Genomic DNA, 288,358 nt, shown 5'->3' with positions numbered 1-288,358 from the left:
TAGTGTTGATAAAAACTGCAGTGTGTTTTTCTCAAAGTAAATATTTGTTGCAGAGATGAGTTTATTGAATCTGACGATGCTGTATTTAGCTCAGACAGTCAAGTGTTGAACAAGTAATAAACAAATTACTCTGACAATTATCATTATGACTGTACCAGTATCACCAGTTATCCTGTAATCTGTCAGCCACTATGTCTAATTAGTGGGAAATACAGTAGGTAATTAGTTAGTTTGTTATCAAGATGGAGGCCTGGGCAGGCTACACTCATTGGTAATGAGGAGCTGGAGGGAGAGACCAAGGACAACAATACTCAAACATATTTATTTATATCTGTCACGCCCTGGCCATAGAGAGGTTTTTATTCTCTATTATGGTTAGGCCAGGGAGGGACTAGGGTGGGCATTCTAGTTTCTTTATTTCTATGTTGGTGTGGTTCCCAATCAGAGGCAGCTGTCTATCGTTGTCTTTAATTGGGGATCATATATAAGTTGTCCTTTTTCGTTAGGGTTTTGTGGGTAGTTGTTTTCTGTTTAGTGTCTGCACCTGACAGGACTGTTTCGGTTTCCCCTCTTTGTTATTTTGTTCGAGTGTTTTGAGTATTACATTTATCATGAACACTTACCATGCTGCGTTTTGGTCCACTCCTTCATACGACGATCGTTACAATATCATAGTTTTTAAATGAATACCTCCTACATATCCTGTTTTCCAGGTGGAACTAGAATGTCAATAGCCATGGGGGAAATTGTATTGTAAAAATATAGAGAAATACTGATACAGAAGTAATAGAAAAAGTACCACTGACCTTTCACAAATCAATATTTTTTAAAGTATAACGACGCAACATGAATGTAGATGACATACTATCAATGCAGTGATACGGTGATATCTCTGCAACCTTGATTACGATGAGAGGCTTCATAGACACGGTACCAGTCCAACGGTACCACGGTACTACTCATTCAAGTTTTTTTCTTTATTTTCACAATTTTCTACAATGTAGAATAATAGTGAAGACATCAAAACTATAAAATAACACATGGAATCACGTAGATTCTTCAAAGTAGCCACCCTTTTGTCTTGATCACAGTTTTGCACACTCTTGGCATTCTCTCAACCAGCTTCATGAGGTAGTCACCTGGAATACATTGCAATTAACAGGTGTGCCTTGTTAAAAGTTCATTTGTGGAATTTCTTTCCTTCTTAATGCGTTTGAGCCAATCAGTTGTGTTGTGATAAGGTAGGGGTGGTATACAGAGGACAGCCCTATTTGGTGAAAGACCAAGTTCATATTATGCCAATAATAGCTCAAATAAGAAAAGAGATATGACAGTCCATCATTTCTTTAAGACATGAAGGTCAGTCAATATGGAACATTTCAAGAACTTTGGACGTTTCCTCAAGTGCTTTTGCAAAACCCATCAAGCTCTATGATGAAACTGGCTCTCATAAGGACCGTCACAGGAAAGGAAGACACAGAGTTACCTCTGCTGCAGAGGATTTGATCATTAGAGTTACCAGCTACCAATAAATGCTTCATAGAGTTCAAGTAATAGACACTTATCAACAACTGTTCAGAGGAGACAGCGTGAATCAGGCCTTCATGGTCGAATTGCTGCAAAGAAACCACTAAAGGACACCAATAAGAAGAAGAGACTTGCTTGAGTAGGTGTGTCCAAACTTTTGACTGGTACAGTACTTTTAGCAACATGAAAGCTTAATAAAATCTGGTCCGAAACACCCCCAGGACGAATATGAAGACTTATTTATTTTTATTTTGGGGGGGGACACGTGTGTACTTAGATATGGTCATTTTCAAGTTTTCATATATTCATAGAATGTTTGGGAGTGATGTAGAGTAAGGCATTTGTGAAAGTTCTACAACAATATAGAGTGGGAAAGCGGCCTTGTGTTTGGATAATTAATAGATACTGCTATAAATAAAACCTAATAAAAACATGTCTTGTCCAGGACCGGACCATAGCCAATCAGCGCTTCAGTAGGCCTATATGCAAATAAGGCATTTGCCACATGGGCCTGCCAACATTCACTTTGAACTAGGTTGTGCTCTGGTATAGGTAGCCTGGTACCAGAGCATTTCGCATTATTATGTACGTAAACCCGAGACACTTCATTTAGTATGCTATGTATTAATTTGTGAATGACAATCATGAATTACAATTCTTACTATATGTTAAACATTTGCAAAACCTACAATATGTTAGAAATTTGTGAAACTTACAATATATTAAGAATTTGCTAAACCTATGATGTTATGAATTCTAGCTAGGTGGCTAACATTGGCTAGCTGGCGTCTGGGTTAAGGTTAGGGTTAAGTTTAGGAGTAAGGTTAAAAGGGTTAATGTTAAGGGAAGGGTTAGCTAAAAGGGTTAATGTTGGGGTTAGGGGAAGGGTTAGCTGACATGCTAAGTAGAAAAGTGCTAATTAGCTAAAATGCTAAAGTTGTCCATGATGAGATTTGAACTCACAACCTTTGAGTTGCTAGACGTTCGCGTTATACGCCCAGCCATCCACCCTGACCAACCACCCTACAATTGTTTTTACCTTAAGCATCTGTCTAACCCCAAAATTGGGATGGCTGGTAGCCTAGTGGTTAGTGTGTTGGGCCAGTAACTGAAAGGTTGCTAGATCGAATCCCCAAGCTGACAAGGTAAAAAATATGTCGTTCTGCCCCTGAAAAAGGCAGTTAACCCACTGTTCCAACACCATCATTGTAAATAAGAATTTGTTCTTAACCAATTTGTCTAGTTAAATAAAGGTCAAATAAAATCTAATCATACCAAATGTAAAATATAATTTTAATTTGAGTGTCCTGGATATAAAAGCAGCAGGACTTTAGATCATTAGAATGTATTTGCCAAAAGCCACAAAATACACCTTAATGGATTTCTGTAAATATGTAAATACCACGGTATGCCTCTTACTTTTGGGAACGTTACAGTCCTATTGATCAAACAACCATGAAAAGCTGGATGTCAATTAAGGCAGCCCCCCACAACTCTCTGATTCAGAGGGGCTGGATTAAATGCGGAAGAGACATTTCAGTTGGACAACTGACTAGGTATCCCCATTTCCCTTTCAGTAGGCTCTCTTCCTCAGTTGCCTATGCACATCAACAAGATCAACAACTAATGATAGCCAGAGCTGGCCGTCAAAATTACATAGATAAACAACGGGGAATAGTAGCCTGCTCGCCGTTCTGCAGCTTGCCTGCCAATGCATTCTTGTTCCAACCCACGTTTTGACAACTAAATAGGAACTTGCCTGCCTGCCCACCCATTTGATTGATGCCAAATACATTTGATTGACAACTAGGAGATATGCCAACTGTGGTTAACAGTCATTCAAGTCCAGCATAGCTAGCAAGCAAAGTGATTTACTGCATCCATCTATTCTGCCAACAATGCCTTACTCTACGTCATATAAATATTTCAACCTCTTATAAAGTTGGTGTGGTAGCATAAACTGGAAATTGTACATTTTTCACTGATATGTTTGTTTCATATCTTCAAAGTAGTTCAAATGCTGTCAGTTCCACTTTAAGCAGACTAACATTCTCTGCTTCTCTTCCATCATGATGTTTAATCATATGCAGCCAAATGATGGCAGCAGCAGACAATATGATTTTCCATGATGTACAGTGGCAAGAAAAAGTATGTGAACCCTTTGGAAATATGGATTTCTGCATAAATTGGTCATCAAATTTGATCTGATCTTCATCTAGGTCACAACAATAGACAAACACAGTCTGCTTAAACTAATAACACAAACAATATGTTTTCTTGTCTTTATTGAACACACCGTGTAAACATTCACAGTACAGGGTGGGAAAAGTATGTGAACCCTTGTGTTTAATAACTGGTTGACCCTCCTTTGGCAGCTATAATCTCAACCAAACATTTTCTGTAGTTGCGGATCAGACCTGCACAATGGTCATGAGGAATTTTGGACCAGTCCTCTTTACAAAACTGTTTCAGTTCAGCAATATTCTTGGGATGCCTGGTGTGAACTGCTCTCTTGAGGTTATGCCACAGCATCTCAGATCGGGTTGAGGTCAGGACTCTGACTGGGCCACTCCAGAAGGCGTATTTTCTTCTGTTGTTGATTTACTTCTGTGTTTTGGGTCGTTGTCCTGTTGCATCACCCAACTTCTGTTGAGCTTCAATTGGCGGACAAATAGCCTTACATTCTCCAGCAAAATATCTTGATAAACTTGGGAATTCATTTTTCTGTCAACGATAGCAAGCTGTCCAGGCCCTGAGGCAGCAAAGCAGCTCCAAACCATGATGCTCCCTCTACCGTACTTTACAGTTGGGATGAGGTTATGATGTTGGTGTGCTGGGCCGTTTTTGTCCACACAGTGTTGTGGATTCCTTCCTTCCAAACAACTCAACTGTACTTTCATCTGTCCACAGACTATTTAGCCAGTACCGCTGTGGAACATCCAGGTGCACTTTAGCAAACTTCAGACGTGCAGCAACATTTTTCTTTGGACAGCAGTGGCTTCTTACGTGGTGTTCTCCCATGAACACCATTCTTGTTTAGTGTTTTACGTATCGTACACTTGTCAATAGAGATGTTAGCATGTTCCAAGGATTTCTGTAAGTCTTTAGCTGACACTCTAGGATTCTTCTTAACCTCATTGAGCATGCTGCGCTGTGCTCTTGCAGTCTTTGCAGGACGGCCACTCCTAGGGAGAGTAGCAACAGTACAGAACTTTATTTATAGACAATTTGTCTTACTGTGGACTTATGAACATCAACGCTTTTAGAGACACTTTTGTAACCCTTTCCAGCTTTATGCAAGTCAACAATTCTTAATCGTAAGTCTTCTGAGATCTCTTTTGTTTGAGTCATGGTTCACATCAGGCAATGCTTCTTCTGAATAGCAAACTCAAATTTTGTGAGTGTTGTTATAAGGCAAGGCGGCTCTAACCAACATCTCCAAATCTTGTCTCATTGATTGGACTCCAGGTTAGCTGACACATGACTCCAATTAGCTTTTGGAGAAGTCATTAGCTTAGGGGTTCACATACTTTTTCCAACCAACACTGTGAATGTTTAAATTATGCATTCAATATAGACAAGAAAATAAAATCATTTGTGTGTTATTAGTTTAAGCACACAATGTTTGTCGATTGTTGTGACTTTGATGAAGATCAGATCAAATTTGATGACCAATTTATGCAGAAATCCAGGTAATTCCAAAGGGTTCACAAACGTTTTCTTGCCACTGTAGTTTGAGAAAATGTGTTCGTATCAATAATTGATCTGCCAATGTATCTGCACCTCTGCACATAGTTGTGTCAGCTGCACAGCCAAAGACTGTATAACTAGCCCACTTCCTCAGGATGGTAAAATAGCATGGCCGTATTGGATTTATCTTCAAGTGAGAGACAGGAGAAACGGCAGTAAAATACAGGGTTTATAAAGGTTGACAAGGGCTTTTCTTTTGGAAATCAATACATCAGCAACCCAGAAATACATTGCCAGAGAATACAGAGATAATACCTAATACCCTTATAATGTGGCAAAGAAAGCCTTTTTCTTCTTGAATCTATTGATTTTAGTATTTTTTGTTCGTGTTATCTGCTAGATGTGCCTGTTACCAAAAGCTCAAACCCATGGAGGCTGTTGTTGTATGCCAAAAGGAAGGCCACAGCAAACTGACCCTCATTTCAGCTGAAGTTCAGAAAATGCAGAGAATAACGAAGAGAAACTGGGAAAAATGCTCAAGCTTCACATCTCAAGAGTGCAGTGGCTAGAGGCAGCATGTTCACCACCAGGTGTCTTTGTATAATACCATGACACGTTTCACCAAAATAATGTTGACTATAAAACCTCTCGGGCTATAGCACCTACACAGAACCCCTCGGACAACAGAACCCACACACATCTATCTGATGACGATAGCTGTGATCCTCCATCTGCAGCATACAGAGACACCTCTTCAAGCAGAACAGAGAGGAGGAGGAGGATGTTACTGTTATCTCACATTCAGCTTGCTCCACAGAGACTGGGATGAAGTTCTGTGACCAGTGTTCTCCTAACTATGGTAAATACATCATAGGGCTCGACATTACGCATGTAGTCATACATGACATTAGTGTTTTAAACATTATTAAAAATGATCTGGTTTTGGCTTCTCAGACACATGCAATAGTGCTGAGTTATTAGTGCGGTCAGTTTGAGGTCAGTTATAAAGAAATGTATCAAGATTTATTATTATGGTTGCGATTATTATTATTTTTAAATCAATTTGAATACTGTAAAAACACAGAATAAAACAAAGAATAAAAGTCTGCTAAAAGTCTGCCGTGACTGCTTATCACATATTAACCTTCAGTTAATTCACATTACCTTAACAAAACATTTGTTGTGTATAATACAATTGTTTTATTTGACGAATTTGTTATTTAATTCCAAATCATCATCTCATCTCTCTAGAGCTGCTGCCTATGCTGTCAGACAAAATCACTATTTTAGTAGTAAATAAGGAATACTTTTATGACTGCTGAATACCAGATATCAATCACTTAGATCATGTATTTTCAGGTAGAGATACCTCACGAAGAAACTGCTCTCTATGTATCCCTTCTTGATCACACATTCATCTGTCTCTTACGTAGCAGGCATAAAAGAAACACAGACCGGACAAGTAACCGCGCAATGGATTATGGTAGAACATTGGCCTGTTGGAAACTACAACTCCCTACTACATTGCACAGTTCGGCTGTGATCTGATTTACCTCTTGAGAATATACAGTGCAATGTGCACATTGAGCTCACAGAAAAAAACTGAACGAAATAATTGAACTGATGTAGGCCATGCAAACAATCTTTAATATTCAATTATTACATTTGAAACTTAAAAGTGAATGGGTAGAACTATCTAAATGTTTCATAACTAGAGCATACAAAATGTTTACACAATCTCAAGAATGGCGAACACTAGAATGGCACCGGAGTGGATGGCTGCCGTTTTACCGGCTCCTCTCCAAATGTGCTATTTTGTTAATTTGGTTTGTAACTGATTTTGTAACTTATTTTGTACATAATGTTGCTGCTACTGTCTCTTATGACCGAAAATAACTTCTGGACATCAGAACAGCGATTACCCACCTCGAACTGTACAAAGAGTTTTCTATAACGAGTCCGACGTGAAGGATATACTGCTTTTTCAGGAACAGGCCCAAATCCCCGTCATTTGGGTGAAGAAAAGACGGAGAAAAAGGGGGCGGAGGTTGGGCTGGCTTCTGAGAATTTATAGGCTAGTGAGTAAACCCCCACTACCATCCGTTCTATTGGCCATCGTGCAATCATTGGAAAACAAAATGGATGACCTACGATCAAGAGTATCCTACCAACGGGACATTAAAAACTGTAACATTTTATGTTTCTATGAGTCGTGGCTGAACGACAACACAGATAATATAGAGCTGGCGGGATTTTCCATGCATCAGCAGGACAGAGAAGCTACGTCTGGTAAGATGAAGGGCGAGCATGTATGTCTATTTGTCAATAACAGCTTGTATGCTGTCACGTCTACTCCCGCTCCCCCTCTCCGGCAATCGACGTCGCTAGTTTACTTATCATTACACACACCTGCCACCATCGTTACGCGCACCTGTGCCTCATGAGACTTCCATGGACTCCATCACTTCTATGATTACCTCCACTCTATCTGTCACTCCCTTTGATTCATTCCCCAGGCAGTATTAGTTATGTTTTTCATGTCCAGAAGCTACTCTTGTTGTGTATTATTCCTTGTTTAATTCATTATTAAATTCACCCCCTGTACTTGCTTCTCGACTCATTGCTTGCCTGAGGTAGAGTACCATATGATAAGCTGAAGACCACACCATCTACCAATAGAGTTATCATCTATTATTCGTAGCTGTCTACTTACAGTACCACCACAAACCGATGCGAAGACTGCACTCAACCAGCTGTATAAGGCCATAAGCAAACAAGACTTTAATGCAGGGAAACTTAAATCCGTTTTACCTCTTTTGTACCAGCATGTCATATGTGCAACCAGGGGGAGAAAAAAATCTAGACCACCTACCTACACACAGAGACGCATACAAAGCTCTCACTCACCCTCCATTTGGCAAATCTAATCATAATTATTTTCTCCTGATTCCTGCTTACAAGCAAAAACTATAGCAGGAAGTACCAGTGACTCGCTCAATACGGAAGTGATCAGATGACGAGGATGCTATGCTACAGGACTGTTTTGTTAGCACAGACAGGAATATGTTCCAGGACTCATCCAATGACATTGAGGTGTACACCACCTCAGTCATCGGCTTCATCAATAAGTGCATCGACGATGTCGTCCCCACAGCGACTGTACGTACATATCCCAACCAGAAGCCATGGATTACAGGTAAAATCCACATCGAGTTAAAGGCTAGAGCTTCCGCTTTCAAGGAGCAGGACTCTAATCCGGACGCTTAAAATAAATCCCATTACTCCCTCAGACAAACAATCAAACAGGCAAAGCGTCAATACAGGATTACGATTGAAGCCTACTCCACTGGCTCTGACGTTCGTCGGATGTGGCAGGGCTTGAAACGTATTATGAACTACAAAGGAAAACCATCAGTGATCTGCCCAGTGACGCGAGCCTACTAGATGAGCTAAAAGCCTATTTTGCTCGCATCTCTACCCGCTCCACTACAGCCCCATCAATGTTAACGGGGGCCTTTTCAGCCAAGCTTTTCCTATAGTCCACGACCAGCTCCTTTGTCTTGCTCACATTGAGGGGCCGAGTCTCCCTGACCGAGTCTGTAATACCTACACTACCGCGCAAAAGTTTGAGGTCACTAAGAAATATAATTGTTTTTGAAAGAAAATAAAATAAATTGTCCATTAAAATAACATCAAATTGTTCAGAAATACAGTGTAGACATTGTTAATGTTGTAAATTAATATTGTAGCTGGAAACGGCAGGATTTTTTGGAATATCCGGGATGCTGGCCTTCTAGGCAGAGTTGCAAAGAAAAATCCATATCTCAGACTGGCCAATAAAAATAAAAGATTAAGATGGGCAAAAGAACACAGACACTGGACATAGGAATTCTGCCTAAAAGGCCAGCATGCCGGAGTTGCCTCATCACTGTTGACATTGAGACTGGTGTTTTGCGGGTACTATTTAATGAAGCTGCCAGTTGAGGACATGTTTCTCAAACTAGACGCTGTAATGCACTTGTCCTCTTGCTCATTTGTGCACTGGGGCCGGGGCCTCCCACTCCTCTTTATATTCAGGTTAGAGCCAGTTTGTGCTGTTCTGTGAAGAGAGTACTACACAGCGTTGTACGAGATCTTCAGTTTCTTAGAAATTTCTCACATGGAATAGCTTTCATTTCTCAAAACAAGAATAGAATGACGGGTTTCCGAAGAAAGACTTTGTTTCTGGCCATTTTGAGCCTGTAATCGAACCCACAAATGCTGATGCTCCAGATACTCAACTTGACTAAAGAAGCCTAGTATATTACTTATTTAATCAGGACAACAGTTTTCAGCTGTGCTGTATTTGCCGACGAATATGACGCGAGGGCCAGCCAACGAGCGTACAGGTCGCAGTGGTGGGTAGTATATGGGGCTTTGGTGACAAAACGGATGGCACTGTGATAGACTACATCCAGTTTGCTGAGTAGCGATTTGCGGCAGCAATCGGTTGAAGAGCATGCGTTTAGTTTTACTAGCATTTGAAAGCAGTTAGAGGCCACGGAAGGAGTGTTGTATGGCATTGAAGCTCGTTTGGAAGTTTGTTAACACAGTGTCCAAAGAAGGGCCAGATGTATACAGAATGGTGTCATCTGAGTAGAGGTGGATCAGAAAATCATCATCAGCAAGAGTGACATCATTGAAATAACCAGGCAGGGCAGTCATTTGAGAAACCAAGGCTATTGAGTCTGCCGATAAGAATGCGGTGATTGACAGAGTCGAAAGCGTTGGCCAGGTCGAGGAAGATGGATGCACAGTACTGTCTTTTATCGATGGCGGTTATGATATCGTTTAGGACGTTGAGCATGGATGAGGTGCACCCATGACCAGTTCGAAACCAGATTGCACAGTGGAGAAGGTATGGTGGGATTCAAAATGGTCTGTGATCTGTTTGTTAACCTGGCTTTCGAAGATTTTAAAAAGAGAGGGCAGGATGGATCTACAACAGTTTTGGTCTAGAGTGTCTACCCCTTTGAAGAGGGGGATGACTGCAGCAGCTGACCAATATTTGGGGATCTCAGACGATACGAAAGAGAGACTGAACAGGCTAGTAATAGGGTTGCAACAATTTCGGCTGATAATTTTAGAAAGAGAGGGTCCAGATTGTCTAGCCCAGCTGATTTGTAGGGATCCAGACTTTGTAGCTCTTTCAGAACATCATCTGTCTGGATTTGGTTGAAGGAGGAGAGGGGGGGGGGGGGCTTGGACAAGTTGCTGCAGGGAGTGCAGAGCTGTTGGCCCGGGGTAGGCCTAGCCAGCTGGAAGGCATGGCCAGCCGTAGAAAAATGGTTATTGAAATGATCGATTATCGTAGATTTATCGGTGGTGACAGTGTTTCCTAGCCTCAGTGCAGTGGGTAGCTGGGAGGTGGTGCTCTTATTCTCCATAGACTTCACAGTGTCCCAAAACTTTTTGGAATTTGTGCTACTGGATGCAAATTTCTGTTTGAAAAAGCTAGCCTAAGCTTTCCTAACTGACTGTGTATATTGGTTGCTGTCTACCCTGAAAACGCCACAGTATGTTTTTCTGCTGGTCAAGGGCAGTCTAGTCTGAGGTGAACCAAGGGCTATATCTGTTCTTAGTTCTACATTTTTAGAATGGGGCATGCTTACTTGAGGAAAGCACTTTTAAAGAGCAAACAGGCATCCTACTGACAGGATGAGGTCAACATCATTCCAGGATACCCGGGCTAGGTCGATTAGAAAGGCCTATTCACTGAAGTGTTTAAGGGAGCATTTGACATTGATGAGGGGTGGGTGTTTGACCGCGGACCCATTACTGACGCAGGCAATGAGGCAGTGATCGCTGAGATCCTGGTTGAAGACAGCAGAAGTGTATTTAGAAGGCAAGTTGGTCAGGATGATACCTAGAGGGTGCCCATGGTTATGGATTTAGGGTTGTACCTGGTAGGTTCCTTAATCATTTATGTGAGATTGAGGGCATCTAGCTTAGATTGTAGAATGGCCGGGGTGTTAAGCATATCCCAGTTTAGGTCACCTAACAGTTCAAACTCTGAAGATAGAAGGGGGGCAATCAATTCACATATGGTGTCCAGGGCACAGGTGGGGCTGCGGGGGGTCTATAGCAAGTGGCAACGGTGAGAGACTTGTTTCTGGAAAGATTCATTTTTAAAGTAGAAGCTCGAATTGTTTGGGCACCGACCTGGATTATATGACAGAACTTTGCAGGCTATCTCTGCAGTAGATTGCAACTCCACCCCCTTTGGCAGTTATATCTTGTTGGTAAATGTTGTAGTAGGGGATGGAAATTTCAGGATTTTTGGTGGCCTTCCTAAGCCAGGATTCAGACACGGCTAGCACATCAGGGTTGGCGTAGTGTACTAAAGCAGTGAATAAAACAAACTTAGGGAGGAGGCTTCTGATGTTAACATGCATGAAACCAAGGCTTTTGCGGTTACACAAGCCAACAAATGAGAGCGCCTGGAGAATGAGAGTGGAGCTGGGGGCTGCAGGGCCTGGGTTAACCTCTACATCACCAGAGGAACAGAGGAGTAGGATAAGGGTACGGCTAAAGGCTATAAGAACTGGTCGTCTAGTGTGTTCGGGACAGAGTAAAAGGAGCAGATTTCTGGGCGTGGAAGAATAGATTCAAGGCATAATGTACAGACAAGGGTATGGTAGGATGTGAGTACAGTGGAGGTAAGCCTAGGCATTGAGTGACGATGAGAGAGGTTTTGTCCCGAGGCACCAGTTAAGCAAGGTGAGGTCACCGCATGTGTGGGGGGTGGGACAAAAGGGCTATCTAAGGCATATTGGGCAGGGCTGGGGGCTCTACAGTGAAATAAGACAATAAATCACTAACCAAAATAGCAATAGACCAGGCATATTGACAGTAGGGAGAGGCATGTGTAGCCGAGTGATCATAGGGTCCAATGAGTAGCAATAGCTGAGTCAGGGAGCCGATTCAGTAGTTGCTACTATGCTAGGGGAGCTGGAGACATGCGATTCAGACAGCTAGCGGGCCGGTGCTAGCAGATGGGCCTTCAGCGTTGTCGCAACGGAAGGGCCTGTTGAAACCACTTCGGATGATTACGTCGGCAGACCAATCGTGATGGGTTGGCAGGGCTCCATGTCGGCAGTAAAGGGTCCATGCCAATTGGCAAAAGAGGTATTGTAGCCCAATAATTAGCTGGTGGCTAGCTCAAGGGCTAGCTCAAGGCTAACTGGTGCTTGCTTCGGGACAGAGACGTTAGCCAGGAGTAGCCACTCAGATTGCAGCTAGCTAGCTGCGATGATTCGGTGTAAAGGTTCAGAGCTTGCGGTAGGAATCTGGAGATGTGGTAGAGAAAAAGCTGTCGTGGGTATGCCGTGGGTTGATATCGTGCTGTGCAGACTGGCAGGTATTGACCGAGCTGAGGCTGGCTGGTGTCCGAGTTAACGGTGAAGACTGCAAGCAGTGGCTAACTGACTACTAGCTAGTATCTAGTTAGCTGGCTAGCTTCTGATGGGGGTTCCGGTTCTGAAGTATAAAAATAGCAGATCCGTACCACATTGGGCGAGGCGGGTTGCAGGGGAGTATATTCAGTCCGTAGATGGAAAGTTAGAATATATACCGAATATATGAAGAAAAAAACGTGGAAAACGATATTTACACGGGACAATATGCCTTAGATAGCCCTTTTGTCCCACCCCCCAAGACAAAACACATGTCCGACTGCTATGCCAACTTGGAAGCATCTTATTTACATTGACACCCCCCCATTAGTTTTTACACTGCTGCTACTTGATGTTTATTATCTATGCATAGTCACTTTATACCGACCTACATGTACAAATTACCTCGACTCACCTGTACTCCCGCACATTGACTCTGTACCGGTACCCCCTGTATATAGCCTCATTATTGTTATTTTATTGTGTTACTTTTTATTATTTTTTACTTTGTTTATTTGGTAAAAAATGTCTTAACTCTTTCTTGAACTGGATTGTTGGTCAAGGGCTTGTAAGTAAGCATTTCCCGGTAAGGTCTACACTTGTTGTATTCGGAGCATGTGACAAATAAAGTTTGATTTGATTTGAAATGAATGAGTTTTGCCACAGTTGAATAATTCAACCTGTTCAGTTGAGACATGAATCTAATAATGCTTTGTAAGGAATTTCTGTCTTCTCAGGATTTCAGCTTTCTCTGTGTTGCTCTACACATCCCCCCCATTCTGTCACACCAGAGGTCAAGTTGTATTTACATCCTGTAGGTCTGACGATGCGATTGGAAGTTAACTTTTACAGTAATACTATTGGTAAACAACTCAGATTTTGTAACCAAACCAGTCATATGCTTATAAAAGGCTCTTACATTCATTGCTCTTTCTCTTTTGTCCGTAACCTACATGCCGCAGTGTACATGTTGGGCCCCAAGTATGCTGGCAAGAGCATCCTGTCTGGTGCAAAGACCAACAAGGCCTATGGTGTCATCACTACCGTGTCTCGCCACCTTGGCCTGGATGAGGGAAAGGTTCTTGGCAGTCTGGCGAAGTACTCTTCCAAGCAAGGGCTTTAGGATGGAAATGCAATATGGCAGTTGTGCCAACAAATCTCATCAGCCACCTGGTGGAATGGACTTTGTGGATCTGAGGCTCTTTCTCCTGTCGCCTTCAATCATCCTCCAAATCCCACCAACATCAGCCACCTCAGAGCACAACTGGTCTTTGTTTGGGAACACACACACCATAGCACGCAACAGGTTGACCAATACAAGAGTTGAGAAATTGGTGGCCATCCGGGAAAATTTGAGGCTTTTTGAGCCTGACAGCAAGTCATCATCAACAAGGTTGGAAAGTGACAGTGAAGGTGAGGACTCAGAGTCTTATGTTCAAGAGGTAGACATTGAGGAGGTCCAGGGAGAAGACATGGAAGCCTGAGAGGAAGACATCCAAAGCTTTAGTTTCTAGACTATCATTTTACAGATGTATGTTGAAAAGGTTTTTGGGAGATGTGATGGATCATTGGGGATCATTTAATATTCCCTTTATTTTGTTGTTCAGTGAAATCATCCCATGTGAAGAGTCAACTCATTTAATTAAAGTTCAATTCGTAACTAAATTGTTTTGTTTTTATTTCTTTTGGAAGGTTTTCATAATTTGCCATTATGTCTACCTATGATAAGGTAAAAGGTTTATGTTAATGTCTCCATATCATATGGTAAATATATCCAATTCAAAAAACATCTACATTTAAATGGTATTAATATTAATTTGCATATATTTCCCATATATTCCAGTTAATTCCCATATATTCCCACGGAAAGTTTCCACCTCTGAATATTCCCCAAAATGTGCAACCCTAATAATTCCCCTTTGTTATCTCTAGTCCTGACAGCCTCCTTAGTTTGTAGTTATATGTTAAGCCCATTCCCTGTAATAGTCACCTTTGTCATGTCTACACCTTTTATGTTGATGTGTTCCTAATATTTCCCTTTTGTATCTCCCTTCCAGACCACCACATCCAGTCCATATCCAATCCTTTCTCCAAGGCCTTACAAGCCAAATCCTAAAGAACATTCTTCCTATCTTTACAAGCTCAACTCCTAACCTCCATATTCAACTCCATCTGTGTGTAATAAATACCCTTAAACCTGGATTCCTGCTCCATCACCTCATTTGCATTCTGACCGATGCACCATGGTGGCAGCAACAGTTCTGAACCTATCTTAGAGTCCATCCTAGCCCTAGTCCTTTTCTTGACCAACACATAACACATATGCATCAAAATGAAACTACAGCCTGGACTGGAGTCAGAACAATTTATATACAGTACATCAATACAAGAAACTCTGGAGCCTGCCTGCTGTCTTCACCATGTAAAATGGATTGAGTCAGAACCAGGGCTGGCACAATTAACGTGCAACTGACGGTTACGGATGAAGACCGCCATGAAAATAAAATAACCGTCATAACCATTCATGTAATTATTTGGTGTGTGAAACGAACAGCTTACTGGGGACGGTGGGGCATTTCTGCAGTAACATGGACTTTTAACAACGTGATAAGAACTTTGTTGCTCCTTGCTGAAATGTAAAATGTTCATTCAAATTATGTTAACTGATGTGGCTCATGCAATGGAATGTATTTTTTGTAATGTCAGTTGAGTTAAATCAACAAATCACAACACATATAAATGGGTACACTCCGTGCTTTTACTTCCTGCTTTGCTCCTATGGGTACACTGGCAATGGCCGCCAGTCCACCCATTATGCCATTACTGACTTGAATGGGGCCGCACGTTCTATTCATTCTATTTCTAGCACATGCAGTCAGGAGCAGAGGAGAAAATGTGAGTCCATAAAAAAACTGTTGCTATCAAAATATTATTAGTGTGACTGCGGTCATTTGGCTGGCTGATTACCGTCATTGAAAATTCCATGACCGTCACAGCCCTAGACTCAGCACAGAGAGAAAACGATACTTTCTCCAGTCATAGAGTGCAGGAAGAAACCAGCCACTGTAGTCAAACTGATGGGTATGTCTGTGTGTAAGTACGTACGTGGCTGAGACGTGAGCCTGAACACTGTGAGTAGTGTTGTAGTAAGGCAGACAGCACTACCTTGCTCCCTGCTCCATGGGGAGCTGCAAAACAATTTAGATTATCTCCTTGGCATTTCACTTCAGCATGTGCACTGCGTGTGCTGTGTGCATCAGTGGAGACTGCTGAGGGGAGGACTGCTCATAATAATGTCTGGAATGGTGTGTAATGGCGGGAATGAAATGGTATAAAACGCATGAAAACCATGTGTTTGACACCATTCCATTCACTCGATTCCAGCCATTATTATGAGCCGTCCTCCACTCAGCAGCCTCCACTGGTGTGCATGCCTCTCAGTGTGGGAGGATGTTCTCTCTCTCTCTTTGTGCGTGTGTGTGTTTTTACCTACGTTCATCTGTACAAACAATAGTACGCAAGTAGAAACACCATGGGACCACGCAGCCTTCATACCGCTCAGGAAGGAGACGCATTCTGTCTTCTAGAGATGAACGTACTTTGGTGCGAAAAGTGCAAATCAATCCCAGAACAACAGCAAAGGACCTTGTGAAGATGCTGGAGGAAACGGGTACAAACGTACCTATACCCACAGTAAAACCAGTCCTATATCAACATAACCTGAAAGGCAGGGAGGAAGCCACTGCTCAAAAACGGTCATAAAAAAGCCAGACTACGGTTTGCAACTGCATATCGAGACAAAGATCATACTTTTTGGAGAAATATCCTCTGGTCTGACGAAACAAAAATAGAACTGTTTGGCCATTATGACCATCGTTATGTTTGGAGGAAAAAGGGGGAGGCTTGCAAGCCGAAGAACACCATCCCAACCATGAAGCACGGAGATGGCAGCATCATGTTGTGGGGGTGCTTTGCGGCAGGAGGGACTGGTGCACTTCACAAAATAGATGGCATCATGAGGCAGGAAAATTATGTGGATATATTGAAGCAGCATCTCAAGACATCAGTCAGGAAGTTTTGCTTGGTCACAAATGGGTCTTCCAAATGGACAATGACCCAAAACATACTTCCAAAGTTGTGGCAAAATGGCTTAAGGACAACACAGTCAAGGTATTGGAGTGGCCATCACAAGGCCCTGACCTCAATCCTATAGAAAATTTGTGGGCAGAACTGAAAAAGCGTGCGCGAGCAAGGAGGCCTACAAACCTGACTCAGCTGCACCAGCTCCTTTGTTTAGTTTATTAATTCAACCATTTAAAAATCAAAACAAGCACAAATAAAACTTAAAAGCCATGTATGCACATGAATAAAATCATTGAGGATAACACACAATAAAGTCTGGGACTTATTTCCATTGTGATGGCTAGACAAGATCAAACACAGTATGGAAGTCTGTCAGGAGGAATGGGCCAAAATTCACCCAACTTATTGTGGGAAGCTTGTGGAAGGCTACCCGAAACGTTTGAACCAAATACTAATTGAGTATATGTAGACTTCTGACCCACTTGGAATGCGATGAAAGAAATAAAAGCTGAAGTAAATCATTCTCCATAGTATTATTCTGACAATTCACATTCTTTAAAATAAAAGGGGTGATCCTAACTGACTTAAGACAGGGAATTTTTACTGGAATTAAATGTCAGGAATTGTGAAAAACTGAGTTTAAATGTATTTAGCTAAGTTGTGTGTAAACTTCTGACTTCAACTGTATATGCATGCATATCCATCTCTGTTTCAGCACCAATTCATACATTAAAAAATACTCTTTGTGTAGATTATTAGGGTTAGAAAAATATTTATGAATCCTAAAAAAAATAGTTTGGAGAGCCTTTATGCACGAAAGAAATTCATGGACCGTATTCATGGTTTCCTCGCACGTAGAGGTAGTGGAATTATTAAGTATTTAAGTCAAGGTCAGAATACGTAGACACCTTCATTTATTCAATCACCATCCCAAACGAATAGTAGGTGGATAGCATGCTATTCTCATGCTTAAGTTCAAGGTCAGAATACACATAGATAAAAAAAAGTGCATAAAAAAGGAATTATGTTCCATTTACGCATGCTTAACTAAGGTCAGAATTTCCCCCTATGTGCATTACTTATGTGTCAATCAAATATCAGCTCAAGCTGGGAATTTTAAACCTCTGAGTTACACATCGTTAAGTGACGACGAATGTCACTCCAGGAAGCAGAATGCTAGGGGAAACAGGAACAAGCTGAGATGTGATTGACATTTGACAGAGCGGAAAGCAGACAGACAGGTCATCATCTGTTCGTCACAAGAGTGACTCATGACCCTTGCAGGCCTATAAGCGTTGCAGAGAGCCCCAGCTAACCTTCCCTCTTCCTCCTGATGTCATGATGCTGAAGGCGAGCTTCACAGGAGCGTCTGGACCTTGGCTGCACACTGCAGTATCCACTTCCTAATTCCACTCCAGTCAATAAGCCACGCTTCCACAACTGTGACGTTCAGAAAAAAATACATTTGCGTTACTGAGATCAACTTATTTTCAAAACTTTAAATTTTCTCACCGACTTGACCTTCCAATAATCACTCTTCTGTCCATTAATTAGACCAAAGAAAAGCACAGAGTCAGGGCCCTTAATTTTATGTAAGTCCTTAATGTTGACTTGGAAAAGATGCTTGTAGCAGGGAAGCAACCCAATAAACCAACCATCAGCTCTCTACGTCTCCCTGGCCATTAAGTGGCTGGTGATAGGGTGGTGGTGAGTCCATCTGTGGTCTAGATAATGACAGAGGCGTTCCAGCCAAGGTCCCCATGCACACTGCCTGAGTAATGGTGGAGGTGGCACTGCCAAGATGCCCATGGGGCTCTGAAGCGGATAATGACTCTTATACTGGGCTCATCCTTCCTTCCTGACCTTTTAGCAGGGTTGGGGAATAAATGATTCCATGTCATTAGTTACATGTAATATATTGTCCACCCACTCTGCCCAGAGTGAGTGAAAATGTTCTTTGGTGATGAAATTTCACTTCCTTATGTGATAAAATACATTTTACCAAGACAAATATGATTATTCACATTGGGGTCTTTCTCGAACATATCATTAACATTATATCCAAAAAGTCTGATTTCGTAACCTAATACATCTGTTGACATTAGGATTGCACATTTTGGGGAATATTCAGAGGTGGAAACTTTCCGTGGGAATTAACAGGAATATATGGGGAATTAACTGGAATATATGGGAATTAACAGAAATATATACAAATTAATATTAATACCGTTTAAATGTAGATGTATGTTGCATTGGATATATTTAACATATCATATGGAGACAGAAACATAAACATTTTACCTTTATCATAAGTAGACATAATTGCAAATTATTAAATCCTTCCAATAGAGATAAAACATTTAAAATATTTGTGAATTGAACTTTAATGAAATGAGTTGACTCTTCACATGGGATGATTTCACTGAACAACAAAAGAAAGGAAATATTGAATGATCCCCAATGATCCATCGCATCTCCCAAAAATGTTTTCAACATACATATGTAAAATTATAGTCTAGACAGTAAAGCTTTGGATGTCTTCCTCTCAGTCTTCCATGTCTTCTCCCTGGACCTCCTCAATGTCCATCTCTTGAACATCAGACTGAGGGTGGCTTGTTGATGGCTCCAAAAGCCAAACAATTTCCTGGGTGGCCACCAATTTCTCAACTCTTGTATTGGTCAACATGTTGCGTGCTTTGGTGTGTGTGTTCCCAAACAAGGACCAGTTGCGCTCTGAGGTGGCTGATGTTGGTGGGATTTGGAGGATGATGGAGGCAACAGGAGAAAGAGCCTCAGATCCACAAAGTCCATTTCACCAGGTGGCTGATGAGATATGTTGGCACAACTGCCATATTGCATTTCCATCCTAAAGCCCTTGCTTGGAAGAGTACTTCGCCAGACTGCCAAGAACCTTTCCCTCATCCAGGCCAAGGTGGCGATACACGGTAGGGATGACACCATAGGCCTTGTTGGTCTCTGCACCAGACAGGATGTTCTTGCCAGCATACTTGGGGCCCAACATGTACACTGCGGCATGTATGGGCCTCGGGCAAAAGTCTTCACGCTTTTTGATGTATTTTAGAACAGTTTCCTCTGCTTGGAGCAACAGTGAAGTGGGCAGGGAAGTACAGATGTCTTCTCTTACATCTGCAAGCAGAGACTGAACATCAGACAGGATGGCATTGTCTCCCTCAATCCGTGCAATGACTACTGTTATAGGTTTCAGGAGTTTCAGGCTGCTTACCACTCTCTCCCAAAATACATCATCCAGGAGGATCCTCTTGATGGGGCTGTCCATATCAGCAGACTGTGATATGGCCATTTCTTGGAGAGACTCCTTCCCGACCCTCAAACAGGATGACAACACCACCCCAATGGACGTTGCTGGGCAGCTTCAATGTGGTGCTCTTATTCTTCTCACTTTGCTTGGTGAGGTAGAATGCTGCTATAACTTGATGACCCATCACATACCTAACCATTTCCTTGGCTCTCGTGTAGAGTGTATCCATTGTTTTCAGTGCCATGATGTCCTTGAGGAGCAGATTCAATGCATTAGCAGCACAGCCAATGGGTGTGATGTGAGGGTAGGACTCCTCCACTTCAGACCAAGCAGCCTTCATGTTCACAGCATTGTCTGTCACCAGTGCAAATACCTTCTGTAGTCCAAGGTCATCGGTGACTGCCATCAGCTCATCTGCAATGTAGAGACCGGTGTCCCTTCTGTCTGTGCTCTTGAAGAATACTAGTTGAGGGGTGGAGATGGTGTAGTTAATTATTCCTTGCCCACTAACAATCAACCACCCACCAGAGATGATTGCAATACAGTCTGCTTTCTCTATGATTTGCTTGACCTTCACTTGAATTATTGAACTCTGCATCCAGCAAATGAGTAGATAAAGCATGTCTGGTTGGAGGGGTGTATGCTGGGCGAAGAACATTCAGAAATCTCTTCCAATACACATTGCCTGTGAGCATCAGAGGTGAACCAGTTGCATACACAGCTCAAGCAAGACATTCATCAGCAATTCTCTGACTACGTTCCTCCATTGAGTCAAAAAACCTTCTGATTCCAGGAGGACCATGAGCTGTTGCTATCGATAAGGTGTCTGATTCATCATTTTCACCTTGAATAGAGATAGAGGGGTTTTTGCTTGTTGTGAGCGCTGAGGGAACTTTATGCACTTTGCCAGATGATTCTGCAGCTTTGTTGCATTCTTCACATTTGATTTGGCACAGTATTTTCAAATGTAGACATCTTTTCCTTCTACATTAGCTGAAGTGAAATGTCTCCACACATCAGATAGTGCTCATGGCATTTTCCTGTAAAGTGTAACGTCTGCTTCCAACTCACACCCTCAAACACGTAGATCCCCTGAACGCAGCTCACTTTCCAGCCCACTTTCCAGCTCACATTCTCAAACACCTAGATCCCCTGAACGCAACTCACACTCCAGATCCCAATCATCTGAATTCTAATTACCTGTTCACACACCTGTATGTTATTATCACACACTATTTAGTTTAGTTCTTTGCACCCCATCACTCTGTGGTGTTGTTTGTTTTGTGACACATGTCGTTCAGAGTGCTGGGTTTTCCCGTGATTTATTCCTCCCGTGTATGATAGTTTCTGCCTGCCTCACTAACGATGCCTTTTTGCCTGTTGTCTGCCTGTACTGTAGCCGTTTAGGTAACAGGATTTCCTGTTATCTACCTATTTCCTGATCTCCCGTATTATGTTACTAGCCTTTTCCCTGCATGTACTATTGCCCTTTTGGACCTCCTGTGTATGACCTTCTGCCTGCCCCTGGACCCAGCTACCTGCCTCCTCCTGTGGTCCTTTGCAATAAACACCTGCTGCGCCCTGCACTTTAAACCAGCTCTCTGTCTCTACTCGTGTTCATTACATAAAGACGAGAAAAATAAAATACAATTAGTTAAACTCCTTTGTATGATTAATGTTTTAAAATGAAACATGTATGGCAACAGGTGAATTAACACTCCTCAGTTAGCAGGCTCAAGCAAGCTAAAACCCACATGGTAGCAAAAACTAACTAGCCGAAATTGTTAACAAGTTAGAAATGTTTTAAACACACTGCTGTAGGCTACTATTTACTAGTCATATAACATATATTCATCCCACCCATTAATGTAATCAAAACTTACCAGAAAATATGTAGTCCTTGGCTCAGACAATGTAGTAGTGTGAGCTCAATAGCATCTCATTAGTGTGCTAGATCTTGAATCAGCTGTACATGTGATGGAAGAGTGCACTGCACATGTGATAGAAAAATGAAGTGGCGGGTCGGGCACCTGCAAGCTGACTTCGGTCACCAGCTGGACGGTGTTTCCTCTGACACATTGGTACAGCTGCCTTCCAGGTTAAGTGGGCAGTATTTCAAGAAGCAGTGTGGCTTGGCAGGGTTGTGTTTCAGAGGACGCATGGCCCTTGATCTTCACCTCTCCTGAGTCCGTATGGGAGTTAGAGCGATGGGACAGGACTGTAACTACCAATTGGGGGGGAAAAGGGGGAAAAGTACAAAAGAATGTACAGTAAAAAGATAATGACATCAAAAAGATGTACACCAGGACAACCTGCCACTGAGTGGTACTAGTAATAAAGACAGAGGGATGGGTCAATACAGCAAAGTGGCCCAATTTCCACTTCAGATTGGTGAAGATATTGATCCAGTCATTTCCCAATAAAACAAGACTCCAAAACATAGACTAGTGTATTGAGCCCTTCCTTGCTTTGGTAGAGCGAACTTGTTGAAGCATGAACAGCGGTATAGGGTGTTGGCTTCCTTCTCCCCTAGCGAAAAGCCCCATGCTCCTACTGTTTGTCATGTTGTAATTCACCTTCAGTGACCCTGCACGCATACCCCCATTTCAGATTTTCCTAATTTCTATGCATATTTTAACGGGGAGAAAATATGATCACTCAGGGACATGTATGAAAAATAAGTGGAAGGTCATTATCATAATATCAAACACATTTGTCATCCCCCATGCAAGCAGTATGCATTAAATATGGATAGTTGTATGCGACCGTTCTTGCCATCTCTTGAGCACACAACCATACTTCTGTAGTGTTGCACCTTTATGAACCATTCTACACACCTATTCAGAACCAAATCTGATTCCAGAGAGAATAGAAAAAGTAAATGGAGAAAATCTCCAAGACACCCTATCAGGAAATATCTACTTTCTAGAGGCTCCGTGTATTCATCTCTGGACATTTGGAGGCTGCAAAGAAAGACTGAAAGAAAAAGGTTTGAAATATTTCTCCATTAAAACTCATCTGCCTCATAGAACACAACTAGAACAAGGAGAGAGAGGGGACAGAAAGAAAGCAGTGGCCTCGGGAGTGTCATCGTCGCACCCAGACTGAGCCCTGTGTGGAATCCACTCACAGCAGGTTAGATGTGCTCCCCAGTGGCTCCAGGCTTTAGCTATTAAACTGATGAATCATTGCTCTTCATGTTACGCCGATAACCCCACAATTCCTTAAACAATGTATTTGTATTTGTCAAAAGAGCAAGATACAACGGTGTAGACTTTACGGTGAAATGCTTACTTACGAGCCCTTTCCAATGACGCAGAGTACAAAAATTATAATGCAAAGAAAAACAGTAACACAAGATTAATAAAATACACAAGAATTAAGCGATAACCAGTACCAAATCAATGTGCAGGGGTATTAGGTATTTGAGGTAGATACTCTGTATATACAAGTATGTGGACACCCCTTCAAATTAGTGGATTTGGCTATTTCAGCCACACCCGTTGCTGACAGGTGTATACAATTGAGCACACAGCCATGCAATTGAGAGCATCTTGACAGGCTGCCTCACCCCTTGGTATGGCAAATGCACTGCTCTCAACCGCAAAGTGCTACAGACGGTGGTGCGGACAGCCCAGTATATCACGGTGGCCGCATTCTCTGCCATCCAGGACCTCCATATCAAGCGGTGCCACGTTGAAAGTCACTGAGCTCTTCAGTATGGGCCATTCTACTGCCATTATTTGTCTATAGAGATTGCAAGACTGTGTGCTGGATTTTATACAACTGTCAGCAACGGGTGTGGCTAAAATAGCCAAATCCACTCATTTGAAGGGGTGTCCACATATGTTTTTATATATAGTGTATTTGGTGGTCAGCTTGAAACATGTTGGGATTACAGACTGGGACAAGGATAGATTGAAAATATCTGTGAAGGCACTTGCCAGCTGGTCTGCGCAAGAACGTGCCCTGGTTTTCCATCTGGCCCGGCGGCCTTGTGAGCGTTAACCTGTTTAAATGTTTTACTCACAGCCACAGAGAGCGAGATCACACAGTCATCTGGAACAACAGGGGCTTTCACGCAAGACTCTTTGTTGTATTTCTCGAAGCGAGCATAAAAGGCATTTAGTGTAGTTTTGGGAGTTCTGCATCACTGGGCCACTCATGGCTTGGTTTCCCTTTGTAAACCGTTATCATCTGCAAGCCCTTCCACATACGACGAGCGTCGGAGCTGGTGTAATAGGATTCCACTTCCTCCTATATTGTAATTTTGCATGGTTGATTCCTCTTCGGAGGTCGTAGCGGGCTTTCTTGTATGCATCCATGCCAGGTCCCGTTCCTTTTAAGCAGTAGCTCTAGCCTTTAGGCTAACACAAATATTTCCTGTTTTTTGCTTTGGATACGTTTGTATAGTCACTGTGGGGACGACGTGATCTATGCACTTATTGATGAAGCCAATGACTGATGTGGTAAACGACTCAATGCTATCAGACGAATCCTGGAACATATCGCAGTCTATACTAACAAAACAGTCTTGTAGCCTCCTGTCTGCTTCGTCGGACCACTGCTGTTGTCAGCGCCTCACTGAGACCGTTCTGGGGTTACTGTCTGTTGGCAAACAAGTTGGTCTGATGTTCCAACAACATCTACAGTAGGCAATTTCATATTCTAGACAAACAGTAAACAGTACACACAGAGAATTGATCTATCTCACACCAACATCAGGGGGACACTTTGACAAAGTGTTTTATAACGGTGGAGAGGACAAGACAAAAATCTAATAACATTTCAGGATTCTTTTGATAACCTACTCTGTCTCTGCGACGGTGCGTGTGGTTACTGGAAGGATAATGTATTCCATGTTTCTATGAAATGTAATAGTGAGGCAATCAAAAACAAATCTGTGTGCAAAACAAACAGTGTGCTTCCGCACAGCATATCTCAGGCTTGTCTCAGAGAATCTATAAAACAGCTGGCAGGCATGCATTACACATGTAAACAAATCAGACACACTGTTAAACTATTCTGAAAAAGGAGGAATTAAGAATTTGGTCTGGAGCTTCTGTCTAGCAATAACCAGAGCCATTGTGTGATAAGGCATATCTTAACAAGCGGCTTCCTGGAATACTGAACATAGTTTCCACTCTTCTCGAAGGCAGAGAGCCACAGTAACTATGTCTTACTTTGCCTCTCGCCGTCATAACAGATGCAGCAAATGACTTTCTGGCCATAAGAAAATGTTTCCATTTGAATGCAAAACATGGGCAGTGACCTTGCACTTAGAGCACAGTGAATTAGTTTCTATAATGAATACAAACTGGAGAGGGTGAGGGAAATCAGAGGAAGGGAGGGATAGAAAAAAGGATGGCAATTAGGGAACCGTTGTCAAATAAGAGTGCAAGGAAGTCAATGGTCAGGTCCATAATAGTAAAAGACTGACAGTTATTCATTGATCAAGCAGCTGAAATGGCTATTAAGATAAAGAAAAATAAAGGAAACCATTATAACATAAGACCCTCTACAACTTCAACCATCTTTAAGTTGATGCCGGAGTAATATACTGTACTGTATACACTGGACCAAATCAGTATTCTAAAAAGCAGTATATGATCTCACAATATGAAACCACTACAGAGCGAGAATAATCTGAGAACCAATTATAGAATCCTTAAATTTGAATCAATTAAACTTGCCTTTCCACATACCATTACAGCGACTATAGGGATTTGTTTTACATAGAGAATGAGGATAAATCAACTTGCTACTTCTGCATTCATGGATGTTTGAATTTTGGGTTATCTATATTTTTTATCACATCTCTATTTCAGATAAATGGTGTGGTTTACAGATCTTCTGAATATTGCACAGTACTACATTTTATTACTGACTGGAGGCTGCTGAGGGGAGGACGGTTTATAATAATGGCCAGAACGAAGCAAATGGAATGGCATCAAACAGATGGAAACAATGTGTTTAATGTATTTGATACTACTCCACCTCTTCCGCTCCAGCCATTACCACAAGCCATCCTCCCCAATTAAGGTACCACCAACCTCCTGTGGATTCCATTTTTAAATTGACTTTTTATTAATGTAAAATAAGAGAGAGATTTAATATACGGGCAATAAATACAGCATCACTGTTAACTGTGTGGGTAACACTAAAATTATAGACAACTGTTTACATGGAGTACATTCAGCATCTGAATCAATTGTATGCTAATGTGATGTTGTTGTATGCTGTGTTGAAAGCATGCAAATAGTAACACCTGAGATGTTCCATCATCAGTAATTATTTCAGGTCGGCACCAATGCAAATGCTGAGTGAATTGGGCTCTCCTGTTTTATCGATTTTCATAACAGGAGCTTAACACCTGAGGATAACCCCAAACCTAACCTGCATTACATCAAAGTCATTGGTTACACCACACCTGAAGCCACAATCAAGAGTGTGAGCTGTCAGCCATTTACCTGTGGCCATTGACACTGGTCCCTGCAGCTATAGAGATACACCAGCGCTGTTACTAAGGACAGATGGATGTGTCCATCACGGTGGACAAGCCAAATTGCCATGGAATTAAACCTGTGTTACAGAAGTGGTGTAAATTGGCCATAACAGATACATGTCTGTGTCAGTTGACTGAAGGGAAACAATGGATTTCTCACTGAGTAAAAAAAGCCATCAATCCCCCCTCAGCACCAGACACTCTAAAAGGATCAATTGAAAGGTCATAAACTGCAGGTAGAATCCTTAGATGCTATGTCCATTTTTTGACTTATAATTAATGATACATATCCATTGATTCTTAGAGAATCAGAACTTAGAAATGCCGTTCAACGGTCATACCCTATCAAAATCCAAAATATACAGTTAAACTTAACATAAATGAAAACATGGTTAAACTATAATTATACTTTTGATATCGATGGCCAGTCCTTGCATCCGTAGGTCTGTATGAATTTGAGTGGTTTATTTCTCCAGGCCAATCCCTCATCTTTTTACTAAAACAGAGGGGTGTCGCTTTGTTATTGTTTCAACTAAGGATTTTAGTTAAAGGAAAGTCACTGGTTTTGTTCATTTTCAGCTTGTATTCCCATCCTCCTGTTTGCCTACTCTACCTTACAGAACACAGGCGTAGGAAATACTCATGGAGAAAAAGGTGTAGATTCACACACAGAGCACGGCAGGTGTTTATTTAGCCTTCGTAGAAGGTAGGAATCGTACTCACAGGCAGGCAATGGTCATACAAAAGTACAGTAGGCAAAGCAAAACTAGGACTGAAGGCTACAACCGGTTCTCACAAAAGAGCTAGGAAAAGGCTAATTAGAGTCAAAACTAACAATACCTCACAAAGGCACAAACAGAATGAACTGAACTAAATGATGAGACCAGGTGAGTAACTAACACAGGTGAAATCAATGAACAAAAAATTAAAGACAGGGCTACATTCAAGAACACAAAGAAACAGGGCTATGTTCAAGAACACAACAAAACAGAACACAAGGTTGACTAAGAAAATAAATAAAGAACCTTACAACAGGGAAGCTCAGTTACATGTCTAGGGGAATGCTTGCCTGTCAATGTGTTTGTAAATTGTGCTACTGTTGGATACACATGTTAGTACAAATATAGTCCATAGCTCCACTGGAAAACTGAAGAGATGAGTGTTGGCGTGTTCAACAGCTGACATTATTTTGTTTTTATTCATCTGAATCTATATAACATACAAATAGACTGTCAATCAGGTCCTGCATATTTGATAGATTTTTTTATTTAAAAAAATGATCACTCTTGTTTTTGTAATATCATGATTGCTTTCAAACATGCTCAATTTGAATGTCTGCATAGAAAACAAAAGGCTAAACTTTTACAATTAATGTAACCTAAGAAAAACAGTCTCTAACAGGGAGTCTTACTTATGCATGCATTGTAAAATAAACCCATCAGGAAACAACTCAGACAGACAAACAGAGACTCGTTGGAGCATACATCCTGTAATCGAGGGGGCAAACACTGAGTCATGGGGAAAGGATGCTCATGGTGTGCCTACTGGCACTTCAACCATCAAAGACATGTCTTTATATAGCTCTCTGCCCCTCTATCTTACAAGCAACCCTTTTTGGAAATGTCAAAAGACAAGGCAATCAACATATGTTATATGGTGACAGCTCCTCAGGTACAGTAGCTCCAGAAATGAGTCATTCCGTTCTAAGTCAAAATCATTATTTTTAGCCCTTCACTGATTACAGTTTTCATTTGATCAAAACCCATGAATAAGAACAAATATTTCAGCAACATCCCACTCATTCACTTGGGTGTAACTTTATTAAAAGTTTATTACAGTAGGTCAATATGTTATTCAATTTGCAGGCTCGCCCATTTAAAGTCATTAAAGAAACTTGAAAACGACTAATTTAGCAATTTTTGCAGATTTTTCATGTAAAACCTAACTGGAATGATAACCATGTCATTCCCAGAAACTTCAAACACCTCAGATATTATTTTCAGGCCAACAATACAATTATTCTGTGTTCACTCAATAGTTGGGCGGAAAAGCTCTGAGAGAAAATACAGCACATTCGTAAATTATTCAGTCTTCTTGACTTTTTCCACATTTTGTTATGTTTTTACATTTTTTTCCTCATCAATTTACATACATTTTTTCCCTCGTCAATTTACACACAATACCCCATAATGACAAAGAAAAAAACAGTTTTTTAGAAATGTTTGCAAATATATTAAAACTAAAAAACAGAAATACCTTATTTGCATAAGTATTCAGACCCTTTGCTATGAGACTCGAAATTGAGCTCAGGTGCATCCTGATTCCATTGATCATCCTTGTGATGTTTCTACAACTTGATTGGAGTCCACCTGTGGTAAATTCAATTGGACATTTATTTGGAAAGGCACACGTGTCTGTATAAGGTCCCACAATTACATGTAAAGGTTTGTACAATAATTGGAATGTAATTGACTATTTCTGTGGTACCCACAGAAGGAACTCCATGCTCATGGCCAACATGCTGGCCTTTGTCTCTGCTGCTTTCATGGGCTTCTCTAAGATGAGTGGCTCATGGGAGATGCTGATCATCAGGCGCTTCGTGGTGGGACTTTACTCCAGACTCTCAACTGACTTTGTACCCATGTACGTGGGTGAGGTGGCCCCCACTGCCCTTCGAGGAGCCCTGGGTACCCTCCACCAGCTGGGCATTGTCACGGGCATCCTGATGGCACAGGTCAGTGCCAGTGGCTACAGGGATATTATATGGAGAGTAATGGATAATACAGTGCCTTCGGAAAGTATTCAGACCACTTAACTTTTTCCACATTTTGTTACGTTACAGCCTTATTCTAAAATTGATTAAATAAATACAAATCCTCAGCAATTTGCACACACTACCTATAATGACAAAGCAAAAACCTTATTTACAGTATTCAGACCCTTTGCTATGAGAGTCTATGTATCCTGTTTCCATTGATCATCCTTGAGATGTTTCTACAACATGATTGAAGTCCACCTGTGGCAAATTCAATTGATTGGACATGATTTGGAAAGGTACAAACGTGTCTATCTATATAAGGTCGCACAGATTACAGTGCATGTCAGAGCAAAAACTAAGCGATGAGGTCGAAGGAATTGTCCGTAGAGTTACGAGACAGGATTGTGTCAAGACACAGATCTGGGGAAGGGTATCAAAAACGTTCTGCAGCATTGAAGGTCCCCAAGAACACAGTGGCCTACATCATTCTTAAATGGAGGAAGTTTGTAACCATCAAGTAGCTTCCCAGAGCTTGCTGCCCAGCCAAACTGAGCAATCCGGGGAGAAGGGCCTTGGTCAGGGAGATGACCAAGAATCCAGTGGTCACTCTGACAGAGCTCCAGAGTTCCTCTGTGGAGATGGGAGAACCTTCCAGAAGGACAACCATCTCTGCAGCACTCCACCAATCAGGCCTTTACGGTAGAGTGGCCAGATGGAAGCCACTACTTTGGAATGTCAATGTCAATGCCATGTCAATGGCTGTGCGAAGTTGCTGGATATTGGTGGGAACTGGAACACTGTCATATGTGTCGATCCAGATCATCCCAAACATGGTCAATGGTGAGTATAAAATGTTCTGCTTCCAGGAATTTCATATAGATCCTTGCGACATGGGGCTGTGTATTATCATGCTGAAACATGAGGTAATGGCAGCGGATGAATGGCATGACAATGGGCCTCAGTATCTCGTCACGGTATTCAAATTGCCATTGATAAAATGCAATCATGTTCGTTGTCCGTAGCTTATGTCTGCCCATATCATAACCCCACTGCCGCCATGGGACACTCTGTTCACAACATTGACATCAGTAAACCATTGCACACACGTCGCCATACACATGGTCTGTGGTTGTAAGGCCGATTGGAGGAAGTGCCAAATTCTCTAAAGCGATGTTGGATGCAGCCTATGATAAATAAATGAACATTCAATTCTCTGGCATAAACTCTGGTGGACATTCCTGGAGTCAACATGCCAATTGCACACTCCCTCAAAACTTGAGACATACGTGACATTGTTTTGTGTGACAAAACTGCACATTTTAGAGTGGTCTTTTATTGTCCCCAGCACAAGGTGCAACTGTGTAATGATCATACTTTTTAATCAGCTTCTTGATATGTCACACCTGCTAGGTGGGTGGATTAGCTTGGCAAAGGAGAAATGCTCACTAACAGGGATGTAAACAAATTTGTGCACAACATTTGAGAGAAATACACTTTTTGTGTGTATGTAAAATTTCTGGGATCTTTTATTTCAACTCATGAAACATGGGACCAACACGTTACATGTTGCATTTATATTTCTGTTCAGTGTAGTTTGTAACTAACAGCTTGTACTCAGAGGGCCAACTCTGCCTAAAATATCATCACACCAAGTCCCAGTCAAATGAATTTGTCCTTCTCCCAAACTATTAGACTTTCATGGTGGTAGCACATTTAAAACGTTCTCCATTCATTGACTCGGGGAGAAGGCCCTTTATCACCAAGTCCATTATTTTCAGCCAAATAATTCGGACGGATAAATAAATCTTGTTTATGACTTCATTCACACCAATTGCAAAATATCATCACGCCGCAATTATTTATTCAGAACAGGTTTGATTTTTGCGTCTTTTCTCGCATGTGAAAATAAGCTGTTGACCAATAGAAATGTTTATCTGGGACACTGACAGGCCACACACGGCCACTGAGAGGCCTGTGGGTTTGTTGTGTGAATGAATTAATTAATTTCTCTCTACATTTTATTTTATGTTTGCAATGAATCAGCGCAGCATTGCATCAATTTAGCCAACACATCACACCAGAGCTTCAGATCGCTGTCACCATTATAACTTCCCCGCAAGAACATTGCCAACACTGTAGCCCATTTTATAGCCATTCAGCAAGCAAGAGGATTGATCTATGCTTCTCTCCTCGAATAGGCCTAGGCCTATTAGTTAAATATGTTTCAAACTATATTGCTATTCATTGCCTATCTAGGCTACTCGTTCAAGAGCTAGACAGAAGGACAAGAGATAGGCCAGTGCAGTTGCAAGCGGAAATGCGTGAATTGTGCAAGAAGGGAACAATGAAGAATAGAGAGATGTGTAATATATTAATGCATCATTCTTATTATTTAGATCTAAGATGGTGTAGCAGGCAGGCGTCTTTTGTCTTCGTCTTACCGTGTCCCGTGTATATATATATTTTCTTAACCCCAACTTCAACATACTCTCCTACAACCCGCCTCGTCCAATGTGGTATGGATCTGCTATTTTCTTTACTTTAGAACCGGAACCCCCAACAGAAGCTAGTCATCTAACTAGCTACTAGCTAGTAGTCAGCTAGCCACTGCAAGACACCTCTGCTGTCTTCAACCAGGATCTCAGCGATCACTGTCTCATTGCCTGTGTCCGTAATGGGTCTGTGGTCAAACGACCACACCTCATCACTGTCAAACGCTCCCTAAAACACTTCATCGAGTAGGCTTTTCTAATCGACCTGGCCCGGGAATCCTTGGAAGGATATTGACCTCAGTCCGTCAGTAGAAAATGCCTGGTTATTCTTTAAAAGTGCTTTCCTCACAATCCTAAATAAGCATGCCCCATTCAAAAAATGTAGAACTAAGAACAGATATAGCCCTTGGTTCACCCCAGAATTGACTGCCCTTGACCAGCACAAAAACATCCTGTGGCATTCTGCATTAGCATCGAATAGACCCCACGATTGGCAACTTTTCAGGGAAGTTAGGAACCAATACACACGGGCAGTTAGGAAAGCAAAGGCTAGCTTTTTCAAACAGAAATTTTCATCCTGCAGCACAAACTCTAAAAAGTTCTGGGACACTATAAAGTCCATGGAGAATAAGACCACCTCCTCCTAGCTGCCCACTGTACTGAGGCTAGGAAACACTGTCACCACCAATAAATCCATGATAATTGAGAATTTCAATAAGCATTTTTCTACGGCTGGTCATGCTTTCCACTTTGCCACCCCTACCCTGGTCAACAGTCCTTCACCCCCCATAGCAACTTGCCCAAGCCTCCCACATTTCTCCTTCACCCAAATCCAGATAGCTGATGTTCTGAAATAGCTGCAAAATCTGGACCCCCACAAATCAGCAAGACTAGACAATCTGGACCCTCTCTTTCTAAAATTATCAGCCGAAATTGTTGCAACCCCTATTACTAGCCCGTTCAACCTCTCTTTCGTATCGTCTGAGATCCCCAAAGATTGGAGAGCTGCCGCGGTCATCCCCCTCTTCAAAGGGGGAGACAATCTAGACCCAAACTGCTACAGACCTATATCTATCCTACCCTGCCATTCTAAGGTCTTTGAAATCCGAGGTAACAAACAGATCACCGACCATTTCGACTCCCACCGTACCTTCTCCACTATGCAATCTGGTTTCCGAGCTGGTCATGGGTGCACCTCAGCCATGCTCAAGGTCCTAAATGATATCATAACCTCCATCGATAAGAGACAATACTGTGCAGCTGTATTCATAGACCTGGCCAAGGCTCTCGACTCTGTCAATCACCACATTCTTATCGGCAGACTCAACAGCCTTGGTTTCTCAAATGACTGCCTCGCCTGGTTCACCAACTACTTCTTAGACAGTTCAGTGTGTCAAATCGGAGAACCTGTTGTCCGGACCTCTGGCAATCTCTATGGGGGTGCCACAGGGTTCAATTCCCGCCCGTCCAATGCCCGCCCGTCCAGCATTCTGACTTTAGAATATGTGGACATCTACAAATACATATGTGTCTGGTTAGACTATAAACTCTCCTTCCAGACTCACAGACTCGCATCTCCAATCCAAAATTAAATCTAGAATCGGCTTCCTATTTCACAACAAATCATCATTCTCTCATGCTGCCAAACATACCCTCATAAAACTGACTAGACTACCGATTCTTGACTTCGGCGATGTCATTTACAAAATAGCCTCCAACACTCTACTCAGCAAATTGGATGCAATCTATCACAGTGCCATCCGTTTTGTCACCAAAGCCCCATATACTACCCACCACTGCAACCTGTATGCTCTCGCTGGCTGACCCTCAATTCATATTTGTCGCCAAACCCACCTCCAGGTCATCTAGTCTTTGCTAGGTAAAGCCCTGCCTTATCTCAGCTCACTGGTCACCATAGCAGCACCCACACGTAGCACGCACTCCAGCAGGTATATTTACTGCCTTTCCTTCCAGTTCTCTGCTGCCAATGACTGGAACGATTTGCAAAAATCACTGAAGCTGGAGACTCATATCTCCCTACTTGCACATTCATCTTCTGCACATCTATCACTCCAGTCTCTATCACTCCAGTTTTTAATTGCTAAATTGTAATTATTTTGCCACTATGGCCTATTTATTGCCTTACCTCACTTATCTTACCTCATTTGCACACACTGTATATATTTGTTTTTTCTATTGTGTTATTGACTGTGTTTTGTTTATTCCATGTGTAACTCTGTGTTGTTGTTTGTGTCGCACTGCTTTGCTTTATCTTGGCCAGGTCGCAGTTGTAAATGAGAACTTGTTCTCAACTAGCCTACCTGGTTAAATAAAGGTGAAATATATATGTTTTTTTTAATTGGTTAAATATGATAGGCCTGCTAATGTGAATCTAGGCTACCACCTGTGCTATAGGCAACCCTAAAAGACAGAGACAAAAAAATAGCCCTGAGTTAGCCTGCCCCAGAACAGTTTAGTTCTGAAGGATTTGTTGCCATAGAAATGTACCTGGCTAAAAGGTGAGCCACTTTCGTACGACCTCAGATAGAACTCAGAGTTGGCCAAAGTTACCTAGCTAACTCCTCAAATAAGCCTACCTGAGGTTATTTCTTAGGGGTATTTTGTTCTTGAGTGTTTATGTACTGTTTGTGCACTCCTCAAAAAGGAGCGTGTTGTAACTAGAATGAAAAAAAATGGCATATTAACCTGTGGACCCAGAAATGTGCCTATTCAATAGCGCACCAGAGATTTCAGGATTGTGGCTAGTGGTAGAAAGCGCTGCTTGACAGCGAATTTTAGCACCATGGCAGGGGAGAGAGCTACTACAGGTGGGCCCGCCCCTCACACAAGCAGCATTCATAAAGAGCAAATTCGAGACGGGGAATAGGGGTATACTACGTATTAGGTTTGAGGATTTAGCGAGGTAACTTTGATCCACTCTGAGGTCAACTTGGGATAACTGCTCATACGAAAGTTGCTCATCTTTTAGCCAGGTACATTTCTATGGCAACGAATCCTTCAGAACTAACCTGCTCCAGGGTAGGCTAACTCCATTTATCCTGAATTGTCTGAGTCACGAGTTGAGGACCAATAAAATCAGATATCCTCCCTCTCGCAAAAATTGTGTCATCATCCCCTTCATTTAAGGAAGACGACTGATTAAATATTTTATTAATGAAATGTTTTTGGGAGGGGTAAAATATTTTGTCATGTTAAAACACAGGAGTCATTTAGTAATGACAGCAGTTGCTTTCCAAACTATACGTTTTTTTTGCGTGATTTTATTTAGAAATTTGAAAAAAGATGACAGCTGCAACCAATCATAGACATATAATCCATAATTGGCAGTTCCCATTCAAGTCAACACTGGCAGCCATTGCTAGTGTACTAGAGATCGACCGATTATGATTTTTCAACGCCGATACCGATTTATTGGAGGACCAAAAAGCCGATACCGATATTATTTGTTGGAAAAATGACAATTACAACAATACTGAATGAACACTTATTTTAACTTAATATAATACATCAATAAAATCAATTTAGCCTCAAGTAAATAATGAAACATGTTCAATTTAGTTTAAATAATGCAAAAACAAAGTGTTAGAGAAGAAAGTAAAAGTGCAATATGTGCTATGTAAGAAAGCTAACGTTTCAGTTCCTTGCTCAGAACATGAGAACATATGAAAGCTGGTGGTTCCTTTTAATATGAGTCTTCAATAATCCCAGGTAAGAAGTTTTAGGTTGTATTTATTATAGGCATTATATGACTATTTCCCTCTATACCATTTGTATTTCATTAAACTTTGACTATTGGATGTTCTTATAGGCACTTTAGTATTGCCAGTGAAACAATATAGCTTCCGTCCCTCTAGTTAGCGCGCGCTAACTAGCTAGCCATTCACTTCGGTTACACCAGCCTCATCTCGGGAGTTGATAGGCTTGAAGTCATAAACAGCACAATGCTTGATGCACAACGAAGAGCTGCTGGCAAAACGCACGAAAGTGCTGTTTGAATGAATGTTTACGCGCCTGCTTCTGCCTACCACCGCTCAGTCAGATACTTAGATACTTGTATGCTCAGTCAGATTATATGCAACGCAGGACACGCTAGATAATATCTAGTAATATCATCAACCATGTGTAGTTAACTAGTGATTATGATTGATTGTTTTTATAAGATAAGTTTAATGCTAGCTAGCAACTTACCTTGGCTTACTGCATTCACGTAACAGGCAGTCTCCTTGTGGAGTGCAACGAGAGAGAGGCAGGTCGTTATTGCGTTGGACTAGTTAACTGTAAGGTGACAAGGTGAAAATCTGTCGTTCTGCTCCTGAACAAGGCAGTTAACCCACTGTTCCTTGGCCGTCATTGAAAGTAAAAATATGTTCTTAACTGACTTGCCTAGTTAAATAAAGGTATAATAAAAAATATACTTTTTTTTTTTAATCGGCAAATCGGCGCCCAAAAATACCGATTTCCGATTGTTATGAAAACTTGAAATCGGCCCTAATTAATCGGCCATTCCAATTAATCGGTCGACCTCTATAGTGTACCCATGAGTTTAACAGTCAGATTTCCAGGTTTAGAGGTTACAAAACCCTTCTATAGATTATATGCATATTCAGTCATTGATTATGTCTATGGCCAAATTGGAACAAGCTGTTCCACAGATAGAAGAAGGATCGATAGGAGTGAGGAAAAGGTGCTTTGTAGTATACCACTCTGGGAGAAGAGAAAGAACTGAGATGTTTGGCATGGGCTGCAGCATCAGGGGGAACAAACGCTACTTCTGATTGTGATTATTGTTCCAATTTCCCTTTCCCTAAATTTAGAATTGCAAAACAATAGGGAATAAAATGATCAATTAGATTAAACTGCAAGTGCACCACAGAGTGTAGATTCTGAGTGTTGAGTAGGTCGCAATGTTTTATGGTAAATCTTGAGTTCACTCTAATTTTACATAGAAGAATGAACAAAGGCATGTTCCAGAATATAGAAAGAGAGGTACATGGGTGCCAGCTCAAGTGTTTTTAAAGACAAACCTGGGAAATTTCAAGGCAATGGAATCTTAGTTTATATCTTTGCTTATTTAGCAGACTTATTTCAGGAAAATGTTGGGCTGGTACCAATGAGGAATGCTCAGATGGCTACAAAAGTATTGGTATATCTGCCAACAGATCATCTGGATGACCTTAACTTACTTAATTGCATAGAAAATTGCTGGAGGGAGGGAGCATTGTAGTTTTCCAAGGAACCTCATGACAACGTCTTAATACGGTAACAAGAGCAACGACGACAACATCACCAATGACAACAGCCTGTCCGTGAAATACACGGCCTCATAGGTACATCATCAAGTGGAATTTACATAAACAAACCAAAAACTGAACTAGGCCAACAGACGATCAGCATTGGCCTGCGGCAAAATTGAGCCGTCAGTAAGCTCCCACACTTTCAGCAGAAAATAATGGAATTTTTCTGTTTTATTCCTGTGAAGTGTAGAGACCCATTAATTACATCCAGAAGGTCAGTCTAGAAGGAAACAAAAAGCAAATAGCTTTAGGACCCTGGACTACATTGCACCCAAGCAGCTGTCAGGTTTTCTTCACAGAGAGGAGGGGACAATGCAAGCCTATCCAGCCATAAGCAACAGGGGAATACTATGTTAATGTTAAGGCTTGGAGACATTGACAGTGTTACATTTTTCTCTCAATATAAAATATCTCAATCCATGAATTTCTGGAGAGTGCTGTCTTTTTTAACCTTCGTTAATAGACCTTCCTTGTTGCAAATGGTTTGCACAAGCAATCAAAAGCCCATACTGAATCAACTGCTAATTTGTTTTTCCAATTTCTGCTGAGACATAAGGCTGACGAAGCAAACTAACTGTGGATAGAGAGAGAGATAAAATAGTCTGCCTGCCCCAGCTCCACCGCAGCAGGCAGCACTGAGTCTAACTCTCATTGCTGAGATGGGACAAATATCTCTGACAATGATACATACAACAGACAGGGTTCAGAGTCTCATTCACCAGGCGTATAGCTTGCACTCTTAAGATAATTAGTCATAATATACTGTAGATAAAACATCTAGATACGACTATCACTGAGCAACCACTAGAAACAATTACTTTGACACTGCTGACCTAAAGCCAACTGGTTTTTAAATCAGCTTTTGTAACTGGAAATGAAGCCTTTATCCCTTTTCTGGATTGGGCCTTCAAGGATATATTTGGAAATCAAATCATGTATTTATCAACTGTAGTTGCCATCATAGTAAGGTAATAGGTATTCATGATCAACTAGAGGCCATGGACAGTACTATTTCATGTGTATAATAAGGAGCTGTGTGACACCTGCTATATGGGCTTTATTTTACAGCGGGTCATACTTCTAAATGTTATTATTACAGACGTATAACGTTAACTACATGGTAACATGCCTACATAACAATATATCAACTGTTCTGTTTCATTGGGACTCATAGAGCAGAGTCGCGATATACAACTTGATATACCAGGTAGTAAGAAACTGTGTAGGCTGCTACATCATAAATAAAGGAGTTGCCACTCCTTACTACTCTCTCGACAGACTACTAGAGCGCAACAAGGTATTGTGCTATGTACATCAGCCGAGCGTGTTATGGTCAGTGAAATAAACACGTGACTTATAAGGATTGTTTCGGCAGATCGTACGCTAATTTAAGTATAGCCTAACATAGAAGACAAATTAGATGGTTGAACGTTTTATGCGCTTTATGCGCTTTATGAGACTTGATAATCAGATAAATAAAAACTACAACCATATGGACACTATAAAATGCAACATGCCGACTCTTAATAAACAAAAACAATATCTTACCTTTTGGTGGAGCCAGTACGGCTGCATCCACTGGATGAATCGGTTCTTGTATGCTTGGCGCGCGACTAACCGCAATACAGGTGAACTCGTTGAAGGAAGGCTGCTTGCATTACTCTAAAAAAACGAACAGTTCATCGATGTTTCTTCATGTCTCAAGCGTTTGGGTAGCTCTCACTGTTTAATTTGGCCAATTTTCTCTATTCAGAAAGCCTGAGCAGAGCAGTTGTGATGTTCGACAAATCCACTCTCGACGTATCAGCGCAGATCTAGTACAGTGTAACCTAACGTAGCAAGTAAAAATAAACAGTTTTTCCTTGAGATCCTATAAAATATGCTGTCACTGTCACGTGCTCAATCCCCACAGACCTCACAATACCCAATGTTCGATACACGCCAAATGGTAAAGCAGCAACAAAAAAAGACATCCCTACAATGGAAGAATAAAGACTATCATATTTTATTATAGCCAATTAAAAAACAATTGTCCAATCTCATTGACCAGCACTTATGTGGAAGGTAAGATGTGTTTGTAGGCTTTAGCCTTTTAATATTTTCTAACTGTTGAAAAAAAAAACATCTTGATTGATCGATTGATTGATTAGTCATGTTTATGTTAACATACAGGCTACCTGCTGATAATCATTATTCTCCTTGATAGAATAGAAGCAGTAGGGAGGGACAGAAACAATTGTTATCTTCCCTTTAGAAGAAGGCTGCTCAAATTCTATACCCCCCACCCCCCCAAAAAAAATACCTATAGACCGAGATAAACAGCATTGGCCAGCAGTTTGACACAGCCATACTGGCTCTCTTCTGATCTGACTTTCATTCCAAATTCAGTTGGTGAGGAATATGTCTCATCATGTAGACTACTTGACAGGACATGTGCAGGGTGATCTACAGATGAGAACTTTTATTCAGTCCTCCCATCCTCCTCCCATCCTCTGCTCTGTTAAATATATCTCTGTTCTTTTACATCCCTCTCCTTTAACACTTGAAAGGCAGAGTGAGTCATTTTGACTCAAAATGTATTTTAAATTGAAATATCTCTGCCATTTTCAAAGTCATGACCCCTCCGTCCGTGACTTTTCTTAAATAAATCTCATCCATCTTCATTTCTCCCTGTCAATCAAAGATAAGAACAGTACATGTACTTCCCTGGCTGTGTTACAACTTTAGACATGGACCATGTCAGTACAAGAATCATGCAACAAGTGAATAACAGTCCAGTATCCATTCTTAAAATACACTGCAAATATTACTCCCTGTAGAACTGCATGTTTGATCAGTTTTTACTGATGATAATCTTGATTTGAATCTTGGACTGGTTTCATATGATAGTGTCACACTTAAAAGCACAAATGTTCATAAAGTGTAAACAGATGTAAGATCTTAAATTGAGCCAGTTTGCTACAGCAGGAAAATAATCCAGGAAATGTCAATTGTAAATTATTACGTGAATGTCAATTAATGTACATTATTGTAGGGGCTTATACATTTTTTCGCAAGGGGAAATCAAGTCAGGAAATATCTAACTTCACCTTTTACAACCTCAATATACCCTACAACCTTAAAATGTCCTGCATTGCAGGAAAGTCTTCCTGCAACATGGTGATCAAATTGAGATCCTACATCTGTATAATTTTATCCCAACCTCAGTTTAATCAGAGTATTTGATCTCTGCTTTTCATAGAGAGATGTGAAACTCGTCTGCTACCGGTGAACATACAAAACATGCTGATATCAAAGTCCCATTTCCACAGCCACATTAGCTCTCTTGAAACTACTCAAGACCTTTAATATATTTTCAAGTGTCTTGTATATTTATCATCATATGAATGGAAGGCTTTGAGACAGATATTCTGCTATTAGTAGAAGAGATTTATGTATCTAAGACGAGGGCCTTTGAGTGACTCACTATTGAGTTCCTTTGTAATCTTTCTTTCAAGAAACAGTGCTTTCGGAAAGTATTCAGACCCCTTGACTTTTTACACATTTTGATAAGTTACAGCTTTATTCTAAAATGTATTAAATAAAAACCATCAGCAATCTACACACAATACCCCATACTGACAAAACGAAGACAGGTTTTAAGAAATAAAAAAGCAGAAGTAACATATTTACATAACTATTCAGACCCTTTGCTATGAGACTTGAAATTGAGCTCAGGTGCATCCTGTTTCAATTGATAATCCTTGAGATGTTTCTACAACTTGATTGGAGTCCAACTGTGGTAAATTCAATTGATTGGACATGATTTGGAAAGGCCCACACCTGTCTACATAAGGTCCCACAGTTGACAGTGCATGTTAGAGCAAAAACCAAGCCAACTGCCCCTGAACAGGCAGTTAACCCACTGTTCCTAGGCCGTCATTGAAAATAAGAATTTGTTCTTAACTGACTTGCCTAGTTAAATAAAGGTAAAATAAAAAATATATATATTTTTTTTTAATTCCTCCAAGCCAAAGGAATTGAATGTCCCCAAGAACACAATGGCCTCCATCATTCTTAAATAGAAGAAGTTTGGAACCACCAAGACTCTTCCTAGAGCTGGCTGCCCGGCCAAACTGAGCAAGGAAAACCATATCTGCAGCACTCCACCAACCAGGCCTTTATGGTAGAGGGGCCAAACGGAAGCCACTCCTCAGTAAAAGGCACATGATAGCCCGCTTGGAGTTTGCCAAAAGGCAGCTAAAGACTCTCAGACCATGAGAAACCATATTCTCCGGTCTTGTGAAACAAAGATTGAACTCTTTGGCCTGAATGCCAAGCGTCACGTCTGAAGGAAACCTGGCACCATCCCTACGGTGAAGCATGGTGGTGGCAGCATCATACTGTGGGGACGTTTTTCAGCGGCAGGGACTGGGAGACAAGTCAGGATCGAGGGAAAGATGAATGGAGCAAAGTACAGAGAGATCCTTGATGAAAACCTGTTCCAGAGCTCTCAGGACCTCAGACTGGGGTGAAGGTTCACCTTCCAACAGGACAACAACCCTAAGCACACAGCCAAGACAACACAGGAGTTGCTTCGGTACAAGCCTCTGAATGTCCTTGAGTGGCCCAGCCAGAGCCCGGACTTGAACCCGATGGAACATCTCTGTAGAGACCCGAAAATAGCTGTTTTTCATTTTTAATAAATGAGCAAAAAAAATGTTTTTGCTTTGTCATTATGGGGTTTTGTGTGTAGATTGATGTAATAATTTTTAGAATAAGGCTGTAACGTAACAAAATGTGAAAAAAGTCAAGGGGCCTGAATGCTTTCACGATCGAAGGCACTGTATAAGTGAGGTTAAAGGCCGTTGAAGCTTTTCATTTTTGGTTAAATATAACATTTATAACATTATTAAATACTTTTTTGTTGTCCCTCGACTGTATGATAAAGTCCGCCCCATTCCAGGACTGAATTTATTAGCTCCCAAACATTTGAAAGGTAATTAAAAAGCGGAAAGGCAAATGCCTTGCTGACTGTCTTAACTGTAATGCATGCAAAAACATGCACTGGAGCCTTTCTACATGTCATGACATCAATTAGTGCAAGGTTTACGGGCAACTTAATGGAAAGCTAATTATTTACAGCAACCTGCTGCTTGCCCTCTGTGTGGTTCCTCTTTTGTCACTGAAGAGGCCTGGAGGGGTGCTTACACCTGCACAAGTTGCTCGGAAATGACTGCACAGTTCAATGTACAAAATGCACACTGGCCTTTTTGAAAGATTTTTCATTCCAGTGCTATGTGTGGAAGGTCATAAAAAGCTTCTTACTTCATTCAGAACCAACTTTGTGACTTGGGAAACATCCAGTCCCTTTTTATCTAAATGTGAAGTGAAAGACTAGCCTCTTGCCTGATCACCCTGACTTTGAAAACTCTGTAAAAGTGGTCAGGCAGGATGTGGCCTTGTAATCCTTCCAGAGCAGAGCCCGCTCCCTTTCTCTCTTTCTCTCTCTCTCTTGCTCCCCGCACCAACCCACGCCCTCTCTCTCACTAACTCTGGCTATCGGCCCACTCAGTCCTCCCACACAGCAATAGATTTTGGCTTGAGGTATGGTACTGATCATCAACAATCATGTCAAATCAATATATACCCAGATGAATCATTTGCAGCTTTTCTCAGAATCCAAGCTTTTTAAAAAATTACAATAACAAATCCTTGCCAGGTATAGCTGGTAACCAGCTTTCTACAATAAATAACAATTTATTTGTTTGACTGGGACGCTCATGAAAGGATCGGTCAAAAAAGGTTTACCTCCACCCACAAATATAATATTTGACCCTTATAAATAACTACCATCTGCTGCACAACAAAGCAACTGAGCTGTGATGACAGCTGTGCCATAATAAGTGGCTGCTGTGCAACAATGGCAACACTGCTCCCTCTGCATCAGCATCTGACAGACCTGCCTGCAGATACACTACCTTTGAATGCAGACCTTTCAATCCTATATATTTTGTCTGAGTAAAGATGACGGGTATCTCGTAGAACTAATACCTGGGTTAAGCTCCTATAGGATGACTTCAACTAAATTATCCCCAACACCTGTTCAATGGCTGGACATTGAAACTCTTAGGACTGAGGCCAATGCTATTATCCAAACCTTAATGGAGAGGCAGCAATCAATTGCTTGTTCAAAGCAAATGAATCTTCTTTCCTCACCTGATTGCTATTCCCTTTGTTATTGCCCTTCTTGTTATTGGATTTTTTTTTTTTATTATGTCAAATTCTATTTCAGAAATCAAAGCTCGAAATTCAGAACACAAATGGAGATTATGGATGAATGTCATCTTGAAAGTTGTTGCCAAGTGAAAGAAATTACATTTCAATTAACTTTGATGAATAAACTTTGATTGCTTGCAACATGAAATAAGTCATTACGTTTTAAACTCTTAAGTGTTCACTGAAGGTACATTTCACACCTAGTGTACATTCCATACTTTGGGAAGCAGACCTGCCAAACATGTAGGCCTACCATACACTGAGTATTGGTACCAAGGTTACTGAATGTCTCTGTAAGACGAACAGCACTCAATGGTCTTCCATAAGTTGTTTTAAAGGCTCATAGCAATTTGATGTGGCTGGAGCCACTACAGGAATGTAAGTGGCTGTAAGCCTGATACGGATATCAGAGGATTTGGTTTGGTAACATCTTCATTGTGAAATTAAACACATTTGCTGCACTCTTTTTCTGCTACTGCGGTCAGCCACCATTGGAGAGTCTGACTGGAATTGTGATGTACAGTACCACAATGTACTGTATTAATGTAACATGCTATTAAAGTGCATTTTACAAGCTGAGACAGAACACAGTCTGTCAGAAGTGGATCAAGGCTGTGGATTCATTATTCAGGCCCTGCCTGGCTACAGTGGAGAGATATGCAGTGATATGTCATCATCATCTGCCCCGAAATGAGATGCATTCTCATCCCATTTAGAACCATGCACAGGAGGTTGGTGGCACCTTCATTGGAGGATGGGCTCGTGGTAATGACTGGAGCGGAATTAGTGGAATGGTATCAAATATATCAAACACATGGTTTGATGCCATTCCATTTGCTTTGTCCTCCCCTCAGCAGCCTCCACTGGAACCATGGCTTATGAAACAAGATGTAGTAGAGCCTTGATTAGGAGAGGGCTTCTCACATACTTTATTACACACTCCTGGTTTTTAATCTATTTCTGAATACATTTTACATGTACTATGTAAGTACAGCGTGCTGTGAATATAAACCCTAATGAAACAACCATAAGCTCAGAAAGGTCTCAATGATCTCAAAAATATGTTATACAGTGACAATGCATAGCGTTTTAAAGATCCTACAGGATGTTCCCCTATATATTTGTCACGCACTGACCGTAGAGCCCTTGGTTCTCTATGGTGTAGTAGGTCAGGGCGTGACTAGGGGGTGTTCTAGGTTATATATTTCTATGGTGGGGATCATACTTAAGGGTTCCCTGTTCCCACCTGCTTTGTGGGATATTGTTTTGTGTTTGTGCACGTGAACCACGTAGTCACGTTTCGTTGTTCGTTTATTGATATATTTTGTTTTGCTAAGTTTCACTTTGGAATAAATATGTGGAACTCTACACACGCTGCACCTTGGTCCCGTTCTTACAACAACCGTGACAATAGTTGCCACACCCTGGCAATAGAGAGGCTTTTATTCTCTATTTTGGTTAGGCCAGGGTGTGACTAGGGTGGGCATTCTAGTTTCTTTATTTCTATGTTTTCTGTTTCTATGTTTTGGCCGGGTGTGGTTCTCAATCAGGGACAGCTGTCTATCGTTGTCTCTGATTGGGAATCATACTTAGGCAGCCTGTTTTGCCACCTTAGCTGTGGGTAGTTGTCTTTGTTCGTGGCCTGTATAGCCGAAGTAAGCTTCATGGTCGTTTCCTTATTCTTTGTTTTGTTGGCGACATTTATAAATAAAAACAAATGTACGCTCACCATGCTGCACCTTGGTCCGGTCATTCCCACCCTGACGACGATCGTGACCGAACTACCCACCACAAACGGACCAAGCAGCGTGGTAAGGAGGACTGGACATGGGAGAACATCCTGAATGGGAGAGGATCCTGCACGTGGGAGGAGATCCTGGCAGGAAAGGATCGCCTGCAGTGGGAGCAGGTGGAAGAAGCGAGGAAGGTCGTGGCAGCGAGAAAAATGGCCCAGGATTGTCAGCCGGGCTAGAGAAAGACCGGGAGGCCACTCCAAAACATTTTGGGGGGTGGCACACAGGGAGTGTGGCAGAGTCAGGATTCAGACCTGAGCCGATTCCTCATGCTTACCGGAAGGAGCGTGGTACTGGTCAGGCACCGTGTTATGCGGTGGAGCGCACGGTGTCTCCAGTGCGCATTCACAGCCCCGTGGGCTACATTCCAGCTCCCCACATCAGCCGGGCTAGAGTAAGCATCCAGCCAGGACGGATGGTGCCGGCTCAGTGAGCCAGACCTCCAGTGCGTCTCTTCGGCCCAGGATATCCTGCGCCGGCTCTGTGCACTGTGTCTCCGGTGAGTCTGCACAGCCCAGTGCGTCCAGCGCCCCACATTTGCCGGGCGAGGTAACCGTCCAGCCAGGACGGGTTGTGCAGGATCTACGCTCGAGACTTCCAGTGCGCCTCCACGGCCCAGTGTATCCGGTGCCTACACCAAGAACCAAGCTTCCAGTGATGATCTATGGCACAAAGCCTCCAGTGATGATCCATGGCACGAAGCCTCCAGTGATGATTCATGGCACGAAGCCTCCAGTGATGATCCATGGCACGACGCTTCCGGTGATGATCCAGGTTACGAAGCCTCCAGTGATGATCCATGGCCCGGAGCCTGCAGTGATGATCCAAGGCCCGGAGCCTGCAGTGATGATCCAAGGCACGAAGCCTCCGGTATTGATCCGCGGTCCGGAGCCTGCAGCGATGATCTCCAGTCCAGAGCCTCCAGCGACGGCCTCTAGTCCGGAGCCTCCAGCAACGGCCTCCAGTCCAGAGCCTCCAGCGACAGCCTCCAGTCCGGAGCCTCCAGTCCGGAGCCTCCAGCGACAGCCTCCAGTCCGGAGCCTCCAGCGACGCCCTCCAGTCCAGGGCCTCCAGCGACGGTCCCCAGTCCGGGGCCTCCAGCGACAGTCCCCAGTCCGGGGCCTCCAACGACGGTCCCCAGTCCGGGGCCACCAGCGAGGGTTCCCAGTAAGGGGCCTGCAACGAGGGTTCCCAGTCCTGGGCCTGCAGCGAGGGTCCCCAGTCCAGAGGAGCCACCAAAGTGGGGAGAGCCAGAGGTGGAGCGGGGTCTGCTTCCCGCACCGGAGCCGCCACCGAAGTAGATGCCCACCCGGACCCCCCCTATAGAGTCAAGTTTTGAGGCCGGAGTCCGCACCTTTGGGACTAGGGTGGGCATTCTAGTATCTTTATTTCTATGTTTTCTGTTTCTATGTTTTGGCCGGGTATGGTTCTCAATCAGGGACAAATGTCTATCGTTGTCTCTGATTGGGAATCATACTTAGGCAGCCTGTTTTGCCACCTTAGTTGTGGGTAGTTGACTTTGTTAGTGGCCTGTATAGCCCTAGTAAGCTTCATGTTCATTTTGTTGTTTCTTGTTTTTGTTGGCGACATTCATAAATAAAAGAAATGTACGCTCACCACGCTGTACCTTGGTCCGGTCATTTCCCTGATGACGTTCGTGACAATAGTACTATATGCATTCTTCCTGATGTGAAGCATTCAGTATTCCATCACCTTAATGGACTAATTGGGCCAAATCAAAGGGGCTGATTATAATAATGTCTTTCTACTCCATACCTTCAACTCAATACTGGGGTAATGAAGTTAACACTCACACTGACCTAATTCACCACTGTGATGTTCATGAGCCCTATCTGATTATGAGGAAAAATAGCCTTTGCCTCTAACAAAGATCTGAGCATGAGTCACGCTCTTCTTCCACAGCAGTCTCCCGCTGTACTATTACAGAACATTACGTCCCATCAGGAACATGGTACAGTATTAATAGATTCTCTTCCAATCAAGGTTGTTTATTAGCCAGGATGTGCTTAGATGTAGGATCTTAATTTGATCACTCTTTTTTTGTTGCTGAAAATTGTCCAACACAGCAAGAAATGCAAACCTGTAGTGTATTTGTAAGTGTAATTTGTCATTTCTACTTTGAAATTTCAGACTTGACTTGCTGTAACAAAAAATGGATCAACCCCTACAAAAATTTCCATTAATTATAATCACCATAAAACTTTAATTTCCTGTTGCTGATGGATTATTGCGTTTTTCCATATTTTATGTTAGTTTTATTTTCAAATGTATAAAAAAAATATTTACACAGTACCCCCATAATGGCAAAGCAAAAACAGTTTAAAAAAACTCCTGCCCTTGACCTGTCGTTTTGCCTGCCCCATGTTCTACTAATAAACTTTTGTTACTTCAACACTGTCTGCATCTGGGTCTTCCCTAAAACGTGATTATGCACAATGCCTGAGTGGAATGGTTTAAACATTCCTCTGTAATCAACATGTAATTCATGTTTATGGTATACTTGTGTTATTATTGACAATGTTAACTTCTATGAACAGGCTGAGAAATCCCATGGCAGTGAGGAAGCTCCAGCCAGTCTGTCGACCAAAACAGCAGTGATTTTTTTTCTTTCAGGGAAGACCTAAGGAAAGAAAGAGGAATCATACTGTAGAAATTAGCCAATTCTAACAAAAACATTTATAATTTACTTTTGAAAATACACATCATACCTCATACCTCACACCTCATACCGCCCCCAGGTGGTGAGGGTAGGCAATAACATCTCCACCCCGCTGATCCTCAACACTGGGGCCCCACAAGGGTGCGTTCTGAGCCCTCTCCTGTACTCCCTGTTCACCCACGACTGCGTGGCCATGCACGCCTCCAACTCAATCATCAAGTTTGCGGACGACACAACAGTGGTAGGCTTGATTACCAACAACGACGAGACGGCCTACAGGGAGGAGGTGAGGGGCCCTCGGAGTGTGGTGTCAGGAAAATAACCTCACACTCAACGTCAACAAAACTAAGGAGATGATTGTGGACTTCAGGAAACAGCAGAGGGAACACCCCCCTATCCACATCGATGGAACAGTAGTGGAGAGGGTAGTAAGTTTTAAGTTCCTCGGCATACACATCACAGACAAACTGAATTGGTCCACTCACACAGACAGCATCGTGAAGAAGGCGCAGCAGCGCCTCTTCAACCTCAGGAGGCTGAAGAAATTCGGCTTGTCACCAAAAGCACTCACAAACTTCTACAGATGCACAATCGAGAGCATCCTGGCGGGCTGTATCACCGCCTGGTACGGCAACTGCTCCGCCCACAACCGTAAGGCTCTCCAGAGGGTAGTGAGGTCTGCACAACGCATCACCGGGGGCAAACTACCTGCCCTCCAGGACACCTACACCACCCAATGCTACAGGAAGGCCATAAAGATCATCAAGGACAACAACCACCCGAGCCACTGCCTGTTCACCCCGCTATCATCCAGAAGGCGAGGTCAGTACAGGTGCATCAAAGCTGGGACCGAGAGACTGAAAAACAGCTTCTATCTCAAGGCCATCAGACTGTTAAACAGCCACCACTAACATTGAGTGGCTGCTGCCAACACACTGACACTGACTCAACTCCAGCCACTTTAATAATGGGAATTGATGGGAAATGATGTAAAATATATCACTAGCCACTTTAAACAATGCTACCTAATATAATGTTTACATACCCTACAATATTCATCTCATATGCATACGTATATACTGTACTCTATATCTTCTACTGCATCCTTATGTAATACATGTATCACTAGCCACTTTAACTATGCCACTTTGTTTACATACTCATCTCATATGTATATACTGTACTCCCTTAAATTTTACCAGCATATCGATTGCGCAACCAGGGGTGGTAAAACCTTGGATCATTGTTACTCTAACTTCCGCGACGCATATAAGGCCCTGCCCCGCCCCCCTTTCGGAAAAGCTGACCACGACTCCATTTTGCTGATCCCTGCCTACAGGCAGAAACTAAAACAAGAGGCTCCCACGCTGAGGTCTGTCCAACGCTGGTCAGACCAAGCTGACTCCACACTCCAAGACTGCTTCCATCACGTGGACTGGGACATGTTTCGTATTGCGTCAGATGGAAATATTGACGAATACGCTGATTCGGTGTGCGAGTTCATTAGAACGTGCGTCGAAGATGTCGTTCCCATAGCAACGATAAAAACATTCCCAAACCAGAAACCGTGGATTGATGGCAGCATTCGCGTGAAACTGAAAGCGCGAACCACTGCTTTTAATCAGGGCAAGGTGTCTGGTAATATGTCCGAATATAAACAATGCAGCTATTCCCTCCGCAAGGCTATTAAACAAGCTAAGCGTCAGTACAGAGACAAAGTGGAATCTCAATTCAATGGCTCAGACACAAGAGGCATGTGGCAGGGTCTACAGTCAATCACGGACTACAAGAAGAAACCCAGCCCAGTCACGGACCAGGATGTCTTGCTCCCAGGCAGACTAAATCACTTTTTGCCCGCTTTGAGGACAATACAGTGCCACTGACACGGCCTGCAACGAAAACATGCGGTCTCTCCTTCACTGCAGCCGAGGTGAGTAAGACATTTAAACGTGTTAACCCTCGCAAGGCTGCAGGCCCAGACGGCATCCCCAGCCGCGCCCTCAGAGCATGCGCAGACCAGCTGGCCGGTGTGTTTACGGACATATTCAATCAATCCCTATACCAGTCTGCTGTTCCCACATGCTTCAAGAGGGCCACCATTGTTCCTGTTCCCAAGAAAGCTAAGGTAACTGAGCTAAACGACTACCGCCCCGTAGCACTCACTTCCGTCATCATGAAGTGCTTTGAGAGACTAGTCAAGGACCATATCACCTCCACCCTACCTGACACCCTAGACCCACTCCAATTTGCTTACCGCCCAAATAGGTCCACAGACGATGCAATCTCAACCACACTGCACACTGCCCTAACCCACCTGGACAAGAGGAATACCTATGTGAGAATGCTGTTCATCGACTACAGCTCGGCATTCAATACCATAGTACCCTCCAAGCTCGTCATCAAGCTCGAGACCCTGGGTCTCGACCCCGCCCTGTGCAACTGGGTACTGGACTTCCTGACGGGCCGCCCACAGGTGGTGAGGGTAGGCAACAACATCTCCTCCCCGCTGATCCTCAACACGGGGGCCCCACAAGGGTGCGTTCTGAGCCCTCTCCTGTACTCCCTGTTCACCCACGACTGCGTGGCCACGCACGCCTCCAACTCAATCATCAAGTTTGCGGACGACACAACAGTGGTAGGCTTGATTACCAACAACGACGAGACGGCCTACAGGGAGGAGGTGAGGGCCCTCGGAGTGTGGTGTCAGGAAAATAACCTCACACTCAACGTCAACAAAACTAAGGAGATGATTGTGGACTTCAGGAAACAGCAGAGGGAACACCCCCTATCCACATCGATGGATCAGTAGTGGAGAGGGTAGCAAGTTTTAAGTTCCTCGGCATACACATCACAGACAAACTGAATTGGTCCACTTACACTGACAGCGTCGTGAAGAAGGCGCAGCAGCGCCTCTTCAACCTCAGGAGGCTGAAGAAATTCGGCTTGTCACCAAAAGCACTCACAAACTTCTACAGATGCACAATCGAGAGCATCCTGGCGGGCTGTATCACCGCCTGGTACGGCAACTGCTCCGCCCTCAACCGTAAGGCTCTCCAGAGGGTAGTGAGGTCTGCACAACGCATCACCGGGGGCAAACTACCTGCCCTCCAGGACACCTACACCACCCGATGTTACAGGAAGGCCATAAAGATCATCAAGGACATCAACCACCCGAACCACTGCCTGTTCACCCCGCTATCATCCAGAAGGCGAGGTCAGTACAGGTGCATCAAAGCTGGGACCGAGAGACTGAAAAACAGCTTCTATCTCAAGGCCATCAGACTGTTAAACAGCAATCACTAACATTGAGTGGCTGCTGCCAACACACTGTCATTGACACTGACCCAACTCCAGCCACTTTAATAATGGGAATTGATGGGAAATGATGTAAATATATCACTAGCCACTTTAAACAATGCTACCTTATATAATGTTACTTACCCTGCACTATTCATCTCATATGCATATGTATATACTGTACTCTAGATCATCGACTGCATTCTTATGTCACTAGCCACTTTAACTATGCCACTTTGTTTACTTTGTCTACATACTCATCTCATATGTATATACTGTACTCGATACCATCTACTGTATGCTGCTCTGTACCATCACTCATTCATATATCCTTATGTACATATTCCTTATCCCCTTACACTGTGTATAAGACAGTAGTTTTGGAATTGTTAGTTAGATTACTTGTTGGTTATCACTGCATTGTCGGAACTAGAAGCACAAGCATTTCGCTACACTCGCATTAACATCTGCTAACCATGTGTATGTGACAAATACAATTTGATTGGATTTGATTTGATTTTACTCGATACCATTTACATTTACATTTAAGTCATTTTGCAGACGCTCTTATCCAGAGCGACTTACAAATTGGTGCGTTCACCTTATGACATCCAGTGGAACTGCCACTTTACAATAGTGCATCTAAATCTTTTAAGGGGGGGGGGGTGAGAAGGATTACTTTATCCTATCCTAGGACTTTGTAGGCTAGCTGGCAGTGGCTGCGTTGTTGGCACTACACTAATCAAGTCGTTCCGTTGAGTGTGATAGTTTCAACAGTGCTGCTATTCGGGGGCTAGCTGGCTAGCTAGCAGTGTTGATTACGTTACGTTGCGTTAAAAGAACGACAATAGCTGGCTAGCTAACCTAGAAAATCGCTCTAGACTACACAATTATCTTTGATACAAAGACGGCTATGTAGCTAGCTATGTAGCTAGCTACGATCAAACAAATCAAACCGTTGTACTGTAATGAAATGAAATGAAAATGTGATACTACCTGTGGAGCGAATGCGACCGGGTTGTTGAGTGAGGAAGTTCTATTCGGTAGACGTTGGCTAGCTGTTGGCTAGCTAGCAGTGTCTCCTACGTTAAGGACGACAAATAGCTGGCTAGCTAACCTCGGTAAATTAAGATAATCACTCTAAGACTACACACTCTAAACTACACAATTATCTTGGATACGAAGACAGCAAAGACAACTATGTAGCTAGCTAACACTACACTAATCAAGTCGTTCAGTTGAGTGTAATAGTTTTTTACAGTGCTGGTATTCGGAAGACGGTGGACGTTTGCTAGCTGGCTAGCTGGCTAGCTGCTGGGCAGATAGCAGTGTAGACTACGTTAGGACGACGAAATATGATAATTACGCAATTATCTTTGATACAAAGACGGCTATGTAGCTAGCTAAGAAGAAATTGCTAAGATTAGACAAATCAAACCGTTGTACTATAATGAAATGTAATGAAAAGTTATACTACCTGCAGACCGAAGCGCTCGGATGCGACCGCTCGCTCCAACCCGGAAGTAGAAAAAAACCCATCTACTGTATCTTGCCTATGTTGCTCTGTACCATCACTCATTCATATATCTTTATGTACATATTCTTTGTCCCCTTACACTGTGTATAAGACAGTAGTTTTGGAATTGTTAGTTAGATTACTTGTTGGTTATTACTGCATTGTCGGAACTAGAAGCACAAGCATTTCGCTACACTCGCATTAACATCTGCTAACCATGTGTATGTGACAAATAAAATTTGATTTGATTTGATAACTCTCCCCACTTCACGTTTATCCAACAGTATTTAACCCTGATGTCACACAGTGCTGCAGTCAAGGAGCGTTTATTGTGTGTTACAGTCAATGGCCGTAGATCAGTTGTTTTTTCGAAGATGTCCTCTCTCCTCTCCAGGGCTGGATGAGTGCATTTTAAATCCTTAGAGTAGGAGGGACTTGGAGAGGAGAGACAGACTGCTTGGTCCGTTGAGCAGGGGATCAATATGTCCCAATTTAATATGTATGTTTGTGTAATCAGCTAGTGCATTAGTGGTGGGCACCCCTGGGTAAAGAGCCTCATTGTCTGGTGCACCCCATGATTGAAAAGCAGGCAGGCTCATGAAGAGTGGTGGTGGGGGTGTTTAATTGAGCGCTTAGTCACTCCAATGTGTGCACAGCTCATTTACAGGAAATGTGCTATTACTGGGAGACTTCTGATTATTTCTATTAAACTATGCAAGCATTGTTTGCTAATTAATGGGTTAGTTAGATAGTGTGCACCATGCAACACACATTCAGCTGGGCATCTGCTATTTTTCTGCAGCTAGCTTGTATATTTTGATTCGTTCGTACTGTGTGTTGAGCCCTCTTAAAATGTGAGCAGTGATAATTGTTCCACCACGTACGCACGTTCCACAGGAAAACTCATCCTATGAAACTACAATCCTTATACACCAGAGATGAGATTAAGATGTTTTTAATCACCCATGTCTATAGAGTCAAATTGCCACTGATCCCATTTTGGTTGTGAAATGCATGAGTGCTTTTACCCCACCTTTGTGCTTTCCTTTCTAATTTGTGTGTGTTGCACTGCAGCATGCTGAATGTCCTTCTACATTATGGCTGAGCTGGGGCTCAGAGTCAGAAAGTCCTGTCCTGGCTGTCATAGTGACTGAGTTAGGTCCTGTCCCAGCGGTTGTGGGGTGCTGGGTTCAGGAACAATATACACCAGGCATGTCACCTTAGATCTGCCACAGGCCGGGCCAGAGAGGGACAGGGTGTTTCTCCTCCGCACTGAGAGAGAGCAGGCACCAGCATATAAACTCAATATGGCTCGTGTGGGAGGGAAAAGCCATCTCTCTGTGGCAGACCCTGGTGAATTATGGATGCCTTCCTCCCTGCAGTAGAACCACACAGCCATGTTGTTATGACTGTGACCAACTTGTTCTCTCTCTACACCTCACTGAAACTTCAGCAAAGCATTTCTTTATTCTGTGCAGTCATTTGTAAAAGGATTGCAAATACACTTCCAATTGGTTCATTCGTCCCCTCTCCTCCCCCTGTAACTATTCCCCAGGTCGTTGCTGTAATTGAGAATGTGTTCTCAGTCAACTTACCTGTTAAAATAAGGGTAAAATAAAAACATAGATACACGATAGAGACATCCGGACCCATTCATTGAAATGAGGCGTAGGTTCTTAGCACCAAGAAAATGGACCAGCAGCTGTTAGACATTTGCCTTCCTAGTACGGGTATTACTTTATCGTACCTTTGACAGGATGACCTCATCAGCAAAGACACTTTAAGAGTACTTTTGGGTTCATTACAATATGATGGTAATGCAGTACTATAAAATCATGAGCACAAGTATGTGGTACAGTTTTGTTCCTGTATTAGTCCTCCTGTGTATTGTAGTTTTTTTGGCCATCCTCACTAACAATGCTTTTTTGCCTATTCCCTGCCTGTAGGATTTCCTGTCATCAACCTTTTGCCTGATCTCCCAGACTATGTTACTAGCATTTCCCCTGCCTGTACTGTTGCCTTTTTGGACCCCCTGTGTATGACCATCTGCCTGCCCCTGGACCCAGCTATCTGCCTCCTCCTGTGGTCCTTTACAAATGAACACCTGCTGCGCCCTGCGCTTGAAACCAGCTCTCTGTCTTCCATCGTATTCATTCAACTTAGTACAAAACACCAAACTGGTCACACTTGCAATGCAGCCAGTCTTTCATTCAAAACCTGTCATTGTTTATTCATTTGGATTGTAAACATCTCTCACCACAACCATTGATTCAAAATATATTTATTGTGAAATGTAATGAGAACATTGGTTTAATCACAAACACAACATAATTAAATATTATGAATTGAGTCGTTTTAGCTACCAGTTAATCCAATAACAAACAATGCAAGATACTGTATGTGTTTCAAATCACCCTTAGAAATGCTGAAAGTAATAACCAGTAGATTACAAAGTTTTCACATTACCCAACAGAATTTAGAGAAAATCTATCATTTCCATAATATCTATCCAATATGCAATCAAAGGTGCAAAAACAATAATTTTATTTTTCAGATATAATTGCAATATAGGTGTACTGTCTAATCAAATGTAAGAAATTCAAGTTGAATGAAAATAAAACAACGTTTAGCACGCATTCATTTGCATCAAGCCCATCTTGAGCATTTGGCAATTCTCATCCACATCACAGTGAATGTCCTCATTTTTCATGCACCGTGGGAAGAACCTTTTGGCATGGCGAATCCGAGCTTGACATTACACTGCATTGATGTCGTCGCATGCCTCATCTGTGGCCAGAAGGAGAGTGGCATGCTCATGGGGATGGGGTTGTGGAAAGGAGAGTATGGGGGCAGGTATAAGGTATAAGGTCACTATTCGGGGATGGGCCTGAAACCATGTCTGAACCACCTGTGCATGGTGGAACCTGACATTGTTCCACTCAATGACATAGGTGACCCCATCACCTTGACAGGCCTGCTCAATTTCAGCAAAACACAATGAAGTGTGCAGCGTTGTAGGATCCAAATAATGGTCTACGTCCTACCACACCATCTTCAGAGATAACTGTGTACAGTACATAGAGATGTGTCGTATCTTTGGCTATGCCGGATTAAGTGATGTGACATGCTATTCTATAAAATAATTTATCCGTAATTAATATTACCTGATTGAGCTAATCATGTAAATGTAATTAACTAGAGAGTCGGGGCACCACGAAATAATATTTATAGAGCCGTTATCTTCCGAATAAACTCTTAACAACCTAGTAATATTTTATATCAATAACAGTCAATATTAATCGTCATCTTAATTCAGTCTCATCTGAAAGTTGTAAATTCTTGGTTATCTGCACGAACCCTGGCTAACAAGTTGAATCAGCAATACAAAATTGGGTTTAATTGTTTATTTACTAAATACCTAACTAATCACACAGAATTACACATACATATAATGAAATCATAACTTGATTACAAATTGCGTCATAAAGGAAAACGTCCCTTGCGGGTGGAACAGATATGACAGCTTGTTACACAAAAGAAAAGGGGCTGGGTTTGAGTGAAAGAGCGGGAAGAGTGAGGAACAAAGGGCGAAGCTGTGCTATCGTAAATACAATATCTTATGCATTCTAAATTACCGCCCATTTGGAAAAGGAAAATGCAATAAATATTTACTCTGAGCTGCGCTTCGGTAGGTTGGTCGTAGATGGAAGGCCCTGTTGCCAAACCGAGTCCTTTGTCCTTTGAAGAATGTCTCTGGTGGTCAATTGGATACGTTGTAGTAACTTCGTTGTGTGATAGACGGGATACTCTGTATGTTCCTTCCTAACCCTCGTTTGCAGCTGCGGTTGCTAACTCAACGGCTAGGAGGTATCACTTCTGTAGTGAATAAGAGTTCAAAGTTCATACCATACGCAACCAAAGCTCACGCTGATGTTGGCTTCTTTCTGTAGTTATTATCTGAACCATTCTGACATCGGACCGTTGTCCTCACATACTTGGAACAGAAGGTTATATTGTCGTCAAGGCTTTATATATGAAGGGAGGAGGGCGTGTTTGAAAAGTTTTATAGCCCATGTCCCTTCACAGGGGCGGGCCACTGATTGAGCAGAGCCCTAACCTTATAAAAACCCAATTCTCACATTTTAGAAGCTAAAATCACATTTCATCCCATCACAAATAATTTCATATTCAAACATTTACAATTCCATGTGAATCCGATAACTCTGATGTGCAGACTTTCCACTGTAGAGTTTGTCATCTTATCATTGATGAGAATGTCTCAGATGACAACCGAACTGACATCATATTCATTAAGTACCACCGCATTTGTTCAATTGGTCGGATTACCAGAATATAGTTCATTAACCCCCACCTTCTGATGTTCCCAGAATCTTTATGTTAAGCCAAGGGTTTTGCAAATGTAACATCAGTAGGGTAGAGAGAGGAAAAAGGGAGAAAGAGGTGTTTATGACTGTCATAAACCTACCCCCAGGCCAACGTCATGACAGATGTTTCCCCCATGTAGTCCAGAAACTTGGACGGTCACCCGTTGGCTGATGAGGTTCTTCCCACGGCGTCAAGTTTTGGCCAGGTTGAAGCCTGCTTCATCAACAAAGATATAATTGTGATGGTTCACAGCAGAATCAAGCACCATCACCCTCTAAAAATATATTTTGATTCGTTATTTTACAGTATAGTTCCAATATGATATTTTGAAGTAGCATGTGCATCAAATAGTAACAGTAATACAGTATATAATGCTATACCTGAACAAACTCGGCCCGGAGTTGTTTCACCCGGTCGTTGTTTCTCTCAAGTGGCACCAGGTAAATGTGTTTCATAAATACATGCTGCCTCTTCAAAAGGCGGGTGATTGTTGGTAGGCTGATGGAAGCCACATTGGCAAAGGTGTCATCGTTCTCCAAGGCCTGCTTTATTTCAGACAGCCGACAGCCATTCCTGGCCCTCACCATTTCCACCACTGTCCACTCCTGCTGGTCGGTCAACACACGGCCATGGCCACCACCATGGGGTTTTCTGTCAATTCTGAGGGTAGAACAGAGTATGCTGTCAATAGATCATACTTTAAGACTACTGTAACGTTTTGTGAATTTACATGCATTATAATATGTCATTTACTGTAAATGTAATGGTTAAGCATAGTGCATATCCTGCAGACTTACTGGTTTTCTTGGCAAAATGTTCTCATGATCAAATTGACAGTTGATCTTTTCAGATTGGGGTGAACTAATTTGACAGTCTCTGCCATGGTAAGGACTCTGTTTAACATACGTTCAATGACGATGACCTGGGCTTCATTAGACAAAACAGTTCCCTGCCATCTGCCTCCCTCTCTCTGATTTCCACCTCTTTGACGGGGTCCATGCCCACCTCTTCGACCTCTTTGACGAGACCCATGCCCACCTTTTCAACCTCTTTGACGAGGCCCATGCCCACTTCTTCAACCTCTTTGACCTCTTTGACGAGGCCCATGCCCACCTCTTTGACCTCTTTGACGGGGTCCATGCCCACCTCTTCAATCTTTTTGATGAGGCCCTTGCCCACCTTTTCAACCTCTTTGACGAGGCCCTTGCCCACCTTTTCAACCTCTTTGACGAGGCCCATGCCCACTTCTTCGACCTCTTTGACGAGGCCCTTGCCCACTTCTTCAACCTCTTTGACGAGGCCCATGCCCACCTCTTTGACCTCTTTGACGGGGCCCATGCCCACCTCTTAGACCTCTTTGATGGGGCCCATGCCCACTTCTTTGATCTCTTTGACTGGGCCCATTCCCACCTCTTAGACCTCTTTGACTGGGTCCATGCCCACCTCTTTAGACCTCTTTGATGGGGCCCATGGCCACCTCTTCGATCTCTTTAATGAGGCCCATGCCCACCTCTGACCTCTTTGATGGGGCAATTTGCCCACCTCTTTGACCTCTCTGATGGGCCCCTTGTCCATAACCTCTTTGATTTCTTCCTCTCCCTTGCTGTCTATGCTGCTCCATGATGAAATAAATTGCAGGTGTTCACACACCCCCTTTTATATTGTGACCAATTGTGGTTACCACTATGTGAAATCAATTAGCAATAACGAGTGGTCATTATGTATGGTTATCATGTATCATACATGACATTTAGATGTTTTCAATTTACAAACACATTTTATTTCTGAAGTTCTCAAAATCCAAATATAGCAGTCAAACCAGTTTAAAATCTAAAGGTTTACTAAACGGTTAAGTGATTAACCATTAAGGGCAGTTGGATTAATAACCTCTCTAGGATAGGGGGACAGTCGTGTCTCACTTGGCCAAAAGCCAGGGAAAATGCAGAGCGGCAAATACAAATAAAATTATATAAAAATGTAACTTTCATTAAATCACACATGTAAGATACTAAATTAAAGCTATACTCGTTGTGAATCCAGCCAACATGTCAGATTTTAAAAAGGCTTTTTGGCGAAAGCATAAGATGCTACTATCTGATGATAGCACAACAGTAAACAAAGAGAGTAGCATATTTCGGCCCTGCAGGCGCTACACAAAACGCAGAAATAAAATATAAATCATGCTTTACCATTGACAAGCTTCTTTTGTTGGCACTCCAATATGTTCTGTAAACATCACAAATGGTCCTTTTGTTCGATTAATTCCGTCCATATACAGTGGGGCAAAAAAGTATTTAGTCAGCCACCAATTGTGCAAGTTCTCCCACTTAAAAAGATGAGAGAGGCCTGTAATTTTCATCATAGGTACACTTCAACTATGACAGACAAAATGAGAAAAAAAATCCAGAAAATCACATTGTAGGATTTTTTATGAATTTATTAGCAAATTATGGTGGAAAATAAGTATTGGGTCACCTACAAACAAGCAAGATTTCTGGCTCTCACAGACCTGTAACTGTTCTTTAAGAGGCTCCTCTGTCCTCCACTCGTTACCTGTATTAATGGCACCTGTTTGAACTTGTTATCAGTGTAAAAGACACCTGTCCACAACCTCAAACAGTCACACTCCAAACTCCACTATGGCCAAGACCAAAGAGCTGTCAAAGGACACCAGAAACAAAATTGTAGACCTGCACCAGGCTGGGAAGACTGAATCTGCAATAGGTAAGCAGCTTTGTTTGAAGAAATCAACTGTGGGAGCAATTATTAGGAAATGGAAGACATACAAGACCACTGATAATCTCCCTCGATCTGGGGCTCCACGCAAGATCTCACCCCGTGGGGTCAAAATGATCACAAGAACAGTGAGCAAAAATCCCAGAACCACACGGGGGGACCTAGTAAATGACCTGCAGAGATCTGGGACCAAAGTAACAAAGCCTACCATCAGTAACACACTACGCCGCCAGGTACTCAAATCCTGCAGTGCCAGACGTGTCCCCCTGCAACTTGTTGGTGATAGGGGGCAGTATTTTCACTTTGGATGAATTGCGTGCCCATAGTGAACTGCATCCTACTCTGTCCTAGATTGCTAATATATGCATATGATTATTACTATTGGACAGAAAACACTCTGAAGTTTCTAAAACTGTTTGAATTATGTCTGTGAGTATAACAGAACTCATAGGGCAGGCAATCTTCCAAACAAGAAGTGAAATTCTGAATGTGGGTCAAATTTGACGTCATCGCCCCTTCCCTTCCAAACAAGTAGCACTTCCTACGCCTTCCACTAGATGTCCTCATTCAGTAGAACGTGGAATGGAGCCTCTGGTGTGAACCTCGACCGAATGGGAGAGGAAATAGTCACTGTCTTAGCAGAATGCCATTTCCCTGTGGCTCATTTGTCTGTGGGTGTCACCGTCGTTCCATTTGGCTGCAGATGAAAATGTATGATCCGGTTGGAACGTTATTGGATATATATGAAAATAACATCCTGAAGATTGATTCTCTACTTAGTTTGACCAGTTTATTCGACCTGGAATATATATTTTTGAAGTTTTCGTCCGAGTTTTCCTGGACCAGCGTCAGCTTTTGGGGACGTAAGCTCAAAGTGCTAGCAAATGCAGCTAATTGGAAACTAGTATTGGACATTATGGAACAAAACAACGATTTATTGTGGAACTAGGACTCATTGCACTGCATTCTGATGAAAGATCATCAAAGGTAAGGGAATATTTATGATGTAATTTCGTATTTCTGTTGACTCCAATATGGCGGAGAAATATATTTACGTCTGAGCGCTGTCTCAGATTATTGCATGATAGGCTTTTTTCGTAACGTTTAAAAAAAATCTGACACAGCGGTTGCATTAAGAACCAGTGTACCTTTAATTATATGTAGAACATGTATCTTTAGTCAAAGTTTATGATGAGTATTTCTGTTATCTGGCGTAGCTTTCTATAATTCCTCCGGATATTTTGGAGGCATTTCTGAACATGGTGTCAATGTAAACCGAGATTTGTGGATATAAATATGCATATTATCAAACAAAACATAAATGTATTGTGTAACATGTCAAATGAGTGTCATCAGATGAAGATTTTCAAAAGGTTAGTGATTAATTTTATCTCTAATCCTGCTTTTGTGACTCTTATCTTTGGCTGGGAAAAATGGCAGTTTTTTTAATTTGGTGGTGGTCTAACATAAATATATGTTGTGTTTTCGCTGTAAAACATTTTAAAAATCGGACATGATGGGTAGATGAACAAGATGTTTATCTTTCATTTGCTGTATTGGACTTGTTAATGTGTGAAAGTTAAATATTTTTAAAGAATATTTTTGAATTCCCTGCCCCACCTTTTCAGCTGAATGGCGGGGGAGTTCCCCTAGGGGATCGCCTTGCCATAACAGGTTTTAAGCCAGTACATGTCCAGGCCCGTCTGAAGTTTGCTAGAGATCATTTTGATGATCCAGAAGAAGATTGGGAGAATGTCATATGGTCAGATGAAACCAAAATATAACTTTTTGGTAAAAACTCAACTCGTCGTGTTTGGAGGACAAAGAATGCTGAGTTGCATCCAAAGAACACCATACCTACTGTGAAGCATGGGGGTGGAAACATCATGCTTTGGGGCTGTTTTTCTGCAAAGGGACCAGAACGACTGATCCGTGTAAAGGAAAGAATGAATGGGGTCATGTATCGTGAGATTTTGAGTGAAATCTCCTTCCATCAGCAAGGGCATTGAAGATGAAACGTGGCTGGGTCTTTCAGCATGACAATGATCCCAAACACACCGCCCGGGCAACGAAGGAGTGGCTTCGTAAGAAGCATTTCAAGGTCCTGGAGTGGCCTAGCCAGTCTCCAGATCTCAACCCCATAGAAAATCTTTGGAGGGAGTTGAAAGTCCGTGTTGCCCAGCAACAGCCCCAAAACATCACTGCTCTAGCGGAGATCTGCATGGAGGAATGGGCCAAAATACCAGCAACAGTGTGTGAAAACCTTGTGAAGACTTACAGAAAACGTTTGACCTCTGTCATTGCCAACAAAGGGTATATAACAAAGTATTGAGATAAACTTTTGTTATTGACCAAATACTCATATTCCACCATAATTTGCAAATAAATTCATTAAAAATCCTACAATGTGATTTTCTGGATTTATTTCTTCTCATTTTGTCTGTCATAGTTGAAGTGTACCTATGATGAAAATTACAGGCCTCTCTCATCTTTTTTAAGAGGGAGAACTTGCACAATTGGTGGCTGACTAAATACTTTTTTGCCCCACTGTATATCCAAAATGTCCATTTATTTGGCGCGTTTGATCGAGATAAAAAACAGAAATATCTCAAAAGTTACCTGTAAACTTTTCCAAAACATTTCAAAATACTTTTGTAATACAACTTTAGGTATTTTTAAACGTTAATAATCAATCAAATTGAACAGACAGTGACTTCAAAAATAAATAATTCTGAATGGTTAGTCCTCTGGGTTTTGTTACATAAGAACTTTGCTACATAAGTTCTGTTATACTCACAGACATGATTCAAAGAGTTTTAGAAACTTTAGAGTGTTTCCTATCCAAATCTACTAATAATCTGCATATCTTATATTCTTGGCATGAGTAGCAGGAAGTTGAAATTGGGAACGCTATTTATCCAAAAAGTGAAAATGCTGCCCCTATCCCCAAAGAGGTTTTAAGTACTGGTTAAATGTATTTTAATAAATTAGCAGATAATCATATGAAAAGTATTGTGAGCATTTCATTGTGAAAGGCAATTACTTTATATGAAAGCTATTTGTAGATTAAACACTATTTAGGTTTGGTGAAAGAGTAACTGTGTGATTTTGAGTTGTGTGATTTTGATATTTTGAGTGTTGTACTTGAAAATGTGTGTGAAGTTTTGAGAAAATATGATTATCTGTTTTGAATTTTGTACTCAGAGTTGTGAAATTTGACCACATACAGTCCATTCAGTAAGTATTCGGACACCTTCCCCGTTTCAACATTTTGTTATGTTACAGGCTTTTTAAAAAAATGATTAAATTAAAAACAGAAATACTTATTTACATAAGTACTCAGACCCTTTGTTATGTGACAAAAAACTGAGCTCAGGTGCTTCCATTTTCCAAGAGTGTATCCATACCAAATACCATGGATTACAGGCAATATCTGCGCTGGGCTAAAGGCTAGAGCTGCCGCTTACAATGAATGAGACAAGGACATGGACACATACAAAAAAGCCCGCTACAACCTCCGATGAAAAATCAAACATTTATTTTTATTTAAACTTTATTTAACCAGGTAGGCTAGTTGAGAACAAGTTCTCATTTGCAACTGCGACCTGGCCAAGATAAAGAAAAGCAGTTTGACACATACAACAACACAGAGTTACACATGGAATAAACAAACATACACTCAACAACGCAAATTAAAAAGTTTTGGGGTCATGCTAAGATAAAACAATTTGGCTAATCTATACTTCCATATTTCCAAGTCCTATTCTTCAAGATCAAGGGGTATAACATTTATTGGAATGACTGGAATTCTGATAGACTTTGGTTTTTAATGTAAATATATAACTTAATCGGATTATTATATGTAGTTGAAAGAACCGACGCTGGAGCTGAGAAGCAGGTACGGGGAGTCAACATTTAACTGCAACAGACATGGAACAAACAAGCAACAGCGTCAGCACCGGGTAACATAAGGACAGACAACAACCAATGCAGCAGCGTCAGCACCGGGTAACATAAGGACAGACAACAACCAATGCAGCAGCGTCAGAACCGGGTAACATAAGGACAGACAACAACCAATGCAGCAGCGTCAGCACCGGGTAACATAAGGACAGACAACAACCAATGCAGCAGCGTCAGCACCGGGTAACATAAGGACAGACGACAACCAATGCAGCAGCGTCAGCACCGGGTAACATAAGGACAGACGACAACCAATGCAGCAGCGTCAGCACCGGGTAACATAAGGACAGACAACAACCAATGCAGCAGTGGGGAACAGAGCTGGGGAACTGACAAATATAAGAGAGATAATGTCAGAGGTGATTGAGTCCAAGTGAGTCCAATAATTGCTGAAGCGCGTGACAGGGGAAGGCAGGTGTGCGTAATGATGGTGGCAGGAGTGAGTAAAACTGGGTAGTCTGGTGCCTTCGAGTGCCAGGGAGCGGGAGCAGGCATGGCAGTAGTAGAAAGCCATGGGTTAGAAGAAGCCTACATAACCAACCCATACAGTGAAATTGAACATCCATATATAGCCAGCTATGTAAACCTTAACATTGATTTATCCTGCAATAGATGTCGTTCAATCGGTAACATACATTTTTGTCTTCTTCTAATGCCTCTTAAGGGGAAAGTAATATAAAAGTAACGGAATGTAATCAGATTATGTTACTGAGTTTGGGTAATCCAAAAGTTACATTACTGATTACAATTTGACAGGTAACTAGTAACTGTAACTGATTACATTTAAAAAATAATCAACCCAACCCTGCACACTCACTCACACACATTCCCACACAAAACCCACACACATACACTATATACACACACACACAAGCACAATAACACACACAAGCACACTGACACAACACAAACACATAAACATCAGTTGCGGTCAGTGCCATTTAAGATGATTAGGACGTTTTGTTTTGAAGAGCATGGCAGCGTAAAAATGGGGGTGGGGTGAGGACAATGCAAATAGCCATTTTATTAACTTCTTATGGGCAGGACGGTAGCAACCCACCTGGCCAACATCCTGTGAAATTGCAGAGTGCGAAATTCAAACTACAGAATTATAAATATTTAATTTTCATAAAATCACAAGTGTAATACCTAAAAATAAAGCTTAATCTTGTTAATCCAGCCACCGTGTCAGATTTCAAAAAGGCTTTACGGCGAAAGGAAACAATGCAATTATCTGAAGACAGCACCCCACCATACAAACACATGAAAATCATATTTCAACCAAGCAGGTGCGACACGAAAGTCAGAAATAACAATATAATTCATGCCTTACCTTTGAAGATATTCTTCTGTTGGCACTCCAATATGACCCAGAAACATCACAAATGGTCCTTTTGTTCGATAAACTCCTTTTTTATATCCCCAAAATGTCAATTTATTTGGCGCATTTGATTCAGAAAAACACAGGTTTCAACTCGCCCAACATGACTACAAAGTATCTAATAAATTACCTGTAAACTTGGCCCAAACAATTCAAACAACTTTCGTAATCCAACTTTAGATATTTTAAAAAGTATATAATCGATAAAATTTTAGACGGAATATACAGTGTTCAATAGCGGATCAAATGAAAGTGGAGCGAGTTCCAGGTCGCGCGCACCAAACAAAAAAGTACACTTGGCTTGACACTCAGAAAGGAAAGGGCTACTTTTTCATTTCTCAAATGAAAAACATAAACCAATTTCTAAAGACTGTTGACATCTAGTGGAAGCCATAGGAACTGCAAACAGGAGCCTCATAAATCTAGTTCCCCATAGAAAACCAATTGAAAACACCCGCAAAAAAACAGTCTCAACGTCAACAGTGAAGAGGTGACTCCGAGATGCTAGCCTTGCAAAGAGTTGCAAAGAAAAAGCCAAATCTCAGACTGGCCAATAAAAATAAAATATTAAAAGATGGGCAAAATAACACATAAACTGGACAGAGGAACTCTGCCTAGAAGGCCAGCATCTCGGAGTCGCCTCTTCACTGTTGAAGTTGCGACTGATGTTTTGCGGGTACTATTTAATGAAGCTGCCAGTTGAGGACATGTGAGGCGTCTGTTTCTCAAACTAGACACTCTAATGTACTTGTCCTCTTACTCAGTTGTGCACCGGAGCCTCCCACTCCTCTTTATATTCGGATTACATTTACATTTAAGTCATTTAGCAGACGCTCTTATCCAGAGCGACTTACAAATTAGAACCAGTTTGCACTGTTCTGTGAAGGGAGTAGTACACAGTGTTGGACGAGATCTTCAGTTTCTTGTCAATTTCTCGCATGGAATAGCCTTCATTTCTCAGAGCAAGAATAGACTGACTAGTTTCAGAAGAAAGTTCTTTGTTTCTGGCCATTTTTAGCCTGTAATCGAACCCATAGATGCTGATGCTCCAGATACTCATCTAGTCTAAAGGCCAGTTTATTGCTTCTTTAATCAGGACAACAGTTTTCAGCTGTGCTAACATGATTGCAAAATAGTTTTCTAATGATCAATTAACCTTTTAAAATTATCAACTTGGATTAGCTAACACAACATGCAATTGTAACACAGGAGTGATGGTTGCTAAAAATGGGCCACTGTACGCCTATGTAGATATTCCATAAAAAATCTGCCATTTACAGCTACATTTGTCATTTACCATACTAACAGTGTCTACACTGTATTTCTGATCAATTTTATGTTATTTTAACCAGTTGGATTTAGGGGGCGCTATTTTAATTTTTGGATGAAAAACGTTCCCGTTTTAAACAAGATATTTTGTCACGAAAAGATGCTCGACTATGCATATAATTGACAGCTTTGGAAAGAAGACACCTGACGTTTCCAAAACTGCAAAGATATTGTCTGTGAGTGCCACAGAACTGAAACCCAGATAAAAATCCAATCAGGAAGTGCCGCATGTTTTGAAACCGCCTCATGCCAATGACTCCTTATCTTGCTGTGAATGAGCTACGAATGAGCTTAGGTTTTCCACGTTTTCCCCAAGGTGTCTACAGCATTGTGACGTCTTTTTTGGCATTTCCCTTGAAGAATGGCTGTAAGGGACCATATATGGCATGTGGTCACATGGTGTCTCCCGCAGAAAACCTTGCGTAAAATACTGAGGTAGCCATTTTTACCAATCGCTTCTTATGAGACACCAACTGCCTCGACGGATATATTATCGAATATATTTGTTAAAAACACCTTGAGGATGGATCCTAAACAACGTTTGCCGTGTTTCTGTCGATATTATGGAGCAAATTTTGAAAAAAGTTTGGCGTTTTTTCGGTCGATTTCTCAGCCAAGCATGGTGAAGAAACTGGAGCTTTTTCGCCTACAAAAATAATATTTTTGGAAAAAAGGAACATTTGCTATCTAACTGGAAGTCTCCTGAGTGAAAGCATCCGAAGTTCTTCAAAGGTAAATTATTTAATTTGGTTGCTTTTCTTGTTTTCGTGAAAATGTTGCCAGCAGAGCCTAGCATAGCATTATGCCATGATAAACTTACACAAATGCTTGTCTAGCGTTGGCTGTAACGCATATTTTGAAAATCTGAGATGACAGTGTTGTTAACAAAAGGCTAAGCTTGTGTTTGAATATATTTATTTCATTTCATTTGCGATTTTCATGAATAGGAAAAGTTTCTATGGGTATTTATGTCCGTTGCGTTATGCTAATGCGTTTGAGGCTATGATTACGCTCCCGGATACGGGTTTGCTCGTCGCAACTGGTTATTAATGGTGAAAAAATGGCTTTTCTTTCAAAAACAAGGACATTTCTAAGTAACCCCAAACTTTTGAACGGTAGTGTAAAAAAAAACGTTCTACAGTTTTCACTTGAATGGGAATCATGGTCACATTAATTCAGTGCCACTTTACCACCTTTTGTCTACGATTGCCCTTTCGAACCCAAGACTCAAATCCCTGCACTGGTGACATAATTGGGACGCATCCCCTGCTGTGCTTTCAACACATCATATTGTCCTCCATTATGTTCCCTGTAAAGCTCTCTCCTCCCCCATGTCCTCCTCACCCCTTTATGTTTGCTTCAGCTCTTCAGCATCCACCCAATGCTGCCACGCTGCTGCCCTGCTTGCTGCTGCTGCCAGTTTTGGTAGCCTCGCTTTCTCTCTTTCAAGGTTTATGTAATTGTTGCTGCTGGGATTGTGTCACTCCCTGACATCTTTCAGCATTTCAAACTGCCACAGTTTGTTACAGCTGATGTATGGTGTCTGCAGACCTCATGGAAGAAACAACTGAACATCAAAAGAAGGAAAATGCCAGTTGGAATGACTAAAAGCATATACATCTATCCCACTGAATATGCCTTGGATTTGAATGAAGAATAACTCATTTGAATGAACCCTCTTGCAAACCACTGTCAGATTGTCTTACATTCTAAAACCAAAAAGCATCATGTTTTATTTGCGTTGTCTGTATGTGTTCTGAAATCAGTAAGCCTTTTCGAGGGCAGAGAGAGAGAGAGAGGGAATGGCTGCATCTTTGTTAAAATCACCCAATCCTGGGAATGACAGGATTTGCATAACGAGGGCCTTGACGACATGCCGTCACCGTAATTGCTATCAGGAGGGAAACGATTTCAGGTGAACGATAGAAATGAGGCTAGATGTATTCTCTTCCCCATCCAGATGTCCTACCCCCGTGATTCCTGTGACTGAGATGGGGATTACTATAACAAACCCTAATCATTGTCAAGGATCTAACACACAGATCTTACACATAGATCTAACACACAGATCTAACACACAGATCTAACATACAGGACTAACACACAGATCTAGCACAGATCTAACACACAGATCTAACACACAGATCTAACACACAGATCTAGCACAGATCTAACACACAGATGTAATACACATATTTAACACACAGATCTTAGAGAGTCTTGCATTGGGATTCTTATTTTACAGTTTAGTCTCGCCTAGGTCAAAGGGACTCTAAGGGACTCTAAATTTACAGTTCCCTGGCAAATTATGCAATTCCTCTGATTCCCCTGAATCATTGGATTTCAAAAGGAGAATGTAAAATCTAGCTGACGTCTGGGGTCAAAGCTGTCTGTCGGGCTGAGAGTGAAACTATGGGTTTCATTAGAATTTCCGCCTCATGTTACTGCATGCGATTTAAAATGCACATTCTAAAGTATATTGTACGTGAACACATCCAAGAGAACAATGACATTATTCATCACTTGTTGTTGATTTTCTGCAGGACTCCGTTCTAGGCCCTCTCCTCTTTTCTCTATAAACCAAGTCACTCAGTGCCTTCATATCCTCCTCACATGGTGTCTCCTATCATTGCTATGCGGATGACACTTAATATACTTCTCCTTCCCTCCCATCTGACACCCAGGTGGTGACACAGGTTTTTGCATGCCTGGCAAACTTCTCAATTTGTATGCCGGCCAACTACCTCAACAAAAACGGAGCTGTTCTTCCTCCCCGGGACCCTGTTGTCAACCATCACGGTTGTCAACTGCAGGGTGTCATCCTCCCAGAGCGCAAAGAACCTTGGCGTGACCCTGGACATCACCCTGTCATCATCTTATCATTTATCACTCCAGTGTTAATTCTGATAAATTGTAATTATTCGCTCCTATGGCCTATTTGGGGCAGCAGGGTAGCCTAGTGGTTAGAGCATTGGACTAATAACCAAAAGGTTGCAACTTCAAATCCCCAAGCTGACAAGGTACAAAATCTGTCATTCTGCCCCTGAATAGACAGTTAACCCACTGTTCCTAGGCCATCATTGAAAATAAGAATTAGTTCTTAACTGACTTGCCTAGTAAAATAAATAAAACTATTATTGCCTACCTCCTCCTTTGCACACAATGTATATAGACTCTTTTTTCCCCCTACTGTGTTATTGACTTGTTTATTGTAACTCTGTGTTGTTGTCTGTTCACACTGCTATGCTTTATCTTGGCCAGGTCGCAGTTGTAAATGAGAACCTGTTCTCAACTAGCTAACTCTTTACCTTCAGACTATGCTCAAACCCTACATCCCAACCCAATCCATTCCGCCACCTCTGATCTCTTGGCCCTCCCACCCCTATAAGAGGGCAGCTCCTGCTCAGCCCAGTCAAAACCCTTCTCTGATCAGGCAACCAAATGGTAGAACAAGCTTCCCCCTAAAGTCAGGACAGCGGTGTCCCTGCCCATCTTCCAAAAAAAACCCTACCTGTTTGAAGAGTATCACGGCAACCTCGACAACACCCCCAACCCCTGTATATATATGACAGGAGGTTGGCGACACCTTCATTGGGGAGAATGGGCTCTTGGTATTGGCTGGAGGAGAATAGTGGAAGGGTATCAAATACATCAAACAAATGGTTTCCATGTGTTTGATGCCATTACATTCCCTCTGTTCCAGCCATTATTATGAATCCAAGATGGCGTAGCAGTCAGACGTCTTTGTCTTGTCGTGTCCCGTGTATATATATTTTTTCTTCGTAAATATTTCATGTACATTTTTTATATTTTTAACCTCAATTTCAACATACTCTTCTGCAACCCGCCTCACCCAATGTGGTATGAATCTGCTATTTTTTTATACGTTTAGAACCGGAACACCCAACAGAAGCTAGCCAGCTAACTAGCTACTAGCTAGTAGTCATTTAGCCACTGCTAGCGGTCATCAGCCAGCCTCTGCCCGGTTAACTCCTGCCAGTCTGCACAGCGCGATTCAACCCAGAGCATATCGGACTGCTTTTTCTCTACCACATCTACAGATTCCTACCGCAAGCTCTGAACCTTTTCAACTAGATCATTGCAGCTAGCTATCCAAGTGGCTACTCCTGGCTAACGTCTCTGTCCCGAAGCAAGCACCAGTTAGCCTGGAGCTAGCCTCAAGCTAGGCCCATCTCCCGGCTACCTGAAGAAGTCCATCGGCCACTTCTTGGGCTACAATATCTATTTTGCCAATTGGCGTGGACCCCTTTTACTGCCGACACGGAGCCCCGCCGATCCATCATGACTGGTCTACCGACGTAATCCGCCCAAGTGGGTTTCAACAGGCTCCTCTGTCACGACGTCCCCTGAAGGCCTATCTGCTAGCCTGCTACACGTGGCCCGCTAGCTGTCTGAATCTCCGTGCCTCCAGCTCACCTAGTTACTCACAGGACTCACAGGACCCTATGATCACTCGGCTACGCATGCCTCTCCCTAATATCATTATGCCTTGTCCATTGCTGTTCTGGTTAGTTATTATTGTCTTATTTCACTGTAGAGCCTTCAGCCCTGCTCAATATGCATTAGCTAGCCCTTTTGTTCCATTTCCCACACATGCGGTGACCTCACCGATCCTAAACGATATCATAACCGCCATCGATAAAAGACAGTACTGTGCATGCATCTTCATCGACCTGGCCAAGGCTTTCGACTCTGTCAATCACCGCACTCTTATCGGCAGACTCAATAGTCTTGGCTTCTCAAATGACTGCCTCGCCTGGTTCACCAACTACTTCTAAGATAGAGTTCAGGGTGTCAAATCGGAAAATCTGTTGTCCGGACATCTGGCAGTCTCTATGGGGGTGCCACAGGGTTCAATTCTCGGGCCGACTCTTTTGTCTGTATACATCAATGATGTCGCTCTTGCTGCTGGTGAGTCTCTGATCCACCTCTAGGCAGATGACACCATTCTGTATACATCTGGCCCTTCTTTGGACACGGTGCTAACAAACCTCCAAACAAGCTTCAATGACATACAACACTCCTTCCGAGGTCTCCAACTGATTTCAAATGCAAGTAAAACTAAGTGTATGCTCTTCAACCGATTGCTGCCCGAACCCTCCCGCCTGACTAGCATCACTACTCTGGACGGTTCTGACCTAGAATATGTGGACAACTACAAATACCTAGGTGTCTGGTAAGACAGTAAACTCTCCTTCAAGACTCACATTATGGGCCTCCAATCCAAAATTAAATCTCGAATCGACTTCCTATTTCGCAACAAAGCATTCTTCACTCATGCTGCCAAACATACCATCGTAAAACTAACTATCCTACCCATCCTTGACTTTGGCGATGTCATTTACAAAATAGCCTCCAACACTCTACTCACCAAATTGGATGCAGTCTATCACAGTGCCATCCGTTTTGTTACTAAAGCCCCATATACTACCCACCACTGCGACCTGTATGCTCTCGTTGGCTGGCCCTCACTCAAATATTTGTCGCAAAACCCACTGGCTCCAGGTCACCTATAAGTCTTTGCTAGGTAATGCCCCATCTTATCTCAGCTCACCATAGCAACACCCACCCATAGCACGTGCTCCAGACGGTATATTTCACTGGTCATCCCCAAAGCCAATACTTCCTTTGGCCGCCTTTCCTTCCAGTTCTCTGCTGCCAATGACTGGAACAAATTGCAAAAATCACTGAATCTGGAGTCTTATATGCCCCTCTCTAACTTTAAGCATCAGCTGGCAGTGCAGCTTACAGATCACTGTGCCTGTACCTACATAGCCAATCTGTAAATAGCACACCCAACTACCTCACCCTATATTATTACTTACCCTCTTGCTCTTTTGCACCCCAGTATCTCTACTTGCACATCATCATCTGCACATCCATCACTCCATTGTTAATGCTAAATTGTAATTATTTCGGCAGCTGTGGCCTGTTTATTGCCTACCTCGCTACTCTTCTACATTTGCACATTTGTGTTATTGACTGTTCGTTTTTGTCAAGTGTCAGTGTGCAGCGGTGAGGACGGAGTCAGGCACAGGACACAGAACTGAGTAAAATAACGTACTTTACCCGAAAAGAAACAACCATAAATTCCATGCAGGGAAAACATACCATAACACATCAGTCTAACACTCAACAAGGAACAATCACGCACAAAACATATTGGGAACCAGAGGGTTAAATAGGGAAAATAATATTAACGTAATGGGAACCAGGTGTGTACAATCAAGACAAAACAAAATAGAAAAAGAAACGTAGATCGGTGGCAGCTAGAAAGCCGGTGATGACGACCTCCGAATGCCGCCCGAACAATGAGAGGCACCAACTTCGGCGGAAGTCGTGACAGTTTGTTTATGTGTAACTCTGTGTTGTTGTTTTTGTCACACTGCTTTGCATTATCTTGGTCAGGTCGCAGTTGTAAATAAGAACTTCTTCTCAACTGGCCTACCTGATTAAATAAAGGTGAAATAAAATAAAAATTAAAATAAATGAGCCGTCCTCGCCTCAACAGCCTCCACTGACATATACAGTAGCAGTAAAAAGTTTGGACACCTACTCATTCAAGTTTTTTATTTTTTATTTTACTATTTTCTATTCTAATAGTGAAGACATCAAAACTATAAAACAACACATATGGAAAGAACACATATGGAATCATGTAGTAAGAAAAAAAGTGTTTAACAAATCAAAATATATTTGAGATTTGAGATTCTTCAAAGTAATCATCATGAGGTAGTCATCTGCTATGATTTTCAATTAACAGATGTGCTTTGTTAAAAGTTAATTTGTAGAATTTCTTAATGTGTTTGAGCCAATCAGTTGTGTTGTGACACGGTAGAGGTGGTATACAGAAGATAGCCCTATCTGGTGAAAGACCAAGCCAAAATCATGGCCAGAACAGCTCAAATAAGCAAAGAGAAACAACAGTCCATGATTACTTTAAAACATGAAGGTCAGTCAATAGGGAACATTTCAAGAACATTGAAAGTTTCTTCAAGTGCAGTCGCAAAAACCATCAAGCGCTATGATGAAACTGGCTCTACCACAGGACTACCACAGGAAAGGAAGACCCTGAGTTACCTCTGCTGTAGAGGATAAGTCCATAAGAGTTACCAGCCTCAGAAATTGCAGCCAAAATAAATACAAAGAGTTCATGTAACAGACACATCTCAACATCAACTGTTCAGAGGTGACTGTGTGAATCAGGCCTTCATGGTCAAATTTCTGCAAAGAAACCACTACTAAAGGACACCAATAAGAAGAAGAGACTTGCTTGGGCCAAGAAACATGAGCAATGGATATTAGACTGGTGGAAATCTGTCCTTTGGTCTGATGACACCAAATTTGACATTTTTGGTTCCAATTGCTGTGTCTTTGTGAGACGCATAGTAGGTGAACGGATGATCTCCGCATGTGTGGTTCCCACCGTGAAGCATGGAGGAGGAGGTTTGATGGTGTGGGGGTTCAGATTGCTTTATCTTCTGGTTTTAATGTAAACAACCCAAAAGCACATTTTAGATTTTTCAGAAAAGCCAAGACAAAGGTAAAAATAGAAATGAGTCCACAAAAACCCGAAGATATGATTTTTAGGAGGTACAGTATTTCAACAAACTATTCCAGGTATTTTAGATTTGATGATAAAGCAAGGGGAAGAGGTTCAGGTTTGTAGATCAGCAGGTTAGAGTAACATTCGTCAGCATTGAACCAAGGTCCTCAATGCTGCTAGTAAATTATTGCTATAGTACTGTAGGCTACTCAGATACAAAATAATGTATTCAAAAAATGTGTCAAAGCAATCAACTTTTTGGCCTGAATACGAATTGTTTGGTGTGGGGTTGCTTTACTGGTGACACTGTCTGGGATTTATTTTGAATTCAAGGCACGCTTAACCAGCATGGCTTCCACAGAATTCTGCAGTGATATGCCATCCATCTAACAATAGACAATGCAAAAATAGTGTTTTAGAATTTTAGGGGAAATGTATTACAAATAAAAACAGAAAAATTACATTTAAATAAGTATTCAGACCCTTTGCTCGGTACTTTGTTGAAGCACCTTTGGCAGCAATTACAGCCTTGAGTCTTCTTGGGTATGACGCTACAAGCTTGGCACACCTGTATTTGGGAGTTGCTCCCATTCTTCTCTACAGATCCTCTCAATCTCTGTCAGGTTGGATGGGAAATGTCTCTGCACAGCTATTTTCAGGTCTCTCCAGAGATATTTGAGTCCGGGATCTGGCTGTATTTTCAGAAATGTCTAAAAACCTGTGTTTACTTTGTCATTATGGGGAATTGTGTGTAGATTGATGAGGAAATGTTATTATTTCATCCATTTTAAAATAAGGCTGTAATGTAACAAAATGTGGAATAAGTCAAGGGGTCTGAATATTTTCAGAATGCTCTATACTTTTTAAATTTATTTTTATTTTTATTTCAGCTTTATTTAACTAGGTAGGCAAGTTGAGAACAAATTCTCATTTACAATTGCGACCTGGCCAAGATAAAGCAAAGCAGTTCGACACATACAACGACACAGAGTTACACATGGAGTAAAACAAACATACAGTCAATAATACAGTAGAAACAAGTCTATATACGATGTGAGCAAATGAGGTGAGATAAGGGAGGTAAAGGCAAAAAAGGCCATGGTGGCAAAGTAAATACAATATAGCAAAGTAGAAAAAAATAAAAATAACAATAATATATATATACAGTACCAGTCAAAGTAGCCACCCTTTACCTTAATGACAGCTTTGCATACTCTTGTCATTCTCTCAACCATCTTCACCTGGAATGCTTTGAGACGCATCTAATGCAAAAATCAGGATAAAAAAATTATGGAACGCACCTAAGCACAGGCAAAATGCTAGAGGAAAACCTGGCTCAGTCTGCTTTCCACCAGACACTGGGAGATTAATTCACCTTCAGCAGGACAATAACCTAACACAAAAGGCCAAATCAACACGGGAGTTGCTTACCAAGAAGACAGTGAATGTTCTTGAGTGGCCGAGTAACAGTTTTGACTTAAATCTGCTTGAAGATCTATGGCAAAGACTTGAAAATGGTTGTTTAGCAATGATCAACAACCGATTTGACAGAGCTTGAATAATTTTGAAAAGAATAACGGGCAAATGTTGCACAATCCAGAAAGACACAGCTGTAATTGCTGCCAAAGGTGATTCTAACATGTATTGACTCAGGGGGTTGAATACTTATCTAATCAAGATGCAGTATATTACTGTTTTATTTTTTACTAATGTTAGTAGAATGCCAATTAAATCCACACAACAAAATGTGGAAAAAGTCAAGGGGTGTGAATACTTTCTGAAGCCACTGTATATATCAGTTAAAAAGGTGCACTAAAAGTTTCCTATCCAGCATTATGAATAAACCATGAGAGAGTGGTGAGACTCCATAGCCATAAAGTCCCAACCGTATAGTCAGTATATTCACCCATTATAAACTCAACAAAAAAAGAAACATCCTCTCACTGTCAACTGCATTTAATTTCAGCAAACTTATCATGTGTGAATGTATGTATGAACATAACAAGATTCATCAACTGAGACAAACTAAACAAGTTCCACAGACATGTGACTCACAGAAATCGAATAATGTGTCCCTGAACAAAGGGGGGGTCAAAATCAAAAGTAACAGTCAGTACCTGGTGTGGCCACCAGCTGCATTAAGTACTGCAGTGCATCTTCTCCTCATGGACTGCACCAGACTTGTCAGTTCTGTTGTGAGATGTTACCCCACTCTTCCACCAAGGCTCCTGCAAGTTCCCTGACATTTCTGATGGGAATGGCCCTAGCCCTCACCCTCTGATCCAACAGGTCCCAGACGTGCTCAATGAGATCCGGGCTCTTCGCTGGCCATGGCAGAACACTGACATTCCTGTCTTGCAGGAAATCACACACAGAACGAGCAGTATGGCTGGTGGCATTGTTATGCTGGAGGGTCATGTCAGGATCAGCCTGCAGGAAGGGTACCACATGAGGGAGGTGGATGTCTTAGCGCTGTCTTAGGCATCTCACAGTATGGACATTGCAATTTATTGCCCTGGCCACATCTGCAGTCCTCATGCCTCCTTGCAGAATGCCTAAGGCATATTCACGCAGATGAGCAGGGACCCTGGACATCTTTTGGTGTTTTTCAGAGTCAGTAGAAAGGCCTCTTTAGTGTCCTAAGTTTTCACAACTGTGACCTTAATTGCCGTCTGTAAGCTGTTAGTGTCTTAACAACAGGTCACAGGTGCATGTTCATTAATTGTTTATGGTTCATTGAACAAGCATGGGAAACAGTGTTTAAATGCTTTACAATGAAGCTCTGTGAAGTTATTTGGATTTTTACGAATTATCTTTGAAAGACAGGGTCCTGAAAAAGGGACGTTTATTTTTTTGCTGAGTTTATGTGTAGATAGGGGTCATTCAGAATCTACTGTCTCCTGTTGTCCCCATGTGATTACATGTGTGTGAGGGGAATGTACACTCACCCACATTTTCTCTAAGTCTGAATCTCTTCTATATATATATATATATATATATATACACTGCTCAAAAAATAAAGGGAACACTTAAACAACACAATGTAACTCCAAGTCAATCACACTTCTGTGAAATCAAACTGTCCACTTAGGAAGCAACACTGATTGACAATACATTTCACATGCTGTTGTGCAAATGGATTAGACAACAGGTGGAAATTATAGGCAATTAGCAAGACACCCCCAATAAAAGAGTGGTTCTGCAAGTGGTGACCACAGACCACTTCTCAGTTCCTATGCTTCCTGAATGATGTTTTGGTCACTTTTGAATGCTGGCGGTGCTTTCACTCTAGTGGTAGCATGAGACGGAGTCTACAACCCACACAAGTGGCTCAGGTAGTGCAGCTCATCCAGGATGGCACATCAATGCGAGCTGTGGCAAGAAGGTTTGCTGTGTCTGTCAGCGTAGTGTCCAGAGCATGGAGGCGCTACCAGGAGACAGGCCAGTACATCAGGAGATGTGGAGGAGGCCGTAGGAGGGCAACAACCCAGCAACAGGACCGCTACCTCCGCCTTTGTGCAAGGAGGAGCAGGAGGAGCACTGCCAGAGCCCTGCAAAATGACTTCCAGCAGGCCACAAATGTGCATGTGTCTGCTCAAATGGTCAGAAACAGACTCCATGAGCGTGGTATGAGGGCCCGACGTCCACAGGTGGGGGTTGTGCTTACAGCCCAACACCGTGCAGGACGTTTGGCATTTGCCAGAGAACACCAAGATTGGCAAATTCGCCACTGGTGCCTTGTGCTCTTCACAGATGAAAGCAGGTTCACACTGAGCGCATGACAGACGTGACAGAGTCTGGAGACGCCGTGGAGAACGTTCTGCTGCCTGCAACATCCTCCAGCATGACCGGTTTGGCGGTGGGTCAGTCATGGTGTGGGGTGGCATTTCTTTGGGGGGCCGCACAGGCCTCCATGTCCTCACCAGAGGTAGCCTGACTGCCATTAGGTACCGAGATGAGATCCTCAGACCCCTTGTGAGACCACATTCCTCCTAATGCAAGACCATGCTAGACCTCATGTGGCTGGAGTGTGTCAGCAGTTCCTGCAAGAGGAAGGCATTGATGCTATGGACTGGCCCGCCCGTTCCCCAGACCTGAATCCAATTGAGCACATCTGGGACATCATGTCTCGCTCCATCCACCACAGACTGTCCAGGAGTTGGCGGATGCTTTAGTCCAGGTCTGGGAGGAGATCCCTCAGGAGACCATCCGCCACCTCATCAGGAGCATGCCCAGGCGTTGTAGGGAGGTCATACAGGCACGTGGAGGCCACACACACCACTGAGCCTCATTTTGACTTGTTTTAAGGACATTATGTCAAAGTTGGATCAGCCTGTAGTGTGGTTTTCCACTTTCATTTTGAGTGTGACTCCAAATCCAGACCTCCATGGGTTGATAAATTTGATTTCCATTGATACTTTTTGTGTGATTTTGTTGTCAGCACATTCAACTATGTAAAGAAAAAAATAGTTAATAAGAATATTTCATTCATTCAGATCTAGAATGTGTTATTTTAGTGTTCCCTTTATTTTTTTGAGCAGTGTATATATATGTATATATATATATATATATATATATATATATATATATATATATATATATAGAGAGAGAGAGAGAGAGAGAGAGAGAGAGAGAGAGAGAGAGAGAGAGAGAGAGAGAGAACAGTCTCTGACTGCGTGATTTTCAAAGCTTTCTTCCTTTGATGTCTGGCCACCCAGACACGGACACACACACACACACACACCAGGAACGCTCGTACACACAAACAGACTCACACACATCTACACTTACATAGGACGAGACACTTTTGTTTCCCTGGCGATAGCACTGTGGCACTCAGGAACCAATAAGGATCTTCTCTTACTTGCTTATCAAAATACTGTAGTATACATCAAATTATTAACTACATGATTTAGATCAGAAAGCACATAAATTATTCGAAAAATAGATTATGCATCTGTAATCATTGAATAAAATCTGAACTCAATTCTTGTGAAAATAAATAACCCAGCTAATTTCCATGTTTCCCTGTATGCTTGTTTAATTTTATTGATAAAAAAATCCAACCACACATCTTACAAAAGAAAACCATCAGGACACTGACATCATAGCACACTGTTTTACAAAAGATTGTTCTGTTGGAGGTTCATATCCACCCAACATACACACAGGTGCTTTTACAAAATGTGAATTAATACTGCACTAAAATTGAGAAAATAAAAACATCTAATAAATTAGACATCTAATAAATAGTATATATCATTCAATGGTTCATGTACAAAGCTGAAATAAGATTGTGTTAATAGTTATCTCAAACAATATTTCTTCAGAGAGCAAATCAGAGAAAATAAAGGCAGGTGTGCTTATTATGCAAAAATAGATGTACAACTACCGATACGAGTAGTAACTCAAATAAAATATTTATATATTTGGATTCTCTACTATCTATTGTATTTACATTAAAAGTCGTGTGGCCTCATTATGTGCAGTGATGGATTTCTTCACCTGTTTTATGCATACATCATGTGTTAATAAATGTGTTTATAAAATGCCCAAACATAATTGTCTAAAAACCAAACACACAAAGTACATTGCATTTGATTTCAGTCCATAAGTGCATCTTTTTCTCTCCATCACAGGGTCGGAGTTCAATCCGACATATGCCAAGTCTTTGGTGCCAACATTGATCCTGACATTTGATGACTTAGGGCGACTTACAGTCAAGGAGGTTGCAGTGTTTAACCGACAGATTGTTTGTGGAGGAGACTGTACTAAAGAGTCCCATATCATTTCAAAGACGCATACATATATTTGCATGCATGTGAATGCACACAAAGTCATCATGGAATGATTACAATGGATGTTTCTTGTGGAGTTCTGTTTGGGTCAAGGGCCATTACGAAAACCATTTAAACCACTTTAAAACCATATTCACTTTAGACTCGCTGGATTAGCCTATATTAGATTGTAAAACATATTCTGCCTACCTTTTGATTTCAAATAACAAAGACCTGTGAATGTACGGATAGGTTAGGCTAATCATGTAGTTAAAAAACAAAACAATGACATCTAACCCAATCTCTTTTCAGTAACATAACGGGGTTCGACATTTTGTAGAACATTTTGAGAAATACTCCAACTACTATTACGTAAGATTTTTTTGTGACAAAACAACCAACATTGTGGATGAAAAAATGCCGCTAAAAACACTTCTCAAAATGCCTTATAAAATGAAAGGAAAACTTATTGAAGTGGCACAGCAGTCATAGACAGGAACCTCTACATCAAGAGGTGGAGTCGCCTGAATCAGCCAACTATACAGGGTTGTCAGCTATGTGTCACAAAACATAACTGAACAATATAACAGCCCCTACAGTGCTGAACTATGCAAAGGCATTGTGGTGTTACAATAACAAAAATCACAACTTTTCTAGAAAAATTGATCATTAGTTGTGAGTCTGACCCCAAAGGGTGTAAAAGCACATTCAGGATGAAGCAGACCGTGGTACGGCTGGAAGCCACATTACATACTAGACCCTGTTTGAAAGGAAGCCTGTTGTGAGGGACTTCAGTTTAGTTTTAGCGGGGGGTTACGCTCATATTAGCATGCAGTGAAACAGGCGTACGTTGCTTTTCAACAGTTTGCTCTTATGAAGAAGCAGATGAGTGATTCCAATGATCAAATCTCCTGTCATATTCAAGGCGCCAACTACCATCACTAGTGTCGGAGTAGAAAATATTTCAACTAGTCCTATGATTTCATAGTGTAAAATTAATGCTCATGGGTATTGCTTGGGAATTAAATATTACATGTACACATACAGTACTTACAGCCAAAAAGTTTGCACCCAATGTTTGATAACATTTTTGTAACAGTGCTGTAATTCACTAAGAAATAAACCTCATTAAAAAATGACTCTTTATGATTTGATTTATTTTTCCATAAGAAACAAATATTTCTAAAATAATCAAAATTCTATCTGGACAGAAGTTAAAAATGAGTTGGTAAAAAAAATATTTACATGGCATACAATGTCTTGAGGGTCTTGATTGATCCAGTAAATCATTTAGGTCATAAACAGAGGGTCTGTGTAACAAAGATACATATTGTTATATGTAGCCTCAGACATCGCCTATGTGGAACACAATAACGATTCGCTGTGGTTTAGTCTCTGGACTGGCAAAGCAAGTCAAGTTGTGGTACGATACAGTAGAAGGCCTTTCATTGAGGGTACTGCTCCCCCTGTTGGAAAACAGTACAAATGTCATATTTCAATTCCACAACAACTGCTCAAATTTGCTGTGGCTACAGTGTTGCTACACATTATGCTCTGTTTCATCAAGTAACAAAGGGAACAAAAACACAAATTCTGAACTTTAAAATCATCCCTTACTTCAATGAGAAGTACTGAGACCTACATAAGAGACATACTCATGGATATCTAAACTGACAAAATGATTAAGGCAACAGACAAAATAAGAGAAAATAAAATAAAAGTAACTTGGCGGTGACCGTTGTATAATTGAAGACCCCCCTTTTCGTTCTACTAAACATCTACCATTCCAACCCACCTTCTGCCACCCATGTCCCTGCTCCCACCAAGTTAGTGTTGTGATAAGAAGAGAAAGGAGCTAGAGACGTTGAGACAGGGGATCGGGAGGGGCGATCGGGGCATCTGTTCTCTGCTTGGTGAAGATGCTTGAAATGTAATGACAACCAGTGTGTCAGTTTAGTAGTCAGTTTGCACGCAGTTAGTGAGTGGTCCCCTCAGGGTGGGGTGGCCAGAGAGGGTTCAGGGCCGGGCCTCATCAGCGGGAGTGGAACGAGAGGAGAGGGGAGGGACAGATGCTTAGAGCTGAGAGTCAGCCCCCAGGCTGTTGAGCTCCTCTGGCGAGTGCTTCTCTCCACCAGTGCCAGCCGACTGGCGGAACCCGGCTGAGATCTCATCAAACGTCCGGCCCTTGGTCTCAGGCACCTTGAAGTAGGTGAAGATGAAGAAGCTGAGCAGCAGTATGGTGAAGATGACAAAGACATAAGGGCCACACAACTCCTGTAGGGTGAGACGGAGAAGAGAAGAAAAGAGAACATTGATGACACAGTTTATTAAGCAGTGGGCTCCAAACAAACGTGTATTCAAACTACCAGTTCATATATATCAAGATTAGTATTTCTACAACATTTACCATGTTTAGCATCTGACTAACAAGGTTGTGCTCAGTGCTTACCTCTACATACTGGAAGGCCATGCCCACTATGAAGTTGGCAGTCCAGTTGGAGAAGCCAGCCACAGCGAAAGCCGAGGGCCGGGGACCCTGGGAGAACAGCTCAGCCACAATGAACCAGGGGATGGGACCCGGGCCGATCTCAAAGAACGCCACAAAGGCAAAGATGGCCACAATACTCACGTAGGACATCCATGGCAGCTTGTCCTGATGGAGGACAAACAGACAGCAGGGGGTTAAACTACTGGTATTCATTCTACATATTACATTAACAAGGACTAGTATGAAAAAACAAGTGTTTTTCCTCATTGATTCCTTATGAGAGCTGCTACCATTATGTGAAGTGTGTTATAGTTAGTCTAAGTACCAGCAGAGCCAGAGCGATGGTCATCAGGACGGCAGCGCCTGCCATTCCTATCAGCCCCAGCAGATGGAGAGACCTGCGTCCAGCACGCTCCACCACAAACAGCTGAGGAACGCAGAGAGGATTGAATTATACTGTCTAAACACAAATTAAGTGCATCATGCATCATGTGCACCAAAAATGACACAAACACACCCGTATCTGCCATAGTTACTCACCGACACCACAGTGAAGGCCGTGTTGACCACACCGGCACCAATTGTAGCATAAACAGGCTGAGCAACTCCGGCCTTCTCAAAGATACGGGTAGAGTAGTAGAAAACCTGGAGGAAACCAACAGCATAGATTAAAGTTACAAAATAGACATGGCAGTATAGGTGTTTGTATATGTGGAGTGTGTGTTAGGGGTGAGACGTATGAGAAGTAACTCACAGCGTTGATGCCAGAAAGCTGCTGGGAGAGCTGGAGCATGATAGCGATGAAGATGGGCTGGCGGTAGAGTGGCGAGCGGAACAGCTCTAGGATGGTCACCTTCTTCTCCCTCATCATCTGCCTGGCCTCCTCCTTCATCTCCTGCATGTCTGCACTTACGTCTGTGGTCCCACGCAGCTTCTTCAGGACTGACAGGGACAGAGAGAGAACGGAGGTTACATTACAGTCTGCTAGGGCTGGGTCACTCCATACCTGGTAAATTCAGACAATTCAGGGATGAGTTTAAATTCAACTAATGAATGGAAAATAAGCCATTATTATAGATTCAGAATCTTTTCAAGTCATTCAAACTGACAGACCTGAAATTGGCTGAACTGATGACATATGAATGTGTGTTTGTATGTAAATGTACTCTACTCACCAGTTTTGGCCTTGTTCTCCTCGTTGCGGTTGATGAGGAGGAAGCGGGGGCTCTCAGGGCAGAAGGGCAACAGGGCACACTGCGCCAGGGCTGGGATGAAGGTGAAGCCCAGCAGGAAGGGCCACAGAGACGCGTTCCCCATTAAGGCCTCCATGCCAAACACCTGAACCAAAACACATCGTTAGACCACCATCAGATTAAGCCTTCTTGTGCAAACTACCGCCATACCGTACTTATTTGTTAACCTAAAGACGTACGAGCAGCCAGACCGAGCCGGTCTCAGGGATGGCTAACTCTGGAGATCCCTTCGACCTATAATAATAATAATATATTCCATTTAGCAGACGTTTTTATCCGAAGAGACTTGCATGCGTACATTTTATGTGATCCAAGCAATCAAACCCACTATCCTGAAGTTGCAAACGCCATGTTCTATCAACTGAACGGTGAATCTGCTTTTAGTTTTTTTGCATGTTACGTGTGGAATAATCTCCAAAATCAGACATTTTATGATTTGGTGCTTCTAGGGCAATATCGACTGCTGATTGAGGACATATTTACTGAAACATATATTTATTTTCTATGATTGTGTTTTGTATTTCTGTTTTGCTTTGGTAGTGTATTGATTGTTTTGTAATTACTGGTCTCAGCCGGACTCCCTGTCAAAATAAACATTTTGTTACGTTACAGCCTTAATCAAAAATGTTTAAAGCTGTTTATTTTCCTCATCAATCTACACACAATACCCCATAATGACAAAGCAAAAACCGTTTTTTAGAAATGTTTTCTAATCTATAAAAAAAACAGAAATATTGCATTTACATAAGTATTCAGACCCTTTACTCAGTACTTTGTTGAAGAACCATTGGCAGTGATTACAGCCTTCAGTCTTCTTGGGTAGGACACTACAAGCTTGGCACACCTGTATTTTGGGAGTTTCTTCCATTCCTCTCTGCAGATCCTCTAAAGCTGTCAGGTTGGATGGGGATGGTCGCTACACAGCTATTTTCAGGTCTCTACAGAGATGTTCGAATCGGGTTCAAGTACGGGCTTTGGCTGGCCCACTCAAGAACATTTAGAGACTTGTCCCGAAGTCACTCCTGCATTGTCTTGGCTGTGTGCTTAGAATCGTTGTGCTGTTGGAAGGTGAACCTTCGCCCGAGTCTGAGGTCCTGAGCGCTTTGGAGCAGGTTTTCATCAAGGATCTCTATGTACTTTTCTCCATTCATCTTTCCCTCGATTCTGATAAGTCTCCAGGTCCCTGCCGCTGAAAAATGTCCCCACAGCGTGATGCTGCCACCACCATGATTCACCGTAGAGATGGTGCCAGGTTTCCTCCAGGCGCTTGGCATTCAGGCCACAGAGTTCAATCTTGGTTTCATCAGACCAGAGAATCTTGTTTCTCATGGTCTGAGAGTCTAAGGTGCCTTTTGGCAAACTCCAAGCAGGCTGTCATGTGCCTTTTACTGAGGAGTGGCTACCGTCTGGCCACTCTACCATAAAGGCCTGATTGATGGAGTGCGGCAGAGATGGTTGTCCTTCTGGAAGGTTCTCCCATCTCCACAGAGGAACTCTAGAGCTCTGTCAGAGTGACCATCGTGTTCTTGGTCACCTCCCTGACCAAGGCCCTTCTCCCTCGATTGCTCAGTTTGGCCGGACGGCCAGCTCTGGGAAGAGTCTTGGTGGTTCCAAACTTCTTCCATTTAAGGATGATGGAGGCCACTGTGTTCTTGGGGACCTTCAATGTTGCAGAACTGTTTTGGCACCCTTCCCCAAATCTGTGCCTCAACACAATCCTGTCTCAGAACTCTACGGAGAATTCCTTCGACCTCATGGCTTGGTTTTTGCTCTGACATGCACTGTAATCTGTGCGACCTTATATAGACACGTTTGTACCTTTCCAAATCATGTCCAATCAATTGAATTTGCCACAGGTGGACTTCAATCCTCTTAGCAAAGGGTATGAATACTGTAAATAAGGTTTTTGCTTTGTCATTATAGGTAGTGTGTGCAAATTGCTGAGGATTTGTATTTATTTAATACATTTTAGAATAAGGCTGTAACATAACAAAATGTGGAAAAAGTTAAGTGGTCTGAATACTTTCCGAAGGCACTGTATTATCCATTACTCTCCATATAATATCCCTGTAGCCACTGGCACTGACCTGTGCCATCAGGATGCCCGTGACAATGCCCAGCTGGTGGAGGGTACCCAGGGCTCCTCGAAGGGCAGTGGGGGCCACCTCACCCACGTACATGGGTACAAAGCCAGTTGAGAGGCCGGAGTAAAGTCCCACCACGAAGCGCCCGATGATCAGCATCTCCCATGAGCCACCCATCTTAGAGAAGCCCATGAGAGCAGCGGAGACAAAGGCCAGCACGTTGGCCATGAGCATGGAGTTCCTCCTGTGGGTACCACAGAAATAGTCAATTACAATTACTGTACAAACCTTTACATGTCACACATATTAAACAGTACATAGGCCATCCACGTCATATAATCTCACATAACACAGTTGTAAATAAACATTGTAAAATTACGTATTTACCTGCCAAAGCGGTTGACAAACAGGCCCACGGAGAAGGAGCCGAAGATACCGCCGACAGAGAAGATGGCGACGGAGACTGACCACAGGGTGGTGAGGGAGGTCTTGGTGATGGGCTCCTGGTAGCGGTCGAACCATGTCTCATTGAGGAACCTCTCAATAACCTAGCAGAGAAGGCAAACGAAACAGTGCCAAAGAAAGAAATCACAGTCAATTGTTCACTGGTTTTTTTAATTGAAGATTATTGTCCTCATTGCCATTGGCCAGGTGACTGCTGTTTTGGTGTCTGGCCAGTAGATGACGGTATAGGATTGGTTTTCAGGGCCATGTTTCGTACGAAAAACATTCTGAACGTTGTAGATAGAATTGCCACAAATAGAGCCGGCATTCTTATTCTACATGTTAGAGATGCATGTTTGTTCTACATAGTATATTTCTATCTGAACGTTCCAAAAAGTTGCGTCCTGCTGAACACGCCCCTCGTTTTCCTTCAACAAGGAAGTTTATGAAAGAGTGAAGTGTTGGGTTTCAGCCCCTTCCCCCACAGTGACTTATCAGTGTTGACAAAAATACATAAGTCCGCCCAGCTTGTGATGGAAGTTAAGCTGTACAGGCTGGGAAGAATGTGCCCTCTATCTAGCACTTCTAGCACTCAGCACCGAGCCCTGCCTCCTCCTGTCCTTATTTCCCAAATATCACCGCTGGCTCCTATCATGTGCTTTGCTGATAGATTATACAATATACTTCTTTACCGATACTTACATAACGCTGAGTGAGTCATATAGAACTGATAATGTATGTATAAGTCAGCTGAGGGGTAGGCTGTTCAAGATATGGCATAGGGTATATCATATTTTATACAGACCCAGAAAGTTATCCTAATTATTCTACACAGAAGTGATGACAAATCTAATATAGCCTAGCCTAGTCAGCCAAACACTGTCCAATAAAATCAACATTCTTACAGATAGAGAATGTCTGGTGTCTGACTCAAGACCTAGCAAGCACCTGGCCACAATGAAATACACTGTTCATTCATGACCGTTGACCCTGCTCTGATTAAAGTGTTAATGCCTCTGTGGACTCCTGGCTAGGCAGGCAGTCAGGTCTGTCTGTGCTACAAGGTGCCCAATTTGGAGCGGGCAGGGAGGCAGAAGGACAAACAGGACAGCAGCCCAGGGCCCTTGAGAGACACCTAATCTAATCAGTGCTGCACTCTTTAGAACGGAGGGCCTGCGTCACAACAACCAGCATCACTCCATCCCTAATCATAGAGAAAGAGAGAGAGAGGGGGAGGTAGGCTGGGGATAATCTAGGGTTTCCATTTTTAGTAGCAATGCTGTTCTCACATTTACCCTAAATCTGGATGTGTCTCTATGTTCAGCAACACTGTCGTTTCTGTGAACACTTCCCTGCACTCTGTATGTTGCTCCTAAACAGCTGTGGCATGGTGTGGTATTACTGAGCATGTGTCAGTGTGCTTACAGTATTAGTGTTTTATTCAAATTTTTCTTTCACTTTGACATTGTGGAGTCTTCTGTGTAGAAAAAAATGGCAAATCAAAATTTTGAATTTTAATCAAAAATTAAATCAATTTGAATCCCACTTTGTAACACGACAAAATGTGGAAAAACTAAAAGGGTTTGAATACTTTCTGAAGGCACTGTATGCAGTAATCAATATCAGTAGTACTATAAAATAATGTAAAACAGTGCTGGATCACAGACAACAATGGCAGCGCAAGGTAGCCACTTAAGACATAATGACAGACAGATGAGTGTGTAATGGAGCAATAGGTTGTCTCCTGAGAGAGGAACACCAGGACAGGAGTAAACTCAGACTGCAGATTAGTGGGATGAGGGGACATGTCCACAGAGCCCTCATTTGACAAAGTTAAGGTAGAGGGCCTGTGTGTCCCGTGTATCTAGAGTAGAGGCTGACCAATATGTTTTTAGGGGTCCGATACGATTTACGTTTTTTGGGGGGGGGACAAAACTTACTGATACCGATATCTGCTGATATACTGTTTTACGCCGGGGAAATTAAAAACTAAACAACTGTCCAAGAACTATGCTTCAAATGTTGATTTCTTACATTGTGACAATAATGACATATCATGAGAATGGTAAGCATTAGATTCATGTTTATCATCCTATTTATTGAATATCAGTTATCGGTGGAATTATTGTCCAATACTGATATAGCAATAAAAGGCCAATATGTAAGGGATACATTACCTTGGAAATAATGGACAACACAGCGGGGCGAAGTGGAGCTGAGTCCCTTTGCAAAGTTAATTATTCCAAGGTAATGTACAGAATGGTAGTGTTTATCCCGCTTATACCACAATTGCCAAAGAAAACAATACTTACGCACACATTTACCAGTAAAATAATATATATATATTTTTCCCCTTTTTATAAGCAAATTCATACTTTCTTATCATTTGGTTGCTCTCATCATTCAGCAAAGTAGCTGCATTTATGTTTATTTAAGCCATTTTCTATTGACATTCATTTCAATACACCCATAACAACGAGCTGATGATGCCCCCATTTTGCCTGGCATAGCTAGAAAAGTTGGCCTTCTCATCAGGACGCTTGTTGACACTGACTGCAAGTTACAAGGAGATCGCACTGCATATCAAACACTAGGCTTGAAGCTAGCTAAATAGTTTGTTGCTAGTAAACGTGCCAATGACAACCGAATTCTAAAATATCAGTTGCTGAAATCAGCTGGTCAAACTAGAAACATGTGGGAGGATTTGACAACTTTCGTGGCGGAGGGCAGAGGAGAAATGTATGTTCATCACTCACCACGTCAGGTCATCAGATGCTCCCAAAAAATATGTCTCTGCAAAAACAAATCAATGCTAGTAAGCCAGCTATTTTTTTCCCTCGTTGTACCTGCATTTATAATGTATTCAATTTTAGCTTGTGTGGTTGTTGGATTAGATTTCTGTAACTTTGTAGCAAGTACTGTCTGCATGTGTAGGTGGATATTGCGTCATGATTGCAAGGTGTCCTGATATCTTTTCAAACTTTTTTTGGCTTGTGTCCATTCTAGTATGTCCTTCTAGCCAATCAGAAACAAGTATTCAACAATGCTGTGGTATAACAGCTGATAGTATTGGTAAACCGATATATCGGTCGAGCTCTAGTATACTGGCAACAAGGCACCTGGAACTTTGAGCAGAGCTGAGCGCCACAAGGTTTGTTCAGACAAAGAGAAATATTGTGTGTGGCTTAGCCCTTTTACCTGAACTAAGATATTCTTATGGAGCTTTCAGTAAACAAAACCATTCTGTAGAATTAGCACCTACAGTAAAAAGCTGTCCAGGGGATACACTTACATATGCAACAGTTTGCAACAGGTCAAAGAAACGTGTTTAAGTTCATGGAAAAGAGGTTCATTTAATTGATGGAGTCACATCTCACTGAGAGCTCCTAAATTATGTTTCCTTTAACGGAGTGAGTAGCACTCTCCTGGCTTTCTCCTCACCTACAGTCTGGCAGGCCCTTTTGGGGAATGGAAACACTCCTTTACACATGAATCACAACACAGAGGTCCTCTATCGGAGAGAGCCTTGGATGAGATAGGCCTACGTCAAGTTATTATTAGCCCCCTTCTTTTCACGTGTTGCAGGGAACATCTTGTCTGGCCTAGACAGGCACAGGGGCAGTCCTGTCTGGGAAAAGGTGTCAGTGACGATTTGAAAACGGTGTCTTTGGGATAAATATAGACAAGCTTTCCACGCCCAATTCCGATCAGACACATAAGCCCCCCCCCAATCTCATCCCTATGGACTCACCTTCTGAGGGGCGTTGATGACACCTGTGTTGTAACCGAACTGCAGTGAGCCAATCACCGCTGCTCCTACTGTCAGCATCAACTGGAAGGTTACTTGCTGCAAAGAGACAGGAGAGAGAGTCAGTTAGAAATCACCTATCCTCCAAATCTTGTAGGTACCTAGAGTTGACAGACTTATTGTATTATGATAACAAATCTGTAGGCAAAGTTATCCCATTGATGCCATTCCAAATAGGCCTAGGCTAGATAGGCCTTTAGGAATATTTGAGTGAGAACCTAGGTACTGTACTGTAAGGGTTAATCAACTTAGTTTTACAATAACCATTGACTTCATCCTGTTCTACTAGTTAGACAAGTCATTTCACTATGAACACCCTGAAGAGTGACAAGCACAATGCCCTGATTCTCCTGACTCATGTCCTTTGCATGGACCTTCTGTGTTGTTTTGACTGCACATCACTTTAATGAATGTGGCCCTGGTAATGTTTTAGTTCCTAAATGCTTTTCGACCTCCTCCAAAAAACTTGCCTAACTTGAACTGCAGTTTCAATGAATGGGCTAGTATCCGACATTGTGCAATAGGTGGGTGTACTGCCCCAAATGTGTGTGATAGTGACGCAACTTGCAAGAAGGCAATCTAACCTCAGTCCAAGCAGACAGGAGGGGAGAGTTCATCCTCAAACTGTCCACCTCAGGTGGTTGAATGTAAATATTGGTGCATTAGGATCATGTGTCCACACCCAGCTCTCTCAGAGGAGTGGTGGTTTAGTCCCAGGCATTGTTCTTGTTTCCGGTTAGTTCTAAAAATCATTTGATGGGCTTAATCCCAGTGGAGCCCCAAGGCAGGCAGAGATTATCCTCATGCCATCAAGTTAACATCACACATAATCCTTTTCAGATGAGCCATTATGCCACTTTCACATTTCATGTAGTGTGTCTGTGGCTAAGTCAGTATTGTAGTCATATTGGAGTTTAGGCTACCCATGAGTCGATTTTTTGAGTTGGTTACAATCGTGAACAGAAGAGGTATGTGGGTTACTGGTAATGGGAGTTTTCCACTGTTTGGGAGTTGTCTGTATCTGTGGTGATGTTTTGGTAGTGACATGGCTGTTCTGTTAAAGTTAGAGTTAGCCTTAGTGGTTCACACCAGTTGTGATGGCAGCTGAGATCCTCTTTCTTACTCATGTTGTGATGTGACTATATTGGGATTCCAAACTTAAAGCCAGTGTAGTTATGACAAGGTCCCACATGTCTGTAAAATGTGTGTGAAAGTGAACCATCCCAAAACTATGACACATACGCTTTAACACATTGTTACAAAAAGCACTCAACTATATAAACTAAGATATTGAACTTTCATGATTTCAGCATTGCATCATTGGTTGTTATAGCCTAAATGTGTTTCTTATTCATGGGTTAAACTAGGCCCACTAGCAGGACTATCTGACAGGGAAAAAGGGTTTATATAAGGTGGCTTTTAAGGGCACTAGTGAAATAACCCTACCTCCCTTAAAATATTTGTTGAGAAGAAATACTCAAGGCTATTCTAAACAAAAGGGGAGGAATAACATTTTTGTGAATTCTGAGATTCTTGCCTGGGGGTATGAAGAGGGTAGGAAGCTAGAAAGTTTGGAAACACTCTGTACAGTGTAGCTCAGTAATAGAAGCCCAAAAAAGGGCAGGCCTGAAAGTTTTGTGGGCCCACCCCACAGTAGCATGTTGACCAATAAGGTTCCACACAATCAATGAGTAGATGGGGTTCAACGAGTGCACCACTGGGATGTTATAACCAGCCCAAGTACAGGATGTGAACACACACCACACACAAATACACATGTTCAGGAATCCAGAGGTTTTAAAGTTGTTGGCTAGGTTCTTAAAGGAGCCATGCTTCCTTTCAGTGAACCAGTTATGTCATTCTTATATAGACAATAACTCACTTTCGTAAAAACACCAGTTTCGAAATTAGCAAGAGAGACAGTCTTCCTTCAACACTACACTCATAGGCTACCTCCATCTTGTTCACTCAAAAGATGTGCAAGTTTTAAATGGCCACTGCTTGAGTGAGTCTGGGACTCTTTAACACAGCCAAACCTGGTTTGCAAATACTCCATAAATATGGAACTTCACTGGAGTGTGTGTGTGTGCGTGTGTGCGTGTGTGTGCGCGCATGCGTTGCGTGTGAGTGAGTGTGAGGAACTATGAAACACTCCTCTGTGACATTGCGTTTAAACTAGATACCAGTGTGTAGAGGGAGACTATGCCTTCCCCCTGGCCTAAACACACACACAAACACACACACTGCAAGGAGTAAGAGTTAGGGCAGATATTGTGTTCTATGCTATCAGAAAACATTCCTTCCTGAAAGGGGATGGTCATGTATCATTTACCTAGGAAACAATGAAGTCACACCCTTCAGCTCGGAGATGTTTGTCGCAGCCTTACAGACTAATACTGGCCCTTTAACACATAATGTCACCATCTTTTTAAAACAGCTGGCGTCACCAGCCGTGTTAACATTCCGGCTAAAGATGTATTAATTTGCATTCAAATGTTTACTTTGAGTCTTTTGATTAGTTAAGCTATACAAAAAGACCTTGTTATCACATGATGACTGATGACTCATGCCCATGTTCAATAAGGAACTAAAGGTACTGGTTATATAATAAAACTACATTGTCAATGAAAACAGCTTTCAGTGAGACAACAAAATCAGGAGAGTTTAACTGGCATACTGACAGCATACAAAATCTCTTACCATTTTTAGAACTTGTTTATGTTAACATTTTCCTGGTTCTGTCAGCGCAACCGAACCTCCATGCAAATAAATCTCCTTCTCCTCATGAGTGAGTCTGTGAATTTCTGCCCAGTCACGGTGATGTGGCTGGCGAATTGTTGACTGTGGCTTTAGGCTTAGTTGGTTATAATTGAATTCATCTAACTTGGAAAAACACAAATTGAATATTTAGATATACAACCTTTTTCCAAAAAAAGTGCTTTGCATGATTACAATCAACGTTTACGTTTCAGGCCTGCCTCATCTAATGCCTCATCGGTGAAACCTCTTCACATCGATGTGATGCATGAGATCGTCTGGGCTTGAGCAAACATCTAAAGTGATCATTCAGCCTGTCCCTTGAGCAACAGTTTACTCAACAAAGTCCAATAGTTAAATTCTTGGAGGTAGTTAGGTAAATGAGATCTACTTCATAAGATCAACACAAGCAGTCCAGACGCAGTAGCCAGTTTATACTGCACTGATGAATGACGATGGTGAGACTGTTCTTAAAAGGAACGAGGAACAGGGGTTGGACCACAGTTGTATGTAGAGTTGTGAGAGTCAGTCCCAAGTGTAAGATAGAACCTTTTTTCACATAAGCACTTTGTTGCCTAATGTCTGTGACCAAAGCCCTAAAGCAGACACTACTGGTATTTGGAGGATGTCTGGTGAAATAGAATTACTTCCTGCTCTGTAATGTTTACAGCCACATCTTGCCTGTAAGTGACACCTAATACGCAATAGTTTAGTTCCAGTGAATTGAATCACCTTTGTCTATAATCTATAATTGTCAGTGGTCCCTCTCTTCTAACACCCTAGCCTCTTCTAAAATTACTGCTGGTACACGTTGCATCATATTGAGTGATAGTCTGTGAGTAAACTGTCGTGAACAAATATACGTAAACATAACTGGTATCGTAGAATCTGTCTGGAAGGAATGGGATGCCTGGGATAATGAGCAGCAGTAGTTCCTGTGTTTGGCTTTTTTCATCACTGGTTATTTGGACAAATCATTCTTTATTTAATTTATCTTTGTTTCATCGTGTCGTTTTTTCTTCATTTTCTTCAGTTTAGTCACATGATTTCTCAATTTGCAGTACATTTGCCCATCAGTTGTGCAGCCAGACTTATTTGCCATTCCTTTTTCTTTATCCCTCTCAACTAGAGGTCGACCGATTATGATTTTTCAACGCCGATACCGATATCTGATTATTGGAGGACCAAAAAAAAGCAGATACCGATTAATCGGCTGATTTTATTTATTTATTTGTAATAATGGCATTTACAACAATACTGAATGAACACTTCTATTTTAACTTAATATAATAAATCAATAAAATAAATTTAGCCTCAAATAAATAATGAGACCTGTTCAATTTGGTTTAAATAATGCAAAAACAAAGTGTTGGAGAAGAAAGTAAAAGTGCAATATGTGCCATGTAAAAAAGCTCACGTTTAAGTTCCTTGCTAAGAACATGAGGACATATGAAAGCTGGTGGTTCCTTTAACATGAGTCTTCAATATTCCCAGGTAAGAAGTTTTAGGAAGTAGTTATTATAGGAATTATCGGACTATTTCTCTCTATACCATTTGTATTTCATTTACCTTTGACTATTGGATGTTCTTATAGGCACTTTAGTAATGCCAGTGTAACAGTATAGCTTCCGTCCCTCTCCTCGCCCCTACCTGGGCTCGAACCAGGGACACATCAACAACAGCCACCCTCGAAGCATCGTTACCCATCGCTCCACAAAAGCCGCGGCCCTTGCAGAGCAAGGGGAACAACTACTTCAAGGTCTCAGAGCAAGTGACGTCACCGATTGAAACGCTATAAAGCTCGCACCCCGCTAACTAGCTAGCCACTTCACATCGGTTACATCAGCCTAATCTCTGGAGTTGATAGGCTTGAAGTCATAAACAGCTCAATGCTTGAAGCACACCGAAGAGCTGCTGGCAAACGCACGAAAGTGCTGTTTCAATGAATGCTTACGAGCCTGCTTCTGCCTACCACCGCTCAGTCAGACTGTTCTATCAAATATCAAATCATATACTTAATTATAACATAAGAACACACAGAAATACGAGCCGTAGGTCATTAATATGGTCAAATCCGGAAACTATCATTTAGAAAACAAAACGTTTATTCTTTCAGTGAAATACGGAACTGTTACGTATTTTATCTAATGGGTGGAATCCATAAGTCTAAATATTCCTGTTACATTGCACAACCTTCAATGTTATGTCATAATTACGTAAAATTCTGGCAAATTAGTTAACGAGCCAGGCGGCCCAAACTGCTGCATATACCCTGACTCTGCGTGCAATGAACGCAAGAGAAGTGGCACAATTTCCCTTGTTTAATATTGCCTGCTAACCTGGATTTCTTATAACTAAATATGCAGGTTTAAAAAAATATACTTCTGTGTATTGATTTTAAGAAAGTCATTGATGTTTATGGCTAGGTACATTCGTGCAACGATTGTGCTTTTTTCGCAAATGCGCTTTTGTTAAATAAATCATCCCCAAAGTTGTCTGTCTTTGTTTGGAAAAAAATATACCTTGACTCCTTTGCACAGAACGCAAGAGAAGTGACACAATTTCCCTTGTTAAAAGAAATTCATGTTAGCAGGCAATATTAACTAAATATGCAGGTTTAAAAATATATACTTGTGTATTGATTTTAAGAAAGGCGTTGATGTTTATGGTTAGGTACACATTGGTGCAACGAAAGTGCTTTTTTCACGAATGAGCTTGTTAAATCACCCGTTTAGCGAAGTAAGCTATGATTCAATGATAAATTAACAGGCACCGCATCGATTATATGCAACACAGGACAAGCTAGATAAACTAGTAATACCATCAACCATGTGTAGTTAACTAGTGATTGTGTTAAGATTGATTGTTTTTTATAAGATACGTTTAATGCTAGCTAGCACCTTACCTTGGCTCCTTGCTGCACTCACATAACAGGTAGGCAGCCTGCCACGCAGTCTCCTCGTGGAGTGCAATGTAATCGGCCATGATTGGTGTCCAAAAATGCCGATTACCGATTGTTATGAAAACTTGTAATCGGCCCTAATTAATAGCTCTACTCTCAACTATACATTTTTTCAATTCCTCATGAATCCACAGGGATTTAACATTTTTTTTACAGTAATTTTCATAATGGGTGCATGCTTATTAATCACTGGGATAAGCAATTTCATAAATGTGTCAAGTGCAGCGTCTGGTTGCTCCTCATTACACACCACGGACAAACAAATATTCTTTACATCAACAACATAGGAATCACTACAAAATGTACTGTATGACCTCTTATACACTATATTAGGCCCAGCCTTTGGAACTTTGGTCTTCCTAGATATGGCTACGATATTGTGGTCATTACATCCGATGGATTTGGATACTGCTTTAAAGCAAATTTCTGCTGCATCTCTCCTGTGCTGTTTGTAACTACCCTGGTAGGTTGACTGATAACGTGAACCAGGTTACAGGCACTGGTTACAGTTTGAAGCTTTCCAGGTGGCAGGTACTAGTTGCAGTCGGAAGCTTTTTCTTGAGTGGGCAGCCTGATGAAAGCCAGTCAATATTTAAATCAACCAGAAAATATACATCTCTGTTGCTATCACATACATTATCAAGCATTTCACACATGTTATCCAGATACTGTTAGCACTTGGTGGTCTACAGCTGCTTCCCACCGGGAATGGACTTTAGGTGAGGCAGATTAACCTGGAGCCATATTACTTCAACAGCATTTAACATGAGATCCTCTCTAAGTTTTACAGGAATGTGGTTCTGAATATAAATGGCAACACCTCCTCCTTTGGCATTTCTGTCTTTTCTGTAGATGTTATAACCATGTATTGCTACCACTGTATCATCAACGGTATTATCTAAGTGAGTTTCAGAGATAGTCAGAATCTTTTACTTGCAAATGATTGATTTCCTGAATCTAGTTCTTAAACAACATATGTTAACGTGGACTATTTTTAGCACTTTCTGGGAGACTTGATTGTTTTCATTGCTTTACTGGTAAGCTTAGCAGAGGCAGACATGCTCATGTTATTTATGTTAGTGCAAGGTGAGCTGCACACAGTGGTCTTCCTACTAAGGCACATCGCCTCATTGCTAACAGTATAACTCTGGTTCATAGGTCCCTGATTACTGCATGCAATAGCTGTGGGATCAGCAGAGCCATTCAGGGAGGTAAGAGGGACATAAATTATGTTACGTACATTGTGTCTTCCAATGCCCCTAGGATAATGTACATTTGCTGAAGCACTATGACAACTCAGCAACACAATGGTAGGGATTAACTGAGCTGGGCTTGGGTCCTGGTCTTAAATATACATTGAGGTCAATGGATAGACTGGGTGGTAGGCATGCAGACAGACTGTTGTCAGACTGTCTGATACTAGACATACGTGTGTATTTAAGATCCATCTCCTTTCACACTGATTCTGGTGCAAGAGTTGGTTCAAACCTAACACAATCTCAGATACAGTATAGCTCTCAGGAGAACAAGAGAATAGGCCTTACAGATGTAACCAAACTCTCCTTCACATGAATAGCAATTAGCAGAGAGGTCAGTACAGTGTGTAAAATGCCTTCCACTTCTTCGAGGAAACTAATTAGGCTCTACGTTTGTGCCAGTTTCAATTACAGCATTCCCAGATCTCTTAATCCAATATTTTATAGAAAAGAGTCATTAGGCCTCATTAGAACAAACACACTGACACATACATTAAAGGGCATACTGAAAGGGCAGTCATGCAGAGGGAAATACAGCTAGTGGACCGTCTTGAAGGAAGGCAGTGGATTGAGTGGAATTAAGCTTTTAGAAGGAAGGAACTGAATGCCGGCTTTGGGCTTAATCAAAAGCCTAAACTGTCAGCTCTACCAAAAATGTAACTGTTTCTGAGAGAGTTATTCCACTCAACACAGACCAGGTCAACTGTATGCTTGACCCCAATTACCTTGTTTCTTACCCAAGAAAAAAAGAGGCCTCCACTGAACTAAAAGTAGAGTCGAGCTTTGAGAGGACTCACAATTTGTGCCCTAACTGCCCATGAATTCAGTCATGTTTTGATTGTTACGCTTTGCGCCGGAGGGGAAAAGCGCTATTAGTTGAATGCTTGTTATCTAGTCTATAAAGGGAACAAAGATGTTAGACGGTATTGTTATTTGGAGAGAGGAAGTTAAACAGCCACTAGGTGAGCAGTCAAACAGGGGAGGTGTCTATCTGAATAGGTGTATCAAAGTGAGGTCAAAAGGTACTACTTTGCAGACTGATGGGCCAGAACATCATGTGTGCTCAGAGGTGAGTAAGGACAGATGCTTAATATTATGCACACGTGATTGAACCATGGCTGGTGACAGCTTGATGGCTTTTTGGCTGTTCATTTTCAACCACACCCTGGGTCACCAACACCTGCTTCCACCCACACGCTGACTGTACCTTCCCTGCCCTGCTGCACACACCCAAAGATCATAAAACCAGCCCGGTATGAAAATCCCAACCACGAGATGCTGATTAATAACACGCTCACCGCGGTATTAGCCTTGACGCACACTCAAAGCTCAAGCTGCCTGTCGAAAGCAAAACACTAGCCTAATGGGAATTATGGCTTTGACCCCCTGGTGTTTTCCTACTGTGAGTATTCCCCTTTTCGGACCGCCCCTGGCCATCTGCAGTCCTGGTATCTGTGGGAACAGAACAGGACCATTCCCATCACGTCCATGACATAGCTTTCCAGCTGAGCGCCAGGAAATCACACAGCTCTGCCAAACCAAAAAAGGGGATACAGAAAAATAACAATTTACATGTTCACCATGTCAACCAGAAGTAAACAGTAAGCGAGGACTGGGAGGAACTTTGAAGTTGTTAGGGGGTTAACTAACCACACAGGATCAGCGGTAAGAGTCAGCCATATCAGAGACCAGATGAGTCACGTCTCTTCCTTTTACTACTGTAAACCAACAATAAGCAAATATTACATTGGACAAAAAAAAAAGTGAAGACCTCATATACTGTGATAAAACAGATCATCTCAATCTAGACTTTAATGTGCTGCCTTCCCGTGAGTAATGGCATCATGCTTACATGATACAGGCATGATGTCAACAGAGGGGGGATGCAGGTTTATTAGCCAGGATACAGGTAATTTATCATCTTTAAAAAGGGATTATGAATAGCCAATTAGGGGCCACACACGTAGGCATACCGCACGATACGATTTGATGCTGGCGCGCATGCTTCATTTCCCCAGCAGCCGGATATCCCACTGCGTCCAAATATGCTGGTGAGCAGCACAGCGCACATGATTTACATTTCAATTGAATGAAACAATGAAATGCTGAGTCAGCTAGTGTAACTTCTTGAAAAAAAGTCTTACCATTCTGAACCCATTGACATTAACAAGATAACCTAACCAGTTTTTCAGACAAGCTACCCCCCCCTCTCTCTCTCTATCTCACACACACACAGAGGCACAGGCAGACACACAAACACACCGTTTTATATATTGGTTTCTAAGAATGCTTCTAACTAGTCTTTAGCCTAACTTAAGAGTCACAATTACCTTGCCGCCTGAATCCATCGCCGCAGCGTGGCTTGTCGATATTATTGCTGGCAATCTTTAAATGTCAATACTTTAGTTTGGGTAACTTCCGCGGGTCTTCTTTTGGCTCAGACGACGTGTCTCATTTCTACAGATTCCCGTTTAAAAAAAAGTATGACTGATACAATGGGTCATAAAAAATAGTAGCTTCTTCTTTATTTTCAGAGTAATTCTTTGTTTCCAAAATTACTTCAGTAAAAAAAAAGTTTGACTGATACAATAGGTCATAAAAAATAGTAGCTTCTTCTTTATTTTCAGAGTAATTCTTTGTTTCCAAAATTACTTCAGTTCATCTTGTTTATTCCCCCTCTGTGTTATTTCTGCCATGAGCTCAAAACTTCAGATGAATTTATGTCCCAAAGTTTTCTTGGGTTTTTGAAGTAGTTCGTTCTTCGAGTAGCCTACAGACTGCTCTTTAGGGAAATAAAACCGTGAATATATGTCCTCTAGTCCGACTACAGTGATTGGCTGACGCAAGAGTTTAGTTCGGCCCATGGAGGTGTGTAGGAGGCCGGTTTCTATCTCTGAACTTCTATTGGTTTAAACGTGCACCGCTTTCACGAGGTTCCGACATTAATTCCGAATAGTGTCACGTCGTTGTGTTGAAGAAATAGGGTAGGTAGTTGTGTTAAGCACATCCTCCTTAATGTGTTTAATTGCACTGATACATTTTCTGGTGTTATTACAATTTGGTGGAGGCGCGAGCCATGTAATAACATGGTTATTATTATACTGGTCCGACTCATGCACCAAGGGGGCGCAAATTTACCCAACGTTGCTGATAGTTTTAGTTCATGGCGTGAAATGACACTGACAGTGGATGATGCGCCACTTTTTCATCTAATTTGCAACCCCCAAGTAGGCTATTTATAGGCTAACGTGATCTCGCCCACTATAAGGATAGCATCTCCATACTTAATAATACTTCATAATCAGTACTTTATCCCAATACTAACAGAGAACAGGTAGCCCAGGCCTTCTAATGATAACTTTGAAGGACAGCCCTGATTATTAGGCACACACAAGACAGCATCCAGTCAGTCATCCTTTGTTTCTAAGCATCTTGTTGTATCCCTGTGTGTTCAGTCCTTCATAAACAATGTTTCAAACATCCAACATCTGATCTTTGACCAACGCTGGTGATGTGACATGGGTGCCCTCTATTCAAAACCATATTGTGATGGAGATGTTTGTTATTAGAGGCGTGTAAAAACAAATATTTTCATGTGAATAAATGAAACTGCGTAATACCTTTTGTTTGAGATGGCTGGGAAGTGTCCGGTCTGAGTGCATGCAAAAAATTACAAAAATAATCTTGAGAACAGAAAGGAAAATGCATGTGTTTATACAGTGGAAATGAAAGAGACGGAAACAGGATAAAAATGATAGAAATGGAAGAAATGGGTTCCCTTTTAGTTTCATCTATTCCCTTTGAAACCTTGAAAAAACAAAAACAGGCAAATACAGAGACAAAGGCCGGTGAGTATGCCATTTGGACAGACCTGGCCTAAAGCAACAGGCTGCGGTACAGAGGTGGAGGAAGACCAACATGGTATTTCACATATTCTGGAGGTTTGTCATGTCTGAATAATCATGAGGCAATCTCAAATCAAATCAAATGTTATTGGTCACACAGTACACGTGCTTAGCAGATGTTATTGTGATTGTAGCAAAATGCTTGTGCTTCTAGTTCCGACAGTGCAGCAATATCTAACAAGTAATGTCTAACAATTTCACAACAAATACCTAATACACACAAATCTAAGTAAAGGAATAGAAAAATAATATATAAATATATGGATGAGCAATTTCATAGCGGCATAGGCTAAGATGCAATAGATAGTATAGAATAGTATAGAATATAACACAGTATATACACATGAGATGAGTAATATGTGAACATTAGGGGCAGCAGGTGGCCTAGTGGTTAGAGTGTTGGACTAGTAACCGCAAGATCAAATCCCAGAGCTGACAAGGTAAAACTGTTGTTCTGCTGTCATTGAAAATAAGAATTTGTTCTTAACTGACTTGCCTAGTTAAATAAAGGTAAAATATATATTAAAGTGACTAGTGTTCATTTATTAAAGTGGCCAATGATTTCAAGTCTGTATGTAGGCAGCAGCCTCTCTGTGCTCGTGATGGCTATTTAACAGTCTGATGACCTTGAGATAGAAGCTGTGTTTCAGTCTCTCGGTCCCAGCTTTTTGATGCACCTCGCCTTCTGGATGATAGCGGGGTGAACAGGCAGTGGCTCGGGTGGTTGTTGTCCTTGATGACCTTTTTGGCCTTCCTGTGACACCTTCCTGTGCCATGTAGGGTGTCCTGGAGAGCCCTCTCGTTGTGGGCGGTGAAGTTTCCATACCAGGTAGATGCTCTCAATTGTGCATCTGTAAAAGTTTGTGAGGGTTTTAGGTAACAATCTAAGTTTTAATTTGTGAAATAAAAAATTGTCACTCAAAACTAGTTCCACTGGTGACACTAAAAATAGCCAAGTTATTTTCTATTTTCATCACACCCTAACCTTGTGATGCAAAATCATAAGCTTATTTACCAAGGAATGGTGTAGGAATGTCAAGGCTGAGCAATTAACAGATCATCAAAGATTGTCAAAAGGTGTTATACACGTTCAGGAGTTATAATGCAGTGCTAGAACACCTGATTGTTGCTTGTTGCTGTTTAATTTATTTGCATAGTCTTACCAATTACTGGTTGACCTGGCAGATAATGTGTTCTTAGTCAATTTACAATGTAAAATGAATACAAAAAAAATCACTAATCTTGAATCAAACAGACCAAGTAATGTCTAGTAGTCTCGCTTTCCAGATTCATGGAGCTCCACAGCGGTTGTGTGAAGAGACTGGGTCGTGTCTAATTGACATGAGGCTAGCAACAATTTCTGACCTGAAAAGTTCTGCATTGAGTATGCTAGTGTTCAGGTCATGTTAGAGTACAGTTGACCATGTAAAGAAGCATTGAGTCGTCAAAGTGTGTTTCCTCTCTGATCCTCTGAGCCTCATGGTCCGCAGCACTCAGATACAGGATGAGGGGAGGAGGGAAAAGGTGTAGAGTCACTTCATTACAACACACAATGCGCCAATCTTTTGTTAGAGATGGCGGGGAGGCGTCCTGTCATTTAAATAGAAAGAAAGTAGCCAAGAGAGCAGAATGGGAAAAGGAAGGGAGACTGGGAAAGACTGACAGATTTAGGAATTCTTTTTTTTTTTGTCTTTTAAGAATTTCCTTTGAAATCTATTAAAAACAATAACAGACATGGCTTTAAACAAAGAGGGGGTGGATACTATGAAAGGTCCTGTTGTGCACTAAATCAAAAACCAAGGATGCCAGTCATGAGAGGGTCACATTGTCCTCTGAAATGGAAGCAAATTACAGAATGGGATACATTATAATAACATGGTGAGATTATGGTAACACATTACAATTACTCACAGTGATAACATTATTTGCCCAGGTTAGGTTCCTATTTAAATATTCAACATGTTACCTGCAGTAAGAATGTGTAAACTCATGACCTGACTCATAGCTTAGTTGTCCCCCCACCTCTTCCATAGGTTTTCGGAGCTTATAGCTTTGCTTTACCTCTGAACACAAAGCTGCAGGGCAAATTTACAGATGAAGAAAAGCCAATTACTCCATTTATTACTAGGTCATGCTGGGGATCCTCCGAGCACCAGGATCCCCAGCATTACGCACTCAAGCCACCATCAGTAGGCACACCTGCCTTCCCCCTTCACGCGCATCAGCGATCATTGGACTCAATTACTTGTGTCATTACCTTCCCTATATCTGTCTGTTCCCAAGCTCTGTTCCCTGCTTCGGGATTAATTGTCATATGTCTGTGTTACCTGTGTTCTGACGCTGTTCCTGTCTTGTTCCATGTCTGTTCCCTATTAAATGTTTGACTACCCGTACCTGCTTCTCCTCTGCAGCGTCACTTCTTACACATGGGCTCATGCATATACTCCTGAGCCTCATTCACTAGCCTCGTTGTCTCAATAATGCATTGCTCAATAGTTGCTCTTGTCAGAGATGTTCTCATTGAGTGTTCTTTAAATGGCCCTCTCGTCATTGCCCAATATTCCGATTAAGCTGAACCCTATTCCATCACTATTGTCTTAAAAACGACGAGGCTTAGAATGTGGTTAAACTTCTCATTAAAAAAACTCCAACCACATTTTGGACCTAATCCAAGGAAAGTCCTGGAGGGTGAGTCATGGTCATCCATCCCCATGCTCTTATTTTAAACAAGGCCATGTGCACATGAGCAGTTGATAAGAATGAACCTATCAGTTATCTGAAGCAGCAGTCACACAATGTGTGGCTGTCAAAAATGAAGGCCACACATTCTCCAATGTCCAGAACCTTCAAGTATCTGCCTTTTCTTTCCATGTCTAGTCCATGTCCATCTACACTTATTGTAACATCTCACCTTTATTCATTGACTGGAATGGAATATTTTTATGTTTTCAATTGAAGTGGAACACATGCAGATGGGCGTATCTTTCTGCTATACTCATTGTTTTCCTAAGGGAGTAGGAGGAGGGCTACAGAGAGCTGGTTTTGATTCATACCGGGATGACGAATTTCAAGGATTTGTATCAGCGGAAATGCGACAATAGAAAGCATCTTACAAGATTGATCCATGAAAGACAAAGAACAAGAAGCGTGCCTTGCATCTTTGCTGGGGCTTTTCCTTCAACGGAGCAGGCAGACGCTCTCTGGAGACATGCAGAAGCTTGGGCTTGGGCCTATCTGAGATACACTTCAAATGCCTTCTTTCATTATGTAGCCACAATGCTCTACGTCAGTGATGCCTTTATTTCCTCCCACTGCCTGGGTGACTGTCTGCCACAAGACCTGCACCCGTTAACCCTGTTTCTGTGGGGAACTTTAACTCATTATTTCTCTGTGGCTGCGTATTCTGATTTTTAACCCGTGGATGTCCTTTTCTCAAAATAACACTTGGAAGTTTGCTGCAAGCAAACAAACTGTGGTGTTCATAAGTGAGAGTACATTTACATTTACATTTAAGTCATTTAGCAGACGCTCTAGAGAAACCCAAGAGCGTGAGACTATAGTAGGAGACACAGGACCCTTTTAGAAGACTATAGACCTTCTATTAGATATTGTTTTATATCACCAATGGAAGAGTAACAGGCCTAGTCTATAGATGAATGGGCTTCTTTGGCTCAGTAATGCAATGTTTGGTGGGCCAAGGCCACTAGCTGACCTGCCTTCCAACTTATTTGAATGGTACTTGGCCAGCTGGCACCATCGCCAAAGCCATGCCTGTCAATGATCGTCCTCCTCATTGCATGTTCCTGTCTGCCCTTCCAAAAATATGTTTTCACATGGTGTTGATCTTAAATTTCATGCATGAAACCATATTTTCACATGTATTAAATGTAGAGTTCCCAAGGTAACACCACCTCACATGTGAATTGCACGTGAAAATAATTGCAAGTACAGTGAGGGAAAAAAGTATTTGATCCCCTGCTGATTTTCTACGTTTTCCCACTGACAAAGAAATGATCAGTCTATACTTTTAATGTTAGGTTTATTTGAACAGTGAGAGACAGAATAACAACAACAAAAATCCAGAAAAATGCATGTCAAAAATGTTATAAATTGATTTGCATTTTAATGAGGGAAATAAGTATTTGACCCCTCTGCAAAACATGACTTAGTACTTGGTGGCAAAACCCTGGTTGGCAATCCCAGAAGTCAGACGTTTCTTGTAGTTGGCCACCAGGTTTGCACACATCTCAGGGGGATTCTGTGCCACTCCTCTTTGCAGATCTTCTCCAAGTCATTAAGGGTTTGAGGCTGACGTTTGGCAACTCAAACCTTCAGCTCCCTCCACAGATTTTCTATGGGATTAAGGTCTGGAGACTGGCTAGGCCACTCCTGTAACGCCGGGTGAGTGATGAGTGAGGAGTCAAATGCAGAGAGCGAAGTGAACGGGAAAAATGCTTTAATGTCCTTCAAAACGTAACAGGTCCAAACATGGGTGAATGCCCTAAAACACTGGTGCTAAACAAACCCAAAACCTAGTTACAAACACTGGACAGCGAAAACCCAAAACAAACACGATACATCACCAAACGTAACAACCAACAAGCCCGCACAAACACCAGCTGGCAAAACGAACTAAAATAACACCCATCCCAAAACCCCAACAAGGAACAGGTGAAAACAATTAGACAGAAACAAACGAAAAGGAAAAAGGGATCGGTGGCAGCTAGTAGACCGACGACAACGACCGCCGAGCGCCACCCGAACAGGAAGGGGAGCCACCTTCCGTGGTATTCGTGACAACTCCAGGACCTTAATGTGCTTCTTCTTGAGCCACTCCTTTGTTGCCTTGGACGTGTGTTTTGGGTCATTGTCATGCTGGAATATCCATCCACGACCCATTTTCAATGCCCTGGCTGAGGGAAGGAGGTTCTCACCCAAGATTTGACGGTACATGGCCCCGTCCATCGTCCCTTTGATGCAGTGAAGTTGTCCTGTCCCCTTAGCAGAAAAACACCCCCAAAGCATAATGCTTCCACCTCCATGTTTGACGGTGGGGATGGTGTTCTTGGGGTCATAGGCAGCATTCCTCCTCCTCCAAACATGGCGAGTTGAGTTGATGCCAAAGAGCTCCATTTTGGTCTCATCTGACCACAACACATTCACCCAGTTGTCCTCTGAATCATTCAGATGTTCATTTGCAAACTTCAGACGGGCATGTATATGTGCTTTCTTGAGCAGGGGGACCTTGCGGGCGCTGCATGATTTCAGTCCTTCACAGCGTAGTGTGTTACCAATTGTTTTCTTGGTGACTATGGTCCCAGCTGCCTTGAGATCATTGACAAGATCCTCCCGTGTAGTTCTGAGCTGATTCCTCATCGTTGTCATGATCATTGCAACTCCACGAGGTGAGATCTTGCATGGAGCCCAAGGTCGAGGGAGATTGACAGTTCTTTTGTGTTTCTTCCATTTGCGAATAATCGCACCAACTGTTGTCACCTTCTCACCAAGCTGCTTGGCGATGGTCTTGTAGCCCATTCCAGCCTTGTGTAGGTCTACAATCTTGTCCCTGACATCCTTGGAGAGCTCTTTGGTCTTGGCTATGGTGGAGCGTTTGGAATCTGATTGATTGATTGCTTCTGTGGACAGGTGTCTTTTATACAGGTAACAAACTGAGATTAGGAGCACTCCCTTTAAGAGTGTGCTACTAATCTCAGCTTGTTACCTGCATAAAAGACACCTGGGAGCCAGAAATCTTTCTGATTGAGAGGGCATCAAATACTTATTTCCCTCATTAAAATGCAAATCAATTGATAACATTTTTGACATGCGTTTTTTTCTGGATTTTTTGGTTGTTATTCTGTCTCTCACTGATCAAATAAACCTACCATTAAAATTATAGACTGATCATTTCTTTGTCGTACAAAATCAGCAGGGGATCAAATACATTTTTCCCTCACTGTACATTCACATGTGAAAATCACATTTGTTGTTTCATATGTGAAAAACCTCCACAACTTGTAATTCCACACTTTCATATATTTTTTTTTACATGTGACTGTTTTTCACATGTGGAATTGCAAGTGCACATATAAAAAACAATCACATGAGAAAATTTGCAGTTTCATATGTAAGGACACTCCAACTGTGAAAATCTCACTTTTTCACATATGTGGAATGGCAAATTCACATGTGGGGTTGAAATAATGTTGTTCTCCTTACATGTTCAAATATGGTGTTAACATGTTTCAGCAATGTTTCCACCGGTGGAATTACTGTAGGGTGACCACATCTTTAAAAAAACTGCGGGACAAGGGAGAGATATTGTGGGACATTCGCTGAACAGTGGACAGAGTCATTTTGGGGGGGGGGGGGGGGTTAATGGATCACGTTCAAATGGCGACATAGTTCTGCTGTATGAAGGTCACTGCCTATTGAAGGGGCACTTCTTAGTTGTTACAGTACATCCATTTTTGAACGTATAAATTAATGATATGTACCCATTGATTCGTGAGAAATATAACGTATCAATTTCCATGAGCTTAGTTCAACTGTCGTACCCCATCAGAACCCAAAATAAAAGCTTGTTTTACTCCAATGTTTGTAAATGAAGTAAATGTTAACAACCACACTATAGCCTAAAAACATTGTTAAAACTATAATTTTGATATCATGGATGGTCAGTCCTTGCATCCATAGCGTAGTCTATGGATTTTAGAGCGGTTGCTTTTCCCCAGTTCCATCCCTCAGCTTTTTACTGAAACTGTGGCGGGGAGGTCACTTTGTGTTTCAATTAAGGATTGCCGCTTTAAACACCTTTAATAGAGTAATAGTGTTACTATATGGTTACCTTTGTGCCAATAATATCAAGCAACACTTCTGAACTCAATAACAAAATTCTTAGTATGGCAAACAAAAGATATTGAAAGCAAAAAAAAAAGTATTGATAGCATAGCAAAATATTGCAAGCAAATCATTTCGAAATGTGAGAGCAAATTAATTGTACATAACATAATGATATTGAAAGCAAAACAGTTTGCCTCGACTTTGTCTCGGGCCTAATAACACCCATGCAAATATGTCCTCAAAACACTGGCTTCTCCATTATCATTTATTTTAGACCTAGGACCCTTTTAAATCCACTTCCTGCCTGAAAGACATGCCCAAAGTAAACTACATGTAGCTCAGGCCCTGAAGCCAGGATATGCAAATAATAGGTACCATTGTAAAGAAAACACTTTGAAGATTGTAGAAATTTTAAAATAATGTAGGAGAATATAACACAATAGATATGGTAGGAGAAAATCCAAAGAAAAACCAAACATATTTTTTTGTTTTTGAGAGAGACCATCCTCTTAGAAAGGCAAGAGAAAGGTCATATTTAAAAAATAAAAAAAATCCCTGGATGCTATTCCTATGGCTTCCACAGGGTGTCAGCAGTCTATGTTCAAGGTTTCAGGCTTGTCACTTCAAAAATGAATAAAAAATAACAGTTTTAGTAGAGGGACACAGTCTTCTAAATTTGTGTTTGCACACGCCATGAAACATTACTCACCTGCTAAAATTGGTTTCCTATTGAACATACTTCTTTCCGAAAGATATGTTATAGTTTGATTACATTTTTGGGTATCTGAGGAGTAAATAGAAATGTATTTTGACTTGTTGAAACAAAGTTTAGGGGTAGATTTTCGGATTCCTTTCTCTGCAAGTTGAACGAGTGGATTACTCAAATTGATAGCGCCGACTAAACAGAATTTTTGGGATATAAAGAAGGATTTTATCTAACACAACGACACTATATGTTATAGCTGGGACCCTTTGGATGACAAATCAGAGGAAGATTTTCAAAAAGTAAGTGAATAGTTTATCGTTATATGTGAATGTATGAAACCTGTGCCGGTGGAAAAATATTTTTATGTGGGGCGCCGTCCTCAAACAATCGCATGGCATGTTTTCGCTGTAATAACTACTGTAAATCGGACAGTGCAGTTAGATTAACAAGAATTTAAGCTTTCAGACGATTTTAGACACTTACTGTATATGTACATACAGTGGGGCAAAACAAGTATTTAGTCAGCCACAAATTGTGCAAATTCTCCCACTTAAAAATATCCAAAAAATCACATTGTAGGATTTTTTATGAATTTATCTGTAAATTATGGTGGAAAATAAGTATTTGGTCAATAACAAAAGTTTATCTCAATACTTTGTTATATACCCTTTGTTGGCAATGACAGAGGTCAAACGTTTTCACAAGGTTTTCACACACTGTTGCTGGTATTTTGGCCCATTCCTCCATGCAGATCTCCTCTAGAGCAGTGATGCTTTGGGGCTATTGTACTTGTTTGAGAAATGTCCTCTGGTCTGATGAAACAATAATGGACCATCGTTATGTTTGGAGGACAAAGAGGGAGGCTTGCAAGCCGAAGAACACCATCCCAACCGTGAAGCACGGGGATGGCAGCATCATGTTGTGGGTGTGCTTTGCTGCAGGAAGGACTGGTGCACTTCACAAAATAGATGGCATCATGAGGCAGGACAATTATGTGGATATATTGAAGCAACATCTCAAAACATCAGTCAGGAAGTTAAAGCTTGGTCTCAAATGGGTCTTCCAAATGGACAATGACCCCAAGCACACTTCGAAAGTTGTGGCAAAATGGCTGAAAGACAACAAAGTCAAGGTATTGGAGTGGCCATCACAAAGCCCTGACCTCAACCCTATAGAAAATTTGTGGGCAGACCTGAAAAAGCGTGTGCTAGCAAGGAGGCCTACAAACCTGACTCAGTTACACCAGCTCTGTCAAGAGGAATGGGCCAAAATTCACCCAACTTATTGTGGGAAGCTTGTGGAAGGCTACCCGAAACATTTAACCCAAGTTAAACAATTTAAAGGAAATGCTACCAAATACTAATTGACTGTATGTAAACTTCTGACCCACTGGGAATGTGATGAAATAAATAATTATATCTATTATTATTCTGACATTTCACATTCTTAAAATTAAGTGGTGATCCTAACCAAAGACAGGGAATTTTTACTAAAATTAAATGTCAGGAATTGTTAAAAAACTGAGTTTAATTGTATTTGGCTAAGGTGTATGTAAACTTCCGACTTCAACTGTAGCTACCATAACATAGCGATGTTTATTGTTGTCAGGTAAAAAAATACAAACATTTTATACAGGAGAAGAATTCTACTATCTGAAAAGGTACAGACCCAGGGCCGGCGTTATGGGTGGGCAGGAACCGTACCTCTATGCCTTTCCAAATTAAATATTGAAATATTGATCATTTATTTGACCGTGTAAATACAGAAGACAACAAATTCACACTACAAAATTTGTAACAGTTTCCGCCTTTGAAACAACGATTCACATTGTTAGGGCGGGCATCTCGTCATTATATGCAGATCTCTGGTTTTGGTTTATTTCAGAAACATTATGAGTTTTGTCAATATTTGTATTGAATTTTGATTGGAGTGCTCCTTGAGAAATGAGTATGTGTCTGGTTTCTATGTCCTGATAACGTAAAGGGAGTGCGCACGCCTGAGCATGCATAGACGTAGCCCTACCAGGCCTGCTGCATGCAAATGTTGGAATGTGCCCATTTGGCAGTGTGATTTCTGATTGTCATAACTCACCATGTCCACCACTAATAATCTGAGTTTGTCAGACATTTTTTCTTCACCTCACACATTGTAAACAAAGTCTGTTTTTTTAAAATCATCCATTGGAAACGATAGTTCCTCAGTAGGCTTATTCTGTAAACGCCAAGCCTCAGTGTGAAAGTGTAAACTATCATGATATATCCAGTGGAAATGTAATTTTAAAAAACAGCTGTCTGTCCCTAGCTCACTGGCGCAGGGTACACTGTTGCAAGTTCGCTAGTGACAGCTTTCCCGGATCCAGCTGATGATTTAATACAATGTTGCACTTCACTAGCAATAGCTCAACTCAAGACAGGTAGAAAGGGAGGCAGACATGTGGAGTAGAGAGATTAATGTGATTGAAAGAAACATAATTTTCATCAGGATTTTTTCTACTGCTTTTATTTGTCGGCTTTAGGCCTATGTATTTTACTTAGTTGATGATGGAAGTTATAGGCCTACTGTTGCATTGGCCTATAGCAGTGGTAATCATTGCACATCCCTCTGGCTGCATGCGGCCTGCGAGCCAGTGGCGGACACGGGTTGCCCGCACCAACATTTTTTGGAATGGTGACATTTGCACGATCGGTTTTCTATCGCTCATTTGCACGTCATGTCAATGATATCATGTCACCGTGTGGGACTGTGGGTCAATTAACCTTGACGGAGAGGGCACCCTGATTATAGTTTGTCAGCAAGGCAGGCTACTGTCTGGGAAGGTCTCCCACTCAGAAGTACGAGATGGGGAGTGGGGCGGATGGAGGTTGACCTCAGGTCTCCCCACTGCAAGCCCGAGGTAGGGGGAGCGGGGAATCTATCAAATAGCGCACTTTAACTTTGTACGGTACTAATGCAATTAGTAAAATCAGTCACACTACGAAATGCTACCAAATAAACCACAATTCATTCATAATACTGTGAATATTTAGTTTCACAGACATATTGTTGCATTTTTTTCTGGTTTGTGCGAAATCATTAAGAATAATATAAAACCAGTCTGCACACCACCAAGGTGAATTAGTTTAGTCTTGACTCTTGGTTGACAGTGTTGAGGGATGGGTAATGTATTGATGCTTGAGTGCCAAATCAACACAAATTTGTTTCTAGTCTTTGTTACTTCTTTTTAATATTTCTGAGTCTTATTTTGGTACATATTTTTATATTTATATAGTTTTAAATGTGATGATTATTTATTTGTGTTGTTCCAAATGTCTGAATAAAAATTACTGTTAGTTGAGAATGGTGTTTTTTTTTGTTGGTGAAGGGCCGTTGAAGGGGGGCGGGGGGGTGCCATACAAGCTAGAACCGCCACTGCTACGGGCCCTTAATTTGCAGCTCGCAGTGATTTTCCTATTTTCCATTCATAATACATAACAATGATACAATTTAAATTCAATGTGTTTAATGCAGGCCTGCATCACTTCATTGAATATATCTACTGTTCCATGGACAGCAGATATATGGCAGTATAGCGCAGCTGTTGAACAGAAAGGCCGAAATAGAATGTTAGCCGAAATAGAACGCAACTGCTCAGCTACAGCGACCTACACATATCTATTTGCCCACTAGCTAATTTTGCAGTCTGGTCGACATGGATCGATTTACTGTAAAAAATAAATAAACGTAAATCTGTTGACAATGAGTGCTGGAGCTGGAGAACAACGTGACAGCTATGAACGAACAACCAACGAGAACCAGGAAAATTAGGAAGATGGCCGTGGGGAAATGCCGCTAGCTAACGTAGCTACGGTGAGAAATGGACAATTATTTTTTGTACTGCATGATGGGACTAGCTCACTTTGTCTTATTTGCCAGATGGCAGTCAATTGTTAAATGAGCACATTTAGAGTGACATGTCCAGTAACATCATGACAAAAACATCCGCCACAAAGCAACTTCAGAAACAACAACATAGAGCAAATCAAAGGAAAGTTCAAAGGACAACAACAAATGAGAAACAGATCTAGCACTGTTGCAGAGAAAACGAAAGAGGCATCATATGAGATTGATTGGATACTCACAAGAAGGCCTTAACATATATGGAGATTGGCAAAGCATGGTTTTTGACCTCAGTCAAATTATTGAATGCTGATTTCACAAACAATGAGGCTGTTTTAAAGCAAATTAAGAGACTGCAACTCTCAGACTCGACCATAACAGGAGGCATATCAAATCAAATCAAATGTTATTTGTCACATACACATGGTTAGCAGATGTTAATGCGAGTGTAGCGAAATGCTTGTGCTTCTAGTTCCGACAATGCAGTGATAACCAACAAGTAATCTAACTAACAATTCTAAAACTACTGTCTTATACACAGTGTAAGGGGATAAAGAATATGTACATAAGGATATATGAATGAGTGATGGTACAGAGCAGCATAGGCAAGATACAGTAGATGGTATCGAGTACAGTATATACATATGAGATGAGTATATAAACAAAGTGGCATAGTTAAAGTGGCTAGTGATACATGTATTACATAAGGATGCAGTCGATGATATAGAGTACAGTATATACGTATGCATATGAGATGAATAATGTAGGGTAAGTAACATTATATAAGGTAGCATTGTTTAAAGTGGCTAGTGATATATTTACATCATTTCCCATCAATTCCCATTATTAAAGTGGCTGGAGTTGAGTCAGTGTCAGTGTGTTGGCAGCAGCCACTCAATGTTAGTGGTGGCTGTTTAACAGTCTGATGGCCTTGAGATAGAAGCTGTTTTTCAGTCTCTCGGTCCCAGCTTTGATGCACCTGCACTGACCTCGCCTTCTGGATGATAGCGGGGTGAACAGGCAGTGGCTCGGGTGGTTGATGTCCTTGATGATCTTTATGGCCTTCCTGTAACATCGGGTGGTGTAGGTGTCCTGGAGGGCAGGTAGTTTGCCCCCGGTGATGCGTTGTGCAGACCTCACTACCCTCTGGAGAGCCTTACGGTTGAGGGCGGAGCAGTTGCCGTACCAGGCGGTGATACAGCCCGCCAGGATGTTCTCGATTGTGCATCTGTAGAAGTTTGTGAGTGCTTTTGGTGACAAGCCAAATTTCTTCAGCCTCCTGAGGTTGAAGAGGCGCTGCTGCGCCTTCTTCACGATGTTGTCTGTGTGAGTGGACCAATTCAGTTTGTCTGTGATGTGTATGCCGAGGAACTTAAAACTTGCTACCCTCTCCACTACTGTTCCATCGATGTGGATAGGGGGGTGTTCCCTCTGCTGTTTCCTGAAGTCCACAATCATCTCCTTAGTTTTGTTGACGTTGAGTGTGAGGTTATTTTCCTGACACCACACTCCGAGGGCCCTCACCTCCTCCCTGTAGGCCGTCTCGTCGTTGTTGGTAATCAAGCCTACCACTGTTGTGTCGTCCGCAAACTTGATGATTGAGTTGGAGGCGTGCGTGGCCACGCAGTCGTGGGTGAACAGGGAGTACAGGAGAGGGCTCAGAACGCACCCTTGTGGGGCCCCAGTGTTGAGGATCAGCGGGGAGGAGATGTTGTTGCCTACCCTCACCACCTGGGGGCGGCCCGTCAGGAAGTCCAGTACCCAGTTGCACAGGGCGGGGTCGAGACCCAGGGTCTCGAGCTTGATGACGAGCTTGGAGGGTACTATGCTGTTGAATGCCGAGCTGTAGTCGATGAACAGCATTCTCACATAGGTATTCCTCTTGTCCAGATGGGTTAGGGCAGTGTGCAGTGTGGTTGAGATTGCATCGTCTGTGGATCTATTTGGGCGGTAAGCAAATTGGAGTGGGTCTAGGGTGTCAGGTAGGGTGGAGGTGATATGGTCCTTGACTAGTCTCTCAAAGCACTTCATGATGACGGAAGTAGAGTGCTACGGGGCGGTAGTCGTTTAGCTCAGTTACCTTAGCTTTCTTGGGAACAGGAACAATGGTGGCCCTCTTGAAGCATGTGGGAACAGCAGACTGGTATAGGGATTGATTGAATATGTCCGGGCGAGGACATCGGTAAACAACTGATTACTGACATATCCGTGGCGCCGTGTTTTTCAGAGGATATTCTGAAAGCTCTTGTAATTTTTTTTGCTGATAATAATATTGACTGGTCAAATCTGGCATCGAATGTGCACTGCCGGTGCCCCAAACATGCGAGGGAAGGAGACAGGACTCATAGGCCTGATGAGAAAGAGAGAGGATATTCCCAAATTTGTTACGTTTCATTGTAGCATTCATTAGGAAGCACTTGTGGCTAAACTCAAAGACTGTGATGTACAGAATGTGATGCAGCAAGGTGTGCGTATGTTGAACATTATTATTGCAAGGGCACTGAATCACCGGAATACCGGACAGAATAAGGGCGACTTGATATTTTACAATGACATGAGATGGCTGTCTTGTGACAAAGTTTTGGAAAGATTTCTCTCCTCCTTCAAAACCGTGAATTTTTTGCAAGCAAGGGGAGCGAGGAGCCAGAGCTGGATGATCAACAGTGGCTTTTTTAACTGGCATCACCTGCCACGTGAACACGATGAATCTCCAGCTCCAAGGGAAAGCTAAGAGTCCGGGGAAAATGCTGTGTGTGGTCAAAGCATTTCAAAATAAAATCACCACACTGTTCATACCTGACAAACAGTTTGTTAATTTACCAAAATTCAGAGCAGTCACCACATCCAACCCAGACATACTGCAACATTTTAGCTATGATGCATTTGTGCATGTGTTGAAAGAGTTGAAGTTGGAGTTTGAGTCAAGATTCAAGGATATCATGGAGTACAAGGAGTTTTTCATCTTCATTGAGAACCCCTTTCATGTGTCATCTCTGACCCCATTCATCACAGCCCTCTGTACTGACCGTGCTGGAATAGAGAGTGAGATAGTGGAGCTGCAGGCAAATTACACATTGCAAGGTGAACTAAGATCTGGAGCCTTGTGTCAGACACAGAGTATCCACTTCTGAAGCAGTGTGTGCAAAAGGTGACAATTTTGTGAAGCAACCTTTTCAACAATGAACATTGTGAAACAAAAACATAGAAACAGACTGACCAATGCACACCTGGATTGCCTCACAAGGATAGCAACAACAGACTATACATTTAGAATGAATTCAGCCAAGGAGCAGAAGGGACATTTTTGCTCATACAACTACTAAGGTAACCCTTAATATGGGTCTTATACATGTGATGTTGCCTATTTGATGTGTGTACAGTATGTATATATTTGTGATGTGCTGTACATCAAATCAATTGCATGTGCTCTATTACTCTGAATTTGTTCTCAATTGATAATTGGTAATATTGGAAGAAAAAGTATAACAAATTAAAGATGTGTGCAACCCTCTGAATGATTGTCTCAACCAAAAGTGGCCCCCTGACAAAAAATAGTGAGTAAGTAGCACAAATTCAGAGTAATAGAGCACATGCAATTGATTTGATGTACACACATAGGTTATCTCTGAGTTCTATGTGCTCACTTCTTTAGCCGCCGATGGTATCAATGTGTCCATATGGCAGAGGCTGGTGCTCATGCCTTAGTGGAATTTTAACTTTGAGATGATCATTTTACTTCAGATTTTTGATAAACCACGTGACAATGGTTTTGAGAAACGTTACTTTTGAAATGATACTGTTCCACGAAAATGCACATACATTTTTTTTTAAATCACAACTTTCACGCAGATCCATAGAAATGGTAGGAAAAAATGTAAGCTTCCCCCAAACTTGAAACTCAGGAGCTGCTTATGAGCTTTACTATAACACTCATTAAAGCGCGTGCACACATAGGAGGTTCCTTGAAAAAAACGTGCCCACCGATGGATATCAAAGGACCGTCAAACAGATTCCCTCTGCCGCCGGCTCTACAGACCTGATGCGGCACTGTTTTTAATTGTCTGAAAGGTTTTTAATTGCAAAGTTATCCATTGTCACTATCGACATGTTACTGTAGCTGCGTTCTATGTCTGTAGAGGGCTGCTGTAGATATAAATGAATTGCCTGGCCCTAGCGGTCATACATAAGTAATAGGGACATTATTCTGCATTGTAAATTGACGTGGTGTTTTATGTTTTTTTTCTTCTTATCGTTTTAATGAAAAACAATAACAATAAATGTCAGTTTAAACGTCAAGAAAAAGTGTACATTTGTCACATCCCTATTCACAACCTCCTATGCAGGACAGCAGTTGTGGTTCTTGTGCTGAGCAGATTTTTGGTGAATGACAAAGATAACGATGATGTCCTCTAGACAGAAGAGCCTCCCCTCATTATGCAGACTGCTGTAGTGAGTCACTAACCTTTCTCAGCAAGGAATGTGTCACAGGTGTTTCTGATAACCAGACTGGACCGCTCCTGTTTGGAAGCCCATCCTACAATCTGGGCATTGCAACAGTATTCAAGACCATCCCAGACAAGGATAAAACAGAAGTTGTACTTCATCAGAGAGAGCTTTACAAAATCAGTGTTAGGCCTGTTGTTGTAGAAGATGGCTCAAATAGGTTAGGACAGTGTTCGTCAATGTAATCAATGATTATTCAACCTTTGCCCAGTGACCGCTGCCTCAGCTGACAATGTTTAGATTTTTTCACAGCTTCATACAAATTAAAACACACCTCTCAAATGGTTTTGCTGGCCTTAAGTCCATGCTCTTCCCAGCAGCAACATACAATTGGACCTCTGTTATTAAGGCTAAAGCCATGGCATGTTAATCTGGACCCATGGAGATTGTTGGCCTTCTGAACTGCTTAAAAGTGTGGCCAACTTCCAAGAATCCTTTCCCAGCCATCTTGCAGCTAATGCTGAACAGCATTGAAACGTCATCTTCCCAATTATTTGCTCAATGGTTGTATGTTTGAGTTATCTTAGAATGATGAAGGATTATTCAATTGTTTTCCCTCTATAGGATGAAACTGGGCTTCGAAGACATCCCTTTGTTAAGATGGTATTACAAAGCCAGCTTTAAGTGGAACTGTACTGAAGGAATTGCCATTTCTCATTGGCAGGTAATGGACATCACATGGTTTTCGTGACTACTAACATCTAAGTCCTACAGTATATTAGGCCTGATAGTGAATCTGACCTACAAACAAGTATGACTGTATTTTTGTAATAATACAGTGCAGTCCATGAGAATAGATCAAGGAGAGCTTGTGTGCCATAAAGCACCATGAAAAAGTGTTTTAGTGCCAAAGCAATGAATTATAAAGTAAGAGACCTGATCCTGTTCCTTGTCACCGCTCTCTCATTTGACACAGGAAATGCCATGTCTTCCTCATGGTACTCTGTCAGGATCAGAGGTGTAGATTGGTTGCTGAACAACACGAAACAACGTGATATTTTTACGTAAGCTTGCTTCACACCTGAGCCCATGACTCGTATGCTCCTCATCACTGTACAGTATTTACAGTAAACTCCCAGAGAACAAATTCACTCTCCTTCTTTTATGGCAGTTGTTAACATGATTTCCTTCCACTGTTCTGATATGAACAAAATTGTGAAACACTAAGCAGGTATGTCACAATGGTAATAACTTTTACATTTCTAAAGTCATAAAACTGGTCAATGTAACAACTTGCCAGATAACGTAATAAACATGTGGAACGAGGTAGATGCATATTATGCAAACCTCTACTACTTTGTGTGTCAACAAAGGCCTTATTTGTCAAGACAGACTTTGGAATAAGCAAATATCCAAACAATGCATGTGTGTTTAAATATGTCCCTCAACGCTGCCTATACATTGTGTCAGCTTAGCTATGCCAATTGATATCAGAAACATCAATTGACCACTGAACTGACACCCTGAAATGCCTTGAGAAATTACCCCGAGTCCCAACTTTGCTTTACAGCATTACAGATTCAAAAGGTTTCGTCATGTTTGAGGGTATTACAGAAGACATTGAGCAAGCATACCACAACGCGTCTTTAATTATGATTATTATTATTATTTTTTTTTTACAGATAATTGAAAGAGTCTTTGGCTTACACATGGCCAAAGTCACACCATTAGCCTTCCTGTAGAAGCACTACTCTATTTGGAGGATTATTCCTTTGGATGTGTGGATTTGGCATACTGCCATGGGCCCAACCTAATGTCTGTTTGCATTAATTCATCATGTCAGATCGGACTGTTTAAATGACCTTATAAAGCAGTGAAAGAGGATCCAAGAATGCAGGACTATCATACTAAAATATTTACTGAACTATTACAATTTACATCTGAACTTCCATTCACACTAATCTAATGACATCCAATCAAATAAAAGTTTATTTGTCACGTGCGCCGAATACAACAGGTACAACCTTACAGTGAATTGCTTATTTGCAGGCTCTAACCAAAAGTGCAAAAAAGGTATTAGGTGAACAATAGGTAAGTAAAGAAATAAAACAACAGTAAAAAGACAGGCTATATACAGTAGCGAGGCTATAAAAGTAGCGAGGCTACATACAGACACCGGTTAGTCAGGCTGATTGAGGTAGTATGTACGTGTAGATATGGTTAAAGTGACTATGCATATATGATGAACAGAGAGTAGCAGTAGCGTGAAAGAGGGGTTGGCGGGTGGCGGGTGGCGGGACACAATGCAGATAGCCCGGTTAGCCAATGTATGGGACCACTGGTTGGTGGCCCATTGAGGTAGTATGTACATGAATGTATAGTTAAAGTGACTATGCATATATGATAAACAGAGAGTAGCAGCAGCGTAAAAAGAGGGGTTGGGGGGGGGCACACAATGAAAATAGTCCGGGTAGCCATTTGATTACCTGTTCAGGAGTCTTATGGCATGGGGGTAAAAACTGTTGAGTCTTTTTGTCCTAGACTTGGCACTCTGGTATCGCTTGCCATGCGGTAGTAGAGAGAACAGTCTATGACTGGGGTGGCTGGGGTCTTTGACAATTTTTAGGGCCTTCCTCCGACACCGCCTGGTGTAGAAGTCCTGCATGGCAGGCAGCTTAGCCCCAGTGATGTACTGAGATTGTATCATCTGTGGATCTGTTTGGGCGGTATGCAAATTGGAGTGGGTCTAGGGTTTCTGGCATAATGGTGTTGATGTGAGCCATTACCAACCTTTCAAAGCACTTCATGGCTACGGACGTGAGTGCTACAGGTCTGTAGTCATTTAGGCAGGTTGCCTTTGGGTTCTTGGGAACAGGGTCTATGGTGGTCTGCTTGAAACATGTTGGTATTACAGACTCAATCAGGGAAATGTCAGTGAAGTTGTCAGTGAAGACAGCTGCCAGTTGGTCAGCACATGCCCGGCGGACACGTCCTGGTAATCTGTCTGGCCCCGCAGCCTTGTGTATGTTGACCTGTTTAAAGTTCTTACTCATGTCGGCTACGGAAAGCGTGATCACACAGTCGTCCGGAACATCTGATGCTCTCATGCATGCCTCAGTGTTGCTTGCCTCGAAGCGAGCATAGAAGTGATTTAGCTCGTCTGGTAGGCTCGTGTCACTGGGCAGCTCGCGGCTGTGTTTCCCTTTGTAGTCTGTAATAGTTTGCAAGCCCCGCCACATAAGACGAGCGTCGGAGCCGGTGTAGTATGATTCAATCTTAGCTCTGTATTGACGCTTTGCCTGTTTGATGCTTCATCGCAGGGCATAGCAGGATTTCTTATAATCTTCCGGGTTAGAGTCCCGCACCTTGAAAGCGGCAGCTCTACCCTTTAGCTCAGTGCGAATGTTGCCTGTAATCCATGGCTTCTGGTTGGGGTATGTACGTACAGTCACTGTGGTGACAAGGTCCTCAATGCACTTATTGATAAAGCCAGTGACTGATGTGGTGTACTCCTCAATGCCATCAGAAGAATCCCGGAACATGTTCCAGTCTGTGATAGCAAAACAGTCCTGTAGTTTAGTATCTGCTTCATCTGACCACTTTTTTATAGACTGAGTCACTGGTGCTTCCTGCTTGAATTTCAGGAGGATAGAGTTGTGGTCAGATTTACCAAATGGAGGGCGAGGGAGAGCTTTGTATGCGTCTCTGTATGTGGAGTACAGGTGATCTAGAATCTGTTTCCCTCTGGTTGCACATTTAACATGTTGATAGAAATTTGGTAGAACTGATTTAAGTTTCCCTGCATTAAAGTCTCCGGCCACTAGGAGCGCCGCCTCTGGGTGAGTGGTTTCCTGTTTGCTTATTTCCTTATACAGCTGACTGAGTGAGGTCTTAGTGCCGGCATCTGTCTGTGGTGGTAAATAAACAGCCACGAAAAGTATAGCTGAAAACTCTAGGCAAGTACTGTGGCCTGCAATTTATCACAATATACTCTACCTCAGGCTAGCAAATTCTAGAGACTTCCTTAGATTTCGTGCACCAGCTGTTGTTTACAAATATGCATAGACCCCCCCCCCCCCCCCCATGCTGTTCTAGTTTGCCGGTGCAGCGAATATCCCGCTAGCTGAATATCCATGTCATCATTCCGCCATAATTCCGTGAAACATAGTTATTACAGAATAACTACTATAAAAGCTGTACACATATTTGTTATGTTGTACTACACAATAAAAAACACTACAGTAGTACTAACTAAAATAATGAAGGCTAGTAAGAGCATAAAACACACCACTCCAATATAATATAAAGTTGCTCCTAGTCTAACATTCAAAACCTTTCACACCTTATTTTTTAAATTTTTTTCCTTTATTTAACTAGGCAAGTCAGTTAAGAACAAATTCTTATTTTCAATAAGAAGGAACAGTGGGTTAATTGCCTGTTCTGCCTGTTCAGGGGCAGAACGACAGATTTGTACCTTGTCTGCTCGGGGATATGAACTTGCAACCTTTCGGTTACTAGTCCAACACTCGAACCACTAGGCTACCCTGCCACCCGAAATTTTCTATTATGATTATGATCTAACCATAATCATTACTAAAGACAACATTCCTGTAAAGCAGGTTTAGACTGACACATATACTCTACCTGGAACCCAAAATAGTTCTACCTGGAACCAAAAAGCGTTCTCCTATGGGGACAACCACAGAACCCTTTTGGAAACCTTTTTCTAAGAGTGTAGAGGTGTGGCAGAATTGACTTTGAATTATGCATGCATCAACTGTGCAGGTGTGTTCCACTCTTTTCACACCATTTTGATACAAAGTGATTTTCATAGCAGTTTAGGAGAGCATTTTCGCTAACCCTAACCCTTTTCCCAACCTGCTACATTAATTCTCCTAAACTGCTGGGTAAGTTCTCCTAACCTGCTACAATTATTCCTGGTGCGTGATGATTGACAGTGAACTTTATTTGAATTATTTGGCATGGTGTTCTCTCTGATTAGGTTGATGCTTTATGTAACACCTTAAAAAGATCTCAAATTGGTCCTGTAAAATGGGACAGTCTTTTTCCTCTGGGGTCCAAGTATCATTGGAAATGGATCTACCTGAAAAGATTTTGGCATTTTTTTAGGGAACATGTTTGTGCTCATTTTAAATGCCAAAGTCTTGGCTGTATTCAATGGTGTGAATCATGCTATTCAACTACACAATGGCTTCTACTCAATGGGGTAAGACATAGAAAGGTTTTTCTCAGATAGATGTGTCTATTAATGTCGTGTGTGTTGTAAATGACAAAAGCTGTAGGGTCGTTCCGCCAATTCGGTGTCTTTTTTGTGTAACTTGGTGAAAATAAATATTTTAATTTCACCTAATTTTAACATTCTGCCAAATAAAGTAACAGGGTTGAAGATTTCATCTTAAATCATCCTGTAACGGATGTCATCTAGAGATAGAGAGGAGGACCAATGAACACTGAACAAAAACAACAACCGAACAGTCCGTAAGGTGAATGACAAAACACTAAACAGGAAATAAACACCCACGAAACACAGGTTGAAAAGGCTACCTAAGTATGATTTTCAATCAGAGACAACTAACGACACCTGCCTCTGATTGAGAACCATACTAGGCCGAACACAAAAACCAACATAGAAAAACAAACATAGACTGCCCACCCCAACTCACGCCCTGACCATACTAAAACAAAGACAAAAACAAAGGAACTAAGGTCAGAACGTCACACATCCAAAGAAAAAGTTGTGAAATTTTGGGGTTAAATAGCTTAAAATCTTCCTCAAAGTCACAGAGGGTGCCCGGAGGAACATGTCAAAATGCTGAATTCATATACTGTAATGAATATAATAATATATATATAATTCAAATATTTATTCATATAAAAATCTGATTAATTGAATTCTCCATGTGGTCTATATTAACGACACTTCATTGAATATAACAGGCTTTTAAAATACAATATTGGTGCACAAATGTCTACTTAAAATATCAAAGGGTTGCAAAAGGCACTCATTTCATGGAACGGCCCAGTCGTAGCTTGGGTCAGTGTAGTTTTGCAACAGTAATCTGAATTCATGCCAGCTTCCTCACCACAGTAATAGGAGGGGAAACCATTGCCAGCCTTCAGTGACAATACAAATGGCCATTTTCTCTTGATAAGCAGCTTAGCAACCTTAGGACTTGTCTGAAAATGTGAGAGTGACCAATGTTATTCTCCTGACTGATGTGTAGATTATAAAGAGTGGTGCAAATTTTCACTTCACAGAAACGTACATTATTTTTCTGCTTCTCTCTTATAGACCTGAAGAACTTTCTAAACTTGATGCCAGTCAGGCTGTATGAATAAGCCCAAAGAGTTTGTTGGACCACTCTCATTCCGGGCACTTGGCCACTTGGTCCCTTTCTTCCAACAGCGGTTATTGAGTTTGAGCTGGTGTGGACCAGAGAGGACCAGTAGAGTTTGGTAATTAACTGACTTGTGTGAGCATGGTATGAGGACCAATCCCCTCAGGATTTACCCACGGTCATTCTCTCACTCCACTCCCCTCTCTTCCCCCTTCTCCCTTTCCTATCACTCTCTCAGCTGCTCTCTGCCCATTAAGCTGGGGCTGCCACTATGTCCAGTGGTCCCTGCCATGGGGCATGTATGTGGCCGGCAGGCTGGAGGCCAGAGAGCGCCATTAGCTCTCCCTCCCAAAGTGCTGACATCCTCCTTTCTCTGCTGGGCCTCTGGTCTCTCTGCCCTTAGTGCCACAGGGCCCCTAAGCCCACTGTGATTAAGGTGCCTGACCCATGTGGAAGGGGAAGGGATTTGGGGAGCTCTAAATGTGTTTAATCCCACAGTAATTAAACAGTAACAAACAGTAGGGTCATTCAGAAATATGGGGGTTTATTGTAAATGTATAACATTCACATTCCCTTTTCCATTGTTAGAAATAGCCTCCTACTTATCTTTCTATAGTAGGGTGTGGTTGATTACATTCTTTCCCTCCATTCTGTATGTGTTGGTCACGGTTTATTGATATTGATGCAGTTAGTAAGAATACTTTATCAGTGTCTGGAAACAATGGCACTTTGCAGGGTCCCTTTAATGACATATTTATATAAAAAGCAATGGTGTCAGTTTAACGTATGTGGTCAGCACTTAAGTTTGCAGGTTTCCATGGGACTCGCTGTATACAAACCCATTAAAAAAGAGGAATACCCTGGATACTGAGAGCAGCTAGTCTTTCTTGCTAAAGTTACAATTGCAATCATTTCACTGCTGGCAATCGCCTCAAAAAGTATACAAACATCTGTAGTAGAGGGTTTATACAATGAACCATTAACTCTTAATTGATATATTGAATGTTATTTCTGGTTTCGAATGTAGAGGAATGGACAAATATTTACGCATATCAGCCCACAATGAAGCATGTTAATTAGAATTTAGAAAATAAATACTAGTCAGAATGGCCTGGGACTGGTCTATGAAAACTTTTTACATTCACACAAGTGTCCACTCATATATGGATTTGGTTGGACACATTTGCTTATCCAAACAAATACCTGTAATTATGACTTGAAGTTGTTACGGTTATCTTCCTGGGAAGGAGAGGAGGACCAAAATGCAGCGTGGTTATGGTTGAACATCTTTAATAAAGATGATAACGTTAACAATATACATATACAAAATAAGAAAACATGGCGAAATCGAAACAGTCCTAACTGGTGCAAAACACAGAGACAGGAAACAATCACCCACGAAAAACCCAAAGAATATGGCTTCCTAAATATGGTTCCCAATCAGAGACAACGATAAACACCTGCCTCTGATTGAGAACCACTCTAGGCAACCATAGACTTACCTAGAATACTACACTGAACACAACCCCATCAATCTACAAAACCCCTAGACAAGACAAACACATAACCCATGTCACACCTTGGCCTAACCACAATAATAAAGAAAATACAAAATACTAAGGCCAGGGTGTGACAGAAGTGGAGTCCGAGAGCCCTAGAATTGAGAATAATTCAAAACTGTGAACTCTTTATGAACACAGTAATAGTGTGCTATGAGAGGATTAACCTGTGAAGAAGAAAGAAGAAGAAAAGTCAGCTCATTATAAGCTCAGACACACATCACAGCTATTCAGACGCATGCCTCTGAAATCCCTTTCCCTCGTTCATTATGTCCAATTAGGAAAACGTCACACGGCAGTTCCTCCTGGAACAGTGCAAAATAGAAAAACATACTGTCAACCACGATTAGAGGCGAGCCCCCTGTTTTCAAAAGTCATTGAAGCATCATTGAGCCTTGTAGGCCAAGCCAACCCAGGGTAGGGTCTGGCTGCAGTGACCAGAGTTAGGATAGGTTCCTCTTCACAGGGCTCAGTCAGCTACTATACCGTTACTGTACTCTACTGTACTGCCTGTTGGCTGACTCTCCACCTACCAGGAAAATTGTCAAGTTTAATCTATTTAGGTAGCATTTTTTTGTTAAAACCAAATGTACCAAGATGTGACACAAGTCTATTTAATATGAAGGAATATTTATCCCCATCGTGTAATAAATGTTACATATGATATCTATGGCTCTATGTGGTTATCAAATGAAGAAGGTAGTGAAAACCCTGTAAGCTAGCTACCAGTTAACATTGGCTGTAAAGGGGAAGCGAGCCAGGCTATCACACACTGAGTCCCTTTGTCTACATGGAGGATGATGATGCATTATTAAAGCATTACAAGTGTGAGGCAGCGTGCGCCTGCCAGTACACTCAGGATCTAGCTGGTTTGGGCTCAAAGACACTTGAGGTTGAGCTGTCAGAGGCTGGGTCTCCGTGCTGTTGCTCTCATTTCTCTACTTCTCTCAGATGTGCAAATTACCTCCTACGTCCATTCTCATTCTTTCTCTGAGTCATGCAGTAGTGTAAACCTGGGCAGCCTCTGTCTCACTCTCTCTAAACCTGTCAACCCACAGAGGTTTAAATCTAACACTCGCTGACATAATATGGCTACAGAAGTGGTGCAGATTGGGGGTTGGAAAGGAATGCTAATTTGTACAGTGCCTTGCAGAAGTATTCATCCCCCTTGGCGTTTTTCCTATTTTGTTTCATTACAACCTGTAATTTAAGTGGATTTTTATTTGGATTTCATGTAATGGACATACACAAAATAGTCCAAATTGGTAAAGTGAAATGAAAAAAATTACTTGTTTCAAACAACAACAAAAAAATAAAAAAACGGAAAGTGGTGTGTGCATATGTATTCACCCCCTTTGCTATGAAGCACCTAAATAAGATCTGGTGCAACTAATTACCTTCAGAAGTCACATAATTAGTTAAATAAAGTCCACCTGTGTGCAATCTAAGTGTCACATGATCTGTCACATGATCTCGGTATATATACACCTGTTCTGAAAGGCCCCAGAGTCTGCAACACCACCAAGCAAGCGGCACCATGAAGACCAAGGAGCGCTCCAAACAGGTCAGGGACAAAGTTGTGGAGAAGTACAGATCAGGGTTGGATTATAAAAAATATCAGAAACTTTGAACATCCCACAGAGCACCATTAAATCCATTATTAAAAAATGGAAAGAATATGTCACCACAACAAACCTGCCAAGAGAGGGCCGCCCACCAAAACTCACGGACCAGACAATGAGGGCATTAATCAGAGAGGCAACATAGAGACCAAAGATAACCCTGAAGGAGCTGAAAAGCTCCACAGCGGAGATAGGAGTATCTGTCTGTAGGACCACTTTAAGCCATACACTCCACAGAGCTGGGCTTTACGGAAGAGTGGCCAGAAAAAAAAGCCATTGCTTAAAGAAAAAAATATGCAAACATGTTTGGTGTTCACCAAAAGGCATGTGGGAGTCTCCACAAACATATGGAAGAAGGTACTCTGGTCAGACTACAATTGAGCTTTTTGGCCATCAAAGGAAAATTCTATGTCTGGCGCAAACCCAACACCTCTCATCACCCCGAGAACAGCATCTTTTTTTAATCTGCAGGAACTGGGAAACTGGTCGGAATTGAAGGAATGATGGATGGCGCTAAATACTGGGAAATTCTTGAGGGAAACCTGTTTCAGTCTTCCAGAGATTTGATACTGGGACGGAGGTTCACCTTCCAGCAGGACAATGACCCTAAGCATACTGCTAAAGCAACACTAGTCAAAGCCCAGACCTCAATCCAATTGAGAATCTGTGGTATGACTTAAAGACTGCTGTACACCAGCGGAACCCATCCAACTTGAAGCAGCTGGAGCAGTTTTGCCTTGAAGAATGGACAAAAATCCCAGTGGCTAGGTGTGCCAAGCTTATAGAGACATACCCCAAGAGACTTGCAGCTGTAATTGCTGCAAAAGATGTCTCTACAAAGTATTGACTTTGGGGGGGTGAATAGTTACGCAGGCCCAAGTTTTCAGTTTTTATGTCTTATTTCTTGCTTATTTCACAATAAAAATATTTTGCATCTTCAAATCTATTTTAATTCCAGATTGTGAGACAACAAAATAGGAAAAATGCCACGGGAGGTGAATACTTTCGGAAGCTACTGTATCCTATTTTTCCCAAACTGTGTCTTCCAACACGTTAGGTAGACAGAGTGGGGTCTGAAATTATTGACACCTTTGTTAAAGATAAGCAAAAACGTCTGTATAAATTATTCAAATACTGAGCTATATTGCATGGAACATTTATTTGGGAAATTATATTTTATACTAATACTATTATTCAGAAAAAATGTTATGCCTTGGATTGAATTAGGACATATCATGATCAATAAATGTCTCAAGTTTTTTTAAATATATATTTTGGGGATGGGACTGCAATTTGTATCACTTCTGTAGAATCACCCATATACAGCAGTTAGTGGGAATAGACGCAGACATTAAAATGACACTATAAGCATGGATCAGATTGGTGTGGTATCATGTAAGAAATGCCATGTTAACTTTTTTCTTTGGGAAGTGCCTCAGGTTTCTTGTAAACTCTAGATCAGTTTCGGAAACAGGTGGCCCGCGGGCCAAAACCAGCCTGAGAGTGATTTATTTTGGCCCCCAAAGTAAAAAATAAAATAAATATAAACATTTTCGTTTTGGGTAAAAAAAAAAGACAGGAATTCAGCAACAACAAAAAATAATTTAGGAAATATGTTCCCAAGTATACCCACAAATAAAATAAGAGATATGTGATTGAGATCCACAGATGACGCAATCTCTATTGCACAACATACTGCCTTCATCCACCTGGACAAAACAAATACCTACAGAATGTAAGAATGCTGTTCATTGACTACAGCTCAGCATTCAACACCATAGTCCCCTCCAAAGCTCCTCACCAAGCTCAGGACCCTGGCACTGAACTTCTCCCTCTGCAACTGGATCCTGGACTTACTGGTGGGCCAGTACTGGAGGGTATAGGAAACAACACATCTGCCACACTGATAATCAACATGGATGCCCCTCAGGGGTGTGTGTGCTTAGTCCCCTCCTGTACATCCTGTTCACCCACGACTGCATGGTTGCGCACGACAACAAAACCATCATCAAGTTTGCGGATGACACAACGGTGGTAGGACTGATCACTGATCGATGAGGCAGCCTATAGGGAGGTGGTCAGACCTGGCAGTGTGGTGCCAGGACAACAACCTCTCCCTCAATGTCAGCAAGACAAAGGAGCAGATTGTGTTCCGGATTTAAAATACACCTTTTCCCCATTAATTGAGGAGACTCTCTCCATGCAGAAACACTGTTTGATTTTGGTTGTGGCATTTTTGTGGCTTGCTTTGGCATCTTGCAACACTCCTCATTATCACATCTATACACGCAACCACTCACTGACACTACTGATTACTGAATACACACACCATTGTTTATTTGTATATAGGTTAAAGGTTACCCCAGTTAATAAATATATCTTTGTTATTCCTTATCTCCACGTCTCCCTTTTTGTTACGGGCTTCAAGCCGGTTCGTGACACATATGAAATGTGCCATAGACTGTTCTCTCTGCTATTGCATGGCAAGAGGTACCAGTGCACCAAGTCTGGAATCAACAGGACCCTGAAGAGCTTCTACTCCCAAGCCAGACTGCTAAACAAGACTGCTAAATAGATCATCACATGGCTACCCGGACTACCTGCACTGACCATTTGTTTTCACTAACTCTCCTGCACAGACTCTATGCACACACACCAGACTATGCACACACACCGGACTATACCCACACACTCAAACATACTTACACTGACACCCTAACAAACACACACAACATGCACACTGATGCCACACATACTCACACATGTTCACACTCACCACATACTGTATGCCGCTGCTACTGTCGCTTATCTATCCTGTTGCCTAGTCACTCAGCCTGATCTCATAGACTAGATGTTACATAATAAATGTAATTAGTATGGTTACATAAGACAGAAGGTTAAGGCGAACACAAAAGTAGGGTGGATGGATTGGTGTATGATGTAAATGTCTAGCAACCCAAAGGTTGCGTGTTTGAATCTCATCACAGACTACTTTAGCTAATTAGCAACTTTGCAACTATTTACTACTTTTTAGCTACTTTGCAACTACTTAATATGTTAGCTAATCCTAACCATAACCCTTTAACCTAACTCCTAATCCTAACCTGAACCCCTAGCCTAGCTAATGTTAACCACCTAGCCAACATTAGCATTTTCCACCTAAACTCAGCAACCAAAAAAAAGAACCGTCCCTTTTTCAGGACCCTGTCTTTCAAAGATAATTCGTAAAAATCTAAATAACTTCAAAGATCTTCATTGTAAAGGGTTTAAATACTGTTTCCCATGCTTGTTTAATGAACCATAAACAATGAATGAACATGCACCTGAACATGCACCTGTGGAACGGTTATGACACTAACAGCTTACAGACAGTAGGCAATTAAGGTCACAATTATGAAAACTTAGGAGACTGAAGAGGCCTTTCTACTGACTGAAAAACACCAAAAGAAAGACATTTCTTAATAGGATGTCGGTGGGCGGAGCTGGGAGGGTCGTCAGCGAAATGGGATACACCTGGGCCCAGGTGTGTTCCGGATTTAAAATACACCTTTTCCCCATTCATTGAGGAGACTCTCTCCATGCAGAAACACTGTTTGATTTTGGTTGTGGCATTTTTGTGGCTTGCTTTGGCATCTTGCAACACTCCTCATTATCACATCTATACACGCAACCACTCACTGACACTACTGATTACTGAATACACACACCATTGTTTATTTGTATATAGGTTAAAGGTTACCTCAGTTAATAAATATATCTTTGTTATTCCTTATCTCCACGTCTCCCTTTTTGTTACGGGCTTCAAGCTGGTTCGTGACACATATGAAATGTAACATAGAGTGTCCTGGCTTTACATTTACTATGTTATGTCTACTCCTGGGTCTAGGTTGCAGCAGTCAATTTCCCCCCACCTCAATTAGCATACTTCGTACCCTTGCACATAGACTCAGTACTTGTACTCCCTGTATAGCCATGTATAGCCATGTTATTTTTTCTCGTTATTTCTTATTCAATGTGTATTTACTCTTCCATGACAACAGTGTTTTTATCCCATGACAACATGATGCAGGACAGGGAGAGTACTGTAAACATTTATATCAAGCTAGCTAGTGAAATGTCAATGAATGTTTCATGTGTTTCGACCTGTCCCCAAATTAATATAGTTCATAGTTCGTTTTGATATTTCAACCTACGTGTCTTGGATCACGTCTGGTGTGGATGTACAAAATCAACATGCGGACGTCTAGACAGCATGTACCCCTGCTCTAGAGTCTGCGCGGAATGGGCCAAACCACCACATCAAAGCCAACAGTTACAGCTCTGTCGTAGCGTTCAGCCTGGGCGGTTCCTGTTCACTCGCCTCAGGTGAACTCATTGTTTGCATTCACAACACTCCCATTCCACTGAACCAGACGGAGCAGTGCTGCACATTATTATCATTTGTATTTGAGGATGAACATTGAGTATTTGTCCCTAATGGGCACTGTAAATTTGACAGCACAAATCCTTTTTATTTGTATTGGATGTCTAGGGATTGTGTTAATGAATGTGTGCACTATGTAAGGTCATTCAAGCACACCTCAAATGAGGCAGACACCCCATCTCCTAATCTGCTCTTTGCAAAACTAGTGGGGCTTACAGCTCATGTTCAGACCAGGGCTGAGGCTCAGACAAGGCCCAGAGTAGGACCCTGCGGATATGCCTGGAGAGTGAAAGGTTCTCACGGTTTGTGTGGCTGTCGAAAGGCCTAACAGGCAGCTACTACTAGAGGATAGACAGGATATACATTTTGGGAGCAATTACTTATTTAACTATTGTTAATTGATGTTCTATAGTATGAAATGTACGGGATAGCACCACATCTGACAGCAAAGTGCTCTTTTACACACCAACTAGAATGTTGTTCTTTTCAAACCATTCCCATGAGAACACAGTGAAAACTTTTGAAGCTTTGTACTAAATATACAAATATCCTTCCTCACAACACAGCCAAACTCCCTAAAAATACAAACATTCAGGAGGACACATTGAAGAAGTATGCAACAATGATGAACAAACTGAGGATTTCTAGCACAAACACGGAAACTTAGGTCCGAGTGGCAACTCTAAAGCCACTCCCAAGCCCTTTCATTCAGGAACATTCAAAGAGGCATAACGAGGCGGGTAGAGTCACTTTGAAGCATAAATAAATCATTTGAGGATAAACCAGAAAGCCCGTCTATTCAGGAAGCAACCACATATACTGTAGAGTGTGTTACTTTAGGAATTCTCATTGTTCAAGATAACAATTAGCCATGTCCTTCCTACCATCTATTTTTAAACCCCTTTGAGGAAATCCAGACTGAATAACACTGAGATGACTGCCTCACCCAGCAGAGAGGAATGTTTTTAGTCCTGATTTTTGTCAATATAGTATTTAGTCACAGGTGAATATATAGTGTTTATGTTTTTCAGCTGGCCAAGGAAGCATGCAAAGCTGTTTGATTCTTATTATTGCATCTTTGCTCACACAAAGCCACAAAGCCACACACACACATGACATGGTCTTTGTCCTTCGTTGCTTTCCTTCCTTTTTTTTTTGCTTTCTAAAGGGTCATTCTTATTTTGATCTTTTGAATGTCTTTTGCAAAACAGCAACATGGTATTTGTTGGATTCATAAAGTAGTACCATAGTTAAAACGAGTCCAGTTTTTACTTGGTTTAAGTGGGCTCCAGTGCGAGTTTCATGGATGACACTATATGGATGTTGACCTTACAGTATGCTGTCTTTTTTTTCAGTAACGCATTCTTGCAGTGAATCTATCAGTCAATGAAAGATTCATTTTGAGAATTAGAACTCACTGGGCCCAACAAGCCATGCCCTCTATGTCAGTATGACCAAGATGAAATATGTGGTCAGAAGCTGTTTGTAACATATTGGCTCCCCCTTGTGGACCAACACACAAGTCCAAGGTCCTTAACCAAAGTATGAACAGCAACAGACATACATTTTTTTATCTGCTCAAACCAAAGACATGTTGCTCAAATTAACATGAACAGTTTTTCTTCCTATTAAAAGTAACCAATTTCCATGTAACTTTTGCCATACAGGAATAATAGTCACATCTGGATACATTATTTAATAGACGGTAACCTCTGAGTTCTTCTGGACTGGGGATGACGGTAGTACAATAAAGTAGTATAGCGTAGTGTAATAGTCTAGTGAAGTAGTATCTGTTTGTCCTTTGGTAACCTCTCAGACTGTCCCCCCACTGTCCATCCCCTAACATTGGCATTTCAAACACTTTGCATCCTGCCAGAAGACCTCACACCTAGCTGACTAAACTCAACTCCACGGTGAAGGAAGTTTCTGATGAACTCCACCAACAACGTTGAGTAGAAACCAGGCTTTGTGCAATTCAGGTCCAACTACATCGATTCGGCCAAGGTCAATACTTAAAAAAAAATATATATATATATATATATATGAAACACCTACCTCGTACCTATGTTTGTCCTCTGTAGTTGCATGCCTATCTTTGTTTGCTGAAATCAATACTTTTTCAATCACCAACTCTTTGCTCGTTTCTGTTTCTCGAAAATGGCAACCCAGCGAGAATGTGCATGTGCCTAGGTCTCCAAATGCTCATTGTCCAATCAAATCACACAATCTAAGCCTACGTCATCTGAGATTCAGTTGGCACATGCACATTCTGCAGATTTGCCATTTTTGGGAGTCTTTGAAGAATGGACCATGTGTGAATTGATATAGTCAGAGCTGAGTTCCACAAAGCCTGGTCTTTGCTCAACTCCATTGGTGTGGTTCAGCAGAAACATTGTTCACCATGGAGTTGAGTTTAGTCAGATACCTCACACCCAGCTTTCACAAAGCTCCCAGCCAACACAGTGCCACCTCTAGCTAAGCTGTCTTTACAGCCAAAGCCTAAAGGGCCATATTTTACAGGCACAATGATTGATCGTTTGTCATGTACTGTGTAGTGGTAGTCCTCAGCTGCCATGCAACTTCAAACCTTAGTGTCGTGAAATAATATAATGTTGTGATGTTACTCAAACTGTTGTTCATTTTCTTGATAGAAAACAGAGCCCTGTCATGTCCATAGTCATCATTACTTATTGTCATCATCAAAATTACATTCATCATCATCCAGTTTGGTAGCTAACAACATTGCATTAACATGTTGTTACATATAATTTAGTAATTGTGTTGTAATAGCATAGTGATAGCAGTTTTGATACATTAATGGAATAAGATATTACGTTTATAGGTCTATTTCTATAAGGACTAACTTGTAAATGCTGTATATTTACAGGCTCTATGACCTGGCCATGTAGCTGGACATTCAGTAGCAACCTTGACCCTCCATGCCAGACAAGATTACTGTCTGCAACACATTACCAGGTGAGAGCAGGAGCTTACTCTGGGGTAACCTGCAGAGCCAAAATAGATATGCTATGAGGACAGCACTACCCTCTGTGATATGGGAGACATTTTAGTTTGATGGGTGATGCACAGTGACCAACAGACATGTCAAACTGACTGGCAGAGTCAGAGTGGACTGGCAGAGACAGAGTGGAATTCTGACTAGCAGAGCTCACAGTGAGTTCAGGCCAAATGATTTTACCCATCCATATCAACTTCTGTTACAGTTGTAACCTATACTAACCAGTCAAATATGTCTGGTATGTACTATACATACAGGGCATTATTTCTGCTTTCATACCAAACAATTATCTTATTACAGGAATGCAATCCTTGTCCCTCATCATTGACTCTCTCCTATCAACACAGTGTAGGACTGTACTTTGTTTCCGGATTCTTACGCTACCACAGAAATATTGTTTAAATGAATGTCTCAAACTTTTCTTTTGTCACGCTGATCTCTTTGACACTCATTCAATAAAACATGCATCACTCATGCGTCACCCTTTAGCTACTGCGCTATAATACAAGGGACTGCAAAATTGAAGTTGAAAGATATTCACTTTAAAGTAACAAGTTCCATTAAACTAACAAGTTCCTAAAAGTCTATCTACCCTATATTGGAATATAAGTAGCCTACATTGACAAAAGTAGAAGTATAAATGGCCTACCGTTGCACATTGAAATAAGGAGGCTCTTACCTCAGTAACATATGGCCCCTTCATCAAGGCTGTTTTCTCGGTGGAGATGATCTGCATCTGTTTAACCCCATTGATAACAGTCATCCTCAAGTCTCTGTTACCATAACAATAAATACAACAGAAAGACCATCTGTTATAGGAGAATACAGAAACAGACTTCTGAATCTATGATCCTGGTGGGAAAAGAGAGACAAAGAGAGGAAAAAGAAAGTTAGCGAATGTCAGTCAGTCCCAGCCTTCCACAGATGACTCACTTATCTACAAGAGTCCCTCTTTCTCTCCTCTCTTCTCATCACCTGACGCACTAATGCTATGAAGCTGTTAGCTTTTCAGGGAGACCGCCAGCCCATCATGGGGTTTCAGCCATTTTCACTATATACAAGGCCATTCAGTGAACATGTGGCAGTAAGTATCTCAGGTTTATTAATTGAAATAACAACTAGGCCACCTCTCAAATCTGTGAGAGCAGACTGAAGATAGTGTGCCTCAGAGATGGCATTTTAAGACTTCATAGCTTGAGCTATGTAGTCATAAGATACCATCACAGATGCACACTATCTTCAGCCATTTTTTTAATCACATTTTGTTTGTATTATTCTGATTTTTATTTCTCCTTTTGGTTGGTTATGTGTTCCATGTAGATTTAATGTAATCATTGTAGAGATAGGGTACCACATGCTGATTAATGCAGTTTATTCTTCCACCAGCAGGTGGCTGTATTATTTTGATTACAGAGAAGTGTGATACTTGCTGCAGCTCATTCCATATGCAATGAGTCCATTCTCTACGAACTCCTCACATCTGGTCAACAACAGTCCCACAACACAGAATCTGTTAATTTATAAATGTTTTATTATTATAACATGTTATTCCAACTCTTCTACTCACAACAGTATATATAAATACATCCATGTCGGCTTAGTTTCAGATCTAGGACGACATATATACTCCTATATACGGGTAGCAGTTGTTGTTCAGGGTTAACTGCCTCTCTCAAGGGCAGAACAACAGATTTCTTTCACCTTGCCGGCTCAGGGTTTTGAACCAGAGACCTTTCGGTTACTGGCCCAACGCTCTTAACCGCTAGGCTACCTGCCACTGAGGGAGCCATCATTAATATTTCATTATGATTCTCATGAATAATACACACTCCATTATCGTTCATGATATGGTGTAAACATGAGTTTTGAGACTCACTCTAGTCAGCCAGAATGGTGTATTGAACACACCTCATCATGGTTCATTTGATATACTGTATTCTATTGCATTATCCTGCTGCCTGACTTTTCAGCTCATAATAACAGGTCTTTAGGGAATAACCAAGTTACTGGAATCTTCCATCTATGAAGGTTCTGGGAGCTGGGTATCAAGGGGCTATGAAAGAGCAGATAATTAACTCATGGTCCAACCAAATAAGTCATATTCTGATAAATTATTCAGCATTTGCAAGCCAATGAATACACTTCATCCTCGTGTTACAGGAAACACAATAGGGTCTCCCTGAAACATTAGCAATTCATCAAGTCTATGTCCATATTATTATCATAGGTCAACATTTTGCCTCAGCCCCATGATTCAAAGTTGGTGGATAAGGCTTTGATGTATTTTTAAGAAAGGTAGAAAATGACATCTTTAGAACATTTCAGATTTTTAGGAAATAGCCTGTCTGTTCCTTGGAGATGTAACACACAAGCACAATGATCATGTACAATACTTGCTGTTCTGAAGCTGACTGTAATACATGTTACTTTTAGCAGTAGCTTGCACGAGGGAGGGTGATGAATAGAACATTTGATTCAGAAATGTTGTTTGGGTTAATGAGAGAAAAATTATGGAGAATCTGGCAACTGTTCAAGCTCACTGAGGCTTTAAATAGGTGTCTGATGGTACACAGCCCCCTGAGGTCAAGGATAAGGTTCTGTGCCACACATGCCCCATAATGAGGTTTCCCAAAATAAATGACATTTTATGGCACCATATGGACCATTACATCTGTGACCAATCAACATTGCCCCGGAGCCACAGAGCCTAGTGCATTTTCATGCACTGTATTTATGATAGCCCTGACATTTGAATACATTTGCATGCATTGCAGCCCCTACCCTCTGACATATAACATGGGGTTGCAACCCTTCCCCCACCCCTGAATTCTACCTTGGACTAGTATTGCCATAATTTAGTGGAAGACAATAACAGTTCGCATGTAATTGTGGTTTTATATGATCATTTTGAAAATGCAAAATTTTGACTTATTTGTTCAGAATTGATGCTGACCTCATTAGATGAGATATTTAACAATGCAACATTCTTTTCTTTTTTGCTCTCCCTTTCTTTTTGATCATACGGTATTTGCAAACACTGCGCTGTCTACATAGCTACCAATTTAAAGGCATGAGCCAATAAAAACCAGACAAGGGTTAAATCCCTATGTGTTGCTATGGAGACCATGACAGGTTCCGTAGTACGGATTTGACAGGCGCATGGAAGGGTACCGGAGGGACCAGGTCTGAAAGGGAAGGGGGAGTGCCAAAGAGGTACACGTTCAGTCCATTGGGTGAATACATGTCACATGTTCTATTTCGGAACGCTAATGCATAGGTTTTTTTCCTCACACCCCTGTTCCTCCACTCGCTGGTTTATTCCAAGTGTATCGTATTCAACAATATCCAATAATGGTGTAGCTAGAATAGCAGGAAAGAAGCACGAGAGTATTTCCAAGCAGGGAAGTACAAGGCCTTCGTGGAAGGTATGGCAACAACATTTTATTTCGTTATGAAAGGCCGTTCTTGGCCTCGGTCTTCTAGTTGTACTTCTGCGGTCAATGACAGTGTTAGTCTGAGCATGTGCATGCTAGTCGTAAGGGACCTTTTTTGAGTTGACAGCAACCTTCCGTGTCTGACTGACAGAGCTGGCTGGCTAGCTACTAGCTAGACAAGAGGAACTTCAGTGCATGCGTGCAATAAACAGGAACACACATCAGTTAGAAGGCCTACACGGAACTATTTTGTGGATTAGATTTAAAAATGAATTGGTTTTTAAAAACAGATGTAAGGATCAGTTAGCTGGTGCTCAGCTCTTGCATGCTCATTTGCATGGGCTGCACACCTACGAACACAGCGCTTCCCTCCCTGGACACTTTTGGAGGGGATAGGTCGGTGCCTTTTGAGACCGTGTCCCTTGAGTCACAAGGTCGTGAGGGGGAAGGGTTGGTTATTTTGACAAGTTCAGCATGTCTGAACTAGAGGCCTTAACGGGTCCAAAACGTTGGACCCGTTGCGAAATGGACCTGGGGCTTTCCCATCTGGATTCCATAAGCATAAATGTATAATTGTTTAATATAGAGACCTGTTCCTGAACGGACCCAAGGACAACCAGACCTGGTCAGAGCCGTTTCGATCCAAGTGAGGGAAGCAGCAGAAAAGTCCATTTCGAAGATGGTTTATTAACTGGAGTTGTTAAAGCATGAGGTAGAGCAAGGTGGCGCTCTTAGCAGGGGCTGTGCTGTGGGTAGGCTACTGTGAGTGTGAGCAAGTGACACTGGGAAGAGAGAGGGAGCGAAGGTAACAAACCAAGCCAACTTGCGCCATAGTAGACTAATAGCTGCCTTAGCTAGGTTGTGTCATCCAATATGATTAACATTAATACTGGCCTTGCCTGCATGAAACCGGGAGAAGCGAGTTAAGCTAGCTAGGCTAATTGAGGCTGCATGCGCATTCTCGTCCTACAGTTACAAACCACATCTCCATTCAGAATATAAAGTAGCAGCCTACCTGTTGGCTCTTGGTCATTGTAGCCTATCCTTCTTTAATTAACTGATTAGATATCTTCTAACTTTTTCCCCACACGGAGGCTCTATGACTGTAGCCTATTGCTGCTTTGGTAACTTATGATTGACCAACAACAAGCAGCAGCATAAATTATACTCTTTCTTTCTTTCTTGCAGAAGTCATGTTCGGATCTGTATTGGTACTTCCGGACAAGTCAGTTAAAATGACACATTCCCGTGACCGGTGACAATCAGATCTGACCCATGACATTATTTCAAATTCTGGATCCAGACCCATATGGGTCCTGGATCGGGTCTTGAGTGTTTGGGTACAGGTGGATCTGTGTAGACCTCTAGTCTGAATGTTCATTGTCGTAACAGGCTAGTTATAGTGTCCTTGGCTCTTTCAGTAACCCAAATGAAACCAACAAGATAGGCTACGTGACTACCCCACAACTCCGTTCAATGTGTATGTTTGTGTATGTGCATATTACATACTGTGCCCTCAGAAAGCATTCATACCCCTTGACTTATTCCACTTTTTTTTTTTACAGCCTGAAATCAAAATGGACTAAATATATTTTCTCACCCATTAACACACTATATTTGCATGTTATTTTTTTATATATTTTTTATTCTTACAGCTCTGTCAAGTTGCTTGTGATCATTGCTAGATAGCCATTTTCATGTCTTGCCATAGATTTTCTAGACGATTTGAAGTCAAAACTGTAACTAGTAACTCAGGGAAATTAAATGTCTTGGTAAGCAATTCCAGTGTATATTTTGCCTTGTGTTTTAAGTAATTGTCCTGCAGAAAGGTGATTTTTTTTTTTTTCTCCCAATGTCTGTTGGAAAGCAGACTGAAACAGTTTTTCCTCTAGGATTTTGTTTTTATTTTATTTTTTACCCATCTATCAATGGATGCTCTTCTTTACGAGGCATTGAAAAACCTCCCTGGTCTTTGTGTTTGAAATTCACGACTCAACTGAGGGACCTTTACAAATAATTGTATGTATGGGGTACAGAGATGAGGTAGCTGTGAGAAAATGATTTTTAACTCTACTATTGCACACAGTCCATGCAATTTGTGACATGTTAATCCAATTTTTACTCCTGCACTTATTTAGGCTTGCCATAACAAAGGGGTTGAATACTTATTGCCTCAAGACATTTCAGCTTTTAATTTTTTATTCATTTGTAAATGTTTCGAAAAACATTAATTCCACTTTGACGTTATGGGTTATTGTGTGTATGCCAGTGACAAATATTTAATTCATTTAACATTCAGGCTGTAGCACAACAACATTTGGAAAAAGGTGTAAATACTTTCTGAAGGCACTATACCAATAGTCACTATGTTAGCTGTCAAACTGGAGAAAAGTATGCTCTATTTCAGTGAAGCGCCTAGAATTTCCTCTAGGCTTTTGAGGTTAATTGTACTGGGACTCTCTTTTATTGCTCAGTATGACTGAAAATTATTATGGATAGAGTATCTCCCCTTGGACCCCAGGCCACAGTGCTCTGGGAGAATCATTCGGAGTAGTGTGTTCAAATAGTACATTCTCAATGTACAGTCATACCCATCATAGTGTGTGTTAGTGGCAGGTTGGCATTTATTGAGATGACTCATACTGGAAGCAGCTCTGCAGTGGTCACTAGCTGGCACAGCCACAAAGTCAAAATCAGATTTGAACCTTATCCCTAACTTTAACCACACGTCTAACCTTAAATTAAGACCAAAAAGCACATTTTTGTTTCTATTAATTTTGACGATATAACCAATTTAGCATTTGCAGCTTGCTCATCCAGTGGAAACTGCTCAGTTCTGCCTCAAGGGCAAGACTTGTGACAAAAAAAACTTCTGTGTGTGTGATTCTCAACACACTCATATTACCCAACCTAATCGGCTGTTCAGATTTCAGAATATATGACCACAACATGCTATTTGCCAAGGCACTGATTCAATTTCATTCAAGGCTTCTGAAAGACTTTTGAAAGATGAAAATCTATGCTATTGGAATAAAGTAGCATTATTTAATGGTTTAGATCCTAATCTGTAAATAAGCAGGAGGGGGCACTGACCTTACCCCTTGGCTTGCCCCTTTCCCACCATAATGCCTCAACAAATATTTGTATTTATTTACCTCCTTATGGAGAGCTAATCCTTTCCCCACAGAGATCATCATTTTGGGGCGGCAGGTAGCCTAGTGGTTGGCGCAGTAACTGAAAGGTTGCTGGATCGAATCCCAGAGCTGACAAGGTGAAAATCAGTCGTTCTGCCCCTGAACAAGGCAGTTAACCCATTGTTCCGTCATTGTAAATAAGAATTTGTTCTTAACTGACTTGCCTAGTTAAATAAAATCCCCCACAGGGAAGAGACCTGGTCATGAGGGGATTGGTTTCTGCAGACTTTAGCTATATGAATCCACCAGCCCAGGCCTCTTGTCTTCTACCAGGGAATACCAACTAAGCCTAGCTCTCCACTGCATCCTAGGGAAAGAGGGATAATTAAAGTCTGTTGCTGTCATGGCAGTCTGGGCCCCTTTGTGGATGGACGCTTGACGTTAGTTTGAACCAGGAGTGTCAGTGAGTGTCTGCTGGCTTGTAACTGAAAAGTAATATTTTTTCATCCACGACTAAACAAGATTAGTTGTCGATTTCACTTTATTGACTGAAACCAGAGTTAGTTCAAACTAAGCAGTGAGACAGTTGATAACTAAGGGCAGGCTAGCCTATATTTACCATTATGACACTGAGGTGTCACAGCACATTGTGTCCCAGCGCAAACATTTCTTAAAACATTGAATGGTATCAGAGCAGAACATCCCGCCAAGGGTTTTGGAAGACCTTGGGAGACCCTGACTATCATGACACAACAAGGGCATAGCAGGCCAGTCACCCAGCTGCATCAAAGATAGTTTACTGGTAAAGGAGTCAAGTCAGTCAACATCTGGTTTTGCCAGTCTTGTCTAGTCCTCCCAGGGGCAGGCTGGCCCACAGCTGGCATAGACATGCTAAATGTCTTCTGATGAGGCCAGGGCTTTTAATACTCTGTGCTCACTACCAGTGATCATGCCTGACCTATTTCTCCCTTTGTAGGGGAATGGTTCTTTTGAGATTGAGTCATAGAATAGTGTCTGGGTTGACGCATATTACTAATCTGCGGCTTTGGGAGTGCTGTTTGATACAGGTATTTATAGAGTGGAGTAAGTGAGGAATGTTTGGTATGGGATGAGATACTGTGGTTTTGTTATTTAGGTTTACAGGGGAGTCAGCAGGATTTTAACATGTAACAATTAGGCTAAAGGCATCAGCATGTTTCAGTTTGGGAACAAGTGTGCTCTCATACTCTCTTAAAAAAGACCTTCGCTTGAAGTACCGCAATAGTATGGTTTGTTCGTTTTGAGATGCCTTAGTCAGTATACACTTCCTCAAAATAGTCTGAATTAATCTAAGATAACTCAAGAAATCTGTTTATTAATTTTGATGTTTTTGCCCGGGGACCTTAGTCGTGCAATAGATGTTTGGTGCCATATTTCACAATTAAAAATGTGCATGAAAACAAGACTTCTCTCGTTGAATGACACCAAAAACTTTATTGAAAATTCCTTACTGTTGACCAATCACTGACGAAAGGACATAGACTTCGGCTCTGGACTTTGGCTTTCCTCCAGAAAAAATGTGCCCGAAAAAATCCTCACCAAAGTCAAAAACGTCACAAAATGTTATTTCCAAAAACTCTTCCGAATTGTTTTGTCTGGAAAGCATGCAGAAGCCTTAAGTGGCATTCTATATTAAGATGTAGAGAAGAACAGAGAGAGCAGGCAGGTCCCTTGGGGTACATCTGGTGTGGGTGTTGTAGTATGCCCCACACTGCCTTAGGGAATGGGCCACGTGTGGCGGAGTGTCAACACTCACACACATACGCACAAGACACCACTGCCATGCGTCCAGTACACACACCTGGAAGGGGGCCAGACTCTCTTTGTACTACTCAGCTGTGTAAGACAAGTCTATCAGAGGCAGACTGCTCAATTACACCTCAGTCCTATCGGGCCTCTGGATCAAGGGAGACTTTCTCGCTCTCGTTACACACCAACAAATGCTGTACACTGACTGTCATTTTGGACAGTACTCATTGACCATTCTACAACCTCAAGGGATGGCCTACATTCGATTTCCATGGAGTGAACAAAATCGACAGCATGAATTTAAATTGTAAGTTATTAGCATTCTCACAAATCAATTTCGTACTTCAGAATCTCTTAAGAACCAGAAGATGGTATTTCAACATTTTTAATTACTACACAATTCTACATTCTGTGATCAATTTGAAATTGAACTAAATTAATTCATAATGATCAATAAGAATTCAGTCGATGACCCGTGGATTCTATGAGATGCCACCAAAGGTTTTATAAAAAGGAATGTCACTGCATTTGCATCTGGGTTGAATAAATCCCAATGAAAGAAGATATTTGAAATGTTAACTGTTCTCAGCACACTTTTCAGACCAGGTAGCTGTTACTTTTTCCAAAGTCAAGACATAACTTTAATTTATTGATAAAACCAAGCAGAATTTGCCATCCATTTGGGTTAGATTCAACCATTACTTCCATGGTAATCGTTTGCCATTTACTGGCCAACAAGCTATGCAGTAATGATTGATTAGCTGATATAGCAACTATTGAATCAGTAATTCCCGTTTCAATCGGAACCCAAATGAATCAATCAATCAGATTCTACTGCTTCTTCAAAGAACTTGTAAACCTCTGATTGTAAATCCACATCAAGCCAGACAAAGTCCTTTCTAAAAAAATTAAGAACCACTTATCTCAGAGGAAGCCACCTTGCTGGGAGCTCAAATCTCTCTCAATAAATTTAAAAGGGCATTGGATACCATAAATAAAGGCAAATCACCTGGCTGGGACGGTATTCCTCCTGAGATCTATTTAACATTTTGGAATCTGTTATGTTCACTATTGCTCAAAATTATTAGTTGAGCCATTCACGAAGGGTTCATTTGTGAGCGATATGAATACAGCAATCATTTTGCTTTTATTTAAAAAAAAAATGTAAGGATGCCACCTAGTGTTATCACCATCACCCACTCACTATCTTTGATAAACACACAAACTGTTTTCCAAAATGTTGTCCCATCTAAAGACTTTCTTACCCAAATTTATCCACAAGGTTCAAAGCGGGTTTGTTAAAAAGCGTTCATCCTCAGATAACCTCAGACTGTTACATATCTTAGAAGCTTCATCAGAAACAACAGCTCCTTAGGCTGTATTATCCCTCAATGCAGAAAAAGCTTTTGATAAACTAGTATGGTCATATCACTGGTCTGTCTTTAAAGACATGGGAATTGACTTTAAAATCTACTGATCACTTCATATCATTATACATAGACAATCTTACTATATCCAGACAATGTTTTACTATATCCAGACAATGTATCTCAATTGCTTCCAAAAACATTGAAGATCGTAGATATATTTCAGCTTCATCTCAAGTTATAAAATGAGTCTAACCAAATCAGCCGTACTGCCTCAAGACCCCGATTGAGGCCTTTCCCATTTAAAAAATTTGGGAGTAGATATATTTCCTCCTTTTAGATGAAACCATTGCCAGAAACCTTTTAACAGAAGCTCAAATCAGTTTAATCTGACTTCTGTAGATGGAATAATATCCTAGTTTCTTTAACTGCTACAAATATCAGCAAAATTAATAGATTGCCACGGCTACATTTCTGTAGTTTAATGCTTCCCATGCTTCCCCCTTCTGGCTATTGGGATGAAATTCATAGTGCTGTTTCAAAATATTCTGTCTGGACAATCGGCAGACTAAGTTCAAATAATTGTATTTAACATTCGTGACAGACGGGATGTATGTTTCTGTCAATGGAAAAAAGTTTGACGATGCTTTCAAAGCAAGGGATAGCCTCAGCACATCGGGGCTAGCTAATAGGTAGAGAGCATGTTGTAGTTCTCATACTATACTGAACAAAAATATAAACGTAACATGCAACGATTTCAAAGATTTTTAGTGAGTTACAGTTCATATAAGGAAATCAGTCAATATAAATACATTCATTAGGCCCTAATCTATGGATTAGAGGTCGACCGATTATGATTTTTTTTTTTTTTTTTAACGCCGATACCGATTGGAGGATCAAAAAAGCACATACCGATTAATCAGCTTTATTTATAATAATGACAATTACAACAATACTGAATGAACACTTTTATTTTAACATAATGTAATACATCAATAAAATCAATTTGCCTCAAATAAATAATGAAACCTGTTCAATTTGGTTTAAATAATATGCAAAAAAAAAGTGTTTGAGCAGAAAGTAAATGTGCAATATGTGCCATGTAAAAAAGCTAACGTTTAAGTTCCTTGCTCAGAACATGAGAACATATGAATGCTGGTGGTTCCTTTTAACATGAGTCTTCAATATTCCCAGGTAATAAGTTATAGGTTGTAGTTATTATAGGAATTATAGAACTATTTCTCTCAATACCACTTGTATGTCATATACCTTTGACTATTGGATGTTCTTATAGGCACTTTAGTATTGCCAGTGTAACAGTATAGCTTCCGTCCCTCTCCTCGCCCCTACCTGGGCTCGAAGCAGGGGCACATCGACAATAGCCACCCTCGAAGCATCGTTACCCATCACTCTACAAAAGCTGCGGCCCTTGCAGAGCAAGGGGAACAACTACTTCAAGGTCTCAGAGCGAGTGACGTCACCGATTGAAATACTATTAGCGCGCACCCCGCTAGCTAGCTAGCCATTTCACATCGGTTACACCAACCTAATCTCGGGAGTTGATAGGCTTGAAGTCATAAACAGTTCAATGCTTGAAGCACAGCAAAGAGCTGCTGGCAAATGCACAAAAGTGCTGTTTGAATGAATGCCTACAAGCCTGCTGTGCCTACCACCGCTCGGTCAGACTGCTCTATCAAATATCAAATCATATACTTAATTATAACATAATAACACACAGAAATACGAGCCTTAGTTTCTGGATTTGACCATATTAATGACCTATCATTTCGAAAACAAAACGTGTGGAACCGTTCCGTATTTTATCTAACGGGTGGCAGCCCTAAGTCTAAGTATTGCTGTTACATTGCACAACCTTCAATGTTATGTCATAATTATGTACAATTGTGGCAAATTAATTACGGTCTTTGCTAGGAAGAAATTCTCTTCACAGTTCGCCATGAGCCAGGCTGCCCAAACTGCTGCATATACCCTGACTCTGCTTGCGTGGAGTGCAAGAGAAGTGACACAATTTCCCTAGTTAAAAGAAATTCATGTTAGCAGGCAATATTAACTAAATATGCAGGTTTAAACATATATACTTGTGTATTGATTTTAAAGAATGGCATTGATGTTTATGGTTAGGTACATTGGTGCAACGACAGTGCTTTTTTCACGAATGTGCTTGTTAAATCATCACCCGTTTGGCGAAGTAGGCTATGATTCGAAGAGAAATTAACAGGCACCGCATCGATTATATGCAACGCAGGACAAGCTAGATAAACTTGTAATATCATCATTCATGTGTTAACTGGTGATTGTTAGATAATTTTTTATATAAGATAAGTTTAATGCTAGCTAGCAATTTACCTTGGCCTCTTGCTGTACTCGCATAACAGGTAGTCAGCCTGCCACGCAGTCTCCTCGCGGAGTGCAATGTAATTGGCCACAATCGGTGTCCAAAAATGCAGATTATCGATTGTTATGATAACTTGAAATCGGCCCTAATTAATCGGCCATTCTGATTCATCGGATGACCTCTACTATGGATTTTACATGACTGTAAATGCAGATATGCATCTGTTGGTCACATATACCTTTATAAAAAGGTGTGGGCGTGGATCAGAAAACCAGTCAGTATCTAGTACGACCAACATTTGCCTCATGTAGCGTGACAAATCTCCTTCGCATAGGCTATTGATTGTGGCCTGTGGAATGTTGTCCTACTCCTCTTCAATGCCTGTACGAAGTTGCTGGATATTGCCGGGAACTGGAACACACTGTTGTACACGTCAAAGCAGAGCATCCCAAACATGCTCAATGGGTGACATGTCTAGTGAGTATGCAGGCCACGGAAGAACTGGGACATTTTCAGCTTCCAGGAATTGTGTACAGATCCTCCTTTGGCAAAGGAGAAATGCTCACTAACAGGGATGTAAACAAATTTGTCCACAAAATTTAAGCAACACTTTTTGTGCGCATGGAAGATTTCTGGGCTCTATTATATCAGCTCATGAAACATGGGACCAACACTTTACATGTTGTGTTTATATATTTGTTTAGTGTAGTTTGCGGTCTTTCCAGCTTCAGTTTGACGTGATTGTGTTAGAAGTGTAGTTGGCTAGCTCCTATGAACAGTGTCCTGACAAAGCACAGTCAACCTCTAAATTGTGCATCATTATCTCAAATCAACTTTTATTTGTCACATACACATAGTTAGCCGATGTTAATGTGAGTGTAGCGGAATGCTTGTGCTTCTAGTTCCGACAATGTAGTAATAACCAACGAGTAATCTAACCTAACATTTTCGTCATCAGCTACCTTATACACACAAGTGCAAAGGGATGAAGAATATGTACATAAAGATATATGAATGAGTGATGGTACAGAACGGCATAGGCAAGATGCAGTAGGTTGTATAGAGTACAGTATATACATATGAGATGAGTAATGTAGGGTATGTAAACATTATATTAAGTGGCATTGTTTAAAGTGGCTAGTGATACATTTTTTACATGTATGGCAGCAGCCACTCAATGTTAGTGGTGGCTATTTAACAGTCTGATGGCCTTGAGATAGAAGCTGTTTTTCAGTCTCTCGGTCCCTGCTTTGATGCACATGTACTGACCTTGCCATCTGGATGATAGCAGGGGGAACAGGCAGTGGCTTGGGTGGTTGTTGTCCTTGATGATCTTTATGGCCTTCCTGTGACATCGGGTGGTGTAGGTGTCCTGGAGGGCAGGTAGTTTGACTGCAATGTTTGACCTGACTGTCATCCGTAGTTGGCTGGCTAGCTAGCAAGGGATAAGAACTTTGCCAGCATGGCAATGGAACATTTAGAACAAACGTTTGGGTCACCTCCATAGATGCGACACAGTCATTCGGTCTTTCTGTTCTGTGTCTCTGGCAACCTAACCGATATAATGGACGACCAGCCGGCTTGGGTAGCAACCCTAGATTTGTGTCGGGACTATATCTCGTGGAAGGATGAAATAGTATGAATAAATTGATCAAAATAATGTTTTTATATGAAAATATGTCAATTATTTGAATATGTTTGTAACCTGTTGTATAAAACTGTTAATGCCCTTGAAGCCAGTGTTTGCCGGCCCGAGACGATCCCTGCGCCAATATACCCTCAACTCTGGCTTCTCTGGCATTATCACTTAAATATGAGATGCATTTCAAACTGTGATATGTTTTTGATGCACAAGGAATAAGCCTGGATGTGCATCAAAAGCATATCACAGTTTGAAATCTTCATCCAGGCTTATTCCTTCTAAATTAGGCCCATGAGATCATTGTTAGATATTTTGGAGGATGAATATTCTGCAGTACCCTAGATACAGGAACTGTGAAAGGAATTGGTTCATGCCAAAGCTGTCCCACAGAAGAAGAAAAAAAACGTATATGCCTTCTAAATATAGATGAGTGTTTTTTCCTTTTAGAGCCCCAGAAGAACATCTTGGAATAAGAAATGGGCATATTGAGTTAAAGTTGTGGTCCACACCATTAACTCCACACCTTTTTAACTCAATATGCCCATTTCTTATTCCAAGAGGCTCTTATGTGACTTGGGATGGCCAAGAGACAGGAGGTCCAGACAAACAGTGGTAGGGGGGGTTTGTGAGGCTGGCGTCTAGCCTACCCTTCTCAGAGGACATGTTTGTTTTCCAATACAAACAAGCCACACCATGGCCATCCCAAGCCCCGGGCTGTCAGTCATGAAAACAGATCTGACTCATGACAGTCTTCCCGACCCATCCCAGTCCCCAAGCTCATTTTCCTTGCTTTGGAACTCAAGGTTCATGCTTTCTCCTCCACCGGCAGGCAGCTAGGCTAATCTATATGCTAATGAGAAGATTATAATCAATAAAAGCTATGCCTGCCAGGCCCCAATCAATACGTTACGGCAGCAAACCACTGAAATGTTTGCATTTCATAAGGCCAGGCATGTTATAAGGTGTGATGGTCATTGGTGTTTTTAATGTGGCACCATCATCAAGCAGCTGATTACACATGTCTGTCTATTATTCTATAGGCAATGCATAGGCCATAGTATTTTTTTATATAGTGACGTTTGAATTCCACTGAAACCAAAAACCAATTTAATTTTGCTCATATCTATAGTCCTCTTCAATTATCTTTTCAATTAATGTGCGCTATAATGAAATGCCTCTTTATAATTGTGTGGCTCTTTTTCATGTTTCTGTCAGATATAATTTAGATAATTAATTTGAGAAATATACTCAATAAATCTTTCAAACAGACAATAATACCCAATAATATTGCATATTTTTTTCCAGTTCCTATTAGCTTATTTGCTAGAGGATTCCCATGACTAGCATATATGATCCTATCCTGAATGTTTGTGGTGTGTGTGTAGACTATAATAATTCATGATTATAGACTGTTATAACCCATGTCCTAATGCAATAATAACAGATGGAATCAAATTTTCTGTAATAAAAAAACAAAAAATATATTTAAATAGATGGGACTATACATTTACAGATTGGGGTTTGTACTTACCCAATATGGTTTTGATGCTGGTTAGAATATTATGTGGCTGAGGCTTCATGCTACCAAAATTCAGTATTCTGGCAGGGGGAGGGTAGAGGGTGAAATCATTACCACCATCTATATTAGAGGGGGTGCTGCCGACCAATCGGCATGCTGCACTGCATGGGGATTCCATAGGCACCCTGTTGGTTGTCGCTAGGATACCACATAATCAGGAGGAAGGCAGGGGATAGATTGGTGGGCTGTGTCTGTGTTGATGCTGGGATGGGGAACAGAGCAGAGTGTTCGTAGGGGATAGAGAGAGAGAGGCTGAGGTTTGGTTGGCTCCAACACACAGACACAGTCAGACAAAGAGGAGCAGCATCCTACAGGACCAGGGTCCCGGGGGATGGGGCATCACACTCCCGCAGCGCGCTGGGGGGGCCAGAGGAGGTAGGAGCATCATGGGCTTTGTCTCTGTGGCACCCCTCTTTCTATTATAGCCATAAGCCTTGCTGTAAAGCCATTAATGTACATACCCTATGCTCTTTTCCTATATTGATCATGGTTTTTGACTGTGTTTTGCGGAATATTTTTTATTGTGTGTCATTACAAATTGGCTAGAGCTCGTTACATGATGGGGGCTCTTGTCCTTGCTGCACTCTTAGCTCTGTTATAGACAGCCTGTCTGTCTTTAAAGCTCTTGTCCTCTGAACTATATGCAGATCTTCAGACATCAGACAGATGGTTATTTTAGTCTTGGAATGACAAGAGCAAGCCCATGAATCAAATATAATTTATTTCTGTTAATACTGGATGTAGGGGTTTGTGGGCCATGGATTTGTAACATATTGGTGTGTAGGGGCTTGGTTTATGATACTGCCCACTCCTAGTGTAGCCCCGTGCTCTAATCAACCCAATGCAGAATTCCTGCTGCCTGGCAGCCGAGCTGGTCGAGTGGGGGTTCCATGACTGATGGATGAGTGATTCCTCTTAGAGAGATGGGGGCAGCAGCGTTGCCAAAGGGGAATCCCTCCCTGTCTAAACAGGCTTTAAGACCCAGGCTGTTCCTGTGGAATGCTTCACCACGATGAGGAGGACAAGGCTTTGTTCGAACTAAAATCACTGTGTAACCAGACTAGATGTCAGGCATAAATTTCTCACTGGGGCAGGCAAGTTAATTATAGGGGAGACATCCAGATGTGAAGTAATGCTCTCAATGATTGGAATTATTGGCAGGAAAAGGCTTTTGCATTGTAGCTTATAGCCATGGATAACCAGTAAACATATGGTACCTATTAGCTAGTCCAGTTCTGCGTGTGGTAGTGCACACTACCAAACTTTACGGGGGAACAAGGTGAGGTCTGTCTTCACTGGATGGTTCTTAACCTACCGTGCAATGTAGGCCTAGGCTGTATCATATGACACCTTGCCTTAACCCACTGAAAATATAATTAAGAGGGGAGAGGAAATGGCTTAGGAATTGCTTGCATAGCTACTACAGACCTTTTTAATTACTTCCATCGCAACCCTACCCCAACCACTCACACAGTCAAAATCCACAATCCATTCCAAACACTCAACCTGAGCCCTGTGCCACCCCCCTCTCTTCCTCCAAGCTCCCTTAACCCCTCAGCTGTTCTGCTCTCTCAGCCACTCCATCTCATCTGCCCAGTGTACTCTGAACCTCACGTCCTCTGCTAATGGAACAGTATGGCACTAGGGGGCCAGTCAGTCACTGGGATGCTTCTGCTGCTCTAGAGTCCACTACTAATCTGCTAATTTGTTGGAGACAGAAAGGGTTCAGTAGCCAAACGCCTAATATGAGCCTGATAGTAGACAGTTTCAGTACTTTAACTTTGTTGAAGTCATTATCACACCAGCTGTGATTAGATACTTTTATTTAACTTAAATGTGTCACTGGAATTCATTGTCTTTCAGAATGTACTCTTCTCCCCTTATTTGACATCATGCTCACCATTAGACATGTTGAAGAAAGTGAGTTGTTGTTGTGGTAATCTGAGAATGGTGGGGAAAGTTTATTTAAAAAGGCCCCTGAAACTCAATTCCTCTTCTCAGTTATGTATTTCAATGCAAAATCAAACAAAACTGAATGGCTTCGTTCACTAGAGAGCTCACGCATAGTGTGATGTGGACTGCATCTAGGCCTAGCTAAAGTATTGGGTGACATTATATATTTTTTGTCTCTGTACTCCAGCACTTTGTATTTTAAATGCTACAATGACTGAGGTAAAGTCCGGACTATCAACTTTAATTTGAGGGTATTTTCAATCATATTGGGTGAACCATTTAGAAATTACAGCAGTTTGTGTACGTAGTCCCCATTTTATGGGACCAGAAATATTGGCACATTCACTTCTATATGTGTATTAATGGTGGTGGAAGATTATTTTATTAAGGCAGTGTGCTAGGGCTGTCCCCAACTAAAAAAAATATTGGTCGAACAAGAGTCATCTGTTCCTTCGACTGGTTGAAACGTGTATTTTTACATATATAGACACTCCCCATGTGTTTTAATAAAATCAACTATATGTAGGCTATTGTCGGATGCTTTAAGCACACTGTAATTTAAATAATCAAGACACACAAATGACTCGAGGGAGCCAGAGAAGGCCTAACCAGAAGGGGGAAAAAGCTTATTCCCGAACAAACCACCTCCCACTGCTGCTGGCCTTCGCAGATTCTACCATTACGCTTCCGAAGTTGATGGTAGTAGGCTACACCAGGGTTCGGCAACCTTTTTCATTTGGAGTGACAATTTATCTTAACATTTGTACCAATCCACGTGCCAGTTATGATTTTCATATGCACCTTTTCATGGAACAGTTTTAATTTATTTTATAATAAAGTCTTCTCTCAATAATTTGTCACGTGATTAATAAAAAATTATACCTATCTAAATGAAAATGATACAAATCAAAAAGTAACTTCTATTGCCATTGCCAACTATGTTATGTACTAATACATTAAGCCTACAAATAAGCATTGCAGCCTGCAGGTAGAAAATATTCTGATTAAAAAAAAATATATATATATATATATTTTTTTAATCATGTTGGCTATGCCTGGCCTGTCTGCAAGGAACTCGAAACATTCTATCAACTTGGTCCAGCCTCAAGCTTGCACTAACACATTTGCAACATCGTATAAAATATTCTGGGTCCTCAGTTTCCAGAGCCAGTGAGCTCCAGACAGACACAGCTGTAGACTATTTGTGCAAGGGATAAGAAGTAATCAGGTAGGCCTATTTTATGAGTTTTTTTCCCTTTCACATCGAGTGGTTATCAAAAGGGAGAGTGCTGGAAAGATTTTTTCCAAGTGGGCTAAATTGAGGATCTATTGTCATTCTCAATGGATGTAAAAACAGGCTTTGTTTAATTTCTGTTTTGAGGTAAAGAAAAAATTACTTTGAGAAGCTCCACAGCTCATTAGTGGTGGTGAGTTAAGACAATCAGAAATACTATATGATCCCCAAATGGGCACATGTATAAGCCTACGCTTACTCAACATTGACAGGAGCACTCCAAACAAAACACAATTTAATAAACTGACAACCTGTAAATGGAATGAAATAAACCAAAACTTGTTCATCACAAGTGTAGCTTAGGTTGTGCGAACAATATGTCCACTCCAATATGTTGAATGCATTAACAGAAGTTACAGTAGCTGAACAAACATTGTAAATCAAATCAAACTTTATTTGTCACATGCGCCGAATACAACAGGTATTGTACCTTACCGTGAAATGCTTACTTACAAGCCCTTAACCAATAATGCAGTTCAAGAAAGAGTTAAGAAAATATTTACCAAATAAACTAAAGTAAAAAATTATAAAAAGTAACACAATAAAATAACAATAAACAAGGCTATATGCAGGGGGTACCGGTACCGAGTCAATGTGCAGGGGTACAGGTTAGTCAAGGTCATTTGTACATGTAGGTGTAAAGTGACTATGCATAGATAGTAAACGGCGAGTAGCAGCAGTGTAAAAATAAATGGGGGGGTTTGGGGTCGTCAATGTAAATAGTCTGGGTGGCAATTTTATTAATTGTTCAGCAGTCTAATGGTTTGGGGTAGAAGCTGTTAAGGAGCCTTTTGGTCCTAGACCGCTTGCCGTGAGGAAGCAGAGGGAACAGTCTGACTTGGGTGACTGGTGTCTGACAATTTTCAAATCAAATTTTATTGGTCACATACATGTGATTAGCAGATGTTATTGCGGGTGTAGCGAAATGCTTGTGCTTCTAGCTCCGCCAGTGCAGTAATATCTAACAATTACGCTACACACACACACACACACATCTAAGTAGGAATGAATAAAGACTATATACATATGGACGATCGACGTCAGAGCGGAACTTACTAAGATACCATAGAATACAGTGTATACATATGAGATGAGTAATGCCAGATATGTAAACATTATTAAAGTGACTAGTGTTCCATTCCTTAAAGTGGCCAGTGATTCCTAGTCTATTCCTATAGGCAGCAGCCTCTAATGTGCTAGTGATGGCTGTTATAGCAGTCTGATGGCCTTGAGATGAAACACATTTTGGGGGTTTCCTCTGACACCGCAGAGTATATAGGTCCTGGATGGCATGAAGCTTGGCCCCAGTGACGTACTGGGCCGTACGCAATACCCTCTGTAGCTCTTACGGTCATATGCCGAGCAATTGTCATACCAGGCGGTGATGAAACCGGTCCGGATGCTCTCGATGGTGCTGCTGTATAACTTTTTGTGGCTCTGGGGACCCATGACAAGTCTTTTCAGTCTCCTGAGGGGGTCAATGTGTTGTCGTGCCCTCTTCACGACTGTTTGCTCACATTGAGGGAGAGGTTGTTGTCCTGGCACCACACTGCCAGGTCTCTGACATCCTCCCTATAGGCTGTCTCATCATTGTCGGTAATCAGGCCTACCACTGTTGTGTTATAAGCAAACTTAATGATGGTGTTGGTGTCGTGTTTGGCCACGCAGTCGTGGGTGAACAGGGAGTACAGGCGCGGACTAAGCACACACCCCTGAGGGGCACCTGTGTTGAGGATTAGTGTGGCAGATGTGTTGTTGCTTACCTTAACCACCTGGGGGTGGCCCGTCAGGAAGTCCAGGATCCAGTTGCAGAGAGAGGTGTTTAGTCCCAGGGTCCTTAGCTTAGTGATTAGCTTTGTGGGCACTATGGAGTTGAATGCTGAGCTGTAGTCAATGAACAGCATTCTCACATACAGTGGGGCAAAAAAAGTATTTAGTCAGCCACCAATTGTGCAAGTTCTCCCACTTAAAAAGATGAGAGGCCTGTAATTTTCATCATAGGTACACTTCAACCATGACAGACAAAATGAGAAAAAAAATCCAGAAAATCACATTGTAGGATTTTTAATGAATTTATTTGCAAATTATGGTGGAAAATAAGTATTTGGTCACCTACAAACAAGCAAGATTTCTGGCTCTCACAGACCTGTAACTTCTTCTTTAACCTCTTGCGTCCCCCCGACACGCAGGCGTCCCATCTAGACATCTGGAAATGCAAATGCGCTACGCTAAATGCTAATAGCACTCGTTAAAACTCAAACGTTCATTAAATCACACATGCAGGGTACTGAATTAAAGCTACACTCGTTGTGAATCCAGCCAACAAGTCAGATTTTTAAAATGCTTTTCGGCGAAAGCATGAGAAGCTATTATCTGATAGCATGCAACACACCAAAAGACCCGCAGGGGACGTAAACAAAATAATTAGCATAGTCGGCGCTACACAAAACGCACAAATAAAATATAAAACATTCATTACCTTTGACAATCTCCTTTTGTTGGTACTCCTAGATGTCCCATAAACATCACTATTGGGTATTTTTTTCCGATTTAAATCGGTCCACATATAGCCTAGATATCGATCTATGAAGACTGTGTGATCAAGGAAAAAAAACTGCGTTTTATAACGCAACGTCATTTTTTAAAATTAAAAAAGTCGACGATAAACTTTCACAAAACACTTCGAAATACTTTTGTAATGATACTTTAGGTATTAGTAAACGTTAATAATCGATCAAATTGATCACAAGGCGATGTATATTCTATAGCTGTACGTCTTGAAATAATGTCCGGGTAAATCTCAACCAAAATATCCGTCCGGAGACCGGAAGAAATGGGCTGTCTCTTGTTCGTTTGACCAAGAAACAAATCCTAGGCAAATGACAAGACTGTTGACATCGTGTGGAAGCTGTAGGTATTGCAACCTCGGCCCCATTTATTGTGGTTTCTATTCAACAATACGTTCAAGTGGCGCATTGATATTTCCCATTTTCAGTGATCAGATTTTCCTGCGCTTTTCGATGAAACGCACGTTCTGTTATAGTCACAGCCGTGATTTAACCAGTTTTAGAAATGTCTGAGTGTTTTCTATCCACACATACTAATCATATGCATATACTATATTCCTGGCATGAGCAGCAGGGTGCTGAAATGTTGCGCGATTTTTAACAGAATGTTCGAAAAAGTAGGGGGTAGGATCAACAGGTTAAGAGGCTCCTCTGTCCTCCACTCGTTACCTGTATTAATGGCACCTGTTTGAACTTGTATCAGTATAAAAGACACCTGTCCACAACCTCAAACAGTCACACTCCAAATTCCACTATGGCCAAGACCAATGAGCTGTCAAAGGACACCAGAAACAAAATTGTAGACCTGCACCAGGCTGGAAAGACTGAATCTGCAATAGGTAAGCAGCTTGGTTTGAAGAAATCAACTGTGGGAGCAATTATTAGGAAATGGAAGACATACAAGACCACTGATAATCTCCCTCGATCTGGGGCTCCACGCAAGATCTCATCCCGTGGGGTCAAAATGATCACAAGAACGGTGAGCAAAAATCCCAGAACCACACGGGGGGACCTAGTGAATGACCTGCAGAGAGCTGGGACCAAAGTAACAAAGCCTACCATCAGTAACACACTACGCCGCCAGGGACTCAAATCCTGCAGGTCCAGACGTGTCCCCCTGCTTAAGCCAGTACATGTCCAGGCCCATCTGAAGTTTGCTAGAGAGCATTTGGATGATCCAGAAGAAGATTGAGAGAATGTCATATGGTCAGATGAAACCAAAATATAACTTTTTGGTAAAAACTCAACTCGTCGTCTTTGGAGGACAAAGAATGCTGAGTTGCATCCAAAGAACACCATACCTACTGTGAAGCATGGGGGTGGAAACATCATGCTTTGGGGCTGTTTTTCTGCAAAGGGACCAGGACGACTAATCCGTGTAAAGGAAAGAATGAATGGGGCCATGTATCGTCAGATTGAGTGAAAACCTCCTTCCGTCAGCAAGGGCATTGAAGATGAAACGTGACTGGGTCTTTCAGCATGACAATGATCCCAAACACACCGCCCGGGCAATGAAGGAGTGGCTTCGTAAGAAGCATTTCAAGGTCCTGGAGTGGCCTTGCCAGTCTCCAGATCTCAACCCCATAGAAAATCTTTGGAGGGTGTTGAAAGTCTGTGTTGCCCAGCAACAGCCCCAAAACATCACTGCTCTAGAGGAGATCTGCATGGAGGAATGGGCCGAAATACCAGCAACAATGTGTGAAAACCTTGTGAAGACTTACAGAAAACGTTTGACCTCTGTCATTGCCAACAAAGGGTATATAACAACATATTGAGAAACTTTTGTGATTGACCAAATACTTATTTTTCCACCATAATTTGAAAATAAATTCATTAAATCCTACAATGTGATTTTCTGTTTTTTTTTCTTCTCATTTTGTCTGTCATAGTTGAAGTGTATCTATGATGAAAATTACAGGCCTCATCTTTTTAAGTGGGAGAACTTGCACAATTGGTGGCTGACTAAATACTTTTTTGCCCCACTGTAGGTGTTCCTTTTGTCCAGGTGATAAAGGGCAGTGTGGAGTGCAATTGAGATTGCGTCATCTGGATCTTTTGGGGCGGTATGCGAATTGGAGTTGGTCTAGGGTATCCGGGATAATGCTGTTGATGTGAGCCATGACCAGCCTTTCAAAGCACGTCATGGCTACTGACGTGAGTGCTACGTGGCGGTAATCATTTAGGCGGGTTACCTTAGTCCCTGTGCCCAACAACACTATGGTGGTCTGCTTTAAACACGTAGGTATTTCAGACTCTGTCAGGGAGAAGTTGAAAATGTCATTGAAGGCACTAGCCAGTTGGTCCGCGCATGCTCTGAGTACACGTCCTGGTAATCCGTCTGTCTCCCCGCGGCTTTGTGAATGTTGACCGGTTTAAAGGTCTTGCTCACATCGTCTACCGAGAGCGTTATCACACAGTCGTCCAGAACATTTGGTACTTTCATGCATGCTTCAATGTTTCTTGCCTCGAAGAAGGCATAAAAGGCATTTAGCTCGTTTGGTAGGCTCACGTCACTGGGCAGCTCGCAGCTGGGTTTCCCTATTGTAGTCCGTAATAGTTTTCACACCCTGCCACATCCGACGAGCATCAGAGCCGGTGTCAATTAGAAATTATGGGACTTGGGTAAATGTAGTACTGATGATACTGGTGTGCCATCCCCGCGGCCTCCACAATGGATTAGTACACCGAGACAGCAAGACATGACATAATTATGATATATATATTTTTGCAACTGCTCGATTAAAAAATGTTTAACCAAACAATCGTCCGGTCGACTAAATGGGGTCAGCCCTACAGTATGCATATTTTCCCAGTTTCTTTCCACCAACGAGCGATTTAAATCGAGTTAAGGAGGAAACTGACGTCTTTCTCCGCGCAAATCATAATCCATGGTTAGTTTGTTTTAGCATTTATCAGCATTTTATAGTTCACATTTCTGGCTCACTACAATTCAGTAGAAAACACATGGCAGTTACCAAGCTACATTCATTGGAAAATATGTTTACATTCAAATATTATTAGCATTTTGCCATTGCATTTCTTAATTGTTAAGCACGTTTGTTACTTCCCGGTTCTACTGATGTTTTCCTGCGCTCTGCCAAACGGCGTCCTTGCAGAGGAACACACTATTATTGATTGGCATGACATCATTGGGGAAGACCATTTGGCCTAATATTATATTATTATTATTAATGTTATTATTATGGTATTTGAACATATGAATCCAGTAAATATTTACTGGAAACGCATTGAGAATTCCTGTTCACCCTATGCATCGTGCCAACCCACTTTGTGGGAATTGTAACATGGCTGATATAGAGATGATCGCCACACTGCCCCCTCCCAATGGGAAGGCACGCCCTCGTGCTTCAACTCCTCAGCCCCCTCACACGTCCAGGCTGTGCGTTCAGGTGCATAACCCACTTGGTGGAAGTTGTAATGTGGCTCATATAGCGAGGATCGCTACTATATCTATGCCCAGTGTCTATGCCCAGCGTCTGTGCTCAAATATGTGTCCCATGTTAGCACAAGTGCTGAAATGAGACAAGTACAGTTATGTATACATGCAACATTTTGCATCATCTTAGGAAAGTCATGTCATTCTTATACAGGCTTATAGGCTTTAGGGTTGCTTCATGAAGTTACACTGAATAGGCCAACACAGTGACTGCACATGACATGGTTGGACATGGCCCACTATGTCTGAGCCCTATGGCTGCATTGTAACTCTCCTGTTTTGTAGGTTCAGGAGAGCTTGTCCGAAGGGCAGCAGGGGAAGGGCCAAACGAGGAGAGGGCACCATGGACAGTGAACATGTGCCTCCAGCCTCCAGTGCCAGCAGCACTGGGACCACTGCCTCCAGTACAAGTACCACCAGCAGCAGCAGTGCGGGGAGGCAGGCTGTGCCTCACATCTCTGTGTACAGCGGGATTCCTGACAGGCAGACGGTTCAGGTAAACTTCAGGGTAAAAAGAAACATGCCAGTCCAGTGTGACACACACATTCACATGTTTTGCATGAACTGTCTTCCCATTGCATTCCCTGCAATAATACAATTATTGTCATTACCCTACTGCCATCTGCTGGTAAAACATGCATGTAACATTAAACTGCCCAGTATTGCACTTAGCTCACTATAGAATTTTGGAATGCTATGGAATGCTCATAATAAATGAGACTGTGCAATTTTATAATTTTATCTCATTGTTTATTCGATGTAGTACACTGGCATCATGCAATCTGTCAATACTAATGACAGCTGATCAGTGTTGCTATGTTTCCACGTTCCAGGCTCGGTCCTCTGCTATTTGACCCTTAACTGATGTCAAACCCAGCCTGAATTAGACTGTCAGCATTTTGAAGGGTGACAGACTGGTCTTAGGTCTCTTCTATCCTTTACCCTTTCTCTCTTCTGCATGCTCTCCTCTGCCCTTAGCAAGAGAACTAGCAGCATTGTCACTACTTGCCTACTCAACATAGTGGACTCCTGGTCCTTTGGGCTCAATAAGAGAGAAGTGAATGGATGTTTCCATCACAATCACCACCCTCTCTGCCCCCTGGAGGCTTAGGTCAGAGAACCTCTATTAGGCCATGTGCCCTGGGTCAATCCCTTTCTCCTGTTGCCTTAGCAACTGTGGTGAGGTTGTCAGTCAATTTGAGTCATGAATAAAGGATGTGCTCAGGGACCGAAGGACTTGGCATTGGATGAGAGAATACATTGATGAGCCTACTCTCCCTAACAGGAGGAACACATTTCCACCCAAGGAATCTCTCTTCCTGCTTTTAATGGATCTGTAAAAACAATGTAAATGGGAACTTCTTTTTCCCAAGTATTACTCCAACACTGTAAGTCCCCTTTTAAAGCCTGTTGTTGAGAATATGACCCCAACCGCTAACCTGTTTCTTTCTCCTTGTGTACTGAAGGTGATCCAGCAGGCGTTGCACCGGCAGCCCAACACGGCTGCGCAGTACCTGCAGCAGATGTACGCAGCGCAGCAGCAGCACCTCATGCTGCAGACAGCAGCACTCCAGCAGCAGCACCTGAGCAATGCACAGCTCCAGAGCCTGGCTGCCGTACAGCAGGTGAGCAGCGGAGACGTAAGGAACTGTTAAACTAGGGAATGAAACAGGCCTCCAACAAGGCTGTGGGCTAGTGTTAGGGTTTTGACAAAGATGAGAGATGAGGCCAGTGCTGGGGTTTGGTTGGTCAATCAAACAGCTATCTTCAGATGAAGAGGAATTTAAGTGTTGACCCCTACATACTCCCTTAACAGTTCTCACCTGTCATGTCACAGGCCAGTATTGCGGCAGGAAGGCAGAGCTCCACCCAAAATGCCACTTCGTCCCAGCAAACAGGATCATCCCAGACCACAGTGAGTGCAGTGAGTCATGTCTAGTAACTAAGGGGTTGGGTTCCAAGATGTGTAGTGTTTTTGTTGGTGAAGTTTTTTCATCCTTCCTGTCTTCCCTGTCCTGTCCCCAGATTAACCTGACCACGTCCCCGGCTGCAGCCCAGCTGATCAGTAGAGCCCAGAGTGTCAGCTCTGCACCCGCCGGCAGCATCTCCCAGCAGGCCGTAATCCTGGGAAGCCCATCCAGCCCCACCACCCTCACTGCCAGTCAGGCTCATATGTACCTGCGTGCACAGATGGTAAGCCCCCAGAAGCATGCCGACTGGCACACACACTAGCTGGCTCAGCCACACTTCTGGAGGCTTTGTGTGATGAAGGGCAGTATTGGGGAGTAGTGAACTACATTTTGCAGTAGCTTGGTGGTAGTTGAACTAAATTCAAATCTTGGTAGTGTTTTATTTTGCGATGTAGCTAACTACTGAAACTATACACCACATAAAATAGGGGATTTCCTTTTTTTCGACATCAGACCTGCCTAGTTCTCACTTGAAACAGTTTTTGTGTTTAATAGGCTAAATGACACATTCTGTTAACATCTGACTCCAGAGCACAGGAGGTTGGTGGTACCTTAATTGGTAAGGAAGGGCTCTTGGTAGAGGAATCAGTGGAATGGTATCAAATACATCAAACACATGGTTTGATGCCATTCCATTTGCGCCGTTCCAGCCATTATTATGAGTAGTCCTCCCCTCAGCAGCCTCTACTGCTCCAGAGTGATCTGTTCTTCCAATTTTTTTGTCTATGAAATTTAGTTATGGAAATGTATCATGAAGTAGTGACCTTTAGTTAAGTACACTTATATTTCTCTTAAGGGTAACTTTAGAGTTGCTTACCTTGTTCCAATGTGAAGTAATTGGTAGCTTAATAAACTATATATTTTCAGATAAGCTTCCCCAACACTGAAGTGTTTGTTTGTTTGCTGTTTGTGTCGACACTGTTTATTTTTTATTTTTTACATTTTATTTCACCTTTTATTTAACCAGGTAGGCAAGTTGAGAACAAGTTCTCATTTACAACTGCGACCTGTCCAAGATAAAGCAAAGCAGTTTGACACATATAACAACACAGAGTTACACATGTAAAACAAACATACAGTCAATAATACAGTAGAAAAATAAGTCTATATACAATGTGAGCAAATGAGATGTGATAAGGGAGGTAAAGGCAATAAATAGGCCATGGTGGCAAAGTAAATACAATATAGCAAGTAAAACACTGGAATGGTAGATTTGACAGTAGATGAGTGTGCCAAGTAGAAATACTGGGGTGCAAAGGAGCTAAATAAATAAATACAGTAGGGGAAATTATAGATGGGCAATGTACAGGTGCTGTGATCTGTGAGCTTCTCTGACAGCTGGTGCTTAAAGCTAGTGAGGGAGATAAGTTTTTCCAGTTTCAGAGGTTTTTGTAGTTCGTTCCAGTCAATGGCAGCAGAGAACTGGAAGGAGAGGCGGCCAAAGGAGGAATTGGCTTCGGGGGTGACAAGTGAGATATACCTGCTGGAACGCGTGCTACGGGTGGGTGCTGCTATGGTGACCAGCGAGCAGAGATAAGGTGGGACATTACCTAGCAGGGTCTTGTAGATGACCTGGAGCCAGTGGGTTTGGCGACGAGTATGAAGCGAGGGCCAGCCAACGAGAGCGTACAGGTCGCAGTGGTGGGTAGTATATGGGGCTTTGGTGACAAAACGGATGGCACTGTGATAGACTGCAACAATTTGTTGAGTAGGGTGTTGGAGGCTATTTTGTAAATGACATCACCGAAGTCAAGGATTGGTAAGATGGTCAGTTTTACGAGGGTATGTTTGGCAGCATGGGTGAATGATGCTTTGTTGCGAAATAGGAAGCCAATTCTAGATTTAACTTTGGATTGGAGATGTTTGATGTGAGTCTGGAAGGAGTGTTTACAGTCTAACCAGACACCTAGGTATTTGTAGTTGTCCACATATTCTAAGTCAGAACCGTCCAGAGTAGTGATGCTGGACGGGCGGGCAGGTGCAGGCAGCGATCGGTTGAAGAGCATGCATTTAGTTTTACTTGTATTTAAGAGCAGTTGGAGGCCACAGAAGGAGAGTTGTATGGCATTGAAGCTCATCTGGAGGGTTGTTAACAGTGTCCAAAGAAGGGCCAGAAGTATACAAAATGGTGTCGTCTGCGTAGAGGTGGATCAGAGACTCACCAGCAGCAAGAGCGACATCATTGATGTATACAGAGAAGAGAGTCGGCCCAAGAATTTAACCCTGTGGCACCCCCATAGACTGCCAGAGGCCCGGACAACAGGTCCTCAGATTTGACAGACTGAACTCTTGTCAGAGAAGTATTTGGTAAACCAGGCGAGGCAATCATTTGAGAAACCAAGGCTGAGTCTGTCGATAAGAGTGCGGTGATTGACAGAGTCGAAAGCCTTGGCCAGGTCAATGAATACGGCTGCACAGTATTGTTTCTTATCGATGGTGGTTATGATATCGTTTAGGACCTTGAGCGTGGCTGAGGTGCACCAATGACCAGCTCTGAAACCAGATTGCATAGCGGAGAAGGTATGGTGTGATTCAAAATGGTCGGTGATCTGTTTGTTAACTTCGCTTTAGAAGAGCTTAGAAAGGCAGGGTAGGATAGATATAGGTCTGTAGCCGTTTGGGTCAAGCGTGTGTCCCCCCTTTAAAGAGGGGGATGACCGCAGCTGCTTTCCAATCTTTGGGAATCTCAGATGACAAGGAAGAGCGGTTGAACAGGCTAGTAATAGGTGTTGCAACAATTTCGGCAGATAATTTTAGAAAGAAAGGGTCCAGATTGTCTAGCCCAGCTGATTTGTGGGGGTCCAGATTTTGTAGCTCTTAAAGAACATCAGCTGACTGGATTTGGGAGAAGGAGAAATGGGGAAGGCTTGGGCCAGTTGCTATGGGGGGTGCAGTGCTGTTGACCGGGGTAGGGGTAGCCAGGTGTAAAGCATGGCCGGCCGTAGAAAAATGCGTATTGAAATTCTCAATTATAGTGGATTTATCGGTGGGGACAGTTTCCTATCCTTAGTGCAGTGGGCAGCTGGGAGGAGGTGCTCTTATTCTCCATGGACTTTACAATGTCCCAGAACTTTTTTGAGTTTGTGTTGCAGGAAGCAAATTTCTGCATTGAAATAGCTAACCTTGGCTTTTCTAACTGCCTGTGTATATTGGTTTCTAACTTCCCTGAAAAGTTGCATTTCACGGGGGCTGTTTGATGCTAATGCAGAACGCCACAGGATGTTTTTGTGTTGGTTAAGGGCAGTCAGGTCTGGAGAGAATTGTGCATGAGCTTGCTGGAAGGAGTGTGAAGAAGTGTTGTCCTGCATGTCAAACTGAATCAGTTCAGTCTGATTAGATTACATTTTATTCCCTTAAAGATTTGTTGACACACTATGCATAGTAAGAGTGAGCTTGAGAGAGTGTGAGAAAGCAACAGAGAAAGATCAGCTGTTTACAGTATAATTTATCTCTACCCAAAACCAAGGAGAGATTATTTACATATACTGTATGTTGGTGTGATTTTTTAAATATTTTTTTTTCATTTTTTTTTCAGGCACAGCAAAGTAACCTTGTGCAAGTAGCTAGGAGCCTAGGCCGTGCTGTTCCGTTGTCCCCCAGCTTATCTTCACACCTACGGCCACAGTGGCTGCAGTCCAGTCTGAGAGCTCCACGCGGTCCTCTGGACAACAGTCCTCCTCACAGGTACACTATTATTATCTCAACTCTATAGGCTAATGCCATACACACAGTGCTGCTGTAGTAACCTGGAGCAGCACTAGAGGGCATAGATGATCAACACAAGTCACCATAATTCAAACGAGGGGTATAGCCAAGGCTTCAAGTTATCCGTCACTGCGACAGACTTCCATCATGATGATGCATGAGTTTATTTTTGGGATGAGGGTGGGGGGGGGGGTTAAACACTCCTGGCCACACTTGAACGTCTAAAACTAGATAGAAAGTATGTAGAAATGCTAATGGACCTATATATTTTCAAATCACATTTTTCTGGCCCGTAAATCTTTTGTTGACTAACAAATCGGTCAAAAAATAAATCTGTGCGGCCCTCCATTGAACTTCGAAAAATCCAGATGTGGCCCTCGAGCCATAGTTTGCCCGTTGATTTGACATTGACTTAAGTTTCATTCATGGGATTTTTTTTTGTTGCTTTAATCCCTAGCTGTAGCAAATGCATTAGGTTTACAGTTATGCTGTGATACCTCATGTAATCTAAAATGTATTTCTCACTAATTCTGCAGATGGCCTGTGGGTGGACCCTTGACTGTGGTGCTCCCCACCTCTCCTGCCCTAGGCCATGTCTCATTGCCTCCGGGACCTGACCTCTGTGTCTTTTCAGGTCCAGAACCTGGCTATCCGTAGCCAGCAAGGGGCGACCACGTCCTCCTCTCAGACACACAACCTGCAGGCCCTCAGCCTAAAGCAGAGCCCTATCTCCATCCAGCCCTCTCCCCTGATTAAGAACCCCAGCCAGGGGAGCCAGGGCGCTGGGGGGAAAGGCAGTCGGCCCGACGGTGCCTTGGACGGGAGCAAGAAGGGAGAGAGCATAGTGACGGAGGTGCACGCTATAAACATGAGTCGCAGTGTCACGGCTGTTAGTGGACAGACTCTCAGCACTCCAGGTATGTATCCAACCCTAACGTTAGCTAGCTTTTACAGACACAGGCTAGACTCCTATATTAGGATTTCATGAAATTGACACCATTGCACCCTTGGACAATTAGGAATGTTTCCTCAAATGATGGAGAGTATTCGGATCAGTACTGGCTATTGTGATAAGGGATGGGTTTTTCTGCACTCTGATGATGTTGAATATTCTGCCCCTGTGACTGAGCAATTTAGTCTGGAACATTAATCATGCCTCCAGTAGCCTGACAACGGTGCATTCCTCATGCCTCTTCTGGAACACAACTACATTTCAACAGCTCTGTGTTTGTCAGGGATATAGTATCTTCAACCTAGCTTCCTTTTCCCCTGAACAGGATAGGTGGACCCGCTCAGGCGCTTCTTTTACGCTTCTATGTTTGGTTACATTTCAACCAGTCAAATGATGTTACCAGTGTTGCTACTTCCTGAGTTTCCTGCTTTTGGAAACCTGACCCTATGTTTACAGTAAGCTAAGAATAGAGTTGGAAAAGTCTACTAGTTATTTTTGATTGATTTCTCTACTGTATGCAGGGGTTGTCACAGCGATGGATTTCAGTCATGTAGATTATTTTTTTTATAAATGTCTTTTTTTATAAGGACTAGAATTTCAAAATTAACCTCTTTCCCCACAAGCATGATGGCCATGACTTTTTTAAATGATCTTTTTACATGAAATGGGAGGTTAACTTGGCCCCGTAGACAATTGAGTTTCAGTCATGGGATTTATTTGTTATTTTTTAAACCCTGTGTTCGTGGCATGTCGAGGCCTGTACCGACCACACTGTATTCACTACTACAGGGGAGAACATGGGCTCTGCCTCCGGAATAGTCAAGCTGGTTTTTCAATGAGAAGCCATGGAGGGCTCTGTGCCACAGTTGTCTTTCTAGACCACTTATTGTGTGGTCAGCAGCTGGATGGTTTTGTCACTGGCATCTATGCCAGCAGTTGAACAGAATAACTGTGTTGTGTGTGTGTGTGTGCTAAGCACTGCATGGCTTGTGTGTTGTGCCAGACTTGATGGATAAGCTGCGCATGCGACTGCACAACTGTGTCTTTGTCTCGCTTTAAGTAATGGATTCAGATGAAATGAAAGGGAGGAGGTATCTGAAAACCTGACTACATAAACTTGTAAATGTACATGGGCTGCCCTGGTAGTGGCCATGGGGGACAGACAGGTGTGCCCTGGACATGTGAGAAGCACTCTGTCAGTTCAGTGGATTACACTAGGGGGAGATGGAGTAGCAGCTGTGGTGGCTGACTGGGTTTATGGTTGGATAGGGGCTCCCACTGATCCTATGTGCACTGTCATCTACTGGGTCATTCATTATGCATGTTGATTCACAGTAATTTTGAAGAAGGAAATACTTGAATGAAACAATTGAAATCAACACCTCAATAATAAACTACATAACAAATGGCTCATGTAGTTTTATTTTCGACATCTGAGAGAACACTGCCACAGGAATAGGCCTAGTTAATTGTCTATTTTCGTACTGTGTATTAATTGAGCCTCCAAGAGAAGGAGAGAGCAGATCTTGTGGGAGCAGCCGTGTGTCTGCTTCTCCTATCACATACTGGCTGATTTTTCCTCGAATGGAGATTGGCTGGAAGCAGCTGTTCCGCAGTTGGGTTCATTGTGTACTTTAGTCTTTTCTTCACCACCTCCTTGACAGAGAAGCTATCCCAGCACCCTACTACTAAACCTACAGCACAGCACCAAAGACCACCTTGCAGACTTAGTCTCATTCTATGCCCCTGCTAACTGCACAGTGGTGTTCTGTTTTGTTTTGTCTAATTTTTTTCCGAACTTGCCGTACAGTTCCGTAAGCCTAAAAGGATCTCCCCATTCTGTTACATTATCAAGCCATTGTATGGTTCCATGTGTACATGCATAGTAGCTCCATTGCAAGTACTTAAAACACACAACATATTGATATGTTTGGTGTAGTTTTTCTTCTCAAGCTATATGTAACTGCCAAAATAAAGGAAACGCCAACATAGTGTCTTAATAGGGCATTGGGCCACGAAGAGCCGACACCTTCAATGCACCTTGGCATAGGTTCTACAAGTGTCTGGAACTCAATTGGAGGGATGAGACACCATTCTTCTATGAGAAATTCCATCATTTGGTGTTTTGTTGATGGTGGTGGAAAACAGTGTCTCAGGCACCGCTCTAGAATCTCCCATAAGTGTTCATTTGGGTTAAGATCTGGTGACTGAGACACACACACACCCTTTAAATCTCTCTATGCTCCTTTGAGACCCCTCTTTCAAAGTCACAGAGATCTCTTCTTCTGATCATGGTAGCCAAAATAAGTACAAGGCCCGCTATGACCTCCGCAGAGTCATCAAACGAGCAAAAGGACAATATAAGATTAAGGTGGAATCATTGCACAGGCTCCGACGCCCATCGCATGTGGCAGGGGCTACAGTTACAGATTACTGAACCGTGATCTGCCCAACGATCCATCTCTACCAGACTAACTCAATTTGTTTTATGCATGCTTCGACAACAACATCGAGCCAGGTGTGAGGGCTGTCACCAACCCAGAGGATTGGGTGATCTCGCTCTCCGAGGCTGACGTGAGAAGGGTCTTTAATCAGGTCAATACCCCCCAGGGCCCCGCCGGTATTCCAGGGCGCATTCTCAGAGCATACACAGAACAGCTGGCAGGCATATTCACAGTCATTTTCAATCTCTCCTTGTCCCAGTCTGTATTCCCTAATTTTAAGATGACCACAATCCTCCCTGTTTCTAAGAACTCTTAAGGCTTAATTCCACAATGACTACCACACTGGAGCACTCACTTCTATAATCATTAAGTGCTTTGACAGGCTGGTTGTTTCACACATTAACTCCACCATCCCAGCCACCCTAGACTCACTTGCATACCGCCCCAACAGATCCATAGGCGACTCAATCTCAATTGCTCTCCACACTGCCCTCACCCACCTAGATAAGAAGTATACTTATGTAAGAATGCTGATCATTGACAGCTCAGTGTTCAACACCCTTGTCCCCTCCAAGCTCGTCACCAAGCTTAGGACTCTGGGTCTGAACATCTCCCTCTGCAACTGGATCTTGGACTTCCTGATGGGCCGACCCCAGGTGGTGAGGGTAGGCAACATCACCTCCGCCATGCTGACCCATAACACAGGGGCCCCACAGGGGTGTGTGCTTAGTACTTCCTGTTCACCCACAACTGTGTGGCGACGCACAACTCCAACACTATTATCAAGTTTGCTGACCACATGACAGTGGTAGTCCTGATCACCAGCAACAATGAGTCCACATACAGGGAGGAGGTCGGTGACCTGGCAGTGTGGTACCTGAGCAACAACATCTGCCTCAATGTCAGCATGACCAAGGAGCTGATCGTGGACTACAGGAAACGGGCGGGGGCACACCCCCATCCACATTTACTGGGTAGCAGGGGAGCAGGTTCGAGAGCTTCAAGTTCCTCGGTGTCCATATCACTAAAGACTTAAAATGGTCCAAACACACGCACAGTCGTGAAGAAGGAGCGGCAGTGCCTCTTGCCCCTCAGCAGGTTGAAAAGGTTTGGCATGGGCCCTCAAATCCTCAAAAGGTTCTACAGCTGTACCATTGAGACCATATTGACTGGGTGCAGCGCTGCTTGGTATGTCAATAGCACTGCCCTCGATTGCATGGCGCAACAGAGGGTTGTGCGGACAGCCCTGTACATCACTGGGGTCGAGCTCCCTGCCATCCAGGACCTCTATATCAGGCGTTGTGAAAAGAATGCCCGGAAAATCGTCATACTCCAACCACCCAAGCCATAGACTATTTTCTCTTCTGCCGCACTGCAAGAGGTACTGGTGCATCAAGTCTTACACCAACACGCTCTTGAACAGCTTATATCCCCAAGCAATACAGCTGATAAATAGCTAACAAAATAGCTACACAGACTATTTGAGAGAAATTATATATTTTATTGACTTTTTATTTTGGTCTTTACACTGTCTCTATGCACACTCACTGGGCCCTACACACTGACACACACTGTCACTCCATCTCACACACACACACACACACATTCACTCACACCGTTATTTGCTCACTCACACATAATATGCACATTTACAGTGCATTCGTAACGTATTCCAACCCCTTAACTTTTTCCACGTTTTGTTACGTTACAGCCTTGTTCTAAAATGTATTAAATTATTTTTTTCTGTCACCAGTCTACACACAATGCCCCATAATGACAAAGTAAAAACAGGTTTAGACCTTTTTGCAATTTTTTTTACAAATAAAATAACTGAAATGTCCCTTTACGTTAGCAGCAATTACAGCCTCGAGTCTTCTTAGCTATGACGCTACAAGCTTGGCACGCCTGTATTTTGGGAGTTTCTCCCAATCTTCTCTGCAGATCCTCTCAAGCTATATCAGGTTGGATGAGGAGCATCTCTGCACAACTATTTTCAGATATTTCCAGAGATGTTCGATCGGGTTCAAGTCTGGGCTCTGGCTGGGCCACTCAAGGACATTGAGACTTGTTCCCACACCACAATCATTCCTGGCTGTGTGCTTATGGTCGTTGTCCTGTTAGGTGAACCTTCACCCCAGTCTGAGGTCCTGAGAGCTCTGGAGCAGGTTTTCATCAAAGTTCTCTCTGTACTTTGATCTGTTCTTCTTTCCCTCGATCCTGACTAGTCTCCTTGTCCCTGCTGCTGAGAAACATCCCCACAGCATGATGCTGCCACCACCATGCTTCTCCGTATGGATGGTGGTAGGTTTCCTCCAGACGTGACGCTTGGTATTCAGGCCAAAGAGTTCAATCTTGGTTTCATCCGACCAGAGAATCTTGTTTCTCATGGTCTGAGAGTCTTTAGGTGCCTTTTTAGAAAACTCCAAATGGACGGTCATATGCCTTTTACTGAGGAGTGGCTAGCGTCTGGCCACTCTAGCATAAAGGCCTGATTGGTGGAGTGCTGCTGAGATTGTTGTCCTTCTGAGCTCTACAGACATTTCCGCCAACCTCATTGCTTGTTTTCTACTCTTGACATGCGCTGTCAACTGTGGGACCTTATATAGACAGGTGTGGGCCTTACCAAATCATGTCCAATCAATTGAATTTACCACAGGTGGACTCCAAGTTGTAGAAACATCTCAAGGATGATCAATGGAAACAGGATGCACCGGAGCTCAATTTTGAGTGTCATAGCAAAGGGTCTGAATACTTATGTAAATAAGGTATTACATTTTTTTTTTTTTTTTTACTTCAATCTGTTTTTCGCTTTGTTATTATGAGGTGTTGTGTGTAGATTGAAGGGGGAAAAAATATTTTTATACATTTTAGAATAAGGCTGTAATGTAAAAAAAAAAAAAAAAGGAAGGGGTCTGAACACTTTCCATATGCACTCTACCTGTTTGTTATGAAGTGATTAACAGTGATGTGTGGGTGAGGTTTCTAAACTAAAGCAGCAATAGTAGATTGCAGAAACTCTGGTATTTTCCAGTCTGCTATTGAAACCCCATAGGGAATGTGCACTGAGTCCTTTCCTCTAGACATTCTGAAACAACACACAGGTATGGGGGAGTGGTTGCTTAGTGAGGCCTTAATCCAAAGGCCTTGAGGGACAAAAGGCATTTAAATGAATCCCCCTTCCTCTCCTTCCAAGGCTTTTCTCTGTTACTCATTACAGTGCTTGAGAAAGCTGTCGAGCAGGACTGAGATTTGTTGCTTGTATCCGGTGTGTAGTTGTTCGGAAATCCACTCATCTGTTCACACAAGTGCTAGGCCTATCTGCTGAATTGATAGCCGTTATTATACAGCCTCTTTTCCATTCATCCTTAGTGAGGGCTGGGTGGTAGGTAGACCTTTACTATGTTATCATGTAATTGAGAGTATCCGTCAAAGGCTTTTATCATGCTACTTTCTGAGAGTTGTCAGTCTTCACCCTGTACTTAGTGAAACTATAGCTAACCACATGCTGTGGATTTCATAGTTTTGCCACGTGAAAATCAAGCACTTTCCAGAAGATCCTGTGGTATAAATGACTAATGACATGCAACTCTGCCGTATGGAAACGTCTCTATTTTCAAAGCAGGGTAGACTGTGGTTACCGCGAAACAGAGAAACATTCATACCAGATGGAGCCTATCCCACACAAAATATACTAAAAAAGGGGGGCAGGGAGGAACCCTAATATCTTTGGCATCAATCCTTCATAATCAAAAGAGATCCACAAAGGTTAATGTTTAAACTCCTCAGACACTGTTAGTTTACTAAGATCATCTGAGTGAAGCTACTGTAAGGCCCTAGGGCTTACACCTGAGACAAACAGGTTAACAGCTCCTAGGAGAGATGATTCATGAGAACCCTCCCTCACAGTAATGATGAGGGCCAGATCCAACCTCATTGTTTCCTTGGGAGAGTTGTTTGGGAGTGTTTGGGCAACTGAAGGCTTGGGGGATTGACTCACAGATGACCACATACAGCATGTCATGGAGCATTGGCTTCTTCTTATTTCCCTCTGGCTTTCCTCCTGCATATGTTTGGCTACTCTGACTGTTGCTGTGTAGAGCCCATTTCACTGAACGACAGTACAATACATGAATGATGAGTTGTGTCCCTGGGTTCTGGGAAGTTAAGTCCTCAGGTTGTCATTTTGTCAGCAGAAGCCCTGTCAGGTGACGACAGACCCTTTGGAGACATTAGTGAGTAATGGCTGGTCAAAACCTCGACAATGGTTTAAGGCAAGTCTGCCTTGTGCTTTTCAACAAGGTCTTTTGACAACAATAGCAAATAAATTAATTCCTTTTTAGAGGTCCACTATTCAGGTTTTTTTTTGTGGGAAGAGTCGATTTTCCTTTTGTGTACATGTACTGACTTAACTATAAGATTTTTTTTAATGTATCCTAATCCTCGATTCTTGTTCCAGCATACACCCAGATCCAGCCCCACTCCCTGGTCCAGCAGCACAAACAGCAGCAGTTTGTGATCCAGCAGACCCAGGCTTCCCAGAGGACCCAGGGCCAGCTACTGCAAACTGCCTCCATCCAGCCACACCTGCAGACTACCTCTCTGGTCCCCCATTCCCCCAGCCAGCCAGGCCCTATCCCTGTGCTGCCCAAACCCACCTCTCACCACCCACCCACTACACCCAGTCAGCAGGCAACCATCTTTCACTCCACCATCAGCCCACATGCTCTCCACTCCAACCTGAGCCAAGCCAAAGCCCAGCCAGTACAACTCACAGCCATTAACCTCCAGATACAACCAGCGCCCTCACAGGTTAGTACACAGCAGTCACAACAAGAATTATGGAAATGGGAGAGGATTACTCTGTAACAATGTGTCAGTAAGCCTAAAATATATCAATAATCTCTTGTCATTAGTCAAATATGTTTCACTAAACTCTCTCTCCCTTCTCTCTATATTCTATTACGTACTCTCAGGCTTCCCGATTGGTCCAGGACAGTAAAGGGCAGGACAAGCCCACGTCATTGGTGGTCAGAGAGCGCTGCCCAACTACCAGAGTACAGCAGCAGTGTACCCCATCTGCCCAGTCTCCACCACAAGCCACCAAGCCAACAGAGCAGCCAAAGACTGACCCAGTCACACCCATCAGCCAACCACAAGGTAGCAGGACATTTGGTTTTAATGATTTATGTTAACAAGCTTGTATCACCCCATCTCTTAGTTCTATTGCCTAGAGGCAGGACTGGGGGTGGTATATTGTTGTCATATCATATTTAGAACCAATTACAACTTTGGAAAGCCAGATCAAACATAAGCCGCTCTGCCATGTACTGCTCTCCAGGGGCCTAATTTATCAAAGGTGTGTGCACAAGAAAGACTCTTTCAACCTTGCGTGTGCCAGTTTTCCCGCAGGTTGGTATTTATCCATTTAGAACTTGACGGGAAAGTGTGCATATCTCACCTACAGCTCAGACCAATGCGTACGCACAACTTCTAGTGGTTGATCAATTCTATTGCAAGAAAATATTGTTCTTCTGGGGAAATTTTTGTTTGATGCAAAGGAATTATAATGGTAGGCTAATAAAGTCTTTTGAAACGTAATGATAAAGCCGATGCATTTGATGTTGGTAAGGAGATCACATGGCAGTATACAGCCTAATATGGTTCTTTGACTTTTATTGTATAGGCCTATAGGTCATAATAATATTTTCTAACATGACTGGTTTATTCCCGCTACACATCAATTATTAGCCTACCATTTATCCATCGCTCATTCAATAGATGTCGTGAGGTGCGTACTGGCATCAGAGAAGTCAGGCGCAGGAGAGCGAAAACTGATTTACAACGGTGTCGTTTAATATGCATAAACCACCGTTAACCTCTTTGGGATAGGGGGCAGCATTTTCACTTTTGGATGAATAGCGTGCCCAGAGTGAACTGCCTCCTACTCAGTTCCAGATGCTAATATATGCATATTATTATTAGTATTGGATAGAAAACACCCCGAAGTTTCTAAAACTATTTGAATGATGTCTGTGAGTATAACAGAACTCATATGGCAGGCAAAAACCCAAACAGGAAGTGGGAAATCTGAGGTTTGTAGTTTTTGAACTCAGCCCCTATCGAATACATATACACATATGGGTTATTTTGCACTTCATAAGGCTTCCACTAGATGTCAACCGTCTTTAGAACATTGTTTCAGGCTTCTACTGTGAGGTGGGAGCAAATGAGAGCTGTTTGACTAAGGGGTCTGGCAGCAGCCTCGTTCTCAGTCACGCGTTCACATGAGAGGTATCTCTAGTTTCGTTGCTTTTCTACAGACAATGGAATTCTCCGGATGGAACATTATTGAACATTTATGATAAAAACATCCTAAAGATTATGCATAGAATCAGTTTGACATGTTTCTCCGACCTGTAACATAACTTTTTGAACTTTTCATCCGACGACCTGAACAAGCGTTTGGATTTGTTTACCAAACGCCCTAACAAAAGAAGCTATTTGGACATAAATTATGGACATTATCGAACAAAACAAACATTTTATGGTGGAACTGCGGTTCCTGGGAGTGCATTCCGATGAAGATCATCAAAGTTAAGTGAATATTTATAATGCTATTTTTGACTAATGTTGACTGCGCAACATGGCGGATATTTCTTTTGGCTGGTTTGGGCTCTGAGAGCCGTACTCAGATTATGCTTTTTTCGTAAAGCTTTTTTTAAATCTGACACAGCGGTTGCATTAAGGAGAAGTGTATCTAAAGTTCCATGCATAACACTTGAATTTTCAAAAACATTTATAATGAGTATTTCTGTGAACTCATGTGGCTTTCTGCACAATTACCGCATGTTTTAGAACTACTGAACGTAACGCGCCAATGTAAAATTACATTTTTTGATATAAATATGCATTTTATCGAACAAAACATACATGTATTGTGTAACATGAAGTCCTATGTGTATCAAGATCATCAAAGGTTAGTGATTTAATTTTATCTCTATTTGTGCTTTTTGTGACTCCTCTCTTTGGCTGGAAAAATGGCTGGGTTTTTCTGTGGCTTGGTGGTGACCTAACATAATTGTTTGTGTAGCTTTCTCTGTAAAGCATTTTTTAAATCAGACACTGTGGCTGGATTAATGATAATTTTATCTTTAAGATGGTGCCTAATACTTGTATCTTTGAGAAATTTGATTTATGAAATTTCTGTTGTTTTGTATTTGGTGCCCTGCAATTTCATTGGCTGTTGGCGAAGGGTTCAGTCCTAGACAGGTTAACAGAACAATACAATAAATGGGTCAAACAAAACCCGGTAAATACCAGCATACCGTGCATAAGCACTACAAGAAACAATTACCGACAAGGACATGAGGGGGAACAGAGGGTTAAATACACAACATGTAATTGATGGAATTGGAACCAGGTGTGATGGAAGACAAAACCAATGGAAAATTAAAAGTGTATCAGCGATGGCTAGAAGGTCGGTGACTCCGAACGCCGCCCGAACAAGGAGAGGGACCAACTTTGGCAGAAGTTGTGACAGTACCCCCTTGACATGCAGCTCCAGCAGCGCGTCGACACCAGCCTCGGGGACGACTCGGAGGGCGAGGCGCAGGGCGATCCGGGCGAAGACGGTGGAACTCCTGCAGCATTAAAGGGTCCAACACGTTCTCGCCCGGAACCCAGCACCTCTCCTCCGGACCGTACCCCTCCCACTCCACGAGATCCTGAAGGCCCCTCGCCCGACGCCTCGAATCCAGTATGGAGCGGACGGAGTACGCCGGGCCCCCCCTCCCGATGTCTAGAGGGGGCAGAGAAAGCTCCCGCACCTCAGACTCTTGGAGCGGGCCAGCCTGAGGAGAGACTGAGGAGAGACACATGGAACGAGGGGTTAATACGGTAATTGGTTGGAAGCTATAACCTATAACAAACCTTGTTCACTCTCCTCAGGACTTTAAATGGCCCCACAAACCACGGACAGGGCAGGGCAGGAGGAGGGGCAGGTTTCAGCAGGCGTCACGGCCTGCTGAAGGTGAACACGGACAGCTTCCCATATCTCCTCCACGCACCTGAACCAGTCGTCCACCGCAGGAACCTCGATCTGACTCTGATGCCAAGGTGCCAGAACCGGCTGGTACCCCAGTACGCACTGGAAGGGAGAGAGGTTAGTGGAGGAGTGGCGAAGCGAGTTCTGTGCCATCTCGGCCCAGGACACGAACACCGCCCACTCCCCCGGCCGGTCCTGGCAATAGGACCGCAGAATCCTGCCCACATCCTGGTTCGTTCTCTCCACCTGCCCATTACTCTCGGGGTGAAACCCTGAAGCAAGGCTGATCGAGACCCCCAGATGTTCCATGAACGCTTTCCAGACCCTAGACGTGAACTGGGGACCTTGATCAGACACTATATCCTCAGGCACCCTGTAGTGCCGGAAGACGTGTGTAAACAAGGCCTCCACAGTCTGTAGGGCCGTAGGGAGACCGGGTAGAGGGAGGAGACGACAGGACTTCGAGAAACGATCCACAATGACCAGAATCGCGGTGTTTCCTGTGAGGGTGGCAGATCAGTCAGAAAATCTACCGACAGGTACGACCAAGGCCACTGTGGAACGGGTAAGTGGTGTAGCTTACCTCTGGGCAGGTGCCTAGGAGCCTTACACTGGGCACACACCAAACAGGAGAAACATAAACCCTCACGTCCTTAGCCAAGGTATGCCACCAGTACCTCACACTCAAATAGCTCACTGTCCGACCGATCCCAGGATGACCAGAGGGTGACATGTAAATCGACTGGTAGCCTATTTAAAATATTTGATGGTATGGGTAGGCTACAGTATTGCTGTGTGGTAGGCTGTGATGTAGCTCTCCTATTTAAACTCAGAGCCTATACCAAGACAGGAGATAAAACTGTTGATTTCACAAAATATTGAACCATAATTTGAATTTTGCATAGAAGCATTTAGCATTTAGTCTACTTTTAAATTGTTCAAGTAGACAATCTTGCGTAATGCTCACCCAGTGTTTGTTTGGGACTCGCTGTATAAGCAACAGGCATTTTTAGTCAGAAAAAGTCCCAGTAAACATTCTGCCCACACCTCTACAGAAATGTGATCAAATTTGCCTTTGTACTTTCTTTTAGAAACTGACATGGCCCAGTTCCAACATTTCCGAATCATACAGCAAATGAGGGCATTTTTGTTACCATAAAAGGGGAATGGAGGGAGTTTTCCAGCCGGGGTTGTAGCGCTTGTTCACGACTCTGATTTATCAATGAAAAAATATTTATACAGTACCAGTCAAAACTTTGGACACCTACTCATTCTACATTGTATAATAATAGTGAAGACATCAAAACAATTAAATAACACATGGAATATTTTATTTCACCTTTATTTAACCAGGTAAGCTAGTTGAGAACAAGTTCTCATTTACAACTGTGACCTGGCCAAGATAAAGCAAAGCAGTGCGACAGAAACAACAACCCAGTTACACATGGAATAAACAAGCATACAGTCGATAACACAATAGGAAAAAAAGAAAGTCTATGTGCAGATGGCATGAGGTAAGGCAATAAATAGGCTATAGTAGCAAAGTAATTACAATTTAGCAGATTAACACTGAAGTGATAGATGAGCAGATGATGGTGTGTAAGTAGTGATACTGGTGTGCAAAAGAGCAGCAAAGTAAATAAAAACAATGGGGATGAGGTAGGTAGATTGGGTGGGATATTTACAGATGGACTATGTACAGCTGCAGCGATCGGTTAGCTGCTCAGATGGCTGATGTTTAAAATTTGTGAGGGAAATGTAAGTCTCCTGCTTCAGCGATTTTTACAATTTGTTCCAGTCACAGGCAGCAGAGAACTGGAAGGAAAAGCCGGCCAAAGGAGGTGTTGGCTTTGGGGATGACCAGTGAGGTATACCTGCTGGAGCGCGTGCTACGGGTGGGTGTTGTTATCGTGACCAGTGACCTGAGATAAGGCAGAGCTTTACCTAGCATAGACTTATAGATGACCTGGAGCCAGCGGGTCTGGCGACGAATATGTAGCGAGGGCCAGACGACTAGAGCATACAGGTCACAGTGGTTGGTGTTATAAGGCGCTATGGTAACAAAACAGATGGCACTGTGATAGACTACATCCAATTTGCTGAGTAGAGTATTGGAAGCTATTTTGTAGATGACATCGCCGAAGTCTAGGATCGGTAGGATAGTCAGTTTTACTAGGGTAAGTTTGGCGGCATGAGTGAAGGCGGCTTTGTTGCGAAATAGAAAGCCGATTCTAGTTTAGATTCTTGATTGGAGATTTTTGATATGAGTGTGGAAGGAGAGTGTACAGTCTAGCCAGAAACCTAGGTATTTGTAGTTGTCCAAGTATTCTAGATCAGAACAGTCCAGAGTAGTGATCCTAGTCGGGCGGGCGGGTGCGAACAGTTGAAAAGCATGCATTTGGTTTTGCTAATGTTTATGAGCAGTTGGAGGTCACAGAAGGAGTGTTGTATGGCATTGAAGCTTGTTTGGAGGTTTGTTAGCACAGTGTCCAAAGAAGGGCCAGATGTATACGGACAAACAAGCTAAGCGTCAGTATAGAGACAAAGTAGAATCACAATTCAATGGCTCAGTTCAATGGCTCAGACACGAGAGGTATGTGGCAGGGTCTACAGTCAATCACGGATTACAAAAGGAAAACCAGCCCCGTCACGGACCAGGATGTCTTGCTCCCAGGCAGACTAAATAACTTTTTTTTGAGGACAATACAGTGCCACTGACACGGCCCGCAACCAAAACATGCGGACTCTCCTTCACTGAAGTGATTAAAACATTTAAACGTGTTAACCCTCGCAAGGCTGCAGGCCCAGACGGCATCCCCAGCCGCGCCCTCAGAGCATGCGCAGACCAGCTGGCTGGTGTGTTTACGGACATATTCAATCAATCCTTATTCCAGTCTGCTGTTCCCACATGCTTCAAGAGGGCCACCATTGTTCCTGTTCCCAAGAAAGCTAAGGTAACTGAGCTAAACGACTACCGCCCCTTAGCACTCACTTCCGTCATCATGAAGTGCTTTGAGAGACTCCAACTCAATCATCAAGGTTGCGGACGACACTACAGTGGTAGGCTTGATTACCAACAACGATGAGACGGCCTACAGGGAGGAGGTGAGGGCCCTTGGAGTGTGGTGTCAAGAAAATAACCTCACACTCAACGTCAACAAAACTAAGGAGATGATTGTGGACTTCAGGAAACAGCAGAGGGAACACCCCCCTATCCACATCGATGGGACAGTAGTGGAGAGAGTAGTAAGTTTTAAGTTCCTCGGCGTACACATCACAGACAAACTGAATTGGTCCACCCACACAGACAGCATCGTGAAGAAGGCGCAGCAGCGCCTCTTCAACCTCAGGAGGCTGAAGAAATTCAGCTTGTCACCAAAAGCACTCACAAACTTCTACAGATGCACAATCGAGAGCATCCTGTCGGGCTGTATCACCGCCTGGTACGGCAACTGCTCCGCCCACAACCGTAAGGCTCTCCAGAGGGTAGTGAGGTCTGCACAATGAATCACCGGGGGCAAACTACCTGCCCTCCAGGACACCTACACCACCCGATGTCACAGGAAGGCCATAAAGATCATCAAGGACAACAACCACCTGAGCCACTGCCTGTTCACCCCCCTAGCATCCAGAAGGCGAGGTCAGTACAGGTGCATCAAAGCTGGGACCGAGAAACTGAAAAACAGCTTCTATCTCAAGGCCATCAGACTGTTAAATAGCCACCACTAACATTGAGTGGCTGCTGCTAACACACTGACTCAACTCCAGCCACTTTAATAATGGGAATTGATGGGAATTTATGTCAAATATATCACTAGCCACTTTAAACAATGCTACTTAATATAATGTTTACATACCCTACATTATTCTTCTCATATGTATACGTATATACTGTACTCTATATCATCTACTGCATCTTTATGTAATACATGTATCACTAGCCACTTTAAACTTTGCCACTTTGTTTACATACCCTACATTACTCATCTCATATGTATATACTGTACTCGATACCATCTACTGCATCTTGCCTATGCCGCTCTGTACCATCACTCATTCATATATCTTTATGTACATATTCTTTATCCCTTTACACTTGTGTGTATAAGGTAGTAGTTTTGGAATTGTCAGTTAGATTACTCGTTGGTTATTACTGCATTGTCGGAACTAGAAGCACAAGCATTTCGCTACACTCGCATTAACATCTGCTAACCATGTGTATGTGACAAATAAATTTGATTTGATTTTTTTTTTTGTCATCTGCGTAGAGGTGGATCAGGGAATCACCCGCAGCAAGAGCGACATCGTTGATATATACACAGAGAAAAGAGTCGGCCCGAGAATTTAACCCTGTGGTACCCCCATAGAGACTGCCAGAGGTACGGACAACAGGCCCTCCAATTTGACACACTGAACTCTATCTGCAAAGTAGTTGGTGAACCAGGCAAGGCAGTCATTTGAGAAACCAAGGCTATTGAGTCTGCCGATAAGAGTGCGGTGATTGACAGAGTCGAAGCCTTGGCCAGGTCTATGAAGATGGCTGCACAGTACTGTCTTTTATCGATGGCAGTTATGATATCGTTTAGGACCTTGAGCGGGGCTGAGGTACACCCGTGACCAGCTCGGAAACCAGATTGCACAGCGGAGAAGGTACGGTGGGATTCAAAATGGTCCGTGATCTGTTTATTAACTTGAGCTTTCAACGACTTTAGAAAGGCAGGGCAGGATGGATATAGGTCTGTAACAGTTTGGGTCTAGAGTGTCACCCCCTTTGAAGACAGTGATGACCGCGGCAGCTTTCCAATATTTAGGGATCTCGGACAAAACGAAAGAGGTTGAACAGACTGGTAATAGGGGTTGCAACAATGGCGGCAGATAATTTTAGAAAAAGAGGGTCCAGATTGTCTAGCCCAGCTGATTTGTACGGGTCCAGGTTTTGCAGCTCTTTCAGAACATCTGCTATCTGGATTTGGGTGAAGGGGAGCTGGGGAGGCTCGGGCAAGTAGCTGCGAGGGGTGCGGAGCTGTTGGTTGGGGTAGCCATGAGGAAAGCGTGGCCAGCTGTAGAGATGCTTATCGAAATGTTTTGATTATCATGGATTTATCGTAATGACTGTGTCACCTAGCTCAGTGCAGTGGGCAGCTGGGAGGAGGTGCTCTTGTTCTCCATTGACTTTAGTGTCCCAAAACTTTTTGGGGTTAGAACTACAGGATGCAAATTTATTGCTTTCCTGACTGACTGTGTGTATCGGTTCCTGACTTCCCTGAACAGTTGCATATTTCGGGGACTATTTGATGCCATTGCAGTCCACCACAGGACGTTTTTGTGCTGGTCAAGGGCAGTCAGGTCTCTAGTGAACCAAGGGCTATATCTCTTCTTAGTTTTACATTTTTTGAAAGGCATGCTTATTTAAAATGGTGAGGAAATTACTTTTAATGAACAACCAGGCATCCTCTACTGACTGGGTGAGGTCATTATCCTTCCAGGATACCTGGGCAAGGTCGATTAGAAATTCCTGCTCGCAGAAGTGTTTTAGGGAGCGTTTGACAGTGATGAGGGGTTGTCGTTTGACCGCGGACCCATAGCGGATGCAGGCAATGAGGCAGTGATCGCTGAGATCCTGATTAAAAACAGCAGAGGTGTATTTGGAGGGTGAGTTGGTCAGGATAATATCTATGAGGGTGCCCATGTTTACGGATTTAGGGTTGTACCTGGTGGTTTCCTTGATAATTTGTGTCAGATTGAGGGCATATATCTTAGATTGTAGGACTGCTGGGGTATTAAGCATATCCCAGTTTGTCACCTAACAGAACGAACTCTGAAGATAGATTGGGGGGCAGTCAATTCACATATGGTGTCCAGGGCACAGCTGGGAGCTGAGGGGGTCTATAACAGGCGGGAACAGTGAGACTTATTTCTGGAGAGATTAATTTTAAACATTAGAAGCTTGACCTGTTTGGGCATAGCCCTGGAAAGTATGACAGAACTTTGCAAGCTATCTCTGCAGTAGATTGCAACTCCTCCCCCTTTGGCAGTTCTATCTTGATGGAAAATGTTGTAGTAGGGGATGGAAATCTCAGAATTGTTGGTGGCCTTCCTAAGCCAGGATTCAGAAACGGCAAGGACATCAGGGCTGGCGGAGTGTACTAAAGCAGTGAGTAAAACACATTTAGGGAGGAAGCTTCTGATGTTAACATGCATGAAACCAAGGCTCTTTCGATTACAAGTTGACAAATGAGAGTGCCTGGGGACACGCAGGGCCTGGGTTAGCCTCCACATCACCCGAGGAACAGAGGAGTAGTAGGATGAGGGTACAGCTAAAGGCTTGCAAAACTGGTCGTCTAGTGCGTTGGGGATAGAGAATAAAAGGAGCAGAATTTCTGGGCGTGGTATAATGGATTCAGGGCATAATGTGAAGACAGGAGTATGGTGGGGTGCAGGTACACGCTGGTTATATTGGGTGAGGTCACCGCATGTGTGGGAGGTGGGACAAAGGTATCTAAGGCATGTACAGTGAGACTAGGGGCTCCGCAGTAAACTAAAACAATGATAAATATCCTAAACAACGGTATACAAGGCATATTGACATTTGAGAGAGACATAAAGCGAGGCATAAAGCAATCACAGGTGTTGATTGGGAGAGACAACGGGTGAGACAACAACCGTTAATCAGGGAAGACAACAGGTAAAATGGTGATGAATGGGCAGAGAGGGTCTGTTAACTACATACAGGGCCTGTGTTCGGGGCTAGTGCCAACAGGTAAACAAAGAGGAGTACCGTGATAGTCCAGCAGGCATCGGCTAAGTAGCCAAGTGATCATAGGGTCCAGTGTACAGCAATAGATGAAACAGGGAAGCCGCTAGGTAGTCGTTACTAAGCTAGCACACGGAAGACACAGTGTTTAAAGTTAGCAGTCCGGGGTAAGTAGAAGCGTCTGCTCCGTCGTCCGGCTAAGGCCGGACAGCTGATGGAATTATGTCTGCGGACCAGTCGTGTTGGTACGGAGGGGCACCGTGTCGACGAAGGGACCGGGCCAGATGGCCAAAGAGGTATTGCAGTTGTGATAATTTTGTTTGGTAGCCGGGAGATGCGCCTGGCTCAGGGCTAGCTTCGGGGCTAGCTAGCTGTGATGATCAATGGTCCAGGGTTTACGGCAGGAATCTGGCGTTGTAGTGGAGAAAAACAGTCCGAGGCTGGCAGGTATTATCCAGGCTAAAAAAAAACGGTTGGTGCCTGAGCAGAGGGTAAAGGCCGCCAGCAGTGTTTTAACAATGACTAAATAGCTAGTAACTTAGCTAATTAGCTGGCTACCTTGTGAGGAAAGTTATTGCTATAGGGTCTAAAAAATAGCGGATCCTTGTCAGATTGAGTGAAGCGGGTTACTGGAAGGTATATTTAATTTTAAAATGGAAAAAGAGATTGAAAAATAAATTGGAATATATACAAAAAAGACAAATGCAAAAAGTAAACGAGAGGACAACAAACCGCATCTGCACTGCTACGCCATCTTGGATTATATGTATAATCGTGCAATAACCAAAAAAGTGTTGCAAGTCAAAATATATTTTAGATTCTTCAAAGTAGCCACCCTTTGCCTTGATGACAGCTTTCCACACTCATACTGTATGTTCCATGGGATAAATCCCAATAATGTTTTGCACCAGAAAATCCTAGAATCTAGACAACATGTAACCGACCGCCTTGATTCGGTCTTATGTAGCAAAATTTGAAAGTTGATAAACCTGTAACTTCACTTTTGAGAAAATGGCCTTGAACGTGTTGGTACCTACTGGAGAGCTCTTCTTTTGTCTACACCCCTTCAGCATCATTCACACCCTTTTAAGTTTTATCCCCCACCAATACTCAGACCATTTTACTCAACCTGGTAGAGCTGGTTAAGTTGTTTTCATGTTATCCAGAGCGTCAGTGACTGTGCTTCTTGCAACAATTTAATTACGCTTTTTCTGCCAACATTTACTGACACCGGTTATATTCAACGGGTGTTGAGTGTTTGTAAATTCACCAGTTATTCTATGCTGTGGCACACAAGATTGCTCTGAAATCGAACACACCGAAATGTTTACTTGCATAGTGGCAAGCTAGCTAAACAATGAACCATAATCACAACTCATGACGTTACTCCCCTGCATGAATCTGCAGGTAGCTAACCAACCAGGTTCAATGTTAGCTAGCTAACATTAGGCTATAACGGGCCAAGCAAATGGTTCTGAGATATGAATAATAAGATCATACAGGTAACGTTAGCTAGCTAATAGTACACTAACTTGAAATGAAACCACTTTCTGTCAAAATTAGAAACGTGTAATATCTGAAAATGTAGCTAGCTAGGCTATCTTACCCATATATATCATGGATGGATGCGTCTCCTGTTGGATGCCATGGTTGCCCTTAGTTTGAAGATGTAATCAGGAGATGGTTGTTTTCTCCATCTCCTTAGCTATCATACTCTAATTCCACTGATTTCAAAACTCGGTCCTCCATAAAGTGTAGAGCAACACTTATGCAGTTTTACTACGTGGTGAAAAAAAATTAAAGCTGTGTTAAACAGGATTACCTAGACATACTGACCAGCTCAAATGGACAGACGCGTGCTATATGGCAGACCAATCCAAACTCGTCTCTCGGCATGTCCAGCCAATCATGACTAGCGGGAAGGTTCCTGCTTTTTCTGTTGCTAAACCAACTATGCTTGTAATTTAACAATTTTATTTTTATATACAGATGGCATACACGTTTGTTATTAAGACACATGAAAGTTCACATGTTTGACAAGGCATTTCTGCCACAAAAACACATTTTGATGAAAAAACACTTAAGTTCAAACGGCTCTCCTGTGACGTAGTGACCCGCGATATAAGCCTAGTTTCCTGAAACGGGTCACACATGCCCTAATTTAGTAAGACATTTACACACAGTTGATAAATTATGCACCAGGTTTGGAGGCAGATCTGTTCTTAATGTTTGTCAGCTGTGCTCGTGGCTTTGGTCAGGGATGAGGAATCTTGTCTGGTTATCCCCAATGGAACCATTGAGGAGCAGTGGACACGGTGTTCCTGTCGGGGAGAGTTAAATGTCAAGTTTGTTATGGACAAAAATATTGTGCTTTAATCTTTTAGTCAAATGGAAAATGTGTTTTATGATGGTAGTAGTCTTAAACTCTCGCTCATTCAAAATGCTGAACATGCAGATCATATTAAAAGGTTCCGTTTTTATTGCTACTGTTCTTGTAAAAGTAAAATATGTAAAGCCACAAGGCTCTTTTTTTTATGACTAGTGCTTGGGTGTGAATGCATAGTCGAGGTGCTCCGCTTGCCACTGAGGTTCAAAATAAACAGACAGTCATCTCTGGTGTCTAAAAATAGAGGCAGGACCTCTGGCTCTCTGCTTGGACCAGATTGCAACACATTCAGAGCCTACTGTGTGGTTGAACATAACCCAAAGTTGCAGAATATAGCCAACTGCTCCTGGTATTTATTATTCTTACTTAAACCATATTTTGTGCAGTATCCTGTAGTATGTTTCCTTATAAAGAGAATGAAGGTTTCTTTTGGTTTGCAATTGTGGAATTTTATGCTACATTGGGTCACAGGACCTGCATTTGTATAAAGACTAAAGAGCGTTTCCTGTGTGTCAGTAGTTGCTCAGATAGACGTGAGCCCTGTGAATTAGCAGGGCTGAGATTATTCACGTGAGAAGAACCAGAAATGTCTGTCAACATAAGTGAAGTGTTTTTATTTTCATGTGTCTAATTGTTAGAGTATAAGTGCAGAGTACATGTCTATGGAGGAAAAAGAGAGGGCGGTACCTTTTTTGAAGTATTTAATTATTCTGCTCTGCCCACCTCTCACCATTGGTGCAGGGCTCGATCGAGCGAGTGTCTCTGTTCTGTATTGCGTGCTTTGTAGTACAGTTATTGCTTTGAAAGAGAGAGGCAGGCCATGCTTGTGTATTGAATCGGATAAAAGCACAAGTGAAGCGGCAGGAAGAATTTAGGTGAGCCAATTCTTATTTCCCTTTTGAAATGGAACAGTTGTTGAACTTGATCAGTACTTTTAAGGGTTTTAACATTTTTGCAAACAGCCACGGAAGCGTTTGTTGTTTTCATGCATAGGTTAATACTTCATTACGGTAGCCATAAGTATTTTTGTGGCGGCCCGTCAAAAACAACTCCGCCGTTTTCGTATTTTGATATCCTGATACGCATTAGTTACTGATGAAAATGTATCTTGTGAGTTACATTACAAACGCTTGGTAATGGAAGTGGGCCCCTTACACAGGATTTGACAGGTGGATGATCGATATAATTATTTAGATTAGTACTTGAATGACTAGAGAAGACAACAGTAGTACACACCGTGGAATAATATTGTAGCTCAATTAAAGTGACATGAATACATTCTAAAACATTGAGTACATCATTGAATGATGCAATGCGTTATCTGCTCCTCTTAATTTGTAATTGGCAGGAGTCACTACTACCAACAGGGTGAATGCTGCACCTGGGACTCCACCTCCAGCCATGACCTCGGGAAATGAGAACGAGGTGCCCACTCTGACAGGGAGCATCCCACAGAATGGGGAGAACAAGCCACCCCAGGCTATCGTCAAGCCCCAGGTCCTCACCCACGTCATTGAGGGCTTTGTCATCCAGGAGGGAGCTGAACCCTTCCCTGTAAGTGCCTTCTCCCATGGTACTCCTTAGCAGCTAGGAGTAAACAACATGCCACTATCTCAAGAGTGATTTCCCACAGGGGCATATTCCTAATAGCAACAAACACAAACAATCATGCAACATCACTCTCTGTGCTAAGCAATGACAAATTGCAATGTCTTACTATTGTTTGCCTTGGTCATAAATTCTAATAGCCTTCTGTAGTCCAAAATATTGTTCCATACAGAGATGTCTGTGAAAGAAGGCACACAGATGTTAAGACCACAATTAAGTGTTATTTTTGAGAGAAGTGGGGCGCAAAATGTTGATACACACTTGAGTGACTATGCCTATTTGACTTATCAATTAACAACTCCCTGTTTCCTAGTGGATGTTTGCTGCACAGGCTTTATTACACAGCTTATGGACACAGCATTGTTAGTTTGCCATTGTATTGCTGTCATAGGGGTGGCAGGATAGCCTAGTGGTTAGAGCGTTGGACTAGTAACCGGAAGGTTGCAAGATCAAATCCCCGAGCTGACAAGCTACAAATCTGTCATTCTGTCCCTGAGCAGGCAGTTAACCCACTGTTCCTAGGCCGTCATTGAAAATAAGAATTTGTTCTTAACTGACTTGCCTAGTTAAATAAAGGTAAAATAAAAAAATAAAAATAAATTGCTTGGAAAGAGTGCCATTAAGCCATCACATGTTGTCTTCCCCAGATTGAGCGGTTGCCTGTGATGATGGACAGCCCAAAGAAGCTGCATGAGCAGCTCTCCTCTGACCCCGACAAGACTCCTGTTAGTAACCCCACCAACACCACAGACTCTGAGACAGAGGAGCTGACCCCTCAAGGTAAGGGACGTCTGTATGGAGTGATTGAAGCCATCTTATTTGGCAAGCAACACATGGACTTTCTAAGTGCTACAGCTTCATAACAATGTAAGAGGAGGATCTTTCATGGAATTATTTTGATTTGTCCACAGAATTAAAAGACCAAGAAGATTCAGATTCTCCCAAACTGAGCTGTGAATTCTGTGGCTGGGTGGACTTTGCCTACAAATTCAAGGGGTCAAAACGGTTTTGTTCCATGGTGTGTGCAAAAAGGTAATTCACATTTGGGGTACCATTTCTAATCAATCAAATGTATTCATAAAGCCCTTTTTACAAAGAGCAGATGTCACAGTGCTTATACAGAAACCCAGCCTAAAAACCCCAAACTGCAAGCAATGCAGATAGATGTAGAATGTTTAGATCCTTTCAGTGGGTTAAATCCATCATGGTCAGAGCTCCTCAGTAGTGTTGCTTTGAGATGTGGGATGGGAGTGGACATAACTATTATCCTTGTTGTGGAACAGGTATAATGTTGGTTGCAGGAAGCGGATAGGCCTTTTCCATCCAGAAAGGAGCAAAACATCCAACCGCTGGCACAGAAGGTCACACAACAGCGGCCACCAAAGTATCGATTCTAAGAAGCAGGTAGGATAATCTCCTACTTCTCCACTGACATCACAGCTCCTCTGTGAACAAACATGCTCCCCTCAGTGACAGCAGAGCTGACTCATGGGTTTTGTGTTTCAGAAGCTGTCCCCTATGCCTCATCAGACCCAGGGGGGTTCAGTGTCCTCCCCGATTCCCTCCCAACCCAGCCAGGAAGAGTCCAGCCCCTGCTCTGACATGTCCAGCTATGAGGAGCCTCCGTCGCCCCTGTCAGCAGCCAGCTCAGGGCCCCCAGCACCCCAGGCGGTGTCACTCCTGGCAGGGAGAGGCTCGGACCAGGAGTCCACCCGGAGCCGAGAGCTGCCTCTCCTCACTCAGCACTTCCTGCCCAACGACCCCACCAAGTGGAATGTGGAGGAAGTATACGAGTTCATTCGCTCCCTTCCAGGTAAGTCTCATAAATACAGTATTTAGCTTAGGCCTACACCATAACTATATTCTTCTGTAGGCATGATGATGTGATGATAGTAAGCTTATTTCCCCTCTGGGGATCAGTAACGTTTATTAATTCCTCAGTGGATTGTCTTATGTAGACAGTGTTCATGCTTGTCTTTGACGTTAGATCATTTATTTAATGGGTTCGCTGTGGCTTGTTCCTAGGCTGCCAGGAGATAGCAGATGAGTTCCGCACTCAGGAGATAGACGGGCAGGCCATGCTCCTACTGAAAGAGGACCACCTTATGAGTGCCATGAACATTAAACTGGGACCTGCACTTAAGATCTACGCAAGCATCAACATGCTCAAAGACTCTTAGCCATGATGGGTTGATATGGTGCTGATGTGTGTGCATTTGTGTATGTCTGTGTGCGTGTTAGTCTGTGTTTGGTGGGAAGGAGTCATACTCTGGGACAAGATTAAACATGTCGCCATCGCACTGATGACTACCTTACCTCTGCACTACCATTTTTCATCCCACCTTTGGATTGGCTCCTTCATGGTACATTTATCCATGGCCTGCAGACAGGTAGACAACTGGTCATTCCATTGGTTGTCAAGGAGAAGTTTCCAGGGAAATACTTTAATGGACTGACTGCGTTAGAGTAATGGCACAAATGGTGCTAAAAGCACTGCAAGGATATATTTGAGCTTGTAGGAAAAGATGTGAAAATGTGGGTATATCTGCATTACTTTCTTCTGAAGTATAATTGTGATTTTTGATTATCATTGTGGTATGTTTTATTTTGGTGCTGATCTGATGTTATTGACAGCCGTACGTGTACAGTATGTTTGTCAGGGAACAAATGAAAGCCAGTCACCAGTTTGAGTCTTATACAACAGATGCTTAGCTCCATTTCATAATGATCAGCAACTATACACTGCATGGCATTTCACTGTGCTCAGAGCAGTTTACGCTGTTACTTTGTGACATTGATACTTTCTCTGTACATTTTATGGGCTTAGAGAGACGATCTTCTTTCCAAATGTGATTTACCTAGATGCCATGCCTTTATTTATTCCTGGGTCAGATTTCACATCCTGTGAGGTCTTCTATGACTGTAGGGTTGACCCCATGCTATCTGGGTTGACCACAAGGCTGAAAAGATGCATAACTCAATGAGCTCACTGTGGATGTTCACCATCATACCTCTTTTATTCCACTAGCACTTAAAATGATTGGTTCTCTTCTCCATAGTTTAAATTAATACAACCAACATTACTTGATTGGGTTTGAAATTCAAATATTTGGTTTGGTGAGTTGTCAAGATCTGTATGAGTCTAAAGCTACCTTTTAAGGAATTACATGCTTGTATTTGCTTTTAAGTTATCCATAATGTTTTATATAAAAATTAAGTATTTTGAAATATGCAAACATGTAAATATCATGGCTTGGGGAAGGTGTCTTTTTAGTGTTTTTATAAAAAAAAATATTGTATGCTTGTCATGTGATGAATGGTCAATTGTGTTTTTAATTGTTTGAGATGATGCTTTGTCAAATGCCTGTATTTATCGAAGTACTGAATTTGTTACACAACATTTTCCAATGATAAATCTGCAACATAGTCAGTTGTATGTTTTTATTTTTGTGTTAAAATCTATATTTGCTTGAGTTTGATATTATGGCATGTCGGTACAGTAACAAGACCAGTAGCTTCACTGATTGCACATAGTCCTCTGGATGGATTGCAGTTGTCTCCAGAACTCTGAAAGATTCTCCTTCCTTCCTGCTGTCTTGTATCATTATTACATGGGACATGTATTAGTGTAAGTACATGGTAACATATTTATCTGAATTATATTGTCACAAATGTAGCCTGTCCTCTAGTGGTGCTTAAAGGGTAGTAATTGTAGAACAATTGAATTACAGTGGGTTTGAATATTGAATAGGTTGGTGTATTGAATACGTTAATAGTGGCTGCTTTCAAGTCTTTCAATTATAATATATGCAATTGAATAGTTAGGATATGTGGCAGACAAATGTCACCATTCAGTGCGCGGGAAGAATTGATCAGTGATTTGGGATTATTTTAGTCCTAGTGTTATGATTGGTGAATCCTTTCGTATCACTCAAAGTGATGTGTGGTCTGGGGTTTTGCTTTTAGGCTTAGCCATATGTCAGTCACTTCTAAACTCAGCAAAAACAGAAACTTTTTCAGGACCCTGTCTTTCGAAGATATTTTGTAAAAATCCAAATAACTTCACATCTTCATTGTAATGGGTTTAAACACAGTTTCCCATGCTTGTTCAAAGAACCATAATTAATGAACATGCACCTGTGGAATGGTCGTTAAGACACTAACAGATTACAGACGGTAGGCAATCAAGGTCACAGTTATGAAAACTTAGGACACTATAAAGAGGCCTTTCTAATGACTCTGAAAAACACCAAAAGAAAGATGCCCAGGGTCCCTGCTCATCTGCGTGAATGTGCATGAGGACTGCAGATGTGGCCAGGGCAAGAAATTGCCATGTCCATACTGAGACACCGAAGACAGCTCTACAGGGAGACAGGACGGACAGCTGATCACCCTCGCAGTGGCAAATCACGTGTAAGAACACCTGCACAGGATCGGTACATCCTAACATCACACCTGTGGGACAGGTACAACAACTGCCCGAGTTACACCAGGAATACACAATCCCTCCATCAGTGCTCAGACTGTCCGCAAAAGGCTGAGAGGCTGGACTGGGGGCTTGTAGGCCTGTTGAAAGGCAGGTCCTCACCAGACATCACCGGCAACAACGTCGCCTATGGGCACAAACCACCGTCGCTGTGCCAGACAGTACTGGCAAAAAGTGCTCTTCACTGACAAGTCGGGGTTTTGTCTCAACAGGGGTGATGGTCGGACTCACGTTTATCGTCGAAGGAATGAGCGTTACACCAAGGCCTGTACTCTGGAGCGGGATCGAGGTGGAGGGTCCGTCATGGTGTGGGGCGTTGTCACAGCATCATCGGACTGAGCTTGTCATTGCAGGCTATCTCAACACCGTGCATTACAGGGAAGACATCTTCCTCATGTGGTACCCTTCTTGCAGGCTCATCCTGACGTGACCCTCCAGCATGACAATGCCACCAGCCATACAGCTCGTTCTGTGCGTGATTTCCTGCAAGACCGCAATGTCAGTGTTCTGCCATGGCCAGCGAAAAAAACACCAAAAGAAAGATGCTCAATCCCATTGAGCACGTCTGTGACCTGTTGGATCGGAGGGTGAGGGCTGTTCCCCCCTCCAGAAATGTCAGGGAACTTGCAGGTGCCTTGGTGGAAGAGTGGGGTAACATCTCAAAGCAAGAACTGGCAAGTCTGGTGCAGTCCATGAGGAGGAGATGCACTGCAGTACTTAGTATCTGGTGTGACCACCATCTCAATTGACTGTTACTTTTCATTTTGACCACCCCCCCTTTGTTCAGGTACACATTATACAATTTCTGTTGGTCACATGTCTGTGGAACTTGTTCAGTTTATGTCTCAGTTGTTGAATCTTATGTTCATACAAATATTTAAACATGTTAAGTTTGCTGAAAATAAACGCAGTTGACAGTGAGATGACGTTTCTTTTTTTGCTGAGTTTACTTGCCATGGTTACGATCACACCATAGACATTCAAACCAGGTTTCACACCTGTCTGGTGTGCTTTAAAAAATAGACTCGAACATTTCCGCTTTGCTTATTCCCTGGTAATATTATACATAATACCATTCCTAATTGTAAAAAAAATGCTGTCGGCTCGCACAGTGTCGGGGTTGAACTGGAAAAGCACACACAGTGTTGCCAACTAATTTTCAGGGTAAGTTGCTGGAAGCAGGTTGATTTGTTGCTAAATGTTTCTAAATGACAGTGTGGTGTCATTGCGTGATAACGTAAAACTGTGTCCTTACGTAGAATTCACAATAATCTTACTCAAATTCACTGGCCGGCTCTGCAAAAAATATGATTTGACATTTGTTCAGGTACAGACTCCCACTCTTTTCTGTACTTCTGGCTGTACAACTTTGATTGAGACATGTTGATTGATGTTGTAAGTTCTGTTCAAGATCAAACATTCGTTACCAACTATATTCATTGAGTTTGGCTCGTCGAACCCATGCTGCTGCTGTCAGCCAACAATGATTTGCAATTTGCAGAAATTGCTGCTGCCTGGGCGCCTGCTGCTGACGTCACTGACAACGCACTTTTGCAGCCAGGCAAAATCGTTATTGTCATTTAGAGGGAAAATGCGTGCATTTTAGCATTTGAGTCACTTTTCAAAAGTTGCTAAAAGTTCCAAATATATTTTTTTAAATAGCTAAATTTGTTGCTAGGTGCCGTTTGAAAAAAAAGTTGCTAAATCTAGCAACAAAATTCCTAAATTGGCATCACTGCACACACACGCCCCTCTGTTTTCATTCAACTATGGAGCAAACCATCAGTATGTGTCAAACAATAAGCTTGAAACCAGAACATAAAACGTTAGGGCAATTTTGGGTATGTTGAATTGATAATTGTTACTTATTTCAAATATGTGTGCACAGCGTATAGATTTGTAGTATGATTACTACATATATAACCTTTATGAATAAAGTCTCCCGCACGTGCAATGGTTTGGTCCGATTTTAAACGTTGTTGCGCTGATGATACGTTGTACGTATCATGAATGCTACCGCTCAGTGTTTGAGATCAATTGACACCCTTTACCCTGGCTCATTGAGATTTATTTATATGTATTTATAAACTGCAAAACCCTTACGCACCACTGCACTGTGTATACCAGGGTTGGCTGGTCTTCTCTAGTCACTCGTATGCTTAGTCACTGGTATACTTTTATTTACAAAGCCATTTTGTGTTTTAAGTATAATTGTATCTGCCCATTTCTATTGTTCAGAAATGTGGTGGGTACTCTTCGTTCTCAGGTCTTTATCCTGCTAAATGTTCCAAATGTCCGAACTGAATTTGGTAAAGGGCTTTTATGTACTCTGCGCCATCGCCTTGGAACGCCTTACAAAATACTCCTGGAAGAACTTGTCCTGATTGGTGTTTTTAAATCACTGATGAAGGATTTTGAGGCTGATTCCCTGACCTGTTAATGTTTTTAATTAGCTGTTTTATGATTCTGTTATACTCTTGTGAATTCTATGGTTTTTACTAGGTTACTTGTAGTTTTTCATGTTGTCTGTCTGTAATTGTGTAATGACTTGGTGCTGCTTATCTTGGCCAGGATGCTCTTGAAAAAGTGATTTCAAATCTCAATGAGCCCTTCCTTGTTAAATAAATAAAGTAAATGCACATCCCTGATACATTCATGTGCTATACTGTTGCATTTTATCGTGTGTGTATAATTTGCAACTTTACTCTGATTTACTAACGTTATCTGAAGACTCAACACAAGTGTTGGTAAGTGAGTTTGGTTCCCGAAATAGTTTAATAAACTAACCAAAATACAGTATGACATTATACCCCATTTTGTTGATGGTGAATATGCATTCCAGACAAAAGTGAGAGTATGAGACTATAATGACTTTATTTTTATTGGTCAAGTCATGCAGAATGCAAACCCAATCATGGATTGGGGAGGCAACATGCTGTGATGTGCCTTGTCTCCCCAACAGGTATACACTCACCATTTTCCTATCATTGGTAGCCTATATATTCATATTATGTAATTTTGTTGGTATTCAAAGTGCACTATGTTTAGTTCTCTCTCTATGTGTGTCCATGCTCCAGGGAGCCCTCCCAAACCATCACTCTGATATATATATATTTAATTTAACCTTTATTTAACTAGGCAAGTCAGTTAAGAACAGATTCTAATTTACAATGACAGCCTACGGGGGAACAGTGGGTTAACTCCATTGTTCAGGGGTAGAACAACACATTTTTACTTTGTCAGCTTGGAGATTCAATCCAGCTACCTTTCAGTTACTGGCCCAACACTTTAACCACTAGGCTGATGGATTTGGAGAATTGTGTTTCCAATCTCAACCTTGCACATGAGATAGTGATAAACAGAGACTTCGTCTTCAGACAGACCAGCCCACCCAAAGACCGGTAAGAAGTCAAGCTATGAAACACACAATTCCTGTCTAAATAAATATTTCAGTCACTTTGAAGTCACAGATTTTTTTTCATTTCCTTTTAGCTTGGAAGGGAGAGTGACTGTCTTCGTGAGCAGCTTTCATGCAGCCCTTCAGACTATACCCATGTAGTCATTCTGCTACAAGAAGTGAAAACTGTAAATATGGTCATGTACCCTCTGTCTTGTTTTGCACGCTTTGTACAAAATAATAAAATGCAGTACAACAGGATATTTCTTAACGTAGCTCTTTATTAGCTAGCTATAACTGGCATGTTCACGTATCGCCAACCAGGATCAAACAGACCATGACCTAACCATTTGGGTGATCTTAACCAATCATAGCACAGTATGATACGGCAGTAAAATGCATCCAATTACAATTCAGAATGTTTACACATAAGAATATTACACCCTCCTCCTCAGTTTCTCAGCATTGACAGTGAAAAAGTAGCAACAACTAGATGTTAATTTAAGTGACCCACTGTGTGGTTGTCTCTTGTGTGGTCAGACCGTGCTGTCCCTGCTCCTGCCAGGCCATGTGCGGTCTGAGGGCTCAAGTGGAGGAGGTTCTGGACCTGGATCTGATCCAGCAGCTGGCAGATCATGGGGCCCTGGTCCTGCAAAGACTGTCAGGCTACATCATCAATACCATGGCCTCCCTGTGTGCCCCTAAACGAGACCCAGAGATCAGGACTTATCGGACACAGTGGAGCTCCTCAGGTGAGGGACAGACTCAATGAACTCATTTTATGGTTAAAAAAAGTTTATATGTATCATATCAGATATTGAAATGTAACCAAGTTACCTTGTGAAAGACTAAATCTCAAAATAGTTCAACTCAGAAGTTTCTTCCCAGAATATTCCTCTCATCCACAGGAGGTTGGTGGCATCTTAATAGGGGAGGACTGGCTCGTGGTAATGGCTGTAGCGGAATAGGTGGAATGGTATCAAATCCAACCCATGGTTGGATGCCATTCCATTGACTCCATTCCAGCCATTATTATGAGCCAGTCTACCCTCAGCAGCCTCCACTGCTCTAATTATAATTACCCTGGCTATGGTCCACACGTCCAGAAATGGACCTGGGCCTACTTTTGGTTTGATGCTAAGAAATATTTTCCTTTCCTGACTAACAGGGCAATCTTCCGAGTCCTTGGCCTGATGAAGACAAACATGGTCAACTTTACTGTTCAGAGCCTCAGGCCTCATCTCATGCAGCAAGCTGTCCAGTACGAGCATGCCACGTTCCACGAGAACCTGTTGAAGCAGCCAGGTGAGTGAGACAAGGTGCTTGCAGTAAATCTACACTTAAAAACATTTCAGTCCTGTCAATTCTGACATGCTCCTAACATCCAGAAGGAAGTGGATCCATGTGTTTTTTTGTTGTTTATTTTGCTGGTTTTGAAGTAATTTAATAAACCTTTCTAACTAGAGTTCATGGACAATACCAATGTTTGACTTCAGGTGGCAGCACAAGTGGAGGCATCGGTCAGTGCCCAGTCAGACCTTGATCCTGGAACTCTCAGGCCAGTCAGTCCTACATCTGTTCTGGACAGGGCTTACCTGCGTCTGCTGAGCTGGGACCCAACAACCAGACCTACCCTGAGGTAATCAAACAACAGGACCCTGCTTGGTTCTGTTTTCATAGTGGCACAATAAGCATATTGACAGTTCATGCAGTTTAGTGGCGAATCTAATCCAGGAAGGTGGTTGAAGCAATTTTCAACAAGGAAATGACAATAGACTGAGATTACTCTACAATAATTTATGTGGGGGTGAAACCCCACATAAACGGTAAAAAAAAGTTATAGTAGCTCATGTTCAAATTTCTCCTCTCCCTCCACAGACAGTTCTGATGGACAGAGCCCGCTTGGAGGCGCTGGAACAGAGACTGAGCCCGCTAGTTCTTGAGGCATCAGTTCTGCTGTTGACCAGCACACAGCATGGGGACGCTGTTTTTTCTTCGTAGGAGTTTGTAGGTAAACTCAAGCAGACCATCACTGCCCTGCTGGAGGTAAGAGATGGGGGGGGTTTACTGGCTGTCTCTGGGCGCAGGTAATGTTTGACCAAACAGGGAAGTTGACAAAAGAGCCTAACTGCTGCTGTGTAAACATATGCAACAAACCCCAGATTCTACAGGCTCAAGAAATAGCCCATAGTTAACGTAACCCCCCCAAAAACATTTAGTAATACAGTAAGTACAATCAAATGTGAGAGTTCCTTAAATCCTTATCCTGCAGAATGGATGTTTGACACCAGTCTCTCTGGTGCGCTCAGGGACTTTGACCTGCAGTGGGTGTTGCTCGGGCTGGGGAAGCAGGTGCTTGTGCAGGTGAAGGAGGCTCTGATCACGTAGGGAGGACCAACTCTGCCTCAGGACAGTGAAGACGGGCTCGAGCGACAGATCTCAGACCTTGCAAAGGATGACAAGCCTATCCTCACTCTCATGGGTCAGTCGCCACAAACCTGAACCTGACCTCCCAAGTACAGCACTTCTTAAGATAATGCTTCAGCATTCTAGAGTACTTTGTTTATCCAGTGATATATGGAGGTCAATTGAATCTTTATCGATAGAATTATAAGTCCCATACAGTTGTCCAGTTTAGGAAGGTATGTAAGTCAAATGGGCGATTGCAGCAGGCTGATTTCTCTCTTTGCGTCCCACACATACTGTAGTAGAGAGAGTACAGAGCTACCTCCAGGCCATGCTGGAGAGAGGCCCCACTGAAAGTAGTCGATTCATGTCCCCTGATCTGAGGCTGCTGAGCTAGCAGACCTGGGAATGACCTTTGGGCGAATGGTCCATATTAACTGCACAGTCTTTGGACCCTGTTCCCACTGGGAGAGGCCGAGATAGTCTCCCACCCCAAACACCTTGGTCACCTGCATACGCTGCCATCCAACACTTACAGAACGAAGAGTGTATACTGTTTATTTAGAATTGAGAAGGATGTAAATACATTAGCTAAGTTTGTTAAACAAAAACATATGACAGGCCATGAGATAGTGGAATACATAGACAGTACCAGTCAAAAGTTTATTATTCTACAATGTAGGAAATAGGGAAAATAAAGATAAACCCTTGATTGAGTAGGTGTTCTAAAACTTTTGACCGGTAGTGTATTTCCCCAAGACGTACCGTATGTAATATATAAACAAATTATACTGGCATTTCAAATTCCATGTCTTCAACACTGTTTACAGGTTTGGCAACCCTAATAATATTTTTACTCATATCTAGAGTATGCATGTATGTCAGCTACTGTCTGTACATTAGCTGGATAATGTTGAGTTGATGTAGGATTGAGTTGCTTCTGAGCATGTTTGATTGGTATGTACTCTATAATTTAAAGCACCTACCAAAGATTTGTTTATGCACTTTTGAAAAATGTAAATACATTTGTATTTTTTTTAACTGTCCATTACATCATCTGTTGGGGTATTGTTGAGTGAAATTTCCCCCAAAAGGTTCATATGTTTAATACATTCTACCCAAGTATGATACTCCTCACAATGTTATCATGGATACGAAAATAGATTTTGTTCCATCTATTTAAACAATTTTACAAACTGGATTCAGTTAACATTTTAATAATTGGGTTTTAGAGTTATGAGGAAAAACATATTAATTTCTTAATCAGTGGTAAGTAACGCAAAGCACAATATACTCCCAACATAAATGTGACATAAATGTACAGTGCATTCGGAAAGTATTCAGAACCCTTGACTTTTTCCACATTTTATTACGTTACAGCCTTATTAAAAAATGTATTAAATGAATTGTTTCTCTCATCTAGCTACACACAATACCCCATAATGACAAAGCGAAAACAGGTTTTTAGATTTTTCCTAATTTATTAAAAATAAAAACAGATACTTTATTTACATAAGTATTCAGACCCTTTGCTATGGGACTTGAAATTCAGCTCAGGTGCATCCTGTTTTCATTGATCATCCTTGATGTTTCTACAACTTGATTGGAGTCCACCTGTGGTACATTTCATTGATTGGACATGATTTGGGAAGACACACCTGTATATATAAGGTCCCACAGTTGACAGTGCATGTCAGAGCAAAAACCAGGCCATGAGGTCGAAGGAATTGTCCGTAGAGCTTCGAGACAGGATTGTGGCGAGGCACAGATCTGGGGAAGGGTGCCAAAACATTTCTGCTGCATTGAAGGTCCCCAAGAACACAGTGGACTCCATCATTCTTAAGTGGAAGAAGTTTGTAACCACCAAGACTCTTCCTAGAGCTGGCCGCCCAGCCAAACTGAGCAATCGGGGGAGAATGGCCTTGGTCAGGGAGGTGACCAAGAACCAAATGTTCACTCTAACAAAGCTCCAGAGTTCCTCTGTGGAGATGGGAGAACCTTCCAGAAGGACAACCATCTCTGCATCAATCAACCAATCAGGCCTTATTGGTAGAGTGGCCAGACGGAAGCCACTTCTCAGTAAAAGGCACATGACAGCCCGCTTAGAGTTTGCCAAAAGGCACCGAATGAACTCTCAGATCCAGAGAAACAAGATTCTCGGGTCTGATTAAACTACAATTGAACTATTTGGCCTGAATGCCAAGCTTCACATCTGGAAGAAATCTGGCACCATCCCTATGGTGAAGCATGGTGATGGCATCATCATGCCGTGGGGATGTTTTGCAGGGAATGGGAGACTAGTCAGGATCGATCGAGGGAAAGATGAACGGAGCAAAGTACAGAGAGATCCTTGATGAAAACCTGATCCAGAGTGCTCAGAACCTCAGACTGTGGCAAGGGTTCACCTTCCAACAGGACAACCAGCACACAGCCAAGACAATGCATGAGTGGCTTCAGTACAAGTCTCTGAATGTCCTTGAGTGGCCCAGCCAGAGCTCAGACATGAACCCGATCGAACATCTCTGGGGAGACCTGAAAATAGCAGGACAGCGACGCTCCCCATCCAACCTGACAGAGCTTGAGAGGATCTGCAGAGAAGAATGGTAGAATCTCCCCAAATACAGGTGTGTCAAGCTTGTAGTGTCATACCCAAGAGGACTTGAGGCTGTAATTGCTGCCAGGTGCTTCAACAAAGTACTGAGTAAAGGGTCTGAATACTATTGTAAATGTGATATTTAAGTTTATTTTTAACAAATTGGCAGCTTCATTAAATAGTACCTGCAGAACTGTAATCGAACCCACAAATGCTGATGCTCCAGATACTCAACTAGTCTAAAGAACGCCAGTTTTATTGCTTCTTTAATCAGAACAAAAGTTTTCAGCTGTGTTAAAATAATTGCAAAAGGGTTTTATAATGATCAATTAGCCTTTTAAAATGATGAACTTGGATTAGCTAACACAACGTGCCATTGGAACACGAATGATGGCTGCTGATAATGGGCCTCTGTACGCCTATGTAGATAGTCCATTAAAAATCAGCCGTTTCCAGCTACAATAGTCATTTACAACATTAACAATGTCTACACTGTATTTCTGATCAATTCTATATTATTTTAATGGACAGAAAATGTGCTTTTCTTTCAAAAACATGGATAAAAACATGGATAGGGACCAGGATGTCTTGCTCCCAGGCAGACTAAATAACTTTTTTGCCCGCTTTGAGGACAATACAGTGCCACTGACACGGCCCGCAACCAAAACATGCGGACTCTCCTTCACTGCAGCCGAGGTGAGTAAAACATTTAAACGTGTTAACCCTCGCAAGGCTGCAGGCCCAGACGGCATCCCCAGCCGCGCCCTCAGAGCATGCGCAGACCAGCTGGCTGTTGTGTTTACGGACATATTCAATCAATCCCTATCCCAGTCTGCTGTTCCCACATGCTTCAAGAGGGCCACCATTGTTCCTGTTCCCAAGAAAGCTAAGGTAACTGAGCTAAACTGAGCACTCACTTCCGTCATCATGAAGTGCTTTGAGAGACTAGTCAAGGACCATATCACCTCCACCCTACCTGACACCCTAGACCCACTCCAATTTGCTTACCGCCCAAATAGGTCCACAGACGATGCAATCTCAACCACACTGCACACTGCCCTAACCCATCTGGACAAGAGGAATACCTATGTGAAAATGCTGTTCATCGACTACAGCTCAGCATTTAACACCATAGTACCCTCCAAACTCATCATCAAGCTCGAGACCCCGGGTCTCGACCCCGCCCTGTGCAACTGGGTACTGGACTTCCTGACGGGCCGCCCCCAGGTGGTGAGGGTAGGTAACAACATCTCCACCCCGCTGATCCTCAACACTGGGGCCCCACAAGGGTGTGTTCTGAGCCCTCTCCTGTACTCCCTGTATACCCACGACTGCGTGGCCACGCACGCCTCCAACTCAATCATCAAGTTTGCGGACGACACAACAGTGGTAGGCTTGATTACCAACAATGACGAGACGGCCTACAGGGAGGAGGTGAGGGCCCTCGGAGTGTGGTGTCAGGAAAATAACCTCACACTCAACGTCAACAAAACTAAGAAGATGATTGTGGACTTCAGGAAACAGCAGAGGGAACACCCCCCTATCCACATCGATGGAACAGTAGTGGAGAGGGTAGTAAGTTTTAAGTTCCTCAGCGTACACATCACAGACAAACTGAATTGGTCCACCCACACAGACAGCATCGTGAAGAAGGCACAGCAGCGCCTCTTCAACCTCAGGAGGCTGAAGAAATTCGGCTTGTCACCAAAAGCACTCAAACTTCTACAGATGCACAATCGAGAGCATCCTGTCGGGCTGTATCACCGCCTGGTACGGCAACTGCTCCGCCCACAACCGTAAGGCTCTCCAGAGGGTAGTGAGGTCTGCACAACGCATCACCGGGGGCAAACTACCTGCCCTCCAGGACACCTACACCACCCGATGTTACAGGAAGGCCATAAAGATCATCAAGGACAACAACCACCCGAGCCACTGCCTGTTCACCTCGCTATCATCCAGAAGGCAAGGTCAGTACAGGTGCATCAAAGCTGGGACCGAGAGACTGAAAAACCGCTTCTATCTTCTAAACAGCCACCACTAACATTGAGTGGCTGCTGCCAACACACTGACTCAACTCCAGCCACTTTAATAATGGGAATGGATGGGAATTGATGTAAAATATATTACTAGCCACTTTAAACAATGCTACTTAATGTTTACATACGTATACATATGAGATAAATAATGTAGGGTATATACTGTACTCTATATCATCTACTGCATCTTTATGTAATACACGTATCACTAGCCACTTTAAACTATGCCACTTTGTTTACATACTCATCTCATATGTATATACTGTACTCGATACCATCTACTGCATCTTGCCTATGCCGCTCTGTACCATCACTCATTCATATATCTTTATGTACATATTCTTTATCCCTTTACACTTGTGTGTATAAGGTAGTAGTTTTGGAATTGTTAGTTAGATTACTCGTTGATTATTACTGCATTGTCGGAACTAGAAGCACAAGCATTTCGCTACACTCGCATTAACATCTGCATGTGACAAATAAATTTGATTTGATTTTTTTTTTTTTGTCGTTTGCGTAGAGGTGGATCAGGGAATCACCCGCAGCAAGAGCGACATCTTTGATATATACACAGAGAAAAGAGTCGGCCCGAGAATTGAACCCTGTGGTACCCCCATAGAGACTGCCAGAGGTACGGACAACAGGCCCTCCGATTTGACACACTGAACTCTGTCTGTGAAGTAGTTGGTGAACCAGGCAAGGCAGTCATTTGAGAAACCAAGGCTATTGAGTCTGCCGATAAGAGTTGCCTATGCCGCTCTGTACCATCACTCATTCATATATCTTTATGTACATATTCTTTATCCCTTTACACTTTTTCATCACAAGCATTTCGCTACACTCGCATTAACATCTGCTAACCATGTGTATGTGACAAATACAATTTGATTTGATTTGGATATTAGAATGGTAGTGTATATACAGTTGTGGCCAAAAGTTTTGAGAATGACACATATACATTTTCACAAAGTCTGCCTCAGTTTGTATGATGGCAATTTGCATATACTCCAGAATGTTATGAAGAGTGATCAGATGAATTGCAATTAATTGCAAAGTCCCTCTTTGCAATTCAAATTAACTGAATCGCCAGGACCGTCTCCTAAAGTTAATTCAGCTGCGGGATCGGGGCACCACCAGTACAGAGCTTGCACGCACAGTGAGGCGAAGACTTTTGGAGGATGGCCTGGTGTCAAGAAGGGCAGCAAAGAAAAACATGAGGGACAGACTGATATTCTGCAAAAGGTACAGGGATTGGACTGCTGAGGACTGGGGTAAAGTCATTTTCTCTGATGAATCCCCTTTCCGATTTTTTGGGGCATCCAGAAAAAAGCTTGTCCGGAGAAGACAAGGTGAGCGATACCATCAGTCCTGTGTCATGCCAACTGTAAAGCATCCTGAGACCATTCATGTGTGAAGTTGCTTCTCAGCCAGGGGAGTGGACTCTCACAATTTTGCCTAAGAACACAGCCATGAATAAAGAATGGTACCAACACATCCTCAGAGAGCAACCTCTCCCAACCATCCAGAAACAGTTTGGTGATGAAAAATGCCTTTTCCAGCATGATGGAGCACCTTGTCATAAGGCAAACTAAGTGGCTCGAGGAACAAAACATCGATATTTTGGATCCATGGCCAGGGAACTCCCCAGACCTTAATCCCAAACAAAAACCCACAAATTGTGACAAACTCCAAGCATTGATTATGCAAGAATGGGCTGCCATCATTCAGGATGTGGCCCAGAAGTTCATTTACAGCATGCCAGGGTGGATTTCGGAGGTTTTGAAAAAGAAGGGTCAAATATTGACTCTTTGCATCAACTTCATGTAAATGTCAATAAAAGCCTTTGACACATATGAAATGCTTGTAATTATACTTCAGTATTCCATAGTAACATCTGACAAAAATATCTAAAGACAGTGAAGCAGCAAACTTTGTGGTAATTAATATTTGTGTCATTTTCAAAACTTTTGGCCACGACTGTACAGTTGATGTTGGAAGTTTACATACACCTTAGCCAAATACATTTAAACTCATACATTTTCACAATTCCTGACATTTAATCCTAGTAAAAATTCCGCTCTTAGGTCAGTTAGGATCACCACTTTATTTTAAGAATGTGAAGTGTCAGAAAAATAATTTCTTTAATATTTTATTTCTTTAATCGCAGTCCCAGTGGGTCAGAAGTTTACATACACTCAATTAGTATTTGGAAGCATTCCATTTAAATGGTTTAACTTCGATCAAACGTTTTGGGTAGCCTTCCACAAGCTTCCCACAATACGTTGGGTGAATTTTGGCCCATTCCTCTTGACAGAGCTAGTGTAACAGAGTCAGGTTTGTAGGCCTCCTTGTTCACACACACTTTTTCAGTTCTGCCCACACATTTTCTATAGGATTGAGATCAGGGCTTTGTTATGGCCACTTCAAAACCTTAACTTTGTTGTCCTTAAGCCATTTTGCCACAACTTTGGAAGTATGCTTGGAGTCATTTTCATTTGGAAGACCCATTTGCGACCAAGCTTTAACACTGATGTCTTGAGATGTTGCTTCAATATATCCACATAATTTTGCCTCCTCATGATGCCATCAATTTTGTGAAGTGCACCAGTCCCTCCTGCAGCAATGCACCCCCACAACATGATGCTGCCACCCTGTGACATCGCAGAACTCATGGATCGGTAGGATGGTCAGTTTTACGAGGGTATGTTTGGCAGCATGAGTGAAGGATGCTTTGTTGTGAAATAGGAAACCAATTCTAGATTTAAAATTTGGATTGGAGATGTTTCATGTGAGTCTGGAAGGAGAGTTTACAGTCTAACCAGACTCCAATTAGCCTATCAGAAGCTTCTAAAGCCATGACATAATTTTCTGGAATTTTCCAAGCTGTTTAGAGGCACAGTCAAATTAGTGTATGTAAACTTCTGACCCACTGGAATTGTGATACAATGATTTATAAGTGAAAGAATCTGTCTGTAAACAATTGTTGGAAAAATTACTTGTGTCATGCACAAAGTAGATGTCCTAACCGACTTGCCAAAACTATCGTTTGTTAACAAGTAATTTGTGTATTGGTTGAAAAACTAGTTTTAATGACTCCAACTTAAGTGTATGTAAACTTCTGACTACAACTGTATATACACACTTACATACACTACATGACTAAAAGTATGTGGACACCTGCTTCTTGAACATGTCATTACAAAATAATTGGCATTAATATGGAGTTGGTTTCCTTTTTGCTGCTATAACAGCCTCCACTGTTCTTGGAAGGCTTTCCACTAGATGTTTGGAACATTGCTGCAGGGACTTTCTTTGCATTCTGCCAAAAGGGCATTAGTGAGGTCGGTCACTGATGTTGGCCAATTAGGCCTGGCTCGCAGTCAGTGTTTCAATTGTTCCAATTCCTCCCAAAGTTCTTAGAAATGGTTGAGTTCAGGGCTCTGTGCAGGCCAGTCAAGTTCTTTCACACTGATCTCGACGAACCATTTCTGTATGGACCTCGGTTTGGGCACGGAGCATTGTCATGTTGAATCTCGAAAGGGCCTTTCCCAAACAGTTGTCACATAGTCGAAAGCACAGAATTGTCTAGAATGTAATTTTATGCTGTAGCATTAAGATTTCCCTTCACTGGAACTAAGAGGCCTGGCCCGAACCATGAAAAACAGCCACAGACCATTATTCCTCCTCCACCACACTTTACAGTTGGCACTATGCATTGGGACAGGTAGAGCTCTCCTGGCATCCGCCATACCCAGATTTGTCCGTCGGACTACCAGATGGTGAAGCGTCAATCCAGAGAATGCGTTTCCACTGCTCCAGAGTCCAATAACGGCAAGCTTGACACCACTCCAGCCGACGCTTGCATTGTGCATGGTGATCTTAGGCTTGTGTGCGGCTGCTCAGCTGTGGAAACCCATTTCATGAAGCTCCCAATGAACAGTTCTAGTGCTGACGTTGGTTTCAGAGGTAGTTTGGAACTCAGTAGTGAGTTGCAACAGAGGACAGGCGATTTTTACGCACTTCAGCACTCGTTGGTCCCGTTCCGTGTGCGGCTGAGCCATTGTTGCTCCTAGATGTTTCCACTTCACAATAACAGCACTTACAGTTGGCCGAGGAAGCTCTAGCAGGGCAGAAAGTTGATGAACTGACTTGTTGGAATGGTGGCATCCTATGACGGTGCCACATTTTTATTTTATTTTTTATTTCACCTTTATTTAACCAGGTAGGCTATTTGAGAACAAGTTCTCATTTGCAACTGCGACCTGGCCAAGATAAAGCATAGCAGTGTGAACAGACAACACAGAGTTACACATGGAGTAAACAATTAACAAGTCAATAACACAGTAGAAAAAAGGGGCAGTCTATATACAATGTGTGCAAAAGGCATGAGGAGGTAGGCGAATAATTACAATTTTGCAGATTAACATTGAAAGTCACTGAGCTCTTTAGTAAGGCCATTCTACTGCCAAGGTGTGTCTATGGAGATTGCATGGCTGTGTGCTAGATTTTATGCACCTGCCAGCAACGGGTGTGGCTGAAATAGCCAAATCCACAAATTTGAAGGGGTGTCAACATACTTTTGTGTATATGGTGTATCTTATAACACTTTTGGGATAGGGGGCAGCATTTTCACTTTTGGATGAATAGCGTGCCCAGAGTGAACTGCCTCCTACTCTGTCCCAGATGCTAATATATGCATATTATTATTACTATTGGATAGAAAACACTCTGAAGTTTCTAAAACTGTTTGAATGAAGTCTGTGGGTATAACAGAACTCATATGGCGAAAACCTGAGAAAAATCCAACCAGGAAGTGGGACATCTGAGGTTTATCGTTTTTTAAAGCTTGGCCTACCGAATTACACAGTGGGATATGGATAAAGTTGCACTTGATGTCAACCGTCTTTAGAAACTGGTTTGAGGATTCTACTATGAAGGAGGGGCTCATGAGACCTCTTTGAGTCAGTGGTCTGGCAGAGTGCCTTGGTCTCATGACGCGCACTCCGGACAGAGTTACCTCTCATTCCAGTGCTTTTCTTCAGACATAGGAATTCTCAGGTTGGAACATTATTGATGTTTTATGTTAAAAAACATCCTAAAGATTGATTCAATACATCATTTGACATGTTTCTAAAGGACTGTAACGGAATATTTCGAGTTTTTCTCTGGACGAAGTGCCTGCGCCTCATGAAGATGGATTACTGGGCTGAACACGCTAACAACAAGTGGCTATTTGGACATACATGATAGACTTTATGGAACTTTATGGAACAAATCAGTCATTTATTGTCGAACTGGGATTCCTGGGAGTGGCTTCTGATGAAGATCATCAAAGGTAAGTGAATATTTATGGTGTCATTTCTAACTTCTGTTGACTCCAAAATGGCGGATATTTCTCTGGCTGGATTGGGCTCTGAGCACCGTTCTCAGGTTATGCTTTTTCCGTAAAGTTTTTATGAAATCTGACACAGAGGTTGCATTAAGGAGAAGTCTATCTTTAATTCTATGAATAACAGTTGTATCTTTTATCAATGTGTATTATGAGTATTTCTGCAAAATCACCGGATGTTTTGGAATCAAAACATTACTGCACGTAACGCGCCAATGTAAACTGAGATTTTTGGATAGAAATATGCACATTATCGAACAAAACATACATGTATTGTGAAACATGATGTTCTATGAGTGGCATCTGATGAAGATCAAAGGTTAGTGATTAATTTGATCTATATTTCTACTTTTTGTGACTCCTATCTTTGGCTGGAAAAATGGCTGTGTGTTCTTTTGACTTGGCTATGACCTAATATGTTGTGCTTTCACTGTAACGCATTTTTGAAATCGGACACCATGGGTAGAATAACAAGATGTTTATCTTTAATTTGCTGTATTGGACTTGTTAATGTGTGAAAGTTACATATTTCAAAAAAATATTTTTGAATTTCACGCACTGCTTTTTCAGCGGAATGTTGTCGAGGGGTTCCGCTAGCCTGGCATAGAAAGGATAAAGAACTTCTAAAGTATAAAAGTGTCGGAATAAGGCCATATAATCTTGGTCAATAATGTATTATTACGTGGAACAAAAATATAAACGCAACATGCGTTCATATAATGATATGGGTGGAATTTGCTGGATATGGGTGGGAATTGGAACACGCTGTCGCACACGTCAATCCAGAGCATCCCAAACATGCTCAATGGGTGACATGTCTGGTGAATTTGCATGCCATGGAAGAACTGGGACATTTTCAGCTTCCAGGAATTGTGTACAGATATTTGTGACATGGGGCTGTGCATTATCATGCTGAAACATGAGGTGATGGCAGTCGATGAATGGCACTACAATGGGCCTCAGGATCTCGTCACGGTATCTCTGTGCAATTATTTTCATTGTCCGTAGCTTATGCGTGCACATGCCATAAGCCCACTGCCACCAAGGAGCACTCTGTTCACAGTGTTGACATCAGCAAACCGCTCGCCCACACGACGCCATACACACTGTCTGCCATCTGTACAGTTGAAACTGGGATTCATCTGTGAAATGCACACTTCTCCACCATGCCGGTGGCCATCAAAGGTGAGCATTTGTCCACTGAAGTCGGTTACGATGCCAAACTGCAGTCAGGCCAAGACCCTGGTGAGGACTATGAGCACTCAGATGAGCTTCCCTGATACAGTGACAGTTTGTGCACAAATTCTTCAGTTGTGCAAACCCACAGTTTCATCAGCTGTCTGGGTGGCTGATCTCAGACGATCCTGCAGGTGAAGAAGCTGGATGTGGAGGTCCTGGGCTGGGCAGACACTTTGTCTGCGGTGGTGAGGCCGGATAAATGTTCTGCCAAATTCTGGAGGTGGCTTATGGTACAGAAATGAACATTCAATTCTCTGGCAACAGCTCAGTTAAGCGAGTGGGTGTTAAGAAGCGTGGTTTGGCGGGTCATGTTTTGGAGGACACGTGACTCGACCTTCGCCTCTCCCGCGTCCATCCTTGCAGCGATGAGACAAGATCAAAATTGGGGAGAAAAGGGGGGTAAAAAAAACATAATTAAAAAAAAAAGTTTTACATTAATAGAATTGAGATAAATAAGCTTTTTGTGCGAATGGACCGTTTCTGGGATCTTCTTCTTTCTGGGATCAGCTCATGAAACATGGGACTAACACTTTACATGTTGCGTTTATATTTTTGTTCAGTATATTATGCCATCAATGCTCATAACAAATAATAAAGGATGCCTCCCAGCCTGATGGAATACAGCATGCAATTGACATCTTATTACAGAGGTAAACATTATTATCATATAGCCAACTTTATTATCAGAGGCCTTAGCCTAGCGCAACAACCCTTCTGAAATGCACTACATACATATTGTAAGTATGACCGTCTTTGAAAATCCCAGAATCTACTGATGTACACCCTTTACTTACCAGTACGTGATTTAGACCACATTACCATGCTAAGATCTCACACGTTTAACTAAATAACAGACACTAAAGCCTGTAGAAGCTAAATTCAGCAAAAAAAGAAACTTCCCTTTTTCAGGACCCTGTCTTTCAAAGATAATTTGTAAAAATCCACATAACTTCACAGATCTTCATTGTAAAAGGTTTAAACATGGTTTCCCATTCAATGAACCATAAACAATTAATGAACATGCAACTGTGGAACGGTTGTTAAGACACTAACAGCTTACAGATGGTAGGCAATTAAGGTCACAGTTACTGACTCTGAAAAACACCAAAAGAAAGATGCGGTTTTGTCTCACCAGGAGTGATGGTTGGATTCACGTTTATCGTCGAAGGAATTAGCGTTACACCAAGGCCTGTACTCTGGAGCGGGATTGATTGGAGGTGGAGGGTCTGTCATGGTCTCGGGCAGTGTGTCACAGCATCATCGGACTGAGCTTGTCAATTGCACGCCCAATTTTTCAATTTTTGATTTGTTAAAAAAGTTTGAAATATCCAATAAATGTCGTTCCACTTCATGATTGTGTCCCACTTGTTGTTGATTCTTCACAAAAAATACAGTTTTATATCTTTATGTTTGAAGCCTGAAATATGGCAAAAGGTCGCAAAGTTCAAAGGGGCCGAATACTTTCGCAAGGCACTGTAAGTTGCATTTTCTCCCTAATTTGAAACATTTGTTTCTCCATTGAATAATGTATTTTAGCCTACCTTAGTTAGCCATATGAAAATAATGCATTTAAAAAATGCATCAGTTTATTTCCATCATATTTTCTGTTCTAAATGTCTGCTAGTCAGGGAATATGACTTTGTACACTCCTCTGCCAGTCCCTGGGCTAGAGATGCAATTAACTCTCATAGAATATATTGTCTGCCAGCTCCGTCAAACTCTCATGCAAGGAATATGCCTCAAGACAAAATCAAATACCTTAAGAATAACATTTTCCATTGTACTATTTAATTTCAGGTATATTTTGCTTTTAATTGGAATAAATAAACATCACATAATCATTGACAAACTATACTCTGTCCACAAATACATGGGCATAGCATTATTATGCTGGTACAGTAGTGCTACATATGATGAATGTACTCTCACGTTGACTCTCCTAGATCCTTACAGTAACAACATGATTATCTCAAATAGACCTAAATCAATAAAAATGGTCATTGCTGGCCCAACATTAATTGTCTATACTCTGCAGATTACAGTACCTACTTGAAGTAAGGAGTGGAGGTAAAGACAGTCAGTGTGAGGCCAGGGAGGAGATTTGAGACTGAACTTTCTCGAGATAGGAGTGAGAGACAGGCCCTGCCATGCCCAGTTGAGACAAACAACTAGTGTAAGGTTATCCTTTATCTGTTACTTTGTATTCAGGTGAGGTTGTAGAAGGCAGCAGACCTTATCAAACAGTCACTCCTAGACCCGCTGCTTGTGTCTCTGTTAGTCTCTCTGTCTCTAGTCTACACACACGCAGACACTCACATTGGCTGCTCCACTTCAACTCACAGCTTGGTGTCCGGAAACTTGAACGCTGGAGTGAGCTACACAAGGAAAACACTGGTGTTAAAAAAGACAGAAACATGCACAGCCAAATCATGCCACCACATTGTGTCTGCTTAAAATAGCTTCTGCTCTCTAAAATGTAAGGCATTTATATGCACCCAAACCAGAGCAGGTTGAATGTGTCTTCATGATTTCAACACATAACAGGGGGGAACATACTTAGTGCATGAGAAATGACAATGCTGGAGAATGTAAATGAGATGATGTGCTGTATTTGTGTTATAATAATGGATAAAGTTAAACAAAAGGCAAATGATATGAAAAAACTAAACAGACACTGCTACATATGTACACCTCAATGGGCCAAGTGCATCAGAGGACAAAACACAAATACTGCCACATGCATCAGTGCCAGCTACAGTATCAGTCAGAACAGAACAACGATGAGAGACAGCTACAGTACCACACAGAGACTGTCAAGTCTTAACACTCATTCTCCAGTCAGCCATCCTGTGCCATTTGGAGAGAGGCTAAGCATAACATATCATAGCAGGGGACACAGAATGAGGACAGCGGACAGAGACAGAACAGGCCATCCTCACAGGAGGACACAACACAAGGCAACACAGCACACAAAATAGGTTGAGCAAAACACAAGTAGATAATACCAACAGATAGCTCCTGTAGACCTGCAGTATTAGACACAGTGAAAGGAAAAACAAGAATGCAGTTTCAAATATATTTTCAACCCAAAGTAAATTTGCATAATAAAACCATATCTAATTACATTTAGATCCTTCAAATTTAAAGTTCAAACGATGAGTAAGCCTGAATCCTTGGCACTATTGTTCATTTTCTAGTGACACATTTTACCTCATGCTGAATCAGTGGCATCAGGAGTCCGGCAACACAACCTGCCTTGCCTCATATAAAAAGATTTAAGCAATGTTATTGGGAATATCTTATACCTTTCACAATGAATTGGCAAATTAAATTATTGCCATCAAATTTACCTTCATGAGGTGTTTTGGCAACTTGTCATGAATTTGTATTTGCATTATTTTACTATGGCAATACATTGTGGTGTTGCTACGATTTCCCTTGGTTTCTCTCAGTAAATACATTTCAGGAATCCCAGTTATTTTTAAAAGCATTCCTTATTAATAATTGTTAAACAAAATACATACCGTATAATCTTTGAAACAAACAAAAAGGTTTTAAAGGGGATAGTGCCATGTTTTAACACAGTGTTCTCTGATGAGCCGAACAGTCTCTCTTGGTAATAAAATGACTGGTGAGGCACCATGCACACTGTGGAGCTACAGAGCATCATTTACATTATTATCTAGACAAACCTGTACCATTACAACACCTTCACTGCAGCTCAGCCAAAGTGTTCATGTGTTGTCAACTCAAAAGTGTTGTAAGTATTTTAAACCACGAAAGATGCGTGCAGCAGTCAGCAAGTGTGGAGAATGTGTGATGGTGGCAAGGATGCTCAATTGATTATGTTTAGATTTAAACTGATAGATTGCCAGATTGAAGTAAGGCTACTACTGTTCTTGGCAGGGTGATGGAAGAGTTGTCCTGTCCATTTGTGTACAGAATCACACAGGAAATTGAGGTTCAGTTTTTGATCCATTATACATGGAAAGGGAAGATTCCTTGACGATCCAACATTGTACGATTAAAAATGCATAGAAAAAAGTTTGTTGATTGTTTTTTATCTTATAGATTTTCTGTCCTTCATGCATCCCAGGCTAGATATGTCTCCTCACAGTGGTAGATGCCTGGTAAGACAGGACAAGCTACAGATAGGGAAAGAAAAATATTAAACTTGTCTGAGTGGGAAAAAGTGAAATACAAAAATAAACACATTAAAAAGATGAGAAAAATTGTTCATCCCTTTGGGAAGGGGATAAAATATTGTTTATGACTGAGGAGGTTGTTTGGGAAGGATAGGCTGAGTTTGGGACATGATAATGTTCTTTATTCCACTATGCATGGGACCAAAACTCTGTGGATAATAGCCCAAGAGCAGTACTCCTTTGGTATTAGATAAAAAGAGGAACTTATGAAGGTTTGCAATTTTCTTGTTCACATTGGCAGTACAGCCAATGCAAATCATGTTACTGTCAGGTAAAAATGCAACAGGTAGCTCAACAGAAAAAAAGTCGGGATTGTTTCGACTGAAGGGAGTCACTTGGAAAAAGAATAGCATGACCGGAAGAGGACAAAAATGCCACAATCTCTTCAATGATGATAAACATAATAGGGGTGGATGCAGATGAGTAGTTGGGGGGAGGAGGAGGAGGAGGCAGTTTGGTTGAGAGAACAGGGCCATTGTAGGTTCACACCAGGTCCATCCACAAGTCAAGGGTTCCCCATCAGCGGCTGCAGCAGTGTCAGGAGGAGTAGGGTAACGGGCTGCCTAGGGGTGAGAACAGGACAGGAGAGAGGGCTGCAGGGATGTGTGATGTCAGAGCAGTGCAAGGTTTGTGTAGGTCAGAGCAGGGGAGAAGGGGCAGCCCAGAGGGATGCTACGATCACAGTGAGAAGGCACAGGGCTCATGAGACAGAGAGAGAGGGCGGTGGAGGTCAGGGGGCAAACTGGGTGCTAGGATAGGGTGAGGTCGGTGCAGGGGATCCAGCCTCAGAATATGGTGGTCTCGTACTTGGTGCTGACAGGGCGCTTGTTGGAGTCTCTCTGGTTGAAGAGCCAGGTGGCGCTGCCCAGGGATTGCATGTCTGCGTCCATCTCCAGAGGGTCAATCTGCCGGGGGGAGGGGGGACGAGAGACGGGCGTAAGACTGCAGGAGTGGTGGAGGCCATTGCACACTCAAGTCCTCAGCCCACGTGCAAGTGGATTAAAGGCACAGTCCAGTGATATTAGAATCACAGACACCAGGGCTCAATCCACAACATAGAGATGTCTGATAGCAAAACAGGCTGCTGGAGACCTAACAGACCACACACAGTCCCATCTGTCTCTTAATCTGGGTTTTAAATGAAGTGAAAACGTGAAAACACCATGAGGATCCAAACATGCGCTCATAACATGCTCTCTCCCAAACAAAAGTCTCTGTTAACACATGAGCAGCCATACACACATGTTATAGCTGTTCCATGTGAATAAATGAATTTCAATTATAGTCCTGTATATCTAATTACATGAAACACCACTGATACACCCCAAATTACGAACATTGTGGCAATGAAAGACTCAGGTGTACAAGGCCATCATTCAATTCTAGCTGTCCAATATAAGACTCATCAGAATGCAAAAGCTTAGTGATATAGGAGGATTAACACTCAATAGGCCACCTCAAGCATGTTGCTATTTATACTGATCACACAGCTATGCAATTAAAGCACTAGATCATTAGCAGCAGAACTGCAAAGCCATGAATCTTCCATAGATGGTTAAGTCTAAGCTAAGGTATAGCCTACTTATCCTCAGGCAAGAATAATGAGAAAGAGCTTCTTATCAGCTCAAATGGAATGACTATGAGAATGTGGCAGAAATTCAGTGTAGGCTATGCCATATCAAAAGGGCAAATATTGTGTGGCTAGATGAAGTGCCTGGAAGCAAACCAAAAAGTGGACATGGAATGATGAGAGAGTTAGAGGCACGTCAGGTAGGTTAGCAGATGGATGATGAAGGATAGCGGAAAGGAGGAGAGAGCAGGACCTGGACTCCAGGGCTAACAGAGTGCAACGGGAGGAAGGAGGGGCGGTGGGTAGTACACGTGTGACAGTAACAGCAGCGGCATTCTAGCAGAGGGGCACCCTGGGAAACAGGAGGACCAAGAAGACAAGAACAAAGAAATGTTAAACAGGGAAATAGAAAGGCAGAGCATTGATAGTGGCACTGAACTGACCATAGTGGTGGAAGATATAAAAAGTGAATATTCTAGGTAATTTATCACAACCTATTAGGTGTAGACAAATAATGTTATAAAGATTTATTACAGAAAAACATGTATACTTGACAGCAGCTGGCATAGCAGGGCTTTATCACATCTGTCAACTAGACTGGACTGTACTAGCAAGGCTCCTCCCATATCTAGACACAGCCAGTACAGCACAGTACAAAGTGATCAACTGCACAGTGATTTATGACTTCTTTAGACTAGTTCAGAATCTGGATCATCAGCATTTGTGGGTTCGATTACAGGCTCAAAATGGCCAGAAACAAATAACTTTCTTCTCTAACTCGTCAGTCTATTCTTGTTCTGAGAATTGAAGGCTATTCCATGCGGGAAATTGCCAAGAAATTGAAGATCTCGTACAACGCTGTGTACTACTCCCTTCACAGAACAGAGCAAATGGTCTCTAACCAGAATAGAGAGAGTGGGAGGCCCTGGTGCACAACTGAGCAAGAGGACAAGTACATTAGGATGTCTAGTTTGAGAAACAGACGCCTCACAAGTCCTCAACTGGCAGCTTCATTAAATAGTACCCGCAAAACAACAGTCTCAACTTTATAATAATTTTTTGAAGATAAATACACAATGCAGAGGACGAGAGGACTAAAAACTAGAGTATTAATGCTCAATAGAGAATTGTAAGTAGGAGTTGGGTTTCAGTTCAACAGCTGTTTAGAATCTGTGGAATGTCACTCCTGAACTCAGAGCTACGTGTGCTACGTTCTGTACATTGAGTCTGGAGCAGGATACTGGTTATTTGGCCATTGTCCCAGTTGTACTGCAAGGACTTCTAATTGGTAGGGTGGGGGGTTGTAAATGGCATCCTGTTCCTTTGTTATGTGGAGAAAAGCTGAGGACAGGGGAGACTGAACATCTACCTCCCAGCATAACATCTATGATTTGTCCTTATCAAATAAACATGTTTTTCTCCCCTTGATTTGCTTTGTAGTTTGTGTTATTGAAGAATAACATCAACTGCTAACAACGTCAACAGTGAAGAGGCGACTCCGTTAGCTGGCCTTCTAGGCAGAGTTCCTCTGTCCAGTGTGTGTGTTATTTTTTCCATCTGAATTTTTTCTTTTGATTGGCCAGTCTGAGATATGTTTTCTTCTTTGTAACTCCGCCTAGAAGGTCAGAGTCGCCTCTTCACTGTTGGCGTTGAGACTGGTGTTTTGCAGAAACTATTTAATAAAGCTGGCAGTTGATAACTTGTGAGGCGTCTGTTTCTTAAACTAGACACTAATGTACATGTCCTCTTGCTCAGTTGTGCACCTGGGCCTCCCACTCCTCTTTTTATTCTGGTTAGAGCCAGTTTGCGCTGTTCTGTGAAGGGAGTAGTACACAGCGTTTTGTGAGATCTTTAGTTTCTTGGCAATTTCTCGCATGGAATAGCCTTCATTTCTCAGAACAATAATAGACTGACGGGTTTCAGAAGAAAGTTCTTTGTTTCTGGCCATTTTGAGCCTGTAATCGAACCCACAAATGCTGATGATCCAGATACTCAACTAGTCTAAAGAAGGCCAGTTTTATTGCTTCTTTAATCAGCACAACAGTTTTCACCTGTGCTAACATAATTGCAAAAGTGTTTTCTAATGATCAATTACCCTTTTAAAATGATAAACATGGATTAGCTAACACAACGTGCCATTGGAACACAAGAGTGATGGTTGCTGATAATGGGCCTCTGTACACCTATGTAGATATTCCATAAAGAATCTGCAGTTTCCAGCTACAATAGTCATTTAGAACATTAAGAATGTCTACACTGTATTTCTAATCAATTTGATGTTAATTTAATGGACAAAAAAATTGTTTTTCTTTCAAAAACAAGGACATTTCTAAGTTACCCCAAACTTTTGAACGGTAGTGTACATCGGACCAAAATAGTGTATACCTGGCAAGAATGAAAGTACTTCGAAAAAAATGACAGGTCATCTCACAATTGTGAAATTAATCTACATTAAAAGCTTCAAATGGAGTTGTCTTGTTCTAGATGTTCCTAGAATTCCACTGCCTAAAAGTAGATAATAAATATGGCCAACCCTGTACATTATGCAGCGAACTGATTACCTCATAATATATGATGTTTTATAGCAGATAATAAAGCATAGTGATTTGCGTGGACACATAAACATGTTGAGCAGTGTGCATGCACGGTCCAGACGGTCCAGCTTTCTCAGGTGACTGTGATCACTGAGTGTTCATTATTCAGGGTCCTGAAAGGCCAATACATCCATACATGGCCCAGGGCATACGTAAACATTTATGTAACATTCTCAATCAATATCCTGGGAATCAGAGGAGGGGCCGGGTGACCAGCAGAGAGACGCACAGTTCTCGCTCTCTCTCTATTTACAGATTATATTATATCCTGCCTGTTAGCAAAAAATAAGACTATTCACTCATCAAGTTTCGCATACTGTATTGCTGCAGGAAAATCTACTCCGATCTGAGTGACTCAGAGTTGGGGAGGTGAGATTGGTAGCAAAGTAATGAGTCATCACTTTCATCGCACTACAAATCTTCCTTTTTTTTAATAGTGTGATCAGTGGTTTAAAATTCGGAGGAACATTTGCTCACGATGACCGTGTGTTATCTGATGTGTTATCTGTGTGTTATCTGTACATGCCTACGCATGTACACATACATACATAACTGAAAAAAATAAAGAAAACACTTGAGTAAATGAGGGATACAAAGGGTATTGGAAGCAGATGCTTCCACACAGGTGTGGTTCCTGAGATATTTAGGCAATTGTGTGTGTGTGTGTGTGTGTGTGTGTGTGTGTGTGTGTGTGTGTGTGTGTGTGTGTGTGTGTGTGTGTGTGTGTGTGTGTGTGTGTGTGTGTGTGTGTGTGTGTGTGTGTGTGTGTGTGTGTGTGTGTATGCGTGTCTCAGTCACCAGATCTCAATCCAATTGAACACTTATGGGAGATTCTGGAGCGGTGCCTGAGACAGTGTTTTCCACCACCATCAACAAAACACCAAATTATGGAATTTCTTGTGGAAGAATGGTGTCGTATCCCTCCAATACAGTTCCAGACACTTGTAGAATCTTTGCCAAGGAGCATTAAAGCAGTTCAGTGGCCCAACACCCTATTAAGACATTTTATGTTGGTGTTTCCTTTATTTTGACAGTTACCTGTACATACTGTATACCCAAACACAGTATGCATATCATTTAGAAACACACACACAGCTACATGTCATTTTTTTTTTATGCTCAGTGTGTGGTACTCACTGTTGATCTCCTCATGCTGCTCCATTGTTGTGACGTGGGCCGGCTGGATTTGGTCTCAATGACCTCTGACCCCAGAGAAGGTGGGGGGACTGGGACATACTGCCTGGCCTTGGTCTGGAGAGCCAGCTGATAGGCCACCTCAAATGCCTGTCCCAGTGTCAGGATGATCTCATAAGTCTGAGTCTGTACCGAGGGAGAGAGTAAAGAATGAAGAGACAGTTGCAGTAGTGACTGACAGCTACTTTGAATGAGGCACAATCTGCATTTTTATCATTGCGTTGTCAATCATAGCAGTGGAACTAAGTTAATCGAGTGTTTAATTAGATAATCAAGATGTAGCTGTGTCATGTGCCAGGAATGTTTTGCACATGGCTTATAAAAGAGACTAATCAAGATATTATGTTACTTCCATGACAGCAGGTGCATTACCTTAATCAAGACATTAAGGCAATTTAATTAATCAAGAAGCTGCATGCAGTTTTGTCAATCAAGTTTTTCCTTTCAAGATTTTTTAATGATATGATATGGCATTTAGAAACAAATGAATACACATCAGAGTACTTTAGAAGGTGGGAAATGGATGATAGTATTTTTGCACAGCCTTATGGAATGATTGATTGAGGGGTTTGGGCTGGTGTCATCATTGTGTTCCTCACCACTTCCACAGTGCTGAAGACATGGCAGAAGTGGTGGCCACTCTTACTGTCCTTGGTGATGTAGGCGAAGGTGCAGAGGTCATCAGGGTCCTGGGCCGCACAGGAGATGTTCCTGATCTCATGCTCGGCTACTATTGTCTGGTGAGAGGACAAAAGAACAGGTTGGAACTGAGGAGCAACAGGAACAAAACCATCGACCAGTAACAACCACTGACTTCATCCGAACCAACAGTGCTATCTTTATTGTAGGGGAAATAATATGAGAACGCGAGAGAGAAAAATAATGCAGTTGAGCTCATCATGCATTTCTCATTGCCAACAGGTTCCCATTACCTTAGTGGCGGCATCAATGAACTTGACCCCTTTATAAGTGATGGAGAGGATGACAACAGGACCCTTTTTTGAATGGTCCTTTGACTTCTACAAGTAGAAAGAAAATGGTGAGGGGATCCATATTAATACGGAGTGCTAGAATAGAGTGATTGAGTATTGATCTGTAGTATGACAGTCAGACTTACCCTAATTTTAGCACAGGCTTCTTGAGTGGACTCAATCCCCCTTAGATCCCTGATAATCATTGATCCCATATACTGGAAAATAAGCAACAAAACAGGCTATTATCTCTGAACTCAGTGGGTACAGACGTCAATTCAATGTATATTCCAAGTTGGTTCAAAGAAATGACGTGGAAACAACGTTGATTCAACCAGTTTGTGCACAGTGGGAACTATCAATTCTTGAAACATCAAGCGATTATCAAACACGGATTGAGAACTTTTCTAGTGGCCGAGATTCAAGGGGACTTCCATTGACACAACAAGACAGGAGATTGACCATTGACATGACTTACACTGGCCTCATACCCGCAAGACTCTAAGATAAGTTTCTCAGGCTGGTGATGCCAAGCAGAGACCGTGGTGTACGTGGCAGACTGGCTCGGCGGCCGGAGGGTCAAACGGGGTTCCCTTTGTCGGTCACTCTGCCTGTCCTAGAAAGACAGATAGACATGGATTGATCCTGTACTGTACAAAGATTTTATGGCAGAACATTTAGTCACAAAATATTACAGGATTCTAAAACTAAAAAGATGCTGACTGATCAAAAGTTGTCTGGATGTCCTTTGGATGGTGGACCATTCTTGATACACAAAGGAAACTGTTGAATGTGAAAAAACCCAGCAGCTTTGCAGTTCTTAACACAAACTGGTGCACATGGTACCTACTACCATACCCCGTTCAAAGGCACTCACATGTTTTGTCTTGTCCATTCACCCTCTGAATGGCACACATGCACTATCCATGTCTCAAATGTCTCAAGGCTTAAAAATCCTTCTTTAACCTGTCTCCTCCCCTTTATCTACACTGATTTAAGTGGATTTAACAAGTGACATCAATAAGGGATCATAGCTTTCACCTGGATTCACCTGGTCAATAATGTATGTCATGGAAAGAGCAGGTGTTCTTAATGTGTTATATACTCAGTGCATATTTAATACAAGCATGGAATGACTTCAATAATCTGTTAAACACATAACAGCTTCTGTTTCAGATCACCCCAGCAGCAGATAGCTCTCTTTATAACATGATTATCCCAAGCACACCACAGAGACACATACTGTATTTCTGTTACTTCATGGGGTACAGGTAAAGACAGCGTTTTGGCAGGAGGACTAACGTGGGAGCGGGGTCTCTCGCTGTAGGAGCGCAGGGACACGCTACAGTCCTGGTCCATGGCTCTCCTCCTCCTGCCTCCCTCTCCCAAGGGCAGGAGCATGTCCATGGAGCGACTGGTGGAAGGGTCCATCTGACTCAGAGGAGAGGTCCCTGTCTGGGACAAAAGGTCCTGAAACTGCCACGTACAGATTGATTGATCATATTTATGACTGATTGGATGTGAAAGATAAGAAAACATAGTGACACAATACAGATTTCAATAAGATATTAGAGCATTATGTAATGGCATACAGTACAAATGAGATCCCAGCTAGCACATAATGTTCTGAGAACCATGTGTTTCTTAGAGCTTGATTGTTCTATGGTTATTTTGCATACTACCTTCCCACAACTTTCTGAGAATGGTGCAGGATAGTGGCTTGGCTTTAAAACATTCTTAGCACATTTAAGGAACTTGACAAAAAATATATATTTTCTTGGTATTTCATGAACAGAACGTTTCCTAAAAGTTCAAACATGGTTACATTTATTCGCTCCGACATTTTATGGTTGCTAAAATTCTAATAATTTGCCTAATTTCAGTTTATGTGACAAACATAGTGAGAAAATAGTATAGTGAGAAAATCATTGTACTATCTAAAGTGCTGTGATATATCCATAACCAAAAATATTGTACTTTCAGCTGTTTGAAGCTGGTGTACAAAACCTAAAGTAGCAGACACAAAAGGAAACTAAAAAACAGGAGGCATAGAGATAGTGCACATAGAACATATCTACCCATTTTTAAACTTGCTTTCAATGAGAATGACAGATCTATAACTCACATTTCGATATGGATATTGTCGGGTCGCCCAAAAAGTTACATATTGTAGCTTCAATTTAAATTTTGGTAATGTTCTAGGAATGTTCTCCAACTGGTTTGACATTGGGAATGTTTAAATATAGTCCAGAGAACATTAAGAAACAACATTCTTCTGTGGCAATTTCAGTACTTCAGCATAACGTTTTTTACAGGTTTCCACGTGGTTCTATTTAAAGTCATGTTCTCAAACTGTTTCGAGAACGTTATGAAAACTTTCCATAAAAAACACAATAAACCTTAGTAACATTCAGAGAACATTCTAAGAATGTTATTAAAAACATACATTTAATTCTCAGAACGCAAACAATTATTAGTATGAGTCGTCCTCAATTCAGCAGCCTCCACCGATTCTGTTCTCAGCATCAACTAAACTCTATCTTGTTAACTGTGTTCAGGTGTACGGCCTCGACAACTAATTGATCACACCTCATCTTAATGAGTGCTTGTTTCCTTTGAAAAGTGATCTGTTTTAATATACTAAAAGGAGCAGATTTGTATGTGTAATAAAACATGGCATGCTAGCTCCATCCTGGTGGTGCAGTGGACTAATTCCATGCATAGAGAGCAGAAGATTATAGGTTTGAAGCTCACTGACGCTGTGTCACAATTCAAAAGAAATACGTTTGCATGATTAATGCCTAAGGAAATTCATTTCTATCTGTACTTGGATTTTTTTTCAAGTTAATACAAAATAAGCTAGCAGTGTTATTAAAAGTCTTATTGAAACATTCAGTAGTAGTTTTAAGGAAGTTATAAAAAAAAAATAATAATAATAATTTTAGTTCTCAGAGCCTTAATAAAACTTCCCAGAAAAACTTTCAAGGAACCAGGTTAAAACGTTCTCTGAACCTCCCTGCAACCTAAAAATAAATGTTCCCTTCCGTTTTACCGGTCAGGAAACTTATGGCTTCGTTTCCAGATCCAGTGAGAAACCAAAAACATATGTTCCCACAACTTCCAAGGAACCAAATGTGCTAGCTGGGATTATTGTTCAAATGTAAGACACTGATTACTCTTACTAACCCTGATCTGTGAGAGACGGTGAGAGATCTGTGATTTGGTCGGGGCCTCCTCATAGGGCCGCTCTGCCAGAGATGCTATGATTCTCTTCCTGTGGCCCAGAGGGCTGATTTTCAACACCTGCAGAGACATGCACAGATAAGACACAATGGTAACTACTAGACCGTACATAGGACTACGTTCATATGAACAACACAGACACTAATATTGACAAACAAGTACAAACCAACAAATATGAATGGAAATACACATTATACACTCACACTGACTGTATATAGTGAGTCTGACACCTATGCTGGCACTCGACAAGCAGACAGAATGGACTCTCCTCAATTATTCAGCTCAAATCTGTTTTGCCTTAAGCTCAGCACAGTGCTGTCTCTTCCCTGAGGCACTACATAATTCACTAACAAAACATTGGCCTCACATTGACAATCTCCAGCTCCCATAGATTCTTCACACAGTCCAAGGTACGGTAGCCACTGGACAGGAAGTTAGGCAGGTACTCCTGGAGGCCTAGCACATCCAACCAGGTGGACAGAGAGGTGCTGCCATCACAGCCCAGGGCTTTCACCTACAAAGAGGGACAGAAAGGAGATCAAATTACATTAAAATAAAAGCAGGATTTCACAATTTCTTTCAAGATTTTAAAACCGTACACAATGTCAAAAGGCTTGTTCACATGATTGCTATTGCCAAACATAGCTGCAGACTAGATCAAAGCTACTTTACAATACATTATCATGATTGAAAATACTGTGCACAAACATAGATAATGCACACTCCTTGACACCTTGATGTACGGTGGCTTCTTAGACAGGGATGAATGGTCAACCCGGCACAAGGTTACCAGGCAGTGACCTGGACTGATGATAACTACTGTACCTTGGGCAAGCTGCGTGCTGCACGGATGATCTTCTTTCTGTGGCCAGGGTCAGTGATTCCCATATCTCTAAGATCCGTGTCCTCCATCACGTTACTGCCCTACAAAAGCATCAACGCACGCATGCACACGCATAAGTTAATTACACAAGTACCACAAACTGCAGACACTTCCCAAAGTCCACAGTATACTGAAACACGTATAAATCCCTTAAGATAACTATTAACATAGACATTACAACATCTCCTACACTCTATAGGTCCCTATATGCAATCAATAATACACACACACACAGACACACACACACACAAACACAAATGAACACACAAGTAAAAGCACACACACACACACACTTATTTATGTCCTCAGACAAACAAGAATTGGAGGACATTGGAGTCAAATAAATTGTGCATGCCAAAGGTAATCAATCTATTTTAATGAAAAACCACCAAGGGAAAAGCAATCAAAACTGCAGCAGCTTTTACATCTGAGCTGCAATGTAACATTACATCTGCTATGAGGGAAATGTTTAGGACTACGCATCTGTGTGTGTGTGTGTGTGTGTGTGTGTGTGTGTGTGTGTGTGTGTGTGTGTGTGTGTGTGTGTATGCAAACAGCTGTGATGTTGGAGACAAGGAATGAGGATTTCACTGCATATAATTGTGAATACAACAAAGTCAACATTTCCCATTTTCCTTTACAGTAATGATTGACAACAATAAATGTGCACCATTTGTTTTATGTAGTTCTCCATAAGAGGCACAAGCTTCGTCATCTAATTCAGGTTTATAGGGGGGAACAAAGATACAAGGAGACCCTTAAAAATGTGTAGCTCAGCATTTTCCCAGTGGACTGCCGCAGATTGATTCTTCCTGGCCAAGAATGTTAAAATGGAGCTAGTCTTTTCTAAATATGGCATCACTGCTTGTTTCTGGAGCACAATGCAGCAGTTACAGTCACAAGGTATGACAGTAGGAAATTACACACTGATTATCACTAGAACAAGGATCAAACTAATGCAGTGACTGACTTCAGGAATAGCCTGAAATAGATATTTCAACTAAAGTGATTGTTGGATGTTCCAGGAGGTCCCATGGGAGCTTGTCATTTATACTTCATCGGGAAAATATGATTAAGTAATGAATATCTATTTTTATCCATATCTATAACTGCTTATTACATAACTGTGATACATACAGTCTACAGTCTACTTCATCACAAAGGAGGAAGGTGTCATGAAATGAGGAGGCTCTAAAAATATATGTATTTTATGATTTGCGATGTAAAAAGCACCAAAAGCCCCATAAGGGAAAAACGATAGGCCATACGAGAGACATGAGAGACCCATTTATGGTTGATGAAAGCAACAAAAAATTATTATCAACTTGTAAAAATTAGGAAAATGGGGACACAGCGGTTTATTATTTATGATCCCTCAAAAGCTGCACTTGGAGCAATCATCCCATGCTGAGACAAATCAAATCAAATCAAATCCCCACAGAGTGTATGTGAGCCTGTGTTCTCTGATGGTAGTCATACTGTATCTACATTGATAGGTCTGAAGGGTAGTCTAACTATGATTTCTCAGTAATGAAGAATTTGTTCTATGACACCCTTGCCTTTGGGGTCAGCAGGAAAATCGGGCATTCAGATTTTCCCCACTGAGCTTTAGTATAAAAGAGAGAGAAGATTTGATTTCTCTCCTATTTTATTAATGAAGATGACATCTTTATATTTGCATCTTTCAGGTCAGTTGTTCACCAACTAATGTGCATCTCTGGCACAGTCACCATTACATTTGCTCCTCATGGCTTCATGATATTGTATTTCTATGTGATTTATAAATTCTTTTGATGATAGGGTTGAACAATATCTCACAGAGTATGTCAACTATTCACAAAAACGATTCAGGGCAAAACCCAGCACAACACCTTTCCTGATCCAGAATCAGCCCACCAAGTAAATAAAATAATTAACACATCAGCTCTGCAGTGATACAAAGAATTTGTCAGACAGACAGTTCAATAGGACACCATTGAACCTTTACAACATCTCTCTGACTGCTCTGACCTTTTCAGACACAACCTACAAGTCCTTGTAAGTATCTGAGGGTAATATGTCCTGCAGGGAGCTCATCAATTATCTGCTTGGTGCTTCTACATCTCAGACACATTAGTCAAGAGATTAACATTAACATCACAATGCTAATGACCCATTATCCTCATCCTATTATTACCTTATTAAAGAGATTCTCCGGTTCTTTTGTGTGGTTTTTAGCCAGTAGTTCTTAGAGTAGGCCTTACGGTCCCCAAAAATGTTACTCTCTTTTACTTTCTGTTCCGAACGTACTAGACGACCAGTTCTTATAGCCGTTAGCCGTACACTTATCCTACTCCTCCTCTGTTCCTCTGGTGATGTAGAGGTTAATCCAGGCCTTGCAGTGCCTAGCTCAACTCCCATTCCCCAGGTGCTCTCATTTGTTGACTTCTGTAACCGTAAAAGCCTTGGTTTCATGCATGTTAACATTAGAAGCTTCCTCCCTAAGTTTGTTTTATTCACTGCTTTAGTGCACTCTGCGAACCCGGATGTCCTAGCCGTGTCTGAATCCTGTCTTAGGAAGGCCACCAAAATCCCAGAAATGTCCACCCGTTACTATAACATTTTCCGAAAAGATAGAACTGTCAAAGGGGGCAGAGTTGCAATCTACTGCATAGATAGCCTGCAAAGTTCTGTCATACTATCCAGGTCTGTTCCCAAACAATTTGAGCTTCTACTTTTAAAAATCCAGCTTTCCAGAAACAAGTCTCTCACCGTTGCCACTTGCTATAGACCACCTTCTGCCCCCAACTGTGCCCTGGACACCATATGTGAATTGATTTCCCCCCATCTATCTTCAGAGCTCGTGCTGTTAGGTGACCTAAACTGAGACATGCTTAACACCCCGGTCATCCTACAATCTAAGCTTGATTCCCTCAGTCTCACACAAATGATCAAGGAACCTACCAGGTACAACCCCAAATTCGTAAACACGGGCACCCTCATAGATATCATCCTAACCAACCTGCCCTCCAAATTCACGTCTGCTGCCTTCAACTTGGTTCTCAGCGATCACTGCCTCATTGCCTGTGTCCGTAATGGGTCTGCGGTCAAACGACCACCCCTCATCACTGTCAAACGCTCCCTAGAACACTTCAGAGAGCAGACCTTTCTAGTCGACCGGGTATCCTGGAAGGATATTGACCTCTTTTCGTCAGTAAAGGATGCCTGGTTGTTCTTTAAAAGTAATTTCCTCACCATCTTAAATAAGCATGCCCCAATCAAAAAACGTAGAACCAGGAACAGATATAGCCAGCCCTTGGTTCACCCCAGACATGACTGCCCTTGACCAGCACAAAAACATCCTGTGGCATACTGCATTAGCATCGAATAGCCCCCGCGATATGGAACTCTTCAGGGAAGTTAGGAACCGATATACACAGGCAGTTACGAAAGCAAGGCAGAGTTAATCTCAGCCTATGCCTCCCTCCAGTCCCTCGACTTCTTGGCACTGACGGAAACATGGATCACCACAGACAACACCGCTACTCCTACTGCTCTCTCTTCGTCCGCCCACGCGTTCTCGCACACCCCGAGAGCTTCTGGTCAGCGGGGTGGTGGCACCGGGATCCTCATCTCTCCCAAGTGGTCATTCTCTCTTTCTCCCCTTACCCATCTGTCTATCGCCTCCTTTGAATTCCATGCTGTCACAGTTACCAGCCCTTTCAAGCTTAACATCCTTATCATTTATCGCCCTCCAGGTTCCCTCGGAGAGTTCATCAATGAGCTTGATGCCTTGATAAGCTCCTTTCCTGAGGACGGCTCACCTCTCACAGTTCTGGGCGACTTTAACCTCCCGACGTCTACCTTTGACTCATTCCTCTCTGCCTCCTTCTTTCCACTCCTCTCCTCTTTTGACCTCACCCTCTCACCTTCCCCCCCTACTCACAAGGCAGGCAATACGCTCGACCTCATCTTTACTAGATGCTGTTCTTCCACTAACCTCATTGCAACTCCCTCCAAGTCTCCGACCACTACCTTGTATCCTTTTCCCTCTCGCTCTCATCCAACACTTCCCACACTGCCCCTACTCGGATGGTATCGCGCCGTCCCAACCTTCGCTCTCTCTCCCCGCTACTCTCTCCTCTTCCATCCTATCATCTCTTCCCTCTGCTCAAACCTTCTCCAACCTATCTCCTGATTCTGCCTCCTCAACCCTCCTCTCCTCCCTTTCTGCATCCTTTGACTCTCTATGTCCCCTATCCTCCAGGCTGGCTCGGTCCTCCCCTCCCGCTCCGTGGCTCGACGACTCATTGCGAGCTCACAGAACAGGGCTCCGGGCAGCCGAGCGGAAATGGAGGAAAACTCGCCTCCCTGCGGACCTGGCATCCTTTCACTCCCTCCTCTCTACATTTTCCTCCTCTGTCTCTGCTGCTAAAGCCACTTTCTACCACTCTAAATTCCAAGCATCTGCCTCTAACCCTAGGAAGCTCTTTGCCACCTTCTCCTCCCTCCTGAATCCTCCTCCCCCTCCCCCTCCTCCCTCTCTGCAGATGACTTCGTCAACCATTTTGAAAAGAAGGTCGATGACATCCGATCCTCGTTTGCTAAGTCAAACGACACCGCTGGTTCTGCTCACACTGCCCTACCCTGTGCTCTGACCTCTTTCTCCCCTCTCTCTCCAGATGACATCTCGCGTCTTGTGACGGCCGGCCGCCCAACAACCTGCCCGCTTGACCCTATCCCCTCCTCTCTTCTCCAGACCATTTCCGGTGACCTTCTCCCTTACCTCACCTCGCTCATCAACTCATCCCTGACCGCTGGCTACGTCCCTCCCGTCTTCAAGAGAGCGAGAGTTGCACCCCTTCTGAAAAAACCTACACTCGATCCCTCCGATGTCAACAACTACAGACCAGTATCCCTTCTTTCTTTTCTCTCCAAAACTCTTGAACGTGCCGTCCTTGGCCAGCTCTCCCGCTATCTCTCTCAGAATGACCTTCTTGATCCAAATCAGTCAGGTTTCAAGACTAGTCATTCAACTGAGACTGCTCTTCTCTGTATCACGGAGGCACTCCGCACTGCTAAAGCTAACTCTCTCTCCTCTGCTCTCATCCTTCTAGACCTATCGGCTGCCTTCGATACTGTGAACCATCAGATCCTCCTCTCCACCCTCTCCGAGTTGGGCATCTCCGGCGCGGCCCATGCTTGGATTGCGTCCTACCTGACAGGTCGCTCCTACCAGGTGGCGTGGCGAGAATCTGTCTCCTCACCACGCGCTCTCACCACTGGTGTCCCCAGGGCTCTGTTCTAGGCCCTCTCCTATTCTCGCTATACACCAAGTCACTTGGCTCTGTCATAACCTCACATGGTCTCTCCTATCATTGCTATGCAGACGACACACAATTAATCTTCTCCTTTCCCCCCTCTGATGACCAGGTGGCGAATCGCATCTTTGCATGTCTGGCAGACATATCAGTGTGGATGACGGATCACCACCTCAAGCTGAACCTCGGCAAGACGGAGCTGCTCTTCCTCCCGGGGAAGGACTGCCCGTTCCATGATCTCGCCATCACGGTTGACAACTCCATCGTGTCCTCCTCCCAGAGCGCTAAGAACCTTGGCGTGATCCTGGACAACACCCTGTCGTTCTCAACTAACATCAAGGCGGTGGCCCGTTCCTGTAGGTTCATGCTCTACAACATCCGCAGAGTACGACCCTGCCTCACACAGGAAGCGGCGCAGGTCCTAATCCAGGCACTTGTCATCTCCCGTCTGGATTACTGCAACTCGCTGTTGGCTGGGCTCCCTGCCTGTGCCATTAAACCCCTACAACTCATCCAGAATGCCGCAGCCCGTCTGGTGTTCAACCTTCCCAAGTTCTCTCACGTCACCCCGCTCCTCCGCTCTCTCCACTGGCTTCCAGTTGAAGCTTGCATCCGCTACAAGACCATGGTGCTTGCCTACGGAGCTGTGAGGGGAACGGCACCTCAGTACCTCCAGGCTCTGATCAGGCCCTACACCCAAACAAGGGCACTGCGTTCATCCACCTCTGGCCTGCTCGCCTCCCTACCACTGAGGAAGTCCAGTTCCCGCTCAGCCCAGCAAAAATTTTCGCTGCTCTGGCCCCTCAATGGTGGAACAAACCTCCCTCACGACGCCAGGACAGCGGAGTCAATCACCACCTTCCGGAGACACCTGAAACCCCACCTCTTTAAGGAATACCTAGGATAGGATAAAGTAATCCTTCTCACCCCCCTTAAAAGACTTAGATGCACTATTGTAAAGTGGCTGTTCCACTGGATGTCATAAGGTGAAAGCACCAATTTGTAAGTCGCTCTGGATAAGAGCGTCTGCTAAATGACTTAAATGTAAATGTAAATGTCTAGCCTTTTCAAACAGAAATGTGCATCCTGTAGCACAAACTCAAAAATAAATCTGGGACACTGTAAAGTCCATGGAGAATAAGAGCACCTCATCTCAGCTGCCCACTGAACTGAGGCTAGGAAACACTGCCTCCCCATTTCTCCTTCACCCAAATCCAGATAGCTGATGTTCTGAAAGAGTTGCAAAATCTGGACCCCTATAAATCAGCCGGGCTAGACAATCTGGACCCTTTCTTTCTAAAAAAGTATCTGCCGAAATTGTTGCAACCCCTATTACTAGCCTGTTCAACCTCTCTTTTGTATCGTCTGACATCCCTAAAGATTGGAAAGCTGCCAGGATCATCCCCCTCTTCAAATGGGGAGACACTCTAGACCCAAACTGCTACAGACCTATATCTATCCTACACTGCCTTTCTAAGGTCTTCGAATGCCAAGTTAACAAACAGATCACCGACCATTTCGAATCCCACCATACCTTCTCCGCTATGCAATCTGTTTTCCGAGCTAGTCATGTGTGCACCTCAGCCACGCTCAAGGTCCTAAATGATATCATAGCCGCCATCAATGAGAGACAATACGGTGCAGCTGTATTCATCGACCTGGGCATTGACCTGGCCAAGGCTTTCGACTCTGTCAATAACAATATTTCTTATTGGTAGACTCAACAGCCTTGGTTTCTCAAATGACTGCCTTGCCTGATTCATCAACTACTTCTCAGAAAGAGTTCAGTGTGTGAAATCGGAGGGCCCGTTGTCCGAACCTCTGGTCGTCTCTATGGTGGTGCCACAGGGTTCAATTCTCAGGCCGACTCTTTTCTCTGTATACATCAATGCTGTCGCTCTTGCTGCTGGTGATTCTCTGATCCACCTCTACGCAGACTACACCATTCTGTATACCTTTGGCCCTTCTTTGGACACTGTTTTAACTAACCTCTCGGCGAGCTTCAATGCCATACAACTCTCCTTCTGTGGCCTCCAACTGCTCTTAAATGCAAGTAAAACTAAATGCATGCTCTTCAACTGATCGCTTCCCGCATCTGCCCACCCGTCCAGCATCACTACTCTGAACGGTCCTGACTATGTGGACAACTACAAATACCTAGGTGTCTGGCTAGACTGTACACTCTCCTTCCAGACTCACATTAAGCATCTCCAATCAAAAATTAAATCTAGAATTGGCTTCCTATTTCGCAACAAAGCTTCCTTCACTCATGCTGCCAAACATACCCTCGTAAAACTGACCAGCCTACCGATCCTTGACTTCGGCGATGTCATCTATAAAATAGCCTCCAACACTCTACTCAGCAGACTGGATGTAGTCTATCACAGTGCCATCCGTTTTGTCACCAAAGCACCATATACTACCCACCACTGCGACCTGTACGCTCTCGTTGGCTGGCCCTCGCTTCATACTCGTTGCCAAACCCACTGGCTACAGGTTATCTACAGGTCTCTGCTAGGTAAAGCCCGACCCTATCTCAGCTCCCTGATCACCATAGCAGCACCCACTCGTAGCACACGCTCCAGCAGGTATATCTCACTGGTCACCCCCAAAGCCAATTCCTCCTTTGGTCGCCTTTCCTTCCAGTTCTCTGCTGCCACTGACTGGAACGAACTGCAAAACTCACTGAAGCTGGAGATTCCCATCTCCCTCACTAGCTTTAAGAACCAGCTGTCAGAGCAGCTCACAGATCACTGCACCTGTTCATAGCCCATTTGTATACAGCCCATCTATCTACCTCATTCCCATACTGTATTTATTTATTTTGCACCTTTTGCACCACAGCATCTCTACTTGCACATCCATCTTTTGCACATCTACTATTCCAGTGTTTTAATTGCCATATTGTAATTACTTCGCAACTATGGCCTATTTATTGCCTTAACTCCCTTATTTGCACTCACAGTATATAGACTTTGTTTTCTTTTTAAACTGATTTATTATTGACTGTATGTTTTGTTCATTCCATGTGTAACTCTGTGTTGTTGTATGTGTCAAACTGCTTTGCTTGGCCAGGTCGCAGTTGCAAATGAGAACTTGTTCTCAACTAGCTTACCTTGTTAAATAAAGGTGAAATAAAAAATTAAAAAATTAAAAATCCTGCAGCAACAGGAAATGTGAATTATTATGTGGATTATAATGAATGGACATTTCTGTAGTAATTGAAAAAAAATGTGTGTATCAAATCTGTGTAAATTGTGTAAATTGCAAACTTTAAATGGCTTTTTAAACCTCAAATACACTACATGTTTGCATTCAAATTAAGATCCTGCATCTGTAAGAAGCACAAGGGATGTCATAATTATGTAACTTTCGAGTTGAAAACTGTTTTTCTGGCTGAAGTGGCATCAGTTAAAGATTTTTCAGGACTACAAAAATGTCATTTTTTAAAATCAGTATACAATTTGACCATGACATCCCAATAGACAGTCACTACAGCATGAAGTATCTTGCCTCTGAAAAAAAGGAATCTTAACTTTGCCACAATATATCTCATAGAATTGCAGTTGACGTTAGCAGAAATTGAAGTAATATCCATACTGTGGCCTCAACAGAGCCACTTGTCGTATCTGCTGATGATTGGGTGAGCTATACTCTGTATGTTATCTGGCTGGGCCAGCATGGGGATTGAGGTTATAGAACATAAATCAGCCTACCAAGATAGGTGGAATGGTCGTGACTGGGATTTTACTGTAAATGAGATGGCATGTTAATAGGTTTTGTTGTGCCATAGAAGGGAGATGGAAACTGGGAGAGAGAGAATAAGATGGATAGAGAAAGTGAAGAGGGAGAAAAGAAGATGGAAAGTAGAAAATATCTTAGACATGTTGACTCACCATGTAGCGTAGGTCGTCGAAGCCATTAAGCAGCAGCTTGCTCTCGTACTGTGGCAGCCCCACATGCTCCAGCCACTCTCCCACAGGCTGGTCCAGGGCTTTGCTGCAGGCCCCATCTGCCGAGAGAGGGAAGCGCTTCAGCAGGGAAAATCCCTTCAGCCGGTAGCAGCGGCATTCCGAGGACGAGACATGACATTGCCACATCATCCTCGGCCAGCACAGCCGAGTGCAGGAGCACCAACAGGGCAGAGGAGACAGGGTCCAGGCTGGGGGAGGGCAGCTCCCACAGAGCAGGAGGGGCCCGGCTACTCTTACACTGGAGATATAGTGGTGGAACCAGCCCGCCGTGATATACTGTACACCCACTGTCGTTACTGTGAGTGTCAATGTCAGGCAAGGGTAGAGGTAGAGTTGGATATGTAGACCCTTTGAATATTGATCACCACGTTCAATTGATTGAGCCAATCTGGCATCTTCCATAAAAATCTTTAGCTAATTACTGACATGAAAATTGATCCCTTTGGTAGGTACATCCTTGACTACAAAAAAAGTGTTTGTGACTTTGCCTATGCCTAAAAATGTGTCAATATTTCCAGTACACGAAGCACTAAACAAAATAACTTTCAATGCCACACAAAAATGATACAGTATTACTGGATATCACACTCCACATTGTGTCCTCTTGTCCTGGTTAAACCATCATCATAATCCTTAAAACAGATTATATTCCACTAAGGTATGATAAACCACAGTAAGTTACAGCTCCCAGAGTACACTTTGTAGCACTTGGTCACCTCTGTGTCAGTCCCATGGCTTTAGTGGACAACCTGTCTGAGAGCTCTGATGTGGCTCATTGAATAAAGGTAGAACCATGATAAAGTAAACTATTAATGTAATCTGGATCATGATATTCTCTATAGGATTATTTTCTTACTCCACAAACGGAATGAGATTCCGATCTCATACACCAAAACTCAGGTCTCCCTTGTGGCTCCCGACTGTTGATGAAAAACTGATGGAATCAAATCAGAATTCAATTACCAGCCCATTGATAAAACTCCAGCCACCTGCCCACCTGCTTGCCTGTGAAAAGAGGCTTTATGTCCTTGGTGTTCCCAGAGATCCTGGTGGTAAACCTGGTGCTTCCCAACATATAGACACTCCTCTGGAGGCTGGCTCATTCAGATAACATTCTTATATCTCACACCAGTAAATCCAAGCTCAGCTCCAACAGAGCGCAGGTGAGCCTCTTGACTCTTGGCTGAGATTTCCACAGGACCACCTTGGTTCAGTTTGCCCCCTCCCCATCCGATAAGCCCCCTCCACCCACCTGGCTCTCCCCCGCTGTGGGTACAGCTAGCTCCAGAAGCCCCTGTGCTCTGGGCAGAGGTTTGCTGCATCCCCTGTCTGATGCACGTACTGTCACAAAGAAGCTGCTCTCGGCTCACACGCTCTCCAAACTGCTTCCCTCACAGGGCATAACGTCCTGATGCTGGATACTCACGAGCCCAGAAAGCAGCCTCAACCGTGCCCTTCCTGCATGCACAACAGGCAGTCTTGATGCTCATCCCCTTTCCCAAATTCCTCAAGATTTCTCTTACCCTGTCCTTCTTGCTCTCTCTCTTCTGCTCTCTTTCTTGCTCTCTATCACATTCCCTCATTCACATAGTCTCAGTGCACTGCAGGGCTGCCGTATGTTGCCTAATAGAGCAGGGTACAGCTCCACGTATCAGTTCTCTCTCTGTTCCTTCCTCTACCTCTCTCTGGCTCACACTCTCACTATATCAATCCCCTCCCTCTCTCTCTACCTCACAGTCTCTCGCTCTCTCTCACCCTCCCTCTCCCTCTACTCATAGCCTCTCTCCTCTTGCTCACAGCCACTCTTACCCTCCTTCTCCCTCTACCACAGTCTATGTCTCTCTACTTTACCTCTACCATACAGTCTTTCTCTCTACCCACCCTCTGCACTGATTAGAATTGCACAGAGGCCCTCTGATCTTGCTAGTGCAGAAAGGACACCACAATCAGAGGCAGGGAACAGATCTGGGAGCCCCAGATCACAGACCTCTGTACGGAATAAATATGGTATGTAGGTTTTTCCCCTTCTCCCGTTCTAAACTCAGCAGAAAAAGAAACATCCTCTCACTGTCAACTGCGTTTAATTTCAGCAAACTTAACATGTGTGAATATTTGTATGAACATAAGTTTCAACAACTAAGACATAAACTGAACAAGTTCCACAGACATGTGACTAACAGAAATTGAATAATGTGTCCCTGAACAAAGGGGGGGTAACAGTCAGTATCTGGTGTGGCCACCAGCTGCATTAAGTACGGCAGTGCATCTCCTTCTCATGGACTGCACCAGATTTGCCAGATCTTGCTGTGAGATGTTACCCCACTCTTCCACCAAGGCACCTGCAAGTTCCCGGACATTTCTTGGGGGGGGGGGGGGGGAATGGCCCTAGCCCTCACCCTCCGATCCATCAGGTCCCAGACGTGCTCAATGGGATTGAGATCCGGGCTCTTCGCTGGCCATGGCAGAACAGTGACATTCCTGTCTTGCAGCAAATCACGCACAGAACGAGCAGTGTGGCTGGTGTCATTGTCATGCTGGATGGTCATGTTAGGATGAGCCTGCAGGAAGGGTACCACATGAGGGAGGAGGATGTCTTCCCTGTAACGCACAGCATTGATGTTACCTGCAATGACAACAAGCTCAGTCCGATGATGCTGTGACACACCGCCCCAGACCATGACGGACCCTCCAGCTCCAAATCGATCCCGCTCCAGAGTACAGGCCTCGGTGTAAACTCTCATTCCTTCGACGATAAACACGAATCCGACCATCATCCCTGGTGAGACAAAACCGTGACTGGTCAGTGAAGAGCACTTTTTGCCAGTCCTATCTGTTCCAGCGACGGTGGGTTTGTGTCCATAAGCGACGTTGTTGCCTGTGATGTCTAGTGAGGACCTGCCTTTCAATAGGCCTACACCCCTCAGTCCAGCCTCTCTCAGCCTATTGCGGACAGTTTGGGCACTGATGGAGGGATTGTGCGTTCCTGGTGTACCTCGGGCAGTTGTTGTTGCCATCCTGTACCTGTCCTGCAGATGTGATGTTCAGATGTACTGATCCTGTGCAGGTGTTGTTACACGTGGTCTGCCACTGTGAGGACGATCAGCTGTCCGTCCTGTCTCCCTGTAACACTGAGTCTCACAGTACGGACATAGCAATTTATTGCCCTAGCCACATCTGCAGTCCTCATGCCTCCTTGCAGCATGCCTAAGGCACGTTCACGCAGATGAGCAGCGACTCTAGGCATCTTTTGGTGTTTTTCAGTCCGTAGGAAGGCCTCTTTAGTGTCCTAAGTTTTCACAACTGTGACCTTAAATCCCTACCGTCTGTAAGCTGTTAGTGTCTTAACGACCGTTCCACAGGTGCATGTTCATTAATTGTTTATGGTTCATTGAACAAGCATGGGAAACAGTGTTTAAACCCTTTTCAATGAAGACCTGTGAAATTATTTGGATTTTTACGAATTATCTTTGAAAGATAGGGTCCTAAAAAAAAGGGACGTTTCTTTTTTTGCTGAGTTTACATGGACAGTGATTTTGAAGCTTGGCTTCCCAGTGCTTAACAAGGGATATTAAAACAAAGACCATTTTCAAGCGCTAGCTTATTAGCAGCTGGCTTTAACTCATTTACATTTCTCTTTGATGATAGGACTTGGGGGCAACACATATTCAAGTCAGTGCAGCGCTCACTCACACATGCACACACACACCTGCGCACACACTCGCACGGATGCACACACGCATACACACAGTGCTTTAACAGAGTGACTCTCATACTGTCAAACATAGTGACTCTCAAGTCCTTGTCATTCGATACCCCCCATTCTACAAGATGACAGGAGAGACATATTCCATTAACTTCTGTTTTCATGTTAGCACATATCACAAATAAAATAGTTGATGCATGACGTTTACAGGTCAGATTACTGCTGGAATCATACAGTGAAATGCAACAGGATGATACAAATGGGCACACAGACATCTATTGACATAAGTCCAAATAGGCATTAGCACCCACAGGGCTGCTTACTGCTTCCATCACTGGTGTTATCTGGATGCAGCTGCAGGCATAGAGTAATTATTCAGGCTTTCAGTCTGCCTGTGAACACCTCACACATCACATCCCCAGCCAGCTGGCCAGAGGAGGAGAAGTGATGGTTACAGAAGCAAAGTGAGGAGCAATCGATTGAGCTCCTGCCGTAATTGGCCAGCTGTGACCCAATTGCTGTGCCTTAACGATCAGGTAAAGGTCAGGGCCCATATTCACAAAACCTTCTTCTTCACTACAATATTTTCCTTAACTATAGACTTAGAAAGTTGAGCAAAGTTTCTATTCCTCAAAACGGTTATTGGAAATGTTCTTGCATTATTTCTTATGTTTCTCCTTCAGTAAAACGTTTTTAAGAAATTAGATTATTTAAAAGGAAGCTCTAGGATTTGCTCTTGGAAATGTTTTTAATTCCAAGATAGCTAAACCCTTGTCATAAACTCAGGGCAGTGAGAAAATAAGCTAATGAAAGCAATTGTTTAATTCACTCAAACTTCATCTCAAAGTTTCAGTGTTAATATTTGAAACTCAAGAGCATGTTTTAGAATTGTAATCTCAGAACGAAATATGCTAACATGATTGCCATTGCTAGCTAAAAAGCTAGCTAAATTGGTTGCCTAGCGAGAATCATCTTAAGAAGATATTTAAGAAGTTTGTAAGAAGATATTTGAGAGGTTCGTAAGAAAATCATGAAATCTTACGATATTGTGGAAGAATTGAACTTACAAACTATCTTATGAACTTATCTTATTTTTTTTCTTAAGAAGCCTCTTATGTTTTTGCCTAAGAAGTGTTTTGTGAATCTTGGCCCTGTCTTTGTGGCCACACATCCAAGCGAGCAAGAGCTAACGCTTATAATTCATAATCAAGAACAGACAGCCCTTCTATTAGACACACTCTGAGATAGAGAGAAAGGGAGGGGGAGAGAAAAGGAGAAGACAGAAAAGAGACACAGAAGAAGATGAATAGTGAAGGTGATGAAATGTGCATGTGGGGGAGATAAGATGGTAATGAAAAATAGGAAAGATTGGAGAACACTCATTATGTTTCAGTCAGACCCCTCTCCTTTCCCCCTTCCCCCCAAGCTTCACCCATGTCAGCTCCTTTACTATATCACTCAAACAATGCCTGTATAAAATATCAGCCCTCACCACCCAATTACAGCCATTCATTTGGGACGACAACCCCTCCCAGGGACCAGCGGGCCTAATTACTGACTGACAGAGGGTCACTCCATCGCTCCTGTTACTGTTAGGGGGAACTGGGTCACCAGCTCAACCTGGTAAATGGGTCTTGACATCCAGTTTGGGCTAGTGTGCTTTTGCATATGGAAAGAGAAAGCTACCTAGGTCTAGACTTGGCTCAGAGGGAAACCAGACAGACCTATTTAGGGAGAGGTAATCGCTCTACTGCCTAGATGAAGCACTGTCTATTTTATCGGCGTGAGAGGAATGTTTGCTCCCTGTCAACACATCAACAACTCTACCAAAATGAGCCGCAGAGTTGAATTAATTCACGGGAACGGAAGACGGACTCTATTCCTTTGAACGTCAGAAGAATGGCATACACAAACTGAGCTGCAGGATGTCTCCTGTGTGTTGTTAGGAAAGCTCTCTTTTTTTCCCTGCTTCCTTTTAAGCTCATTTACTCAATGCTCATGTAACAGACAATTGAAGCACCTTCAAACCACAAATGCAAACATCACAATGCTTAAGCATTCAAAATGCCACATGGAATTGCAGGGATGTTTCTAGAGGCAACTTGGCACAGCAGTCTCATATTAGAAAATCGTATAGTTTAGAATTAATTAGCACAACTTGGCTCCAGGCCATCCCTGGGAAATGATCTATGGAGAGAGGGGGATGGGAGGAATGGGAGAGAGGGATGGAAGGAATGTGGGAAAATTGAGCTATTTTACAATGGTGGGATGAGGGAGGGTAGAAGAGTGACAATTTGGCTTCTCCCTCCCTCACTCAATCTCTCCCCCTCTCTCCCTGGGTCCAATTCCAATGACAGTGTAAGAAGCCTGAGTACAATCAGGAGATAAAATCAGCAAGCTATGACTCAGCTAAATCTGTGACAGGCTGCTGCTAAGTCCTCTGTATGACAAATGTAAATACAGAACTAGTCTAGTAGCATCATCTACATCAACAAACACATCAATTACCGTATTTTCCAGCCACATTACGTAGAGTACAATAACCTCAGGTTTGAAAAGAAAAGGAAGTTAAAATAATATCCAGTGGTATCGAGTAATTGGGATACAATACATATTTTTAAGTGAAGGAGAGGAAAAACTAAATTGGTGAGTTTTATGACTAATGATAATAAATGATGTGTCAAGGATAATTTATGGACGTTATGACTGAGGCCTGTTCGGTGTAATGGGCACACATCGTCAGAGGGAGGCAGCTGTGCTGTATGATGTCATGGAAAAGACCACAGCACTGTCAGCCTGCAGTGGGTAGCTAGCTATTTCTGCAAATTAATTCATAAGATACTGTACATTAGGCCCACCTACAATACATGTTACAACATTAAGCCTAAAGAGTGTCATTATCAATATGAGTTTGACAAAAAATCCTCAAAGCAAAATGACCCATACTTCACTGAGGTACATAGTCTTATACAGGGATCTAAGGGAGGCTGTTGTGCAATGGAGATACCATATATCAAGTTGGGAATGTAATCTAAACAAATTCAGCCATTGCCAGTTGGCTTCCCCCTGAGCACAGCCTGAAGGACAGACTCGATGAAGCAGAGCATCAATTCAGCCACTATTGAGACACAGCACAGGAAAAATGACAGTCAAGTGAGTTTTAAATTAGATTTATTTTAAAGTGGAAATACACTTCACCCCACAAAAAAACCCATACAGATGACATAAGTTGCACACACAACTAATGAAACATTGGATTGTTTCGATTTATGGGGGAAACAAATCTTCATATAATTTATTTTATTTTATAGTACTTTTTTTGGGGGGGGGGGAGTAGAGCAGCTTTAATATTTCAGATAGATTGTGGGTACTATCAATTTAATTGTTTACATCATTTCTAATCCCAATATATATATATTTTAAATTATTAAATTATTATAATTAATATTATTAATACATTTATTATTTTTCCCCCCAACCCTACCAATCCCTACCCTGATTGGAGAAAACTAATGGACAACAATACTTCTACTGCTACTTACAGCTATTTTCGCTCACATTTAAGGTACATAAATACATATATATATATATATATATATATATATATATATATATATATATATATTCTTCATTTCCTTTTTTTCAAGTTCTGGATTTTCACACACTGCGGCCAATCCACCAATCATTGTGATCTTAACTCCAACCCTCCGATGTCCACAGATGAACCCATCTCTCCCAGTTTAATGCAATTTTGCTATTTCCTTTTGCAATACATCCCTCCATTTCACTGTGATGTCTTACGACTGTCCTGAACCTCCCTATTTGTATTTTTTTTTTACAGATATTGCCCTGAAAATAAATACTTTAACCAAGAGTATAATGATATTTCCCATTGACTGATCGTGTTTTTTCAGATCCCATAAGGAATACAGTTTGCAGGTCCATCTGGACCCTGATATTATGGCATAACAACCATTCCTGGACCTGACTCCAAAAGCAAGCTACCGATGGACAGTATCAGAAAATATGCTCTGCTTCCACATGGCAGAGTCTGCACAAGGCTGACTGTTCAATGCCCCATATATTGAGCATTCTTTTTGGAGCAAGTATTTTATATAATAGCTCAAATTGAAACAAATAGATTTATGAATCAATTGTTGTTTTATATATCAGTTCATAGACCCGATGCCAACTTGAATTTTATACGACATTGGTGTAAAACATTTGGACTTTAAGTAAAACTGATACATTTTCAATTTATACTAATCATTTTATGACTTTTAATGGGTGGCAGAAAGACTCATTCTTTAATTTCTTCTTTAAGTAATTGTCTCTTCCAATTTTGTGGAATGGCCGCGATGAGTTGGTTAGAATTTTGTCTTATACCTTCATACACTGTTGTTAGTTGCTTGTGTGACATCATTTTACCGGCCTTGTTTACAATGTTCTTCATAAATATTATACCCTTCTTGTACATTTTTTCCCAATATATACAATACCGTTCAAAAGTTCGGGGTCACTTATAAATGTCCTTGTTTTTGAAAAAAAAACATGAAATAGCCTTCATGGAATAGCCTTCATTTCTCAGAACAATAATAGACTGACTAGACTGACGAGCTTCCGTAGAAAGTTTTTTGTTTCTGGCCATTTTGAGCCTGTAATCGAACCCACATATGCTTATGCTCCAGATACTCAACCAGTCTAAAGAAGGCCAGTTTTATTACTTCTTGAATCAGCACAACAGTTTTCATATGTGCTAACATAATTGCAAAAGGGTTTTCTAATGATCAATTAGCCTTTTAAAATAATAAACTTGGATTAGCTAACACAACGTGCCATTGGAACACAGGAGTGATGGTTGCTGATAATGGGCCTCTGTACGCCTATGTAGATAGTCCATAAAACATCTGCAGTTTCCAGCTACAATAGTCATTTACAACATTAACAATGTCTACACTGTATTTCTGATCAATTTTATGTTATGTTAACAAGGACATCTCTAAGTGACCCCAAACCTTTGAACGGTAGGGTATATATTTTTTCTATCAGTACATGGAGTTTAGCCATATTATTAGCTGTAATATTAGATATGCCTTTTCTGGAGGATGAAATTGAAATTGTACCCAACTCTGTATGACTTCTTTTTAAAAGGACGATACTTTAAACAGGGATCCATTGTCAATCCACCTAAAATGTAAAGTTTTCATCTGCAAAAAGGCAAAGAGCCCAATCTTAAACAATGGATGGGCCTCTCTTAGTCGAAAACCAGTTTGGATTTAGATACAATTTTGGTACAATGGAGGCTTTATGAGAGAGATTTAAAGCCTTACTTTCAAAACTCATTTTCATTATGTAAATATGCTCGTTTAACTTCATCTGGTTTGCCATTCCAAATAAGTGAAGTATTTTTGTTCTCGCATGGTTTGAAAAGGACTCTCCCGGAGTCATTAGAGCCATGAAGAAATATGTAAACTGTGATATCACTAGACAATTAATCAGGGTAATCTTCATGTAAATGGATAGGTGTTTCCCTCACCACATATTCAAGATTCTATCTATTTTGTAAAGTTTTCTATCAAAATGTATTGTTGCAACTTCGCTCAACTTTCCAGGATATGTACACCAAGCATATTGACTTTACCATCCACCCATTTAATCGGGAGACCATATGGCAATTTAAAGTTTGTGTCTTTTAGAGACCAAATCCTTAATATAGTACACTTATCATAGTTGGGCTTTAGTCCAGAGAAACTGGAGAAATGATCCAGTTCCTTAATGAGGCCCTTCAAGGTTGAAGATTGAGGACTCAAGAGAAAACTTGAATCATCGGAGTACATTGATACTTTTGTCTGTAATCCAAACATGTTTAGCCCTTTAATGTTATCATTAGCCATAATAAATAGGTATGGCGACAGAGGGCAACCTTGTTTTATACTTCTTGACAATTCAAAGAAGTAACCATTATTTATTAGTTTATATTTAGGGTTGTTGTACATTACTTTAACACATTTTATTAAAGATTCTCCAAAGTTGAAAAATCCAGGCACTTGTAAACAGATTCTAGACATACTGTATCAAAGGCTTTCTCAAAATCTGCCATAAAGATTATACTGTACCTGGTTTCCCTGCACTCTCATTATCTTCCATTATTTCTAGTAGTTGTCTAATGTTGTCTCCAATATATCTTCCTTTTAAGAATCCCGTCTGATCATGATGAATTGTTGTACATAACTGGTAGGACCTTTTTTATTCTATGAGCAATACGTTTTGCTTCGCAACATTGAAGGGGCCTCCAATTTTTTTATGAGACAGAGTCTTTGTATTGCCCCCCTGGCTCCTGCTTCAGTAGGAGAAAAATCAGTCCCTCTGTTTGTGTGTCCGACAGTCTGCCATTTATATATGAGTAATTAAAACATGATAGTCATGGATATGTCAGTAGTTCATAAGAAGTTGTACATATCTCTATTGGAATGCAATCAAGACCAGGAGTTTTCCCCGTCTGATAGAAATCAATTGCCAACCATAGCTTGTCATGTGCAATTAATACTTCACAACAATACTTTTTTTCTGTTGCAGATAGTTTAATCTATTTTTGGGGGGAGAAGGATATCACAAAACTCATCGTCAAGTGAGGTTGAAGGACCTTGACAAAAGAACAATTGTTTAAAAAATTGTACTTCCTCATTAAAAAAAATCTCTGTTGGTGAGATAAAGATTTCTCCATCATTTGCAAAAAAAGATTTGTAGGATCTTTTTGGTTGTGTAACTGAGTCAGGATTGTAGGCCTCCTTGCTTGCATAAGCTTTTTCAGTTCTGCCCACAAATTTTCTATAGGATTGAGGTCAGGGCTTTGTGATGGCCACTCAAATACCTTGACTTTGTTGTCCTTAAGCCATTTTGCCAGAACTTTGGAAGTATGCTTGGGGTCATTGTCCAAATGGAAGACCCATTTTCGACCAAGCTTTAACATCCTGACTGATGTCTTGAGATGTTGCTTCAATATATCCAGACAATTTTCCTGCTTCATGAAGCCATCAATTTTGTGAAGTGCACCAGTCCCTCCTGTAGCAAAGCACCCCCACAACATGATGCTTCTACCCCTGTTCTTCACGGTTGGGATGGTGTTCTTTGACTTGCAAGCCTCCCCCTTTTTCCACCAAACATAACCATGGTCATTATTGCAAAACAGTTCTATTTTTGTTTCACCAGACCAGAGGACATTTCTCCAAAAAAGTACGATCTTTGTCCCCATGTGCAGTTGCAAACCATAGTCTGGCTTTTTTGTGGCTGTTTTGGAGCAGTGGCTTCTTCCTTGCTGATCGGTCTTTCAGGTTATGTCGACATAGGACTGGTTTTACTGTGGATATAGATACTTTTGTACCCGTTTCCTCCAGCATCTTCATATGGTCCTTTGCTGTTGTTTTGGGATTGATTTGCACTTTTCGCACCAAAATACATTCATCTCTAGGAGACAGAACGCGTCTCCTTCCTGAGCGGTATGATGGCTGTGTGTTCACATGGTGTTTATACTTGCGTACTATTGTTTGTACAGATGAATGTGGTACCTTCAGACATTTGGAAATTGTTGCCAAGGATGAACCAGACTTGTGGAGGTCTACAATGTTTTTTTCTGAGGTCTTGACTGATTTATTTGGATTTTTCCATGATGTCATGCAAAGAGGCACTGAGTTTGAAGGTAGGCCTTGAAATACATCCACAGGTACACCTCCAATTGACTCAAATGATGCCAATTAGCCTAGAAGCTTCTAAAGCCATGCCATAATTTTCGGGAATTGTCAAAGCTGTTTCAAGGCACAGTCAACTTAGTGTATGTAAACTTTTGACCCACTGAAATTGTGATACAGTGAATGATAAGTGAAATAATCTGTCTGTAAACAATTGTTGGAAAAATTACTTGTGTCATGCCCAAAGTAGATGTCCTAACCGACTTGCCAAAACTATTGTTTGTTAACACGAATTTGTGGAGGGTTTGAAAAACGAGTTTTAATGACTCCAACCTAAGTGTATGTAAACTTCCGACTTCAACTGTATATGGAGGGATATGTTGATGATCTGATCACATTAAATTCTTAATCAATACCTTTTTCACTTTTGGCACCATAGAAAAGGATACCAGAAAATTATCAATCCGACTAGCTTGATTAAGTCTCCTCCAAGTATATCTTATGAGATCCAATTTTTTGAGCCTCCAAATAGCCGTCAATTCCAATGTATCCATAATTATCATAATCTCTTTGAGCGCTAGAGGGTGATAGTTGGTAGTATGATAGCCTTTATGGTCTATTTACGTACTTAAAAATGTGTTGTTGTCCCCTATCATTACAATAGAGTTATTTGTATCTTGGAAACTAATTTGATTATTATAAATATTTTGAATCGTCATTATTCGGTCCATATAGATTTATTAGCCATAACTTTTTATCTTCAAGTAGTACATTCAAAGCAATCCATCTTCCTTTTGGATCTAGTTTAACAGACTGCACCTCAAGATCTAGATTGTTTTTTATAAGAATTATGTCACCTTTTGAATTTCTTAGCACCGTGACAGAAATAGATTTGACCATGCCACTTTTTTCCCAAGCCACTTCATCAGAATGTACCGAATGATACATTTCCTGTAAACAATAAATAACGTAATCCTTTTTCTTTAACCATGTAAAAACTGCCCTTCTTTCCCTATTATCGCCAAACCATTGGAATTATAGCTTGCTATACTCAATTCACCAATTACCATGTTGGACTCTATTTGACAAACTTACCACTATCCTAGTCACCATTTTGAGATACTTATCCATACCTACCAGTGCCACCAGAATCAATACCTGTCTGTTGTCCATGTAGCTGTACCATGATAGATGCCCTGCTAAACATACTGTAGCCCCAACTGGCTCTAAGTAGACCTCTAGTTATCCTACAATTACCCTCCCGCAAAAACCTTCCCTTTCCCAAGTAGAGATGTCGTCCCTGTGACTGACAGACCACCCCCGTACACATAGATCCTAGGGTCCTTAAGAGGTTGGGACACTTGAAAAGAGCACAAAGTGCCACTTACAGAACAAAACCAGGTTAGTAGCCATAAGCATGTCTAACCTTTTCGCCTCGGTTATACTATATGTAATTATTAAATTTTTATACGCATACATTAATTTCTTCCCACAATTGAAAAATAATAATGTAGGCACTTCCTACAAAGGATTGTTATCTTTATCAAGGACAAGCAGTAGAAAAATCAACATTTAGGCATGCAGAAATTATTTATTTTATATTACAGCTTGTGATTGCATCCTGTATGGTCCCTAACATCATTACTCTATAGAAACGTCTGTTTGATGCATACAAGCACACGCCCCATCCACACATACACATCTACACCTCTCCCCTTCCACCAATACCCCCACCTACACACTCACACAGGCCCTCATGCACACACATACACAAACAGTTGTTTCATCCCCAGAGCCTAGCTCAAGAGTAGACTTGCTATGTGAATGCATATACCATTGTAGTTGTTTGAGAGGCGTACCAAAATTGGGCAGGGATGAGAATATTTGATAAGCCAATGTATATTCCTGGCTGATGGAGATTGGATACCCCCCTTCCCCAAAACACACACTCACGCTGGTCCCCTGTGGAGACCCTTTTCCCCGGCACCCTCTGTGCAGTCAGACCATTATGATGCTGTGCTGCCAAGGCCACAGTATTCTGCCCCCTCCCTGATTGTCAGAATGTGACCATCCCCCAAAGGGTTACAGCCAGTGTTCCCAGCACTGCCACTACCTTGGTGGGGTACTCCACCACAATTCCCACCGGCTATCATTTATGTCTTAGATAATAGGGTTGTTGGCTGTTAGTCGAAGACACATCAAAGACACATTCTACCTGTAATGAAGGTTAACCCTTTACCAGAACACTCTATCACAAGGCTGACATACAGCTTACTGCAGCATTTACCTACATGAAGGTATTCAAGACAATACAAATAAATAACATTTACCTGGGGATATGCACTGCTTGTCATTGGACGATTCGATGCCTGCTCCAATCAGGTTCATTATCTTGTCAATCTGAGGAGGAGCAGAACAAACCAGATATGGTTACCCTAAGATTCAACAATAGCACTATTAAACATATTCATCATTTCCATAACACAAATAAATGTAATATAGTATATTTTCAGAGTCTGTAACCTTATCCTTTACTGCTAACATTTCTTAAGACAGGCCAAATCCTTGATTAATAAGCTTCAACATTTGCTCATACATCTCCTGTCTGTATGTTTACAGACAGTGTAATGTTGATTGAACATGGAGGCTGACTGAGGAGGAGGGCTGAAGATGGAGGAGGGTTGTTTAAGAGTAACATGCTGACCACACCGCTTGTGTCGCGTGTGCGAGCATTGCAAAATAAATGTACACAAACATGTTATTCAATCATTTCTCCCACACTGCTCGCGTGCGTCAACAAGTGTCTACATAGCCAGGCGCTAAAATAGAACTTGTTTCTACCCTCTACTTTTTTGAACATTTTGTTAAAAATCGCGCAACATTTCAGCGCCCTGCTACTCATGCCAGGAATATAGTACGTTCATATGGTTAGAATGTGTGGATAGGAAACACTCGGACGTTTTTAAAACTGGTTAAATCACGACTGTGGCTATAACATAACGTGCGTTACATCGGAAAGCGCAGGAAAACCTGATCACAGAAAATGGAAATAAATATCCTTGCGCCACTTCCAGCAATTGTTCACAGTGAGCCGAATTAGATAAGACCGAGCATTCAACTCCCACAGCATCCCCATGTTGTCTAGAGTCTTGTGAATTGAATCATCTTTGATTCTTGGTTGAACCGAAAGAGGGGAACCACTTACCTCCAGTCTCCGCCCAGATCATTTGGAAGAGCTCTCTCGTGAAATTTTTTCCAAGACGACAGCTAATGATTTTTACATCGCCTCCTGATGATTTTTATCGCTTATTAACGTTTACTAATACCTAAAGTAGCATTACAAACGTATTTCGAAGTGTTTTGTGAAAGTTTATCGCCTACTTTTTGAATTTAAAAAAATGACGTTACGTTGTGAAATCGCTGTTTTTTTCGTTTATCACACAGTCTACATATAACGATATCTTGGCTTTATATGGCCCGATTTAATCGAAATAAAGACCCAATAGTGTTTATGGGACATCTAGGAGTGCCAACAAAGAAGATGGTGAAAGGTAATGACTGTTTTCTATTTTATTGTGCGGTTTGTGTAACGCCGAAATGCTAATTATTTTGTTTACGTCCCCTGCTGTGCTTTTGTGTTGTAGTGTATTGGTGCATGCTATCAGATAATAGCTTCTCATGCTGTCGCTGAAAAGCATTTTAAAAATCTGACTTGTTGCCTGGATTCACAACGAGTGTAGCTTTAATTCGATACCCTGCATGTGTATTTTAATGAACTTTTGAGTTTTAACTAATACTATTAGCATTTAGCGTAGCACATTTGCATTTCCAGAGCTCTAGTTGGGACGCAAGCGTCCCGAGTAGAGGGAAGAGGTTAAGAGTAACATGCTGACCACACCGCTTGTGTCGCGTGTGCGAGCATTGCAAAATAAATGTACACAAACATGTTATTCAATCATTTCTCCCACACTGCTCGCGTGCGTCAACAAGTGTCTACATAGCCAGGCTCTAAAATAGAACTTGTTTCTATTTGTGACGCTTGACGCGCCGCAAGTCCCGCCTCATCCATCTCCTCATTGGTTTTTATGAGCATATTCTCACATGGGTGATTGAAAAATGTACTGAGGTCCACACTTCTGTTAGTGGTGGTAATGCACCTTAAACTTGGTTGCCAACTGCCATATAAAGTCCAATGAAGAAGAAGAATCCTAAAGGAGAGATTACTAGAAACAAACTTGGTTTACCCTTTTATCTGTGGATTAATTGTCAGAGGAGAGGGCCTTGTGCATTTCAGGTGAAATAACAACCCAATGTTTATATCCCAGGACAAATTAGCTAGCAACAGCAAGCTAGCTAGCTAAATTGCCATAAATGTTTAATGCTTTTCAAACTGCCACCAAATTTATATAGTTGGTTCAGAGTTAATTTTGATATTCCAACCTGCGTGCCCTGATCGTGTCTGGTGTGGGTGGACAAAATCATCATACGCACGCGGACACACGCGCACAGACACATGTGCACAAGCGGTCTGGTCAGCATTTACACAAAAATGTTGGTAGTGTTTTAATGGTTATTCACACTCCCTCCACCACTCAGCAAAAACACAGCGGGGTAATAGGTTTACTCACAATTTAAAGCGTTTGAACCTTGTGTGCACGAAGCACAGGGGAAAGTGGCAGGGCAAATAGATCTCTGCAAAATGACCTTTATGAGATTAAATAAGGCTCTCTGCCCCTTCTCTGAACAGAAAGGGAAAACATGCAGTATACAGAGAGAAAGAACAAGTCTGCCTGGGGGTTAACACAGAACAATACAGCAGATTATGGACCTAAAACCTCTTCTCTCTTGAAAAAGAAAGGATCATAATGTATCTTAATAGCAAAGTCAAGAAGAATATTGCAGTAATATTGCACAGTTTAGCCTTGTATTTTTTTGTGAGAACTGGTGTGACATTCTCCAGCACCCTTTCCTCTAGACAGACTGGGATTATGGGAAGAGAGCTTCTCAGAGCCATGGAGGGAGCTAACTGTACACTAACTGTTCAAGTGGTAGCTAATGCCATAATACAGTGCTATCCTGTGATTAAATCTGTATTGTATACAACTATAAGAGGATGAAAATCTGAATTTGCTTTCACTAATTACACTGGAGACAAATAAAGGGCTATTTGATGCAATATTTAGTATTTGAGAAGTCCTATGCACTTTGCTGGTGGCATAAACACTCAGGAAAAGCCTTGATTCATTTAGAAGTCAGACACGTGGGACGCATGGCAGCTCCCTACAGCGATACAAACCTTACATATTCCACTTTGAATTAACCCAGTTACATTCTATATCACACACATACCAGCACCACATTGCCCATAGTGCACCTTATCTCGGCCCAAAAGCAGCTTTTTGAGCAATTGCATCTCATTACAATTAAAGAGGTAGATTATTTCAGCCCGAGAGTAATAGAATTAAGGCTACATAACTGTCCCACATCATCACTCTTTCCAGATGTGCAGGACATCAGTTGAGAACAAATCGGTGGAAAATGTGTACAAAAAACTAGTCAATGTAGCTATCATAACGCATAACATAATATATGATTTTTTAAACTGAATTGTGAAATGTCTTACAGTAGAATGCACATATGCACTATTTTCCAGTAAGCTCGAGTGGCAAGCCTTTGATTAGTGTGACAATGAGTGGGAATAATCAAGTATGGTGACTAGAGGTCGACCAATTAATCGGAATGGCCGATTAAATAGGGCTGATTTCAAGTTTTCATAACAATCGGAAATTGGTATTTTTGGGCGCCGATTTTGCCGATTCTTATTTTTTATTTTTTTATTTAACTAGGCAAGTCAGTTAAGAACACATTCTTATTTTCAATGACGGCCTAGGAACGGTGGGTTAACTGTCAGCTCGGAGGATCCAGTCTTGCAACCTTACAGTTAACTAGTCCAACGTTCTAACCACCTGCCTCTCATTGCATTCCACGAGGAGCCTGCCTGTTACTCGAATGCAGTAGAAGACAAGGTAAGTTGCTAGCTAGCATTAAACTCTCGGGTGGCGCAGTGGTTAAGGGCGCTGTACTGCAGCGCCAGTACAGCGCCAGTACGCCTGGGTTCGCGCCCAGGCTCTGTCGTAAGCGGCTGTGACCGGGAGGTGGCCTAGTGTCGCCCGGGTTAGGGAGGGTTTAGCCGGTAGGGAAATCTTTGTCTCATCGCGCACCAGCGACTCCTGTGGCGGGCTGGGCGCAGTACGCGCTAACCAAGGTTGCCAGATGCACGGTGTTTCCTCCGACACATTGGTGCAGCTGGCTTCTGGGTTGGATGGCGCTGTGTTAAGAAGCAGTGCGGCTTGGTTGGGTTGTGTATCGGAGGACGCATGACTTTCAACCTTCGTCTCTCCCGAGCAAGTACGGGAGTTGTAGCGATGAGACAAGATAGTAGCTACTAAAACAATTGGATACCATGAAATTGGGGAGAAAAATTGGTCATATTCAACAAAAAAATAAAAATCATAATCACTAGTTAACTACACATGGTTGATGATATTACTAGTTCATCTAGTGTGTCCTGCGTTGCATATAATCGATGCAACGTTGGGGGATGATTTAACAAAAGCACATTTGCGAAAAAAGCACAATCGTTGGACAACTGTACCGAACCATAAACACCAATGCCTTTCTTAAAATCAATACACAGAAGTATATATTTTTAAACCTGCGTATTTAGCTAAAAGAAATCCAGGTTAGCAGGCAATATTAACCAGGTGAAATTGTGCCACTTCTCTTGTGTTCATTGCACGCAGAGTCAGGGTATATGCAACAGTTTGGGCAGCCTGGCTCATTGCGAACTAATTTGCCAAAATTTTACGTAATTATGACATAACATTGAAGGTTGTGCAATGTAACAAGAATATTTAGACTTATGGATGCCACCCATTAGATAAAATACGGAACGGTTCCATATTTCACTGAAAGAATAAACGTTTTCTTTTCGAAATGATAGTTTCCGGGATTCGACCATATTAAATGACCAAAGGCTCGTATTTCTATGTTATGTTATAATTAAGTCTATGATTTGATAGAGCAGTCTGACTGAGCAATGTTAGGCAGCAGCAGGCTCGTAAGCATTCATTCAAACAGCACTTTCGTGCGTTTTTCCAGCAGCTCTTCACAAGCACAGCTCTGTTTATGACTTCAAGCCTATCAGCCTAATGGCTGGTGTAACCGATGTGAAATGGCTAGCTAGTTAGCGGGGTGCGCGCTAATAGCGTTTCAAACATCACTCGCTCTGAGACTTGGAGTAGTTATTCCCCTTGCTCTGCAAGGACTGCGGCTTTTGTGGAGAAATGGGTAACGATGCTTCGAGTGTGGCAGTTGTCGATGTGTTCCTGGTTTGAGCCCAGGTAGGTGCGGGGAGAGAGACGGAAGCTATACTGTTACACTGGCAATACTATAGTGCCTATAAGAACATGCAATAGTCAAAGGTATATGAAATACAAATGGTATAGAGAGAAATAATCCTATAAATACTATATTAACTACAACCTAAAACTTCTTACCTTGGAATATTGAAGTCTCATGTTAAAAGGAACCACCAACTTTCATATGTTCTCATGTTCTGAGCAAGGAACTCAAACGTTAGCTTTTTTACATGGCACATATTGCACTTTTACTTCTCCAACACTTTGTTTTTGCATTATTTCAACCAAATTGAACATGTTTCATTATTTATTTGAGGCTAAATAGATTTTTATTGGTGTATTATATTAAGTTAAAATAAGTGTTCATTCAGTATTGTTGTAATTTTTCATTATTACAAATAAAAAATAAATAATCGGCCGATTAATCGCTATCGGCTTTTTTAAAATATTTATCCTCCAATAATCGGTACCGGTATCGGCGTTGAAGAATCATAATCGGTCGACCTATAATGGTGACCACAAATAAATATATTACATTATAAATATTATAGCACAGTTATGAAGTCAAGGGCCTGTTGATGGACTCTGTTAAATCAATTGTGCTCCTCTTAAAAGTGATCAGACTGTATTCAGGTGGGATCTATATGCTAATCCTCTTAGTGGGCACTTCAATCTCTGCTGCTGTCACACTGTTCTGTTACCCACATCAAGGACCCAGGGAGAAGACCTGTTGGGAAGCTTACCCTAACCAGGGCCTCTCATGGGTCTATCGCTCAGGATTAAATCTGTATAGTAATGTATAGTATCCACATTATTTTTAATGGGAATTTAACTCATTTAAGACAGTCAAGCCACAGCTATTAATTTAGCTAAGTCCCCATATGAACAAAAGTTAATTGGTTAATTATATACCCATCTGTGTAGATCATGACGAATCACTGTCAGCTATCAGCTTTGAGCTGGATAGCCATTAAACTACTTTACCAATTAGCAATTAGGAGCCTGGACTGTAAATCCCTTTGCCAGATTGAATAGCAGCAGCTCTTTATGGAACTTTTCTCCTGCCTTTCTCAGTATCTAGGCACAATAAGAATGTGTGGTCCATAAGTATTGCCTATTCACTGCAGGTACACTACAGTTCAAAATTTGAGGTCACTTAGAAATGTCCTTGTTTTTGAAAGAAAATCATTTTTTTGTCCATTAAATCAAATTGATCAAGTTGATGTTATTTTAAATGGACCAAAAATGTGCTTTTCTTTAAAAAATAAGGACATTTCTAAGTGACCCCAAACTTTTTAACTGTAGTGTGTATTACAAATGAACGGTGAAGTTTAGCCATCAGGAGGTAATATGAGGCAGGGGGTTAAGCCAGATTGGTATGTAACAGGATCACTAATGCAGGACAGGCCACAGTACAGACTAATAGACTGATGGTGGAACCAAGAGGGCACCTCAAAGACGGGAGTTTTTTTATGGATCTCATTGCCATGCCTGTTTCACCTATGGACTATGTTCACAGCTGAACTGTCCATTGGCTCCATGCCTAGATGACGAGAGGAGAGACTTTTAATCAGATGTTCAATCAAGCATATTTGCTCACATGCCCGACACAGCCTGCTCTCTGTCAGTCTGGCGCAGTGGGATGAGGACATCAGGTGGATGTGTTTCGCTGGGTGAGCCAATGCAGACCCAATCTGTCAGGTGAGTTTGTCAAACTAGATATTATAAATAGATCTCTGCCCCAGCTAGCCACATGAATTATGGAAGGACTTAAACCAGCATATGTGCTGAACATGTTAGTCTTTCCAAGCTGAAATTATTTTCAGCCAGCGCCCCAATAGACTAGAGCCATGTTAACACAATGAGGGAAATGGACGAGAGCATGCCACAACACACTTATACGCACGCAGGAGCAAACACACAATACAACCACAATCATCTCTCTGATATAAAAAGCTCATTTGAAGTACTCTCACTAATGAATGGAGATGTTCAAAGCATTACTAATGAGTGGAGGTATGGAGATATGCAATCTTTAACATGTCTGGTTCGGACACTTGTTCCTTTAAAGAATTTAACAAATGTGCTCAAGATGTAAAGCTGTTGATCATTGATGTCATCAAACCTGTCATTAGCATACCGTGTGATGATCCCTTGCTTGCTAAAGTGCTTTCCCGCATGGAGGACCACTCTTATGCTTAAACGCCCTCAATATAACCCTTACATCAAATCAAATAACTGGGACAAGCATAGGGCAGGCTAATGACAAGAAATTACAAATATACCAGTAAATGACTTCAGACAATTATGAACAGTGTGTGTGTGTGTGTGTGTGTGTGTGTGTGTGTGTGTGTGTGTGTGTGTGTGTGTGTGTGTGTGTGTGTGTGTGTGTGTATGCGTAATAGACCCGGGCTCTGGACTGTCTGAGGGGGACGGGCCGTTGTTAAGCTCATTATGAGTATGTCTGAGTAAGTATTTGTCCCTGCGTCCTCTCCCCCATCCTGCTCCAAATGAATCCCTAAAATCTACACGAGAAACAGACACACGGGGGCAGCTGAAAAACAGGATGCCCTTGAGAACAGGACACCCCACCCAGCCGGGCCTGAGTAAACAGTATTGTCAGGGAGCAGAGAATAGAGGGGAGAGCAGAGAGAGGGCCGGGGAACTAGGGAATAACAGGGGGAATGGCCACGGGGGGAGACACTGCTGAGCCAAAAGAGGCAATAACCTCTATCTAGACTAGAGTTCAGCACAATGCATCTTTAGACCAGGATGGAATCTGTATACATACAGTAAGCGCTGAGGCTGGGGCTCTGTCCTGTATTAGCCTTCCAAGAGAGCAGGAGAAACAGTGGGAACAGGGGAGACATTGAACCATGCATGGGCTGACCTCTGGGAAGCAGTCTGGCTGTATCTGGAGTGACATTCCAAGCCCAATTAGCCATTTGTGCCAGTGCTGCTATGGGGTATCGGTGGGAGTGATCAGGCCACTCATGCGTTCAGCACTTGCCTGCAGGCATTCTGCAGTGACTGTATAGGTAAAGTCAGCGCCACTGCTGCCCCTTCCCCTCCTGCCTCTCACTCTTCTTCCTTCCTCTCTTTATCCCTCATTACAATACTCCCCCTCCTTTCCCCCGAGCTCCTATAGGAGTTAAAAAAGCTCAATTGGTAGCCTGTCTATGCATTAACTCTCCCAGTGCCAATCCCTGCCTCTTCTCCCACCCAGAGAGCCCAGTGTATTACCTCATCCCACTCTGAGGCGAAGGAGGGCGATCTCTCCATCCATTTTTTCCCAGAGCTGCAGTTGGTCACAGAATCACAGTGGCCGTTCAGACCCCCATCCTCTTCACCCAGGGAAGACACAAACAGGTCTGAGTCTGACTTGGAGAGGCTGCGGGTCAGCTTCAGGTCCACCGGAGCCCTCAGCCTGACTGGAGGTACAGACATGGCACCTGGTGACTCCCATGCCTTGGCCTTGGTAGTGTGGACAACCGTGGCATAGATGGGATCAGCGTCCAGGAGGGAGGCTGACATGACTGTTGAGCTGCCTGTGTGGCAGTCTTAGAATCTTAGCCTCCCTGTTCTCAGGCCTCAGGCAGCAGTTTCTCCTCCTATTTCAGCCGCCACTGGTAAGAGTAGATAGTGCTGTAAAACACTGTGGGATCCAGGAGTCTCAGTCTGTGCCGAATTGTTGTTTTCTGGGTGAATTCTGAGAAAAATCCAGACAGAAGAGATGATGTAAGAAACTGTGTGACAGAAAACCGCCTACTACATCCATTCCTGTTTAAAATATATCAAATCTATTCCTGTTTAAAACATGACATCTATTCCTGTTTAGGGGAAGGGAGTATGTAAAAGAGAGGCTTGCTGCTATGTGTGTCCATGGCTCAGATACAATCATCAGGCGCCACCCACTAGTGGTATCCTGCTGCCCTCCCCTTAGTGACTGCTGCCTCAAAGATACTTTTTTAAACATTTTCCTTCCCCTCCCTGAATGTCTTTCGCTCTCTCTCTTCCTCCTTTCTTATTCTTAACCAACATAGTATTGTTCAAATGGATTTTAAACAAACATGGCTAGACAGACTATTCCCGACAGGACATACACAGAGTTTACAAAACATTAGGAACACTTTCCTAATATTGAGTTGCACCCCCTTTTGCCCTCAGAACAGCCTCAATTCGTCAGGGCATGGACTCTACAAGGTGTTGAAAGCAATCCACAGGGATGTTGGCCCATGTTGACTCCAATGCTTCCCAAATATGTGTCAAGGTGGATGGATGTCCTTTGGGTGGTGGACCAGTCGTGATACACACAGGACACTGTTGAGCGAGAAAAACCCAGCAGCGTTGCAGTCTTTTTGTCACCCTCTGAATGACACACATACTGTACACAATCCATGACTCAGTTGTGTCAAGGCTTAAAAATCCTTATTTAACCTGTCTCCTCCCCTTCGTCTACACTGATTAAAGTGGTTTAACAAGTGACATCAATAAGGGATCATAACTTTCACCTATATCCACCTGGTCAGTCTATGTCATGGTTCTTAATGTTTGCATTCTCAGTGTATGGCTGAAAGTAGACACTAGAGTGAAAAAAACAGGAGGATAAACACACACACATTGGTTTTACTATCCAAGTGCTCAAGAAAACATTTATTCCCATTCAAAATATTATTTTCCCTAACCTCTAACCATAACCCTTAAACTAAAGCTAACTCCTAACCCTAATTCGAACCCTAACTCCTAAAATAGCCTTGTCAAAATCTTCCTTGTTTTACTGTCCTTGTGACGACTTTTGGAACCCAAAATGATAGTAAAGTTAGACGAGAGAGAGAGAGAGAGAGAGAGAGAGAGAGAGAGAGAGAGAGAGAGAGAAAGAAAGAAAGAAAATGATCCCAATAAGGCACTAGAATAGAATCAGATTCCACATTTTTCAAGAATCGAGCTGCTTTTTACTGTTCTATAAGGATGCTCTCTCTGTGCTTGTTATTCTAAAACTCATCAAACATAGCGACAGTTAGTAAGTCACTTGACAATTAGTACTCCATTAAAAAACAGCTGCTTACAGGAACTGTAATAGCTTTCAAAAGACCACGTGAAATCCCCATTCATAAGCTTTCCCATACCTGCAAACTTTGTCTGGACTGTATCCTGAGAGGAGCTGCCGTCCCGTTCTTCGCCTGTACTCTGACTCCCTATCGGAGGACTTAGTCTGTCCTGCCCTGATTCGTGGTGGGGATCTAAGGCCTGGCCTAATTCAGACTGACAGCTGGGGTGCCTGCCTGTTCAGAGGGAGGGTTGTCTGGGATGATTCCTCCACCACAATGTGTGCTGTACCACTGGTTCTTGGATAAGCCCCTGCATGAATTAGTAGAGTATATTTTCTAGTCATGATATTTGCTCCATTAGGCATTGCAATGGTTAAAATGGACAAACAGACTTGATGACTTGAGAAGAATGCTGTACAGATCCCACACACTCTCAAATGCTGAACAGTCTATTCATCAAGGGTGGATTCTGACAAAGGACTCTCTTTTAAGGCGTGCTTAGCATTCAGCAGTGCCCGCTGCTCTGCACTGTGTACGCCTGCCCTGTAGTGCTCTGCCCACCTCTTCCCTTTGGGTAGGGCTGGTATGTAAAGTCGTGGCCAAAAGTGTTGCGAATGACACAAATATTAATTTACACGAGGTTTGCTGCTTCACTGTCTTTAGATATTTTTGTCAGATGTTACTATGGAATAATGAAGTATAATTACAAGATTTTCATAAGTTTCCAAGGCTTTTATTGACAATTACATGAAGTTGATGTGTAACGGCATTCCTCCTCCTCTTCTGAGGAGGAGAAGCGAGAAGGATCGGAGGACCAATGCGTCACGTTCTGACCATAGTTATTTTGTGTTTTCCTTGTTTTAGTGTTGGTCAGGACGTGAGCTGGGTGGGCATTCTATGTCTTGTGTGTCTAGGTTGTTTTTCTGTGTTCGGCCTAGTATGGTTCTCAATCAGAGGCAGGTGTCATTGGTTGTCTCTGATTGGGAATCATACATAGGTAGCCTGGGTTTCACTGTTTGTTTGTGGGTGATTGTTTCCGTGTCTGTGTTTTACACCACACGGTACTGTTTTCGGTTTTCACATTTGTTGTTTTTGTAAATTGAAGTGTTCAGTTTGGATTTATTATTAAATAAGATGAACACTCACCATGCCGCATATTGGTCCTCCAATCCTTCTCGCCTCTCATCTTCAGACAAAGAGGAGGAAAACATTACAGCGTGTTAAGTGCCCATAACGTTTTATTTATCAACACAAACTGAACACTACAAAACAATAAACGTGAAACGAACGAAACCGAAACAGTACCGTGTGGCAACAAACACACACGGAAAACAAACACCCACAACTCAAAAGTGAAACCCAGGCTACCTAAGTATGATTCTCAATCAGAGACAACTAACGACACCTGCCTCTGATTGAGAACCATACTAGGCCGAAACAGAAACCAAACATAGAAAAACAAACAGACTGCCCACCCCAACTCATGCCCTGACCATACTAAATAAAGACAAAACAAAGGAAATAAAGGTCAGAACGTGACATGATACAAAGAGTCAATATTTGCAGTGTTGACCCTTCTTTTTCAAGACCTCTGCAATCCGCCCTGGCATGCTGTCAATTATCTTCTGGGCCACATCCTGACAGATGGCAGCCCATTCTTGAATAATCAAGCTTGGAGTTTGTCAGAATTGGTGGAGTTTTGTTTGTCCACCTGCCTTTTGAGGATTGACCACAAGTTCTCAATAGGATTAAGGTCTGGGGAGTTTCCTGGCCGTGGACCCAAAATATCGATGTTTTGTTCTCCGAGACACTTAGTTATCACTTTTTCCTTATGGCAAGGTGCTCCATCATGCTGGCATTGTTCGTCAGCAAACTGTTCCTGGATGGTTGGGAGAAGTTGCTCTCGGAGAATGTGTTTGTACCATTCTTTATTCATGGCTGTGTTCTTAGGCAAAATTGTGAGTGAGCCCACTCCCTTGGCTGAGAAGCAACTCCACACATGGTCTCAGGATGCTTTACTGTTGACATGACACAGGACTGATGGTAGCGCTCACTGTCTTCTCCGGACAAGCTTTGTTCTGGATGCCCCAAACAATCAGAAAGGGGATTCATCAGAGAAAATGACTTTACCCCAGTCCTCAGCTGTCCAATCCCTGTACCTTTTGCAGAATATCAGTCTGTCCCTGATGTTTTTCCTGGAGAGAAGTGGCTTCTTTGCTGCCCTTCTTGACACCAGGCCATCCTCCAAAAGTCTTCACCTCACGGTGCGTGCAGATGCACTCACACCTGCCTGCTGCCATTCCTGAGCAAGCTCTGTACTGGTGGTGCCCCAATCCCGCAGCTGAATCAACTTTAGGAGATGGTCCTGGCGCTTGCTGGACTTTCTTGGGTGCCCTGAAGCCTTCTTCACAACAATTGAACCGCTCTCCTTGAAGTTCTTGGTGATCCGATAAATGGTTTATTTAGGTGCAATCTTACTGGTAGCAATATCCTTGCCTGTGAAGCCCTTTTTGTGCAAAGCAATGATGATGGCATGTGTTTCCTTGCAGGTAAGCATGGTTGACAGAGGAAGAACAATGTTTCCAAGCACCACCCTCCTTTTGAAGCTTCCAGTCTGTCATTTGAACTCAGTCAGCATGACAGAGTGATCTCCAGCCTTGTCCTCATCAACGCTCACACCTGTGTTAATAAGAGAATCACTGACATGATGTCAGCTGGTCCTTTTGTGGCAGGGCTGAAATGCAGTGGAAATGTTTTATGGGGATTCAGTGCATTTGCATGGCAAAGACGGACTTTGCAATTAATTGCGATTCACCTGATCACTCTTCATAACATTCTGGAGTAAATGCAAATTGCCACCATAAAAACTGAGGCAGCAGACTCTGTGAAAATTCATATTTGGTTCATTCTCAAAACTTTTGGCCAAGACTGTAGAGTTGAAGTTGTAAGTTTACATACACCTTAGCCACATACAGTTTTTTACAATTCCTGACATTTAATCCTAGTAAAAAGTCCCTGTCATAAGTCAGTTAGGATCACCGTTTTATTTTAAGAATGTGAAATGTCAGAATAATAGTAGAGAGAATGATTTATTTCAGCTTTTATTTCTTTCATCACATTCCCAGTGGGTCAGAGGGTTACATACACTCAATTAGTATTTGGTAGCATTACCTTTAAATTGTTTAACTTGGGTCAAATGTTTCGAGTAGCATTCCACAACTTTTCCACAATAAGTTGGGTGAATTTTAGCCCATTCCTCCTGACAGAGCTGGTGTAACTGAATCAGGTTTGTAGGCCTCCTTGCTCGCACACGCTTTTTCAGTTCTTCCCACAAGTGTTCTATAAGATTGAGTTCAGGGCTTTGTGATGGCCACTCCAATACCTTGACTTTGTTGTCCTTAAGCCATTTTGCCACAACATTGGAAGTATGCTTGGGGTCATTGTCCATTTAACTTCCTGAGTAGATGTCCTAACCGACTTGCCAAAACTATAGTTTGTTAACAAGATATTTGTGGAGTGGTTGAAAAACACGTTTTAATGACTCCAACCTAAATGTATGTAAACTTCCGACTTCAACTGTACATGACACAAGGGATAACGTTCTAGCCAGAGAGAGAGAGAGCACAATGCTCAGCACTGAACACAACCACCCTCTACAGTATACCATAATACACACTGGGGTCTGACAACTTCAGAATAATGACGGAAAATCTGAGGTGTAAAAAACAAATAATTCATAACCATTATATCAATTTGGAAAGGTTCTGAATGTATAATAAATGTTTACAGAGATGTAATGATGCCTTACCGGTATATTAGAGGAACTACAACAAGCAGAAATACATCTGCTCCATCATCTGGCTGCAGAGCCCCAGGGCAGAGATGATGACTCATGAACACGGTCCTCCAACCAAGCAAAGCACTGCCAGTAAACACAGCAGCACCTTGTAGTAAACACGTAAACAACGCAAGGACCTCTCCGTGTTTCAGTTTGTTGTGTATGCTCTGACTCACAACTGCATTTTAGATTTTGGGGTTCCTAGGCATTTGGTCTCGAAGGTACTTTGCACCTATGTATCCCCAGGCCCTCAATTTACATTTAATAACACGCAGAAATTCCATTACTTCCCTCGTGCTTGAAATCATTACTTCTCTCTGCAAACCTCGTGCTTTACATCATCTGGACAGGCCCCAGATGACCTGCATTCATTCTAAGAAGTGAAAGGGCGCCATTGTGTTATAAAGATATTCAAACAGAGATGTTGTTGCCTTCTGTGTATCAAGCTGTTTGGCTTGAATACAAATCTTAGAACCAAGCTAATTCATACTAGTGAAAAAAGGGGGGAAACAGGTAAAACACTGCCTGGTGCCTACCTCTCAGAGACGCCTTGTATAAAAGGAAACCACACATTTCATTGCAGTTTATTAGAGGGTTATTATGCCTGTGTGCTAAGGATGAGAATTCCATCTTTTAGAATAATTAGAGAATTCCATGAACTCACATCAAGCCTCACTAGGGATTTGGAGAATTTGCCTGGGCCATGACACTGACTTTCAGCCTCTTAGAACTTAGAAGCTCTTACAAAGTCAACCTGTCACATGTACTGTTTCTCAGCACTTTCATTTATAGGCCTGAATGTGGTGCGGTTGAAAAGACATGTTCAAATGTGAAGCAGTAATTCAATTATAATCTGTAAGAGTTCTGTAGGCTTATAATTACTGTTTGAACTGAAACACATTTTTCAAATCATGTTAAATGATTCAACATTGTAAGGAAAATAGTAGGCATATTATCAATCGGGAAACAATATCAAATTACTCTAATCTACAGCAACTCAGACACACACAAAACAAAAAAGATACTGGTAACTGACACTAAGACTATGAAGTCGGAGGTCGGCTCAGATGCTCAACAAAATACATCTACCAGCTCAGAGAGCTCATTCAAGATGGACAGGCAGTCCTGAAAGGCTCATAACCGTCACAAATGGAGCTGACCTCCCAGCAGAGGAATGTGAAGGAGAGCACGCATGGCTGACTGAAGACCCAGCACAAGGACATCTATCAGTGTCCTTTCATCCCAGCGTAGAGATGAGAGACGACAACCCAACAGACCGAGACTGTATACCATGCCACAAATGTCTTTCCTCTACAAAAAGGGTCTGGTCACCTCTGAAAAACTTGTGAATATGTTCATAAACAAAGAGAAGTAAACTGTGGAACTGTGGAAGAGACATACAGTACTAGAGAAAATGATATCTGATATAAAGGTGGACACACACTGATCTTCACAAGGGTTTGTAAACCTTTGGTTAGTTCCTCCTTCCAGTCATCAGAACCTGATAGGGATCCTGTTTAAGGGCTTAAATGGACAGGTATTGGAAGCAATCGCTTTCATTCAAATTGTACAGTAAAGCCAGATGGCCCATCAGACTGGCATGCCTGGAAACTACACCAAATACTGTATCAGTCTCAGACAATGAGATTCATAGACACGATATTAGTCACACTAGCTACTTTAATTTTAATCGACTTGGATTCATGCACTGCTGTTATTGCTTCTGGCCAAATTCCGATCTTTATTTTATTTAAACTTTATTTAAAATTTAGGCAAGTCAGTAAAGGACAAATTCTTATTTACAATAACGGCCTACCAAAAGGCAAACGGCCTCCTGCGGGGACGGGGGATGGGATTAAACATTTTACATTTTAAAATATATAAATATAGGACCAAACACACATCACGACAAGAGAGACAACACAACAATACATAAAGAGAGACCTAAGACAACAACATAGCAAGGCAGCAACACATGACAATACAGCATGGTAGCAACACAACATGACAACATGGTAGCAGCACAAAACATGGTACAAACATTATTGGGCACAGACAACAGCACAAAGGTCAAGCAGGTAGAGACAAAAATGCATCATGCAAAGCAGCCACAACTGTCAGTAAGAGTGTCCATAATTGAGTCTTTGAATGAAGAGATTGAGACAAAACTGTCCAGTTTGTAGAGTTAGCATGCAGCTCCTACAGCAAAATGGAATTCAAAGCACAGCATGGCACCATACCATCATGCAGAAAGGGAATGAGAGGGATAAATACACTGCCGAGGGGGAGATCTTCGTGGGCTATACTCGGCCTTGTCTCAGGGTAGTAAATTGGTGGTTGAAGATATCCTTCTAGTGGTGTGGGGGCTGCGCTTTGGCAAAGTGGGTGAGGTTATATCCTGCCTGGTTGGCCCTGTCCGGGGAAATCATCCCAACACCTCCTGTCTCAGCCACCAGTATTTATGCTGCAGTAGTTTATGTGTCGGGGGGCTAGGGTCAGCCTGTTATATCTGGAGTATTTCTCCTGATTTATCCGGTGTCCTGTGTGAATTTAAGTTTGCTTCTGTGCCCTATGAAAACAATACTAGGCACAGTTTCTTGTTTGTGGATTTCCCATTAGGAGCCAGTGATGACAATGGCTAGTGACAGATTCCAGGGCTCTCCAACTCTGTTCCTGGAAAGCTACCATTCTGTAGGTTTTTGCTCTAACCCTAATCTAGCACACCTGATTCTAAAAATTAGCTGAATCGGGTTAGTAACAACTGGGGTTGGAGCAAAAACCTACAGAATGGTAGCTTTCCAGGAACAGGGTTGGAGATCCCTGGATTAAACACATTCCCTTTTATATTGCATTTGGCGCAGGATTTGAGGAACAACACCACAAAAATGAAAGAAATCTAAAACAGTGAAAAATGACCAAAAAAAAGAAAAAGAGAAACAAATCGGATTAACTATTCCCTTTGTTGTCCTGTCAAATGCTCTTCCTCTGAGCTTTTTTTTTTCAGAACAATGCCAGGTCCACCCTCAACACATTCTGCTGAAATCTATATTGAAAAAACTGCACCGCACAATCCCAATTTAGTTTAGTGGTAGTTTCATTGGTGGTATATTTGAGATAGAGAGGACAGATCTAAATCTAAATAGAAGTAAAGAGAGATGGAGCAAAACCAGTGAAGAGACAAAATGAAGCGCTTGAAGGTATGAGTGATAAAGCACAGTAATTAATCCATACATATTGCTGACGGTTGATGGCGAGGTCACTTTACAGTGATAGACGCCCTTGACAACATGTCATTGATCAAGTGCTTGGAGGAGATATTAAAATGGTGATAATGATATTGGCCACCTTGCATCACTATCACTAAGGTGGCTGTTACATATTGCTGCAGAGATCCTCTCCCTTGCACAGCTCTAGAAAAGTAGTTTCACACATTTCTATGAGCGAAGTGCCTGTATTTTCAATTTCACTCCAAACGGGTATTGATTGACAGAGAAGTAAAAATGTACATGCTCTGTAGAACAGAGAATAAATGTCGCTTGACTGAGAATAAGTGTCAGTCATTTAACAGGGAAACTCAGGCAAAATCTCAGGCAAAAATGGTGTTAACGATGCTAATGTGACAGAGGGTTTGGAATTTCAGTAACAACCATCATAAAGAAGACTGTACCGTCAAGAGATGATGTGAAGGTACAGTATCCCTGTTGATGAGTGATAAGGGTAAGGCTAACCAGATCCTCTCTAGTGCTTATGAAGAGAGGATCTAGGAGACATTGAGAGCATGTGAACTGGGTCAGAGGGAAGAGGCCCAAATCCCACTGCACTCACACTCTAACCCCCACAGTCCCAGGCACTGTGGGCTAGGCAAAAAAAAAAGGAGTATATGTGTGCGTGACTATGATCACAAACAATTGGATTGTGTGCTTGTCATTGTGGCCAATTCAATGCATTTCCGCTGAGGAAAACCCAAATGTGAAGTCATGAAAACTCTTCAAATACAGGCCAAGTTCAAAAGGAAAGAATGCTTCAGAATAGATGGGGAAGAGAGCACAGGAGAGGAAGGATCAGGTTGAAAACTTAAAAACAGCCATTTCCTGGATTTGCTGGTAAGAATATGATAAGAGTGAATAGGAAGTATCTGTGTGATGGCTCAGGCTGGCCATTTCGCAAGGCAGGAATTCACTCACAGGAAGAAACTCGTCATAGCTACTTGTATACAGAGAGGACAAAAAAAATATGGCACGATGTGATAAGGACCTCGATAAAAAAATCCAGGTCCTTCCATATGATGTGAGTTCACATTAACATTTTATTCAGTTAAGTTGTTCAAAATAACAGTGACACTTTTGAATTGAGGACAGCAAAACACTTACAAAGCACTTACAATTGTATGAGAAGCAGGCTTGGGAGGTATACCATACATACCGTATACCGGGATATTTTCGTATACCGAAGGTATGATTTTCAATACCGTCAATTTTGTAACAAAAAAAAGATTATGGTTTGGGGCGCAATAAAGCTAGGGGGTGCTTGCTACACCACTGCGTATAACTATAAGCTAACCATCTAAGATGTGGCAAATCAAATCTTCAGCTATGCATTTGGTTTGCTAACTTGCTAGCTGAGTGGCTAGATGTCAAGATCAAGCTTCTTGGTTACAGTGATCAAGATCCCTGCTGCCTACATGAATTTATTTTCTTATATTTCTAAATAAATAGTGCCCCTTGGGTGCACTGACGGTAATACAGTATACAGTACCCCGGTATGGTACAGGAACTGTGTGAAGGTATGAAAATCTGGATACCGCCCATCCTAAAGAGAAGTCAATTACCCGACAATACATTTGCCTTTTGGATGCCCACTGGCTGTTTATAGCAATCACAGATCATTATCAAATCAAATCAAATCAAATGTATTTATATAGCCCTTCGTACATCAGCTGATATCTCAAAGTGCTGTACAGAAACCCAGCCTAAAACCCCAAACAGCAAGCAATGCAGGTGTAGAAACACAGGGGCTAGGAAAAACTCCCTAGAAAGGCCAAAACCTAGGAAGAAACCTAGAGAGGAACCAGGCTATGTGGGGTGGCCAGTCCTCTTCTGGCTGTGCCGGGTGGAGATTATAACAGAACATGGCCAAGATGTTCAAATGTTCATAAATGACCAGCATGGTCGAATAATAATAAGGCAGAACAGTTGAAACTGGAGCAGCAGCACGGTCAGGTGGACTGGGGACAGCAAGGAGTCATCATGTCAGGTAGTCCTGGGGCACGGTCCTAGGGCTCTCAGGTCCTCCGAGAGAGAGAAAGAAAGAGAGAATTAGAGAGAGCATATGTGGGGTGGCCAGTCCTCTTCTGGCTGTGCCGGGTGGAGATTATAACAGAACATGGCCAAGATGTTCAAATGTTCATAAATGACCAGCATGGTCGAATAATAATAAGGCAGAACAGTTGAAACTGGAGCAGCAGCACGGCCAGGTGGACTGGGGACAGCAAGGAGTCATCATTTCAGGTAGTCCTGGGGCATGGTCCTAGGGCTCAGGTCCTCCGAGAGAGAGAAAGAAAGAGAGAAGGAGAGAATTAGAGAACGCACACTTAGATTCACACAGGACTCCGAATAGGACAGGAGAAGTACTCCAGATATAACAAACTGACCCTAGCCCCCCGACACATAAACTACTGCAGCATAAATACTGGAGGCTGAGACAGGAGGGGTCAGGAGACACATTACACACATTACACACTATTCTAGACTTACAGATTCAATGAGAAGTATCACAATTATAAATCATCATCATTATTCTTTACTGTGTTCATACCAACATAATATATCACCACATCCACTGCACTGGGCCTTTAAAGCGATAGATAGATAGATAGATAGATAGATAGATAGATAGATAGATAGATAGAACGGCGCAGGAGGGGATGGCTGACGTTTTACGTGCTCCTAACCAATTGTGTTATGTTAACGTATTTTGTACACAATGTTGCTGCTACCGTCTCTTATAACCAAAAAGATCTTCTGGACATCAGAACAGCGAGAATTCGTAGGCGAGTGAGAACTCCCACTGCCATCTGTTCTATTGGCCAATGTGCAATCATTGGAAAATAAAATGGATGACCTACGATTAAGATTATACTACCAATGGGACATTAACAACTGTAATATCTTATATTTAAGAGTCGTGGCTGAACGACGACATGGATAATATAGCGCTGGCGGGATTTTCCATGCACCGGCAGGACAGAGAAGCTACGTCTGGTAAAATGAGGTGCGGGGGTGTGTGTCTATTTGTCGATAACAGCTGGTGCACGATGTCTATTATTAAAAACCTCTTGGCGCACCGATCCCTTTAGCGGGATCATTTTCGTCAACATCCTGTGAATTGCAGAGTGCCAAATTCAAATTAAATTACATAAAAATATTTATTATTCATGAAATTACAAGTGCAATATACCAAAACACAGCTTAGTTTGTTGTTAATCCACCTGGCATGTCAGATTTCAAAAAAGCTTTACGGTGAAAGCAAACCATGCGATTACGTGAGGACAGCTCTCAGCAGACAAAACATTACAAACAGCTAGCAGCAAAGTAGATTGGTCACGAAAGTCAGAAAAGCAATAAAATGAATCGCTTACCTTTGATGATCTTCGTATATTTGCACTCACGAGACTCCCAGTTACACAATAAATGTTCGTTTTTTTCGATAAAGATTATTTTTATATCCAAAAACCTCCATTTGGTTGGCGCATTTTGTTTAGTAATCCACAGGCTTGTGCGGTCACGACGGGCAGACGAAAATTCCAAATAGTATCCGTAACGTTCGTAGAAACATGTCAAACGTTTTTTATATTCAATCATCAGGTTGTTTTTACAATAAATAGTCGATCATATTTCAACCGGACGGTAGCCTTTTCAATAGAAGAGAGAGAGAAAAGGTCTCCCTCCAGGCGCTCGCGCATGCACAAATCTGGGGACACCTAGCTATCCGCTGACGCGATGTGATCATTCTCGCTCATTTTTCAGAATAAAAGCCTGAAACTATGTCTAAAGACTGTTCACACCTTGTGGAATCCATAGGGAAAGGAATATGGTTGATATCCCTTTAAATGGAGGATAGGCTTGCAATGGAATAGAGAGGTTTCAGAAAAACAGCACTTCCTGGTTGGATTTTCCTCAGGTTTTCGCCTGCAATATCTGTTCTGTTATACTCACAGACAATATTTCTGACAGTTTTGGAAACTTTAGAGTGTTTTCTATCCTAATCTGCCAATTATATGCATATTCTGGCTTCTGTGCCTGAGTAATAGGCAGTTTACTTTGGGCACTTTTTCATCCAAATATCAAAATACTGCCCCCTAGTCTCAAGAGGTTTTTAAAGAAGTCTCAAGTTATTGCTCACCTGAGGTAGAGTACATTATGATAAGCTGTAGACCACACTATCTACCAAGAGTTATTTTCTATATTATTCGTAGCCATCTATTTACCACCACAAACCGATGCTGGCACTAAGAACACACTCAACCAAATGTTTAAGGCCATAAGCAAACAAGAACATGCTCATCCAGAAGTGGCGCTCCTAGTGGCCGGGGACTTTAATGCAGGCAAACTTAAATCCGTTTCACCTCATTTCTACCAGCATGTCACATGTGCAACCAGAGGGAAAACAACTCTAAACCACCTTTACTCCACACACAGAGATGCATACAAAGATCTCCCTTGCTTTCCATTTGGCAAATCTGACCATAATTCTATCCTCCTGATTCCTGCTTACAAGCAAAAACTAAAGCATGAAGTACCAGTGACTCGCTCATTACGGAAGTGGTCAGATGACGTGGATGCTACGATACAGGACTGTTTTGCTCGCACCGACTAGAATATGTTCCGGGATTCATAAAATGGCATTGAGGAGTATAACACCTCAGCCATCGGCTTCATCAATAAGTGCATCAACGACGTCGTCCCCGCAGTGACCGTACGTACATATCCCAACCAGAAGCCATGGACTACAGGCAACATCCGCATCAAGCTAAAGGCTAGAGCTGCTGCATTCAAGGAGCGGGACACTAATCCGGACGCTTGTAAGCAATCCTGCTATGACCTCCGACGACCCATCAAACACGCAAAGCATCAATACAGGATTATGATTGAATCCTACTACACCGACTCTGATGCTCATCGGATGTGGCAAGACTTTAAAACTTTTACGGACTACAAAGGGAATCCCAGCGGCGAGCTGCTCAGTGACGCGAGCCTACCAGATGAGCTAAATGCCTTTTATGCTCGCTTCGAGGCAAGCAACACTGAAGCATGCATGAGAGAACCAGCTGTTCTGGACGACTGTGTGATAACGCTTTCGGTAGCCGATGTGAGCTAGACCTTTAATACAGGTCAACATTCACAAAGCCACAGGGCCAGATGGATTACCAGGATGTGTACTCAAAGCATGCGTGGACCAACGAGCAAGTGACTTCAATGACATTTTCAACCTCTCCCTGAACTTGTCTGTAATAACTACATATTTCAAGCAGACCACCATAGTCCATGTACCCAAGGAAGCAAAGGTAACCTGCCTAAATGATTACCGCCCCGTAGCACTCACATCGGTAGCCATGAAGTGCTTTGAAACGCTGGTCATGGCTCACATCAACAGCATCCTCCCGGATACCCACTCCAATTTGCAAACCGCCCCAACAGATCCACAGATGATGCAATCTCAATCGCACTCCACACTGCCCTTTCCCACCTGGACAAAAGGAACACCTATGTGAGAATGCTGTTCAATGACTGCAGCTCAGCATTCAACAATATAGTGCCCACAAAGTGCATCACTAAGCTAAGTTTGGGGTCACTTAGAAATGTCCTTGTTTTTGAAAAGCACATTTTTTGTCCATTTTAAAATTACATCAAATTGATCAGAAATACAATGTAGACATTGTTAATGTTGTGAATTACTATTGTAGCTGGAAACGGCTTTTTAATTTGTTTTTAATATCATATCTACATAGGCGTACATAGGCCCATTATCAGCAACCATTACTCCTGTGTTCCAATGGCACGTTGTGTTAGCTAATCCAAGTTTGTCGTTTTAAAAGGCTAATTGATCATTAGAAAACACTTTTGCAATGATGTTAGCACAGCTGAAAACTGGCAGAGTTGCAAAGATAAAGCCATATTTCAGACTGGCCAATTAAAATGAAAGATTAAGATAGGCAAAATAACACAGACACTGGGCAATATAGCTGGGCAATATGGCCTACAAATCCTGTTTACATTTTTATTTATTATTTAATGAAGGTTAACTAGGCAATGTGCAGCATAGAAAGACCTAGGAAAGTTGCAGTTGGCTCAAAACAAAGCAGCATGCCTTGCCCTTAACAGCACACATAGAACTAACATCAACAAACATGTTTTAAGAAACATTTGTGTGTTGAACATGCCTAACCACTTGTATAATCTATTTACGTACACTTCAAACAGACATGCATACCCCACCATACACACCACTATGGGTTTCTTCACTGTACCCAAACCATAGAGTCATGTCATCGTGGAATGCTCTGCTACCAGAGGTGACTCGGGCAAAAAGAACGTTTAGCTTTAAAAAACAGATACAATATATTTCTTCTTCACAGTGCCTCTTCTCTTTCTAAAGATCAAATTTAGTGAAATAAATAAATAAATATATATATATACAGTGGGGCAAAAAAGTATTTAGTCAGCCACCAATTGTGCAAGTTCTCCCACTTAAAAAGATGAGAGAGGCCTGTAATTTTCATCATAGGTACACTTCAACAATGACAGACAAAATGAGAAAATACATCCAGAAAATCACATTGTATGATTTTTAATGAATTTATTTGCAAATTATGGTGGAAAATAAGTATTTGGTCACCTACAAACAAGCACGATTTCTGGCTCTCACAGACCTGTAACTTCTTCTTTAAGAGGCTCCTCTGTCCTCCACTTGTTACATGTATTAATGGCACCTGTTTGAACTTGTTATCAGTATAAAAGACACCTGTCCACAACCTCAAACAGTCACACTCCAAACTCCACTATGGCCAAGACCAAAGAGCTGTCAAAGGACACCAGAAACCAAATTGTAGACCTGCACCAGGCTGGGAAGACTGAATCTGCAATAGGTAAGCAGCTTGGTTTGAAGAAATCAACTGTGGGAGCAATTATTAGGAAATGGAAGACATACAAGACCACTGATAATCTCCCTCGATCTGGGGCTCCACGCAAGATCTCACCCCGTGGGGTCAAAATGATCACAAGGACGGTGAGCAAAAATCCCAGAACCACACAGGGGGACCTAGTGAATGACCTGCAGAGAGCTGGGACCAAAGCAACAAAGCCTACCATCAGTAACACACTACGCCGCCAGGGACTCAAATCCTGTAGTGCCAGACGTGTCCCCCTGCTTAAGCCAGTACATGTCCAGGCCCATCTGACGTTTGCTAGAGAGCATTTGGATGATCCAGAAGAAGATTGGGAGAATGTCATATGGTCAGATGAAACCAAAATATAACTTTTTGGTAAAAACTCAACTCGTTGTGTTTGGAGGACAAAGAATGTTGAGTTGCATCCAAAGAACACCATACCTACTGTGAAGCATGGGGGTGGAAACATCATGCTTTGGGGCTGTTTTTCTGCAAAGGGACCAGGACGACTGATCCGTGTAAAGGAAAGAATGAATAGGGCCATGTATCGTGAGATTTTGAGTGAAAACCTCCTTCCATCAGCAAGGGCATTGAAGATGAAACGTGGCTGGGTCTTTCAGAAGGACAATGATCCCAAACACACTGCCCGGGCAACAAAGGAGTGGCTTCGTAAGAAGCATTTCAAGGTCCTGGAGTAGCCTTTGGATGGAGTTGAAAGTCTGTGTTGCCCAGCAACAGCCCCAAAACATCACTGCTCTAGGGGAGATCTGCATGGAGGAATGGGCCAAAATACCAGCAACAGTGTGTGAAAATCTTGTGAATACTTTCAGAAAATGTTTGACTTCTGTCATTGCCAACAAAGGGTATATAACAAAGTATTGAGATAAACGTTTGTTATTCTGGATGTATTTTCTCATTTTGTCTGTCATTGTTGAAGTGTACCTATGATGAAAATTACAGGCCTCTCTCATCTTTTTAAGTGGGAGAACTTGCACAATTGGTCGCTGACTAAATACTTGTTTTGCCCCACTGTGTGTGTATATATATATATATATATATATACATATATGAATATTGTGTAAATACAATTTTAGTTGTCTCGGTGTCTTTCCAATATAACTCTTATTTTTTATGTTAACTTGTTTTGTGGGGGAATTTGTCCTTGTCTATAACTGTTCTGTACTTTGTCTTGTATTTATAAGTTTTATTTGGACACCAGGAAAGAGTAATATGGATCCTAATAAACTAAAGTAAACCCAACCATATCAGGCACAACCGATTTAAACTACCTCTTTGGGTAGTTACAGTTGTTAAATATTTGTGCTATAAAAGCAAACTGTTAACCTATCCCTTTGACTTTTCTAAAAACAGGGCTGAGGTAGAAAATCAGTTTCATTACATTTTGACACTGTATGTTTAATAAGCCCATCTATAATACATGGAGATGCACAAGGCAGAGGAGCAGGTGTAAGAGAATCACTTTCCCCATAATGTGGCACTGTCGGTGCACACGTCTATTCCATCAACTCCGAGAGAGGAGAGCTAGCAAAGTGATGTCATCACTTTACTGGGTGACATTGATTGTTCCCCCTTTGGTGATCAGATACTGTTTCAGCATTCTGATTTTGAATCAATGAGAGTGGAAGATGAGAAAAATCTGTTTTTAATGGCTCACTACTAATTTGATCTGCCTTAATCAAATCGACCTTGAAATGCTAAATGGATACAATATCTGACCTTTATTTCCTTTGTTTTGTCTTTATTTAGTATGGTCAGGGTGTGAGTTGGGGTGGGCAGTCTATGTTTGTGTTTCTATGTTTTTTCTATTTCTGTGTTTGGCCTGATATGGTTCTCAATCAGAGGCAGCTGTTTATCGTTGTCCCTGATTGAGAACCATATTTAGGTAGCCTGGGTTTCACTGTTGGTTTGTGGGTGTTTGTTTCCGTGTGAGTGTTTTTCGCCACACGGTACTGTTTCGGTTTGGTTTATTTCACGTTATCGTTTATCGGGGCGGCAGGGTAGCCTAGTGGTTAGAGCATTGGACTAGTAACTGGAAGGTTGCAAGTTCAAATCCCCGAGCTGACAAGGTACAAATCTGTCGTTCTACCCCTGAACAGGCAGTTAACCCACTGTTCCTAGGCCGTCATTGAAAATAAGAATTAGTTCTTAACTGACTTGCCTAGTTAAAGTTAAAATAAATTGTTTTGTATTTCATAGTGTTCAGTGCTTTTCTTATTAAAATCGTCATGAACACTTACCACGCCGCATCTTGGTCCGATCCAGACGAAGAGGAGGAAATCTGCCGCTACAATACAAGTGGAAAGGCCTATAGGCATTGAACAGCTACGTGAAAGAGATCCTGCTGTAATCGAATGCCCAGCCCTATGTAAACTTCTGGACAAAATTGTGTTTGACCAGATACAATGCTATTTCACAGTAAACAAATTGACAATAGACTTTCAGCACACATAACGGGACAGACACTTCACAAGCACGACACTTACATAAATGACTGATGAATGGCTGAGAGAAATTGATGATAAAATGATTGTGGGGCTGTCTTGTTAGACTTCAGTGCAGCGTTTGACATTATCAATCATAGTCTGCTGCTGGAAAAATGTACGTGTTATGGCTTTACATTCCCTGCTATAATGTGGATAAAACGTTACTTGTCTAACAGAACACAGGTGTTCTTTAATGGAAGCCTCTCAAACATATTCCAGGTAGAAGCAGGAATTCCCCAGGGTAGCTGTTTAGGCCCCTTGCTTTTTTCAATCTTTACTAACGACATGCCACTGGCTTTGAGTAAGACCAGTGTGTCTATTTATGCAGATGACTCAACACTATACACGTCAGCTTGTAATGAGTATGATGGGAGACAGAGTGCTGGTTTCAAGCGCAGGGTGCAACAGGTGTTTCTTAGTAAAGGACCGCAGGAGGAGGCACGTAGCTGGGTCCAGGGGCAGGCAGAAGGTCATACACAGGGACTCCAAAAGGGTAACAGTACAGGCTGGGAAATGGCTAATAACGTAGTCTGGGACATCGGGCAAGAGGTTGACAGGAAATCTGAGTACAGGCAGGGAATAGCCAAAAAAGCGTTGTTATTGAGGATGGCCAAAAAACTACGATACACGGGAGGACTAATATGTAAATAAACAGAGCTCCGAATAGAAAGTGTATCAAAACAAACAATACCTCACAATGATGGGGTGAAAAGAACTGAACTAAATAGTGTGTGTAAATGACATACAGGTGATCAGAATTCAGGTGATTGGGATCTGGAGAGTGTGGGCTGTTTGAGAGTGTGGGCTGGAAAGTGAGCTGCGTTCAGGGGATCGATGTGTTTGAGAGTGTGATTTGGAAAGAGATGTTACACAGCTATTACTGCAACTGAAATGACTGAAACACTGAAGAGCTGCAGTTAGTTTCGGAAAGGGTAGCAAGGAATAAGTTAGTCCTAAATATTTCCAAAACTAAAAGCATTGTATTTGGGACAAATCATTCACTTAACCATAAACCTTAACTACATCTCGTAATGAATAATGTGGAAATTGAGTAAGTTGAGGTGACTAAACTGCTTGAGTTACCCTGGATTGTAAACTGTTATGGTCAAAACATATTGATACAACAGTAGCTAACATGGTGAGAAGTCTGTCCATAATAAAGCGCTGCTCTCCCTTCTTAACAACACAATCAACAAGGCAGGTTCTACAGGTCCTGGTTTTGTCGCACCTGGACTACTGTTCATTCGTGTGGTCAGGTGCCACAAAGAGGGACTTGGGATAATTACAGTTGGCTCAAAACAGGGCAGCAAGGCTGGCCCTTAAAAGTACACGGAGAGCTAACCTTAATGACATGCATGTCAATCTCTCATGGCTCTAAGTGGAAGAAATTGACTTCCTCGTTACTTGTTTTTGTAAGAGGTGCTGACAGGCTGTAGGTTCCGAGCTGTCTGTTTTAAAATAATAGCACACAGCTCAGACACGCATGCATACTGATGGAGGAATTCTAAATTCCTGTATGTTTTATTGCCAAAACCAATTCGCACTCATTTCTAATTCATTAATGAGTTGTAAGTTCATTAATTATGCATGAAGTAGATTGAGACCAGTCTTAAAAGCCAAAGGTAAACAGCGTTTATTACAAGAGAGTACTAAATGCATACACACATTTCCACAGGTTATAAACTGGAAATGACATCATCAGTTTCCCACCCTCTCTCCGATTCTCACAAGAGCCCATTGTTTTTAGGTCTGGAACTCTTCTTCTACCCCCCCCATAAACTACATTCCAAACTGTCTAAAAGATATACTTTTCTCCACTAATGGAACACCACCCAAACCTTTCTTATCTGTCTGAAAAGATATAGCATCTCTTCCCCTTAAACTACCCAAGAGGCACAGACAATTAATTCGTTCTGCTTACATTTTCAGTAACAGCCTAGAACCAAGAACCCATACTTTTCATACCATAACATAATAATATTAGAATAAATGGTTCTAATCAATAATGTATACATAATTAATCATTTCAACCATAATTTCCTCTATCAATACCCACAAGACATTCCACCAGAGGTCTCTTCACAGTCCCAAGCCCAGAACAGACTATGGGAGGCGCACAGTACTGCACAGAGCCATGACTACAGGTAACTGTTGCTTTTTAAATCTGATTCTACTGTTTGCAAGGAGAAATACACCTTGTAGAACAGCTGGGACTGTGAAATAACACAAACATAGGTACAGACAAATTTTTATTTTATTTTTTATTTGTACCTTTATTTAACTAGGCAAGTCAGTTAAGAACAAATTCTTATTTTCAATGACAGCCTAGGAACAGTGGGTTAACTGCCTGTTCAGGAGCAGAATGACAGATTTGTACCTTGTCAGCTCGGGGTTTGTACTTGCAACCTTCCGGTTATTAGTCCAACGCTCTAACCACTAGGCTACGCTGCCGCCCCCACATGCATACAAACACGATACCATACGCGCTATACACACACGTACACATGATATTGCATTGTAGATATGTGGTAGCGGAGTATGGGCCTGAGGTCACACACTTAGTGTGTTGTGAATTCTGTAATTAATGTTTTGTAATGTTTTTAAAATTGTATAACTGCCTTCATTTTTCTGGTCCCCAGGAAGACTAGCTGCGGCCTTGGCAGCAGCTAATGGGAATCCATAGTAAATACAAATACCAACTCACTGAATTACATTATTATATGAAGAATACCAGTATGTGGCATTCAAATGTGATTATATACACATTATAAACTGGCTTCAGAGTTCAGACAACGCAGTGTGTGTGGGCGTCAAATGTAAGCTACGTGTTCTCCTCTCATGCTCTGTGTAGCCCTGGTGGCCCAGGGGAGACGGATGCTGCAGGCTCATTGGCTGCTAATCATGCCACTGTGAAAGAACAGCAAATCAAGAGGCCCTCCCCAAGGCCCAGGAAAATGGATATTGATCCCGAGCCATGACAAAATTGATTAAATTACAGAGTAGTGCTGGTAGTAGCAAGGATGGAGAGGGAGGGAGGGAGGGAGGGAGGGAGGGAGGGGGAGAGAGGTGGGGAGGAAGGGGGGTGTGGGGGGATTGGAGGGGTCTCTGCCAAGGCTTTGGCTGCCCATGTCTGGCAATGGTAGACAGCTCACTCCCTCTTCTCCCTGTAATCAATACTTTAATCAATCGTTCCCTCCAACTTTCTCCTGCATGAAAAAAGTCCCTTGAACACGCTCAGTCTCTATAACATTTGATTGAGACTCAGTGTGAAAGTGTGATGAAGGTATCGACTACATATTGGAGGGAGAAGATACATCACAGACGCATTAGGGGAGACTTGACTAACACTGTGCCAACGTTAGTGGGTAAAGCTGGGTGGGAGAAGTCATTAACTAGCCTACAGTCACTAGTCTTCTTGTATGAGCAGTCATCTGTGCATGTAGTACTCCAGGGTCTTCACCCCTTTGTCTCATTCACACCCTTTTTGTTCATGGCTTGAAGAGAAGAGAAGGGTCTGAGTCTAGAGAGGATATCTAACAGAATACTTTCCCTGCATGTTCTAAGATGTAATATTCTGCATATTAATGTGTCCAATGCCATGACAGGAATATCAAAGAGTGGAGTGCTCAAGGGTAGCTCTGTCATACTTTTGGGCCCATAGCCTTATGGTTTGGCCCCTTAAATATTTTATGGATGGTTTCCCAGGCACAACGATGGTCATATGACACAAAAATAGAGCTCTTTGGCCATGCACACCAACGGTGGGTTTGGCCTTCGAAAGAACAATGCTTACTGTATGCAGAAATTACCACATCTCTTCTGTAAAATATGACGTTGGATCTTTCATGTTATGGGGCAATTTTTCTTCCAATGGTCCTGGGGCCCTTGTCAGGTCAAAAGTATCATGAACTTTTACCAAGTACCAGGACATTTCAGCCAAAAACCCGACACAGCCTGGGACACAGCCCAGGATCGAAACCGGGTCTGTAGTGATGCTTCAAGCACTGTGATGCACAGCCTTAGACCGCTGCGCCACTCGGGAGCCTTTTTGAGATTTTCTATGTATTACTTGTTAAACAAAATCTATTTCTCCAAGCAATTGTATGAGTATAAAATATACTTTTCCCCCAAAAATGTTTTGCATACAGTATAGCTCAGTATGTATTTATTTTATACAGGCTTTTTTTGCTCGTTTTTTTCAAGGTATCCAATAATTCTGGATCCCCACTGTATGTAAATGTACATTAAAATGCTGTCCATTTCAGTGAGTGAGGTTCAAATCCCTTTGAGGAAGAGAGTGCATCATGGGTCCTTAGATTGACAGTCAAGTACTCACTCCATGAGAAACTATAAGGAAAAGTGATGTGGTTTTATTACTTCCTTTGATTCAAGAAAATAGTATACATTTTTAGGGCAATACTGCCATGCTAAATCCATAAAATATATATTTGCACACAATCGGTAGTCTAAGCCAATTTTGCCAGTTTTGTAGACAGATCAGTCATCCAAGAAATGGAAACTCATTTACAGCATTTCTATACATTTTAAAAACTCTAAAATTATATTAGTAGAACACGAAAAACAAGCTAAAATAACCCCAGCCATTATCACATTGGTTGCTGTATCTTAAATTCACCTCAGCCGATCTACAAACGCATAGCCTATTAGCTATACAGTTAGCCGCTACACACGTTAATTCTACAGATTTTGCCATGACTTATGCCATGTTAATATGTTAGCTGAGTGAGAGTGGCTAACAAAATCAATGGGGGCCCCCTAGAGGTTAGGGCCCCTGGGCACTTGCCCAGTTGATAATTTGGCCATGATTACTACAAGTTTAAATAGGTGGCTAGACTAATTTCCTAATATATCAATAAATAAATAAATTGGGGACAAAATGGCGCCGTAGAGAGAATACTGTGTTTCAGCGAGCTCTCGTGGCATTCGTAAATTTATATATTTACATGAATCTCCTAGCTTGAAAAAGTGGTAGAATTGGCTAAATAAGTTATCCTACAATGAGTCTTGACGGCTATTTCTCAAAAATCTCTGACAACATGCCCAACAGAACTACTAAGAACTCAAAACCACCATCCCTGTAGCTGTACAGGAGGAGCTAGCTAATCTTAGTGAAGCTAACACCATTGCGGATCTAGGCACAATGGACCTGGTGATTCAAAAGATGACTGATAACATTACTAAAGTGATCGATGTTAAGATAAGAACGGTCTTGGAAGCAATAGCAGGCCATTCAGCTGAACTACAGAGGGTTGTCAAACGTGTTGATGAGGCGGAAGGAAGAATTGCTACAGTGGAAACTTCAACTACATCTATGGACACTAAGATAAAAGCACTTGAGAAACAGGTGCGCGAAATGGCGGAGCACATTGACGACTTGGATAATCGAGGACGCAGATGCAGTATTAGTGTTGTGGGACTCCCGGAAAATTCTGAAGGGACACGTTCAGTAAAAATGTTGAGGAATGGATCCCTGGCTACCTACAAATGGACTCTAAGGCTGGTCGTGTGAAGCTGGACAGAGCCCATCGCTCTCAAGCACCGATACCCGGTCCCAACCAGTGCCCATGGTCAGTGGTTATAAAATTCCACAACTTCACCGACAAGCAGCGCGTCATGGATGCGGCTAGAAACATCGGCTCTGATGGTAGTCAATGTAAAGGTCCAGGGGCGGCAGGGTAGCCTAGTGGTTAGAGTGTGTGACTAGCAACCGGAAGGTTGCGAGTTCAAACCCCCGAGCTGACAAGGTACAAATCTGTCGTTCTGCCCCTGAACAGGCAGTTAACCCACTGTTCCTAGGCCATCATTGAAAATAAGAATTTGTTCTTTAACTGACTTGCCTGGTTAAAAAAAGGTAAAATTTTTTTAAAAAAAGTCTCATTCTTCAATGCTTATTCCACAGCGGTTGTACGAAGACGCAAAGCATTTGATGAGGCGAAGGCTCGACTCAAGAGAATGAAGATGGACTACGCACTGCTGTACAACGGATCGCCTAAAAAAACTATACACACCTGAAGAGGCTGCTGCGTTTATTGACTCTCTCGGGTAAATAACTTTAAGCTGCACCTGTTTTGCAATGATGTGTGTGTGGATAACTTTTTATCTTTTATTTGAATCTGATCATGAAACAGTGGTGTGATTTCTCACGTGCTCCGGTTCAGTAATATTCGTATCTTTATTATTCTTCTTGCTAAAGTAACTGCCGCTATAGCTCAGGCTGAGATATCGGTTCTTCGGCTTGGTTTTAGGTGGAAGAGCCTCAATCTTCTTCTATTGATTTTCATTTCCATATATATAAAGGATGAGGCTATTGAGTGGCAATGCAGACTTAAGAGTCTACATTGGAAAGTTGAAATCACCTGCATGTTAGCTAGTGGGAAAACCCCCTTATGGATCTTTACATGTTTAATATTTGGGTTTAGTATAGTTCGAGTTCAGGGTTCATTTTGTTTGTTTATGCTCAGTGAGATAGAGGAGAGTTCAACACATGGAAAAAGGTACTACCCCACTTTTACAGTAGGATTCAGTCTGGATATTGAAGTCAAAGTGCAATGGCAGGTAACAGACTGCGTGTATGTACATGGAACATTAGAGGGAGCCATAACCCCATTAAAAGGAAGAACGTACTGTCTTTTTTGAAAAAGAAAATATTGATATTGCCCTGTTGCAAGAAACTCATTTGGATAAGGAGCATCTGAAATTGCAACAAGGGGGGTTTGGTCAAGTGTTTTTCTCATCATTTACATCCAGAAGTAGAGGTGTAGAAATTCTTGTGAAAAATAACTTACCACTTAAGGTCTTGAATTGTGTGAAAGATACATTTGGCCGCTTTGTTATAATTAATGGTACTTTACAAGGGCAGAACATTTCTATAATGAATATTTACTTCCCCCCTGCCCACCCCCTGATTTCCTCACTAAGGTATTTCTAAACTTTTCAGAATTAAGATTTTAATTGTTTGTTGAACCCCCTTATTGATAAGTTTCCCAGCGGTATAGCTTCACTCTCTCCTCAAGCGAAGTCACTTAAAGCTATTTGTGATGATCTGGGGCATGCTGATGTTTGGAGAACTTTTCATCCCTCCAACAGAGAGTTCACTTTTGTCTCTGCACCTCATGGATGTCAGACTAGAATAGATTGCTTTTTTATGCCCAGGATGTCTTTGCAGTCAGTTTTATCCGCTAGGATAGGAAGCATAGTCATATCTGATCATGCGGAGGTGATCCTGGACATAAAACTCAACGGGGCATTCAATCGGTTAAGACATTGGAGGTTGAATACCACCATTCTTAAAGACCATACATTCACATCATATCATATTACAGAGTTTAACCTCTTCAACCTATGGGGGCGCTATGTCATTATTGGATAAAAAAACGTGCCCGTTTTAAGCGCAATATTTTGTCACGAAAAGATGCTCGACTATGCATATAATTGGCAGCTTTGGAAAGAAAACACTGACGTTTTCAAAACTGCAAAGATATTATCTGTGAGTGCCACATAACTCATGCTACAGGCGAAACCGAGATGAAACCTCAAACATGAAATGAGCAGAATTTTTGAGGCTCTGTTTCCCATCGTCTCCTTATATGGCTGTGAATGTGCCATGAATGAACTTGAGCTCTCTGCCGTTCGTCCAAAATGTCTGCAGGATTGTGACGTATTTGTAGGCATATCATTGGAAGTTTGACCATAAGAGACTACATTTGCCAGGGGTCCGCCCGGTGTCCTGTGTCGAAATTATTGCGTAATCTCTAGGTCCATGTGCGTTCCATTTCTTCAGAAGAGAAAGTCAACTGCCACGATGGATTTATCGTCGATAGATATGTGAAAAACACCTTGAGGATTGATTCTAAACATCGGTTTGCCATGTTTCTGTCGATATTATGGAGTTAATTTGGAAAAAAGTTCGCGCTTTAATGACTTTAATTTTTGTTTTTTTTCTTACCCAAACGTGATGGAGAAAACGGAGCGATTTGTCAACACAAATAATATTTTTGTAAAAACTGAACATTTGCAATGTAACTGAGAGTCTCCTCATTGAAAACATCTGAAGTTCTTCAAAGTTCTTCAAAGGTAAATGATTTTATTAGAATGTTTTTCTGGTTTTTGTGAAAATGTTGCTTGCTGAATGTCAGGCATAATACTATGCTAGGCTATCAATAGTGTTACACAAATGCTTGTTTTGCAATGGTTGAGAAGCATATTTTTGAAAATCTGAGATGACAGATTTGTCTAATCTTTTTGTAAAAACTGAACATTTGCTATCTAACTGAGAGTCTCCTCATTGAAAACATCTGAAGTTCTTCAAAGGTAAATGATTTTATTTGAACGTTTTTCTGTTTTTTGTGAAAATGTTGCCTGCTGAATGCTAACGCTAAATGCTATGCTAAATGCTACGCTAGCTATCAATAGTGTTACACAAATGCTTGTTTTGCAATGGTTGAGAAGCATATTTTGAAAATCTGAGATGACAGTGTTGTTAACAAAAATCTAAGCTTGAGAGCTAGCATATTGATTTCATTTGCGATTTTCATGAATAGTTAACGTTGCGTTATGGTAATGAGCTTGAGGCTGTATTCACGATCCCGGATCCGGGATGGCTCGTCACAACAGGTTAAAGTATTTTTCTCTATTAACTCTCAATCAACCTGTAAAGCGTATGCCAGGGCTCTGATTATGTCATACACAGCCACTAAGAGACGGAAAAAGCGTGAAAAGCAAAAAACTTTAGAGGGTGAATTAGGAACTAAATAGAAGAACAACATTAAAACTCCCACTCCTGCCCTATTAAAGGAAATATCAGTCCTTAGATCAACGTTGGACTCTCTCCTAACACAGGACGCTGAAAAGAAAATGAGATTTGTCAGGCAAAAGCAATATGAACATGGCGATAAGTACTTGGCATACCTAGCTAAAAAGAGAGCTGACTCTCAGTCAATTGCTACTATTACTGATTCTGATGGCAATAAAAAATGAAAATAAATAGCTAAATGACCCATTTAAGAAATGTTATGCAAACCTTTATGCCTCAGAACTGTCAAATGATGCACCCAAATTAATGGAGAACTTATTTTCTAAGATTGAGCTCCCTACTATCTCCGAAGAACAGAGGTCTCTCCTTAATGCCCCAATTACCGAGGAAGAGATAATGTTCACAATTAAGAATCTGCAAAATGGTAAGGCACCAGGACCAGACGGGTTTTGTAGTGAGTTCTATAAAGAGTTCCATGGCCTGATCCTTGAGCCATTGCGTGATATGTTTCACCACTCATTTACAAATGACCAGCTCCCTCAAACGCTGAGAGAAGCCAACATATCACTTATTCTCAAAAAGGGAAAATGTCCAGAGTCTTGATCCTCATACAGACCAATTTCCCTTCTGAATGTGGATAGAAAATTGCTTTCTAAAATTCTTGCCACAAGATTAGAGGACTCACTGCCACTAATTGTGAAAGGAGACCAAACTGGCTTCATTAAGGCCCGTAAGTCATGCAACAATGTCAGGCGGCTTCTTCATGTAATTCAAGCCTACCAACAAAGTGCTTTGGATGGTCTTGTGCTCTCACTAGATGCTGAGAAAGCATTTGATCGTGTGGAGTGGTCTTACCTATTCTTTGCTCTAAATAAATTTGGTCTAGGGGACAACTTCATAAAATGGGTGAAAGTTTTATATGATGATCCTCAGGCTGCTGTCCTTACTAATGGGCTACGGTCAAATAGCTTCTCTATACACAGAGGTACCAGACAGGGCTGTCTTTTGTCCCTTCTCCTATTTGCACTCGTTATGGAACCACTGGCCGAGGCCATCAGGGTAATTCTCAGGCTACAAGATTAAGTTAAATAAATCAGAGGCTATGCCACTTGGTAACCTTCACTCTGTACCTAATTCTTCTCCCCCCTTCCCTTTTTAATGGTCTCCCTCAGGTTTTATGTATCTGGGTATATTTGTAACTCCTAAATTCCAGCAAATGTACAAAGCCAATTTTGCTCCCATGTTTGATACAATAAGACAGGATCTGGAGCGCTGGAACTCTCTCCCAATTTCTTGGTTGGGTAGAATATCCCTCTTGAAAATGAACATTTAACCTAGACTACTTTACCCAATCCAAATTATCCCAGTATTACTCTCCAATAAGGTAATAAAGGATGTAAATGGATGGCTAAGTTCCTTTATATGGAGTAAACGCAAGCAAAGACTTAAGATGGCAATATTGCAGCTGCCAAGTTCTATGGGCGGCTTGGATCTGCCCAATATCAGGTTCTATCAGTGGTGTGCCCACCTATGTTATATTTCTGATTGGACTACAAACGATGACTCCTCTATTTGGTTAGACATTGAGACTTCTCTTTCAAAATACCCCTTACAGGATCTTTTATTTTTCAGAAGTTCCAAGTCTGTAGAAGATCACTGCAATAATCCTATTACACTTAACACACTCAAAGTATGGAGGTCAGTTCAACGGTTCCTGGGAAGATCCAAACTAACCTCTGCGCTGACCCAAATTCTTAACAACCCAGATTTTAGTCTAGGATTGCTGGATGCTGGCTTTAACTTTTGGCTTAATAAGGGCATACGCAGAGTAAATGACTTACAGTATTTGATGAAAAGATTTTATTCATTTGAGCAGATGGTCGAGAAATATCGACTCCCAAAGCCGGGCCTTTTCCGCTTCCTACAAGTAAGACATTATATGCTGAAGAGCACCACCTTAATTGGTAACCCTGATATGTCTGTCATTGAAAGAATGCTTTTTTTTCCAAAAAGGAAAATGTCTGTAAGTCAAATCAAATCAAATGTATTTACAGTGCCTTGCGAAAGTATTCGGCCCCTTTGAACTTTGCGATCTTTTGCCACATTTCAGGCTTCAAACATAAAGATATAAAACTGTATTATTTTGTGAAGAATCAACAACAAGTGGGACACAATCATGAAGTGGAACGACATTTATTGGATATTTCAAACTTTTTTAACAAATCAGAAACTGAAAAATTGGGCGTGCAAAATTATTCAGCCCCCTTAAGTTAATACTTTGTAGCGCCACCTTTTGCTGCGATTACAGCTGTAAGTCACTTGGGGTATGTCTCTATCAGTTTTGCACATCGAGAGACTGAATTTTTTTCCCATTCCTCCTTGCAAAACAGCTCGAGCTCAGTGAGGTTGGATGGAGAGCATTTGTGAACAGCAGTTTTCAGTTCTTTCCACAGATTCTCAATTGGATTCAGGTCTGGACTTTGACTTGGCCATTCTAACACCTGGATATGTTTATTTTTGAACCATTCCATTGTAGATTTTGCTTTATGTTTTGGATCATTGTCTTGTTGGAAGACAAATCTCCGTCCCAGTCTCAGGTCTTTTGCAGACTCCATCAGGTTTTCTTCCAGAATGGTCCTGTATTTGGCTCCATCCATCTTCCCATCAATTTTAACCATCTTCCCTGTCCCTGCTGAAGAAAAGCAGGCCCAAACCATGATGCTGCCACCACCATGTTTGACAGTGGGGATGGTGTGTTCAGGGTGATGAGCTGTGTTGCTTTTACGCCAAACATAACGTTTTGCATTGTTGCCAAAAAGTTAAATTTTGGTTTCATCTGACCAGAGCACCTTCTTCCACATGTTTGGTGTGTCTCCCAGGTGGCTTGTGGCAAACTTTAAAAAACGACACTTTTTATGGATATCTTTAAGAAATGGCTTTCTTCTTGCCACTCTTCCATAAAGGCCAGATTTGTGCAATATACGACTGATTGTTGTCCTATGGACAGAGTCTCCCACCTCAGCTGTAGATCTCTGCAGTTCATCCAGAGTGATCATGGGCCTCTTGGCTGCATCTCTGATCAGTCTTCTCCTTGTATGAGCTGAAAGTTTAGAGGGACGGCCAGGTCTTGGTAGATTTGCAGTGGTCTGATACTCCTTCCATTTCAATATTATCGCTTGCACAGTGCTCCTTGGGATGTTTAAAGCTTGGGAAATCTTTTTGTATCCAAATCCGGCTTTAAACTTCTTCACATCAGTATCTCGGACCTGCCTGGTGTCTTCCTTGTTCTTCATGATGCTCTCTGCGCTATTAACGGACCTCTGAGACTATCACAGTGCAGGTGCATTTATACGGAGACTTGATTACACACAGGTGGATTGTATTAATCATCATTAGTCATTTAAGTCAACATTGGATCATTCAGAGATCCTCACTGAACTTCTGGAGAGAGTTTGCTGCACTGAAAGTAAAGGGGCTGAATAATTTTGCACGCCCAATTTTTCAGTTTTTGATATGTTAAAAAAGTTTGAAATATCCAATATCCAATAAATGATTAATGATTGTGTCCCACTTGTTGTTGATTCATCACAAAAAAATACAGTTTTATATCTTTATGTTTGAAGCCTGAAATGTGGCAAAAGGTCGCAAAGTTCAAGGGGGCCGAATACTTTCGCAAGGCACTGTATATAGCCCTTCGTACATCAGCTGATATCTCAGTGCTGTACAGAAACCCAGCCTAAAACCCCAAACAGCAAGCAATGCAGGTGTAGAAGCACTGTGGCTAGGAAAAAACCCCTAGAAAGGCCAAAACCCAGGAAGAAACCTAGAGAGGAACCAGGCTGTGGGGTGGCCAGTACTCTTCTGGCTGTGCCGGGTGGAGATTATAACAGAACATGGCCAAGATGTTCAAATGTTCATAAATGACCAGCATGGTCCAATAATAATAAGGCAGAACAGTTGAAACTGGAGCAGCAGCACGGCCAGGTGGACTGGGGACAGCAAGGACTCATCATGTCAGGTAGTCCTGAGGCATGGTCCTAGGGCTCAGGTCCTCCGAGAGAGAGAAAGAAAGTTAAAGAAACTTAAATTCACACAGGACACCGAATAGGACAGGAGAAGTACTCCAGATATAACAAACTGACCCTAGCCCCCCGACACATAAACTACTGCAGCATAAATACTGGAGGCTGAGACAGAGGGGTCAGGAGACACTGTGGCCCCATCCGAGGACACCCCCGGACAGGGCCAAACAGGAAGGATATAACCCCACCCACTTTGCCAAAGCACAGCCCCCACACCACTAGAGGGATATCTTCAACCACCAACTTACCATCCTGAGACAAGGCCGAGTTTAGCCCACAAAGATCTCCGCCACGGCACAACCCAAGGGGGGGGCAACAGACAGGATGATCACATCAGTGACTCAACCCACTCAAGTGACGCACCCCTCCTAGGGATGGTATGAAAGAGCCCCAGTAAGCCAGTGACTCAGCCCCTGTAATAGACTTGGCTGAATGAAGATTAACCCATAAAATAGTATTGCGATTTTAACATGGTAACAAAGCGCCGTTATTTTATTGCACTAAAAGCGTTCCATTGAAAGGAAACGAATCAACAAAAAGCAGCCAATCGCTGGTAGAGACACCCACCGTATTTCCTTTGCTACATGCCGAAATTGTGTCTGCGCTGAGGAAATTCTGCGAGCTCGACGGAGTGGAACGGCCTCCTCAAATCCGCAAAATTGAGTTAATCCTCAAAACAGTTTTATTCTCCATTTCCATTTGTCAAAATTCTGTCTGAATTTTTTTAAATTAAGTATTTTATTCCCGAATACACAAAATCTATCGAAAAGGAGAATAAAGGAAAAACTCCAAAGGAACTTTACCCCTCAAGATGCGAGTCGTAGGCTATATCCTAGTCTTCAACTGTGTGAAGTTCATGAGCCCCAAAAGCAAAACAACATTCGGCAAAGTTATCCAAGTTGTGCCAAAAATATTTAAAAAAGTAGGTGTTCGACTTTCCCTTAGACCCTGGGTTTTGTGATATAACGTCGACTCCACAACCCCGGAGCAGCCGAGAGCAGCGCATAGGTTTAGATACGTAGCCTATGTCCCGTCCCTTCTGACATCACATCAAGGAATTTCAGGAATGCAAGGCTAACGGAGAAGTGGCGGCTCCTCGTTTAATGGTTTTAGGCGAGAGATGACTAAACAGGGAACAAAGGGGACCCGCTTATATATTTATGTCCTTTCGCCTTTGTTAGTAGTCTAGCCTATATAAAAGCCTTTCTCCCGAACAGTTCCTGCTACTTTTTCTCCTTCAATTCAACAAAGAAATGTATCTTAGGAAATGTAGTAAACTATAATTTATTTGGAACTTCTATATTTATTTATTTAATATTTCATAGGCATTAGGATTTTTTCTAATCAACACATGTCCCAACATAATCTGATGAGAAATGGGTCGGATGCTTTAGTATCACCAATAACTAAAACTGACTTTTGGCGACTGTTCGTTTGAATTAGTAACCAAACTGCATCCTCTGGTGGCCATATTATTTCTGGTTCAGATTGACTTTGAGGAAAGCAATAATATGATGAAAAACAAATCCTGATCATTGCCTTACCAAGCATATTCACTCAGTTTCCGTCATATAAACTACCTAGACTCTATTAATTGAGCATCAATTGAATTAATATATATATTTAAGTGTATTAAACAACATTAGGTCTGTACATGCAGGCCAGACGCCAGAACGAATCAGATGGACTTTATTTAATTTTTATATGCGGGCCCGTTTTTTTTCACGGGCATCCTGTGTGCATGCACTTTACGATATGGACACATTGATAACTAACACCATGACCTTTGGTCATGTAGTGTAAATTAATGTAACCAAATGACGGTTAAACATGTAGGCCTACTGATTACACATGTAATGTGAAATTGATCAAGCAATCAAAGGGCAAACAATTCAATGAAACAATGAATGTGCAAGAATTGATGGGAGACAGTGGAGCACATCCTGGAGAGCTGAATGCATGCATTCTGAAGAGAGACACCCATACCTTTGCCACCGCAACTCAATAATCAAGCCCTATATTGCCACGTGCGCTGCCCAAATTGCTGGCTTCCCAAATGGACATAGGCCAACGCACTTCTGAAACACTCCACAGCTATTTAACATTAAAATAAGCGTATGATCCTGTGTGGCTAACTCAAGCTCTCTTGTAAAGTATTCTGAATGATTTTACTTAGACAGGAGTAATTATATAATTTTGGCAAAACATCAATTTACTTTAAGGGAAGCCAGCATCAGAACAGTGCACTGTGCACCCGCCAACTTTCCTTTCTAATTTGCAAGTGGCTGAAACCAGAAATCTCAATATAATGACGAGATTATCATGTCTCTGCCCTAACAATGCGAATCGTTCCAAAGGCGGGAATGCAGGCGACAAACTGAAGTTGGCTAAGAAAAACGCATTGGGTTATTCAGGACAGATTTAGGCGAGAGTGATCCCTCTCGCTTTGCCTCTTCCTCTCTTCTGAAACTAGCAAACGAAACAAGCGCGGCTCTTTCTTTCTTTTTTGTAGCCCATGTATCTGATGCTGTCTGGCCGTACTCCTTTTGTCCAGACAGCATCAGATACGGTCTACACATACGGATACGAAGGGGCGTTGTTTCGCTCGCTCGGATGCTTTATGTGAGATTGATGCGCCTCTGTTGGCGAGCACCTCGGTCAAATAAATGATCAATATTTCAATATTTTATTTGGACGGGCAAGGAGGTACGATAGGGAGGTCCTGCCCCCTAAGGCCCACCCATAATGCCATCCCTGACTACAATGAACATAAAACAACCAACAGCTAACATTCACATATTTTCTTTCTAGAGATCAATTTCCATTATTTTAGGTGGCAATTCATTTTGTGTGACATGCTGGTCATGTAGGCAACTTAAAGGTCCATTGCAGCCATTTTATCTCAATATCATATAATTTCTGGGTAACAACTAAGTACCTTATTGTGATTGTTTTAAATTATAATGGTAAAAAAGTTCTCTCACGTCACCCCGCTCCTCCGCTCTCTCCACTGGCTTCCAGTTGAAGCTCGCATCCGCTACAAGACCATGGTGCTTGCCTACGGAGCTGTGAGGGGAACGGCACCTCAGTACCTCCAGGCTCTGATCAGGCCCTACACCCAAACAAGGGCACTGCGTTCATCCACCTCTGGCCTGCTCGCCTCCCTACCACTGAGGAAGTACAGTTCCCGCGCAGCCCAGTCAAAACTGTTCGCTGCTCTGGCCCCCAATGGTGGAACAAACTCCTCACGACGCCAGGACAGCGGAGTCAATCACCACCTTCCGGAGACACCTGAAACCCCACCTCTTTCAGGAATACCTAGGATAGGATAAAGTAATCCTTCTCACCCCCCTTAAAAGATTTAGATGCACTATTGTAAAGTGGCTGTTCCACTGGATGTCTTAAGGTGAACGCACCAATTTGTAAGTCGCTCTGGATAAGAGCGTCTGCTAAATGACTTAAATGTAAATGTAAATGTAATAGGGTTAGAGGCAGAGAATCCCAGTGGAAAGAGGGGAACCGGCCAGGCAGAGAGAGCAAGGGCGGTTCGTTGCTCCAGAGCCTTTCCGTTCACCTTCTCACTCCTGGGCCAGACTACACTCAATCATATGACCCACTGAAGAGATGAGTCTTCAGTAATGACTTAAAGGTT

At 42.1% G+C, this 288,358-nt stretch overlaps 4 protein-coding genes across 12 annotated transcripts; 2 read left to right on the top strand and 2 right to left on the bottom strand.

Annotated features, from left to right (window-relative positions):
* Window positions 1-79,012: 79,012 nt before the first annotated feature.
* On the bottom strand, window positions 79,013-99,608 carry LOC115138477 (solute carrier family 2, facilitated glucose transporter member 1-like). Of its 2 annotated transcripts, XM_029675353.2 has the most exons (12): window positions 99,149-99,608; window positions 98,469-98,536; window positions 98,220-98,348; window positions 89,787-89,882; window positions 85,979-86,139; window positions 85,595-85,835; window positions 83,430-83,592; window positions 83,009-83,196; window positions 82,795-82,899; window positions 82,580-82,681; window positions 82,216-82,419; window positions 79,013-82,040 (listed from the first exon to the last, which is right to left on the bottom strand). In XM_029675353.2, exons 3-12 carry the CDS (start codon window positions 98,253-98,255, stop codon window positions 81,840-81,842), a joined length of 1,497 nt encoding a protein of 498 aa, XP_029531213.2. In that variant the 5' UTR covers window positions 98,256-98,348; window positions 98,469-98,536; window positions 99,149-99,608; the 3' UTR covers window positions 79,013-81,839. The 2 variants fall into 2 exon arrangements, with proteins under 2 accessions (XP_029531213.2, XP_029531222.1); XM_029675362.2 differs by lacking the exons at window positions 98,220-98,348; window positions 98,469-98,536.
* A 37,235-nt stretch (window positions 99,609-136,843) lies between these two features.
* Window positions 136,844-189,437, top strand: LOC115138455 (polyhomeotic-like protein 2). The gene is given in 16 exon segments (XM_029675343.2): window positions 136,844-136,998; window positions 158,430-158,640; window positions 159,611-159,769; window positions 159,982-160,059; window positions 160,170-160,337; window positions 163,650-163,707; window positions 163,710-163,798; window positions 164,454-164,736; window positions 171,672-172,024; window positions 172,189-172,372; window positions 185,748-185,953; window positions 186,655-186,787; window positions 186,919-187,039; window positions 187,291-187,411; window positions 187,514-187,820; window positions 188,033-189,437. Coding segments are annotated over 15 exon segments (2,568 nt in total). The 5' UTR covers window positions 136,844-136,998; window positions 158,430-158,487; the 3' UTR covers window positions 188,188-189,437.
* On the bottom strand, window positions 183,990-255,633 carry LOC115138425 (ankyrin repeat and SAM domain-containing protein 1A-like). 8 transcript variants are annotated; one of them, XM_065000368.1, is made up of 14 exons: window positions 255,423-255,632; window positions 253,540-254,616; window positions 245,206-245,275; window positions 231,410-231,525; window positions 222,156-222,254; window positions 221,698-221,844; window positions 221,274-221,390; window positions 219,390-219,563; window positions 218,566-218,703; window positions 218,234-218,305; window positions 218,049-218,135; window positions 217,716-217,853; window positions 217,060-217,242; window positions 209,320-212,663 (listed from the first exon to the last, which is right to left on the bottom strand). In XM_065000368.1, the coding sequence occupies exons 2-14, from the start codon at window positions 253,828-253,830 to the stop codon at window positions 212,544-212,546; spliced, it is 1,752 nt and encodes a 583-aa protein (XP_064856440.1). In that variant the 5' UTR covers window positions 253,831-254,616; window positions 255,423-255,632; the 3' UTR covers window positions 209,320-212,543. The 8 variants fall into 8 exon arrangements, with proteins under 8 accessions (XP_064856442.1, XP_064856440.1, XP_029531155.1 ...); XM_029675273.2 differs by lacking the exon at window positions 209,320-212,663 and adding an exon at window positions 212,670-213,680 and having other exon boundaries at window positions 255,423-255,633; XM_029675280.1 differs by lacking the exon at window positions 209,320-212,663 and adding an exon at window positions 212,670-213,680 and having other exon boundaries at window positions 253,540-254,005; window positions 255,423-255,633.
* LOC115144896 (T-complex protein 11 homolog) lies at window positions 194,250-195,891 on the top strand. Its single transcript, XM_065020511.1, is given in 5 exon segments — window positions 194,250-194,612; window positions 194,615-194,642; window positions 195,059-195,195; window positions 195,394-195,452; window positions 195,769-195,891. Coding segments are annotated over 5 exon segments (501 nt in total). The 5' UTR covers window positions 194,250-194,458.
* Window positions 255,634-288,358: the final 32,725 nt, after the last annotated feature.

Source organism: Oncorhynchus nerka, linkage group LG2 (assembly GCF_034236695.1).
Source record: "Oncorhynchus nerka isolate Pitt River linkage group LG2, Oner_Uvic_2.0, whole genome shotgun sequence".
Taxonomy (NCBI): Eukaryota; Metazoa; Chordata; class Actinopteri; order Salmoniformes; family Salmonidae; genus Oncorhynchus; species Oncorhynchus nerka.
The sequence above is the reverse complement of the archived record's forward strand: the minus strand, read 5'-3'. Positions and strand labels throughout refer to the sequence as shown.

What these genes read in the sequence shown, in the direction of transcription:
- LOC115138477 (XM_029675353.2), bottom strand. Translation starts at nt 98,255, where the DNA reads ATGGCCAGGGGCGGTCCGAAAAGGGGAATACTCACA. An exon ending in CGAAAAGGGGAATACTCACA is followed by an intron (nt 89,883 to 98,219) that starts GTAGGAAAACAC and finishes GTCTCTTTGCAG; the next exon opens with CAAGTAACCTTCCAGTTGAT. An exon ending in TCATCAACGCCCCTCAGAAG is followed by an intron (nt 86,140 to 89,786) that starts GTGAGTCCATAG and finishes CTTCTCTGCTAG; the next exon opens with GTTATTGAGAGGTTCCTCAA.
- LOC115138425 (XM_029675265.2), bottom strand. Translation starts at nt 231,889, where the DNA reads ATGGAAGATGCCAGATTGGCTCAATCAATTGAACGTGGTGATCAATAT. An exon ending in CAGCACGCAGCTTGCCCAAG is followed by an intron (nt 221,845 to 222,155) that starts GTACAGTAGTTA and finishes CCCTCTTTGTAG; the next exon opens with GTGAAAGCCCTGGGCTGTGA. An exon ending in GGGAGCTGGAGATTGTCAAT is followed by an intron (nt 221,391 to 221,697) that starts GTGAGGCCAATG and finishes ATGTCTCTGCAG; the next exon opens with GTGTTGAAAATCAGCCCTCT.